Genomic DNA, 270,654 nt, shown 5'->3' with positions numbered 1-270,654 from the left:
CACAGAACACGGTCCGTACTTCTCCCCACCGGCGCACTCAGCCCTGCCCTGACGCGGAGCCCCAGTCCAGCCCGGGGTGCGTGCCCTGGGGCACGTGCCCTGGGGCTGCCACTACCAAGTACAGACCGGGGCAGAGACAGCAAATGAGATTCTCCCACAGGCCTGGAGGCCAGGAGTCCAAGGTCGAGGTGTGGGCAGCCGTGGTTTCCTCTGGAGATGCCTGGAGATGATTTGGCCCCAGCCCCTCCCACAGCTCCTGGGGGTCCTGGCAATTCTTGGGGTCCTTTGGCTGGTTGTTCAGACTCTCTGACCCCGTTGCTGAGCACGAGGCTCACACTGCCCCACAGGGAAGGGGTCCAGCCCCTCGGCCCGGGTTCGAGCCCCACATGCCGCCCCTACGGCCCTGCCCAGGCACAGGGCCTGGAGCAAGCTGACCTCCATCCCCACTCGGCTGTCCTGGGAGCAGGTCACAGCACACGCCTCTGCCTTGTGGGGCCGTCCCTGACCCAGGACTCGCCTGCCACCAGCTCTTGCGCCACGCCTCACGCAGCCCACAGCGAGTGTGTCATCCCCGTGGGAGTGCGCGTCTCATTTCATTATGGAATCTGATATGAAAATGGGGTTTGTTTTCCAGAACTTTGAATCCAAACAATTTACAAACTGCCTTTAGCAAAATAAAATTACAGCAAAATAATATTTGCTCTCGCAAACATCATTATCTTTAAAGTGATGAATGCCGCTTGTCAAATCAGAGAAGGAACCTGGTACAGAAGAAACTAGCACGCGTCTCCCTACGGTTGTGCTCCATGCAGGCTCCACGATAAAATGTTTGGATAAAGAAAGTGAAGTGGGCTCTGCTCTCACCGGAGTGTGCGTTCCTGGCACCTGTGGGTGTGAGCAGCGGAGAGGGCCGGCACCTGAATCTCTGGACGTGAGCTCTGCGGGGCTGCCCTGGGACCATGTCAGGGTCATGGCCTGTGGAGGAGGGGAGGGGGCTGAGTTGCATGTTCCACCTGAGGGTCTGTTCCAGGAGGCAAGAGGCCCTGGTTCGTAGGCTCACAGGGAGGGGGTGCTCCCTGAGCCAGGGCAAAGGCACCCCATCTCTGCTTCGGGTTGACTCTGCATCCCCTCCCTCACACCCTCAGGCCACGTGACCCCGGTCTCCCTCCCAGAGCCCCCCCGGGGGACTGGAGCCTTGGCCCCACCGTGGGAGGCCTCCAGGGGCCCGGTCCACCTGCGGGCACGTGGCACGCTCACCTCGAGGCCAAGGCAAACATGAACCAGCTAGGCCTCAGCTTTGTGCCAGTGGGGCCAAGACCCGGCCCGAGACGACCCAGGGCAGGGTCCGAGGTTTGGCTTTAATAGGGCCCCCGGGGGCACCACGGGGAAAGATGGCAGGCAGCCCCTGGGGTAGACGAAGGGGAAGCCTCAGACAGGGAGAGAACATCAATGTGCCCCTTCCCCCGAGCTGGGAGGTGTGTGCGCCAGGCTTCCAGGAGCTTCGAGGAGACGTGCAGAGCAGAGTGGCATCCATGGAGTCCAGGCCCACCTGAGGCTCAAGGTCACCAAGCAGGAGGGCCCTCAGGAGCCCTGTAGCCCAAGCCAGGAGGAAGGCCTCCAGGGGGCCCGTTCTGCCGGAAATGTGTTTATGTCTACACTGCTGGGTCCATACTTCCTTAGCTGCTTCCAGTGCCCTCTGTAGATCCGGGTGGCCTTGGGGTAAGGACAGGTTTATGGGATATGCTCATCCGGTGCTCTCCGTTCCCGGGAATGTTTGGGGGATGGGCACGGGATCAGGATGTAGCCAGAAGAGCCATTCCATGAGACAAATTACCTGAGGCACGGGCTTCCTGGGGCCGCTGGACAAAGGAACGCACGCGGGGCAGCTTAGAACAATGGACATCTGTCCTCCCACATTGTGGAGGCCGGAAGTCCCAGATCACGGCCTCGATGGGCCCTGCCCGTTCTGAAGGCCCTGGGGGGAGGATCTGTCCTGCCTCGTCCAACGCCGGGCGCTCCAGGGTCCCCTGGCTTGTGCCCCATCAGCCCACGCTGTGTCTCCATCGTCACGTGGCTTCTCCCTGTCGGCGTCTCCGCTCGGCCTCCACGTACGGATGCAGCCTTTGGATGAGGGTTCACCCCGCTCCAGTCTGAAATCATCTGAACTAATTACGTCTGCGATGACCCAGTCTCCAAAGAAGGTCACATGTGCAGGAACTGGGGGTTAGGACTCCAACATATCTTTTTGGGGGACACCATTCAACACATAACACCCGGCAAATCGCAGACTCAGCCCAGGCCTGGGCTTCGTAATCGGGGTGCAGTCTCTGCTCGGGGGTGATGACAAGCACGAGGGTCAGGAAATCCCAGGCTTTGGGGCCTGTTCTAGGTCTGGGGGCCAAGCAGCTGGAACAATTCTCAACCGGGGGAGGGGCTGGATGGGAGACAGCCCATCAGAGGCCCCGCATGTCACCCCTGAACCGCCCGGCGACAGCCTGCACAGGCCGGGGTGCTCAGGACACCCCGTCTCACTGTGCCTCCCTGAAAAGGGGGGTTCCACATCTGGCTCCACCCTCCTGCTCAGGGCCGGGGCCTGGCAGCATGCCACGGGGCCAGGCGGTCCCCCGCCCCTCCTCGTCTGGCCCCCTGGCCTGCACGTGCCTCCCTTGAGGCTCTCGTCACCCCGAGGCCTCTGGCTTGCCGAGTGTCAACCGTCTGGGCCCCACAGTCCGCTCGCGGCGCCCAAGTGTGGACATCCTGAGTCACCATCAGACGCAGGCTCCGTGAACAGAGATGGCCAGCGAGCGCCAGCCCAATGGTGCGCACCTCGGGGCCCAGAGGGACACAGCAGCGGCAGGACGGGGACGGGCCTTCCGTGAAGCCCTTCGACTTCAACCCTGAATTTCGTAGTAAGTGCCGGCTTGCTGTGACCCAACACTCCTTCCGGATCCAAGCAGAGCTCCTGGATGTAGCGGGAATCCCGGGTCTCCAGACAGCATGATCCCGTGAGAAGGCACACAGGGCGACAAGCAGAATAGCAACACTGGCTGGGCTACAGCCCCCCCAAGCTACCCCACCCATGTAACAGAAGCAGGGCAGCAGGAGGGGCCGGTGACTCTGCATTAAATCTGCTGGTATCACTTCGAACACCATCATATACGATAGTTGACGTTTCGAAAGCTCTCCAAGGCATGGAGTTGAACACAGAGACAGTACATGGAGCGTGTCATATGATGCCACGTACGGGAAGAACGCAAGCCGCAGAGCAGGCCACGCACTGTGTACACACATCCTGGGGACCCGGAGAGGCACGCCCACGCTCCCAAGTGCCGGAGGGAGTAGAGCCCGGAGTGGGGCAGTGAAGGGACCTGAGGTGGCCCTGGGACTGTGGGCCACGGTGGGGGCTCCTTCACGTCGACCACACTCTTACAAAGGCTGCAGACGAGCAGCCAAAGGAGCAGCGCTCAGGCGAGGCCTGAAGGGACCTGAGTGTGGAGCTGGGTGCACGTGGACGCAGTCACCAACCAGAAGCTCCCTGGTCTGTGATTTCTCTCTTTTTTTTTTAAGATTTTATTTACTTATTTGAGGGAGAGAGCGCACGCGCACACACAAGCAGGGGCAGAGGCAGAGGGAGAAGCAGACTCCCTGCTGAGCAGGGAGCCCGAAGCGGGACTCGATCCCAAGACCCCGGGATCATGACCTGAGCCGAAGGCAGACGCTTCACCGACTGAGCCACCCAGACGCCCCTCTGATTTTTCGTTTTTAACTTTTCACAAGAAGAATACATTTCTGTATCACTTGGGTAATTAAAAAATCGGTTTTGTTCTCAAAGCCGCAGCATGTTCAAAAGCACAATAAACCAACAACCACACAGCCAAAAAGGAAAGGCGCAAGATAAGCGTACGAAGGGTTTCTGTTAAAGAAAGCATAAGCCATCGGAGCTGAAAGGTCAGGCATGAATTTGGCTGTTTTCTGGAGGCTGCGGTAGAATGGCTGGATGAGTCTGGATTCTAGGAACATAAGGGAAATACATTTACCTAAAGAGGAAAACAACGCTCTTCTTCTGGGTTGAACCGGCAAGTACTCATCACGGGGGTCCTGGATGCAGGAGGGGCTGCTCCGGACGCTGAGGACCGCCCCCGCCACGGTAACAGTGACCGTGGCCGCTTCTCCCTCGGGCCCCGGGCATGCTGTGACAGCAGGAGGCTCAGAACGTGGCCGCAGGAGTGGGGCGGCTGAGGCCCCGCGAGGACAGCACCACGTCTCCCCATGCCCAGCAGGAACAGGCACCTGTCGCAGGAGCTCTGGGAGTGGACGTTCTCAGATTATTACTATCCTATTCCCGTTTTACATTTGAGGAAACCAAGGCTCAAAAAGTTCACATAACTTGCCTACAATCTCAGGCGCGTGAGTGGTGAAACCAGGATCACTTGAACCCACGACTCAGGAGGTTTTCCCACGAATGCACCTGCACACCCCGTGTCTCTCCTCCCCACCCTGGGCACTCGGGACCTTGTGTCTGCGGGGCACAAGTCCTGTGGGGGACCCACCGCAGGGCACGTGGTGGCTGCGTACGCTCACCCTGTCACACCGCAGATCCGGACGGGCGGTGCCTGTCCTGATCCTCACCGCCATGTCTACACCAGGGCGACCTGGTGATTGTCAAGCACTGTTCAGCCACCGGCATCCTGCAGGTAAAGGAAGTCTCTCACACCCCCGATGGAAGACAAAGACCGGAGGCTTGCCCACGATGCCCCAACGACAGCTACGGGAGGAATCCGGGAGGAGCAAACCCACGCCAACAGGAGGAGGGTCTCACGAGCAAACACGGTGTGCGGCCGCTGGGGCAGCTGCTCACGTCCCAGTGAGAGGGTCCCGGAGAGGGGGCTCTTCCCCACGGGGAGGCACCGCCATGGCCTGCCCCCCCCCCGCCGCCGGCCTCACCGCCAGGAGCGAGGGATGCAGCAAATAAATGCTGTGCTCCGCGGGGGCGTGAGGGGCGCGGGCTACTCTGAGCCCGGTGCCAGCAGAGCCTCCACCCCAGGGACGGTGCTCATGGTGTGAAATACGGGTAACATTTGCCATTTGAATCATTTCAAGGTGTGCAGGTCAGTGACGCACGAGCGCTCACAGGGCCGTGCAAACGTCCCCACCGCCCAGCTCCAGAATTCTCTCCTTAAGCTGTCACGCCCCACTCCCTCCTGCCCTCAGTCCTCGGCAGCCGCCCCTGTGCTCCCCGCGTCTGTGCGCCTGCCTGTCCCACACAATTCACGTGAGCGAAACCACACGGAGCATAACGTCCCAGAGGCCCATGCGAGTCCTTTTCAGGGCCAAGAGCTCTTCCCCTGTGTGGACGGACCCCAGTGGGTTGTTCCACCTGTCCGCCCGCGGACATGTGGGTCATTTCCACCTTCTGGGCGCCGAGAACGGTGCTGCTGTTCCCCGGGCTCATGCAGCTTCTGTCTGGACACCTGTGTTCGGTTCCCTGGGGCACGTGCAGGGGTGGAGTGGCTGGGTCATCTGGTAGCTCTGTGTCTGCCACCCCCGCCCCCTTCCCCCCTCCCCACAGCAGCTGCACCGTACCAGCTCCCAGCCCCACAGGAACTGCGCTTCCTTGCTCAGATAGAAACACATGCCTCACCCTCTCACGTGGCCAGCACCCCCCACTCAGGATGCCGGCTCGCTGCCACACTCCAGCCAGGCCACCGGGCCCACCCTGCGCCCTGGGGTGGACAGGGTGGACCCTGGGGAGGAATTGAGGACAGACTTTGAAGCGGGCTTTCCAGCCCAGCCCCAGGTCCTGATGACCCAAAGCAGGTCCTCTCAGAGTTGGGTTCAGTGGTTGTAGTGGGTCAAGGCCACACGTCCACAGACATGGAACAGGATCTCAGGGACACTATGCTAGGGGGTGACCAATGCCCAGGGTTGCCCAAGGACTGCCCACATTAGGCTCCTGTCCCCACGTCATTGATCACAGTGCCCCCTTCCCTTCTCAGAGCTGTCCCAACCGGGACCGTAACTATAAGGTCACCTTGCCTCTGACCCCCAGGCCCTGACCTCAAGCCAGCTGGCGTCTCCTGATTCCCCACGTGTGTGCCTGTGTGTCCTGAGGACAACCATGCTTCCAACCAAATCTGCTTTCAGGTTTGCTCGGGGTTGACATAACCCAACGTCTCCCCACGCCCCAAGCCGGCCTGCTGATCCTTTGACATGAGTCAGGCTACGGGTGCCAGTGTGTGATAGACTGTTCTAGAAAGAAAACCTCTGCAGACTCCATGGGCCAGGAGGTGGTTCTCCCTCAGCGCTACAGACCGCTATCCCTGGGGTCACGTTGTCGCCGGGAGCCATCTCCACCCAGCTAGAAGTATAGTGGAGTTCACAAAATAAAATCCACCCACGTGCTCTTGCTTATGTGTGTGCATGCGTGTTTCTGTGTGTGCGTGTGTTCCTGTGTGTGCATATGTGTATGTTCCTGTCTGTGTGTTCCTGTGTGTGCATGTGTGTTTGTTTGCACGTGTGTTTCCATGTATGCATGCATGTTTCTGTGTGTGTTCCTGAGCGTGCATGTGTTTCTATGCACGTTCCCATGTGTGCATGCATTTCCATGTGTGTGTGTGTTCCTGTGTGTATGTTTCTATGTGTTCCTGTGTGTGCATGCCTGTTTCCATGTGTGCACGCGTATGTCCGTGTGCACACAGATGTGTGCATTCATGTCCATACATACGCATGTGAATCCCAGCGCCCTTGATGGAAAGGCAAGTAAAATTAATCCAACAATGGTAGACGTATATCCAGAATGACTGGAATCAGGACCCCATGTGGAAAGCATACAAATCGCTGGCCTTAGGAACCCAAGTGAGGAACCACCCAGGAGCATTCTCTGTAACTCCCTCTGGGGTGTTGGGTCTCATCCTGGGGATGTTCTCCCTCGGGCCAGCCTGCCCCCACCCCTGCTGGTGCCTGTGTTTGGATCCTGGCACACGGGGCTCCATCCCTGGGGCCAGCTCCGTCCCTGGGGTAGCAGCCAGGTAAAGCCTGCCCCCCCAAGACGGTGTCTGCAGACAGGGTCTTTGGGACCTTACTCTGCTGCCTGGGGGCTGCGGGGGCTGTGCTCACCTCTCTTCCAGCTGCACTGTGTGGCTGGAGGTCCAAGACAGGATCCCCTAACGGTTCCAGCCATTTGGAAGCATTCACCTGTTTTCCCAGGGACAGGAGCTCCCTGCTATTCCTACAGCAGTATGCACATTTTCCCACTGGACTCCACACAAGGCTTGATTTTTTAACCCAAAGCGAGTAAAGCAATAATTTTCATAATGGAAATATTTTGTTATTAATGAGAGCAATACTAGATTATTTTTTAAAATCCTGCCAAAGATACACGAAGTCTGACACTAGTGACTATTACAGAGACGGATTTCATTTGTAATCCCCAGTAATGATGCAATTTCAGAAGAGCTGAGCCCATTGGCTATGCCCACAGGGCACAGCAGCGACATTCCCAACGGAGAATAAGGGAGGAGGGAGGAGGGAGGAGGGGATTGTCAGGCTGGGACTCCACTCCTTCTGCAGGGCTCCATGCAAGGAACGGCCTGCAGGTCCTCGAGAAAGAGGAGCCTGGCTTGTAGGGCACGCATGCACGGACGCCTCGTGCGGCAGGGCAAGCATTCACAAATGTGAGCCCCTCAGTAATGCTCCAAGGAGGGAGGGCAGGGGCTTTTCCAGGCAGGAACCCACAGAGGGCCGGGTGGTCCTGGGACATGGCCCGGGGCTGCTGGGGGCTGAGCGGGAGCTGGCCACGTCCCTCGGTGCGGGGGACTGAGCGGAGCCTGCCCAGAGCCCCCGCTGCTCTCAATTCCAATCCCAGGAATTCAGGCGTGCATGAAATAACACGTCTCCCCATAATCAACCCGAAAATATAACCCCTGTAATACGTTGATATTGAGTCTTCAGACCTTTTAGGTACTATTTTATATGTACTTTTGTCTTTAACGTCGATACAATAGGATTACACTGTACATGTCCCTTTATTGGTCTGACAACACATTGTAGACCTATTTCAAGGCAATGTCTCTCACTGGTGAGATATTCCCGTGCATGAATATCCCACAGGACAGCTGGAGGGAGACCCTACCCGCAGACGAGCACACCACCAGCGACACCTCAATGTCAGCTCGGGGAGACAGACCCTGGGCAGGGGCCCGGTGGGGGCCCCGAGGCCTGATGTCACTGTGCTTCTGCCTGCAATGGGGAGTCGTGTGTGGTGTCCGCTGCCGGCTTCCGTGCAGAGCTTCGAACAATGCAAGCCCCTGGCCCCGTGTGGGCGCCCTCCCCCCAGCCCCTCAGGGAGGACGAAGCCAGCCCCTTCCCACTCTCCAGCCTTGCACAGACCTGCCGAGGAGCCCTCTGCCCACCTCCAGAAGCCCCGCTGTGTAAGAAACAACCTTCCCGTTCCTTCTTGGTGCACGTGGGACGCCATTAGTCCCCACCTCAGAACTGAATTTGGGTGGGGGTCCAACTGGCCTCTGGGGAGTGACTGCAACACCAGCATTCCCAGCAGGCATGCTGAGCTGCACCATCTGGAAGATTCTCCACCTGGGATGGCACCAGGAGGCAGGCCCCGCCAGGCAGCAGGCCTTGGCGTTGGAACACCTTCAAGCTACTGTCCCAGGGCAGGTGGGAGAAGCCCCATGGGCCCTGGCGCTGCCCGCCTCCCAGGTCCCGGGCGCGGAGAGCTCCAGCCATGCGGGGCTGTGAGGAGTGGTCTAAACCACAGGGCTTTGGGCTCAAAACCTCTATCCGCTTCCTTTTCGCCTGGGGTGGCTTTGGGCCACTGTAGGCCCTAAGTCTAGTCCGTCAGTCAGAGACAATAAGGAGGAGAGGTCAGAGCTGCCACTGAGGCCCCCATCCCAGCCCGGAGCCCATGGCCCCGGCCAGTCCTCAGCCACAGCAGATGGGCAGCAGGCCGGCTTGGCCGTCTGCGTGACCCCTGCCCAGAGGCCGATCAGCAACAGCTCTCCTGTCCCTCTGCGGAGCAGGAGAGGAGCGGGTCTAGCCTGAGGCAAGAGTCACTGCCCTGAAGCAGGAAGCGGCTCCGCGAGGCCGTGGGAGCTGCCCCTGCAGGACACCAGCTGTGCATGCCGCAGGGACCACCAAGAGGTTAGAGACTCATGCTCCAGGGGCAGGTGGGCCGGCCCGCTCTAGGCCTCAGTCCCCTCGTCTGTAGAATGGGATGAAACAGCACTGCCTCCATGGGTTGTTGTTAGGAGGAAACAAGTTGACTCAAATAAAGGCTCAGCAAGGGGCTCGCGCACACGCTTGGCACCGTCACTCCGTCACTCCGGCCCCATAGGGCTTTCTCAGACTGGCACTTGGTTCAAGACCCAGACAAAACCCTCCAGCACTGCCAGGCCCTGGAGCCTGGTCACGTCCCAATTGCTCCTACTGACCCACAGGGCCCCGGGCTTGTCATTGTCATCTCACTTCTCCAAGGTTGCGAGGGGTGTGGACCCGGGGGTGCCGAGGTCCAGTCCAACTCCAATGAGCTCGGGGTCTGGGGTCCAGGTGTCAGTTGGAAAGAGGGAATGAGACACTGAGATACACCCTCGGTCGGCCTCCCCATCCTCTCCAGATGCCTGGAGCACTGGCGGCTCCTCTGGCCTTCCACACACTCCTCTTCAGGGGAGTCTCTCCCTTCCCATCCTGGGGGCCTGTGCTGGCGGGCTGTACCATCTGTCCGTAGACCCTCCCCACCTGGCCTTTCCAGGGCCTCCCTGTGGACAGAATGAACACCCCTACCTTGTGGGCCCGGGCTTGGCCGTGAGACCTGCCGATGGAACGTGGGGAGAAGTGCCAGCGAACCAGTTCTGAGCTGAGGCAGCCAAGTCTGCACCCCTGATGGTGAGGAGGTGCCCTGGGGGCCACTGCTCCTCTGCCTGGGTCAGGAACGAACGCAAGTGAACAGAGCCGAATCCCAAGCCCACAGAGCCAGGCCAATATCAGCCACTCCTGCGAAACGTTTCTGCAAAACGTTTTTTTTTGCAGATGTATGCAGCAAAGACTGACTAGTCAGTACAAGACTGTATCCGCTTTACCCACCGGGGAGTAGCACACAGGGGGATGGTAGGGCAGCCTCTCTACTCGAGATAGGCTCCACGTGGGGGAGGCAGCACTCCCAGACCAGATGGTCACAAGAACCCTCACGCCTGCTCTTCCTACACCACCTATAGGCCACAGGACTGAGAAGGATGCGGGTAAGTGGTAGGGATGTGGGCAGGAGAAGGTGTCGTTCATGGTCAGGACTAACTTTCCCAGGGCCAAACGTGGCTGTCTAAGGACTTTGGACAACTGATCACTCAAGCAGCACCCAGCCCCGGGGCTACGGCAGGGAGCAAAGAGCACGGAACCCGAGCCCACACCAGCGGAGCCAGCCTCTCCCGGGGGAGAGTCAGCTGACAAATATGTACACCAGTGAAATACATAGAACATCAGGCAGTGATTATCTTTCCAGGGAGGACTGTGCACTGGGGAGGTGGGTGCGCCCCTGGTGAGTTCGGGGCGCAGCAAGGAGGCTAGCGTGGCTGGTCCAGGCAAGGTCACATGGGTGCAGGGCCTCGTGGGTCAGGAAGAGCCTCTGACCTTTACACTGCGTGAGCCAGGAGCTGCCGGAAGGTTCTGAGCAGCAGAGTGGTCTGGGTTGGATCTCTGAAGACGCACACCCCAGGATGAGGCCTCCCTAAGTCAGTCCCTGTCATTCGTCATTCCCTCCCCACGTGAAAGATTGTAGGCCAGCTGAGTGCAGGAGGCCACACACTGCGCCTCTCCACTTAAATCAAAAGTGCAGAACAGGCCCACCCATAGAAGCAGAGAGAGGATCGGGGTTTCCTGGGGTGGCGCTGGGGTGGGGTGGAAGGACAAGACGGTCAAGAGCTGAAAGGTATGAGGTTTCTTTTTTTATTCCTTGAAAAATTTCCCCCTTTATTTCCCCTTGTTCGCTGTGTTAATTTGGTCCTTTATTACCTCCAAATATGACAGTGTTTTTTAGTATAATGAAAAAATACAGGATCTTCCCACAGTTAAACCTTTTCAAACATTAGTCTGATGTTGAAAATGACTCCTAGTTGTCCACGGAAGGGGTTTGTTTGCGGGTGATGAAAATGTTCTAAAATTGAGAGTGGGGATGTTTAGATGTATCTGTGAATACATGAAAACCCCCTGAATTGTACACAGTAAGCTGATGACCAAATGGCACGAGAGTTGTAAGCCAAGACAGCTCTTTATTTTTTTGTTATTTTTGAAAGATTTGGGGCACCTGGGTGGCTTAGTTGGTGAAATCTCTGCCTTCAGCTCAGGTCATGATCTTGCGGTCCTGGGATTGAGCCCCAGGTTGTCGGGTTCCCTGCTCAGTGGGGAATCTTCTTCTCCCTCTCCCGTTCCCTCTGCTTGGCTCTGTGTGTGTGTGTGTGTGTGTGTGTGTGTGTCAAATAAATAAAATCTAAAGAAAAAAATTTACTTATTTATTTGAGAAAGAGAGAGCACATGATCGGGGGGAGGGGCAGAGGGAGAGGGAGAAGCAGACTCCCCGCTCAGCAGGGAGCCCAATGCAGGGCTCCATCCCAGGACCCCAAGATCATGACCTGAGCTGAAGGCAGATGCTTCACCAGCTGAGCTAGCCAGGCTTCCAATAAAGGCATTAAAAAGTTGGGGCATAATTTAATGATCAAAGCTGCAGAGTTAAAATCCATGCTCCTCAGACACACTGTGACATTCTGTCTCTCCCGCGACTGTGGTCCTGGCCCTGGGTCCAAGTACCCTCCTGGCCCCCTCCCAGTGGGCATAGGATGGGACTAACCAAAAGGCGTTGCTCTCAGTCCTGGGAGAACCCCACAAGAGAGGTTAACTCCGGGGGGGGGTGCCAAGGGGTCTGCAGACCACCCCCTGAGGCTCAAGGCACAGCAGAAATGATTCTGTACGACAAAACAGATTTTATGGCTGCTTTAAGCTTTACCTTCCCTTTTATTCAATCCTTTATAATTTGGCAGGCTTGGAAAATCAGGTGTCAAGAACACGGGGGTGCTTCTGAGCTGTTCCCCAAATTGCTGTGTAACTCAGGAAAGTTTAACTAGTTTGGTTAATTTCATGTGATGCTCTGCGCTCCTTGAAGGGAAGCTGGGAAGGTGCTATTTAAATCTGAGGTCTAATTTCTGTCCTTATCTGAAAGAAGCAGCTGTGAACAGTACCTGCTTCAGACAGCTGCTATTAAATTTAATTGTTTCCTACCTAGCTTGTGAGTTTTCCTGTAGTGAGATTTGCTGCCAGCACTTGTGATAGAAGTAAATATGTAAAAACCTACCAGGATGTCAGCAGGAGGGAAGAAGACATGGCTCCCATCTATTGACTGCTTCCTCGGGGCTGAAAACATTCGAGATGCTTCTCGTTCCCCTGGCCAGTCCTGCTGCACACACTACTACACTCTGCTGCTCCCAGTGGCCTTCCCACCCAAGCCCTGATCTTCAGCACCACGGCCAGCTCTGGATATTCACATCTGAAAACGGAGCTTCCTGCCCAGCTCAGCCCAGATTTTTTTGTTCCATTCCCATGTTTTTTTCTAACTCACACTCTTAGATCCTGGCCCAACCACATTTTTATGGGCTCCCAATGACCACCGTCCACCGGCTGAGATGACATGGCCAGGAGGTGCCAGAAGAACCTATGGCCTCTAGACACACAGTGTGTCCATGGATCATTTTCTTTCCTGGGCCCCTAAACCCCAAATCCACCAGAATGACCATAAATAATCACACAGATCTGAGGGTTTAGCACCCCACCAGAGCTGGACTAGGGACAGGGAGAGCCAGCCACACATCAAAATTATATATAGAGAGAGATATAGATATATATATAGAAAGAAATATATAGAGATATATAGAGATATAGATATAGATAGATAGATAGATAGATACATAGATATAGAGAGAGAATATTTTAGACAGAATTTAATACTGCATTTGATGTTTAAAGACCTCGATGTGAGACAGGAATCCATCAAAATCCTAGAGGAGAACATAGGCAGCAACCTCTACGACATCGGCCACAGCAACCTTTTTCATGACACGTCTCCAAAGGCAAGAGAAACAAAAGATAAAATGAACTTGTGGGACTTCATCAAGATAAAAAGCTTCTTTTTTTTTTTTTTAAAGATTTTATTTATTTGACAGAGACAGCCAGCGAGAGAGGGAACACAGCAGGGGGAGTGGGAGAGGAAGAAACAGGCTCCCAGCGGAGGAGCCCGATGTGGGACTCGATCCCGGAACGCTGGGATCACGCCCTGAGCCGAAGGCAGACGCTTTAACGACTGCGCTACCCAGGTGCCCAAGATAAAAAGCTTCTTCTGCACAGCCAAGGAAATAGTCAAAAAAACTAAGAGGCAGCCCACGGAATGGGAGAATATATTTGCAAATGATACTACAGATAAAAGACTGGTATCCAAGATCTACAAAGAACTTCTCAAACTCAATACACGAGAAACAAATAAACAAACCATAAAATGGGCAGAAGATATGAACAGACGCTTTTCCAATGAAGACATACAAATGGCTAACAGACACATGAAAAAATGTTCAAAATCATTATCCATCAGGGAAATTCAAATCAAAACCACACTAATATACCACCTTACTCCAGTTAGAATGGCAAAAATTGACAAAGCAAGAAACAACAATTGTTGGAGAGGATGTGGAGAAAGGGGATCCCTCCTACATTGTTGGTGGGAATGCAAGTTGGTACAGCCACTCTGGAAAACAGTGTGGAGGTCCCTTAAAAAGTTAAAAATTGAGCTACCCTATGACCCAGCCATTACACTACTGGGTATTTACCCCAAAGATACAGACGTAGTGAAGAGAAGGGCCATATGCACCCCAATGTTCATAGCAGCTCTGTCCACAATAGCTAAATCGTGGAAGGAGCTGAGATGCCCTTCAACAGATGACTGGATTAAGAAGTTGTGGTCCATATATACAATGGAATATTATTCAGCTATCAAAAAGAACGAGTTCTCAACATTTGCTGCAACATGGACGGCACTGGAGGAGATAATGCTAAGTGAAATAAGTCAAGCAGAGAAAGACAATTATCATATGGTTTCTCTCATCTATGGAACATAAGAACTAGGATGATCGGTAGGAGAAGAAAGGGGTAAAGAAAGGGGGGTAATCAGAAGGGGGAATGAAGCATGAGAGACTATGGACTCTGAGAAACAAACTGCAGGCTTCAGAGGGGAGGGGGGTGGGGGAATGGGATAGGCTGGTGGTGGGTAGTAAGGAGGGCATGTATTGCATGGTGCACTGGGTATTATACACAACTAATGAATCATCGAACTTTACATAAAAAACCAGGGATGCACTGTATGGTGACTAACATAATATAATAAAAAAATATTTAAAAAAATAAAAAAATAAACATAAAAAGCTAGCTTCGGGGATAGCCACTTTCGGAATGCAGGATAAGGACCTCTGAAAATCTGTTTCTCCACAAAAGCAATGAGAACATTGGCAAAATTTATTTAAATTAATTTTCAAAACTCTGGAATTTAACCAAAGGCTTGCAATAAGAAACTCAAGAAATTCAAGAAAAACAGCTAAATCTCAGAGAGAAGAATGAGCTTTGAGGGCATTTTAGCTTGCTCCATTCCCATCCACCTCTTCATCTCTGCAGTGGTCTTGAAAACCAACAACTTCCCAATCCCAAGAACCATAAAAACCAGCAGCCTAGCACCCACTGGAGAGGTCAGAATGTTTTGGGGGCTTGCCAAAAGCCCCAGCTCCTGATAATTGTCATTATTTTGCCTATTTGGTAGCTCCCTGGAAACCCAGAGATAAAGACAAGCAGGGATTATCTTTATTTGACCTGACTCAAACCTTACTTCTTGTGAACAGCTTTTTCCCTAGGATGATTGTTGAAAACAATCCGTGGCCACTGTTTAACATCACAGCTGTCTGAAGCAGCATTACCTCAATTGAGGTGAACAAGTTGACCAAAAACTTAAAAGGAAAGCTGAGGAATGAGATATCCACAGGGGGCCTTGAAACACCCTCATCTTCTCCTGGGTATCTAAAAATTAGAAATCATTACTAGAAAGAAATGTGGGAAACTCACAGATACGTGATAATTAAATAACCAATTCCTAAATCACCAATGGGTCAAAGAAGAAATCACAAGATAAATTAGAAGATACTTTATGATCAATGAAAATGAAAATACAACATACCAAAATGTAGGAGATGCAGTGAAGTAGTGCTTGGAGGGGAATTTATGACTGTAAATACCTACAAGAGAGATCTCAAATCAGTAACCTAAACTTCCACCTTAAGAAACAAGAAATAGAAAAGCAAACTAAACCCAAAGCAAGCAAAAAGAGGAAATAATAAATATTAGAGCAGAAATAAATGAAATAGAGAATAGTACCGTAATACAGAAAATCAGTGAAACAAAAGTTAGTCCCTTAAAAAGATCAACAAAATAGATAAACTTTTAGTTAGACTGACTAAGACAAAAAATTTTAAAAAATCCAGAAGACTCAAACTACTAGAATAAGAAAGAGGAGACATTCCTACTGACCTTATAGAAATAAAAAGGATTATAAGGAAACTATGAACAATCATATACCAAAAAGTTAAATAACCTAGATGAAATGAACAAATTCTTAAAAAAGACAAAACTACCAAAACTGACTCAAGAAGAAAGAAAATTTCAATAGACTTATAACAAGTAAAGATATTGAACTGGTAACTTTTTAAAAAAACTACCCACACAAAAAAAAAAAAATCCAGGCCAAGATAACTACACTGGTAAATTCTATCAAACACTTAAGTAAAAAAAAACACCAATCTTTTACAAACTCTTCCAAAAAATAGAGGAGAAGTAAACACTTCGCAGATCATTCTATGAAGCCAGTTGTACCCAGATGTCAAACCAGCCAAAGACATCATAATCAAAGAAAACTACAGACGAACATCCCTTATGAATATACACACAAAAATCCTCAACAAAATACTAATGCACCAAGTCCAGCAACATATAAAAATAATTATATACCATGACCAAGTGGGGTTCATTCCAGGAATGCATGTTCAGTTCAAACTATGGAAATCTATCAGTGTAAGATGCCATATTAAGAAAAAATGTGATCTTCTCAGTAGATGAAGGAAAAGTATTTGGCTAAATTTAACACTCTCCCATGATAAAAAAAACAAACAAACAAAACAAAACAAAAACCTCTAAGGAACCAGGAATAGAACTTCCTCAATATGACAATGGACATATGTGAAAACTCACAACTAAAATCATATTTAATGATGAAAGACTGACTGCTTTCTCCCTAAGATCAGGAATAAGACAAGGATGTCCATGCTTGCCAATTCTATTCAGCACTATACTAGAGATTCTAGCCAGGGCAATTAGGTAAGAAAAAAAAAATAAAAAGTACTAATTTGGAGGCACCTGGGTGGTTCACAGTCAGTTAAGCATCCGACTCTTGATTTCAGCTCAGGTCATGATCTCAGGGTTATGAGATGGAGCCCTGCCTTGTACTCTATGCTAGGTGTGGAGCTTGCTTAAGATTCTCTTCCTCCCTCTCCCTCTGCCCCTCCACCACCCCCTCTAAAAAAAAAAAAAAAAGCACTTATTTGCAGATGATATGATCTTGTATATTGAAAATCCTAAGAAATCCACAAAAACTATTAAAACTAATAAACAAGTTCAGCAGAGTTGCAAGATACAAGGTCAATACACAAAAATCAATTGTATGTGTATGCACTAGCAATGAACAATCAGAAAACAAGATTAAGGGTACAATTCCATTTATAATAGGATCACAAAGAATAAAATAGGAATAAATTTAACAAAAGACATGTAAGACCTATACACTGAAAACTACAAAATATTAGTGAAAGAAATTAAATAAGTGGAAAGATATCCATGTTCATGGATCAAAACACTTAATATCAAGATGACAATACTCCCCAATTGATCCACAGATTCAATTCAATCCCTATCAAAATCCCAGTTGTCTTTTTTTGCATAAATCAACATGCTGATCCTAAAATTATATGGAAATACAAAGGACTCAGAATAGCCAAACCATCTTGAAAAAGAAAAACAAAGTTGGGGGACCCATACCTCTTGATTTCAAAACTTACTCCAAGCTACAATAAACAAAATGGTATATTTGGGCATAAGGATAGACAGATTTATCAACAGAATAGATTTGAAAGTCCAGAATAAAACTCTTACATTTATGGTCAACTGATTTTCAAAAAGCATTCTGAGTCCATTAAATTAGAATAGTCTTTTCAACAAATGGTGCTGAGACAACTTAAGCAAAGGATAAAGGATAAAGTTAGATCCCTACCTCACACCATATACAAAACTTTACTCAATAGGGACCAAACACCTAACTAGAAGAGCTAAAACTATAAAAACTTAAGAAGGAAACATAAGTGCACACCTTCATAACTTTGGATTATATAATGGCTTTTTTAGATATGACACCAATAGCACAAGCAATCGAAGAAAAAAATTAGACTTTATTAAAAAACTTTTGTCCTTTAAAGGGCACCACCAAAAAAGTCAAAAAACAACCCACAGAATGAGAGAAAATATTTTCAAGTCATACATCTGATAAGGGACTTGTATCTTCTAAGGGACTTGTATCCAGAAGACACAAGTCAACAATAAAATGACAAACAACCCCATAAAAAATGAGCTAAGGATAGAAATACACATTTCTCCAAAGAAGACATACAAATGTCCAAGAATCACATGAAAATATGTTCAACATCATTAGTCAGAAGAGAAATGCAAATCAAAACCATGATGAGATATAATTTCACACCCACTAGGATGGTTATAATGAAAAAGACAGACATCTACCAATGCAGATACAAATGTTGGTAAGGCTGGAGAAAAATCGGAACTCTCATTCATTGCTGCTTGGACTGTAAAATGGTAGAGATAGGCAATTTCTCAAAAGATTAAGTGCACAGTTACTATATGACCCAATTTCACTCCTGGGTATATACCCAAAGGAAATGAACACACGTTCACAAAATACTTGTGCATGAATGTTCTTAGCAGCATTATTCGTAATAGCCAAAAAGTAGTCAAGTGCCTACCATCTGATGAACAGATAACAAAATCTGGAATACGTGCAATGGGCCATGACTCCACCATGAAAGGAACAGAGTCCTGACGCATGCCACCACATGTAGAAAAGTGATGGAAGGGGGAGCCCAGCATGGACATGCCATGTTGCTGGACAAGGCCAGCTGGATCTGTGAACAGGCCATGTATGGGGAAAGGTCTTTCTACAGAACACAACCTACTTTCCTGAGAATTGATAGGAGGTGAGGTTACCTGCATCACATTCCCACTAGAGAGGCAGGCATGGTCCCCAGGTCTCAGCCAGAGCACGGTGGGCTGTGTGAGGGCACCTCGTCACTGCACTCCACGGGCAGAGACTCAGGAGAGTCGTTCCCAAGCAAGGAGCCTCCTGCGTGCAGATTGGTCCCTGGACCTCTTGGTGGCTGCTTTTGGGGTTAGTGCTGTTTGTCTGCAGCATGGAGGCAGAAGGCCTGTGTGGAGGAGGCATTCACCCAGTGTTCTGGAGCAGGGGAGACACTCAGTGAGGCCAGTGTTGGGGGGTGGGGGCCGTGCGTGCCCACGGAGACACTAAAGGAGACGTGTGGGCCAGCTTGGCTTGAAGAAGGTGCCCTCCAGGCCTGCTCTTCCAGAGTGGCAGCATGGCCTGGAGCAGCCTCCAGGGGCCTGGCTACCCCAGGGACTGTCTGCAGCCCTGCTCTGCCCCAGGGGCACACACTGTGGCCCACCCGTGAAGGCCCACGGGACTACTGGCTGAGCGACAGGGAAGGCCGGCCCAGCACTTCGAGAGACTGTCCAACATCACAGGGCTGGCCACTTATCCACATCTCGAAAGGAAGGACACACACACTTGCACACACATGCGTGCACACATACACAAAGACGCACTTAAAAAATAATTTACTGGCATGCAATTCACAGGACACAAAACTACCCATCTTAAGTGAATGATCAGTTGCACGCCGCACCTGTGCCACGTTGTACAACCACCAGCACGGCTGAGCTTCACATCTCCGTCCCTGCAGCTTGCACCCCGACCCAGTAGCAGTTTCTCCCCGCCCCTCCCTGGCCCCTGATGATCACCAACCTGCCTGTTGTTTCTGTGGATTTCCCCGTTCCGATGGCTCCCATAAATGGAATCGTACTACACGTGTCTTTCCGTGTCTGGCTCCTTTCGCTGGGTGTGGCGTGTTATACGGCATGTGTCCGTATTCAGTCCTTTCCATGGCGGAGTGAGATTCCATTCATTGAATGCATGTCCACATCGTGTTTATCCCTCCACCCAGCAGTGAGCGCTTGGGTTGTTTCCTCCTCTGGCCACGGTGAACAGGGCTGCTGGGAACACCCGTGAACAGGCATTCATTGGAGTCCCTGCTTTTGGTTCTTTGGGCACATACCCACTCTTTGCAGGAAGTGAGCTCCCTCCCGAGTCGCTGGGAAGCCACTGGAGGTTGCAGAGGGAGTGACCTCTGAGCTGTGTTTTCCAGGATCCCTCTGACCTTGGGGGGGTGGGGGGCGTCAGGTTGCATGGGTCAGACCTGGTCAAAGGAAGGGAAGCCACTCGTGTGTCTCAGGGTCAAGGGGAAGCCAGGGAGCAGGGGTGGCTATTGGGCACCCACTCTGCAACCTCGGGACGTCCCTGCCACGGGGACTCCCTGGAAACTACTGCCGACTCGCACCGTGTGCCATCCCCTGCCTGCACAGCCGCCGGAAGCCAGGCCGCCTGTCTCCCACGGCACCAGTGGCTGCCTTGCCGGTGGATCGGACCCAGACCCAGGGAAACGTGGCCCGAGCTCCTCCTTTGCAAAGTCACGGAACTGTTCAGGAGCCATCTACACAAAGAACAAGGGAGGGACAGGGGTCCGTGCAGGCCTGGGAAAGGGAGGGCACCGTCATGTGTGGAAATGTCTTCCTCCCAGCTGGGGCTGGTACAGCCTGCTGACGGATGAAGTGTGGGGGCAGAGGGCAAGGGAAAGAGAAGAATCTGGTGTTTTATCACAGATACCAAAAGCAAAATCTAGAGCAGTTCCAAAAGTCCAAAGGATCACACCACATTGGAAACCTGTGGCTTCGTTTCAAGTGCCCCAGAAGCCGTCATATGGCACAGTTAGAAAAAAGCCTTAAAAACAAAAGCACATGACCCCGGATAGCCCAGAAGTTTCCATGCCTGGGAGGCCTGGCAAGAGGGAAGCAGAGTGGCAGCACATAGTACGGCGTGGGACACCAGCAGGAAGGGCTGTGCCATCATATGTCCGGCCCCACGTGAGGGCACGAGGAGAAGCCAGCAGTCGGCAACCAGGAAGAGGCCCTCACAGACCCCGGCCGAGGCTCAGCCTCCCAGCCTCCAGAACAGGGAGGAATGAACGGCGCTCTGATACCAAGCCAGGACAAGCAGGGTTGCTTGTCAAAGTCTTTTTGTGAACACATCTTCTCATTCCTCTGTAAAGACTGAAGGGCGCGTTGCTGGGTTACAGGGCCTTGTGCGTGTACTTTCATTCACCAAAGTGTTCTGACGTTTTGCACGCCCCTCAACAGTGCTAGGAGCTCCCGTCGCTCCATGCCGGGGCTAACCACACCATCCTTGTAATCTTAGCCATTCTGACGAGTGCCGTGCTGGGAGCTCCCTGCGGGTGATCTCTACTGAAGGGGAGCATGTCGTGTGCCCGTCGGCCACTGGTGGGTCTTCTCTGGTGAGGTGTCTGTCCAAATCACTGGCCTGTTTCTTAACTGAGTTGTCTTCCTATGTTGAGCCCGGGCAGTTCTTACATATACTGGACTTCAGTCCTTTGACAGATACGTCTTTTGAAAATATTTCCTCCCAATCCGTTGCTTGCCTGTTTATTTCTTCATGATGTCTTTTGATGAGCGGAAGTTCCTGATTTTGATGAAACCCAATACATCAGATTTTCTCTTACAGTTATGGCTGTGTGCTTTCTAAGTAGTCTTCATCTACCCTCAAGTCAAAAAGACATTCCCCTATGCTTGCTTCCAGGTTTTTAGTTGTAGCTTTTACATTCAGGTCTGGGATCCATCTCCATTTAATTTCTGAGTAGGGTGTGAGGTAGGGATGAAGGTGCATTATTTTCCACGTGGGTCTCTAGTTTCAGAAATACTTACTGAGAAGAACTTCTTACCCCCATTAGATTGCTTTAGTGGCTTTACTGAAAATCAAATGATAGCACGAGTGGAGGTCTATTTCTGGGCTGTCTATGCTGCCCATCCATTGATGTACTTGACTTTCTTTGCCAATACTACACTGTCTCGATTACTGTGGTTTTATAGTGCTAACCTGAAATCTGGTAACGTGTCCTCCAATCGTTCTTTGTCAAGATAGCTTTAGGTATTCTAGGTCCTTTGCAATCCTATACAAATATTAGAGCCAGTTTGTCAATGTCTCCAACAAAAGTCTGCTGGGACTAGTGTTGCGATTTTTCATTAAATCACTGGATTGATTTGGGAAGAATTGATTTTTTGACAATATTAAGTCTTCCAAAACACCAAATAGGGTCTATCACTCTGATTATTTGTGTCTTCTTTAATTTCTCTCACCACATCATTTTTTTACAAGTGTGTGGTTTATTCATTACTAAAATCATAAACTTTTATTCCAAAAAGCTGGGCAATGCAGCAAGGTAGATATAATAAACCGAAAAGGAAGAACTCCACAGTCTTCCCCACCCACGGGACAGCGTCCCTGCTAACATCTCAGCGTACTTTCTTCCAGTCCCTTTGCCATGCACAGTTGGTGTGTTTTGCGTAGCCATGCTGATGGTGTGTATGAAATCGTGCACCTTGCATTTACGACCTAAGTATGCTGTGGCAAACCCTGTTGGTGCCTGGCCCACGTGTCCTCAGGCTTCTCCAAAGGCAGTTCCAACACCTGTTTCTTGCATCTCTGCCCATGGGTGGCTCAGGCCACGGGGCCTGTGTGGGGTGGCGCACGGAGCTGCTGGAAACGCTGGGGAGTTGCTGTCACAGCAGCAACCGTCAACCACAGAGCTCTGCTGCCCGGCTCCTCTGTGGGAGCATTTTGAGGGTGTTCTTGAAGCTCCTGACGGCCTCTCCGGGTTCCCACTTGGCCCCCTGCTCACAAGAGAAAGCACTCTGTTCCCCTCCCTTTCTCCCTTCCCATCTCACACCTCGAAGGGGTCCAACACCTCTACGCCCTGAGGTGGATTTGGCGGGAACCCACACGAAGACACATCCCCTCCCCGCGGTTACCGTAATTCCTTGGAAAATCATGATTCATGGCATAATATCCCATCCAATATATTTACGATTGCTTTCCCAAGCCTTCCCTCTTTCTGGTGAGCTTTCTACTCTCAGAGAAGTGCCATGAAGACCCAGAGTCACGCATGATGCGTTTTTGGTGTCTGGAGTAAATTTCCGCAGGCTCGTTTCCCAGAACAGGAATGTTTTTAAGGCTCTGAATCTGTGCCGCCAACATGCTCTTCTGAAAGAATTAAACCAACTTAGAGCCCCCCCAGCAGGAGATATTTATCACATGCCAGGTGGCCCATATTTCCTAAGAGGAATTAAGCATGTGCTCTGTAGTGGGAAAATAAAGTCTGAGAGATTTTTTTTCCTGAGAGATTTTTTTTCCTGAGTGATTTTTTTTTCCATTTCAGGAAAAGAAATCTTCCCCTTTGGGAAGAAAACAGGCACGCCACTGATTTTCATGGGGTCCTTCCATGTTTCTCCTGTGTGGCGACTAGCTGTAATTTCTATCAAAAAGGCTGATCAGAACGCGCACTGAAGGGGAAGCAGCACTGCCCGCAAAGATGACTTTCTGGGCCGTGAGCTGGGTCTGTCCTATATGCGGAGCCGCTCAAGAACACGTCACCGAGGGCCGGGATTGGGGAACAAATTGCTTTTTCGTTTGCAAGTGTTTTTTCATTTGGCTGAAGAAATGTAGTAAGGTGAGCAGGTGCGTGTAGGTCAGAAATGCGGTTAACGAAAACTAGGTTATCAAAAACTAGCTTTTTATCTTGGTATCCAAATAGTTCCACCAGCGACAGTCTCCCGGCATCTACCTCCCCCTGGAAGAGCAAGACCCGAGGGCGTCATTTGTCTCTCGTTGGTTCCCGTGGTGAGGAGAGTAAGGACCACCCAGAGAGGTCCACCTGCCAGTCCCCGGAACCTGTGAATCTGTCACTCTCCAGGGCAAAGGGCGCTTTGGCAACGGGATGAGGTTAAAGGAGGGGAGAGGTCCTGGACAGGCCGTGTGGACTCAGTGTAATCACAGGGTCCTTGCGGGGGGGAGGCTGAGGGTGCAGTCAGAGGAGGTGTGGCTCAGAAGCTGAGGGCAGGGGGTTGCCGTCCGTGCTGCCGGCGGTGAGGCTGGAGGAGGGCGGTGAGCCAAGGAGTCAAGGCGGCTGGTCTGGAAAAGGCGAGGAGGGATTTTCCTGGAGGAGCCGCCAGGAGAACAGCCTTGTCAAAGCCCCCATGTGAGTAAGGATAAATGTGTGGTCAGCTGTTATGGGAGCTGCGGGAAACCAAGAGTTACTTTCTGCTCGCATCTGCTTATCAGACTCTCACAAATATTTCTCAATGGGAAAATCTCTTGGACAAACACCACTTTCTTAAAGTGTCCACCTATTTATAATTAATTTTTAAATAAATCCGCCAGCTTCCCGAAGGCTGCAACCCCGCAGAACGTGTCCAGAGACAGCTGACCCTGGACAGTCCGTGCTGTCCGTGGGGACGCGAGGCAGCAGCTGTAAGCCTGGAGACAAAGCCAGGGAGGGGGAGATGGTGCCAGGTAGTGACACCTAGCCAAAAACTTAAAAGAAGAGTTGATTCTATTACATATTAGACTTATATAAAATGGACATCTTTACAGAATTGCCCCCTGGTTCCCTTACTGGGCTTTACTTGTGCAACAGGCCTGCACCACATGTCGGCGGGAGCGGCGCAGACGACACCCCCTCCCAGACGGCCATCCACAGAGGCACCACCTGCCCGCTCCCCTCGGGAGGAGGAGAAAGGTCCTTCGATGGATCTCAACGCCATCTCATGCCCATGAGGTCGCGTTTGCCAGAAACTTCCACTCTCAGTTCCAAGTTTAATGCCTTTAAACATCCAATAAACTGACATTAAGTGCCTACTGTGTACACATAGATCCCTCCCTATTCCTTCTGGCTCAGGGGCATTCAGGGGAGACTGGAATGTGGGTCACACGGCCAATCCTGTGACTTCATTTGTTCTTTTCTTTAAAAAATATGCTCTAAATTGCCACGCAGTCCCATCCCTTGCGCCCCGCACCTGTACCCACGCTAACACAGGCAAATGTTTCATGTCTTTTAACTGCCGTGTCAGAGTAAGCTGCCGTTAGTGTCACGGCTCCTGACTCCGGGCGCCCCGTTATGCTCGGGCTGCCCCAGGTGTCTCTGAGCGTGTCCCCACTCCTGATGTCAGTCGGCGCTGCCTGCCAAGCCAGCTGAGTCAAGTCTCGTCGCTCGGTCTGCTTTCACGTTCCGACTTTGCCGTCCGCTTGTGAACTACGGAGCCCATCTCTTTGACGGTTCTCGGTGTTTCCAGAGCTTTTCTTCCTTTTGTACCAATTCTGGCAAATCTTGGTTTTAGATTTTTAGGAACCGGTCTTTTGTCCAAAATTTTTAATATATTGGTATGAAGTTGTTCATAAAGTTCTCTTGTGATGTCTGTCTGCTAAGTAGGTCTCTTTTTTGGTTCATATCATTTATTCAAAACTTCGGGGGGGGGGTTTCTTGGTCATTCTTGCCAAAGGATTACCATTTTTTCTTGAATGGTTTCCTGAGAGCCAGGTATTGGTGGCACTGATCGGTCTCGCTAAGTTTTCTGACTTTCTGGTGCCCGGTGGGCCCAGCCAGCCTCAGGGCCGTCCCTCACCAATCAGAAGATGAACAGTCAGAAAATGATTTTAATTGATGCAAATTGACTCACTGGTTTAAATTGTAAGGTGAACATGGCCTTTTGTGTTTTAACTTTTTTTTAAAGATTTATTTATTTGAGAGAGAGAGCACGAGCAGGGGAGGGGCGGAGGGAGAGAGAATCTCAAGTAGACTCCCGGCTGAGCGAGGAGCCTGACGCAGGGGCTCCATCCCATGACCCTGAGATCACGACCTGAGCCGAAACCAAGCGTCGGACCCCTAACCGACGGAGCCCCCCAGGCACCCCTGTATCTTAACTTTTTTAATGTTCCATCAGTGTGGACAGTGTCCGTGGTAGGGCTTCTGCCAGCAGAAGCTGGAATGACTGACGAGAGAGTGAAACACAAGATGGTACCTGCTAGTACTCCGACGGACAGTCTGTGCAAGGAGACCCCCCCCCCCGCACTTTCAGATCTCTTACACGGGTGGCCCAGCTATTGCCTTTTTGAGGAAACCTTGGAGAACACTCACAAAGCGCCTGCAACAACGCGGACGGGGCCATGGTGACGCCGAACAAAGCGTGCAAACTGAGGGGCGGTGGTGGGAGCACGGGCTGCGGTGGGCATGGCCTGGGTGCCTTCCCCAGTCCCCACAGAGTGCCCGCCCCGGGGCGCCCCTGCAGACCCCGCTCCTCCAGGCTCATGTGCCTTTTGCTCGTGGGGTCAGGGGTTGGACTTGGAGTCGGGGAGTGCGTGGCTTGCAGCTGGGCTGTGCCTGCAGCAGCCGGTGCACACACACACCCGCGTACACACACACACACGTGCACGCACACACATGCGTGCGCACACACACACACACACACCGAGGCCCTGACCCACCGCAGGTTCCCATTTGGAGCCTGGACACCACCTTCGTGGGAGTTCGTCGGGCAGGGACGCCCGGTGCACCTGGAATCTCAGATTAACTACGAATAAGTTTTCCGTACGAGTATGTCCCAAATATTGCATGGGATAAACTTACACTAAAAAGTCACTTGTGGGGGGGCGGGGCGCCTGGGTGGCTCAGTCCGGTGCATCAGCCTTCAGCTCAGGCCATGATCCTGGGAGGCTCAGAGCTCCTGCTCAGCAGAGAGTCTGCTCCTCCCTCTCCCTCTGCCCCTCCCCCTAACTCATGCCCGCTCACTCTCTCGCACTCTCTCACTCTCTCTCTCAAGTAAATAAAATCTTTTTAAAAAGAAGAAGTTACCCGTGTTTGTCTGAAGTTCCGCATGCACTGAGTGCCCTGCATGTTCCCCGGCGACCCTCCCCACAGGGGCAGCCCCACTAAGGCCCACAGCGGGCTCAGCCGCGGATCACAGCGGGGCCTGTGCACACTGTCCATCTCTCACGCATGGGGCCTGGAAGCCTTAGGCTGCTTGAGCCTGGGGCCTGGGGGCAGGTCCGGGGAGGGAGCCACGCACGGAAGGGTGCGGGACTGGGGGGCCCCTCTCTCCTGCCCCCACCACACCACAGAGGTGGGAAATCCACTTTCCCATTCAAAGGGTCTCTGTATCACTCAAAAACAGATGAACGGGGAAAGCTCCCCAAGGGCCCAGCCACGCAGCACGACCCTGCCACATCTCCAGCGCCGGCTGCCATGCCAGACTGAGCAGGGCGCGTTCCCGGGGTCCTCCTGCTTCTGGGTGGCGGCTTTGGCGGTGTCTCCAGGTGCCGGATCGACTCGGTCGGGCACAGGCACAGACCGGCCGGCCGTGGGAAGGGCTGACCCGGCCGCCTCTCCTGGGCCTCTCAGGCTCTCGTGTGTACTCGCAAGCAGAATGTTCCAGAGGATCCTCGGGCCTCTGTGGGATCCCGGGCCTGGCGATGTGTCTACCTTTGCATCTGCAATGGGGACTGTGAATGGGGCCGCAGTGCAGGCCCCTGCCAAACCCTCAATTCACTCTCACCCCCCGGGCAAGTCCAAAGTAGACTCGACAGACGCAGACAGAGCAAATCCCATTAAGGAACAGGGTGGTTATTCTTACGCTGAAATAGAGGAATGTTCTTAAACACCCGTCCGCTCTCCAACCGGAGCATTTCCTGTGGGTTAGAGCTGTCGTGGTGCCAGAGCGGAGCCAGGGAGGAGAGAGACAGAGGGGACTGCCTCACTGCCCCACTGCCTTTCCCCCTGCCCCGTGTGACAGAGGAACGACCCGGGAGCCACTGGACAAAGCTTCTGCTTGAGGTCCAGAGGCAGGGGCTCAGGTCCTGTGGGCAGGACTGCTCAGCCACAGCATCCCGAGAGGGGAGGGTCCTGGCGCCCCCGATGTTGCTGGTCCTTGGGTGGCAGGCTGTTAACCCTTGAGCCATCACGTTCCACAAGAGCCCACCGCTGTTGGGATCGCCTTCACTGAGCACTCAGGAGGCCCTGAGCTGGGGGCTCACACATTTCACCATCTAGTTGCTGGAAGTCTCCTCACTCTCACATGACAGGTGGGGACACTGTGCTGTGACCAGGACAAAGGCTGGTGTCTCTATCTATAGAAATGAAGGGGCCGTGCTGCCTGGAAGAGCCGGCTACCCTTCAAGCCAAGGCCCCAGGACGGCACTTTGCCCAAGTGACAGAATGTGCTAGGAGGGACCGTCCGGCCCGGGACAGAGCACCTTCCAAGTTAGTGCATCCATAGGGGACATCTGGGAGCCCCTCAGCCAGCGTCCAGCAGGCTCAGAAGTCTTCAGAGCCCCAAAGGGCAGGGCAAAGTGCGTGTTTCCAGTGCAGGGAGGGGATGAGCTCAGACCCAGAGGACAGGGGAGTCCCTGTTCCGTAGCAAAAACACCCAGAGAGGGAGAGAGGCCAGTCCAGACACAAGCCACACATCCCAGACAGCAGTCAAGGGCGTGCGTTTCTGAACGTGGGTCACAGCATTCCATAGAGGCAATGGCCTTCTGCTTCCTCCAGAGTCCAGGAAGCCTGGGCCTTGGGGCTGGCCTGTGAAACGCACAGTAGCCCAGTGAGGACGGCCCCATGCAGCGCATCCTGGAGGAGGTGGCTGCTGCTGCCCTTCCTTGCCTGGACCAGCTCCCTCCTCCCTAATCTCACTCACTCCTCCCTGCACTGCCCCAGCGCTGGCACCTTGAACTCCTCTGGAGTCCTGGCAGCCCCAGCACATCCCAGACTGCCAGGGGTGCCCCCCAGCCCTGAGAGCCCCCTGCGGCAGGGGCCACTGGCACCCCAGGCCTCTGTCCAGGCCTCAACTCCTTTATGTTTTTTTTTTTCTTAAGATTTTATTTATTTGAGAAAGAGAATGAGAGAGAGACAGAGAGAGCATGAGGGGGGAGGGTCAGAGGGAGAAGCAGACTCCCTGCAAAGCAGGGATCCCAAGGATGCGGGATTTGATCCTGGGACTCCAGGATCATGACCTGAGCCGCACGCAGTTGCTCAACCAACTGAGCCACCCAGGCGCCCCTCCTTTATGTGTTTTGAATAAGGGCCCTGCAGACGGCGCATGTGCCCCGACTACACCTGGTAAAGGACGGGTCAGGTCTTGTCCCTGCAGTCCGCTGTCATGGAACCCAGGCCAGCCCTAGAGGAACCGCCGGGCGCAGAAGACTCCCCACTCGGGCCCAGTGTCCTCCCCCTCAGCCCTGTCCTCCCTGTCCTCTGGAGAAGGTTAGCCGGGCCCCGCAGGTCTGTGCCCTGTGGGGGCACCACTGGACCACTCCGGCATTGCTCAGTGACCATCCTGAGCCACTGTACACTGACGCACCGCCTTTCCTTCTCTCTGGGCCCTCAGGCACCTCCAATCGTCCAGGACCTCGGCACCTCCACCGCCACCCTGGGTCTCCCTGGGCTCGGACCTTCACACATGGGCAGTGGAGAAACGAAGTCACCTATCTGGGAAGTCTTCAATTTCCTTAGCGTTTCCTCCACTGTGAGGGACACACAGCACCAACGCCCAGAATACGGGGTCTTGAATCGAAGCAGCCGTAGAAGGTAAGTATGATCGAGCACGTACCACGTATGGGGACACGATAGAATTTAGTGTCTTTACCACCCGCCACAGAGGGTTCTTAGTGATCAGAGCGGGTGTGAGCCCCAGTGGAGCAGGCTGGCCGGGGAAGGAGGAGGCTGACCGGGGCCAGGCCTGGAAGCAGCCCCCATGTGGGGGCTGTAACCTCCAACTCCCAGTTCCCGAATGACAAAGTTCTGCCCTGACCCGCTGGACCATGTACTCTGGGGGCCTCCCAGAGGGTCTCCTGGCCTCCAGAGCAGAGGGGCAGGCATGGGGCAGGGCTGCTTTTGCAGAGCTGGTCTCTGTGTGGCCACTGGGAGGTGGAGAGCAAGTGGCCAAAGGTCCAGAGACAGTGAAGCCAAGAAGCTCCGAGAGGGCACGAGATGTCATGACTCCCCAGACTGGGCAAGGAGGCCCCCTGTCAAGAGGCTGAGACCCACCCCAGAGGACAAGATGCTTGCAGGGCCAAGGGGAGGACCTGACCCCACCCTGGCCTTCTAGACCCCATTCTAGGACCAGGACCTGGACTTCTTGCCCAGTGACCCCCCCCGCCCCCAGCGTCTGCACCCTTTGAGGGCCCGAGGGGCTGCCTGGGCAGTGGGGAGAGGACGGAGGACCAGGGCTAGGAAGAGGAGGGGCAGCAGGGAACAGGGTCAGTGCTCCCCACATCATCGCCTTCCAGAACCCACCTTAGAGCAGCCAGTGTCCAAGGCCTGAGCCGCTCTGGGTCTCGGTGGAAATGTGTCAGGTGGGAGGATGGAGCAGACCCATCATCCGTCAACAGACGGACTGGTAGCCTGTTTATGGCTTTCAAATACCGAGGCACAGCCACGTGGCCTCGCTTGTCCTGCGAGCTGCAGAATGGACTGTCGGGGTGGGCGGAGGCTCAGAGTCACCCCCCGCAAAGAGCTGGGCTCTGAGGGGCGGTCCCAGGGCCGCAGTCCCAGCAGTGCGCACCCCGGCGCAGGTACCTGGGAGACATCCACAGATGCAAGGAGGGCCACACACGGTGAGCGCCTGCTGTGCCTACGGAGTCACCTCCAGAATAATCTCTCCAAAGCAACCCCTGAAGATAAGCGACATCACCTCAAGGGGTCATCCTCTTCGCCTGACGGGCAACAAAATCGGAGTCGCCTGAATAAAAGAACTGGAAGACACCCTGCTCTCTAACCCAGATGACCACTCTGACCCTCAGTGTCCTCGCCTTTAGGACAGGAATGACGACAGCCACTGCGGCCCTTCTGAAGGCGTGAGGGCTCACATGCGCGTACCTCCGAAAGCAGGGCACCGACGTAACATGCTGCTGGTACTCCTGCTTCAGACTCCAAACGCCCGTCTCAAACTCAGGCCACAGATGCACACACATAAATGTGACAGCGAACTACGCCGGACATGAACACGCCTTGGTCGGCAGGCACATCGGCCTTCCGGGACCGGGCCACAAACAGCCCACCTCGAACTCAGGACGAACCAGCAGATGGACCCTCTGGTTACGAAGGTGACGCTGGCTAACGGGTTTTCTGAACACCGCATGCAACCCAGCAGCTAGAAATAGGCCCAGTGGCGTGGGCGCCAAGGAGGGAGACATTGGCTGAGACGTGAGTCATCTATAGCTCTTGAATGCCAACTTCTAGAAACAGATATTTTGGGTTCCTTTGGAAAGTGCACCATGGATGGAGAGGAAAAACCCTCTGGGCCTGAGGCTCCGGCAGGGCTGGGGACATGCTCACAGGAGAGGACAGAGGGCAGTGGGCGAGGGGTCCCAGGAGCACAGGCTGCTGGAAGGGGAAAGGGTGCAGCCCTGAGACGCTGCTCCCCACTCAACCACTTTGGGCCAGTTTCGTCTTGAGTCTCACGACAGGATTGGCCAAGAGTCCCAGGAGAGAGCAGACCCTCGTGGGCAAGGAAGGCCTAAGGGCTCTGAGGGGCTGACGTGGATGCACCCCCAGCGGGAGTCTCCACAAGCCTCCCAACCCATCCCAGCACGTCGCCCCAGATGAGGCAGAGGCCAAGGTCACCTGGGGACAGACACACACAGTCAGGAAGCCTCGGGGGGCAGTGGATCCACTCTGGCCCCTGTGGGTGGCAGACCCAGGCCGGAGTCAACGGGGAGCACCTGCCCCTCCGCTGTGGGGGGGGGGGCAGCTCATGCGCCCGACGGCCTGAGAGACCTTGGACAGCTCAGCCCCTCTCTCTGAGCTGCTTCGTCATTTGCACAGGAGAGCAGAAACAGGACCTTGAGAGAATTCCGGAAGCCCAACAACAAGACCCCGTCTGAGATCAAGGTCTTGGGGCGGGGGGCAGCAGACCTGATGCTCCAGGCTGGAGCATGCACCCCTTGTGGGTCCTACGTGCTTAGACTCCTCAGTTAGGAGAGCAAGCCATTTCCCGGTGCCTGCCTTCCCGATAGCGAGAGAGTTCATTCCACCCAAAACCAGCTAAGAACAGAGCAGCCAGGGACAGGGGGTTCTGGACAGGCACTCCTCCCAGGGTCTGAAAGCGGGGAGAAAACTACTTCCAGCAGTCGGTAGACGGTGTCACCGCGTGTGGGAACGTGGGCACAGCCAGGGCAGAAGGCAGCAGGCCCATGAGCCTCTGAGGACAAGCCTGGGGCCTTGAGGGAGGCACGGACTCCCACAGCCATCAGATCCATCCTAGCTCCTGTCGGGGCCACGGCAAGGTAAGGTTCTAGAAGCCTTCTCCTAGCAGAAACTGCTGCTGGGCCGTGCCGTTTTCTGTGTTTTTGACTACAGCATGATCACCCCGGAGCTCACTGCAGAGGATGCCCGGCCCGCGGGGATTCGGGGCTATCCGACACCAGAAGCCTGGGGGACACTTTGCAGCAGGTGGGAACAGCAACCCCCCCCCCACCGGGGCCTATGCTGGGAGAGCTGGGCCACTCCCTTGTTGCCTGCTGGAGTGCCAGGTCCCTCTGCCTCCGGGACTCTGACCCATTAGGAAAATGCTGTGGTTCACCTGCTCCGTTCACAGAGATCTGCCAGGTTTCAGCCCACACCTCAGCTTTCCCGGCCCCCACCCTTCCCAGATGCAGCAGCTTGCTGGTGCCACTGGGCGGTCCCGAGGGCCCTTCTGTGCCCTGAAGATGGAGCTCCATCCCATTCCAGCATCCCTAGCACCCAATCTGAGCCAGGTCAAGGCTTGGACAGGAGCAAACGGATGATTAAGGCAAAAATTTTAGTCTATTAAAAAAAATGGTTACTTTTAGAAAATGAAAAGAGGGATGGGGAGGAGTTCTTTCCCCAACAAACACAATTCGGTAATTAAAAAACCCCCCATGCCTTCCACTGACATTATTTGAAACACAAAGTTCAATTTCACAACTAAAGACAAACTAAAGCTGTAAACACAGGCTGCTTATTTCCAGACCATGTGTGCTGGGGGTCACCCCCCCCCCAGGGCCACAGCCTGGTCAGCGGTGATGGGTCCCCACTTCACTCCAGCCCCTTCCTCCTTATCAGCTGTGATAACGGACCAGATACACGTTTTTGCACAGGTGTGAGTTTGGGGTGGTCGATGGGTTTCGGTGAGTCCTGTACTCCTCCACATGGGGGGCTTGATTCGGTGGGGCAGGGGGGGTCACTTCACAGGCTCAGGGAGACAGGGCTTAGACCACCCCTCTCAGCAAACACCCACACTGCACTCTTCTGTGGACCAACGCCCGGCCAGGGTAGGGGGGATCAATCAGCTGGGACCCCACACTCATGCAGCTTGCATCCTTATGGGGACACAGACAACCCATAGTTACAAACTGTGCTGAGTGCCACGAACAAAATCAACAGGGGCTAAGGTAAGCGGGCTGAGCAGGGGAGCCTCCTTCAGCAAGAGACTGCTGACCACATGCCCCACATCCACTCTCCCCTCCTCCCTCCTAACACAACCCCCGTATTGGCCGTGCAGCTCTAGAAAAGTTTCTCAGCTCCCCTGGCTCAGAGGGACTGGTGAACAAATTATAAGTGATGGGCTGGGACTTCTAGAAGAGTTCCTTAAAGAGAGCTGCCTCTACTGAGAGAGGAGTCCGTTCTCTCTCGTCCCTACTTCATCCTCCTTGTTCCTGCCCAGAATATGGTTGTGATTGTTGGACCTCGGTAGCTATTTTGTGACATGAAGTGATGTTAAGTTTGGGAAGCCCAAGTTTAAACAGTAGGTAAGTCCTAGAGACAAGTGTTGGACTTCTCATTCTAAAACCTATATTCCTCACCCTTTACAACCCCTTCCTTCTCAATACACACATATACACACGCACAGGCACACAAAGCTGAGATGGAAAACCAGGCAGTGTTTTGGTGTCGAGTAGAGCTTCTCGTGAGACGCAAGGCCCCAGTGAGTGCAGGGAAACCTCTTGCCATGTAGGCTCGGCCCCAAGCACAGGGAGCAGACAGACCAGAGGGCAGCAATACTTGTTCTACTGATGGTTCTAAAATCAAATTCTCAATTCCTCTCTGTGACTGCAACCAGATAAAATTACACAGTGCCAGCGACTTATAAATAGAAGACAATTTAGGGGGAGAAATGTGCAGATTAAGCCATGAGCCACCAGGACAGATCAGAGGAGGGAGTTCGCTTTGCTGGTATTTCATTCTGTCAGCGCCGTGGCTAAAACTCTCTGTGCTCTGTGTCTGCTGTGCGGGGTCCCTAGTGAGTCTCTGGCTCCGACCCTCTCTCACATCAGCTAAATCTGAAGTGAAAATGCAGAGCATCTCACGGTGGAGCCTCTGCACTTGGGACGGTCTGCCTGGGATGCTGGGTCCATGGAGCAAGGCACAAATCGGGAGACACGTGGTCCCCTTGCTGGTCTGTATGTGGTGGGCACCACATGCCTGCCAGTGAGGACACAGGTGAGATCCCACAGAGAGCAGCCCCCCAGCCAAGCCGCGGAGCAGGACACCAGGTCCACGGCCAAAGTCGGCAAGGGGATGCACTCTCTCTGCCAGCGCTGCTCCCCCATCTTGCTGCTGGCCCAGTCACGTGCTCACTCCTCTTTGGAAACTTGCTCAAAGTCCAATTGAAGTTGACACGAAACACTGGCAAACCGAAGGAAAGAAAAGGTCAAACATAAAAGATTCGGTGTATTGTCTCTGGAGCCGCCAGACTTCTGGGGTGTAAAAGGAGGCATGGCTATGATTTCTTCTGATTGCTGTGTTCTGCCACAGAGAAGACAGCAATGTTGAAATACACCAGAGGGGTGGCCGGTGTCACAGGGAAAGCCAGGGAGAGGGAGGTGGTGTCAAACACCTGGGCTCACCTTCCCAATCTCTGGCCAGAAGACATCTGTTATGGGGGGGGGGGCACATCTCAGCAAATAAGCAAGCCCATGTCTCCAGCCGGCAAGTTTTGGAGCAGAACAAAGAGCCTGCCCCAGGGAAGCCGCTGGGCCCTGGTGCAAGGAAGGGTCTAGAGCACCTAGCACACAGTCGCATCTGCCCTGGTCCTCCCTGCGTTCTTTAGTGTTAAACTTCTCATTCTGAGGGGTACCTGGGTGGCTCAGTCGGTTGAGCATCTGACTCTTGATTTAGGCTCAGGTTACGATCTCAGGGTTGTGGGATCGAGCCCCATGCTGGTCTCCACGCTGGCCTTGCAGCCTACTTAAGATTCTCCCTCGGCCTCTCCCCGCCCCCTAAAAATAAATAAAAACAAACTTTTCATTTTGAAAGAGTGGAAGATTCACATGTCATAATCCTGGGCCCCCCAGTGGTAACACCTGCAGAACCATCGTACAGGATCACACTCAGGATGCCGACCTCGGTGCGGCCGTCCTCCCACAGCCACACCCACTTTGCTCCCCAACCACCAGCCACCCATCCTTCCTGGCTGCATAATTTCTCATTTTAAGGATGTTTTCTCGAAGGAATCATACGTATGCAATTTTGGGAGGTTGACTATTTTTTTTTTTAACTTAATTCTCTGGAGACTTGTCCAGCTGGCTGTGTGTGTCACACACACACATTTACACATTCGTGCTCACACTTGCTTGCACACTTGCTCACACTCACATGTGTACACACACCCCCAAGGCCACATGCTCAGGCTCACACTTCCACACATACACACCTGCACGTGCTCACATACTCACACTCACACACTCACATTAGGGTCTGAGCTCACACCTTGGGCCCTTTAATTCTCCTTGGCTTTTGACACTCAAAGATGAGCCTGAGGCAGGAAAAAACAAAAACAAAATCTGTTGTCCGCCTGCTGTTTCCCTGCTTAGTCTCTGCTTCTGCTTGCCGCCTCAGTCAGGCATCCCTCTGGTTTTTGTTTTGCTTTATTTGTACTTCTTAGGCAATCCAACTCATTAGCTCAGCTCTGAAGCGGGGACAGGCATCTGAGGACAGGGATCTTGGCCGCTCCCCAGGGGGATCGGGTGACTGCAGGCCTCCCCTCCTGCCTGTCCAGGTGCTCCTCATGCCGGCAGGGTTGAGGCCCCACTGGAGGGTCCTCTCTTCCTGTCCCTCCTGCTCCACTAAGCCCAAGGGCACGGCCACGTCCAGGGCAGGCTGGCCCCGGGGTCCTCTAGGGTCCAGTGAGGCCCTGGGGATCCTGCAGACAGGGTAGGGCAGGGCAGGAGAGCCTTGCTCATTGGAACAAGAAGTTTAAGGTGGTGCCAAAAACTCAGACGTTGAGATGAGTAATACTTTATTTCAATAATTTAATAAGTCAAATAGATGCCAAAAAAACTAATGAACAAAATATTAAAATTTTAAAGGCAGGATCTGGCCCTGGCCTAGCTGTTTCTTCTCACTCACCTCCCCCTGACCCCAGTCCTGCCCATGGGCACGGCTACCATTAATAAGGGGGAAACCCATTTAGAATGAAGTCTGGAGGCCGGCTCACCTCCTACCACTGTCTTCACCTGCAGACCTGACAACAAAAGACACACCTTGCAGGCGGCTACCAATTCAGCTAGTACTTCACTATCCCCGCAGAAAGGAAGTTTCCTCTTGCCCTGGCAACAGCCCAGCCAATGAGAGACAGTCACAGCCCAGCCAAAGAGTTGTGTCATGGCTCACCCAGCCAATGAGAGACAGTCCAGACCCAGCCAATGAGAGGCCACTACACTTCCAGCTCCCAGTTTACCCCAATGGACTTTTTGTTTACAACAGCCCGAGCCCCACCCCCTCCGGTCCTCTATAAAAGAGCCTCCTCTGTGCTCTTCTCCTGATTTGTCTATAGTGTTGCCTTGCCTAGCTGCTTCTGGGCTGCAATTCTGTTATTCCCAAATAAACCCATTTTTGCTGGTAAGTTAACTGGTAGTTGTATCTCAAGGTCATCAGCAGCTTGACCCCCAAAGCAAGGGTGGAAGGACGGGTCGTGGCTCCCAATGCCTGCAGCCAGTGAAATCCTCCGGTGCTGCGCGGCAGGGTCTTTGGAAAGTATGAGTCGGAGCGTCCCCCGGATCCCTGCAGCCCTTTCGCTGTGAGCACCCCCAGCACACACACACATGCAGCCGCTGCAAGGGAGCTCCCTGCAGGCTGCCCGCAGTGCAGAGCAGCACAGGAAGAGGTCCTCACATGGGCAAGAACAGGCAGAAGCCAAAGCCCCCTCTGGGCCTGGGCGGGATGGCACTCCCCCGACACCAGGCATCTGCTGTGGGCAGCACTGATGCCCCGGGGCAGCTTCCCCTCCGTGTGTGTGTGTGTGTGTGTGTGTGTGTGTGTGTGTGTGTGGCGTGTGTGAAAGAGAGAGAGCGAGAGCGAGCACCCGGGGCTCTCTGGTCTGGGGCCAGGACTGCCCCCTACCCAGAAATGGCCCAAGGCCCAGGACGGTTTAGAGAGCAGAGGGGGCTCCATGGGGGCATCCAGAGGACCGGAGGACACAGCGTCTGGCCCTTGCCTGTCCCTTCCCGCAATCACTGCACTCTCCTAGGCGAGTTAATTGCTATTCCAAGCACCTTCATCGCTCCTCGATGCTCCCAGCTCAGTCTGTCCCACTATTTATAGTTGACTACTTAAGAGACACAAATTACTATTGTAATGCTGCCTTTACATCTCAGAGCCTGAAGAACACAATGGGCTGAAACGTTTGCTAATGGACTTCAAGTCTCTGGCGGGTTTGCAATAAAACTGCCTCTTTTCTCTTAAGCGATGAGTGTACTTTCAAGGCCTCTCCAAAAATACAACTTCCTTTCAATAAACTGCTCCATCGCATTTCCCTAAGGGCGGGCACAACTCTCCTCTCTGTTAAGCGTTGTCGCCAGGGAAGGAGGGCGGCTCTCACACACAGGCTCAGAAAGCTTCCGGACCTCCCCACTTGGCTCCAATCTCTGACTCCACAGCCACCTGCTGACTTCCTCCCAAAGCTTGGAGGTCGGCCTCCGGTCTGCACAGCAGGCTGGAAAAAAAGACAAAATGTCCAGTCGCTGACACATGCCCACAGTTGCTCTGTGCCACACACTTGTCAATACTTTACACGCATTAACTTAGTCCTCAAACAACCTGAGGCAGATGCTACTGTCAATCCCCACGCGGCAGACCCGGCGGGGGGGGGGGGGGCTGGCTCTCCGGCTCCCTCCGACTGCCTGGCGCCCCATAGGGCCGGCACCCCACCAGCAGGGCAGCCACCCTGCTTGGGCCTGAGTGCTGTTTTACCCTTAAGTCACTTGCCAGGAAGGGCCAGGGTCAGTGGAGTCACCACAGAGAGAAGGCCATGAAGCCTGCGTGGGCATGCCTCGTCCTCCCAGGGGTGAGGGGGCCCTCCAGACAGGGGACCACCAGGAGGCAGCCTGAGGGGAGGAAGCTTGAGTCGGAGGGGGCTGTGGGGGTCCTGAGCCCCTGGAGGGGCCTTTGGAGAGTACACAGGCCAGCCCTCGGGGACACCACCTTGCGTGGGTCCAGACCTGGGACAGAGGCTGCTGTGGGAAGGGGGGCGGTGTGCCAGGTGACATGGACGGAGCACGAGCTGACACAGGCCACAGCTGCACTGCCACCTTGCTGCCACGCTGGGCCCCGTGAGGCTGGTCCCAGACAGCGCTTCCGCCGGAACCTCGAGACGTCTCCCGTCTGTGGGTGGGAGGAGAGTCCAGGCCAGCCAGCAGCTGAGGACACGGTACAAGTTTTCATCAACACCCCCAAGCGCCCAGGCTCCGGCTGTCTCGGGTGAGCCCTGAGGGACACCCTGAGCTGGCCCCGGGGGTGTGCAGTCCTGAAGGTCAAGCCCGAGACCCTGCACCTCCGGTCCCAGGCCGGAGCCTTTCATCAGCCTTCCTAGGTTCTCAAGGAGCCACCCGAGGGGCCGCATCACTTCACCCGGACGCGCTCCGCACCCCAATGCTGGGTTGCGGCTCCTTTCTAGCCCACCCCCACCCGGGGCTTCCAGGCCCTTCCGCAGTGGCCACGCGTGAGCGGGAGCACTCCTGTACGTGGAGCCCCTTTCCGGAACTCCGCTAGATGTCTCAGCAGTCTGTTCTGACTCCACCTGAACGTCACTGTGACTGCACACACGCCCACTCCCGCTGACGTGTCTCCAGCAAAACCTCCTTTCTTGGGGGTTCTGTCCTGGGTGCTGGGACAGCCCTGAGAACTGCAGGCCCCAGGGAACCAGCAGGTGGCAGCTCTGTGGCCCCCCACCACATCGACCCCAACTTGGGTGACTTTTCGGGCCACCCCCGGGGAAACCCAAGGCAGAGCTGGTGGCTGCCCCTCAGCCCGGGCCACACATCTCTGGGTCACGGGGGCTGCAGGATACTGCCTCTAACGTGTGCCCTCGGGCAGGTGCAGCCGCTTCAGGCTCCTGCACAATGTGAGGAGGAGGGAGGGGCTCCCGTGCACGTGACGAAGGCTCCGCTTCCCTCGCAACGTAGGACCTCCCGGAGGCCCACCCACGCGTCCCTGGCCGGCCAGGGGCCAGCACCCGCTGACCACCAGGCTGACGGGGCCCTCGCCTGTGCTGGGCGTCAGCAGGATGGCTTCCCTGCAGGGCACCGGCCAGGTCTGCCGTCCTGGAATCTCTGACGGAACCTCACTGCAGGAAGGGACTGGCAGACGCCAGGCACAGGGACAGCAAGTGTCGGAGTCGGGGGAGAGGGCAAGCCACATTCACACGGCGGAGCCTCAGCATGCTGCCAGGAGACAGGGCCGTCCGGCTGCCACCTGCCGCCATGACAGGCGGGCAGGCCCGGTACAGGGAGGCCAGCTGTCCTGCACACACGTGCACTCGCGTACACACAGCACATTCCTTCTGCGCTTCAACCGTGTACGTGTTCCCACAGACCCACGGACCCAAGCAGAGTACGTACATGCATTTGTACAAGAGTCACGGTGCCCTCCAAACCATGGTCACCCTGTGAGGACCCTGGGACCACAGCCCTGTGTCTGCCAGGCCCCAGGATCCCCCAGGTAGTGGCCCTGATGCCGCCCACACCCTTGCTGGTCCCAAGGAGGATGTGTCCCAGGATGTTTGTGGCAGCACGGATGGGGTATGGGCAATCTGGGCCGTCCAGGCGGCTCTCCAGCGAGGGGAGGAGTGTGTGAACCCATGGGGGTTCCGCGTGGCTATAAGCCACGGACCAGACATACCTATGGCACACAGGCAATGGGACTCGACAGATGCCTCTGCACCCCAAGGACACAGCCAGCCAGGCCCGGCTGTGGGACACCCTGAGGCCAAGGGCCCGGGCTTCACGAGATAAACGGTAAGAAGAGCAGGATGGAGCTACCGCCCGAAGAGAAGCTACGCACTTTGAAGCTAACAGTCACGGAGCCAGTTTGGTGGTTCCCGGTAAGTTCCGCGGAGTCACCACGGAGCACAGGAACCCACTTGGTGAACACCAGATGAAGTGAGAGCTTTCCACATTCACAGCAGCGAGTGTCACCAACAGACAAAAGGACAAACACAGCTCGGTCCAGCCGCACGGTGTTGTGTCACTAGACCACGAGCAGGGGGGAAGCACTAACCCCGCCACGACGTGCGTGGGCTTCGAGGACACGACACTGCGTGAGAGAAGCCAGGCACAAAAGGCCACGGAGCGTGCGCTTCCATTTACAAGCATGTGCAACAGAGACAAGGCCGTGGAGACAGAGAGAGGATCGGGGATGCCAGGGGCTGGGGTGGGGGTGAGGGGCGAGCGCTGAAGGCTGCGGGTTCCTCTGGGATGATGGACACACTCGAACCAGACGCGATGACCATGCAGGCGAGTGCCCTCGGGGCCACTAATGGTGACTCGCGGGTGGTTTTCCCAGCGCAAGATGGTTTGAACTACTACGGGGTGACTACACCGCAGGCTCTAGGAGGCGTGCTTGGGCGGTGACCCTATTCAAACACACAGGCGGTGATAACTGTACAGGTCAGGATGGTCATTACTTGGTGGGGGGCACACGGGGGGCACTTCTGGGGGCTGCAGGGTGCTACGGACTGGGCTGGGGTCCCCTCGTGACCAGGCAGGAAGCCACATGCTGCCTTTGAGTAGTTTTCTCTACCTGGCTTCTGGGGCGGACAGACTCGAACACACACCCCATGTGACATCCCAAAGAGTCAGGTGCACAGCTACCATCTCGGCCACGACCAGGGTGCTGGTGCTGATGCTGACCGTGGGGGAAGAGGGGGTGAAAGTCCTCTCCAGGTCAGCTCTGGAAGAAGCGGGCTGCCAGGCAGGCTCCAACCCTCCTTCCGGACTCTGTCCCGGGGGGCCCCCTCAGCCTGCATCCCCAGGAGAGCACCAGGAGCGTGCAAGGAGCACGGGTAAGTTAACTAGGGCCCGGCCCCAGTGCAAGACTACATTGCATGTAGATCTGGACTCTCTGTTTGCATAAACTAGAACAGGATGACGTACAGTTGAAATGATTTCAACTTCACAAAATAACCTAACAATCTACTTTGGTCTCACGTAAATGCTTGGCTTTTTAAACAACTCATTTCTAAATCCCTACAAGGTGATCTAAATCCCTATAAGGTGAAAATCATGAAAATAGGATTTTCACCTTCCCCCTTTTCACAGAGGTTCTCTGAAGAACCAGGTTGCCCGCTCCGTGGCGTTTCCCGCCTCGTGTCATGGAACACGTCCTTCTGTCCCCAGCGTCTGTGAACTGGTCCTAGCTCTGCAGGCTTAACCTGATTCGGGTCCTTCCCTCTCCCTCTTGGCAAGGTGCCCTCACACGCAGTGGTGCGTTCCTCCAGCAGGAGCCACATGCCTGCTTGTTTCTGTTCTGTGGGGGCAGCACCCCTGCTTTCATCACCTGGCTCCCTTCCCTCAGTCGGAGCTGCACGATGGAGCCCAGCCTTCCTTCCTCATTTACTCTTTCTCTGAAGAGTCACCCTCATCGCCTCTGGACCATCCTCCTGCAGGAGTGCATCCGGGAGCATCTGGATGGGAAAGGCAGGGTCGGGGTGTGGCTCCTGCCCTTCTTAATCATTTTCCAAAGGACAAACGGGGTCCCCAGCACCCTCCAAAAGTCCTCAGTGACGTGCTTCCTCCCACATCATGGCAAGACGCGCATCTGACAGCAGCTCGTGCCCTCATGACGCCCCCTCACTGATGGTCCGAGTGGTGGCCAGAGCCCGGTGCCACACTACCAACATGGCCGCCGTGACTGGAAGGACGCCACCGCCACCCTCGGCGCCAAAGCTCCCATGCGCACCTGCCCACGGGCGTGGCGGGACACAAATGGCGGGAGAGAGCGTGGGGTGGGCGGGGGCTGCACAGGGGAGGGGTGGGGACCATCCTGTCCGAGAGGGGAGCATTTGGCTTGCCCCACCTCTTCCTTTCTATCCTGACCCTGAGATGAAGCTAATTCCTGGTGACATTTCGTCTCCTGCTGTCTTTGCTCTGGGACACAGGGCTGTTCGGGGGGTTCGAATGCGGGGAGACCCACCCCCCTCCATCTGCCCCATGCACACAGACACTGCCCGGTGTTTTCCAATAAAAGGTTGAGGGGCACCTGGGTGGCTCAGTGGGCTAAGCGTCTGACGCTTGCTTTCAGCTCAAGGCATGATCTCAGGGTTGTGGGATCGAGCCCCGGGTCAGGCTCTGTGCTCAGCGGGGAGTCTGCTTGGGATTCTCTCTCTCCCTCTTGCCCTCCCCCGCTTCAGGCACACATGCTCTCACTCTAAAAAGGAAAAAGAATTGTTGAGCTTTGCAGAGAGCAAACCATGGCGCGAGTTATGTAAGCTGTGTTGTGGTTTGGGGACACAGAGTTTCACAAAATAAACTGCCTTCCATTCTATGTTAGAATCTGCAAGTGTCCATCTGGTCACTGTTAGAGGAAAACAACCCCAGAAGGACGCTGAGAAATACATTATTATTTTCACGGTCACTGCCATGGCAGAAGGCACTTTAGGGCTCATGAAATAACTCTCGGTCTGCAGACCTCTGGGCACGCTCCTCAGACCTCAGTGCCTGCTGGGGACTGAACTGTGTGCCCCCTGAATCCACAGGCCCGAGTCCTGACCCCCAGCACTTCAGAATGCGACTGCACTTGGAGGTAGGGGTGATTCAGTTACAACAAGGTCATAGGGTGGGTTTCGCCCCGATCTGACCGGCGTCCCCATGAGAAGAAGGGATGGGAACACAGACACACAGAGGGACGGACACATGAGGACGCAGAAGACGGTGTCCACGCGCCCAGGCGAGGTCTCAGGAGGAGCCGGCCCCACCCACGGCGGACCTCCGGCCTCCAGCCCGCAGCCCGCAGCCCTGGGGGAAAGCACACTGCTGCTGTTGGAGCCTGGGTCTGTGCGTTGCTTACGACAGCCCAAGCAGACGGACATGTTCCTCCCTGCCAGCTGCCCCAAACATCTGCTTGGCTCCCGGTTCCGCCCCCTCCAGTCCTTGTGCAAAGGTGACCTCCCCGGACCACCCCTCGCCGGCCACACCCGACCCCTCGCCCGCTCTATGTTCCCCAAACCCCAGCTCTTCCTGCACTGGAACGGGAGTCCCCAGACAGTGGAGCCCAGCGCATGGCAGGCCCTCCGTGGAAGCACGGACGGGGACTCCACCCCCCGGGAGGGCCCACAGCACAGCCCGCGTGGAGCTCCCGTCCCAGGGCACAGAGGACCTCCGCCTGGGCTAACACTCGGCTATCGCCGGCCCAAGATCCTTCGTGATTTTAAAGAGAGACCCCGTAAGTTACTTTTGCACAGGGCCCCACAAATCCTGCAGGCGGTACTGCCTCTGGGATCCCCACCCCGTTCCAGATACGGGCCCCACACTATGAACATTCTCACCAAGGTCTTACCCCACTTCACGGCCAGCAACTGATTCCAGAGAGGGGTGAGGGGACCCAGCCTTGGGATGGGCCCGGCTCTGTGGCTCACTGGTGCTCCGGTGCTCTGGGGTGCCAGGCAGAAGCTGTGCCAGCCAAGCCCATGTCCCGGCTACTCCTCACTGCCCTCCTCACTGCCCTCCCACCTTCTGGGGGCAGCGGGATGAGAATCCCCAACTCAGGCTCTGCTTCCAAGAGCGACCTCACTGATGATTGCCCCAACCCGCTGCAGGCCAATGCCGGGGCCACGTCCACCCTGGGCTGCAGGCTTCGGCCCCAGTTCATAAAGACAGCGGGACCCTCCCACAGAAACCAGAAACTTGGGCAGGGCCGCTGGACGCCTCGCCACTCGTCACAGGTCCCAGTCCTGACCGGAAGCTGGCCTCCAGCTGAGAGCAGCTCCCGGTTCCTCCCCTCCCAGGACTCCTCAGAAGCCCCAGAGAACGCCAGCCTCCAGCTCCTTTAGAGACACACGCAGGTGCCTCGAGCAGACCAGAGAACCGGCGGGAGTCCTGGGGCTGGGAGCCTGTCAGCACCGTGCAGCCAGGCATCAGGCACGCTTCCGCTCGTCAGCCGCCCTGCTTACGACTCCTCAACTTTGTCAGGCGTTCACCCTAAGTAAAGGGAAAGACTTTGCTTCCTGCTTTGAAACCTCATGTCGGGGAGACTGGACTGGACGAGCCGCCCCATCCGGTACCTCCTGTTCACATGTCGAGGGCCAGGAAGTTTCGTAAGAGGGCCTGGGTGGGCCAGATAGTCCAGAGACAGTGTCTCCAAGCCAGCAAGCGAGAGCCAGCAGAGCCCCAGCACTGCCACTTGGTGAAGGGACAGCAGCCACACGGGGCTGAGCAGGGAAAGGGACCTGACCAGCAGTGACCTCAGCTGAGGCCTTCACCACTTCCAGAATTCCCCCAGGTGAGGGCCAGTGAATCCCCTCTCCTGTTTCAGCCAGCATGAGTCTGGCTTCAGTAGACACATTCCGAATCAACATGTCCCTTCTGAAACCCAAGCACATCACCAATTCACGTCAAGGCAGAACATATTACATAAATAATTATGAAATGAAAAGAGCGCAATGACATCCAGCAAGCTGCCACAGACACGGGGCTGGGAAGCAGAGGGTAGGGCTGTCGCACCCCCCAGAAGCCCCCACATGACACAAATTCAGGGACCCCCAAGGCCCAATCCACCCAACACTGAAACAGCCGAGTCTGCTTCCTGCCCAGGAAGGATCTGGAAGACAGGGTTCAGGGACAGTCTGAATGAGGCACCATTCAGACTGGTGCAGAGCAAAGGGGCTCTGAGAAAAGGCATCAAGTCAGGGCTGATCTGGAAGCCCCGTTTCCTTGGGAACACAGGGCTGAGAGAGGCAAAGGCCTGCCCTGGGGCGCAGGGGGCCCTCGGGAGCAGAGCTGTGGGTGTGCAGGGCTCAGGCCTCAGCAGGGAGAATGGGCGGGGGTGGCTCCTCCGTGTCTCGGTGACCCGGAGCCTTCAGGCAGGACAGGGCCTTCTGTTCCTCAGCAGGAGGGCCGCCAAGAGCGACATGACTAGACAGTCCTCCCCCACCCTCCCTCCCAGGGTGTAAGGGCAGACACACCCCAGGGCAAGGCCCATGCCTCTCAAGTGCCATGAAGAAAATGGGGTTCTGTGGTGTGCCTGAGGGATGAGCCAACCTGAGGACTGCTGGCTCAGCCCCTGGGAGTGGTCCGGCCCCCCAGCATGGAAGGCAGGTTCCACTCCCCAGAAAGCTAAGCTCAAAGTCCGTGGTGGGAAAGGAGCCCACCCAGAAACTAACTCACCACAGGAACAGACAGGGCCAGCCATAGGCACTCAGTTACACGCTCGTCTCCCGTCCCCCAGGTGGCCCAGGCACCATGTGTCAGGAGCTCCTAGGGCTCCCTGACACACTGAGGGCTGGTGACCCCGAGCTCAGTCAACCCTGTCCCCGGACACAGGGAGCTCTGCGTTGCAGGGTGAGGACACACAGAGAAACACAGATGGTGGGGCGGGGCGACTGGGCTGTGGACAAGGTGGGGTGATAAGGTGACCAAGAATGCCCCCTCCCCGCCCCCTGCCCTGTTGCCCAGAGCCACAACCCCTGGACCCTGGCCAGGGAAATCCGCAGCTCTGCCAGGCAAGGCGGAGCAGCTGGGATGTCCAGGGACTTTGGGGCCACTTTCTGGCTTAGTCAGTCCTAACTGACCCCCCCGCAACATTCCAGTGTTTTTGTTCCCTTTCACTCTGGCAAACCTCCCAGAGCAGGGCATTTTCCAGGAGCAGGAAAGGAACGGGGCCAAGCTCCAAAGTGTAAGACTCGGGAGAGAGAAGGCCAGGACATGGGGGATCATGGGGGGCAGGGTGCTCAGTCAGCCCCAGTGGGTGGGCCTGTCCTAATCAGGCAGGCTGGCGTGCAGAGAAGAGGACGCAGGGGTGGATGGGACCACAGTGGCTTTGGGCACCCAGCTGGGAGCTGTAGACAGCCAGCAAGAACAGAGGCCTCAGGCCCCCAGCTGCCAAGAACCGAATTCTGCCGGCAGCCAGTGAGCTGGGACGGGGACCCCGCGCCTCACCTCAAAGTCAGCCCGTGAGACCCTGAGCAGGAAACCGGGGGGCCGCGCCCTGGAGCCCAACCTCAGCAGTGCTGGTCCCGATCCCGCGTGTGCAGGACTGAATGAGCGTTTACGGAGAAAAGCAGAGAGACCACAGGGAGGGGCAGTGAGCCAGGCTGCTGGGGGCTCAGGACACCCCAAGATCCAGGGCACCACCAGGGAGCATGGGCCACTGCAAAGAACCAAATGCCACGGCACAGGTTCCTAAGTGAGGCGAAGACACGTGCGGAAGAGAGGAGGTGTCCACAGTGCCCTCCCAGTGGGCGGGAACGCAGCACGGCCCCCCAGGGCCCCCCTCAAACTATGCAAAGGAGCCGAGGCACGCAGGCAGGCTGGGTGCACCATCTGCTGGCCGCTGACATGCCCCTCAGGCTGACTCGCCTTTCTTCCCGTCCTGTGCATGGCTTGACAAACACATCAGGCATCCCCAGTTGTGCAAAGGAGCAGCGGGGGCAGGAGTTGTGACACACTGGCAAACCCTACAGTTCAGGTGCTCCACCACCCCACCCTGGGAAAGGAGGGCAGGGGTAAGGCTTGTCCCCCACAGCTTTCTGCCTGGGGCTCTACCCACAGTCCTGCGTTTCCAGAAATGGGGTGCTGGCAGCAGTAGGGTCACCCCCATGGAGCCATCAGAGATCCCACCCAAATGCAGACAAGGCGGTCAGGGACGCACCCGAGGAGGGACCAGGGCACCTTTCCCGCTGCCCGCCTCAGACAGGAGGGCACTGGCTACGTGAGCACCCACACCCACCACCCCCAAACCTGCCTTCCCACAGGTCCTGGGGGCCACACTTCTCCTTTGCCTGCACTGCCAGCCTCTGGCCCTACGAATCCAGAGACTTCCGAGGGGTAGGCAGGGCTACAAGCCTTGGGACAGCAGCCCCACAGATCTGTCCAGGCCCCCCGCCAAGTGTGTAGGGCCGCCCGCCCTCACGCCCCACCTTTGAGGTCTGCAGTGCCAGCCAAGGGGGTCCCAGGGCAGGGACACAGCTTCCTCCTGGGGCCTGTTTCCCAGCCATCGGCACTAAGAAGTCCGCAGGCTCCAGGAGAGGGAAAAGCGTGGACTACAGTGCCTGGAGCTCTGCCAGCCACCCCTGGAGGGAGGGGCCCACGCAGCTGAGGCGGCGGCCCCGGGGCCCTGAGGCCCCTCAGAAAGGAAGCCCCCACGTTGGCGTCACCTGTGGGGCCAGCCAGGCCGGAGGTGAGAAGCCAGGCTCGAAGGACCCCGACCCGTGTGCAGCCTGGGGCCTGGAGGACAAGATAGGCTATTGGGCCGACCCGGCTGGATGAGGATCCATGCCACCATCCCCATCGGACAGACCCAGAGCCCTGCTCACCCACCCGGGGCACAGGGGACAGCGCCAAGGCCACAGCTGCTGGGTCTATCCCTGAGAGGCATCTTTGGGGCTGCACTCAAGGAAAAGAACAAGATGGGGCTTTAGCCACTGGCCAAAGGGAGAGGTGGGACAGCACTCCTGATGACCTGGCCACAAGGGACTAGAGCTACCCATCCAAGGACCAAGGGCGCCCCCAGAGGCAGCTGATGAGACTACATCCGGTCCCCATGGCAGGTCCCGGAGGGACTGGAGGGGATGAGGGAGAGGACGTGGGGAGAAGCGGGGGAAGGTGACATCCCCAGGGGCCACCCAAGGGGGCTGGGCTGCCCTCCCTGGACCTCCACCCTGCTCTTCACCCACACAAGGATGGAGGGCTCCATGCAAACAAGGCCATTCCACGGAGGATGCTGCCATGGGGGAGGATGCCGTGGAGAGAGGACACCATGGGGCGATAACACATGAGGGGACAGGTTACTTTACAGATAGAATTGCCACGGTTCTTCACCGTCTCTTCCGCAAAGGGAGGGCGACGGACAGGATGAAAACAAGTACATGGGTGGACAGAAAGGAGACGACAGGACTGGTAGGTAGGTAAGTGGGGACGACAGGTAGTTAGACGTACGTAGGTAAGTAGGAAGCTCAAGAGGCGGACAGACGGAGACGTGAGTGTGCCTTTGCACACGTGTCCATGTGCAACACCGCAGGAACAGAGCCATCTGTGGTGCAACCTCAGAGTGGACACGTCCGGCTGATCGGCAACTCAGAGCAAAGAAAACTCCACTCGGAGAGGGACGTGCCATGGCAGCCGCCAGCGCGCCGTGAGCCTGGGCTTCGGGGGGAGTCTCGGGACGCCCGGGAACGGCTGCTGTGGGGAGACAAGGCACCGCCTGACACAGCTCCCTCCAGCCAAATCCGGTCTGGGAAATAAAAGCCCAGCTTACAAGCTAAGTGGCCCCTTTCAGTAGAGTTTCCAAGCCTGCCCACTGCTGGGGTCAGGTGGCTGGCGCGTTCTCTTCACAGTAGAAAGGTCATTTGAGGAAACATTCCCACCTGGGATTTAACTGGCTCTTACAGGCTGCAGGCTGGGACCTGGAACCTCAGTCCTTCCCACACTGATGGGGGAGGGGGGCGGGCAGCACGTGGATGCCCTGAGGCCCTCCTCTTTCTTCTGCGGGGTACGTGCCACAGGATGGGGCCTCCCCTGTATCCGCCCCTCAGCCCACCCAGCTGTCCATCAACCACCACAGTCGGGTCCTCTCTCTGCATCCTGCCACCCATTTGGGGAACTTCTGGGCTGAGGATGAGGACAGTCCTTTGCTGCCAGGTCCCCCAGTGATTAAGAGGCTATTTTTATAAGGCTGAGTGTGAAAAGGCTGGAACTACCCAAGCCATCAGTCAGAGAGTGTCCCAACCTGGGGCTCCTGGCAGGACTGTCCCCAAGTCCACCCTCTATCCTACTACCAAACGGACAGGTGCAAAACCGCCCTGGCCGGTCACTCCCCTGCGTGAACCTTCAGCACACCGGCCCCGCCTCACCTGCTGGCCCTCACCCCCAACAAGACCCCCTCCCTTGTCTCCCTGATGTCTCTTTGGCCTGGGCAAAAGCTGCCCCCTGCCTTGCCCCCGGGCCTGACTCCCTCCTGGTCATGGCTAAAATGGAAGGGAGTTCCAGGTCACAGTAGTGCTTGATGAGAAGCCAACTCAGAGGATCCCCGGGCTGACACGAGCCCTCTGGTGATTCAAGGCTGCATTGTCCTTGTCCCCTCTCAGCAAGCCAAGGTCAAGGCTTGAACTCGGGTGACCCAGGGTTGGTGGCCGAGAGCCCACGGCACAGGGGCAGTCTCTGGGCACCAGGACGCAGGCTCCAGTCCCGCCTCTGTGTGCTAACACAGAGGTGGCACTGGGGTCCCCAGATGCCCCCTACATAACCGCTGAACTCCAGAGCTCATGTGTCCAGGAGAAGCCCTGAAACAGAGCTAGTAATAACCACAGAGCTGTGCATCACGTTTACTACTGGGATTTCTCAAGTCACTTCAGACACAAGCCTTATTTGTTCTAGACCTTTTAGTTGTTCAAGAAAACGATCAATTAACCCATTAGTCTTGTGATCAGTAACCCACCACCACCCCACAGTGGGGGCTCCTGCTGGTCCAAAGGCTTCACACAGGCTTTCTCCCCAAGCTAAAGGAGGCCCCCGGGATTCAGCTTCTTTTGGGGATGAGTGAAAATGTCCTAACTGGGCTGTGGCAACAGGCCCACAGAGGACCCCTGAACCACGTGCTTTAAATGGGTGAACCGAACAGCCTATAAAGCACGTGTCGCTAAAGCTGTTTCAGCACAAGACAAAAGGACCCCAGAAGACCCTCACCCAAGCCAGCCCCTCCTGAGCCGGGCAGGGCTGTGCCCTCCACCACATCAGCGCCCCATGGGGAAGCAGCTGGTCCCAGGGCTGAGGACTCTTACCATAACGAAGGTGGCAGACGGCGGGCGCTCCCCACCAAGAAGCCAGCCTGGCGTCTCCCACTGGCCCATTAAAACGTGGCGATTAACACAAGTGACAGTAACGGATTATAACCCACTGGATAAAACCAGAAACCACAAGTCACCAACGCAAGTCACTCCAGGAGTAAATGGAGAGTTTGAGGAGAAACCAGGTACTGGGGCTCCAGAGCCCCTCACCACATACGCCGTCAACCACCAAGGGAAGGGGCCACAGTCACAACCGCCCTCCGTCCCAGGGCCAGTGGGACGCCGAGGCTCAGGCAGAACACAGAACACTGCTTCTGACTCCTGCTGAGAGCCATCACCTGAGTCTAGACGAGAGGAGCCATAACGCCCACGGTGGGGACGACATCCAAGATGGCCAGCCCAAGACCCACCTGGCATCCGGGTCCTGGATGTGAGGCAAAGAGGGAGGATCCAGTTCCAGGGGCTGAAGAGCCAGGAGAGTCCGATGCAGGCGACTCCGGGTTGGGGTCCCGGGGCCGCAGAGCGTCACTGCACAGACCAGAGGGCTGGGTGGCACTGAGCTGCCCATGCTAATTCTGACTCGATGGCTGTGCCGTGGTGGAGAGACTGCTTGTTGTAGAAAATGTACCCTACGTTATTCCCAGCGATGGGCATCAGATTAGCACATAACTCCCAAATGGTTCGGGTCAAAAAATACACCGTATTTATAACTCCTCTAAGTTTTTGGTTGTTTGGGGGGAAAAAGCCACATAATCCTCAGTGCAGCCATGTTATTCCCATTCTACAGGTAGTTAAGTGAAGGCTCAGAGTGGTTGTCACCTGCCCAGCATCACACAGGTAGAATGGCTGAGCCAGTCTCCTGGAAGTCACCTCCTGGGGCCTGTCAGCCAGGTCCACGAGGGACCAGTCAGGGGCGGGGGGCCCGGCCCAGCGTTGTGCACCCCTGCGCAGAGGCCGGACGAGCTCTCCACGGCCACGAGCAGACAGCACTCTCGGTCCATCAGTCTGCTTGGACCAGCTGCACCGCTATGGCGACAAAGGCATGCTACAGGCTCACGGGTTAAGTGGCACAGGGAGCCCTCGCCTGAAGCCACACCCCCACCCCAAGGTGGGAACTGTCTGCTACCGCAGTCACCCACCGTCCGACCCCGCATTCTGTGCCTGGTCCATACCTGGGGAGGGAGGGCGCGTCTGCACACGAGCCTGCACGCGGGGGTCTGCAGCGGCACCACTCCCAGGAGCCCAAACGTGGGGAAGCGCCCCCGGACAGGCAGATAAACCGGTGGTACAGGCACCCCTGCTTTGTCAAAGTTCGCGTTACGCCACTTCACTCTTGGGAATCACCTACGTCACTACCTGTTTTTGCTGATCTGAATATTTCCAATTTTAGGGGGAAAAAGGAGAAAAGCAACAACAGCATCCAGCGGTGAGTTTGCACTGAGCTGCCGTGGAGGCGGCGGCTTGCACCCGAGCCGCGAGCCCGGCCCCCCACCTCCTGCCCCATGAACCACCCGCACATCTCAGGCTCCAGCCTCCAGGGCTCGGAACTGCGTCCCTGAGCATCTGAGCTTGATCTCAACCAATTCTGTGCACCCGTTAACTGAACATGTCCTGGGGATCAAAAAGCTAAAATAGATGATTTTCGGGATCTGGGAACGCTCAAGTTTTCCCTGTCAACTAACGGTATCAGTTCCTTCACTGCAGGTCATCTTGGCTTACGGAGGGTTTCACAGGAGCGCGGTGCCTTCGGATGGGGGGGTAGGGGGGCCTGAGTATCCACACAAGAGTACCACTCAGCCACACGGGGAATGAAATCCTGATGTGCACGACGAACACGGATGAACACTGGAAACGCGCTACGTGAGGGAAGCTGCCCTAGGAAGACCCACGTGGTGGGATTCCACCTACATGAGCGCCCAGAACTGGGCCGTCTGCACAGACGCAAAGTGGGTTAGTGTCGGGCAGGGTCAGGGGCCAGGAGGGAACAGCTCCAGGACGGCAGTCTCCTTCAGGATGCAATGCTAGAACGCGGACTCTGGCGACGGCTACACAGCTCTGATGTACTGAGAACCATGGACCTGTTTCGCGTGACACAGAGGACTTGTGAGGTGCATGAACAACAGCTCAGTAAAATGGCTTTAGAAAAAGAACACACGGGGAAATAAACACAACATCCACTCCTGGACACAGGCTCTCCTGGGCGCAAGGGCTGGCGGTCACCCTCCATTGCCTCTTGAGGTTTCTCTGCTCCGCCCAAGGAGAGCGCTTGCTGACGGGGGGACACTGCCAGCAGACACAGGGGCGGCCACAAGCCGTCCCAGCCTGCCAGCGTGCCAAGTCACGGTGTCCACACAGCACGCTAGATGAGGGAAGGACCACAGCGTGGCCTGAGAATGGCCTAGAAACCAGTGCTGGGGAAGCCACACTCTGGTTTGAGGACGGCAATCAGGTAGGACTTCTGTTTTTTCAGAAACTTCTACAGTGTGCTTGTTTCTTTAATTTTTGACCAAAAAAATTTCAACCAAGACAATAAAGCATCCCCTGTCCCCGCCACACACAAAACGGCAGGAACAGCAGTGGGACCCCGGGCCTGGGGCACCAGTGGCAAAGACAGGGGGGCTCAGGAGTGTCCGCCAGGCCGCCTGCCTGGGAGCCTTACCAAGCTCGGCCCACCAGCTGTGCTGGGCCTGCCAGTCCTGCCAAGCCACTTTGGAGAACGGGAACTGTGACCTCCAGGAGAGGAGTACCTCCACCCCCAAGCCCTAGCCAGCCCCAGCAGCCCCCGCCTCTGTCCACCCAGCTGAACTGACGGAAAGGAGGTCACCGAGTGCCACCTGCCCCAGCGTGCCACAAGGCATCAGGAACCAGGGTTCAGCTGAAGCCTGGATGGGCTCACCCACACACCTTGGCCCAGCAGTGACCGGGCTGGCTGACCCAGACGGCACCCACCTGCCACCTGTGCAGCCCTGACCACCCACCCGGAAGGCACCAGGAACCCACACCTACTGTTCTTCTAACCTGCACTCTCGGGCCAGCGCTCTGCTCAGGGTCCAGCAAACGTGCAGCTGCCTCGGGCCATCCCGGACGAGCAGCAGGGCTGACGGAGTTAGAGGCACTGAGGGGAGACGTGAGGGGCACAGTGGGGCTGCCCACTGGGGTCTCTGCTCTAAGTCACACAAGCCGACCTCCCTGCCTCGTGCACGTCAACCAGGAACCATGCGGTAGACACAACGAACAGGTTCACAGTCAGCTCCAAAAGCAGTTTATGAAGAGCACACCCAGACGACCACAGCTAACTCCTGTCACCCTCTCCCGAATTTTGAGATGTGAATAAACACTTTTTCCTACACAGTGGCTGTAAGATATAGACACTACTCAGGAACCAGCACCTGTCAATTCACACCGCTGGAAATCCTCCAGCATCGACGCACCAGAAGCAGGACCTCGTTCTTAAGAACTACACAGCGTTTTATTCACAGACATCCCCCGTGTGTGGCCAGTCCCCGGCCCAGGGAGGGCTGTCTGCCAGGCAGTGCAGGTTCTCAGGGGGCTTCCTGGCCCGACCAAGGTCAGCATGGCATCCACGCTCTCTGGGGCACAGGCACTGAGCAAGGGGCCTGACCCTCTGTCAACACGGTACATCAGGGAGCCAGGGTGTCCGTGTCCACAGTCTTGAGAGCAGGGCCCTAGGGTCCTGTTCCCCAGTTCAACTCGGCACAAAACGGAGGAGCCACGGGGAAGGCGCCTCCCTGCATGTGCTGGGCCTGTGGGGTCACTTCCGGCGCTGTGGCGGCCGCTGCTTGCTCTGAGGCTCCTGGCAACCGGCCACCTTCACTCTGGCCCCCGCCCGAAGCTGCCGCCTCTTCTTTCGAGCCCCTTTCCCACCTGGGCCCCTGGGCTGCTCCTGGGGCCCAGTGGGCTCAGGCCCAGGGCCCCGCCGCCGCCGCTGCCGCCTCCTTATCCTCCTCTCAGATCCGGAGCTCGGGTCTGGACGTGAGTCCTCCTTCCCGCCTTTCCCTAAAACAGCAAGGCCACGTGACCGAGGCACCGTGAGGGCCTGGTTACCCCACTTCCATTCTGACTGAAGATGCTGGCTCCAGGGCCGCACAAAGGGCACACAAGAGAACCCGACAGCCTCAGGAGCAGACCCGCCACAGCCAACCAGAGGGTCCTGCCAGTGTGGAGTCACGTTCCACGGCCATCCACATTATAATAATGTGAGACAATGCTGGCTCCTGGCCGGGCAGGATGACCAGAGGCAGGCCTGCAGGAAAACCAGCAGGCAGGCAGACTCAGGAGAAAGAAGGCTGCAAAGATGTGACTCGGGGGTGGGCGGACCCAACCTGGTGCACGACAGAGCCACGAGACAGGCCAGTGACTGCAGCGGGGGCCCAGGCGGAAGCCAACATGGCCAGAGGCAGCCCGTGCAGGAGAACTGGGGCGAATCAGGAGACCCTTCAAAGAGCAGAGCCTAGCACCCGAGACAATTTAGCACACGTGGGTGAACACAGGAGGGCTCTCAGCCCGGGGTGGGGCCACCAGCTGGCCCTCTTCTGGAGCCCTTCCCAGCCGCCTGTGTCTGGCCCATCCTGGGCACAGAGCCCATCTCCACAGCAACGGGCAGCTCCAGGCCCCACTGGGGCAGTGGCTGCAGGACATGGGGCGCAAGAGGAGCACAGAGCAGCCCCCAGCAGGGGCCTAACCATAGTCCATGCAAGGGACACAGACAGCAGATCCAAAGCCCCATCACCGGCAGACACTGCCAATCCTACCTGGCTGGTTTTGTGACCTGGATTTGAGCAAACGCTTCTTTGTCCTCCTCTCCTGCCCATCTTCCTGCAGCTTCCTGTAGGCTTTTTCCGGCACGTCATCCTCTGGAAAGAGGCCTAGGGACCAAGGCAGGCCATCAGGAGGCTGAGGGCAGGCTGGGGTGTTTTCAGGGTGCACGTCCAGGGCCGCGCAGACCACGCAGGCACCATCTCCACGCACTGCGTGCCAGAAAGCCCCGTGCTCAGGCCCGCACAGCTGCCACCGGCTCCAGACCATGCGGGAGGTGAGGCGCCAGCCAGAGCCAGGCCCCGGAGCGGTCACACTACAGCGTCGATTCCCTAAAAAGCTTAGGCTGAGAGGGGACCAACGGTGGCGCGCTCCGCGTCAATGGGGGTCTGCGTGTGGAAACCCTACCGCACGAGCACGGTATTCATGCACGTCACCGCATGAAAACGTTACCCACAAACGCCAAGCTTGAGCTCACGAGGAGCACGACGTACTCAGCAGTACGGAGGGAGGGAGGACACACGACAACACGAGGACAGTAAAACGCCGATGGCAGAGCCAAGGTGGCGGCCGTGCGCGCATTCACCGTAGACCCCCGACGCTGCTCTACATCTAAAACCTCTCAGAGTGAACGGGGGAGAGGCCTGTACTCGCTCTTACGCCTTATTAACGGCTGCACCAGGCGCACGGGGAAGCGCCCAGGTCCGCTGCACCGCAGACCAGCTACGGGGCAGGCCAGGGAACTCACGAGACATGCAGGTTCTCGGGCCGCCCTGGCCTCCCAGGGCTTCCGGCACACACCGGGATCCGAGAGCCACTGAGCGGGGCGAAGACGAGCTGCAGAACCCCTCAGGCCCCCTCTCCCAGAGACAAAGCCCCGCCTCTGCCGCGACTAGTCCTGCTGGGAGGGCGACCGCGGGCGCAGTGCGCCCAGGAGGACGGCATCCCGGGCCAGGGTCTCAGCAGGAGACGCTCACCTTCTGCAAGGTCCTGCAACCTGAAAGGAGAGACAGGCGCTCACCACGGCCGTAGCTTCCGCTCGAAGGGGATGCGGCCCTCCCGTCGGCTGCCCGCGGGCCACCCTTGATGACGCCCCTCCACCTGCGCTCTGAGGGCGGGACAGAGGCCCCCCGAGACGGCTGGGACAGAGCAAGGGCAGCTCCAAGGGGAGGGGCAGGGCGGCGCCAGCCACCTTCAGGGCAACTTACTTCCGGATCACTTTGTAGAGGCGCTTCCGGTTCTGGGAAGGGGTGCCCTGCTGACTGGCCACCGCGAACAGTCTGCTGGCCACGGCCTCGTAGTCAAACTGCCACAAAGAGAGACGGCAGTCACCTCCCTGGTGCTCCGGGAACGTGCAGCAAGCAAAGACAGCACGTGGACCGGGCGCAGATCCTCTGGTCAGGTCACAAGGACACACCTGGATGTCCTCCCGAGTCCCCTCTGCAAACACTGTGTACAACACGTGAGACAGAGAACACGCTCCCCGGGGCTGCCACCACCATGTGAGGGGACCACCCAGGCCGGCCTCTGCAACTACACCCCCAGCAGCCACGTCAAAAGACGGGAAAAAGAACACAAATCACATTAATTTCGACAGATACTGTTTAAGCCAATACACCTAATTCTACTACTTTAACAAGTAATCAACATTCACAACTTATTAGTTAAGTATTCTGTTTCTGCTGGGCTCTGACCCCAAGCGGGACCCGAGGCGATCTCTCTGCGGCGCCGTCTCACCTGACCCCTGCTTCACGAGGCGAGCAGGGAGCACATGAAAGGCGGCTGACCGGCAGCGAAGCCCAAGCCCCATCAGCCAGCTCCCAGTCCTGGTTTCAAGGACTCCCGGCCCCTGTACGTGAGGGGGCCGGAGAGCCTGCTCTCCCGGACTTCAGAGGCAAAGCCAGGCCCACGAGCCCAGGCCACCCACCTGGAGGACGGGGCCCACGCTGTCCTCACCATCTCCTGGAGGCTCCTCATGCCTGTTGGGTGCAGCCCCACGGAGGGAGCCTGGAACAGAAGGATCCCCGTGAACTCAAAGATGCACGCCCAGTGTGCAGAGGACCCCAACACAAACACCTGGGAACCAAGAATCATGTGTGCCAGGGCCCATGACCTGGGCACAGGAACAGGTGCAGGCTGGGGCAGGGTATGGGCAGCCTCACACGGAGGGGCGAGGTGCCACTGAAAGAGACATCTCAGAGGAGGTGGGCCTGAGCAATCGTCTTTACAGTGGAATTATGAGTGGATGTCTTACGAAGCCAATATAGTGTCAGAAATTCCATAATCAAGGAAGGGGAGCTAGGTCCAGCCACAGGGCAGGCCTGGATCAAGGGACCGCAGACACAGTGTTTCCAATCATTTGGGGTTTGATGTCACTGCCTACAGAACGGTTCTGGCCAACAGGCAGGCGAGTGCCACAGACAATGAGGACGGCAGGGCCACAGGCAGGCACAGTGGGGCCACCACCAGACTCCTCGATCTGCCTGTGTCGGGGTGACTCGGGCTGAGGGACAGGACGGGCAAGGGGAGCAGGACGGCCGGATGGAATACTAGGGGCATGGGGGGCGGGGGTGTGTGTGTGTGAACATTACCACCTAGGAGCACCCTTCAGCAGGGGTGTCAGAGTTGGCAGCAGGAAAAATGAACCCCTGAATCTATAGGGTCATATAACCTTTCAATAAGGGCTCTAGGACCATTCACTGGGGGACGGACAGTTTCTTCAACAAATGGTGCCGGGAAGACTGGACATCCACAGGCAAGAGAATGAAACTGGGCCCTTCACCCACACACAAATTTAACGTGAAGGAGCCAAAAGACCTATGTGTAAGAACTGAAATAATAAAACTCTTTAAAAAAAGAAAAAAAAAAGAGAAAGAGAGCAGGAGCGCCTGGATGGCTCAGTCGGTAAAGCATCTGCCTTCGGCTCAGGTCATGGTCCCAGGGTCCTGGGATCGAGCCCCATGTTGGGCTCCCTGCTCAGTGGGAATCCTGCTTCTCCCTCTCCCTCTGTCCCTTCCCTCACCTATTCTCTCTCAAATAAATAAAATCTTTAAAAAAAGAAAAGAAAAAACAGCAAGACCTTCACGAGACTGGTCGCACCAATGACTTCTCAGATGGGACACTGAAGATACACATGACAGGAGAACAAACCAACGGAACTTTAAGAAAATTCAAACTTCGGTGCATCAAAAGCCACTATCCAAACGGCAGCCCACATAACGGGGGGAGATACTTGCAAACCACAGACGTGACAGGGCACGAGCCCAGAACGCAGAGAGCGCGCCTAGCCCTCAGTAGCACACGACTCGCCTGACCTGAACGGACGTGTCTCCAGAAAGAGGCACGGAGCCCACGAGTGCGTGAAGACGCTCCGTGTCCCTGGCCATCGGGTCGTACAGACCCAACCACAGTGACACCCCCCCATACCCATGGGGGTGGCTCCTGACAATGGAACAGGACGCTGGAACCCTGCGCACTGCTGGTGGGTACGCAAACTGATGCGGCTGCTGCAAAACTGCATAGGGAGGGCTCAAAAATTAAAAAAAGAATTATGTGTGACCCCGCAATCCTACTTCTGGGTGTTTGCCCCAGAGAACTGAAGCAGGGTCTCCAAGAGATACTGTCACTCAAGCTCACTGCAGCATTACTCACTAGAGCCAAACCACGGAAGCACCCAAGGGTCCCTGGGTGGGTGAGCGGATAAAGCATAACCCGTCCTTACATATGGTGCAATGTTACTTAACCTTAAAACGAGGGAAGAAAGGGACACGTGCTAAGACAGGGATGACCCTTGAGGACATCATGCTCAGTGGAATAAGCCAGTCACAGAAGGACAAGCACTGTGTGACCCGCTCCCAGGAGGGACCCAGAGCAGTCAGATCCACAGGGACAGAGAGCAGAAGGTGGGGTGCCAGGGGGTTGGGGGGAAGGACGACAGGGTTTAACAGGGACAGAGTTTCAGTATGGAAAGATGGAAAGTTCTGGAGATGAATGGTGGTGGCGGCTACACAAGCTCGTGAATGCACTTAACGCTTCAACATGGTCCCCGTCTCTCCTGCCCGTGAAGGCCACCAAGGAAGCATCGTTCAAGTCCCCCGGCCCACCGCCGTCCTAAGTCAGAGTCTCCCAGAGCCTGGACCGCCGCGCAAGCTCTTCATCGGACATCTGAGCTTTCAAACAAGCCCCGAGAGTCTGAGGAGCCATTCTGAGCCACGGGGAGCGCTGTTGGACGCTGAGGTCACGAGCGATCCAAGCACCAAGCGGCCCAGAGGCTTTGGGTTTTGTCACCTATGCCCTGAGGCGGCGGCAGATGCAGCCACAAACACGAGGCCACAAATGGGGACGAAGAGTCATGGAACCAGCGGCTGTCTCAAGAGAAGATTCTTAGGCCTGGTGCCCGTTCAACTGTGAAACAGACTTCCGCTGGTGGCATTACAGACAACACGGAAGAACACCCTCAAGGACGATCTCGAACACTATGGGAAGACCGACCAATGACACGACTGAGTGAGGCAATGGCAGGAAGAGAGGCTCAGCTCTTGAACACCTGATGACCGTGTCTACATAGACAAGACTGTCACTCAGAAATACCAGACTGTGGGGGCGCCTGGGAGGTTCAGTCGTTAAACGTCTGCCTTCGGCTCAGGGCGCGATCCCTGGGATCAAGCCCCGCATCGGGTTCTTCCGTTATGAGCCTGCTTCTTCCTCTCCCACTCCCCCTGCCTGTGTTCCCTCTCTCGCTGGCTGTCTCTCTCTGTCAAATAAACAAATAAAATCTTTAAAAAAAAAAAAAAAAAAGAAGAAAAAGAAGAAATACCAGACTGTGAATAGCCACAGCTGTGATGTAAGGAAAGTCCTATCTTAGCAAGACATGGAGAGTGCCTCCTCCAGCCACAGAGGTCAAAGTGATTCTGGAAACTTCGGTGGTGGCCGTGGAGGCAGTTTGGTAGGAATGACAACTTTGGTCGTGGAGGGCACTGCCGTGGGTGAGGTGGCTCTGGTAGCAGTCGAGGTGGACGTGGTGGCTGTGGGGCTGGCTCTAACAGATGTGGTAACAACAGGAGGAACGCTGCAGCTGGCGAAAGCTGTAAGGACTTTGGCAGTTCCAGCCATCTTCAATTCTGGACCCATGAAAGGAGGGAAGTTTGGAGGCAGGAGCTCGGGCCCCTGTGGTGGTGGAGGCCAATTACTTTGCCACCATGAAACCAAGGTGGCAGCGGAGCTATGGCAGCGGCAGGAGCGTCTCATCACTGCCAGGACGCGGAGCTGAGCAGGAGGAGGGCCGGGGGGAGCCACGGGGTGGGGGGAGCCACAGGGGGGGAGGCACGGGGAGGAGCGCAGGGGGAGCCACAGGGGGGAGCCAGGGAAGCTACGGCTTACAAGAGACCTGGGACCTCAGCCACGCACCATGGTGGCAGGGCCGAGTGGCTGCAAAAAGAACACATTCTAGACAGCACTTGTATGTGTGGGCAAAGAACTCGAGGCCTGGATTTGTGACGAACGGTACAACAGAATATTTTAGTTTCTGTTCTGTAGAAAGCATAAAACATTCCAACAAGAGGTTTTAATGTAGATTTTTTTTCCCACCCATGCTGTTTTGCTAAATGCAATAGTCTGATCACGACACTGAACGAATGTGTCTTAAAAAAGAAAAAAAGGTTAACGTAGTAAACTGTACATAATACGCATTTTACCAACAAAAAAAAAAAAAAAAGAAGAGTGGGAGGCAGGGAAGAGTCCTGAAACCAGTGGAAGACACACCCCTGCAGCCACAGGACACAACCCAGACCACGGGCCACGTGAGATCAACCCATATCCCACAAGGACCACATTAGCATCAAGACTGTCAACAGACCAGACCGGAGCCCAGGCCCTGACCCCGAAGGCCTTCAGTGGGGACACCACCCGTGGCATGTTTCCCGTGGCAGGCTCCGTCCGTCAGCTCACTCACTGCCCCTGCCCAGCGGGCACCTCCTGTGCCAGCGTTGCTCCCAGTGAGGGAGACAGGGTAGGAGCCGGAAGGTCCAGATGGGCCCAATGACGGAGGGTGGGGACCAGAGAAGAGGGGTGAGCTGGGCGGAGGCACTGGGGAGGAACGGTAGGTCACAAAAGAGCCAGGGAATCAGGACAGCATCCTGAGAACTGGAGGCCGGGGGGCGAGGACCAGGAGAGGGAGGCCATACCCTGGCTGCCAGGCCAAGGACAGATGCTGGGGGCAGGCCGAAAACAAGGGGAACAGACGAGAGGCAAATGCAGGGACCCCCGCAAGCACAGCAGCTTGCTGGGCCAGATGGGCGCCCTCCCACAGCTGCGCTGACCCTCCCCTTCACCTGACTCCTTGGACGGCACGTCCCACTCAAGATCACCATCCTCCGACTTGCCATCCTCGTCCTCCTCCTGCGCGTCCAATTCATTCATGAGGTCTTCGATGGCAAACGGGGCCTGTTCCACGATCGCTTCAAAGATGCCCCGAGTGATGTTATGTAAAACCAGGGAGCTGCGGGGCAGCAGGCGCCGAAGCCGGCCCGTCAGGCTGGGGGCGCCCATCACCCCCTGCCATGGCAGCAACCCCTCCAGTGACCCTGTCACACACACGCAAATCCTCCTCTCTAACCGAGAGGGAACAGCGATTTCCCACAGACAGTCATCCCGAGAACCCAGTGAGAAAGCAGCAGCAGGCCGGAGGAAGCCGCCTGCCACTTACTCCGGAGTCCGAGCAGCGATTGTGCAGAAGGGCTCGATGAACTTGAGGTTCTGCTCTGCCGTCAGCTACGGAGAAAGAAGGGGGAGCTGCCTCAGTCCCTTGTACGTGAGCGCAGCGGGGGGGGCCTCAGCCGCCGCCCGCAGCCCACTGCCCTCACCTCGGCAGCGCCCACTTTGCTCAGCTCCTCCAAGAAGATCTCAAGGAAGTGGCTCTTCACCCCGCTGGGGGCCTGGCTGTCGGGGTGCAGGATCTCCGTCATCAGCAGCTCCAGCAGCTGCTCGATCTGCCTGGGGAAGGCAAGAGGCCGGTACGGCAGGCAGCCACAGTACGTCCTCTCCTACTGGAAGCTCTGACGGGAACACCATCACAGGCCAGCGCCCCACCCGCCCGGGAGGCGACCTGGTCATCAGGGTGTGTTCCAGCACAAAGGACGCATGATGCCAGCTCCGTGAGCACTGTCGGCACCAGCACACGTGGGAAGACCGCATCTCGGCTACAAAGGGCCGGGTGTATACACAGTCGCACAGACCTTCCCTTCTGTGGCTTGGTCCACAAGTGGAAGGAGAAAGGCCTGTGTGACAAGAGGCTGCACTACCGCGTCTTGCGTCTCCCTGTCCTCGCGGGGAACGGCCCAGGAGGGCACACCAGGGCAGAGCAAAGGCAAAGAAAGGAGACGGGGAAGAGCTGCTTCCCCGGTCCCACTGCATGGAGCGCGTGGCCCCGGGCCGGCCACGTCTGCCCTCCCCCGAGCGTGCTGGTTTCAGTGGTCTCAGAGGCCTGGGGCTCAGAGATCAGAGAGCTCTGGCGACCAGTCTTTGCTGGTCTACGTGCACCGGGTGCTGATTAACACACCTGAACTCTAGAACATGCCTTCCGCAACGAGCCCCGGGGTGGGGGGAGGTGGCTGCGCGGCAGCACTGGGGATTCACAGGCCACGGAAGGGAAGGGATGCTGTGTGCCGCTCAGGAAAAGGGAGCCCTCCTCCCAGGCCAGTGACAGTAACAAACATCTACCAACCAAGCAGGGCTGGGCTGCTGGGCGGGAATGGGGACAGGCTACAGGAACAGAGGGCGCGGGCCAATCAGAGGCCACCAGCTTCTTCAAAAGGATCTCCCTGCGTCTCTTACCGGCAGCGAGGATGGAACTACTCTCGTAATAACAAACCAAAAGAGTTAACAGAAATAAAACACCACTTCAGCCTTCGGTTCTGCTCATGCACTAGCCACCTAAAGGGACCCAAATCCTACGTCCTGATACAGTGAGACCCGTGGCCTCGGCGCATCACGGGAAATAAAGGGTGAAAATCAGGTGCTGGTGCACCTTGCCCTAAACGTGAAGTCACTTCTGCTAATTCCAAACTCAGAAGAACCCAGGGAACTACAGGCCACTCCTGCTGACCTGTGTGATGTGGGGATGAAAGCAGGTCAAGGGCAAGGACGTAAGCTTGCCCCCTCCCCCCAAGACCGCCCACCGCCCCCGGCTGGATCGTGCTCTGCCGCAGCAGCTAGGTCGGTGGCGGCTCAGGCAGCCGCGCCCACGGACTGGAGAGAAGCCGGTCTAGCGTACGTTTCATTACAAAGCCATGCAAAACATACCGTTTCCAAGCCTCTCCCCCGCCACCTCCAAAACCACGCGGTGAGGCGCAGACACGCCGGGCACCTCGGACGTGTCGTCAGTAAAATAAAAAAGCAGCCTGCGGATAGCGTGTTGCCGCCGCCGCCGCACGCAGAATGCGGCCACATTTGAGACATTGCCATCCGCTGGGGGCTCGCGCTGCTTTTCTTTCAAGGTTTCATAAAAGCTTCCTGAATTCCTTACACTGGGAATGTGTAACTCGCATAATTAGAAAAAAACTGTAAAGAAATGAAACTTTCATTTTAAAAACTTTAAAAGGTGAACTCAGAAACCCATTTGGAGCCGTGATCTCGGCCTGCCTCCCAGACGTACAGAAGCTGGCTGCCACCTCCACCAGCCACAGCTCAGCCGGCCTCGCCCCAGCGGGCTCCCGGGGTCCCCCAAGGCTGGAGGAGGAGCTCGGGCTCGGCAGAGCCCCACCGGCCTAGGGCGAGGGGAAGCCCAAGGCTGGCCACAAAACGCAGGCCTCTTAATTTGGGGGACATGGACTACCCCCGTCACAAGTACCTCTGTCAAAAGTAACAAGTCTGGATGAATTAACTATTTCTAGAACCAAAGCAAATGCCACTGATAAGAGAGCTGAGTACGCCATGTTATACAAAAAACAAAACAAAACAAAAAAAGGCAAGCACCTTTGCTGTGCGTCAATTACACTGAAAAACAGTATTACGATAACAAGAGAACTCAATTAGGACTCACAGTCACCAGCAAGGACTCACCATCAAGGTCGAAAACACTCATTCTGGGAACACGCGCGCAAACTACAATTCTAAAAACGCCTTCATTTTAAGCACCATCGGGTCACCCTTTAACGGAAAGACTGACATGTCTTTATGACAACTAAGAGAAACATGTGACCCCAACCCTCCAGTGACAAGATGATGGGCTTGCCCACGCCAAGCAGCTGCTCTCGGGACGCGCCACGAGTACCAACCTTTCTTCCCACCCCTGCGTCTTCAGGGCCTTCAAGGACTCATTCAGGACCATCCGCATGAGCTGTGGCATGAACGGAGACCCTCGTTAGTGGGGCACAGCCCCGACCTCCCCAGAACCCCCTCTGCCCCCAGTCATCTCTGCAGACTAGAGCACAGAGCCGGCCCTCCAGAGCTGCTGGCGGCCAGGACACCCGCAAACGTGTCGCTGCCCCCAGGCTGGGATACTCCCCCTTCCAAGGGCACCAGGAATTCTGGCTCACAGCAGACACATCGGGGAGCAGCTGCTGTGCCGTGAACGAAAGCCAAACGCACTGGTCCTCACTGCAGGAGCAGGAACAGGGACCAAAGTGCCTGTCCCCTGGGGGAGGCCGAGCCCCTCGGGGGAGGCTCCTCTGAGTGCTCGGAAGGACTTCTCTCCTCAATAGAGAGCAAAAGTGTTTGCTTTCTCTCTCATCCCCAGGAGGGCAAACTCCCCCCTTCAACACTCGTCCTTTACGAGAAATCCCCCCTCCTGCCCCGACTGCCTGCTTCCCCTCGACAACAGCTCACGGCTTCTCCAGCCGGTTTTCCTACCGTCCAGATGTGAAGCAGCACCCCCCCAGAGGGGCCCAGGAGTGTAAAGTGACAGAGGATGCACACGGGGATGCGTTTCCTGGCCGTCCAGTGTGCACAGGACACGTGGGCCCAGCTGACACCACTCCCAGTGCCTGCAGCCGCCAGAGGCTTGGCCTCTCCAGGGGGCTGTGCTGCTGGGTGCGGTCACACGGGCCGCACAAAGCAACGGAGGCCATCTTATCAAGCACACAGCAACTACACCTCAGGGGAACTCCTGTCTGGTAAACCCATACTTTGTGAAAGTGCACAGCCTGGCCCCTGCTCCCAGCCCCAAATGCTTTAGTGTCCATCCTCCTCCCTTCCTGAGCTCCATGCCGCACCCACTAGCTGGTCCTCACCTTGACTTCCGAGACACACAGTGCCCACCTAATCCTGGACCAAGTCTGAGCTGGGAGCTGACCCCAGCGGCATATCACGAGTAACTGCAGCCCCAAAGGCAGCTGTCCTCAATGAGACCCAGCCAATGCCCCGTTGGGTCACCTGCTTTCAGACAGCAATACTATCCTAAGCCCCAGTGAATACCGATGCAGGAACAGGAGTGCAGTTCAAATGTGGGGTGGGGCTACGGAGTCTGTAATCTCCAGTTTTCCTGCGTTTCTGAGGGCAAATCGGTAACCTGAATTCTCAGGAACGCAGCATCAGAAAGAAAAAGGGGATTCTGCATACAACAACTCCATGAGCCATCCTCACCCAGAAGAAAGCACCTTCCCAGGCTGGGCACCCCACAGGTGGACCCGAGGGTCTATGACTAGGGCATGAACTCCATGCAGGTTTGCCGGCACTCATGGGCTCGTGCCTTCTCCAGCAGGGGTGCAAGGCTGCAGCCCCGCTCCCCCCAGATGGGACATTTTAATCCTCCTCCTTTGCACCGAAACCTGTGCGCTGTCTCAACGCTCAGCTCTCTGCACACTCGCCAGCCCTCAGAGATGGGGCAAATGCCGGGCGATGCTCGGCCCGTGCGCCCCAGGCAACGCCCGGCTCCCCTCACAGCCCTCGAGACTTACGGGTCACAGTCCTCAGGGGCGCGGCCCCGCCACGGCAGGAGAGGCTCAGAGGCCACATCGCTCGGGCCGTGCCCCCAGCTCCCCCAGTCCTGCCCCGTGCCCGCCACCACCAGCACGCCAGAGCCCAGCACCGGACGCGCGGCCCCTCACCATGTAGAACTTATCCAGGCGCAGTCTGTCGATGCCCGTCCACTCGCGGTTCATGGTTTGCCAGAATGTCTGAAGGAACAGGTGCTCTGAAGGAGGAAAAAAGGCCAGAAGAGAATCATAGGGGAACAGGGAAGCTGCTCTGGGAAGTGAGATGAGAGAAAATGGAGAAACTTGCTCAGGACATCACATGCGGCCAACCTCTGGGGTCCTCAGCCCAGTCTGCTGAACTCAGAAGGGGTGTCATAGGGGCGCCTGGGTGGCTCAGTTGTTAAGCATCTGCCTTCGGCCCTGATCCCAGGGTCCTGGGATCGAGCCCCGCATCGGGCTCCCTGCTCAGCGGGGAGCCTGCTTCTCCCTCTCCCACTCCCCCTGCTTGTGTTCCCTCTCTCGCTGGCTGTCTCTCTCTCTGTCAAATAAATAAATAATCTTAAAAAAAGGGGGGTGTTATAAACTGGGCTTAGAAATGGGGCTGGGACAAACCTCAGAAAGAAAAACAAAGCAACCTTAATGTGCGGCCAGGTTCTCTGAAGAACAGACACAAAGAGCCGGCAAAGCCACCAGCGAGAGAAGCAGCTGCCCAGGGCACCTCTCCCCTCCTGGCTCGGGCTGGGGACCCTGCCTGACCCCACGCCTGGCCCCACTACATCCACAACCGGATCCGATAACGCTAGGTCAGACACACAGTGCTACAGGCTAACCTGTGTCCCCAAACTCATGTCAAAGCCCTAAACCTAGGACTTCGAATAAGACTACATTTGAAGATGAGGTCTTTAAAGAGGTAATTAGGTAAAACAAGGACACTGGTGCGGGCCCTCCACCAGTGTGACCGGTATCCTTATAAGAGATGAGGACACAGGGGCGCCTGGGTGGCTCAGTTGTTAAGCATCTGCCTTCGGCTCAGAGCGTGATCCCGGCGTTCTGGGATCGAGCCCCACATCAGGCTCCTCCACTGGGAGCCTGCTTCTTCCTCTCCCATTCCCCCTGCTTGTGTTCCTCTCTCGCTGGCTGTCTATGAATAAATAAAATCTTTAAAAAAAAAAAAAAAAAAAAAGAGATGAGGACACAGACCCGCACAGAGAGATGAGCCTGTGAGGACACGGGAGAAGATGGCGTCTGCATGCCCCAGAGAGAGGCCTTGGGGATCCAGCCCTGCCCACGCCTGGACCCTGGGAAACAAACAGGGCCTCTCTGATCTCCTGTTACAAACTTCTCCAACAGCAAAGGGCTGGTCAGACGGTTCAATAACGGGCAAGCCCGAGTTCACTGACCTATTCAACTGTCACTGGTGACTGCTTTACACCTGGCCGCCTGCGGAGCACAGAACTCTTCTGCAGGTTCTCAGAAGGTAAAAATTACGGCAGACGGACCTCCACTAACAACTCAGATGCTAACGACATACTCCCAAATTGAGACAGTGGTTACTATCCCCGATCACCTACTTAACCGTAACTGAACTAAACCCGACCACCGGGGACAACCGGGGCCTCACCAGCAACAGCCACAGCCATGTATGCCAGGGGCATTGGCCCACCGTGGCTGCCCCCCACCCTGAACGTCGGAGGGAGATGCCCGGGCTCTACCCCCAGAGCTTGATTCAACTAAATATAAAGGTGTCTAAAGATGCCCAAGTGATCACAGGCAGAAGGGTTGAGAACTACGGATCTTGAGCAGGACGAAAACGAATGGGTCGGGGAAGCACACTGAGGGAACGCTGACATCAGGTGACTCGGTCCAGCAACTTGGCAAAACCGCACTAGATTTCCATTTTCATTTTAAAACGTAAGATACTGGTCCTTCAGCCTCGAGCTGGGTCCAGAATGGATAAACAAGTTAATACCGCTGGACACTTAGTACAGCGTTTCACCCATCAGCGCCAGCAGATGCCAGCCAGGACAGGGACTTCCCTCTTGCTCTAGGTCTTGGAAGGCAAGCCTTCCCCGTCCGGTAGCCAACTCCCGGCAGTTTTGCCCTTCCCAAAGGGCTTCCCTGGGCGCAGGTACTCACGTGCCTCTGTGGTCTGAAAAGCATGGATGAGCTGGGAAATGGTCCTCCCTAGTTCCTCCTGGGTAAGAAACGGTAAAGAAAAAAAAAAAAAAAAAAAATCCTCTCTCAGACCCCGAAGAAACATGGTCTTACAACAAGAAGCAACAGCAGAAAGACAACCACACTAAATCTCCACTCGATCACGAGAACCAGCTCCCACAGGCCTTTCTACCCAGCGTGCTTCAGGTCTGCAAGCTGCACTGTTGCGAAAGGCCTCCCCGCAGCCAGAACCAACAGAAGCGCACCACAAGCAAGGGCAGCCACTGCCCCCACGACCAGGCTGAGCCTCGAGCACCGGAGGCTCAGTCAGTGGACAGCAGGAGAGATGGGGCCACCTGACCAGCCGGAAGAGACCTAGTGGACCCCCAGAAAGTACTCGCCGCCTGCCTGTTTCATTGTGCCGAGCACCCCCTAGGGCACTTGCTGAACAGACAATCCCAGAGCCTCCCCTTCGTAGGCACCCTATAGAGCACGCGAGTCTGCATTTTACATAAGGACCCTCAGCACCCAGATGATCCTGAAGAAAGGTAAACAATTCACTCTGACAACACTGTTTTTAAAAGGCCAGCAATCAGGACACCTGGGTGGCTCAGGCAGCTGGGAGTCTAACTCTTGGTTTCGGCTCAGGTCATGATCTCAGGTCATGAGAGCAAGCCCTGCATAGGGCTCCACAGTGTGTGGAGTCTGCTTGGGATTCTCTCTCCCTCTCCCTCTGCTCCGCCCCATGCACGCTTTCTAAATAAATTAATTAAATCTTAAAAAAAAAGAAAAGCGAGCCTCTTAGGGCAGTGAAACTGCACCGTAAGACCCTGTCCTAGCAGATGTGTGTCACCGCACACTTGTCCAAACCCAAAGAGCACACACACTAAGGGTGAACCCTCACATCCACTATGGACTCTGGGGGACAGTCTGTGTCAGGCAGGTTCATCGCCTGTAAGGGACATATGGCTCTGGTCGGGGGAGCTGTGCACATGGGGGGAAGGGGATGCACGAGAGCTCTTGAACCTAAAACTGCTCTAAAAAATAGTCTGGTTTTTAGAAAAATAGTTTTTAAAAAAAGCTAGCAGGAAAAACCCTTTTCTCAGCAGACCTGGGCTCTGTGCCTCAGTTTCCCCCGTGTCAGCGCTGTCTGCCACCTCGGAAGCACACTCATGCCAGCAATCACCCTTCATGACGGTGCTCACCTCAGCAGCAAAACACACAGTCTCCCCAAAGGCCTCGGCCCTCTGACCACAAACAGGTCAAGTGTCAAACCTATAAAACTCCACTCAGCGTCTTTGGCTACGTTAAAATGAGGGTCAACCACGTGCCCATCTGTCCCCCATGGATGCTCCTGCTCCCGCTGCTTCTGCTACCTCCTCATACACTTACCTGGAGAAGCGGCTTGTCCTGCATCCACATGCAATAAAACAGTCCTTTCCAGACCTTCAGCAGCTCATCATGGGTGAAACCACCTGCGCCAAAAACAGCACCACTCAGACAAAGCAAAACCCAACTGTTGAGTGCCAGGAGCAAAGCTACAGAAACGTGAGTGCCTGAATTAGATCAAAGTGCTCTCACTGGAAACATACCTGGCCCTCCCCTCTCCTGGAGGCCCTCCCCTCCCTCTCCTCTACCCTCTCAACTCAGAACCTGCTGGGCCTGTGGCTGTAAGTATTCCCCCAGGTAAGGGCCATTGCGTTACTCAATCAACACGAAGAATCTGCAAGTGTCCATATCCAAGTCACCATATTCCACTTTTGGACACTGAACATTGCACGGATTTGCTGGTGATAACTCATTCAGCTCTACACTCTGGGGTTTGTGCACTTTTCTATGTTATGCTTCACATTTTAAAAGGAAAGATTAACTCATTCAAACTAGTAAGACACACAGGCATATAAAATCACTTGAAATATTTACGGAGGTCCTAACTATGTGTCTGGCACGCTGTTCCTGAAGCAATGGTTCTCAGACTTTAGCACCAGGATGGGAATCACCTGGATGGTTTCTTAAAACAGGCTGCTGGCCCAACCGCCAGAGTTTCTGACTCATTATGGCTGGAATGGGACTCATAACTTGTATTTCTAACAGATGTCCGGGTGATGCTGACGCAGCTCATGGGGGCCACACTTTCAGAACCAGCGTCAGAGTGACCAGTTCACTAGAAGCACGTCCTCTGTCCCGGCGGAGCCTCCGCTGCCGTATAACTCAGACCACAACCCACTAATTATACGAAGAGAAAACTGCCAACAGCAACAAATGCCGCTCCGAGCGCCCAAACAGCGGGTAGCAGGGAAAGCAGGGTATACGATCAGAAGAGGATGCCGGCCCCCGGGGGATTGTGGGGGGGAAGGGAGGCAGCGCCAAGGGCTCCTGGGGCAGGGGATGGGGCTGTGGGAGGCACCCTCGTAGGACCCACGCGCACGGGCCTGACCACGTGGAGGACCCACGTGGTTCGGAGGCCCCACCACCACCCCCGACAACCAGCGCCTCCGCCGCCCTCTGGCCGCCCTGCGCCCCCCGCCCGGCCCGGCCCCGCAAAGTGTCCCGGCCCCACAAGGCGCCCCGGCCCCGCCAACCCCGCGCCAACCTGCGGCCAGCTGAGTCCTGGCAACGATATATTTCCGGAGTCTCTTCACCGCCCGGTCCCGGGTCACCTGCTCGTTTCCGGCCAGGCGCTGGGCCAGCTGGATCTCTGGTGGGAGCTGCGCGCGCGGAACCATGGCGAACGCCGCGGACCCCTGGGCTTCCACGACCACGTCTTTCCACCGGAGCGCGCATGCGACGTCACAAGACTGCGCCGGTCTCGGTTGGGCGTGCGCGTGACGTCACGCGTGCGCGACGGCCTCTCCCGGTCCTCGGGCAGCGCCGCCTAGCGGCCGGGCCCGGTAATGGCCGCGTCGGCTGGTTGTGCCCGTGTGTATTCTCTCTGAACACTCGTGATTAAGAGCGGTCATTAAGCGTGCGCCTGACTGTTCGGGGACTGTAGTTCACCCCGGCCGGTGAGGGATGGCTCTCAGCACAGGACGCCAGCAGGGCAGGAGTGCTAGCAGCGGAGAAAGACCCTGTGCGGCCCCCCATGAGCCGTTCATTCTGCGAAAGTCATCCGAAGACGCCACGACAGAGGGACAGGGTGGCGCGGGCGGGTTTCAGCTGCGCCCCAGCCGGCCCGCCGTGGCCGGGGCGCCCTCACCCGTGCCCCGGTGCTACTGAAGGGTCTGTCACAGCCGCTGACTTCACGGGTTAGGAACGGAAGCCCTGGCGCCGGCCGGCCGACCGCTGCCTCCCGGGACTTGAGGGGCCTGGACCAGGAGAAGCCGGACAAACTCGGATGAACTCCTCCCAGGAGAAGCAGATAACGCAAGAGAGGCGGGTCTGGGAAACGGAAAGGGAGGGATTTAGTTTGGGTGCCGGCAGCCGGCGGAGGTGGCCGACCTCTCCGCCCCCCGCAAGATGGACGCGGAGAGTTTTCTAGAGAGAGGGTCAGGGGTACGTGCGAGAGAGCGGGCAGAGAGTGCGTGATCACGGGTGGGTTCTGTATGCGCTCAGCCCACGATCGTGGGCGGGGAAGGGACATGTGGCATGTGGCCTTCCAGGTGTTCCGTTGCTATCCGGGCTTTTCCGGTCCGGTGATTACAACGGTCTGGCCATTGTCGGTGTCTCAAGAAAGTGCGATAAGAAGTGACCGTTGGCATCTATAGTGGAGCAAGAGCGCTGGCTCACACCAGCATCCCTTGTGGGGCAGTCCCGTCCGAACCTCTCCCAGCCTCTAGGTCTGCACCCCTGCTCTCAGGATGTAGGGGAAGGCTACCCACAGTGCATGAGAAAACCATTAACCCAGGTCTGGGACAGTTTGCGGACAGCTGTCCTGATGTCTTCACAAAGTTCATGTCATAAACGAGGACTGAATGAATGAATGTATAAAGGAGGAGGGAATGCAACATACAAATCTTGATTGAACCCTGGTTCAAAGAAAAAGCTAAAAAGTCATTCTGGAAATAATTGAGAAAGCTTTCATACAGACTATGTGTAGATTATAGTCCAGGATAATTGTTTCTTTTCTAGGGTGTGACAGTGGGTTTTTGTAGAATGAGATTCTAAGGAGAGCAGTCAGGACTAAGTCAACTCTTTTCTACACAGGTAAGACGGTGAATATTTTCAGAGTTATGGGCCAAACAGCTGCTACTGTGGGCAAGAGCAGCCATAGACAATAAATGAGGAGCGTAGCTGTGTGCCAGTAAAACTTTGTTTTCAAAATCAGGTGGTATGTGGGGCACCCAGCTGGCTCAGTCGGTGGAGCTCTCAACTCTTGATCTTGGGGTCATGAGTTCAAGCCCCATGTTGGGCATAGAGCTTACTCAAAAACAAAACAACAACAACAACAGAACAGAACAGGTGGCGTTATGGATCTGGCCCACAGACAGTAGTTTGCCAATACCGGATGTGGAAGAATTTCCTTACTTTTAGGAAATAACTGCAGAGTGTTAATAGTGAAGTGTCCCGATGTCTGGAAGTTAAATAATCACACATAGTAAATAAGCAAATATGGCAAAATGTTAGCAAAGGCTGACCTAGGGGCAGGAGCACAGGTGTTGCCCTGTTTTTCCAACTTCCTGTTTTTGGAGATTTTCATGACAAAAAGTTGAGAAACAATTTAGAAACTGGTTTTATTTTTTTTTTAAGATTTTATTTATTTATTCGACAGTGAGAGAGGGAACACAGGCAGGGGGAGTGGGAGAGGAAGAAGCAGGCTCCCAGCAGAGGAGCCTGATGTGGAGCTCCATCCCAGGACCCCGAGATCATGACCTGAGCTGAAGGCAGACGCTTCACCAACTGAGCCACCCAGGTGCCCCTAGAAACTGGTCTTAGAATGAGCTCTCACCGACTGTTTAGGTGCCATCTATAAATAGTGACCCTGTGAACAAGGCCAGGTCCGGCAATGAAGAGACACACTTGTGCACTATACAAAGGGCAGCGTGATGAGCTGGGAACAGTCCTAAAGCAGGAAAAAGAAGACAGAAGACAACCAAGCCTAAGAAAAGAGCAGTTTGGGTCGCCTGGGTGGCTCAATCGGTGAAGCGCCCGCCTAAGGCTCAGGTCATTGCTGCAACACCGCCCGCAGCATCACAGCGCTGATTCAGGAGAAGGACGAGGCGCAGACAGGTTAGCTTGCGAAAGAGAGTGTGGGTGCAGGGGACGACCGCCAGGTGAGCCACCGCCAAGAGTGCGATCGCCCGGACCAGCTGCAACCTTGCAAATTTATTGGCAATAAACAATCAAAGACAATCAAGGGAAGAATCTGTAGTACGTCCTAGTGAATAGTAGTACGTCACGGGGAAGGTCACGGGATTAGATGAGCTAACGTTCAGCAAGTGAGGCCCGTGCTTAAACATGTTTCTATGGACCCCGTGGGCTATTGTCAAGAGCAATCAAGTTTCGGTTGGGGCAGCATTCTGCCCTGAGCGAGCTGGGCGTTCCTCACTGCTGTGCTATGACCTTTACGCGAAAGCCCGCAAGGTCACAAACGTGTTTTCCTGTTATATCCTTAGCATAAGCTCTCGGCCAGGGGCTGCTGCAGGTCATGATCCCAGGGTCCTGAGATCGAGCCCCACATCGGGCTCCTTGCTCGGTGGGGAGCCTGCTTCTCCCTCTGCCTCTCCCCCTGCTTGTGTTCTCTCTCTCTGTCAAATACATAAATAAAATTCTAAAAAATAGCAATTTTAATAAACACATAATGGATTTGTGACCTGAAATTTCATCAAAATAACTCAATGAAATGCACCAACATATACTTTAAAAATATGCTTTACAGTACAACACATATTGGATGCTAGCAGCTAATGAAAGAGTTGCATCATATCCAGTGTACCTAAAATAAACGTGCAGAGCGATGCCCTCGGGCCCCCTCCTTCTTCGGGAGCTTTGTACCATCACTTTGCTATCAATCAATAAACACTGCTTTGCTGCCCACCAATAAATAAATCAACTAATTTAAGAAAATGTGCAGGGCACCTGGGTGGCTCAGTCGGGCATCTGACTCTTGATTTCAGCTCGGGTCATGATCTCGGGGTCCTGGGATCAAGCCCGGTGTTGGGCTCCACTCTCAGTGGGGACTCTGCTTGAGATTCTCCCTCTCCCTCTTCCCCTTACCCCCATGCTTGCTTGCACTTGCTCTCTCTCTCTCTCTTCTCTCTCTCAAATAAATAAATCTTTTTAAAAATAAATGAATAGGGGCGCCTGGGTGGCTCAGTCATTAAGCATCTGCCTTCAGCTCAGGGCATGATCCCAGAGTCCTGGGATTGAGCCCCACATCGGGCTCCTCCGCTGGGAGCCTGCTTCTTCCTCTCCCACTCCCCCTGCTTGTGTTCCCTCTCTCGCTGGCTGTCTCTCTTTCAAATAAATAAAATCTTTAAACAAATAAATAAATGAATAAATTATGAATGCAAAATATGCTCTATTATGAACGCAAAATTACCCCTCTTTAGGAAACTTTTCAAAGTCTGGTGCGCATTGCAGGCAAGAACCAGCAATGGATACTAAAATTAGTGGCAAAAGTATGATAGGAAATATGATATGTAGAGAGCCTCGAAGGTACTTTCTGGTTACGGTAGGAAAGTAGTAACTCTGCGGTGGAGAACCCTGGCAGACAGCACTCTATTCAAAGGGGAAGTCAACCTCACCAGTGGGAAGACACACGGGTACCAGGTACCCTCAGTAAGATGCACGTAAAGGACACAGCATCACTGCGGTGAGAAGAAAAAAACCAACCTCTCTAAAGGCCTGATAGACAAGGGGAGCCAGTTAAGATTTCTGTCTAAGTCAGCATGACTGCACATAGACTTTGTTTCAACCGAAAGCCTGACTTCTGGCCCCGCTACTCACGCATCATGCACCTGCTTCGTGAATGAGTCAGCTGAAGGACGACCGCCTTGTCCTTGAGATTCCCATCAATGCCCCTGCTCCCCACGTTCCTTTATGATAAAACTCAACCTGATCATGAGGAAATATCGCCCAAGCCCCGAAGAGAATCAGTCCTCAAAAAAGATGATCTGTACTCTTTAAAAGGATCAAGGTCCTGAAAGACAAAGAGTGAGAAGCTGACTGCTCAGCAGTGTGGGAGGAGCCCGGACCAGAAAGATGACTTTCCCGGGACACTGGTAAGTGAGTCAGTTGTGTGGGCCAGCTCATCTGTTGTAAACCAAGACTCTGTCCTGCTTCTGAAAGCTGCTGTTTCTGCTCATGTACCATGCTCACATTTAGCTTACAGAAACGATACTATCTTCGGAAACTAAAATTACTTCAGTATAAAGTTTTAAATATTACGAAAAAAAAAAGTCTGGCAGGAATTTGGGGAATGGGTGTCTTTTTCACCTTGCACACACATCACCCTATCGTGTCTGCCCCACGAAGGCAGAGCCGTGTGTGTGTATCCGCCCGCGCCCAGGACGGCGTCAGGTGGTGACAGTGTGAAGGACAGCTGTGGACAACTCACTAGCTACAGAGTAGCAACAGAAGTACGCTTATTTATTCCACAAATAATTAGGACCATCGGATTTCCATACACTGTCATGTAGACCCACTTATCTTTGTCCTGGTAGAAAAATCTCTGTTTCTGGATCCTGTGTCCGCAGGCTCTAGGGGAGGCCCCTTCCTGCCTCTCCCAGGCTCCTGGCGGGCCTTGGCTCGGGGCTGCATTGAGGCAATCTCTGCCCCCTCATCATGTGGCCTCCTCCCCCATGTCACTGTGTCTTCACATGCTGTCCTTCCTGTCCCACTCTCTGTGTCTTCTGCTTTTCTTATAAGGATACCAGTCATTGGATTTAGGGCCCACCCTGATCCACTAGTGACCTTTCTTAACTCATGACAGCTGCCAAGACCCTATTTCCAAATTAACATCCCCTTCCCAGGTTCTGGGTGCACGTGACTTCCAGGGAGACACTATGGATCCCACTGCAGAAAGGGTAAGGAAGATAAAATCAGCAATAGCACCGCCATCTCATGAACGGCTACTTGCCCCTAAGACTTTACACCCACCTTTAGTAAACCCTAAAACAGTGCTGCAAGGGAGGTATGATTTTTGCCATTTGTAGGTGAGCAAAGGGGCTCACAGGTTACGCTTCAGCCCAGAGCCCGTAAGAGACAAGGCCAAGGGTACACGCAGGCTGAGCCACGGTGCCCGGGAGGCTGTGAGAGCCCTTGTTCCTCGCCAGGACCGCGTCCCAGGTGCCGCCCAGGGGGCCCCACCCTCCTCACCCGAGCCCCGGGCTGCTGCCTGCAGACCTTCTCTCCAGATTCAAACTCATTCACTCACGGAGCACACATAGGCTTCTTCCTTGTGTTCAAGCTCTCAATTTTTTATTATAGAAAATTAGGGAAATAGGAAAATTAGGGAAGTAAGAAAAGTTAGAGGAAGGAGCCAGACATAGCCTCATGGTCTGAAGGAAAAAGTTGGCACATATCTGCTCGTTTTCTTCTGTGTATAAGGTTTTTTTATTGTTTACACATTAATTTATTAATATATTAACTATTTTAATCACATTATATTGACAGTTTTGAAACTGCTTTTCAATAACATACCTAGCATTTTCCCGTGACATTATTAACTTCTCAAGAATACGCAGCATTCCAAAATAAAATAATTATTTTTTCTAAAAACAAAGAGTTGTTTAAATAAAACTGTAGAAAAATGCAGAGGATCACAGGGAACAAAGTTATTAAATGCCTACATCCCACCCTCAGGATGGCTACTGCCAAGAGCTCCCATGGTGCCCGGGCCCCACCGAGGCCCCGTGAACCGGGGTCTCCAGGGGGAGGCTGCAAACCGGCATTTCAACAAGCAGCTGGGGGAGCAGACAGCAGGGAAATGGGGAAATGCCCTTCGAGAAGCCCTTCCTCCCAAGGGCACAGCCCCTTGTTATGGACAGGGGCTGGGCATTGAGGTGCTTCTAAATTCCCGGACAGAACTTTTTATAAATTTTCTCTCCATCCAAGAATTTTCCTTAATTTCTGGTACCGATTGCTCCAACTGTGGTTTTGTTTGGATTTACAGAAGTGCATGAGAATCAAATACTTACTTAGGGCCTCGTGTGCGACAGGAACAACGGTGAGGAACGGACCCAACGCCGCCCGTCTGCCTGCAGGGGAGCCCGGCAAGGACACAGGCCAGTAGGAGACACGGGGAGAACCACTGGCGCGCCCAGGGCACGTGCACCGGGCGTACCCAGAGAGCCCACTGCCCCCCGCCCGGTCCAGGGTGTCCCCTTGATTCTGTTGAGGCTTCTGCACTTAGGAAGCCCTTTGCCTGAGTTAGTTTACAACAAGGGCCTCTTAAGATTCTACATCCGTCCCCGCCTTTGACTCGTCCCAATTTCTGCAGCTCCCCCGCCCTTCCAGAGGGGTGCAGGGCTGCCTGGGCCGGTGCTGGCTCGCTTCAAGGGCCCTGGATCAGATGTAAAGCCATGGTCCACTTGGTGTGTCGCGCCTGCAGGTGGCCTGGCCTGGAGCTAATCAGTCGGTGCTTGTGTTCCCTCAGGCAAAAAATTGTCTTCAGAATTTGCTGCTAATTAAAGGAAAACTCAAGAAACGCTTAAAAAAAAGAAAGGAAAATCAAAAAGAAAAGGAAAGATGGAACATTTACACAACTAAGCACGTACCGGTTACCAGCTCATCTTCACTAGGAAGGGAAGTAACAGTGAAGGTGACCCTAACACCAGGTGTCGCACGCGGGCACACCGGCCCAAGAGCACGAAGGGGGAGCAAAGTCGCTGAGCATCTTGCTGAGGAGGAAGGAACCCTGAGACACTCAAACAAAAGCCCCTCGTCTTCCGCGTGCCGGGAAAGTCGGAGACTTCACGGGCGGGGCTTCACGGAGCTCGGGCCTTAGTGACGTCCGGGGCCCCACAGTGGCTCCAGGACTCTCGGTGGGGAGACATGATATTTGGTCTTGTTCTCCGGCTCTAGCAAGATGAGAACCCAGAGTATCAAGGAATGAGATAAGTGTCAGCCTTTTCCGGGGCCTCTGGATGGAAAACGTAATGCTAATTATGGGAGAGATTTAAGTTAGTGTGCTAATTAGAGACAGTCATAGCAATAACACTATCAGCTCGCCCTGGGGCTCAGATGCTGTCCCAAACATTTCACACTGATTAACTCACTTAGTACTTAAAGGAACTCAAAACCCTTTGAGATTGCTTATGAATTACCCCACAAAGAGGGCCAGAGGTGTTGGGCCGCTAGTCCTAGGCCACACAGCCGGTGGAAGGGGGGCCTGCATCTGTATTCGTGCATTTGGCCTCGGAGCCTGCTCTCTGAGGCTGCCGGCAAACATCCGTGCGGACCGGACCCGCGGCGGGAGGAAACACTAGCTTCAGGAACAGCATGAGAGACCGTCTACACACAGGGTCAACGGCCAGACCATGGACATGGGACCAGAGAACTCTGTTGTCCCCAGGCCTCCACGGCCCCAGGCCTGGACCAGTCAGGAGGCGGCCGTGACTGCCAGCTTCCCTCCCCTTCTAACTCAGGTCAGCAGGAGAAAACCAAACGCGCCCCTGAGGTCAATCAGGCAGGATGCCCAGCTGTAGTGAGCCCACCCACAGGCTCCACGGAACACACCGGAGTCTTCCTTTTATTCCGTGACAAAGCTTACCCCCACCCCACCTGCTGCGAGTCTCTGCCAACCCCCAGTGCTGGTGGGGCCGCGTTGCTGCAGCCAGCTCGGAATAACCGGGTTTGCTGGCTCTCCTTTGGGTGGGCTTTGCTTATCCGCCCGGGTGTAGCCTCCTATTTGTAAAATGTGAGCGCACGAGGAGCCGGGGCCAGCAGGGAGAGCGCACGTCAGACCCGCGGAGGCATCTGTTACAAAATAAAATCCAACTGCGTGAGTTCGAAGATCTAAGTGGCTTTATGAAACGATCCACTGATGGGGCAGCAACCCATCCAGGACAGGCGCTGGGGGAGCTGCGCAAAACGTACGGATAGTATAGGCAGAAACGGGGCAGGACACTCAGCAGAAGAAAGGACTGTTTCAGGCAAGGTCACCTTCCCTGAGGGAGAAGAGCAGGGGTCTGATCCTGCAGCTTCCCTCCTCTTCCTTTGGGGGAGGGAGAGGGCCCAAGGGACAGGGTACCTCCTTGGTGGCCTCCAGAGCATTCCTCACTGGCCAGTTAAGACTACATTTCTGGGGGAGATTGGAACTGGGGGAGGGTGTAGTTAGGTCAGGGATGAAGTCCTGGCTTGGTGACTTGGCCTAAGTGGCTCCATTTGGGGCCTGTTGGTTTTCTTTTTAACACATTCCAAGACAGAGCAAAACCCTCTGGGCAGGACAGCAGGACAGAGGGAGGAGGGGAAGGAGAGGAGGGCAAAGCCCACTGAGCGTCAAGACATGAAAAGACTAGAGAATCTCCTTCTTTTCCCCATCTTGACAATTATTTTCTGATGCTTTGTTTTCTATGTAGAGTTTTCCATTTTTTTATGGAGTCAAATCTGGCTCACACATTCATGCAGTCGTGAATGGGTCGTGCGATCTGCTCTTCCCCTCCCCCCAGGGCTCAACCACACCTGACCTCCCACCCTTCCTGAACACACAAACCAGGCTTTGCCCCTGGCGGGTAACAAAGGCTTGTCTCCTCACGCACCTGCTCGCTGGGGCTCCGTGTTGGGCCCACCAACAGATAAGGGTGGGCCTGCTCCCTCAGAGTCAGCACCCAGTGAGGGGTGGACCAGTGTCCACTGAGGGGTGGCCCACGGGTGGCAGAGGCCCGGGCCTTTCTAAAGACCAGTCCTGTCCAGACAGCTCCCAGCATGGGCCCTACCCCTGCCCTGAATAAAGGGCGGGACCCTTCTTCCCCTTCCCTGGGTGGTGGAATCTGTCTAATCCTAACCCAAATCCTGCCCTAACCCAGTCCTTTCCAAAAGCCCTCGCTCTGACCACACCCCCCCAGCCCAGCCTGAAGCCCTGGGAGCGGTCTCCTCCCCACCCCCGGACAATCTCCTGTCTCCTCTGTGCCTCTGGGTCACCTGCTGGACACTGACCTCCAGAGGGGCTGGCACAAGTGGGGTGCTGGGCCAGGCTTGATGAGGGATGCAGGGTGGTTGAATGCGTAGGGGAGTGAGGCCGGGCAGGGCCTGATCCTGGACTCCGGGATGCCCCGACAGCCTCCTGCCCTGGTCCCCAGCTCCTGCAGGTCCTGACCGTGCACAGGCTCCTCTCCCCTGTGCCCCTGGCAGCTCTCACCTCAGGTCCAGCTCACCACCTGCCTGTGGCCCGCCCCTCACCCCACCAAACGCTGCGTCCAGCCCTGCACAGGGTGAGACTCCAGACGGTCCCCTGCAAAACCCACCCCCACCCCCATGTGGGGCCTGACCCCAACGGTCCCCTGCAGTGGGGACACTCCGCCCCGACCGGCCAGAGAAGGACGACACCAAAACCGCAGTGCGGGGATGCCCCTACAGCACGCGACCACTGGCCCCCACAGGGTGCGGGCAGCTGGGGGCCCCAGGTGGTCGCCCGCCCGCTGCGCGCCCAGGGGAAAGGACTGCGACGGTCCTCCTTCCCCGCCCAGCGCCGCCGGCCGCCCCGCCCCCGGCCCCGCCCCGCGCCGGCCCTCGCCCCGCCCTCCGCCCTCGCTCCGAACCTGGCCCCGCTCCGGCCCCGCCCCCGAGCCACGTGACCGCCGGCTGCTTTAAGCGGAGCGGACAGCAGGCCGCTGGGTGCTGCTCTGCCCGCCGCTCCTCTGCTCGCAGCTGCAGCTCCGCCCGCCGCTCCTCTTCCGCCCGCCGCCAACATGATGTGCGGGGCGCCCACCGCCTCGCAGCCCGCCACGGCCGAGACCCAGTCCATCGCCGACCAGGTAGGCGGGAGCGGGCGGGGCTCCGGACCCGGCTTCCCGCTGCGGGGCCCGCAGGTGCCAGCCTGGGGTCGCCCCGAGAGCGCCTTCCAGCCGCCGGAGGCCGGGCCGGCCCGCCTCGTTTCCCCCTCGGCGACCGCAGCAGGCGGCGGCGCGCGGGGACAGGCGGGCTGCGGGTCGGGGCCTCGAAGGCTCGGGGCCAGAGCGGGGCGCAGGCCCGGGACTCCTGCTGCGACGCCCGGCCAGCCCCGGCCTGCCCCGGGGGACCGCGCCACCCGACCGCGGTGAAGGGCGGTGACTCAGCCCCACGAGACCTGTGAAAATGAGGAATTCGCAGAGACCCTGTGCGAGCCCCGCCTGGGCGGCTCTGGGCTCTCCCCGCAGGCGCGCGCTCTAGGGCGCAGCCCTTCCTCGCGGTTCCTGCTTTGCCGGGACTGAGAGATCCCTCCCGTCCGCGCAGTCCGAACGTGTAAAAGGTCATTTGCTCCTTCCTTTGGTGTTGAGCGTTGGAAAGTGAGCTGGAGCAGCGTGTTGCTGCTGGGGGACACGGAGGCGGCCAGCCCACCTGCTGACGAGGAGAGAGGCGGGACGCCACCTCCTGCACGTCTGTACTGACTCCTTAGGGGAGCTCTCTGGGCTGCACGCAAGAACAGCCCTCGGGGACTGACCTGCTTCGAAGACCTTCTGTAGCGCCCGAGGAGCGCCCCCCAGTCCTGTCCTGGGGCCTTCCCTGGCCCCCTGCCCCCGCCCGATCCCCTGAAGGCTTCTCCTTGACCTGGGGTCTCCATCTTTGTCCCGGTGGGCACTGGTGTCGTGAGCTGCCCTTGTGCAGGCAGAGGCCGGGCCTGACCATCAAGACTGCACAGCACCTGTTGTCCCACCCGCCTCCGGTGTTCTTACCAGCAGCCCAGGGCTTTCCTGCCTCCAGTCCCAAAGCAGGCGAAGGGAGTGGTGATTGCTTCCCGAACCCCTGGGCTGTTGTGTGGGTCTTGTTTCCCCTCCCCGCCCGCCCCCCCCCCCAGTTTTGTAAACTGCAGAGTCTGTTGCCTGCAGACCTAGCATGGCTAGCATGAAGAAGGGCGCTCCAGGTGAGTGTTCAGACGCAGGGAGGCACTGGCGCCAGGGAGACAGGCAGGCGCTGCCCTGAGAACCGGCAGGGACACGGAGAGACCAGAGGAGCCGCAGGACGGTGGCCGGCCTTCTCCCTGCTGGCTGACCAGTCCTGTGCTGCCCGGAGTCAGCCTTCTGTCCGTTGTCCCCAGCAAGGGCACCTCCCTGAAGGCCCCAGAAGCAGCATGTGTTTGGCCTGGCATGGTGACACCTGTGTGTACTGACGGTGGGCCCCTGGCCTCCCAGGAACGGGCCTGCCTCCTGCAGCCAGTGGAGTGGAAATGTCTAAGCCTCCAAGCCTCCAGGACGAGTCAGTCCCTCCAGCACGAAGTCCGCGCACTGCAGTGCCTGCTGTCAGCCCAGGAGGCAGCTAGAGCACATTTAAACTAGATGAGATTTTAAATGAAGAAGAAGGAGAAGGAGGAGAAGGAGGAGAAGAAGAAGGAAGAAGGAAGAAGAAGAAGAAGAAGAAAAGAAGAAGACAAAGCTGTATTTGTATCCTGTAAAGCTGCTCAGTTCCTAAAAGGCCAAGACCTTGGAAAACGGGATTAAGCTGGAAGTATGATGACTCTTTGACACTTAAGACAAGGATCAGCTTCTGCCCAAAGGCTCCGCATCTTAAAGAAATCCTCTAAAAATGCACTGACCTGTTTCTCACTGCACAGCCCGGCGTGTGCCGCACCCTGTGTTACAGGAGACACGCGGGAACAGCCGAAGCCCGCAGACAGGGAACAGTGAGGGAATCGGGGTGCATCTGTAAGATGGAAGAGCATTTACGTGTATTATAAAATCCAGTTTAAAATTTTGAAAACGTTTTACTTCTCAGCTTTAAGAGTAAAGAATTATGTACAGCCTTACAGGGCGCCTGGGTGGCTCAGTCGTTAAGCGTCTGCCTTCGGCTCAGGGCGTGATCCCAGAGTCCCGGGATTGAACCCCGAGTTGCGCTCCCTGCCCTGCTGGGAGCCTGCTTCTTCCTCTCCCACTCCCCCTGCTTGTGTTCCCTCTCTCACTGGCTGTCTCTCTCTGTCAAATAAATAAATAAAATCTTTAAAAAAAAAAATTACATACAGCCTTTCAAACAAACCATTCAAGTGTGAAGACTAAAAACAGTTGTAAACTTGCATACAGTGTTGTAATGGTGAAAATATATATATTTTAAAGATTTTATTTATTTGAGAGAGAGCACGCGCGCACACAAGCAGATGGAGCCGCAGAGGGAGAAGCAGACTACCCGCTGAGCAGGGAGCCCGACACAGGGCTCGATCCCAGGACCCCGGGATCATGACCCGAGGCGAAGGCAGGGGCTTCACCGCCGGAGCCGCGCAGGTGCCCTGTAATGGTGTCGATATTAAAATATCCCATGATAGTCCTAGAGCAGGAAGGGCCAGTGATCTACTGAAGTATGACCAATGAAACCGGTGGACTGAACGAACTGTTTCTGCGCTCTATGGGGAGAGCTGGGAGCCTACGGCCCCCCCCCCCTGCTGTAGAGAACAGTCGGGTTACAGGAAGTCTGCGAAGCGTGGCGCAGGAATTCAGTGTTTCATGTGGGAAATAAGCTGTGTGAGCTCCTCTTGCGGGAAGGAAAAGCCACTAAGGTTCTCTGTTCTGTTCCGTCCCCAAGGTGAAGCCCCAGCTGGAAGAGCGGGAAAATAAGAAGTACGCCACCTTTAAGGCTGTGGAGTTCAGGAGCCAGGTGGTGGCAGGGAGGAACTATTTCATCAAGGTGAGTGTCAGCCATGCGGGGCAGGGCCGGGAGAGTGGCCTGGGCTCTGGTGGGAAGCAGGAGGCTGATGACCAGGAGGGATCCTCTACCCTTACCCAGGGCCTCTTGTCATGCAGGCTGGCCCAGCAGGGGCGGGGGGGGGTGGTCACAGGTCCTGCCTGCCCCTCACCTGCCTTCCACCCCCCACCTCCCCACCCCCCGTCTCTCCAGGTTCAAGTTGACGACGATGAGTTTGTGCACCTTCGAGTTTTCCAAAGTCTCCCGCACGAAAACAAGCCCTTGGCCTTGTCCAGCTATCAGACCAACAAAGCCAGGCACGACGAACTGGCATATTTCTAGTTTCCACTCTGATGAGGGCCCGTTCATGTGGTTCTGTTCCCCGTGAACGCATCTGGGATCAAGAGCAAATGTCGTTTCTACATGGGGCCACTTTGGGGGGGATGTCATACACCTGTCTTGTGTCTCTGTTCCTGACTTCCGGCGGGAGAGACAAAGTCAGCACAGTCACTGATCTTAATTACTTTCAAAGAGGGCTTATAGTCTCTTTAAATACATATTTTTAAATCTTTACGAACTCACTCCTTTGGGTGTTTTCTTTGATCTGAAACCATAATCACACACAGGAGCGTCTAGAGGTGAGAGGGACGCGTTTATGTGGTCGTTTTACAGCCGCACGACCGCTGTGCCAGGGGAGCCCCTCCTGGGTCACATGCCGGCTGGAACTGGCCGGACACCCCTGCCCCCTGCGGAGCTGAGCCCTGCGGGATTTGCCCAAGGTCACAGCGAGTGGGTGGAGGACCCAGGATTCCAGGAGCCTGTGTTCAAACCACGGCTCCCCAGACTCAGGCCTGGACTCCATCCTGTCTCCAGGCCTTAGTTTCCTCCATAAAATGAAAGGATTTGGGTAAATCTTATTCTAGAGTACTTGGACGCATTCACACACCGCCTTACACTCTGGTGGAAACACAGATACGTGCGCCAGAGGCCGTAACATTTCCGGTAACAGGTGGGCGCGCACCAGAGTGGGTTGGCCTCGCCGAGCACCGGCCACCAGGAGGGTGTCTGGAGCTCTTGCTCTGAGCTGCGTGTGCTCGTGACGATGGGCAACAGCATCTCTGCTTCTCAACAGAGGGTCCCCGCCATCGGAGCCGTCAGTCCTGTGCTTGGTTGGCCCTGTGTCTGCGTTTTGTAAATAAAGGGCACAACGTTACCGTTCTCGGGAGAGGGCGGACTGGTGAGGTGTCCGTGGGTCAAGTTGGTCTCGGGTTCCCAAACCTCTTTGTGTCTGTGGCATGTGGCCCCTTGTGCCGGGTCTGCGGCTGAAGGATAGGGCTGTGGGATCTCCAGGGAGGCGTGAGCACGCTAGGGTTGCATGGTGAGCAAACAGCTTTGAAGCTTTGAGGGACACCCCAATACGAGCCATGTGTGACCTAGGTGACCTAGTCTCTGTCCTCGAACTAGAAGAATAAGAAGCTTTCCTAACAGGCTCTTAGTCTTGGCAGTCAAGCAGTTTTGCCCTGAAATGAAGATTTAGCATGTTTTGCAGCTCAGCACGGGGACAGTAATCCAGGGCTGCTTTGGGGGACATGCTGGGCTGGAACTCTTCCATTTGCACACCTCCCCCCACCCCGGCCCCTCAGTGCAGGGACCACCGTGGGGCTCCTGTCCGTGTATCCCTACAACAGGACTCTTCCCCAGTTCTGCAACTCATCCACCAGGTAGGCCTTCGTGCCAGGCGGTGACGTCCGCCCCGCCGTGATCCCTCATATGCCTGGAACGGCCCCTTACTAAGCCCTGCTCCATTCACCCGGGGAGTGCCATCTGCTTCTCCAGGACTGAGAAGACTGGGAAAGGGACCTGGCCCACCACCGAGCATCACCCCAGTGCTCAAGCTCCCCCGGCGGGAAAGAGCTCCCCTGGGCCAGCAGGTGGGCACCTTTCCTGGCTGCCTGGGGACTGTCACTTTTCCCAAAGCCTGACCCTGCATCCCTCCAGGCCAGACGAGTCAGCTCACTGTGCCGTGCCCTGGTTCTGCCCTTCCAGGGGGCCCCTGGATTCCTCACCAGCTCAGAGGAGCACACCCCCTCACCCCAGCTCTAACTGCTCCCGGAACACAGTCCCTGTGGAAGGCACGGTCGGCTGACTCAGATGAGATCAGATGCACGTCGTCCGAGAGAGGAGCAAGGGACTGATGTCACTCGTGCCCTGGACACAGTCGTTGGCGTGGGTAATCTGTCACCACCAGGTGGGGTGCTTGGGAGACTCACGGAGCTGCTTGGAAACGGCATTAATGCATTTTCTGTCCTTGCAAAGGCAGGCACATGGCTCCAGCAGACAAGGCTAGAAAAAAATGAGAATTCTAGAGGAATGTGTGAATTCCTCTCTAGTCCAGATCTGGACACAGGCTTTTAATCTACAAGTCAAATTACAAACTTGGAGAACATATCTGTAACTTATTAAGGATTAATACTGCTAATGTATAAAGAACTCTTGACAGTGGGGAGAAAAGGATGAAAAATCCTGTTGTAAAATAATTAAAGACCTGAACACAATCACAGTTATTAAAATGTCCATGTAACACTTTTTAGAAAAGATTTATTTATTTGAGAGAGAGCCCACAGAAGGAGGAGAAGCAGACTCTCCGCTGAGGGGACCCCGTGCAGGGCTGGAGCCCAGGACCCCGGGGATCACGGCCTGCCGCAGGCAGTTGCTCACTGACGGAGCCACCCAGGCGCTCTCCACGTAACAGTCTTCATGAGAGAAGAGCAGAGTGAAACCGTGCTGAGGCCGTCTCTGTCCTGCTCCACTGGCAAACGTCCGGAGGCCCGGAACCCCCAGCAGGCTGGGACTACAAACAGGTGTAGGCCCTGCGCGGGGACTGCTGACCTCTTGGGACTACACAGGCACACGCCCTTCCAGCCGGCGCTCCCACTGCACGCACCCACGAGCACAGAGCTGGCAGTGACTGGCAGGCCGGCGATTGGCAAGTGACCAGACGATGGAGGAGGGGTAACCCTCCTCTGATTCAGGCTTCCTGTCACTGCGCGGCACCCAGCGCACCTCTGCAGGCCCCGGGCCTCCCCAGCCTGTCCATCCCAACCTGCCCTGGCCTCCGCTGTGGCAGCTCTGGCACCAATGGCCGATCCAGTGGGACCCACACCTGCCACGAGGCTAGGCAGCACGCCTCCAAAGCCCAGGGGTGCGTCCCCCTGCGGGGTGGACTTTGACCCACGGGAGAAGATGGGAGAGATGGGAGCCCTGGAAGCCCAGCAGGCCGCCTGGCCAGCTAGGTCACACCCCGCCATGCATCTTCTTCCCTCTCCTTGCCTCGTCCCTTTTTCCGTCCTCACCGGCCAGCCTGGGATGGCAGCCCCTCCATGCTGCGGTAGCTCAGGGGCGGGGCCTAGGCTCTTTTCCAGGAACCAGTCCGGGAAAGCCCTAGGGGGTGTGGTCTCCAGGGCGGGGCCTGGACTGGAGCCTGGTCTCCCCCCTCCCCTCCACCGTTGAGGTTCGACAGCCCCGCATGGTCTTCTGCTGCATCTTCCATGCAGAGCCTCAGGGAGACAGGTGACTGTGTGAGGACCCGGGTACCTCACCTCCGTCTCTTTTATGGGACACACAGGGCTGAACGAGGTCCCCCCAAGGACGGCCCTGAACCTGGATGTTGACTTACTTGGCAAGGGGACGTTTCAGACGTGATTGAACTAAGGGTCTTGAGTTCGAGCAGTGATCCTGGACTCTCTGGGGGCCACTGTCCCCCTAGGGTCCCTAGAAGAGGAGGCAGGGGTCAGAGTCAGACTAGAGAGGCTGGACTGCCAGCTGTGATGTAGGGGCCATTAGCCAGGAGTACAGGCCCCTCCAGAAGCCGGAAAAGGCAGAGAGTACATTCTCCCCAAAGCCTCCGGGAGGAAGCAGCCCTGCGCACCTCTCGACCCGTCTGCCCTCCACCCGGCGTGCACATCTGCATTGCTTTAAGCCACCGCACCTGTGGAAGTGCGCTACGGGAGCCACCCGCAGCCGTCCTCCAGGAGGGCCTCGAGGGCCCACGCAGGGGCATGGCGGAGCCCGCAGCAGGTCTGAGAGGTGGAGTGTGAGGCATTTCACACAAAGCAATTCCCACGCTCTCTCCCACCCTCCCCGTGCCGTTCCGGCGGGTGAGGAGCCTGGTGCTCCTGGAGTCTGCCTGCCCCCCCAATTCACAAGTGTGGGTGAATCACAGCGGGAGCGCGGTACCTGCCCGGCCAGTACGACCAGCGCTGTCACCACCTAGGGGTGCGGGAACCGAAACCCAGGCACTGGAGCCCGGAAGGAGCAGTGACACGGATCAGTGGCTGAAGCCAGTTCTCAGACTCTGGCCTGGAGGGGCTGGGGAAAGGGAGCCCCACCCTCCTGGGGACAGAGCGGATGAGAGAGAGAGGACCTGGGCCTCGGCTGGTGGGTTGGGTAGGGTCGGGCCGGGCAGGCTCATTCCTTTAAGGGGGGGGCACGTTCAGGGCCTCACTCCCATGGCTCTCAGCAATGAACACTGCTGGGCGTCCGGTGGGCCGGGGGGCTTCGGGTGCCAGGGGATAATACACGGGGAGTTCCCGACAGGACAGGAAATCACCGCACTGCAACACATTCACCAGAAAGAGATTTATTTGTGGATAATCGCGAGTCAGTAGCACACAGACACGGACTGCGTAGACATCCACACGTGCTCGGAAGGTGGGGCTGGAGACCCCGGGGCTGCCCAAACCACGCCCCGGACCTCAGAGACCCTCCCCCCTCTCCCACGCAGCAGCCGCCACCATCTGAGTTAATTTCCAGGAAGGCACAGGCCAGCCCCGGTCAGGCTGAGTCAGCGCCTCGGTCCTCCTGTCCGTCCAGTTTTGCAATCGTTGGCCACAGTCCCAACTAGAATCCTACATCAGAGAGCACGCGGCTGCACGGTCCAAGGCATTCACAACACCGTCCACACACTCCTCGTCCTGGGGTCTCGATGCTGTGCCTGCACAACTCCCCTCCCGTTCCCAAGAGCGTAACATGTACGCTGCCCGTCAGGACAACGGTCCCCAATATTTTGTGGGGTGCACTAAGGCTATACATTCTTGCTGCGCGTTTTGCTTCCCCTCTGTTGTCTGGGATATGCTGAAGGCTGCGGCCAGGCCCATCACTCTCCTTCTCTGTCCCCCGGCACTGCCCCTCCTCGTGCCAGGAGCTGGGTCCCGCGTGAGAAAGTAAATATGATGGCTTTGAAGCCAGGGACCTTGTTCTGCAGCTCAGAACAGCATGGGGGGTGCCCCAGCTCCCTCCCCAGACTGCCCGGCTCTGCAGGGCAGGTGGCCTAGAGGTTTCGGGTGACAGGCTCCCCTCTCCGTTCCTCAGCTCAATTCTGCCAGGCGGAGACGAGGACCCTTGCTCTCCGGCTTCATAGGCCACCTTTGGCCACAGTGAGTGACACCCGGGCCAGCTGAGTGGCCCACAGCCTCAGGAAGGCCTTTCCCAACAGAATGGGCTTCCGGACGCAGGTGGGGACCTGCCCCAGACTAGTGTGGGGCGGGGCGGAGGGCAGGCTGCAGCTGACCTTGTTCATCCCACCCAAAGCTCCCTGGCAGCCGGGGCTCGGGGGTGGACACAACGTCTCCTGCCCGGAATGCAGGGCTCTGCTGGGCTCCAACAGTGGGAGGGCTTTTACAACGCCTCTTTACCCTGCCAGAATTTACAAAAAAAATTCTGGGAAGAACCTTCCGTTACTACAAAGTGTGAAAATATCCTCTAAGTCAGAACTAAAATCACTCATCAGATTCTGCCTTAAGCAAAGGAACCCATTGTGCCGTCTGTGAGTACAGCCTCTTAGGACAGGGGGGCACGCAGCTCAGGAGATGCTGATGTCATCAACCCGCATCATCACGCAGGGAAACAAACGGTTTTGCAGAGAACCCGCGGAGTCCACAGGGCGACACGCGCACCAGCAGCCTGGCATGTTAGGAACCCGGCCAGCCCGGGGCAGCACTGAGGTCAGCACGGCCCCAGGTCGCAGACCCCAAGACCGGGCTGCAGTCCCTGGAGACTCGTGCGCTACTGAAGCGCCCCCTAGAGGGCGTGGTGAGGTGTGCAAGCTCCGAGGTGGGGCCCGGACCCGCCCACCCGCCCCCTGCCGGCAGAGGCTGCAAGTGCAGGGCTGGATTCTGCAACCAGAGCGGGCTCTCTATAAAAACACGCAGGGGTACAGGACGCTTCTCACCCGCACAGACCCTCCGACTGCCCCGCTGCCCCCCCGCAAAGCGACCACAGCACAGACACACACATGCGCACACCAGCTCCGTGGCCACATGTGTGTGGGTACTTGACCACTGCTACTGTGCTTCAGGGGTCCAGCCGGACCAGCCCCCTCGGCGGAAATGAAGTGGGAGGTCTCCTGGGGGAGTGCCGCCCTCCAGACTAACCAGGCCCCAGCACGAGGCTTCCTGGCTTGGGGCAGTAGACCTGGCCTCCCGGAGCTGCACGCTCAGGGACAGGGTCCTTCCGAGTGCCCACCCAGCACCTCCAGCTACTGTGCTCCTGCTGTGAACGCGACCCGGCTCATAGGGAAGTTTAGTGCAAAGAGCTGCACGAGTGACAGGAGAAGGGAGGGCCCTGCAGCCTGGCAGCGGGAGGTGGCGTGCAGTGAACACAGGTGGGCTCAGCAGCCGTGCCCCTCTTGGGCAGAGCAGTCTGGGGCCACATGGCTCCCACGCAGACTCAGACGGTGAGGACCACACTCGCAGCACCCTGATCTGCATGATCCCCTCTGGCCACTCAAACTTCCTTCCGTGATTTCTGGCCCAGGCAGGTGCTGGGATGGGGGACTCCTGTTGACACCGCATCCCACAGGGAGACTGCTTGAGGGATGCCCGAGTGACCGGGTAGGGGGCCGAGAAGGAGACAGGGATCCCAGCTCCTCTGGTGCGGGAATACAGAGTGCTCACGGGGGGCCTCCGATTCAGGCAGATATGGACCCGAAGCCCCAGGCAGGTGGTCCCATCAAAGGGTCGGGGGGGATAAGAAGAGGGCGTGCTCACGGTGCCGGGCCAGCATTCAGAACGCTGTCACTCCCTTTACCGTACTTCTCACCTGGGAGTGAGCATGAAGTCAAGCAAGGAGGCAATGGAGAGTCGGGAGAGGCCTCAGGACACCCAGTGCTGCCAGGGCCCGCCTACCTGGTCCCACTCCCCCCAGCCTCCCCTGCAGAGGCCAGGATTCACCTGCCCTCCCCTCCAGCGCACAGCAGTACTCTTCCCGGATGATGGAGGTGGGAGGGAATCGTGCGTCTGCACCGGGACTCGGGCACCACGGTGCAGGCAGCGTGCTCTGGCTTCCAGGCGGACGGGACGGTCACCCTCCGCTTGCTCACCAGACCACGCTCAGTCCGTCGTAAAGTCAGACGTTTAAAAACCGGTTGCAGCAAGTTTAAGAACAGGACGACAAAGCACCATTTTTCCATCGCGGACATATATTACAAAAATAATGCAGATTGACACGATTACCTTAGCAGGACTTGGCAATGATTTGAAAATGGTTTTAAAAAAAGGATATTCTGTATTTCATCTTTAAGGTCTACAGCAGCTTTGAAAAACTATTGAAATCTGTACTCTGGTCATAAGCAGGCAATTTAGGACCAATACATCTCTCATCTTAAAATATATAATTATTACTTTGCATGTTACCAAACTATGGAAAGTAGAAACAAAGATTAATTCTAATTTGGACCCGACCTGTATAAAAAAACCACTGCTAATGACCACGGCGGACTTCTGGATGGGAAATTCTAAGCACAGACAAGCCAGGCCTCGATGTGCACGGAGGGCCGAGGCCGGGATGGCAGGGACTCAGCAGCAGCACGGACACACACACCTTGCTGGGAGCTAGAGGGCTGGATGGTCTCCCGTGGAAGCTGACACTTTCTAGGGGAGCCCCGCACTCTGCAGAGGCTCTCAGGACGCCCGGTTCCCGCTGCCGGGTACAGAGGGCTCAAGACACCTCCTCTCCCAGTGCTTGGGGCTTCACAGCCACAGGAGACAGAGGAAAACGTCCTGATCCCGCCAGAAAGTTCACGATGTGACAGGAAGCTTTACGGTGGCATAATGATCATTCTACACAGAGTACAGGAAGGAAGGGATTTGAGTGGAACACAAAGGCTAAGCCTCTGAAATAAAAGGTACAGAACAGGGAGTCAAACAGTGTTTGCAGGGTGTTCCCCAAGGCCACCGTATGTACACAGCAAGCCCCTCCGCCCTGTACCATAGCTTCGGGGAGCCTTTTCTACCATCTCACTGCGGAGAGACACATCAGGTTCCTTCCTGTCTTACCCTTGCTCTCGATATTAAAAAAGAAGAGGGAGAAAAAGCTTTCTTTGCTCCCGGCGGCGTGGCCATCTCCTCAGCTCTGCTTGGCAGTGACAGGCGGCCTGGCTCTGCCCCAGGGCTAAGTGGAGCCCGGTCCTCGGAATCAGGACACACGACAGGGACACAGAGCCCTGACCTGTGCCCATTGTGGGAGCTGCGAGCCACCGAGCCGGTGCACAGGCTGCCTGGCATTAACACATGAGTTAAGACACTCAGGACGTGGGCAGACTGGGAGGAAAGAAAAGTGGTGCAACAACACGGAGGCCAGCGTTTCTGTTTCGGGGAGTCTTCACCAGAGTGAAGAACGCCCCACTAAGGAGGTGGCAGTGGTTCCGGAGGCTGTGGGGAACGGCCGCAGGGGTGGGTGCGGGCTACAAGACAGGACCTGACTGTGGGACATGGGCAAGGGGGGGTCCCCGGGGAGGGCCTGCTTTCCCAGGGGCCGCCATCTGCTGCCCCCCCCCGCAGGCTGTGGGCTCCCGGGAGAGGCGGACCCCTGCACCCCCAGAGTGGGGATGGGGGTTCGGGGGCCAGACACTGGATTGAGGCAGGCCGAGTCTTCAGGGTGCTGGCAGCCACACCTAGGGGTCCTCACAATTCTGGGCAAAGTGGACAACAAGCCTGGTGTCAAGGCCCGGGGGTGGCCTCCGCCTGCGGCATCTGGGAGCTGCCCCCGGCCCTCTGCCCCGTCCCTCTCCTGGAAGGCGCGGGTGCAGCTGCAGCTGGCTTTTCGAGGCGCTCTTGCTCCCCGGCTTCCGGCTGGCACAGAAGGTGGAACCGAGCAGGGAGGGCAGGCGTCCCCGCTGCCCTACTGTACCCGTCTCCGCACCAGCACCGTGGCATCAGGGGCAACCACAGGCCTACTCGACCTGCCGCGCCACAGACTAGGGGAGTCTTCCAAAGGGAACGCGATGTGCTGTTCTCCCACAAGCTGTCCTCGCCCCGCAGGACCTTTCCTTGTCTCCATCATGTCACCCAGCAGGTCCCTGGTCCCACGGATGGGTGTGACACATGCAGACCAGCCTGAATGCTCGGGGCCTGGAGAGGGGCCCCCCAGCATGACTGCACAGGGCCTGCGTGTGCTGGGCCAGCTGCTGTCAACCCATCCCCGGGGGGAAACCTTCCCCGGCGACCTGCCCGATACCTAGGGGACAAACGAGACGTCTGAAGCAGGAGCACAGAGGGTCAGGTCAGAAAGACAACAGAGATTTGGCATAATTCTTCCAGACACAGATGGTTAAACCCAAGTCATCCTCGGGGACGCACAGAGCCCGGGCTGCCCCAGCCCCAGCCCACTCGGGACGGGACACACGGCGCCCCGAGCCAGGAGAGCCGCCGGGGAGCTGCGTTCCCCAAATAACAGATTTCTGTGATTGCTTTGTTACTTCTGAAAAGCACGACCAGCACATTTTCACAATTAAGACCAGTTGATGCCGTACACTCACGAAAGAAAAAAGACCAAGTTTCAGTCACAGCTCTAAGGCAGACGCTACATTCTCACGGGACAACAAGGGAGACACCACGCGCCGTGCGTTAGGGGGCAGCACACGGGCCTCACAGCACTGCGGCCCGGACCACGATGTCTGGGTCCTCGATGTCCTTTTTGCTCTGGACCATCTTCAGCTCCAGCTGCGCCGGGGTGGGCTTCTGCCCTCCCGCTGCCTGGCCTACGGGACACAGCGTCAATGGCAGGGACACAGCAGAAGCTGCCCTGACGTTCCCGCCCCCTTTCCCTTGCCCGAGCCAAGAGCCCACGTCACGTCTGCAGTTCCCATTCCGGGCACAGCGCTCCGCACGCTGGCCTCCGCCCCTGCGCCAAGGCCAGTGGAGGGCAGGTGCCGTCTCCCCCGCCCCCCCACTCCACTCGGTGGCAGCCGCTCCACGCGCCTACGGGCCCAGCCAGGAGGTACCTTTTGCACATCTGATGGTCCGCTGCAGAACGTGGTGCATGGCAGACACGGTCTTCTCACAGGCCACCTGTGGGGACAGGGGTGTGGGAGAGACACACACCTTGTGGTTCCCCCATTCCCATGATGCCCCAAGTCCGAATGGGGTCTTCCGTGCCAACAAGCACTGTCCCTGCCTCGAGTCACCAGGGCACTGGCTTTACCATCACTCACTCCCCACCCGGGGACGGGTCGCCACAAAGACCCCAGGAGGGCTGGGCAAATGCCCGCGTATGAAATTTAACCGCCTCCCTCTGGCCCGTGTACCCTGGGGAAGGGCTGAGCCTTAGGACCTGTCAGTATTGTCTGGCATGCAGCAGAAGCTTAATACAAGTGTTTCTGGAATGAAGTAGTTGTAAAGAATCTACGGAAAAGAGCTCCTACCCCAAAGTCAGCCAAGATCATTGCTTGCATCTTAAAGTCGAAGACTCGGGGCTTAGTAGGAGCTGGGGAAGTGAGTGGAACTCCCTCCCGCCCAACTCCGGGACCCAGGGCCGTGCTGAACCTGGAGTTGGCCTCAGGCGGCCCAGCAGCAAGGCCTCCACTGGGCACCAGCTGGCCAAGGTGCCCTGTACTAGATGAAACGCCCATGGCTGCCAACTAAAACAGCAGGTCTGTGCTCACCCTCGTCCCTGGCTGTTGGGGGCGGGCACCGGCCAAGACACAGCATATTAGGGTTTCACATCACAGCACCTGTCCCTGAGCCCTGTAGGTAACAGGGGCTGGGCTCTGCCCAAGCCCTGCGTTTCACAAGTGGGACTGATGTGATAGGGACGCTGTGTGCCTGCCCCCAGGGCAGACGGGGCCCCTCCTGGTGCCCAGTAAAGACAGTTTTAGGAGAATCCACTTTCAGATCCTGACTCGAAGCTCCTCCTTCCGCCAGTGGGCCCAGCACAGATGAGGCATGCTTCCTCTCTCTTAACCACCCCTCACAGCTGCCCCTCCTGTGCACGTTCCAGACATGGGGGCCTCCTCCTCTGCCACCGCAGTATGCAGAGAGGGGCCCGGTGGCCAGGGCAGCCTTGTGCACAGCGGGTCTCCAGTCCCATGCTTCCAACATGCTGAAGGAGGACACAGCATGACGGACGTCACGACGCAACTACACTGCACGGGGCGCAAAGGAAAGTCGGAGAGCGCGGCTGTCATTCCTGAGCTTCGCCACAGGGCACACGGGAAAGACCCGCAACACCCCACACCCCAGTTTACCACATCAGGACCAACTGCTCCCCTCGCCCAGCAATGCCTGTGCAAAATGGCTTTCTCTCTACACACCCGCATTTGCGGACATTTACACACCATGCAGGAAGCGGGAGGAGAGACGGACACACAGACAACTCCTAGCAAAGGATGAACCTTTTGCAAGACTGATTTCGGAGCCCTGACCCTCATCCCTCATCCCAGCCTCTGGGTCTATCGAGTCACTTGGTGATGACATTTCAGGGCCAACGCTGACTGGGCTGCTCTCCTGGGAGATGCCCCTACTGACAGACTCGCTCAGGCCACAGTGACCCTCCCAGGCCTCAGCTCACAGCCCCGGACCTCGTCTGGCTCGGCACTGCCCCGTAGCTGGACCTGGACGACTCCAGCATGGTGTATGCCGTCCTGTTTACGCCCCTGCGGCACCCAGATCGTCCCCGCTGGGGGCAGGGAAGGGGCTCGTCCTGCTGACCTTGAGGTTGTTGGGGTGTTTGTGCGTCCATGCCAGGAGCATGGCGGCGAAGAGGTCCCCGGTGCCCACGAAGACAGCATCGACCTTGTGCATCTCCATGCGGATGCGTTCTGTCACCACAGAGCCATCGGGGTTCCCTGGAGGAGAAGAGCACGGCCAATGAGCCCTAAGACCCTGGGCCAGCAGAGGACCAGCCCCTCGGCCTGGGAACTGGCGTGCCCCCCTCCCCCACTCCTTCCCTGCATGGCGGCAAGGAGGGCCAGTGTCGCCTCTCAGGGTTTCACTGGGACAGACACCCTGTCCCGAGGAAGAATGTGGATACTGGAACCCCTAGCAGGGTGGCCTGGGGGGGGGGGCACGGCACAGCGGCACATGAGGGACCAGCGCCCGTGACGGGACGCAGAGGGAGCCCACGGCCAGGGGAGTAATGAGTGCTCCTAGAGCCTTGGGGACTGTGAACTAACTGAAATGGGGGAGTATGGGCGGGGGTGCATGGGGGTGTGGGGTATACTCTCCCACAGACACAGAGGGAGCGGTGAGAAGGCCACGTGATCTCTGGGGCAGCAGTGTGACCCCGGCCTCTTGTGTCGTTTTGGCACTGTGCAGAAAACACCAACCCGGGTGGCAGTTGCACGATTAAGATCAACACATGAGGCCCCACAGGCCCTCCCAGAACTTACGAATCCTCTGGCTCCCCAGGGCGATCAGGTAGTCACTGCCCCTCAGGGACGGCAAGTTGGAGCTGGTGATGACCACCGTGTCAGGGCCCATCGCGTGCAACTCGTCCATGACCTGCTGGGGCACAGGGGTGCATCAGCCACACCGTGGCCACCCGTGCCAGGGCTCCCAGCTGCCCGGGAAGCTGGGCACCATCAGCCCTTGTGCCAAGAATGCACTTGAACAGGGCTTGGCTTGACGGGGCGGAGACCAGAGCCTGTGAACGCGGGGAGCCAGCGCGGGCGTGCCAGGTGGCAGCTTGTCATGTTGGAGCCGCCAGCCCAATGCCCTCTGCCTGAAGCCTGGAGCCGCACCCCTGCCGGACCCGACGCCCAACCGTACTCTCACTGCAGAGGAAGGTGCCCACCTGCTCCGGATGGGCTGCCCTTTCTCGTCTGGCCCCACACAGCCCACCAGGAAGGGCGCCCCCTTCCACCACTCGCTCATGTAGTCACGGACACAGCTCTGGTGGGGGTGCCCAGTGACACGCCAGAGGCTCCCTGCCCTCCTGGAACACACGTCTTGGGACGCAACACCCACTGGGTAAACTGGGGGTTCAGGAGAGTGCCAGCTACGTGAGAGGGGCGCGCTCATGTCAGGGAAGGGGGCTGGACTCCAGGAGGAGGCCGCTGGCTCAGCCTCTAGGACCGGACGGCTAAGGGTCACTCTGCGACCCGAAAGTCTCTCCTGCGGCCCTGAAGGGGGCGATGCGTTTGGCTTTTCTGCTCCTGGAGCCCGTGTGGGTCCCCGTCAGGTTCCCCCAGCCCAGGAGAAGGCGCCCTGAGTCACCCCTGTGTCTGTGCCGCGAGCCTCCTCCGCCCAGGGCTTGGGAGCCGGGACAAAACCGGCCGGGGTCACGTGGCGGCACCCTCTCTCCGTCGCGGTGGGAGGAGGGCCTGTCGTCCCGGAGCCACGGGCTCAGACCAAGGCTCAGGACCACGCTGGTGGCCCCTCTGCTCCGGAGCCCATCCTCTGCCCGGTGTGTGTACCCCGCCCCCCACCCCCACCCTGCGCCGGGCACGCCACGGGAACTGCCTAGAACTCTCGCAGCATGTGGCCGCATTGGCTCCTGGGACGCCGAGGCCCCAGGGTGCGGAGAAGGGGCACCGCTATCCCCTGGCACCCTGAGCCCTGGCCAGACAGGCTCCACAGCCCCTCGGGCCTGCCGCGGCAGAGCAGGGCCTGCACTCGGACCTGTCTCCTGCGAAGACACGGCACAGCTCCGACGGCGCCCAGCCCTGGACGCTGGAGGGCCCTGCTGTGCCGGACCGGGGCCGCTCCATCTAAGGCTACATGACTCACCGGCACCGAGTTCCACGGGGACAGTTGAAAAGAACTTCAAAGAAACCTCCCCTGCCTCGTTTCCAGCCGGCCCTGCGGCAGGCCCCGGATGCGCCTGGCTGGCCCTTCTCCACTCGGCGGGCCCCGGATGTGCCTGGCCAGCCCCCAAAAGTAGAAGCCAACAGCTCATAGTAAGTCTCCTGGTGCACAAGCAGACAGCTGCACACGTGTGTGCAGACACGCACCCCACCCCACATATGTGCACACGCACACACCGGCACCCCTGCGTGCCCGGCCACGCGCATGCCGTCCCGCGGGTCTCTGCTGGACCCCAGCTGGCACAGGTGGTTTCTGGGCCCCTCTCTGACTACACTGGCTGGGGCGGTGGCACGCTTGTCCGGAGGGCTGCCTCCCGTGCACACACACGGGTCACAGGTGCATGGGACTCACGGTACCAGGTACACAGCAAGCGCTCAGGAAATGCTGTGACTGTCGTGCGCCGAGCTGTGTCTCCCAAAGAGAGATGTGGGAACCCTTGGCCCAGAACCTCGGAGTGTCTCCTGTTTCCTCCCTTGGAAACAGGGTCTGTGCGGATGCAAGCCGGTTAAGATGAGGTCACCAGCATGGGCCTGGATCCAACCTGCCTGGCGTCCTCAGAAAGAGAGGAGGCCACTTGAAGACACAGGCAGAGACTGGCAATGGGTCTACAAACCCAGGGATACCGAAAGCTGGGAGACAAGCAAGGAACAGGTTCCTCCCCACAGATTTAGACCAAGAAGGGTCCCACCAACGCCCTGAACTCAGACTCCTGGCTCCTGGGGCCACAGAGAAGACATTTCTGTTCTCAGGCACCTGGTCTGGGGCACTGCGTTACAGCCGCCCCAGGAAGCCCACCCAGGCACCACTGCTATGAGCAGAGCAGGCAGCGGGTTAGCCCAGACCCAGACGCTCGCTAGAGCTGCAGGTGCCCAAGGCAGGGGCCAACAGGGAATTTACAACACGTCCCTCAGCCCCTGCCGGCTGGCGGGAACCAGGATGCCCGCCACCTGGGTGCCCATCCCCCACCCCCAAGGGTGTACGGCTGTCCCCTCCCCACCACGCACGGTGCCACTTGTTCCATGCCAGGCTTCAGAAGGTCTTACCGCTAACGCTTCTTCTTGACTGTGGATCTTTCTGCCACTCAGTAACCTGCAAGACAGGTGAGCACAGGTGAGACCTTGCTTCTCCGGGTCCTACTAGAAACATCCCCAGAGCTGTGGTGGCACTGGTAAACCCCTCCCATCCCCGCAAGAGCTCAGTGTCTGCTGGCCACCATAAACCTGGTGGCGACTGCGACATGGCTAAGGACCAGTTGAGAATAAAATTTAAACACAGCAAGGGACAGCAGCACATGGCCCCTTAGTGGACCATGAGAGTGACCAATGTCCACGAAAGTCAAAATGTGAAATGCAAACTGTAAATGGTTAACATACCACTCTCACACAGGTCTACCAAGGGTTCAGGGTCTTCTGGGAGCCCAGGATGGACCGGCCAGGTCGGGGGCCCCAGGAGTCCAGGCACCCCCCACCCCTCCTTCAAAAGGCAGCCTCAGAGACAGGGGGACCCCACTGATGGTCCAACAAACCACACCATGGCAGAGACAAACCCACATGGACACTCAGTTGCACACTCCACGGCAGCCGGCACTGCTCGCTACCCCCCCCCCCCGCCCCCGCCACACTGGTTCTTCATCAGGTGGCCCTGCAGTCTGAGAAGGGCCCTCTGAAGCTCGCTACTGCGAGGGCCCAGCTGGCTCCTTTTAATCCCATGTAGAGATTTGGGACGTGGGTTTCGGAGCGCCAGGGGGGGTCCCCTGCATCAGCTGGGATGGGCTCTCCATCCCGTGGCCTGGTCGCCCACATGTGCCCTCAGCTCCTCCCCTTTTTGTCCCCAAAAGCTCTTGCTGTTCAGGAAAACGGCTGGGGGTCAGCGCGATCACAGGACCCGGAGTGAAATGACCACCCACTGCTGTTGTTGGGCCAGGGCGCCCCAGGCAGAATGGCCTGCCCCCCACCCTGCTGCCAGGTCCCTGCTCCACTTTGAGGCAACCCTGTGAGAAGGTCTGAAAGTTTAGTGGTTTCAGATTACTTACTCGGCCTCAAACTGGTTGGGGGTTATAATGTCTGCAACCGGCACAACCTTCTCTTTATAAACCGGAAGGAGATCCTCTGGCACGTACTGAAAGGAAAGGGCACCAAGGAACACAGGCTGACGCACACAGAGGAGGAGATGGAACCAGAGCATATTTGCCAAGGAGCCCCATGGTCCAGGTGGGGGCCTGAGACAGGGCGCTGCATGGCCAGCACGGGCTGACCCCCTGCCATCCCTCCCGGCCCAGGTCTCTCTGGGGGCCACGGTGATTCTTGCCAGCAGATTTCTGGCTTCCTCACTGGGTGGCACCCCAGCTCTACATGACGTCAGGGCCAGGAACCTACAGCCAGGCTGCTCTCATGTAGTTGGGAGAAAAAGTAGAACAAATAAAATGACATTTTCGACACACAGAAGTTATAGGAAATTCAAATTTCAGTGTCCATACGTGAACTTTTATTAGGAAACAGCCATGTCTGTTCCTTTGCGAACTGTGGCTTTTTTTTTTCCTTAAAGATTTTAAGTCATCTTTATACCCAACATGGGGCTCAAACTCAGGACCCCGAGATCAAGACCCACACGCTGCTCCACCAGCTGAGCCAGCCGGATGCCCGGGGCTGCGTTTTGATAGAGCAGGACATAGGGCCCCAAATATCTACTCTCTGGTCCTTGACGATAAACCCTGTCTGCCACCCCTTGCTTCCAGGCAAGGATAACACAGGACGTGTGCTGTGTCCTGTGTGTGGAATCATATGCATGAAATCACTAACCATGGAGCCTTGGCCATTCCATTCATCACCCATCACCGGGTCGCAAACTGTGGAGACACAAAGAGCATCTATTAGCAAACGCTGCACCCGACAGGATGAGAGCCCTTAACGTTTTTTTTCCTTGTTAAATTTCACACATGCAGCTAACAGCTTGGGAAAAGCATGGCCTCCTACTTTCACTCGCCTTGTGACCTGGCGTTCTGCGTCCTGTCATCACAGACAACTGAGTGCTCTGACTTTTATCTGACATCATTTGCACCTTTATGGAAAGAGGGACGCAGAACAGCAGCCCCATTCTCCCCTCCTGGCTGAAGCCACGGTGTCACCTGCCCACATACAAGCTCGTTCCCTTCGGGCAGCGGGCCACAGTGTAGGACCTGCCATCGGGCCAGCTGAGGGTAAGGACCGGCCTCTACACATGGGACACCTGCACCCCAGGGAAGGCCCAGTCTGCATGGATGAAGTGACAAGAACACACAGGGGCCGTGGGGGCCTCTGATGGAAGGGGCTGCTCAACGTGGGCCCCCAAACCTAGTTCCTGCTCCCAATGGCGGGGTCCCCACGACAGGCCGCTACAGTTCTGTCCTGGATGTGGAAGTGTCACACACGTGGTAGGACCCTGCAGAGCCCTGAATGTCCGTGTCTGAGCCCGAGAGGGACAAGAGTAACCTGAACCTTCGTTTCTCTTAGCTGGAGAGGCCTTTGGGTGGCAGACACCAGTCCCCAGTCCCAGGTGTGGAGGCCTGGGGCTAGGGACAGACAGGCCGGGCAGGGGCCTCAGCCTCGGCCTGACAGCTGGGCCACACCCAGGACATACACACCCTCTACTGTCCTTTCTGGGGCCACCTCCCGCCACGCACACTGGCCACAGGGCCTGGCGGCTCCAGCCTTCGTACACGGACACGGATTACCACACGTACGTAACCCACTTCTCATAACTGTCCCCACACAGATGCCAGGGTCACTGTGAAGACGTTCTGAACCTTTTCCAGAGCCCTGAAGGCACACGCCCCTGAACGCCCAGCATTCAAAGCTTACGGGCCGGGAGAGGTGGAATGGGAAGGAGGGGCATCAGAAGGAAGGAGGCCGAGCCACCCATTTAGGGCCCCCAGGTCCACCCTGCCTGAGGAGGTGACGGCCTAGCACCTACCGTACACCAGCTTGGGGTTCTGTTTCTTCAGCTCCCGCACGATGTCCACCACCGAAGCCAGGAAGGACTTGTCCCTCGTGTAACCTTTGGGAGGGAAATCCGGGCCACCCTCATGAAACAGAAGGCTCACATCAACTGACCAAGGAGAAAGAGCGCCATGCAAACCGTTCTGCTCCAGAGAACGGCAGGCGGGGCTCAAAGTGTCCCCAACATCTCTAGTCACTGAGAGGACACTGGGCATTTCCCAAAAGAGATGCCAAGTGTGAGGTGAAGGAAGAAGCCGTGAGTGAGAAGTGTGCAGGAACACTTTCCTTCTTTTGTCTTTTCCATTTTCGATAATAAGCATACTCGCTTCTAACTACGTAAATACAAATAGATATTTTTACCGTAACCTTGGCTAACGAGCCACTGGACCAGGTGGCCGCATGTGGCCGACCTAGGTATTTTCACCCCGTGCATGTCCTCCACACGGGCCCACAGCGTGTGGTGACACAGCAGGCCCGTCTGAGTGAGCACATGTGGCCAGGACCCCCGAGGTCCCACTACGTCCCTGGAGGCCGAGCCTGGCTGTGCCAGAGCGAGGCGCACGGGGACCAGCTCCCAGCTCGCGTGGACTCACCTGTGAGCACGTAGTCATATTTATTCACGTTGTTCAGCTTCAGGCCTTCGTAGAGCTCGTGGAGCTCACCTGAGTTCAGCACTTGACCCTTCCAGTGTGCATAGCCTGTGGGGAGAACGCAACATTCAGGGCCTTGACACCGAGACATGTGTGGAGACACAGCCTTACCCGATGGCCCACTGTGGCCCAGACGACTGCTCACTCGCCCTGGATGACGCCAGGGGACGGTGCTTTCCCCGGGGGCCGATGCAAGGCCGGAGACCGCCCAGAGGCCGTGCTTCGGTGGGTCCCCGACACCATCAGCCTCAGAGCCCCCCGCACACACCCCTGGCTTGTATGCCACCTAGAGTTGTTCCTACTGACACCAGGGGTCCCCCTCCCACTGCCCGCACCCTCTGGAATCAATCCAGGGCCACGAGGACAGTCAGCTCTCCAAGGTGCCGTGCTGACGCACAAGACACAGCTGTGTGCCTTCTCCCTGAGTGCATGGGGCGTGGGGGGGTGCATGGGGGGGCTCGCTCTGCCAGCCTCTGCTGTGCACGTTTCCCCATCCAGGCCCAACGGCTCAGTGACTGTGACCCAGGCACACTGGTAGGCGGGGCCCATCACATCCTGCCACCCCAGCCCCGGGAGACTGAGCCACAAGCAGAGCCGGTCTCTGGTCGAGATCTGGTCGAGATCTGACCAAGAGCCAGATGTGACCTGGGTTCTCAGCCCTACCAGGTCCCCAAGGGTGACAGGCAGCCGGGGTGACGTGCTCACTCCAAGCACACAGGCAGAGAGCATGCCTCCAACAGGAATTCTAGGGGACCACCCTGCCACGCAGGAGGACCCCTGCCCACGTAGGCTGAGGGCTGGGGCCACAGCACAGACACCCTGCAGCTCACCCGTGAAAACGTGGTCCTGGTGTCTCTGGAGTGTGGGCCTGGCGCTGACTCCTCCCCATGGGCTTTTGCCCTGGGCTTATTTAGCTCTTTGTGCTGAGTCCTGGGAGGTCCCCTAGCAAACTGTCCCGTCTGCGGGTGGTTCTGGGGACCCCGGCACACTGTGGTTATCCTTAACGTCTAGGAATGTTCCTCTGACCCTTGAGCTCCCAAAGCCTCCCTCCTCCAAAGCACATCACCCTTCCTCTCCCCCGGGGGTCTCTGAGACTGGCAGCAGCGGCACCCTCGGGGGCTCATCTGAAATGCAGATTCTCAGGCCTGGGCCCACCAGTTGAGTCCGTCTTTGGGGGTGGGCCCCTGCACCGAGGTTTAGCAGGCCCCAGCTGGTTCTTATCCACAGCAAATCCGAGAAATGCGGACCCAGAGGAGGGGTCAACAAACCAGGCCCCGTGAGCCCAATCTGGCCTGTGGCAGGCTTTTGCATGGCCTTCAAGCTGAGACCAAGTTTTCACATTTTTACATGGTTGGGGAAAAAAAAAGAGTAATACTTTATGACTTGTGAGAATTATATGAAATTCCATTTTCAGTGTCCATTAACAAAGCTCCAGTTTTACTGGACCGTAGCCGCACTCCATCCTTTACAAGTAGTCTCCGGCTGCTTTCACGCCAAGGGCACAGAAGGCGCCAGGCCCCAGTTATTTATTTTCCAGCCCTGAATTGGGAGAGTGTGCCAGCCCTTCTCCGGAAAACCTGCTTCCCCAGGATGGAGACTCTCCGGCCTCAATCTATGGCCATTTCTTTTCTTTTAAGATTTTATTTATTTATTTGACAGAAAGCAAGCAAGCACACAAGCAGGGGAAGGGGAGAGGGAGGGGGAGAAGCAGACTCCCCGCTGAGCAGGGAGCCCAATGCGGGGCTCGATCCCAGGACCCCGAGATCATGGCCTCAGCCGAAGGCAGACGCTTAACCAACCGAGCCACCCAGGCGCCCCGGTCTACAGCCAAAACCACGAGCTCTGTTAAAAAGGATCAGGCCCCAAGCGGTGTCACTTACGTGAAGGCCCCAACTCGGTAAACCGAGAGTTAACACCGAAGCTAACTGCACTTTCGACCCTAGAGCAGAGCCCTCCACCAGTCAACATGGCCCTTCCTGGTCAATCCTGGGAAACTGGCTGATAGACCCCCCTGCTCCCCTTAGAGGGGCGGCCTTGCCCAAGACATTCCTTGCTAGTATTCTTTTATTCTTTTGTTTTTTTAATGCTCTCTCTCTGCCTTTAAAAATCTTTCTTTCAGGGGCGCCTGGGAGGTTCAGCTGCTGTCGGCTCACGTCATGATGTCAGGGTCATGAGATCGAGCCCCACGTGGGGCTCCACACTCAGCGAGGAGTGTGCTTGGGATCCTCTCTCCCTCTGCCCGCCCCCCTGCACTCAGTCTCTCTTGCTCTTTCTCTAAAATCAATACATAAATCTTTAAAAACCTCTCTTTGGTTCGGCTCAGTGGAGATCCCCTCTACTCGCCAGACAGGATGCTGCCCGACTCGTGAAACATTTAACAAAACCAATTAGATCTGCCCATTGACTTGGTTGAATTTTGTTTTTTAACAGATCCCATTCACACCACTAAGCTGGCTGAATGCAAAAGACGAAGGCAAGTCAAACAGTAAGGCCTGATAAGGACGCGCCCTCAGACTTCTCGGGAGGGCCGAAAAGTGGCGCAGCCAGCGCGGAGGACGGTCGGCCGCTGTTCCCACGATCAAACACAGAGTCACTATCTGATCCAGCAAGTGTGTCCCTGGGTCTACCCGCTGGGAGAAAACTAATTTGCTCCCAGAAACGTGTGCGGAAAGATGTTCACAACAGCAGCGTTCATTTTTTTAAAGATTTATTTATTTACGTGAGGGGGGAGGGGCAGACGGAGAGAATCCCAAGCAGACTCTGCCCTGAGTGCAGAGCCCGATGCGGGGGCTCGATCTCACGATCCTGAGACCATGGCCTGAGCTGAAATCAAGAGTCGGACGCTTCGCCAACTGAGCCAGCCACGCGCCCCCCAGCAGCAGCATTCATCAACCCGTGTCCATCAACAAATGGACACAGAAGCCAAGTGTGGTCTGTCCACACTGGACGGACTGTGACTCAGCCACGAACAGGAGTGAGGCACGGGCACACGCGAGCACGGGGACGAGCCTGGAGAACATGGGGTTCAGCCGCTAAAGGTCACCTGTCCTATGATTCTGTTTCTATGCAATCTCCAGAAGGCAAATCGCTGAGACAGGTGAGGGGTCCAGCGGCCCGGAGGGGGGGCAGTGGTGAGGGTCAGGCCGTTAGCCCGGTATGGGTCCCACTGGAGCAGTGAAAATGTTTCCTCTGTGAGTGTACTAGCAAGCGCCGAATTACACGCTCCACCAGGTGAATTAACTCTGCGGCACATAAATATCCTGAGAAAGGTGTCAAAAAGCAGCGCTTTCTGACCTGGAAGAGTGGGTGGGTCACGGCTCGCGGGACTGCGTCCTCGGGAACAGAGCTGCTGGAAGTGCCCCGACGCCAGCCCCACCCCAGGAGGCAAGCGGTGTGGGCGGCCGTGCTCAGAAGCCTCTGCAGGGACCAGGCATTGCTCAGGGGTCCCCGCGTGCGATCCACAGGGCCGCTGGTTGAGCAGGGTACAGATGGCATGTAGTTGAAGTGTTCTGGCCGGTCACACGCGGTACGAGCCGGGCACTGAGTACGCCACACGGTGGAGACCGCACAGCCGCGGGGCCTTGGCTGGACAGCCGGAGCAGCGCGGTGCTGGGCGAGGCTCACGGCCGGGACAGGGGTGCAGTGACTCTCCCCGCACACACAGGCCTCGACGGGCACTTGCTTGCAGTAAGTGCTTCCGGTTCTTTTTAGAGAGGTACCGGGGCTCCCGGGTGGCGCAGTCAGCTAAGTGTCTGACGCGTGGTTTCAGCTCAGGTCATGGTCTCAGGGTCGTGGGATCGAGCTCTGCGTGGGGCTCTATGCTCAGCAAGGAGTCTGCTGGAGAGTCTCCCTCCCTCTGCCTCTGCTTACTCTCTGACTCTTGACTTCAGCTCAGGTCATGGTGTCAGGGTCATGAGATTGAGGCCTGTGTCGGGCTCCGTGCTCAGTGGGGAGTCTGCTTGTCTCTCTCCCTCTGCCCCTCCCCCTGCTTGTGTACTCTCTCAAATAAATACGTAAAATCTTAAAATCAGGGGGAAAAAAAAGAATTCTCTCTGCTCTCCTCTGCCCCGCCCCGACTTCACACTCACACTCTTCATCTATCTTAAAAACAACAACAACAACAAAAATAACTAAAACCAAAAAGTCCCTAAGTACTTCCAGGTCCAAAGCTCAGGACTGAACCCCGAGATTTGCGGTCAAGCTGCACAGACAGCCGTGCTGAGTCCAAGCGTGGGGTGCTTGGGGCCACTGCTGGGTGGGAGCCGCCTGAGAGGTCCCCTCACCAGGCAGGCACTGCACGGCATCCAGGGGCCCTGCCAGGAACCACAGGAGTAGGCCACAGCGGACGTGAAGTCCCCCTCCCCTTCTGGCCCTCAGCACCCCTGCACCTGCGTGGGCTCCCAGCACGCGGGGGTCTGGTCTTCATACACCCCTGCTGGGGCAGGCCAGAAGACCCCTCGGGATGCTAGCCCGCCGCCAACGGAGGCGGTTCTGTGGGAGCCCAGGGGGCAGCCACGTGCCACTGAAGACCCCAGAAGCCCCCTCCCCTCAGCCTGGGATCTGTGCAAGGGCAGCAGCGGCCTCGGAGCCAGGCCTTGGCTTCCCCAGAACGGACAGCTGACCGTGGCGCCCTGTGACAGCCAGCAGTGAGTTCAGCGGGCAAGCCAGTTTGGCTCATTTACTTAAAAAGGAAGGTGGTGGTTAAAACAGCCAGGAGAACCTGTGGGATTCAGGGAAGTTCGCTGAATCAACGTAAACATCTTGGGGCTTCTCCAAATTTCACAGCACCCAGAACACTCGGCAAAGCAAAAGCAGGGAAGGGCTTTCGGTGAGAACTGTTTTCTTCTGAATCCCAAACGTCATTCCTCACCTCAATTTATGACTCACGATATCCCGTCCCTTCCAAGAAAAGCCACAGCAGGAGGGTTACAGGCTCTTTCCTAAGCCTGTGGGCGGAGGCCCAGATACCCACCCGCACACCCTGCTGGCACTCGGCCAGCCTGGTTCTAGGACATTCTGTGCCCCTGGGGCTCTGTCTGGGTTCAGAGTAACTTCAGGAGAGGTGATGTTGGGATGTGTCCAGGAAGGGAGTGGCCTCATGCCCCTGCCTCTACGGGACTGTGGGGTCACAGGGCAGGTGGCTCCCGAGGCCATGGGGCCCGGGGGTGTGAGGAGCGGGCTCCGGAAGCTTGTCCTGACAACTCGGGGCCTTCCCGAGGGCAGTGTCCCTCACGTGCCCTTGAGCTGGCAATTCTGTTTCAAGGCCTCTGTGCACGGGAGTCCTTGTGTCCCCTGCGCTGAGACAGACGACTCCACGTGAGTTCCCGAGGCGCTGGTTTTTAACAGAGAAAATTAGGCTCCGCTCCCGCGTCCACCAGTGGCACGTGCACACATGTGGCCCTGCTCGTGGCCCGTGGTGGCCCGTCACCCGGCAGCGGGCTCAGCCCCGTGGCAGGGGCTAGGAGCAGGTCCCCGTTTCACGGAGGAGACTGAGGTGCCAGCAGGCCCCCCAACCTGCCCCCGGGTCACTCAGCTTCAAGCAGCCAAGCCGAGGTTCAAATGCAGCGTCCACACCCGAGGCCAGGCTGACCCTCACGAGCTGGGTGGCCCCTGTGGTGCCATCTCCTGACCGTCAGAGGAGGGGTGGGGGCTCCACATTTCTAAAGACCCTGCTTTTCAGTGGCTGCTCAGGCCAACAAGGGCTTACCTGTGTGGTTGGAAAACTGGACAGAGTTCAGCGCGTCAACCTCAAATCCCAACACCTGCAAGACAGAGAAGGAACGGGTGGGAGAGAGCCAGGGCCCCGGCGGCAGGCAGGAGGCTCCCCCGAGTTGGGCTCAAAGTGCGCGCTTTGGTGCCGTGCTGTCTGGTGAGGGGCCGCGTCCGGAAGCGTGTCGGGAGCCGCCAGCCCGGAGGGCCGAGCCCCTGGAAATCTGCCAAGCGACGATGCCTGCAGGTGCACGACGCGAGGCGCCCATCTGCTTGGACGCGGACAGACGGCTGTGAGGCCCTTTGCTTCGAGAATGTGGGTGTGAGGCCGCCACCCTCGGTGGGGGGGCAAGGCCAAGGGCTCCCCACGGGACAGCACAGCTGGCCACTCCGTCCCCAGGAGCCTGGCTCTCATGCTTCCGCTGCAGTGCCAGCCCCGGCCCGCTCGAGGCTGGGGGGACCTCAGTGTGGAGCCACGCTGGCCTGGCCTGGGGTGGGACGGCCACCCCGCGGCTGCCCCACAGCTGGGCACGCGCCTCCCGGCACATGGAGCAGGTGACCGCGCACAGGTTCCAGGTGCCACAGGGTTACAAATGAAGCTTATAAAGAGTAAGAGCTCCTTCCTCAATGAAGGGGAAGAAAGGTTATGTCCAAAACGGCCCAGATGCCTCCCCAAGCCAACGTGGACAGTTGTCTGCCGGTGAAGTGGCAAATCCCATGGCGATCTTTCTTTTTGTTCACCTTCCCGTTTCTCCACATTTAACAGGCAGGTGTGGATTAAATCAGGCAGCAAGATGTATGGATCGCTGCAGAGCCCCGTGGGGGATGAGCCACATTCTCCGCGGGGCCCTTCCCATGACCCCAGGCCGTCAGAGGTGATAGGCATCGGAATACCGCCCAACCCATCCCTCGGCCTTCGTGTCCTACACTGGCCCTGGGTCCCTGCCAGGCCCCACTGGCCTCCACCATCTGACCTGCCCAGCTGGCCCTGGCTGGCATCATTGCAGACAGACCCAGGACCAGGGCCCTGCTACACGGAGCATCCACTGCGTCCCTCCTCGTCCCGCAGAGCCAGCTCCCTGAGGAAGTCTGCCCCGTGCTGCACAAAGGCCTCTGGGGCTCGGGGTGAGGGTAAAGCCATGAGCTGCCAGCCACCACAAGGTGAAGCCCAAACACCCAGGAGCAAACCAAAGCCGCATCAGTGTGGGCAGCAGACCAGGGCCTGGCCAAGTCCTCCGGACCTGGGGGAACCAGGCAGGCCCCCAACAAGAGCAAGGGGTGAGTCCCTGGGTCCATCAGCCCAGGGGGCCCTCACTTAGGCCTTCCTTCTGTGTCCCCCAGCCCTGTGCGAAAGAGGCAGCCTGGGGAGGTCGGGGCTCACACATGGGCTCCAACCACAACCTGTCTGTGGGATACTCGAGTCCAAACGGGCTCGTGGCCAGCCCTGACTTTGGAGCCAGGTGAAACCACATCACGACAGCCAAGTGTTTAATCTGGATTCTGCTCCTGTTGAGAGCTGGGCTGTCCCCCTGGCGCCTGGCACTGCGAGGGGCCCACAGCTGGACATGGGATTGAACTCGCCAGGCCGGACCAGGAAAACCATGCCACCCGCTGGGACGAGTGTGGCACAACCAGCCTTGCCTGGAAACCCAGAGGCACGTGCTCACCCAGCACTGGCAGCTGTCTCCCCGTCTCTGCCTGGTCATGCCACCCTGGCTGGGTCCTGCCCAGGTCACCACACGACTTCTCGGAGTCTCTGCGTCACCCTTTCCTAGGGAAGCACAGCCCTCGTTGACCCGCTCCGTCCCTGCACACAGCTCCCTCTGGGTTGGCACTGGGCCCACACGAGCAGCCAGCACCTGCCGGCAGGAGGCCACCGAGGGGCCAGCCTGTCAGCCTGGAAGGACCCTGTCTCCTCCCCTCTCCTCAGCGCTCCCAGCTACATCACACCCACCCCCTCTGTGGCCCCCAGGGCTCCCCCGCCACGCTGACCCCCAGCCCCACCGTGCCCGCACAGCTGCCCTCTGGGACGGTCAAGGGCTCCAGGAGGGCATGGGCCTGTTCTTCAGGACACGTCAGGGACAGAGCATGGCTGCTGACGCGGCCACCACACCTCTCTGGACTCTGTCTCACTGGCGCCCTGCTCCAAACACCCATGGGTGTGCGTCTCCCCTCTATCCCTCCCACCCCGGCCGAGTCTCAGTTCACATCTAGGGCTGAGGCCGCCCACGGGCTGCTGGGAGACCCCAACCACACAAGCCACACATAAGCAGTGGGACACCAGCAGGCACCGACAGAAGGGCCAGAACAGCTGCCCTGAGGGGGTGTGTGACGTCAGAGCCCCATGAGCCCAGCGGCTGATGGAAGAGTGGATGGAACCCCAGGGGAAGGAAGGGAAGGAGGCCTCAGAGTGTTAACACCCCCATAAACCAAGTGCCATTGCGTTCATGTGGCCCACTGACCTTTGGACTCTCTCCCTCCCCAACCCCAGGAAAATGAGAAAGAACAAAGGAGCCTTTTATGATGCTGGTCCACAAGGACAGGACAGGACACCCAGTGGGTGAGAGATTTCGACAAACTTTGGAGACACACACATACTCCACAGGGCACAAGGACACTGAAACCTCAGTTCCCACAGACGGGGTGGGAACAGTGTCCCGTGGAATATGCCAGAGAAGGAGACAGTGGAAGAGGTGGAGCGATATAAGGAGAAACACTGGAGGGTGTGTGGGAGAGACAGGGAGAGCAGGAACCAAGGGCCGTGGGTGGCCAGTCCCTGGTAGTCCCCTCCCTCTCCTGCACACCGATGACTTCCCAGCCTCTTGCCCTACTCACCCCAACACCACTCACCACTCTCCAAGTCTCCCCTGAACCTTCAGAGATAGGCCCCCCTACTCTGGTGGTCTGAGAGGCTGCCTTGGGGCAGCTGGGTGTGGGGAGTGGACATCTGAGAGCTGCTCACACTCCCCGCTGCCCACGGGGGAGGGGTTCCACAGGTGAGCTCCCTCTGTGATTGTTCACTGAGCCACACACTTGTGACAGGTATCTAACAAGTGTCTCTAAAATATTTAAGTGGCTATTATCAGACCTTAGCGAAATAAAACACAAATCACCAGTCTCGTTACACAGTTAAAACCGGCCCTTTGCAAATTTGCCTGCCTGACGCACCGCTTCCTGTTCCCAGCTTCAGCCAGCGCTGCTTCAAATCCCCTGGCATCCTAATCAAGTCTAAAGAAACAGCTTTGAAGCGACCATGACACAAATTCTGAAAACCCTGCCAAGATATCCTGCTCCAATGCTTCCGGATGTGTAGATAATTAATCCTTTGAAGCTGGCAAACTGATCGGGGAATGAAGTCCTTATTTCATGCTTCGGAACGGTAGTGAGCCGAGCCCCAGGCCAGCTTCTCCACTTCAACAGCAGCAGCGGCCGGGCTTATTACTCAGTGCACGTGCTGCGAGCAGGGCACGCACCACCGCGGGCACGCCACTGCGCAGGCGCGGGCCGACTACCCGGCAAGCAGGCGCCACGGTGGCTGGGCCCTGCCCGGTCCAGCCGGCATGCCCCCGACCCCGGGCGCCGGACCCCGGGCGGCAGCGCCCCATGTGGGCTGGCAGCCCGCGCCGAGCCCCTCCCCACACGCCCCTGCGGGCCCTGCGCCCCTCCCGGCTTCGCGCTGGCCTCACAGCTGCTTCGGGAAGGTGCAGGGGCCGGGGGCGCACAGGGGCCTCGGCGAGAACCGCGCTCTAAAAGCAGGCGGCCGTCGGCAACCTGGGGAAGCCAAACCGGCCGAGGCGATGGGCGCCCCGTGCTCCGCTTCCTTTTACGAAGGACCCGCACTGGGACAGGCGCGGTTTCTCCATGAAAGCGAAAACCTCTGTGCCCCCCCGCCCTTGGCGTGAACAGGGACTAGCTGTTCGTGAGTGCGACGTGGCTGCTGTGAGGTTCCGGAAAGCGGGCACGGCGGTGCCTGGGGAAACACCCGCCCCGCCCCGGGGGCATGACTGCCCTGGTCCCCCTCCTGGACTGGCCCCTGCCGCAGCGCCCCGTCCTCCCCGACCCCCGGGGGAGCTGCACCGCGCCGACTGCCGGGACAGCATCGCCCGGGTCTTCCCGTGGGGGAGGCTCGCAGGGCGCCATGGTGAAGCAAGGAGCCCACGGCCCCAGCAGCCACGCTCACCGCGCACAACCGGGTCTGAGGGTGGAGGCACCGCGGAGGGGCCTCGCTGTCCCACGATCCCGCCCGTGGCCCCGGGGAGATGACGCAGGTGAGTCCACGCTCGCCACGGGCGCGCGGCAGGGCAGGTGTCTGGGTGCAGCCGCGGAGGGGCACCAGCCGCTGGATGCGGAGGGAGTCCGAGCGCTGGGCCGCCTCAGGGCGCGTGCGAGCAGAGCGGTTGTGCAAGCCCGGGGCACGGAGAACTGTTACCAGAACCGAGCCACGAAACGTACTCAATGAGATGAAAACAAATGTGACAACTGGCCGAGCCTCCGCCGCCCTAGTGACTGTACTACCTTTACCCTGAGCTCGGCTCCTGAGCGACAGGCCTGTGGCGGGGCCCGTGTAACGGAGGCCACCGCCACCCAGCTCTCCGCCACCCACGCTGGCAGCGTGCGGTCACCACGGAAACGGGCGCACACACAGGAATCGGCCTCCCCACCCCCCACTTTTTTAACATCTACAGCACAGCAGCACACAGTGAAAAGATGCAAGAGATACTTCAAGAAAGAAAAAGAAGAAACGCAGTTCAGCCCAGGAAGGATAGCCTTGCCACAGGAGGGCCCCCCCATCTCCCCAGGCAGAGTCCCCTCCTCCCAGCCCTACCGGGCTGGCGGCCACGCAGGGGCCCTGGCCCTCCTGCGGCCCTCCCTCTCTATTCGAGCAGCCTCCTGCAGGCCTGCGTGCTGGTCCTCACCCCCCCAGCCCCCCCCCCCCGCTGCGTGTCCCGCACTCCATGAATTCCACGTTGTGGTTGCAGAGCTGCTGTGCGCTTTCTGACCCCTCAAAGCTCTGAAACCCCTGTGCCACTGTGAGCAATCTCCTGAAGGTCGACCACCTTTCTCTCAGCCCCCAAGACTTTGTGCAGAACCTTGCCTTCTCAGCCTCTGCTCTAGCACCCGGACTCGGTGGCGTTTTAGGGTTCTGGGGCGCCCCTGTGACTGTGAGCCCACCATCCTATGCGCCTCTGGACGAAGGCTGGCGTGGCCAAAACCCCAACCTCGGGCTCCACTAGCAAACCCACTCCTGTTTCAGAAAAAGCGCAGAGCCTTGGCCAGGAAGCCCCCGCAACAAAGCACGCTCCCTCCCCCAAGCCAGCCCCTGGGCCTCCACACAGCTGCCGGCTCAGTGACCACGGAAGCACAGCCACGCCGAGGCGGCAAGGGTCTCAGGCTCGACAGAACCCCTGAAGGTCACAGCCAGTCCAAACCGGAGGCATTTCTGGCACAGTCCCAGGCTGGGCACACTGCCCGTGGAAGTGGCTCCTCCCCCTGCCAGAGGCTGGGGGTGCAGACGCGCGCACGGCATACAGAGAGTACCCCCATGTCCTGCAAAGAGAAGGCCGGAGGGGTCCCACCTCCCATGCCTCTCAGTGTGTGGGGGGGACATCTGCAGCGACTCATCGGGGGAGGGGGGTTTCAAAGGCTCCGTTGTAGCCGTCCAGCCACCAGAAGCGAGCGAGGACAGCCAGGATGCCGGCATGCAGTCAAGCTCTGTGGCCTGACCCCCATAGCTGCCATCTTCTAGACCCGGGGCCCTTCCTGAGGGCGGCCTGGGCAGGTGACGCATGTTCTCGCGGCAGATCCCCCTCACTGCCACATCATCAACCCACTCTGCTGACAGCCACGCAAGACACGGTCATTAACTCTGCAGCTTGGCGGGCAATCCGCCCTCGCGGGGACGCAGGGCACTCAGAACAGCAGGAGTGGGGAAGCTCTGGAATATTCCAGCACCGCTCCCCCATCCTGCCCAGACCACCCCGGCTCCTCCGGGGGAGGGGGCTCACTGTCTTCAAGAATCCTCACTACGGCTTCTTTTGTAAGACCTCCAGCTGCTTCCACAGGAAATGAGAATGAGGAAAGAGGGGACACCACAGTGTCATGTGACTGCTGGCATCCTGATCAGCCTCGGGGCTGAGTGCCCGGTGTCCTGCCCACCCCCTGGGACCACTCAGCCCCACAGTTCAGCTCTACCCACGTCCACTGTCCTCTGACCTGCAGCGGGGACTCCCACTGGAAACAGCCCTCCATCCCTGAAGCAGCCGGCAGCTCGCCTTCAGTCCCACAGCCATCTTTGCCCATGTGTGTGACCCTGCATCAGCTGGCACAGCCCTGGACCCCCGAGACCCCCGCCCTGCTTACGGCACACCCCACGCCCTGACTGCCAGGCTCACAGTGCTCAATGCCAGGCCCACGGCTCCCTGCCAGGCCCTGCACAGGGGCCGTGCGCTAGCGGTCAGGTTCTGCTGCGGGGGCTGGGCTGCGCTGCAAAGCCCTAAGAGAAGGGGCCTCACCCCAAGCTCCCAGCAGCACCCAGGTATGGACGGGGAATGTCTGCTCTGGGTGGGCAGGGAGGCTAGGCATTGCCCCTTCGGCCAACCACATGATGTTATCACACGGCCCGGGGCCCCACGCCTGTTCCTTTCTTCTTGAGAAACTCCATCATTTCTTCTGTTCCTCGATGTCACTCTTCCACATTGCTGTCTGAGCAGAACACGCTAGTTCTATTTCAAAAGCTCCATGTGGGCATGCCCCAGTGATGACCAGGCCCATGAGCCACAGAGCCAGCGGCCCCTGTGTCACGTAAAACCCCTGCGCACAGACGCACCTCCCTTCCAGAGAGCACAGTGCTACCCTTGACCCCTGCGAGGAGCAGTCTCTTAAACAGGAGCCAGGGCCCCCCTCGGAGCACAGCGTGTGCACACGCACACACGTGCACTCATTACACATACACATGCAGACACAGTGAGAGAAAGATCAGAAAGTGGGACCAATTAGTTCTTGCTTTCTCCATGACAGGCAAAGAGGAACGACAGAAATCTTAGTCCCAAACCAAGAAAGAGAGTTAGGAAATCAAGAAATTAAGCAATGCTGGATCTTCTTACAGAAACAGCAAAAGCATCACCTAGGCTGCAGGGTTGGCACATATTCTGGATCAGCCCGGGACTTCCAGAGGCCAGGGAAACGGGAATCATCACAAGTGGCAGGGAGTGAAGCAAGCAGAGCTACGTGTCCTGGAGCACGAGGGAACATTGCAGAACACACTTGGACGTGTTCCCAAACACAACACGCCACCTCCAAGGATGTGAATGTCCACATCGGGCAGGAGGGTGGTGCCCTCTTTCATGTCAGCTGTCTTGTACTATTTGCCAACACGGGCATCACCAGGAAAAACATTAAAGCAAAAACCATGTCTTTCGAAGGGGGCAGGGTGACACTCTTCTGGTATCTTCCAAACGCAGTTCTGCCACAGAAGGCCCTTCCATCCTAGGAGTGCTAAGGGGAAAAAAACGTAAAGATCTTCCTCTGAAGAAGCCACCTGAGGCTCCAGGGGTTCTTGAAGGTGAAAAGCTGGAAATAACCCCCCCCCCCACTGTCATGGGGACCCCGCCGTGCCTGCGTCCCCGCAGCTCTGCAGCTTCGCTCTGGTCCACCGCAGCGGCGGGCCCTGGCATCCCTCTGCCCCAGCTACCATAGCCCACACTGCTCGCCAGGCAGGGGTCTCCATCCACAATTCCAAGCCAGGGGACTCTCGACACGCCCTGCTGCCCGCCAGCCTCTTCCTGAGGGTTGTCTGTCTGAGCCGCGCTCCCCTGGCAAAGAGGTCCCTGTATGGAAAACAGCATCTCCGCCCGGCCACCAGACAGGGCTAAGGTCTTAGGGCTGCTTCTGCACCGATGGGCTCGCAGAGATAAAGAACGAGGCTGGTTTCTGCAGCAGGACCCATGAAGAGCCGTCCCCCCAGTGTCCCCCAGGGCCTTATCTTCCCGTCTTGGTGGCGACGTGGGATTTAAATGGTTTTAAGCAAAAGCCCAAATCAGATTCTCAAGGCTACCAGAGGTGACCTTTCAAAGCTGCACCTCTCCACTGTGACCCTCCAGTGACACCCCCACCCCAGCACAGAGGTCACACCTGTCCAAGGTAAGGAAGGCTCCTCCCCTGGAGCCTTCAGAGGGCGTGTGGCCCCACCAACACCCTGACTTCAGCTTCTGGCCCCCAGCACGGCAAGAGAATCTCTGTGGCTTTAATGCTACCGTCTGCAACACTTGGGAGAGGGCCCCAGGACGCTCACACCACCCCAAGCCTCGCGTACCTGCCTCCCGTCACTTTGATAGCACAGAAGTAGGTGCTGCAGCCGCCTGGGGGATTCTGGGACCTCCCCTCCCCACAGGAAGCACTGCGGATCCAACGTGCAGATACACTGCAGGCTCGCACGGACTGTACCTCCCGGCCCCGAGAAGTGTGGGTTTCCGATTTCTGAGAGGAGGCAGTCCCACCAGCGTCTGGTGTAGGAGGCAGCAGGCCCCAGGGCACACTTCGTCTCACCCCACCTCATCCTTCCCTGCTCTTTCCCTCCCCCAGAATCGAAGGCCAGAGCAGCAGGAAGTCCCACCGTGCACAGGGAGGAGCCCCAATGCATCACTGGCGGTCTGGCCTCGACTGGGCAGCCCTCTCTCCACAGACAGGGCCACGAAGGCCACGAGCCAGCCCTTACTCTCCTCGCTCTGCGAACATGGAATCACCCCGCCCGACGCTCTGCCTGCTCTGTTGCTAGTCCCTAGAACATACTTTGGACTCGGCCTGAAAACAAAATTCAAAAACAGGGTCAAGGTTCTGCTCCTCTCTTTCGTATGACATTTTTCTCTGCCCAGGGAGGGTGGCTGCTCATGGGCGGCCTGCCTGAGACGGCAGGGGGTGTGCTTGGGGGACCTGACAAGAAGCAGTTCGGGAACCAGGGCCCTGAAGCCCAGCCTCGCAGGCCTCCAGCCAGCATGCGTCTGTGCCACGCTCGGGCTGAGCGCCCCATGAACGGGCCCTCGCTGTGCCAGCACCACTGGCAGAGCCCCGTCCGGGCAGTGCCCCGGAGCCTGGCCCCACCTGACAGCCAAGAGCACTGTTCTCACTGTGCACACGAGGCCTGCAAAGGCTCAGGTGGCAGTGCCCCGTCCCTGAGCCGGAACTCCAAGACAAAGGGACAGCGGCCAGTCCCCACAGGGGCTTCTCCAGTCTCCGAATCTGTGGGGCCCAGGCCGGGCCCACCTTCTGCTGCCCTTCCTAAGCTCTCTTCCCACACTCAGCTGCGTGCACAAGTGTGCCTTAGTCTAGCTCTACGGGGCTGACCAAATGGAGAACATACCCCCCGCTAGGCACAAGTCTGGGAGTTCCGGGATGCTTCCCCTCAGAACCCCTGCTGGAATGTGCAAGTGCGGGGCTCCAAGCCTATTGCAGGCTCTGTCCAGCCCAGCCCGTCCTGTGCTGAGGCTGGTCCCAGGGCAGTCGGCGGCCACCCCCAACCCTCTCTCTGCTTGGCTCTGCTCCGGCGGGGCACAGGTGGGGGGATAGGAGCAAAATGCCCGCATGGGACGCCGTGGAGCGCCCTGCAGTATTAACTGTTTGATCCTCCTGGAGCTAAGCAACCCGGGCCAAAACAAGCATTTGCAGGCTGATAAGAAATCTAGACTCTGCTCAAGGAAGCACGAAGTGTGTCCAGTGAACTAAGACATTTCTGGAAACTGTTATTGTTATGGGCTGTTCCCCAAATTCCTATGTTGAAACCCTGGCCTCCAGCACCTCAGACTGTGACTGTGTTTGGAGACAGAATCTTTAAAGAGGTAATTAAGGTACAGCGAGGTCATAGGGTGGCCCCAATGCAATGTGACCGGTGTCGCTATGAGAAGAGATCAGGATACAGACACGCACAGAGGAGCCAAGCGAGGACAGCACCCACGTGCCACGGACAGACCTCTCCGGAGCAGGCAGCGTGCTGCCACCTTGATCTCGGACCGCCAGCCTCCAGGGCTGAAAGACCACACACGCCTACCGTTTGAGCTGCCCCGCCTGCCATACTTCGGGACAGCCACCCAAACACACTGATATTGCCCTGTCTGGGGTCCAGCTTGGGGGGAGCATGTTTGCAGGACGACCACCCCTGGCTTTCCCCCCCTTCAGCCCTCGCCATCCCCCGACACTATATCTTACTTCGGTAATTAGGAGGAAGAGGAGGTAATTAGGGCAAAAAACACACCCAGGTAAATAAGTGAAGACCCTCCCGGCAGAGGTCCCAGCCTCCAGGAGATGCCCCAGCCACGCTTAGGTGCCACCCAGCCCTACCACCCCGTCTGGTCCTCCGGCACAGTGGTGGGTGAGCGCAGCATCCCGGGCATGCTGACCCACCTCATTCAGCAGCCAGCACCTCCAAGGGACGTTCACACACCCCGTCGCCCCCAGCCCTAAATAACAACCTAGGAGCAGGCATCATGCCCATTCTACAGAGGAAGCAACTGAGCTCGGCGTGGAAGATGGCCCCCTGCCATACTCCTCCTGGGCCTCACAACTCTAGAAGGAAGTGCCGGGATGGGTTGAATCAGAGGCAGAGCCCCTCCACGCCCCCCAACAGGTGGCAGGAGATGACAGGATCACCACCCTGGCCCCCAGGTTATGTCCCACAGCCCCAGAACACAGGTAAGGGCACTAAAGAAACCCCAGGTGAGAACCGCCTCTCTGACGTTAAGAGGCACTTTGGTGTGGAAGTTCAGAGCACACGCCTGGAAGGAACAAGGGGCCTCACCGGAGGACCCAGGTGAGCCGAGGAGGGAACAGTGTGCCCAGTGCAGGGGTGCAGGGAGAAAGAAGGGAGCGCGTGTGGATAGACAGGGAGGAGGGACCGGGCACAGGACACAGGGAAGCCAGCAGGGGCCCCGCACAGCTCTGCCAAGGGCAGCTCCCGTGGCTCCCTGGCCAAGAAGGGCGAGAGCTGCTCCTCCCACTGGGACAGCAGGGTGAAGCTGTTCTCAAGGGCCCTGCCTGGTCCTGCCTTCCAGGTGCACCCCTGCCTTAGAGACCCTGCACCTTTGTCCCCAAGCACAGAACTACCCCAATGACCCTGCCCACACAATCCACCCACAAGCAGAGTTCCCCCTACCCCAAAGACCTAGGTGCATGCAGTCACCCAGCCATACCTGCTTCTTGCCCCCCGTTGGGGGGGGGGGCATGCCAGGGACAACAGGACAAAGGTGGGCAGTCCAGGAGAGCCATGACCTTGTCATGACCACCCAGCACTCCTGCTGGGCAGAAAAGGCAAGGGAGTGCCCATCACCCTGGTGTTGCCTCTGGCCTGGCATGAAACCCCACCGCATCCAGGCCTCCTTCTGCCCCGCCGAGGATCACCCAGCCATAACCTTGGGGCTGTAGCAGGAAGCAGTGGGTGCCTGGCCTGGGAGACCCATCAAGGACAGGCGGGAGAGGCGGGAGGGAAGCCCGTCATTAAGGAAAAGCTATAAAACATTTGAAAAGCAGCTTCTAAAGCCAAAAGGGTACGGGCCTGACTCGGTCTCTGGGCTTTTCTTCTTCAGAGCCAACACCTGCAGGGAGGCCTTCTCCGCTCCACCCGCCTCTCTGGCGACCACCTCCCAGAAGAGTCCTTCGCAAGGCGGGACTCACCCTGGCCGGCGGGAGCCAGGGTCCCTGAGCTTGCTGCTCCTGCTGCCGGCAGGTGAGCACTGCAAACACCTGCTTCCCTCTCTGCCCCTGCGCCCCCAGGACAGGGGCAGGAGGCACCCGCCGCATTCTCACGTCTCCAGGGAGCCCCCGGCCGCCCGCAGCTGGTAGGGGCGCGGGTGGCGAGTGCACCACAGCTCACGCGCGGGGGCCTCACGCTCGGCGGGCGCCCGCCCGCGCAGGGGCCCCCGGTGCTGCGGCCGCGCCAAGGTCACGGGGCTCGGCTGCGGCCGCCCCGCCGCAGGCCCGCACACGGGGACCCCCGGCCGGTTACGTAAGCCAGGCCGGCTGGCGGCGCATACCTGCAGCGGGAACGTGGCCGCCCGGTTGCCCACGTAGCCGCGGACGACGTGGCTCTGGATGGAGAGCACCCGGCACTCCTCCTCCATGCCGGGCTTGCCGCGGCGGCGCGGGGCCGGGCGGGCGTCCGCGTGTCCGCCGCTCGCTGGGTTCCGCTCGGCTCCGCTCGGCGTAGGCGCTCGGCTCGGGCGCTAGGCCGCCTCCTTGTGACCTCAGCGCGGCCGGGAACCGCGGGTCCCGCCCGGCGCGGGGGCGGGCGGGGCGGCGGGGGCGGGGCTTCTGCGCAGCCCCGCCCCCAGCCCGCCCGCCCCGGGACCCGGGAAGCCGGAGCCGCGCCCCGCTGGGCCCCGGCGGCGGCGGCGGCGGCGGCGTCACTAGCGCTCCCGGAGCGTGGGCGGGGCAGCCGCCGTGCCGGACGCTGGGGCGCGTTTTTCGGTCCACCAGGCGAGGGCACCGTCGCGTCTCTCGTTCACTGCCCGAGGTCGGCGGACCTCTGACCCGGAGCACGTGCGACGAGGACCGCCGGCGCCGCGAGAGTCGCCCGCCCCACGGCCCCGCAGTGCCCGCTCCCCAGCCCAGGGGCGTCAGGGCCGCCGAACCCTCCCGCAGGGCCTGGGGCCGCCCCTCCGGCCACCAAGCGGACCGGCGCCAGGAAGCACCGGGCCGGCGCGCGCCCTGCGGTCCGGGGGCGCCCGTCTAGGGGACGCGGAGCGGCCAGTCGTGATGCCCCCACCCCCCACCCCCGCAGAGGCCTGGGGGGCGGACATCTCTGCGGTGCCATGACACCCTTGGGGACCCCGAGACGCCCGGTCCCCCCCAGCCCCGGACACGTGGCCCGACCCTCCTGCCGCAGGGTATCTTGGGCCCGCCACGTGGCCCGTGTCCATGCACCACCGCCCGCCCCATGTCCACCTTCAGAGCCCGCCATTAAGCACGAGTCCGGTTCCCCCACTCCCCGCAGTCACTACCCGGCCCTTCACCTCCCACTCCCACCTCCGCGGGCCGGAGGCATTCCCTGGGTTCCCCCGCGAGGGTCCAGCGCTGCTGCGGGGTCTTCAAACTTCAGGACTGGGTGATGTGGGTCCCTTGGCTGCTTGTGTTTCAACCTCTCCATCCTGGGGGGAAGGCTGATGCGTCCCGGCAAGTGCTGGCTAGAGAGGAAGGAGGGCACTGCTTTAGCTGTCCAGCTTTTCAAGAGGAAGAACATCCTAGTTGTTAATAATAACAATAATAATAGCAGCTAACATTTATTGAGCGCTTACTATGTGTTAAGCCATTTCCTGCATTAACACATTTGAAATCCCCAACACCTAATATGGTAGAGGCTCGTCTCCTTTTACAGCGAGGAAACAGGAAGAGAAACCAGAGGTTACAGAATCAGGGACGGGTGGTGCTGGGTGAGATCCCTGCAGACGGCAGGGGCCAGCACACTAGACACTGTCCTTACTGCCTTTTCTCTGTCCTACTCTGTGAGGTCAGCTGTCCTTGGCTCTTAGGAGGGCCTGATGAATCTCTCTGCAGCTGATCTCACCCCTCCCCACCTTGATCTCTCACCTACTGTTCCTCTGCTTTTCTGGGCCAACCTCATAAGTGCCCTCCCCCTTCTTCATCCCCACCCCCACTCACCTTCTGCCCAGGTAAATGCGGAGCACTAAGGGGGGAGGAGGCAGACAAGCCTCCGGGACCCCAGGCTCTGGTCCTCTCTTCCTTGACAGAGGGCCCGGGTAGAGGTCAAAATCCTGGGCAGCACATTTTGGTGAGTTCACTTTTCATCGGGCTTTGGGAAGATCGAGGTTCCTCACTCCCAGTGCCCTTGGGTCCCAGACTAGCCACGGGAGGCTCACCTGGAGAAGCCAGCTGGTAGACCCGCCAGGGCCCAGCCCCGTCCCACTTTGCTGAGCCTGGCCCCCAGCGTACTCTTCCAACTCTGCAGGTGCTCCTGGGGCCACTCAGGTTGGGCAGACACGTGACTGTGGTATTTTATGAGCACTTTTGCTGCTAATTAGCGGTCCACAAACAAACCTCTTTCCCGAGGACTCAGACAGTGAAGACCTTCAGAAACCACCAGTCCATTGAAAAGATACTCGCGGTCCCCGCCAGCCAGGTGATGGGTGGGCCTCCTCACCACTGTGTCGGGGTGGGGGAGGGATGCAGAGCCCCTCAGGACCCCGTCCCCCACCCTGTCCTTCCAAGGCAGACCCGCCCTTCCTGGGAGAGGGCACAGTCCCCAGTGTGGAGTGAATGCCCTGCAGGGTGATTCTTAGCTGATTAGGAAGAGGCCGCTGACTGCCAGGTCTCTTGGGGGGAGGGTGGCTGGAGAAGCAAGTGGGTGGGGTCCAGGAGGTTCCCAGAAGGTGGTTCAACAAGAACTGAGGGAACCGAGAGAATTTGTGGCTGACCCTGGTCTGTTTGGGACCCCCAGAGCCAGGTGCCTGTGCACCTCTGTGCCCTGGTTATTATACCGTCAGAGCAGCACCTTGGGGCTGGAACCCCACTTGGGCCTGTGTTGCCCCCCGCCCCCGCCACAGGGGTGCTGTGACCTGGGAAAAGTCTGGCTGATCCCAACCCCAGAACGGTGTCTTCTTCCACTGGAGGTGAACTTCACATACACGCTGCCCGTTATGGGTTGACTGCATTCCCCCAACTCACATGTCATAGCCCCAACCCCCGGTACCTGGGGGTGTGACCTTACTTAGAAATAGGGCCTTCTGCAGATGTAATCAAGTGAAAGTGAAGTCGTTCAGGTGGGCCGTAACTCCAGCATGGCTGGTGTCCTTATGAAGAGGGGAACACACTCTCCTCCAGAGCCCTCGGAAGGAACCAGCCCCGTTCACACTCTGATCTTGGGCCTCTGGACTCCAGAGCTGGGAAAGAATCCGTTTCTGCCATTGAAGCCACCTGGGGAACCTGTGTCAGAGTTCAGGCTTCACCCCGGTGCACTGCCTGCTGGCCGTCAAGCTTGCCCCCTGAAGGTCCCAGGCGCTGGCAAGGGTCCCGAAGAAGCAGATAGGCATGAAGAGACAAGCTGGCTGGGCTCAGCTCACGTCGTGGGTCCCAGATCTTCTGAGGCCCTCCCAGTGTCGAATGTGGTGTCCCACCAGCAGACCATGAATACTGATTTCAGTCCCAGAAAAAGTCATCACTGTCCCCAGGTTCCTCCGGGCCAGAGTGCTATCTCTGATGTCGGCTACAAGGGATGGGGGTCTCCAGAGACTCAACTACCATTATGACACACTTGTATCCCCCAGAATTCCTATGTCGAAGCCCTACCCCTCAAAGTGATGGTTTTTGGAGATGGGCCTTTGTGGGGTAATGAAGGTTAAATGGGGCCGTAAGGGGCGGCGCCTGACTTAGTAGATTTGGGTCCTTAGAAGCAGCAGCAGCAGCAGCAGCGAGCTGGGTCCCCATCAGCCTGTGGGCGCGGTTGAGATATGGGGTCAGTCCCGTCCCGCTCAGCCCTCGGCACTCACCGCCCTTATGTTCCAGGGGGAGGGATCTCGGGTCCTCTTGGAGATCAGTCGGGCAGAGCCTCTGGCGGCTGCTGCCTGTTTGAAGGGGTCAGACATGCAGGTCAGTGTCTGGGGGGCCTGACGGTTTGCTGCCCAAATCCTCCCTTTCTAGAGGGATGTGGTCAGTCTTGGGCCCCTGCAGACCTCCTCTGCTTCCGCTAGTTTGTCGGTGCTGGGGTGTCGTCGGCCGGTGCTGGTCCGACTGCAGGACCCCGAACTGCTCCCCTCATTGCTTGACGCAGGCCCCTGCTTGACGGGAGAGACTCCATGGCGCTCTCTACAATAGCATTCCACCGGGCCGCTCTCTGCCCCGCTGGCTGCGTTTTGTTTTTGCCTGAGAGGCGGTAGCCAAGTGCTGTGAAGTACGGTTGTGTTACTATTCACGGACCGTGAGGTCAGCAGATTGGGAGACACTGCCATTGAAAAGATAGTTTGCCACTTGAGGTTTCCAAGAGGTGGGAGCACCCACACCACACAGGGCCACGTGGGGAAGCGCCAGGTGGGCTGGGAATGGGGGGCAGGGGAAGGAGACTTTATTGGGGTTTTAAGGAGAAAGGCAAGGCGGGCAAGCAGGGTGGACACTGATGAGTTTGAGCACCTTTGGCAGGCTCTGGGGTATGGGCTGTCTCTGCTTGTCTGGCCTCTGGCCCTGGCCAGAGGGATACGGCTCTTGGACTGTAAAAGATGGAGGAGCGACGTGGAATGTGGGCTCTGGGCTCGTTACTTGGCATGTGAAAGGCACATTTGCTGTCTCTGAGGGTTGGCCAGCCCCGGGAGGGGTCGTTTCTCCCCACTCAGCCAGGCTCCAGATGTCCTGTATTCTCATCGAGAACACAGAAATAGGAACATGCAGGTCGTATACACCAGGGCGCGCTCTGGAGTCTGGAGCCATGCTGCCCGGGCGGATTCCCGCTCCTCCGATGGCCTTGGACACCTTGGAGTGACAAGTTAGGTCAGCTCTTAGACTCAGCGTCCTCCTCTCTTCGGGTATGAAGTAAGAAGAGTGTATCAAAGTGGTGTTGAAGGGATCCAGCAGATTGCCCCGGGTGGGGCGTGAATGAGGGTTCCAGAAAGTCTACTCATCACTGTTTATCAGGATACCCTGGCCTGCCGGAACAGAGCTGGTGGAAAATTTTACTCTCTCATGACTGCTGGACTCCAAGCCGCCATTTTTATGGGATGAAAAATCACATATGTACAAGTGGCTTCCATCCTTCTGAGAACAGGCTTTTGGACATTTCTCAGTTCCAGAATATTCTTTCTTTCTTTTATTTTTATTTTTTAAGTAAGTTCCATGCCCAGCTTGGAGCCCAACGTGGAGCTTGAACTCATGCCCCTGAGATAAAGACCTGAGCTGAAATCAAGAGACAGACACTTAGGGCCCCTGGTATCCAGCCACACGTCAGGCTCTGTGCTGAGCGGGGAGTCTACTTGGGATTTTCTCTCTCCTTCTCCCTCTGCTGCTCTCTCTCTCTCAAATAAATAAGTAAAATCTTAAAAAGAAAAGAAAAGAAAAGAGAAGAAAAGAGTCTGACGCTCAAGTAACTAAGCCACCAGGTGCCCCCAGAATATCTTTCTTAAGAAGCAACAACTGGGGGCGCCTGGCTGGCTCCGTTGGAAGAACAAGCAACTCTTGATCTTGGGGTCATCAGTTCGAGCCCCACATTGGGTGTAGAGATGACTTAAAAAAAAAAAAGCTTAAAAAAAGAGGCAAAGACTGAACCTCAGGCCTGGGTTCCAGGGTGTTCCTTATTCGGATGGATTATGTTTTTCACTTTCCTCTTGGGAAGAGGCAAGATTTTTGGAACCCTGAGAGCACTTGGGGTCAGCGTCTTCAGGAACTCTAGAGAATCCCCTACATTCTTTCCTGACCCAGGCGGGTGTGGTTCTACTTTTTAATCCTCAAACAGGCTGGTCTGGTTTGAGACTCACCATGCAGCCTTGGGTCAATGCGCTGGTCACCGTGGCAACCCCTGGGCGCTCCTTGGAACAGCTCCAGGCCATCTGGAGAGTTTTCTCCCAAGAGTTCAGAAAATGTGTAGTTAAGAGCCGTCTTCAGCCCATGAGGGGCCGTCTGCTCCTGGTTCCTGACCCAAAGAAATCAGCTGGAGCCTCCCCCGCTCTTTCTGACCAGGGTTTACTGGAAATGTTTCTTCTTTCTCTTCAGTGATACTTCAGCTCAGAAAACAATCAATCTGGGCCAACAGCCAGGAATTTTAGCCCCGCAAGGGGCCTGTTGGGGCAGATGATTCACAGGGAAAGAACAGAGGGAAAGCGGGGAATTCGCTCCGGTAGTAGGCGTTCCCCGCACGGGAGTGGCTGGATTTCAGGGCGGTCTGACCAGCTGCGTGCGCTGACCCAGACGCTTGCTGTTGCCTTCCCGGCAGCTGCTGGTTCTTACTGTGCCCCACAGAGACGCGGGCAGATTGCTCATGGTTCTCTAGTTGCAAGAGAAACTCACGTCCTGGACGCCTTGGGGAAATGACAAACATCGCAGGGAAGAAAACGGAAACCCGTCGCAGCCCCACGTCTCGAGGGTAGACGGCACTCGGGTCCTCTTTCTAGGCACGTCTGTGTGCATTTACGGGAATGTGGCAGGTGCCCAAGACGCAGACTGACGGGAGACTTTCTTCTTCTTCTTCTTTTTTTAAGGAGATTTATTTAATTGGGAGAGAGAGTGAGGTAGAGAGAGCGAGGGCAGGGGGCAGGGGCAGAGGGAGAGGGAGAGAGAGAGAATCTCAAGTAGACTCTGTGCTGTCCACAGAGCCTGACTCGGGGCTCGATCTCACGACCCTGAGATCATGACCTGAACCGAAACCAAGAGTCGGACCCTTAACTGCCCGCGCCATCTAGGCCCCCTTGAGACTTTTTTTGTTTTTAAAGATTGGGATTTGTAATGGATTGTGTACATTCATAATGATATATATATTTAGATTTCATCTATTATTTATCTGACAGAGATAGAGACAGTCAGTGAGAGAGGGAACACAAGCAGGGGGAGTGGGAGAGGAAGAAGCAGGCTCACAGCGGAGGAGCCTGACGTGGGGCTCGAACCCGGAATGCCGGGATCACGCCCTGAGCCGAAGGCAGACGCCCAACGACTGCGCCACCCAGGCGCCCCTCATAACGTTATATCTTTATACCTTCCACGTGTCCTGCAATATTCTTAGTGATCTTTCATGGCTATGTCACCTCCCTTCCATGAAATTACAAGAATTTGACGAATCCTCTTATCAAATAGTCAGGTCGTGTCCAGCACTGCACTGTTAAAAATATTTCACTGGGCTTACTTGTGAGTCAATCTTCGTGTGCGTGTCTGATTACTTTCTTAGTGCAAATTCGTTGACGTGGCGGGACAGGCAGGCAGGGAGTCTGCACCTTCACGTTGTTAATGTGTGTTGTCAGGTCACGCTGCAGGAAGGGGTCCGGTGCGCACTCCCGCCAGCACCTCACCGTCACCGTAGCTCAGCGTCATCAGGACGGGGCGCCTGTCTTTTCAAAGAATCCTTGCAAATTGGCAAATATAAAACACGGGAGACACTTTTAGGCATGAATCTGTATGGTTTCTCCCTAGAGTTTTATGGAAGTCAAAGTGCGAATAAAGGGGAAGACTTGACTTGAGGAAGCTGGATTTTGGGGGCAGAGGCTCTTCTGTTTGCTTCAGAAACCACACGGAGCAGGGCTGAGCTGGACCGGGCGGTGCCACATCCCAGGCCACGAGAGCCACGGGCTCACACGCCCTCGGCACCTCCTGGGGTCCTCACTGGGGAGGGCCACTCCCCGGGGGCCCCTCAGCTCACTGGCCCCTCATCTGGAAAACGGTCACAGGGGCTCGTGCGTGGCTCTGGTGGCAGTCACACGTGGGATACATGTGGAGCGGGCAGAATATGCCCACGTTCCCGTCAGACTGTGACTCCGTTGGGAGGGGGCAGGGCTGTCCTGCACCCACCAGCCAGGCCGGTTCCCCGCTCTTCTCCCAAGGCAGGAAAAAGTGGCCCAGGGATGGCGCAGGCCAGAGCGAGAGAGGCAGTCCCTCCCAGAAGTCGCCGTTCTCCCTGCCTGGTCAGCCAAAAACCTGTGCCCACCGCCTCCGGCTGGCGGAGCCCACACAGCCTCTCCCTTGGGTCTGGCCCGGCCTCCAGCCTCTCCGCCTCCTCCCGCCCGCCCTGGCTGCGGCTGGCACCACTGGTCTCAGCCCGGCCTGCCTCCAGCTCTACCCTGGTCCGAGCCGTGGCACCCCCCACCCCGCCCCCAGGCACGGAGTCTGAACCCTCTGTGCCCTGGTCCCATCTCTGTGCCTTTGGCCGGGAGCCGCCGTGGCCGAGACTGCACGCGGGGCTGGTCTGCAGTGACATGGGCCTGGTCACGTCTCAGATTGCTGCTGTGTTGGAATGATAGTATTTTGGGTATTTGGGGTAAATACAACGCATTACTAAAATTGATTTCACCTGTTTATTTTTTTAACATGGCTACTAGGAAATTGTTAGTGGCAGCTGTCCCCCATTTCCACTGGACGGTGCTGGCACTTCCCTTGCATGTCAAGGTGTCCCTGGTCCTGGTCCCCGAGCAGCCACTGTTGCCACCTGCCTCGCGGTGCCAGGCACTTCCCCGGAGATCACTGCGGAGAGAGACCCGGGGCCCCTCCGGGGAGCGAGCGTGGGGAGCCGGGAGTGGGTGCGCGCTCTGCGGCGGGTGGCTCAGGGCGGGAGCTGTGCCTCCTCCTGCCTTTGCCAGTCCCCCAGTAGGGTCACTATGGAGCCTTCAGACCCCGTGTTCAGACGTGGCTCCCGCAGGCTTTGTGGGCTCCGAAAGCTGGTAGAAGCCGGTCACCTTTCTGCACTCCTGTTGTTTTTAAATAAAACTTTGGGCTTATGTCTCATTCATGGACAAGTGATACTTAGTGGGGGCGTTGGTGAAATCACGTGTATTCCAGGTTCTGTCCACGGGCTGCACACTCCAGCCCCGCGTCTGTGCCTGACGTGCTAACCCAGGACTGACTGACCGGTCCACGGCCTAGAGACCAAGGTTAGGGGGTGACCTGTGCCTGAGGCAGAACCCCGGAGACGATGTCTGTCGGGGCTGGCCATGTGCCCGCGGTGCCAGGCTCAGCATCTGGCCAGGTGAGAACCGGCCTCCCCAGGACATTTCCCCAGAGGCACGGGACAGGCTGCAGAAAACCAGCCGCCCTCAGTCCTGACGCCGGGCCGGGCAGCAGTCGTCCCCTCCCGGAGCTGAAAAGAAGCCCTCTCTGCACCGGCTTCCTGAGAAGGCTGGAGCCGGAGGAGCTTCCCGCGCTCCGCTCCGGGGAGAGCGCTCCACCCGTGCCGGGCCATCCCCCGCACTCACAGGGCACGCATGCGGTCAGGGGTCAAGGTCAGGCACACTCCTCAAAGACGCAGTGTCCCGAGATGTTCTAGAAAGAGAAGCTTGAAGCCGCAGCAGGCAAACGCGGCGTGTGGCGGGCTAGCTCCCGGTCGGAAGTGTGCGGGGAGCACCTGGGGGGCGGCTGAGCGTGACCTCGTGTGAGACCTCCTTAGGTGTGGCGTGGCCGCGGTTACACGGAAGACTGTCATTCTTCGGCAAGGGGGGGCCGGAGCGTTTGGGGCTACAGTGGCGTGTTGTTCTTGATGCACTTGGAGAGGCTTCAGGCAGAAAGCGTGACTCAAACACGGCCCCTGTCCCCATCCGTCCCGTCAGTCGGCGGCTCCTGAAAGAGCCCGGGCCGAGCGTCTGCCGGGAGCTCCTCCAGCCCGAGCGCGTGGAGGCAGAGCCGAGCACGAGCCCTCCGCGTTGGGGGTTTGTGCCTGGACTCGGTTCCGTTAGCGGCTGTCTGCTGAGCCCCGCTCGGGGTCAAGGCCCGGCCCAAGGCTGCAGGTTTCTGCCTCCCGCGTGCGCGAATCCCGCCGCCCTGGGGAGCCGTGGGGCTGCTTCCGTGGGGCTGGCCGGGGTCCGCGCTGCCAGGGGCAAACCACGGCCCCTGCGGCTCCCTCATGCCTCGCTGCCTTCTGAAGTCCGACCTCCTCGCCGGGGACAGGGACTCCTGGGAGGATTTCCCTTCTGGAAGCCATGGGGGCTAGACACGGGGGCAGGTGAGCGCAGGGCCCGGCAGGAGAGAGGGCGTGGGGGGGACTCCCACACCCCCTGGGACGGAGACAGGCGTGTGCTTCAAGTCACAGGGTCCTGCTCTGTGCGAGCTCTACGAGCGTCCCCCAGCACCCACACAGCCCTTCTCCAGCCTCTGGACCCCTGTGGGCTCCCTCCCCCGGGAGATGGCTGCCCACCCACGAAGGGTTTCCCCGTGGCCACAGCCCCCAGCTGTCACAGCCTCTCTCCCACCGTCCTCACCCAGCCGCTGTGGTAATTCTATTGAATAAACGCCTCTCAATTTGTTGTAAGCCCTTTGATCAATCTCCAGAGACTCGGCATGGTTGTTGTTGCTGATTCTAACCAGCGTTATCAGAGGTCCCACCTGGGAGTGTGTCCCTCAGCACGTCACACTACCTTTCCGGAAGTCCCGCCTCCTCACGGGTCTTGGAATTCACTGAACAGGTACCTGCCACAGGGCCTTTGTACGTGCTGCTCCTCCTGCAATATATTCTCCAGACACCCATATGGCTCACTTTTTAATTTCTTTGGGCCTCTGTTCAAATGCTACCTTCTCGTAAACAGTCCTTGCCAGCAGAGTTAGGTAAATTAAGGAAGAAACATACACAAATGAAACCATGGATTCCATTTAATGGTCTTTCCAACACTTAGTACAAGCAGCACTGCTTCCAGATTGTACTTTTTATTAAATTCAGTAGAAACTTAGGAGTGTAAAGTGTAAAGTCTGGTACCAATCTACAAGATTGGCCAGATGTAGCGGGGCGGGGGGGCTTATTCCTCATGAGACAGCACCAGCCCCACGCGTGCTCCCTGCTCTCCTCCCCGGAGCTCTGACTTCACCTGTCTTTCCGTCCAGTCCCCTCCGGCAGGGCCCGGATCCCGCAGCAGAGCGCAGACAGTGCCTGACCACGGCAGGGGCTCAGCAAGCGCAGCTGGACGGAGGGCTGGCGTGGAACCAGTGGAGTATTCTGTCAGGATGTGGAGGGGAAACTGCTGCTGAGCAACTTGCTTGCTAACGGGCGTGGCTCCTGCCAGGGCGACGGTTTTCTGCCGCACACACTGAGCTCGAATGGGAACGCGGGGACAGAGCTGAGCCTGTCATGGAGTGCGGGACAGCAGGTACCCACCGGGAGCTGAGTCCGGGCATGGAAATGGGGACAAAGCCCGTGACGGACCAGTCTTTAAACTGAAGTGCACAGTTCTAGGTCTGCGGTGGACGAGGGATGGGACTCCTGACCCCAAGCCCCAGGGAGCAGGTTTGCTCCCTGATGCCTGCAGCATCTTAGGACAGGGCGGCTGTGGGCAGAAGGCCCCGTGCCTCCATTTGGCGCGAAGCGAGAACAAGAACCAGGCAGAGGCTATTGGGCCCAGGGGCCTTGGAGATCCTCCTGGGTGTCTGCGCTCCCACCGAGGTGTAGGGTGCAAGCCCCAGCTGACACTTGAGCTACGTTTTCGAACAGCAAGAGACCGAAACTCAACTGGCCACTGTTGAAGGAGCGGACGAAGGCACGAGGATGTGCTGTGGAGACTTGGGGTCAGGTCGGGACGACAGATGGCGGGGACAGGCTGTACTGGTATTTGGATTGTTATGTTAGGGCTTAAGTCACCCTCTGCGGAACTGGTCTGGGATCTAGACCACAGCTGAGTAAGTTTGTTCGGGAACACATGCGGATAAAGGTAAAGGGCACAGCACCTGTCTCCTGCCTACCCGCCCGCTGTGGAGTGCGTCGCTGGTCCCCAGGAGGAGAGCAGGTGGTCGCCGGGAGGATGTGGCCTCACCACCCAAGTGGCAGCCATGTCTCTGGGAGGGAGCTGGGCGTCTCCCCCTGGGACACGGGCACCTCTCTGCTCACGCTCAGAGGCAAGGCCCGTGGAGCAGAGGCGTCAGGCCCGGTAGTGGTGTTTCTGCGGGAACCTCTCCAGGAGCCGTGCGCAGCAGCCCCTTGCTGGCTCTGGGTAGGGGGCGTGCAGAGGGACAGGGCCCTGAAGAGCCTTGTTGTCAGGCACGCAGGGCTGATGTCAGCATCCGCCGACTCCCTGCCTTCCCATCGTTCCCCAGAGGCCTACTTCCATGCACACGGACAGCCAACATCAAGTACAAATGTGAGTGCAAAGACAGGTTTTGTTTATTGGACTTGGCTTTGATGCGATGGACACACTCTGTAGACGGGAGTACAGACTGATCGTAAACACACGGTTCTTGCCAGCAGAGTCAGGGAAATGCAGAGAAAACACACAGATCAAAAGACAGGTTCCTTTTCATGTCCTTTCCAACACTAACAAGCACTTCCCGATTTCCCTGACCCTCCTTTGTGCTTTCACGTAAACAGGGAGTTAGAAAGGTTTATGCATTTATAAAGCGTAGTACCAAATTGTACAAAACCAACCAGACATACGGGGTCGGGGGGAAGAGGACCATTGTACAAAATACTGTAAGATCACCAGCATTAATGTAAAGGATTTCCAGTTCTGCACTTCCAAGTCCCCTCAGCAACTCTGCCTAGGAAAATAACATGCATCGAATAGAAAACCGGTATTCTGAATACATTTTCTTTGTGCAACACATTCTTGGTGTGTGTGTAATGAGAATTAAAAAAAAGTTTTCTGCCTTCCTTTTTTGCCAAAATTTAGGCATTAAAAATAAGCCACAGTAAACCCACTGAACTTACCCACAGAATGGAGTACGTTAGGACAGATTTAGAGGAGGAGGGATGGAACTGTGGTCACTTTTGGACCCGAGTCCGGAGGTGCGGCATTGCCAGCAGGTGCATCTCCTGGACGCTCGGCTGGACGCCGTGTGTGTGTGAAGGGAGGTCCCTGCATCCACCCGCCCGTGCCCTCGGATGTCTTTTGCTAAAATATCTCAAGCCCGCTGGACTGCATGGCCCATCTTTAAAGCTAAAATAAAAACTGTTAGAAAAATAATCTGGCCAAGGATAATGAAACACTTTTTTTTTAAACAAAAAGTTAAAAATACTTGAATATTCCAATCTAATCTTCTCCCATGATCAGATTTGGTTTTGAATGTGGTTTTAAGCATTTTACCGAATGCGGCACAAAAGCCCCATGCAAACACCACCACGGCATCTCGGACGTAAGACTTCTCGTTACAGGGTCTATCTGACAGCTCAATGTGAATTGTCTTATCTCATGGACTAATTTGGACAAAACTTTATTACAGAGCAGGCAAAGGACAAGGTTCCTACTTCCTTCTCAGCGGGCCTCTACCACGCGCCGGCCGGGCCTGCCTGACCTCATGGCGACGTATTTGCAGAGCCCCACCCTGATGACGTGATTAAGAAACCGAAGTCACATCAACACAGCCCTGCCATCCCAGTGGGCCTCCTTTGTCACACGAAGCAATGGTCGGTCCCAGAGGCAACGCTGGGGGCCTGCGTGGGGCAGAGGCAGGACGGGGGAGGCAGCTTTCACTCCCAGGAGGCCCGAAGTCCCCTGAGCGGAGAGCGGACCAGGGGCAGCACTGAGCACCCCTATGCCCAAACAACAGACCCCCGAGTTTCGTACCTCTTCTTGAGGTTTGTGATTGTTACTTCGTAAACTCAAACAGGAGCTGGGGGCCAGTGGCTCTCCTTAGGTGACCACCTGATTTCTGAATCTGCCTCGTGTCCGTCACTTGGGCTCGAGGGGCGGATGCGGCTTCCCCACAGTCCGTCCCTGCTCCCCCAGCGGAAGTCTGAGCGCCTGCCACACACATCTGTAATGAACTGAGGTCGGAAGTCTATAAAAATCTCGAGTGCAAGCGCCAGTACTTCAGATAAAGGTAGCTACGGACAAATACGTACGCGCGAACGATTCCTGAAGGCTGCCGAGCTCCGCCTTCCAGTAGGGCTCAGCCTTTCCGATGCTGCCGCCGCGCCTGAGGACAGGAATTTCCGTCCGAGCCAGGAAAGCTGCTTCTGGGAACGCCAGTCACTTCGGCTGGCTCAAAGGCTTACATGCAGGTAAGAAGAGCAACCGGAGCACAGGACCCGGAGGAAGGAGCGTGCTCACAGTCTCGGGTGAGAGCCGAGCGGCGCTCACCGGTCAAGACACTTTGGGCTGGCCTGAGAGGTAGGAACACAGGGAAGGGAACAAGGCCCAGGGGAGGAAAGAGGCGTCCTAAGGGTGGAGGCTCTTCTCTCCCCACCCCTCCTGCAGGCCCAGGGGAAAGAAGCTACCACCATATTGCTGATCTGGTTACACACGTCTCCCTGGCACAAACTGCCAGACACCTGGGGAACAGGGGAGGAAGGCCCCGCGTGCTTGGCGAAGACCAAAAGCCACCGGAAGCCAGTTCGGCACGGCCAGTGCAGTGCTGAGCGCCCGAGCTCTGCCGTCCGTGGGCGAGGCCACCGCCTCCCGCTCCCACGGCGCCGACAGCGTCAGTGCCACGTGACGGATGGTCACTGAGCTCAGCTCCCACCTTGGTGGGGGTCACGAAATTCACCCGCAAACACGAGGCCCCGGACAGCTCATGCACCAACGGCGTTTGTAGCAAAACCTTCAGCAAGACGCCCACAGCCCCCACAGAAGGGATGGAGAAGCAGCAGCTCCCGCTCAGACCTTGTTTATACAATTTACGGGGATTTATAAAACAATAAAAAAGGCCCCACCTTCTTAAAGTTATAATTTATAGACTATCTGTACAAACACAGTCTTTAAAAGGACCCTGCCGCTACTCTAGAAGAAGTCCATAGCTGTCGGCCTTCTCTTTGGCGTGGCAGTCAGCAGCTTCTTGGTCCCCAGGGGGTTGCTGGTAGGCGAGCTCGTGGGCGTCTTCAGCACTCCATGGAGGGGCCTCTGCTCGGGGTTGAAGGCCACTCGGGAGGGGCCCGTGGGACTGACCAGGATACTCTTGTCCGTCTTCTTGAATTCTGCCCCAGATGAAAGCAAGGCCACATGTTAACGGTGGAGCACTTCCGACCCGCCCACCCAGCCAAGCACTGTCCCCCATGGGAGCTGGGCCGCGCGCCCCAGCAGGGCAGCCCTGTCACGAGGCCCTGTGGAGAGCAGGCCCAGAGCTTTTGGAGGAAATGGAGTCAGCATCCTGTTTCACAGGAATGAATGAACCAACGTCCACAGATGGCATGGGAGGGGGTGCCGGGTGGGTCAGGTTCTGACAGGAGGGACTCGGGGTCAGGGGTGCTCAGGGAACACGGATGAACCTAAGGCTCGAGTGGCTGTGGGAAGAGCCTTTCTTTCCAGCTGATCTACTCCTCCCACTGTCTCCAGCTCCCGAAACAAGGCCTCGCAAGCCCAGGGGCCCCTCAGATGGTCCCTCCCCAACACACGTGCGTGCACACACACACACACATTTACTCGTGGGCCCTATGAAAAGTCAGGTCTTAAACGCATTACGTTCTTTAAAGAGTTTGGTTTCCGTTAACAAAACAAAACAAGCGAACGGCACCAACATAAACGCAACCAGACGAGATGAGAATATCTCTCTTCTCCCGTCTCCTCCTGGACACACGGCTCCAAATGTCAGCAGAGGCAGCCATGACTGGGGACCATCAGTCACCCCCAGGCAGGAGAGCCTCAAGCGTTCTGCGTGGGTAGGCTCGAGGAGATGGCTTTCCCCCATGTCTTCTACCAGACAGGCTCCTTCCAGAAGCACCAGACCCTGGCCACCCCACCAACAGCTTGGTGGCTGGAATTCTGACTTGGGAACAGATCAGGGGCTCCATCCCCCACACTCACCCGCAGTCATGTTTCTGTTCAGCCCGAAGGTGACTTTTTTGGAGCTGGATGGCGTCTTGTCTCGCTGTAAAGGTAGAACAACAAAGGGAGTGAGACAGCGGTGGTGGAGACGCTTGGCCAGGCGACCACGCTGTCCCCGGGAAACCCTCCATCAGGACGTGCCGGCCCTGGGCCTAGTGTCTCTGGCCATGTGGCAGCCACGTGTTGCATCCAGGGGAGGAAAGCAGGGCACAGAGTGGTGTCGGAACCTCCCAGCTGACAAGAAAAAGCTCGGCATTTCAGAGCTGCAAGGACCGCCATTCACTTTGAGTTTTACAGTTTCACACACACCAGGGATGGACTCTGGCTTCGACGGGCAGCGCACATGCTTCCCAGTGCTTCATGCATAACAGATCTGGATGTTCTAACAATTCATGAGAATTATCTAAGCTGTTTTCTATTTGAAAGATTCCTGCCCGTGGGCCCACTTTGCATGATGAAGCACCCCCATTTCTGATGAACCTTATAATTCTACCCACACCATTTGTGCTTTAAGACCATAAACGGTTTAGAAGAGGAATTTGTCTTCTATCTGTGGAGTCACTGGCAGGTGTTCCGCAAACATCATACGTGTGTATAGTTAACACAGGCAGTTGCCCCTCTGCTAGTTCAAGCAGGTACTGAAACAGCACCTCCTCCTTCCCCGAAACAGTCACTGCTCTGTGGGCCTCCTGGCAGGGCCAGCCCAGGAGCACCCGGACCACGCGGCTTCGGTCTGCACCTCGCTCCACACCACCCAAAGGCACCTAGCGGAGCTGGCTATGTGCTTCACCGTGGCCCTGACACATCCTTCTGGGAGCAGCCGCCACCCTGTCCTGCCACCGTGATGGCGACTGTGCTGCTCCCCCCCCCCAATATCCTGAGCAGGGACCCCTGATGTCCTTCCTCCTCCAGGTCTTCCCTGTTCCCAGAAATTCTAATACGAGGCATCACCCAACACACCTGCAACCCCCCTGGACTGATTTCTCAGGCCGTCCCAGATCGCTGAGAGATGAGCCCGTGCCACCAGGTGGAGACCAGAGCCCCAGAGCCACTGCGGCCCTGGGGACCCCCAGCACAGCACACCCGGGTTCAGGAGGGCAGCAACGGGGCCCGAGGCCCAGCGCATGTGCCCGGGTGCGTGGCTCTCAGGCAGGAACGGGCTGTGCGGTTGCAGGGGGGTGGGGGGCAGCCCGTGGGGCTGAGCTCACGTACCTGCACCGCACGGGGTGAGGAGGCGGCAGGGGCACTGCTCTTGGCTCTTCTGAAGAACAGTGGCTTTGGTAAGAAGGGGGTGTCAAACTTCACAAAGTCATTCTCTGGCCTCAGCTGCTGCTTCTTCGAAGGGCTGAAAGCGTCCCGGCCTTCCTGCGTGAGGGAGGGGACGAGAGGAGAGGTCATGCGTGGGAGAGAGACGCAGCGTCTCCAGCTTGGACACCCCACACCCAGTGCTTCCTGCATCGTATCACACACAGCTCTCGAATTGGCAGGTGCAAACTCCAGGCACACACGGGTCTTTTTCTACCCAGCCCCGGGCCCGCATGGCCAAAGGTTTCCTAGCTGTTCAGCCACAAGAACCCATCTTTATCTATCTTCCAACTTAGCTCCTCTGAAGATTTCTGCCTTTCAAAGAGCATCTGTTACATAGTAACTCATTTTCTCATTTCCGATCAGAGACCTCACCTTCCACTGAGAAGTCTGATATGAAAGAGCAAGCACGAGGTCCTAGTTAGGACCTGCAGATCAGTTACTGGCAGATAAAGAACCCTTGCTGGGTGTTTTACAATTTTACAACCTACTGCCATCCCCAGTGAGGCCCCTGCTTGAGTCTGGGGTCCCTGGGGGGTCTGGAGGCCCAATGGAGCGGACATCACACTGCTAGCTTCTGCAAGGTCTTGGCGCTCCTAGCTTGGAAACTGCTGCCTTCCCTCAGCAGACCCCATGATGCCACAAACGAGGGGAGACCCGGGGGCCCTCTGTCCCTGCACCTTCGCCCACAGCAGAGACACAGGAAGGACCCCTTCTGAGAGGAAAACCTTCCTTGACCCTGTGGCTTCTTTAGCAATAGTTCCAGTGCCAAGGAAGACTGCTAGGGCCCGAGAATTGAGACTCGGAGACTTCCCTGATATTCTCAGCGAAGAAAGAGCACCAATGAATGGTGTCTAGAGGGCTGAGGGACAGTGGTACCCGCGACAGAGATGCTCAGGGAAGATCTAAGGTGAGAACAGACTTCCGGGAGCCCAGGGGAGACTTCCGTGTGCTCCCCCAGCTGGGACTTCTTTTTTTTTTTTTTTTTTTTTTTTTATTAATAACGATTTTTTATTATATTATGTTAGTCACCATACAGTACATCCCCGGTTTTCGATGTAAGGCTCGATGATTCATTAGTTGTGTATAACACCCAGTGCACCATGCAATACGTGCCCTCCTTACTACCCATCACCGGTCTATCCCATTCCCCCACCCCCCTCCCCTCTGTAGCCCTCAGTTTGTTTCTCATAGTCCATAGTCTCTCATGTTTCATTCCCCCTTCTGATTACCCCCCCCTTTCTTTATCCCTTTCTTCCAGCTGGGACTTCTGACCACAAACTGGTTCAGCTAACTCATCAGAGACACCGTTAGCCCGGGATCAGCACTGAGCCAAGCGCACTCGGGTGCCTGTTACGCACACCGAGCGCCGCAGCACAGTGCCTGCCCTGCGCGAGCTGGATGCTGTCAGCAAGCCCGTGCGGGAAGGGCCGGGGAAGAAATACCGGCAGCCCTGCGGTCACAAGGCTTGTTAACGATCCCGGCCTGGCGTCAAGGTGGAACGGTTTGCCGTTACTGGTAGGGACGCGCTGCAGGGCCCCACGAGGGACGTGGAAAGCAGATCCAGAGCCTGGCTCCTCATTTACACAGGCTCTACACGGGTAAGCCCAGGTAGGCTTTCCGTTAAATAAATAAAAAAAAAAAAAGGAAAAAGGAGAATCAGCCCCAAAAGGGCCAAAGGTTGGCTGGGAGTTGATGGAGCCTGAGAACAGGGTGTGCCGGAGACGCCCGCGCCCCCGTGTCAACCGCCGGGCAGCAGCGTCCTCCGCCAGGGGACACTGCTCCTAGCTCGGTGCTGACCCTCTGCGGCCTCCGAGGGCGCAGCCTGGTGGGGCGGGGTCCGGGGCGCGGGTCTCGGCCGTTCCCCGCAGGCCTGTCCCCCCGCGGACTGGGGCCAGCTGCCTCACCAGAGCCCGGACCAGCGGCGCCTCCTTCGTCCTCTTCCTCCTCTTCAAGATGGCGGCTTTCTGGCCGGACGCGCTGGGGCTGCCGGGCTCCCCCTTCCTTCTCTTCAGCCTCCCGCCCGGGCCCAGGGGCAGGGGCCAGGCCAGGGCGGGCGGGCCACTGCCGTTGACCGGAAGGGCCCCGAGCTTCCGCTTCCGCTTCGGGACGGGGGCGCCGCTGGCTGCGGGAGCGCGCGCAGGGCGGGGGTCCCCGGGCGGCGCGTCCTTCAGAGGCGGTGGTGGCGCGGCCGCTGCGCTCCCGTCCTGCACCCTGGGGCTCCTCCTGCGGGGCCGTTTCCTCCGGCCGTGCGCGGGGCCGGGCTCCGGCGCGGGGGCCCTGCCCGCTCCGGGCTCGGCAGCCCCGTTCTGCGGTGGGGGCCCGGCTTCAGCCCCCGACCGCACACGTTCAGGCTGCAGGTGGTTCTTCTTCTTCTTCTTCCGTTTCCTCTTCTGAACGCTGGCGTCGCTCTCCTCTTCCTCAAGAGCGAACCTGTTTCCTAGAAAGACGCCCCAGCCCGTGAACAAGGGCCGGGCACGGGGCGGGGCGCCGGGCTCCCCGGGGCCCAGCTGGCCCAGACCTCGGGGCCCCAAAGCGCCGTGTGTCCCGTGGTCTCCGCACCCGCTGCCCCCCGCAAGAGTAACACGGGCTTTTCGTTCAGGGAGCCCGTCGGTGCCGCAGAAAATCACACACTCAGCGTCTTTCCTCTTGAGCCACAGGAGCGGGCGCTGCGGCTCCACCCTGACCCAGGCAGCCCTGCACCTGGCCTCCCCCTCCCTCGTCGGCCGAGCTTCTCGGCTCACCTGTCTCTTTCTCCAGCTCCGTCTTCTCTAGGAGTTTATTCCCTTTCTTCTTATGCTTCCCTCGGCTGAGGGCTTGCTCGTCCTGGTCAGCAGAAGCCTCCTCCGCAAAACCGAGCTGAGACAGACTGCCTGCTGGACACGAGCGGCATGTGTCGGCTTCCTGAGACTGGCCCCACCTCACACGGGAAGATCCTCCACCCTGACCCTGCGTCCTCACTCCCGCTTCTCACGACCTCCCCAACCCACACCTGCTGCGGATGCAGGAACCGCACTGTGGGGACACCCTGACAGCGCGGCCCCTGGGGCTCAGCCACTCCCCAGGCACGCTCGCTCACGTGTCACCGGCTACAGACAACAGCTCCCCCAGGGGCACAACCGACCATGGCAGCAAAGGAAAGGGAGTCTAAGAGGTCAACTCTTTTTCCTAAAGAATCAAACCAGAAGCTTCCTAGACCAACAGAAATCCTTCCTGTCAAAAGGACGATGACCGCCCATGCCACCCCGGCTCGGGTCCCTGGGATGGGAGGCGCTGCATGCTGGCCCCCCGAGCTCTGCCCAGCGGACGGCCTTCACAGGTAAAGGCCGCTATTCATGTTCCCAACGTCTCTGAATCCTCTTTTGCAATATTTGCTGTAAGTGCCTCAGTGGGGCCCGGGGTCATGTAACATCACCCGCTGTAATCCTCGGACTTCCTCACCTTCGGAGAGATCCTGGAATCTGAAACAGAGAACAAAAGCCCCTGAAGAAAGTCCTTCTTTCTGTCTTCTGAAAACACATGCACACAACTTTTAAGCTGTGCTCCCTGGGTGTGTTAGTTCACTTTTTTCCTTCTAGAAGGGGAGGCTAAAGGTGGTGGGGATGCAAAGGCCTGAAGGACAAATTGCCCTCAGTTAAGGCCAGCGCCCTCAAGGACGTGGCGATCTAGAGATTCCATCTTGGTTCATTCACACAGAAGAAATTCAAACTTCTGTCTCAAGGCTGAAGCAGCTTCTATCTCTGTTTATGTCCCACTGTCCTCTCTGTTCACCTCGTCGAGAAGATGTTCCATGCAGTGCCGGGGTTAGAACAAAAAGGAAGTGAGGGGGCCGTGTGCTGGGTGGGGGGCAGAGCTCTGGGGGAGCGGACAGCGTGTGTGAGTCCAGCCCCGCCACCCGCCAGCTGGGACGTCGGGCAAGCCCCGTGCCCCGGCCGAGCTGTTTGTGAGGCGGGGAAACGACAAGCCGTCCTGCAGGGCTTTTCTTAGCATGAGCTAATTTATGTCCAGTGCTCAGAGCAGCGCCTGCTCATACAGCGGGCAGTCCACCTCGGCTGTTCCTTGTCGCCAACCACGAGAAGCCACGGTGCTGCTCCGTGCTGAATTCCTGGTACGGCCACACTCTGGCATCACTGCGATGGGAGCTGAGCGACCTCGGCCACACCTAAGCGGCACCCTTACACCGCCATCTCTGGCTCTACAAATGCAGCCATCACCGATCGACTTCTCTTTGCACCACTAGGAGGCGGCTATAGGAGCTGAGTGCAGGGGCACGTGAGGCGTCGACGAGCCGGCAGGGGAGTGGCTATTCCCCAAAACCTTTCAGCTGACATGGGCACGCTGCATGCTAGGGCTAGACGTGATGAAGGCCGGCAGAGGTGAGGGTGGAGGGGACGCACCGTCCACCGCGAGCTGCGCAAACACGGATGACAGTCAGCAGACCCTGCCCACTGGTCACTTACTTTTTGATGAGTTTGGAGAGACGCTTCCTGTTGAAGGGAGGGATGTTCTTCTTGTTGGTGATTTCCAGGAGTCGGTCAGCAACAGCCTTGTAGTCGAACTGTGCGAGAAGAGCAACAAAACATAAACCCGCAGGCAAACCACACCCTTAGAAAGTCACTTCCACTGGTGACAGAAGCCAGCAGTGGGGGATTCCGGGCACCTTCAGCAGCAGGATGGTCTTAACAGGTGAGTGCTAAGACTCAGTGACCAAAAGGTTAAATGCCATCTTTGAAAAATCTGTTCTACTTATTTTTGGGGAATGCCAATCTTCCTCTGTTCTATTTATTCTTTCTTTAAAAAAAAAAAATTGTGGTAAAACACACCACATAAAATTTGCCTGGTGTGCTGCTTTGTAAACTGAATCTAGACGTCCAACTTGCTCTTGGTAACACAGTAACCTTCACTGGGAAAGCACCGAGCTGCCTTTGTTGCAGGGAAGGGAACGATCATAACAGTTCAAGCCAGAGCGAATACCAACATCTTTCAAAATTCTGTCCCATTTAAATTTGCCCCCAGTAAGCTCATTGTAAGGAAGGTGACGTCAGGGAGCGAAGGGATTAAGGACGACTGCATGCTCGGGACCTGGGGATAATGAGCTCTGACCCTAATTCCCACTCAGCCAGGCCACTGCACAGCAAACCTACGTTCTACCAACCTGGAGCAGGGGCCCAGCGTCCTCCAGGCGCCCACCGCCTCTCTCCCCGTCGTCGTGGACCCCGTCCTTTCTGGAGTGCTGCTTGCCCAGCGCTATCAAAACACACCCAGAGACAGAGCTCTTCAAACACATGGCAACAACTACGTGCAGAGCAGCCACTGTCGGTCTCTTCACAGATACCCCGCAAACACATCTGTCATCTCCCAAAGAAGGCTTGTTAAAGGAAGTCCTGGAGAAATGACACATTTTGCCTTTTGATGACGTCACAGACAAACCCTCTGCAGCCCTCAGTGCCCTCTGGCGCGCTCTGTCTTCCTGTGAACCCTGGCGGCGGGGGCAGGAGCCCCTGGGCGGGAGGCCCCGCACGCGGGAGCAGAGCGCACCCAGGAGTCTGTCCCCAGCTTCAGGTAAATTTGAGGCTGTGGTAAAAATCTATACAATACACTAACTTCTCACAGATGTGGATTAACACCAATGCAACTCCTAACGTTTAACAAACCAGCGCCCATGAAGAAGCAGATAATATCCACTAAGGAAAACTCACAACTTGTCAAATCCTAGCAGCTCGTTAGTGGCGGCGTCTCCGGGCACAGCCTGGAGAAGACGAGCAGGGCCCTGCGTGCTCAGGTCCCAGGCAACAAGCAGGACACCCGAAGCCGGGAGAGGTGTCTAGTTCAGACAGAGACCTGGCGCGCAGGAGGAGCAGGGGACAACTCCCGAGACCGCAGGACACCTGCTCAAGGTCAGCTGGTTAATCCTGTCACCTATGCTGAATTTAAGATTAAAATTTTTCTTTCTTTTTTTTAATAATTGTTTTTCTGATTAAAATACATGATTGCTGTAGAAAGTTTAGAACAGACAAAAGTACAAAGAAAGCAGAAGACACCCATAACTCTGCCACACGTGGCCAACGACTGACATTTTGGTATCTTTCCAGATTTTTAAGGACACATACCAAACTGGGCTCCTTATACATAGTTTTGTGTCCCATTATTAAAAAAATGTTTAAATTGCCTCTGGCCGTTGGTTTTTGAAATCTCGGCTTTTTAATGTCATACAGCATTTCAAAAGCACAGGCATATCCTGATCGGACCGTTTACCTAATGCTGCGCCCTGAGATGCCATCAAGCACTGCCAGAGTCGGAAACACCGGCACCTTGACATGCAGGCTCCACAGGCAGCCCCTGAAGACTAGGACTGGCCCCAGCGGCAGCAGCCCCCAACAGCTGTTACGCACCCTGGAAGCGAGGAGGCAGAACTATGGAACGTTCGCAGCGTGAGCGCCCACGACCGTCTTGCAGAAGCAAGTCCACGTTAGCATGTTTAAACGGCAAAAAACCCGAAACAACAGAAACAAACAAAAGCCAAAGCAAAAGCAATGACAACGTGAAACCCTGGGGGCGCTCATGTGACGCTGGGAGGAGGCGTGGGCGTGGGGGGCTCCCAGGTGCACAGCCGTGTGTGTCAGTGCACCCGGGCCTCCCTTCCCGGTGGGGGGGGGGCCCACAGCAGGGCCCCCTTCGACAAACTCTTAGGTTGTATCAGTGAGACTCCAACAAATGCATTAAAAAGTGTTCAGCTGAGGAGAACTTTATGTAAACAGACAGACTTCAAGGGAATCGTCTCACCCGGCTTCTTTTTACTGGCTGGCCTTCTCCATGCCGCCTCGTTTTCAGGCATCTCTTCTTCGGAGAACTCGCTCTCACCCACTTGAGTTTTCTGTTCCTCGAGGGTCTCTTCGGGTCCGAAAGGAGACTGGTCTACGATGACTTCAAGAACACCCCTCGCTATCGTCTGCACCAACGTCTGGCTGAGAGTGGAAGCACAACAGATGGCCTGGTCATTTAGTGGCTGTGGCGGGGTGCTTCGCGCTCGGCCCACTGCAGCCTCCCGAGTGCCTGCCATGACCCATCCCCTGGCCTGCAGCGCTCCCACGCCAGCCAGCCGCAGCGGTGCGGAACCAGCGGGCAGCGCGTGGTAAAGGCAGACGGAACTGTGGCTGTGGGAGGGCGTGACTCCTGGAATGTCTGGGGTCAAGCCAGCAGAGCCCAGGTATGACTCTAAGGGTCATACGTCTTGCTAATGGAAATTCAGAGTTCAGCTGTTCTGGGCTTTGTATAAACCATCACAGGCATCTTGCCTCGAGCCTCCCAACAATTTTAACACCATTACCCACAATTAAGTACCAAATGAAGCGGCAAAAACAAACACAGGACTCACTTACTCCTTAGTCTTGGCAGCAATTTTGCAGAATGGATCAATAAACTTGAGATTCTGATCTGCCAAAAGCTGAAATTTAGAAACAGAATAGAAACAATTTTTTTGATTTGTCCTAGAAAAAGGAGCCATTTGCATTTTTCACACAGGTTGGATCAGGAAAACACTTCTGTCGACACCCAAAATGCACTCCGCATGAACTCCCCAGATGCTCAGAGCCAGGCTAACGGTCCCGGCCGCCCTCCAGCCGCCTGAGCATCGCTGTGCAATGGCCAGAGAAAACCAGCCCACCGATCCGTGCTGCTCTGCGTCCCCTGCTCTACAGACAGTTCTATACAGATGTTGTCGGGAACTATAAGACAAACCAGTGGGTAAAAATGTAGTATTTCTACTTCCTTTTAATTAAAAAAAAAGTGTTCACTGCAGAACACCTGTTAAAAAAAAGTGTAAAAATAAAAAAGTAAAAATTGCTGATATTCCCAAATTCAGATAATCACGTGCAAGCTAACATGTCTCCTTTCCCGCACTGTCTCCTCATGGATAAATATACACTCGAAAAAGGCGTCCATGAGCACAGCTCTGTCTGCTGCTTTTTTCCCCTACAGCTTTTAAAAAAATCAATACCGTGACCATGTTCTTATGTTATTACTGGAGTACATAAGTTGCTTTCAATTGTAAGACATCCAGGAACATCCTTAGCGCACAATCTTTGTTCATGTGTCCCAGTAGCTGCTTAGGACACATTCCCAGATGGGGAAGAATCTGTCAAAAGACAAGTTGAGCCCATTTATGCCGCTCATAGCTCTGGGACTGCATGGAGAGCCAGAGTCCTGGTCAGGTCAGCTGTGGTCTCATGACACTGCCGGCCCGCTGTCCCACTGTTTCTTACCTCTTTCCCTCCCACCTTGGACAGTTCATCCAGGTAAATATCAATGAAGTGGAATTTCACTCCATTTGGAGACTGGCTCTCAGGATGCAGGATTTCTTTCATCAAGACATCGAGGAAGAGCTTGATTCGGCTGAAGAAAACAACACACACGGTTCTGTAAACTACAGCATACCAACGCTTTGCTCTTCCCTGAAAGAAAACAGTCACGTTTGTTCTCTTGCTACACTGCGCAACAGTGCAAGGCTGAGCGCAGTCTCCGAGGAGAAGAGCAATCCCTGGAATGGGTATAAAATGCTGCACGCGGGCTCAACTCCTTCAGGAGTCTCTACTGGGCTCCTGGTTCTTCACGAGTAAGGAGGTTCTGCTTCCCACAGGAGTCAGCAGACAGAAAGGCAGAGATCAGGCAACTAAGCTCAGCTCGCTACTTGAAACGCTTGAGAAACACACTATCACTTTAAAAGATTAATTAATTAATTAATTAATTAATTTGAGAGAGCAGAGGGAGACAGCAGAGGGAGAGAGCAGAGGGAGATAGCAGAGGGAGAAAGCAGAGGGAGGGAGAAGCAGGCTCCCCACTGAGCGGAAAGCCCAATGCAGGTCTCAACCCCAGGACTCTGGGATCATGACCTAAGCTGAAGGCAGATGCTTAACCGACTGAGCCCCCCAGATGCCCCACTTTAAAAGTTTTAAAACCACCAAATGCTTGCCCCAATACTTTACCGACCTTTCTTCCCAGCCATGTCGCTTCAGAACTTCAAAGGACTGCCTCAGGACCAAACGGATCAGCTAGAGAGAGACAACTTTTGTTACAAAAGGGAAAGTAAGAAATGTCCATCAGTTAGCAGAATGAAGAGGCCAGTGGAATTGGTACAGCCTGCATTCGTACAGTGCAGTCACCGTCATCACAGTGAACTTTCCATCAGAAAGTGCTCACTAAGGATCCCCAAACTCACAACAGCTGCGAGAGAACAGAGCCACCTTCGAGCACATATGCAAATGATGTCCCACGATCACATTACCCGTCGCCACACTGAGCCTGGAGCTCGCTCTGCTTCACAGACACACCTTTCCACTGCTCTGAAGCAGCTCAACACCGTGCCCTTCACCGGCTTCTGAAGCAGACGCGGGAAAGGCGCTCAGGTCTTACCATATAGTATTTGCCCAGGCGCAGCCGGTCTATCCCCTTCCACTCTCGATTCATGGTTTGCCAAAAGGTTTGAATGAACAGGTGTTCTGCAGTGAACGAAAGGCTTTGAATACTTGGTTGTCAGGTTCACATACTACCATACAGCAAGAAAGTAACAAAGGGAAACAAACTAGGATTATTTATGATTTACTTTTTCCAAGAATTTTTTCAGTAGCTAGAAAATTCGGTCAATAATTAAACTTGCTCAGTAACTTATTTTCCATTTCCGCAAAAGCCTGTTATCACAGGAAGGCTGATAATACCCTGATGTCCAACTACAACGCTCCACGGAGCGTTTTTCTTTACCTGCCTCAAAGCTTTGTTTCTATTAAAATCAGAAATTCTCTGAGCCATGTCTACAGGCCCTGTCTGCCCACCTACACCTAACAATCACTCCGAAGCATTCGTTCTGATCAACACTTGGACGATCCGCATAGAAACTCAGCCTTTTGGTTCATGTTCTGTGTCAGCTGGTTGAGCTCTAACAAAATGTTCTATTTTTCTCTTCTGAGCCATGAATCTACCACTTTTCCATCCAAAAATAACTGTCAATTTTTTCTGTTTGTTTTTACTTCTTTTTGCATAATTCCTCCTTGATATGTGAAAACCTAGATGATATTTCACGTGTAGAATTCTACTCATTACTAGTGGGCTGGGGCCCGGCTGAAACACAGGGCCGCTGGGGTTACTAAGCCAGTGGGAAGGGTCCGCTCTGAGGTGTGCTAAGCAGAACCAACAACCAGGTCTGCAGTCTGTCTCTTCCTTTGTCAGGAATCAAAGCCTGAACGTCTTGGAAATAGTTCATTTTCTCCCTGCATTTGTTCTTTTTGGTAAAGAGGGCTTACTTTACGGTTTATCACCAGTGATGACCTTACATGGCTCCAGTCTTCAGGAGGACAGCCTGGCAGCCAGAGACTCCAGCGAGCCCTGGCACAAGCACGCACAGCCTCTGAGAGCGCTTCAGCAACTCAGAATGTGCCGACTCTGGAGACTTTAAAATTTTTTTTTTTTTAAATCTTTGACGGGTCACACGATACTGCACGAGATGCCTCTTTTATTGGCCCTCTTTTGGGGTTACGGCCTTCTCACGGGGAAGGTCTGTCGCCTGCCATGCACACACTGGTAGCCCCATGTGCTGGTTCAACAAGCCCCCGGAAAATGGAAACCCTCAAGGAAGGAGAAACAATAGTGCCTAGTTTCCTAGGCAAGTTACGCAAGCTGATGAACGAGGAAGTTTTGAAAGTCATGAAATGATCAGGACTTACGGGCCTCTGAGTTGTTAACAACGTGGACGAGCTGGGAAATAGTGTTCGCTAGCTCCTCCTGCAAAGGCGGGGTCGGGGAGAGACAGCGGGGTTATTACGCGGCAGCACTGGCCGGGACAGCATCTGCTGGCGTCTGCACCTCCTGTTACGTCACTACTTCAGTTTTACCAAGTGGGACACCCCCGTCTCAGTGGGCTGTTGTGCCAACGTGGTATGCCTCTGAGCATCACGCCGCACGTTTAGAGAAGTATCCCTAGTTTCAGTTCAAATGACCCACAGAGGTAAACTAGCTGTCCATTCTTGGCTTTAAAAGTATATCACTGAATGAAGATTCTATCCTAAGCCCCCAAATTAGACACGGGGACTGTCTCTCCTCAGGGATACGTGTGGAACACAGTCCTGGCCTCGGCTCGCTCGCAGCCAGGCTGCCATGGGGGGTGGGGGGTGGGGGTAGGGAGCGAAGGTGAACGGCACCCATCCAGACTCTGTCCAGTGCAAAAGGGCCACAGGAAATCAAGTCCTGCTACAACGCAGCAAGCCTGCTGGCGGGGAGAATTTGGGGGTCTGGGTCTAGGAAGAGACCCGCCCTGGGGAGAGTCCATACAAGAATCCTGTTCACGAGTGACATGAGAACAGCCCTCCTCGGTGTGACCTGCACGTCATCTGGGCTCACGTCTTCCTCGCCCATTTTAAATGAGCCCCCAGACTGGAAATGATGCTCCCGTTCATCTGTTGTCTTCCTCCACTAAAGCTGTCGGTTGTTACTTCTGAATGTAACTTAAAAATATTTTGCCCTGCTGTCCTACTCAAAATATGTTCAGTGGGGTGACAGCAATAAATCAAAGCCTGCTATTACAGGGCTTGGGGAAAGTGGTGAAGTCGCACGCTAAAATGCAGACAAGTCTACGACGCTTACGTAGCGCAGGCTTCCAAGGAGCGTTCCTCAAGGCTCGCCCTCCACTCTACAAAGGCCGGTCTGCTCTCATGCACACAGCAAAGCTCCGTCAACAGTGAGCATCACTTTCAGAAACGGTTTTGGTGGTGGGGCTCAGCATGCTTGGCAGATGGGTCCAGAAGCACATACTCATCTGTGCCAAGTCTCTGCTGGACTTTAAGGCTGGGGTGTCAGAGACCGGTCCACTGCTTTCTCTACAAAGAGCCTGACCCCCAGCAAGGCGGCTGCCCAGTCCTGGCACCCACTCAACTCATGGCAGAGGTGGGCTCGGAGCCCAGTGCTCACAGGCTCTTAGACCAGTGCCATGCCACAACTGATCACCAATAATAACAGATAAAACAGAAACTTTAAAATATGTAAAGCCTTCCATGGAACCAACCTATGAGACTATGACAGACACATAAGAAATCTCTGTTTTATGTGTATTCTTCATTATTTGAAGAGATAACCTCACTGCTTGGCCACTGTGTCCCTCTCTAGATGGACAAGAGGTGAGCAACTGAACCCTGAGCCGTGGCTTCATAATTTGTTCACGTGCACGGGAGACTGACCCAGCAGAAAACAAGCCCTTTTTATCCATTGGGCCAAAAACCCCAGTCATATGACAAAAGGAACTGTATGTTACCTGTAGGAGGGGTTCATCCTGCACCCACATGCAATAGAAGAGCCCTTTCCATATTTTTAGAAGTTCTTCTTGACTGAAACCTCCTAGGGGACAAAACAGCACAAACATCTTAGAGTCCTTGCATTTCCTGTCTCAGTGTCTAGAACCACCACGCAAGCAGCGACAATAATACCACAAATGTTTTCATTCTCTTACCCACAAATGTCTTTTTTTTTTTCTTAAGATTTTATTTATTTATTTGAGCGAGAAAGAGCACAAGCAGGGAGGGGGAGAAGGGGAGGGAGAAGCAGACTCCCTGCTGAGCAGGGATCCTGAGGAGGAGCTCGAACTCAGGACCCCGAGATCATGACCTGAGCCGAAGGCAGACGCCTCACAGATTGAGCGACCCAGGTGCCCCTGAGAATGTCTTTTTTATTCTGAAGCATACGCTTCCTTGTGGTACAAAATAAACATGTACAGATTCCGTGGTGTTACTGTTTATGGGGCAGGTCGTAGTGGCGCGCCCTCATTCTCTGAGTAGCGTGAGGAAGCGCATGTCATCACAACAGAAGCTAACTAGTGAGGTGGTCGTTTATGAAATGAGCTCCCTCTGTGTGCTCCTCTCCGCCTAACACCAGCACCTCACCACGCCCACCAACATGTGCATTGCTCTCATGAAACAAAACGGAGGATTTGCTTAAGTCTCATACAACTGGCCCTGGGAAAATGGGAGAGGTCTGGGATATTTTTGCAAAGACACCCTTTTAAGGATCCTGCCAAGAGGTCAAACTTGGCTATACCCCTATCTCTTTCCCTCCTGGTTACAGTTTTCATGAACTGGGCAATGTTTGCCTTGTTTTAAGTGACGTCACCTTGGTTAGCCTTGTTTGGACTCGTTTTTAAGCCCTATACCACCTCTGACCAAGACACAAGTCACACACAGCCTTCTAGTTCCCGGCTAGATCCCCGGTGTCATGAAATGATTGCTGAGGGACATAAGGGATCTCAAAAATCAGGCAAGGTACGTTCTTGGAGTTTCCAAACCTACGGAGAACAAACAGAATCCTCATGTCTTGGTGCATGTTACCAGTGGTCTGTACTAGTACTTCACTAGGAGATACTAGGAAAAATCTCTTGGAGTATCAAAGGACAAACTAGGTGAATGCAAACAAGTACATATATATTGGGAATCCATGTGATTTCAATACACCAAAAGATAATTAAAAAGTGCTGCACAGGTCCCTTTGACGCACTGAAGTTCAGCACACTGAGAGCTGAGAGCGCACCTTTGGAGGTGCGTAGATGCTGACTCCCCAGTTACTGAAGACCTTTCTAATATCAACACTTTTGTCACGGTGCATTTGGATTCTTTGTGATAGTTTCTCACTTAAAACCACTATACCAGGAACTAGAGTAAAGTTTATTAAAATATATTTCCTTTAGGGGTTGGGCCAACAACGTGGCAACTGGCTTCTCCACCCCTCCCACCTTGTTATGAATAAGCCACACGGAGGGGGGGCGGTGGTGTTGCTGATTGCTAGCACAGCTATGGCGTGAGTGACAGATTACCCCAGAGCTGAGACAACGGCAATCAGGATCACAGGAAGTTTGTCAAAGTGACTTGTAGTTACATTCAATCGTGATTTAGTGGGTAGGGCAAGGAACTTAGGATGGATAAGTCGGACCTCCACTGTCACATCTTAGCTTGCAGAGGCAGCTGTCATCAACAGGAAGAGCACAGCAGCACCTGCTAAGTATTCTTACAAAGATGAAAACTAACCGACATCATGTAGAGTCTAACCGTTAGTGCCAGTTCGTGGGGAAGCACGGGGGCAGAGGAATATGTCAAATGAGACCATGGGGTACAGTCAGCAAAACACCGAATGCAGGCAACTCCCCGGGGCAAGTGACCCAGTTCCGGCAACAAGTAAACTGCAAGGGAAAGACGGACAGGAGCTGCAGAGTGCAGTGGCTGGCTCCTGCTTGGATTCTGTGTCACAGAAAAATTCACAAGGTGACAGGAAAACTCAGATTAGTTATTTCATACGAAGGACTTTTAAACAGGTGTGGTAACGGTACTGTGGTTGTGTACAAAGAGTCCTCATCGTCTGGAGACCCACAGCGAGGTGCGTGGAGAGGAGATGTCTGCGATTTGCTCCACAACATGTTAGTGGGAGGAGAAGTTGACGCACGGGACAAACCAGGCAGGAAGTAACAGCGGCTGAAGTGGAGAAGTGAGTCCCCTTCTTAAGAAAAAGAAGGAAAAGGGGCGCCTGGGTGGCACAGCGGTTAAGCGTCTGCCTTCAGCTCAGGGCGTGATCCCGGCGTTATGGGATCGAGCCCCACGTCAGGCTCCTCTGCTGTGAGCCTGCTTCTTCCTCTCCCACTCCCCCTGCTTGTGTTCCCTCTCTCGCTGGCTGTCTCTCTCTGTCAAATAAATAAATAAAATCTTAAAAAAAAAAAAAAGAAAAAGAAGGAAAAAAGGAGTGCATGAGGTCACTGAAGTGTTACCATGGGCTGTTTTCGTTCTTCTTTCTGTGTAGAAAACTCTTCATAACGAAACTAGAAAACCGTGAACCCTGGCAAACTTGAGCGCGCACGGGACTGAATGACAGTGGTGCCTGTGTGAGGCCTGGTGCTGGGCAGCCCCTGCCTCTGCCAAGCAGCTGGACCGTTATCCCCTCCAGGCAGGGCTTGGGGAGGGAGGCAGGGGTCTGGGTGGGGCTCACCCCACAGAAAGGGGAGCCAGCAAGCTGGGCTGCTGCCAAAAACGCGTGAATTCCCTTGGCCACAGGGCTGGTTCAGGGCTGAACAGATGAGCCCATCTCGGGCTCCTGCTCTCTCACAGCAGATATGAAGAGGACATGGTCTACACCTGCACTCAGGCCCCTCGCCACATGCTGGGGAGCCTGTGTGAGAAGGGAAGCAATCCAGGGGAGCAGAGTTTGCAACGGAGAAAAACAGTCCTGCTGCCATCAGTTGAGCTCTGCCATGACGCTGTGCTTTGGTTTTCCCTTTCAAACTAGTTTGGCTTGGGGGCACCTGGAGGCTCCGTCGGTTAAGTGTCTGACTCTCGGTTTTGGCTCAGGTCATGATCTCAGGGTCGTGGGATCTGCTTGAGATCCCTTCTGCCTCCCTCTCTTTTCCTCCCCCTGCTTGCCTGCTTGTGTGCACACACGCTCTCTCGCTCTCAAATAGATAAATAAGTAAGTAAATAAAACTAATGTGGCATGGATGTTCAGTCAGGTTGTAACTGAAGAACAGTCTTAACCAATAAAAACGGTTTTATTGCAAAGATTCATATATGACAACAAAATGACACAACCAAAAGTACCTTGTTTACTACCTCCTGTACCCCAGAGCGACCACTGCCATCTGCCTGCTGTGCATCTTTCTAGGTGCTCCTGTGCACTGACATAGTACTTACACATGGTACAGAAACACACAGACGCACAGCTGTGTGTGTGGAACCTAGATAGCGTCACACGTGCTATGCATTCCATACTCTGGCCTTTTTCACTTAAAAATAGCACAGTGTGTATTTATCTCCAGATGGTTCTTCTAAGTACACCAGCGTGTCACACCAACTCCAAGTATCGGTGGCTAACCCATCCCTGTAGTAGGCGAAGATGCGAAGGATATGCTAGAGAGGGTTATGTGATACTCTTCCATCACTGTGGATTTCCACAAAGTCACAGGGTGACAGTAGACCCTAGACAGTGGGCTGGAAAGGGGGCCGGGCATTAAAACATATTGTTTCTTCCTATGTGAGGCAGCAAAGTGTCACAAACCCGTGGCTTGGTCCCAGCTCACTAACTGTTGGCTGTGCTATATTAGAAAACCATCAGCTAGCCCTTGGGCCTGTTCCCTCACCTGCGATATATACACAGTTTACGGTTAGGATCACAGTTAAAAGCATGCACTAGAAGCACCTTGTAAGAGTAAAGCACTGTTCAGCACTATTGGTAGGTATTATGATTGTCTCATGTTCTTCATCGGCAGGCTACTGAAGCTCCTTTTAATACATGTACTTTCAATATATGTATAAAAATCATTTGTTTTCACCCAGGAATTTAGCTGGTCAAAACAAGGTACCATTTAAAAAAACTTTTATCTATTAAGTAATCTCTACCCCCAATGTGGGCCTCAAACTCTTGACCCCGAGATCAAGTCCCATGCTCCACTGACTGAGCCTCTCATTTTTTTAAAAAAATGGACTTAGAGTTGACACACAGTGTCACATCAGCTTCAGGTGCTCACCACAAGCGCAGCTACCATGTGTCGCCCACACGACACTGTTACATTATCACTGCCTATATTCCCCACTGTACCTTTCATCCCATGACTTATTCATTCCATAACCGGAGGCCTAAAGTACCCGTTTTTGAAGCATTTAAAGCAAAACAGAGAAATGCTCATCATTTAATTTCTCTTCACTCTGAGGGTAAAGCACTCATCTAAAGAGTTTCAGCCCAGACCTGTCTTCTTGGGGTTGACTTTCTTAAACCAAAGCCACTGTTTCTGACAATATAGGTTTAGTTATTTCACAGCAAATGAGGCGAACACGAAGTGAGATGTGGGCAGAGTAAATTCCAACAAGTTGCGAAATGAGAAAACCCGACTGCTACTCTTAGCACGAAATGACTCAGGAATCATTTTAGGTCTGGGTGAGTCCACACCTGGTCAGTTAAAGCATCCACAGCTCTCATTTATTCTACCTATGGGGTCCAGAGACCCCTAAACATAACAGCATGAAGAAACACTTCCCTCATTACTGAATCTGAGACCCCATCAGCCCTAAGATGCACGGTTCTTTTATGTGCCACCAAATGAAAGCAAAGGGCAAATAAAATGCTCACAAGATTGATTTTAAGATACATCCCAATTTCTGCAGATGTTAAATGTTTAAAGTTGCAGAATCAATAAAACTGGGGGGAGGGAATTCTGTCTTTTGTTCACTGCTCTAGTCCCAGTGCCAAGAATAATAACAGCACACAGCAGGTGCTCTGTGTCTGCTGAAGACACGAATGAATGAATGAACAGTACAAATGAGCTCTCGTGACTAAAACCATGGACAGCGATCAGTCTGTGAGTGCTCTGCACCAACAGTTAAAACACCAAAGCAACATTTAGTTGCTTTAAACACTACAAAGATTTCCAATTTGTTTTTAAAATCACAGGGCTATCAGGGCGCCCGGCTGGCTCAGCTGGTGGAGCATCTGACTCTTGATCTCAGGGTTGTGAGTTTGAGCCCCACTTTGGGTGTAGAGATTATTTTTTTATTTTTTATTAAATGCGAGGCATGGAGCCCAACGCGAGGCTTGATCTCATGACCCCAAGATCAAGACCTGAGCTGAGCTCGAGAGTCAGACACTTAACTGAGCCACCCAGGTGCTCCAAGATCACTCTAAAAAAAAAGTCACACAGCTATTTATGTTGCTGATGGGCAGTTCTTTGTGTCAGTAAGACTAAGATTTCATATTTCCTTTACTATGCACATGACAAAACACAACAAACTGTGAGCCTGTCCATGAGACGCACGTCAGGCTGAGTTACTCCCCAACTGGCATTTCATGTTGATGGGGCTCAGGGGCGGCGGCGGCCTTGATTATTCCGCCCCATGGTCACTGTCCACCACATTCACCATACGGTTCCTTTTCCGGAGGCCCAGCGTACTCCAGGCAAGGTGGACGTGGTGGTGAACAAGAGATACGAAATAAGTCTCTCTCAGCGTGATGGGTGCTGACCAGACAGGACCCTGGAAGCACTGGTGTACACCCACTGGCCTCATGCCCCTGTGTCCCCTTAGATCCTGGGCCTGTTCATCAAAGGGGTTTGAGCAACAAGCTCTGACTGGCCATCTCAGCCCATATGTAATGCATCTGGCCTTTCTTCTGTTCTTGTGTACAGGCAGGCCGGCATACGCCTGGATGGGCTCCCACTTCTAGCTAAGCAGACAGACGGAAGCTTACACTGTTTGGGGAAGAATGATACACTAACAGACAACGAAGAAGCAGCTAAGTGCCACGATAGAGACACACTGGCTATTTTGGAATCCTGGAGGGGTGGTGTAAGATAGTAGGGAAGGCACTTTGGAGGAAGTGATGTTGGACTGAATGCTGGGAGTGAAAGAGAGAGGCAAAGGCAGAGACGAGAGAAATTGTACCCTAGGAACCAAAACGAAGAAGTCATGTAGGTGCTGAGGTGGGAAGGGAAAGGGAGGACAGACCGTTGCCTGCAGACCTGGAAATCCAGGAAGGCAGTGATGTGATCAGAACAGTTTTAGAAGATGCCCTAGGCTGGTCTGCGGAGGACAGATTCAAAAGAGAGGCAAATGGAGTTAAGGGACTGGTTAGGAAGTGAGCAAGGTCAGAGTCTAGATAAGATAAAGGGGGCTCAGGGAGGGCAGAATAACTCAGAAGATGACACGGGTAGAGGCCAGAGTCAACGGATGAGGGGTGGGGGAGAGGATCAGGAAGAGGAGTCCAGGACGTTACCATGTGTCCAGCAGACTCTGAGTGAATGGTGACAGAGGTGAAGCAGAAAAGGTTTTAGGGGCAGGAAAATGAATCACTTTTGGGCATCTGAGTCTGAGGTGCCCACGGGACACCAAGGTGGAAGTGCCCCGTCCATAAGGCCTCTCTGAGCTCAAAGTAGCCAGGTCTGCTCCGGCGACTTCAGGTTAGGAACCTTCCGTGGACTTGGGATCCCTGAAACCATGACAGTAAGTGAAATCTCTCAGGGAGATCCCTAGCAGAATTGAAGTTAGGAATTTGTTCTTCATTCCTTTCTAGCAGACGTCCCATAAAACTGTATTTTCTTTATCCTGGGTAGTCCTTTATGATTTCGCCTCAAAATAAATCAAACTCAGAAAGCCAGTACAGGGGTAGATCACATCTGTTCTTTCAAGTAGACTCTAAAGTTATTAGTATTAGCAGTAAACAAATCAACACTTATCCAAGCACAGCACAAAACCCCCACGGCATACTGTAACTCACACCAAGAGCTCACAACATGTTTTGCATCAGGTACACGAAATCCTTCATTGGCACCCCACTGCAGTCAGGAAACAAACTACAAAGCCCAACGTGACAAGGCCACTGCCCACTCTTCCAGCTTTAAGTCCTAACACCCTCACCCTCTCTCCCTTAACTGGTCTTCCAGCCATTTCTAGGGCACGCTCTGCTCTTCTCTCCCGCCTCTGTTCGCGCCCGTTCATCACCCCAGAGGCCTTCCTGGAACAGCCTATATAGAGGAGCTCCCTCTTCCCGTGATTTTCCTTTCCCTTCCTACACTTACAAAACTCTATTTTAGTTATCCACCTCCTGCCCCGGCTTACTAGTGCAACTTTCAAAGTAGGGATTCTGTCTTCTCTGCTCTAAACTCCTGTACCTAAGGTGTCAGACCAGACAACACGTGAATCCGTGCGGAGCACAGTAGAAACACTCGGCTTGGCGTAGTGATTCGAGGGCCGGGCTCAGGGTCCGGCAGCCTGGCCCACTCTCAGCGTCCCCACTCCCTGCGACTTTGGGCACACTAGGCAGCTCCTCAACCATCACGGCGGGCTGCACCCGGCGGGAAGCGGTTCCCGCGGCGCGGACGCACACAGGCGCGCGGCGGGAGCGCCAGGCAGCAGCGCCCGCCGCTCCCCCCGGCTCCCCCGGCCCCCGGCCCGGCCGCCATGTGGCGCGGCTGACCGCCGGGCGCCCACCTGTCTCCCTCTGCGTCTTCACGCTGATGTACTGGCGCAGCTTCTTCACCGCCCGGTCCCGGATGCCCTTCTCGTGGGACGCCAGCCGCTGGGCGAACTGGAGTTCGGCCGGCTGCATGGCGGGGGCCATCGCGCCCGCTGGACCATCCCCGGCCGCAGCCCTCCGCCCGCAGCCTCCCGCCGCCGCCGAGCAGCCCGGGGCCGCGACTGCGCACAGGGCGGCTCGCGGCGGCGGCGGCGGGGGCGGCGCGCGGGCTGATGGCGTCACAAAGGCGCCGGCAGCCGCCGCTGGCAGCGCGTTCAGGGGGCGAGCGCGGCAGACCCTGGCTGCGGGCGGAGCCGCCCGGTTGGGCTTCTGTCGCGCCTTCGCGCCTCGGCTGTCTGTTGGTCGCCACAGCTCCCGGCGTTCGGCGGCGAGGTTAGCTAGCGTTGGGTCCTCTCCAGGAAGAGACGGATGGCCAATTTCAGCGGTCCAGAATCTTTAAGCCCACTCTACGAAAACTCCATCCGATCGACTGCTCACCTACGAGATAGACGGCACCGAGTTTTTAATTGTACTGGACTCCTCGAGCCGCCTCTGCGGGATGGGGACTGAGAAGGACGGCAGTCCTTGGGATTTTTCGCGGGATGTTGGGGACAGCCCCATTGAGGGGCTGCCCTGATGGGGGCCAGGTCTGAGCCTCTGCTGCTCTCAGAGGCAGCGCCTTCCAGCGTCCCCAGTGTCCGGGTCCCGGGGCAGGGACAAGTCCTGGGGCAAGGGCGGGGCAGGGGTAGGGACAGGGCAGGTCCCGGTGCAGAGGATGGTAGGGTCAGGGTCAGGTCTTGGAGCAGGGGATGGCAGGATCAGTTCGCAGTGCAGGGGATGGCGGGGTCAGGGTCAGGTCTCTGCAGGGGATGGCAGGGACAGGGTCAGGGTCAGGGTCAGGGTCAGGTCTCTGTGCAGGGGATGGCAGGGACAGGATCAGGTCCCAGTGCAGGGGATGGCAGGGACAGGGTCAGGGTCAGGTCTCTGTGCAGGAGATGGCAGGGGCAGGGGCAGGTCTCCGTGCAGGGGATGGCAGGGACAGGGTCAGGGTCAGGTCTGTGCAGGGGATGGCAGGGACAGGATCCGGTCTCAGTGCAGGGGATGTCAGGGTCAGGTCTCTGTGCAGGGGATGGCAGGGACAGGATCAGGTCCCAATGCAGGGGATGGCAGGGACAGGGTCAGGGTCAGGTCTCTGTGTAGGGGATGGCAGGGTCAGGGTCAGGTCTCTGTGCAGCGGATGGCAGGGACAGGATCAGGTCCCAGTGCAGGGGATGGCAGGGACAGGGTCAGGGTCAGGTCCCAGTGCCGGGAATGGCAGGGACAGCGTCAGAGTCAGGTCTCTGCAGGGGATGGCAGGGACAGGGTCAGGTACAAGGACAGATGCAGGGGATGATGGGCTGGTACAGGTCCCAGCGTGGGGGCAGGGATTTACAGCAGGTGTTTGTGAGCCTGTTCCCAGGCCTCGGATACATTCAGGGGACTCGTGCGCTGTTGGCTCCCCGCCAGTTTCAGAAACAGACGAAGTCTTAGTTGTGTAGTAACCCAGTACATTTGAAACCACAGGCTGCACCCTATTTTGCAAACTTGGTGGGCATGTGGGGACAAGTGAATGGAGGAGGTGACATCTTCCAATTTATGGTGGTCGTCTCAGTTGCTTAGCCAGCTGGCTGGACTGACTCTCTCTGTCCAGGGCAGACGAGGAACCTGCTGTCAGAAAGCTTCGAGCCTTGCTGATGGAGCTTAGAGCCCAGCGATGGAGCGTAGCTGCCGGCCTCGTGCTGGCGGTTCCCTTCAAAGTATCGCCCCTTAGAGTAGCGTCCCTTGCCAAACAGGAAAGGTCCAGTTCGACTTATTTAACTTGACATTTGCACTTGGGTCTCACTGTCCTTCTACTCTGCAGTTAACCAGTTTAAAAACCCGGTTAAGCCAGGAGAGCCGACGCGGGATCTCGACGACCCCAGCCCTCGTCTGCGGGGCCTAGAATGCGGCTCAGACTCTTAGAGGTTTGAGCCTCGCTGCTCTCCGTCTTCCGACCCCGGCGTGGACGCGTTCCCGCGCTTTCGGGCGTGAGGTGTCAGAGGGCGCGCCGCTGCGCAGGCGCACGGAGCCAAGGCTGCGGCGGCGGCCATGGGAGAGGCAGGCGGCGTTGAGGAGGCCTGCCGGGTCAGTGAGGAGGCCTGGGATGCCACCGTTGGCTTTCCCGCGCTTTGTGGTGACCCTGGGATGGGGTTGGGGCCTGGCGGGGACCCCTGCCGCCAGCCGCGGGGGTCTGCGCGCTGGGGCAGGGGGCGCGACGGTGGGAGGTGTGTCCCGAGCCCGGCCCTCAGCGCCGGGTGCACGACAGCGTGGGCCCCAGGTCCCCGCGCTGTGGCCTCCGCTGCACCGGGGGTGGGAGAGACCCGGACTTGGAGCCTGCTTCTGTCCGGTGCACGGGGTTCGCCGGAGAAGGTCACCCAGCCTGCCCGGCCTCTGTTTGTGGCCTGACACCCATGAAGGGTGGAGACGGCTAACCTGCGAGCCGCTGGGCCCGGCGCACCCGTGCGAGCCCGTGAACTTCCGCTTCCTCCCCGGGAGCTGGGCGCCAGCGCGGACAGAAACAGCGCCGGCAACTTTGGCTTTCCAGGGGAGGGCCTCGTGTGCAGATAAAAACAAAAACTGGCTCCCACTTTGAAGTCTGCAGAGCAGAGGGCATGGTGGGTAAAGACGTGCTTCTGAAGCCTTTATGAACAGGAGGCGTCAAAGGAAGGAAGCCAGCCGACTCGGGCCGCAGTCATCCGGAGAGAGATGTAACAGTGTTAAAATCTGCTTGTTCTTTTAGCACGTGGGGACTAAAGAGGAATTCGTTAAAGTCAGAAAGAAGGACCTGGAACGGCTGACAACTGAAGTAATGCAGATCCGGGACTTCTTACCCCGAATACTAAACGGGGAAGTGCTGGAAAGCTTCCAGAAATTAAAGATTGTAGAAAAAAGTGAGTCTTACTTACATTTAGCAGTCATCGACGGTGACAGCAGTCTGCACCAGCAGGTTGATCTTACGGGAACAACTGTAGAGCAGTGGTACATAGACCTTAAACGCTGTTACAGTCCTTATGATTACATTTGGGAGAGTCGGATGGGAGGTAAGGAAGAGAGGCGCCCTGGATTGGCTTGCTCAGACATGTGTAAGTTGGCGGTGGAGGAAGGGTGGCCGGTTTTCTGGAGTTTCTCTTCTCTTTCCACCTCTCATCCTTGACATAAAAATTTGATATTCTTCTAATTGAAAAGCTCTACTCTAAAACTCAAGTGCTTGTGTAAATTAAAGATCTTGCCATGTGGAAACCTTGATGGAGTTAAATGTGTTTGTAGAGATAGGTGTGTATTTACTTGTTTCTAGGTGAATGGACAGGTCAGGTTCTTTTTTTTAAGATTTATTTATTTATTTTAGAGGGTGGGAGGGGCAGAGGGAGAGAGAGAATTCCAGGCAGACTCTCTGCTGAGCTCGAAGCCTGATGGGGACTTGATCCCACAATCCTGAGGTCCTGACCTGAGCCGAAAACAGGAGTCAGAGGTGGTGACTGAGCCACCCAGGTGCCCCACCAGCCCCGACACGTCAGTTTCTAGCACTGATTTAAGTCCAGATTTGCCAGGATTTGTCCATTCAGAGTTTGAGGTTTGACCTGAGCCATTACGTCAGGTATCAGTCTGGGAGCCTATTGAAGTTCTTAGAGTCTGGGATTGATTCTGTGCTTGCCTAATTGAGGCTGAATTACCGTTAAATCAGCCTTTGGTGCTTATGGCCGGTCCAGCACCCTCCATTGGCCTTCACCATCCCTGCACGGTCTCTAGGAGAAGTGTTTCTGAGGGGCCCAGGGTGTGTGTCCAGCACTGGTGCAGACAAGAAGGTATCTGGATTCAATAGTATATGTTTCTGGTTTGTGTAGATGTACGTGGTCAAGAGGGCAGCCATGCACAATTAGAAGGGAAAATGCTCAGGGTCACCACAGTCCCCTGTCCTGCTTAGTTTCTCTTTGGAATGCTCAGATCCGCCCCCTGCTGCCCTGTGGCGTGCTCTGGACAGGGACTTCTGCACACTGCCTGCCTCTGATTTCCTTGCTGACTGCCAGCAGGGTTCACCAGTGGAAGGCATGATGGGCAGAGAGAGAGGTTGGGGTGTTTCCTCCTGCTTCTTCCACAGCTGTAACTCCCACCCTAGGACCTCCTTGACAGTCTCAGCTCTCGCTGGGCTCTGGTAACAGTTTTTCTCCAATTCCTCCATTTGGAGGGCTGTTGCTAGTCTTGGTGCTTCACCAGCCCTTGCTCTCCTCTTTGTAAGCAGTCCTTTCCACAAATCTCAACATCTGGGATTTTGTCTCCCATGGAGACCCTGCAGGATGTGCTCTAGGTTACTGGTTATACCGTGGCTCCAGGTCATTTCTTCTTAGTCCCTGGCTCTGATCCCATGCTCAACCAGTGACCTTCTGAGAGCAGCTAGTCACCCACATGCACTTATCTTCAGGGAAGGAAGGTGCTGACCTGTAGCAGAGTATGTCAGCGGTGCTGAGTGGTTATATTTCTCTGCAAATTAATAAGCTGGCATTCTGCAGATTACATCAGGGTCTCATGAATTGGTTAGCACGAGTCAATCTTAGAGATCACAAAACCAAAACTGTGGTACATATGAGAGTGAGGGCCACAAACGCATCTGTGGTGACTTAGACTTTAGGAGCTTTTGCCTCACGGTCCTCAGGCCCTGTGGGACCTTGCTCTCTGGCCGCTTCATCTTGGTTTGCATTGCTGATGCGTCCTCTGCAGCAGCCTTTCCGCTAGTGGAGCTGCCTGAGGTTCAGGCCTGGGGCCCTGTCTCCTCGCTCCACGGCTTTTCCGTGGGCGAGCTCACGCGTATACAGCTTTAGTTCCCATCTTGATGCCAGGGGCTCCTAGGTTTATCTCTGGCCCTAGGTTTGGCCCAGACCCCCAGGCTTATTTAGGGTCCTGTATCCAACTCTTTCTTGGCATTTCTTCTTGCTTGTTTCACCATTGTTTCAAATTCTCAATGTTTGTCCTAGCCTAATCAGCCTGCAGCCATCAGGAACACCCGTAGTCTGACAAGGTCAGGTTTATTGGCTTGTTGCCATGAGGGGGACCACACCCCAGAGGAACTGTGGGCAACTTGTCAACAAAAGAGCTAGAGTTGTTGTGCATTTTGGGAAAGGGTGGAATTCAGGTGAAGTGCACTAAACTACATTTTGATGGAATCCAAGCAAGGTAGGTCTGTGTGTGGGCCATCACCATGTCCCACTGCAGTGGACCCAGGCCTTGTTTCTTTGAAAACTACGAAGTTGAGATCGGTGTAGAACATTGTGCTGGAAATCCCTTATTTGAAGCTCTGCAGCTAGCTAGAAATCAAGGCTGCCTCCTTTGTCCCGGTGACTTTGATCCTGCCGGGGACACTAGGATGTTTCCTTTTACTGGTCTAATTCCAAACAGCAAAATTTCTGACAGTCTGGGATTTTACAAAGTAAGCTTTTTGTGAATAAGAAATCAGTAGTCACTGGAAGGGGTCGTTGGGACACTTTACTGTCGCAGCGTGTTCTTGGGAGAAAGATTGTTTCCTGTTAACGTGGCAGCTGGCTTTATACCTCTGTTGGCCCGGCCTAACAAACTGCAGGACAGAGTTCTACTTTCCTACCTCTGACTCACACCATACTGTTCCTTCACATAAAGTCGTTTCATTGTCATCCCACTGTGTAAGTCGGTGGGAGGGCAGGGCCCCTGTTTTTGCCTCCCATTGTATTCTCTGTGCCCCACTATTTGGTCCTGAGGGACTTCCCACCCCGTCTCTGCATGTTCTTCTTTCTAAATTGCTTGTTAGCTCATGAAACTAGTGTGGTATAGGCACCTGGGTGTGAAGAGAAAGGGAGGATCAAAGTGGACAAAGTGGACTTGGTGCATGCTCGTGCTGGAGGCTTTACTGTGAACTTGGAACTTCAGCTGGCTCTTGAAGGCTTCTGCTTCTCTGGCCTGAGGCTTAGCCTAGAATATGTCCTCCTAGGGCATCTTTTGCTCAGTTTTGGCTGTTGAATTTTTGCTACTTGGGTGACATGAAGGAAAACAAAGATTCCCTCCTTTTTTTTTTTTTTTTTTTTTTGGTAAGGACTAGGTCTGGTGACTCTTCCTTGGGCCCTCTGAGACAAATCACGTGAGCCCTGGCCTTGAGAATGTCTCCCCCAGAGACAATCCAAGGATCATAAGGTGGCAGCAAAGCTGCTGGACACGTCGATCCATCTGCCCTCCTGGCCCCATGGTCCAGGAGGTCTCTTGGCTTTGACCAGTATCAGAGCTCCTTTTGCTTCTACGGTTTGTGTATGCTTCTCAGCTTAGAAAGTGACAAAGGGAGGAATGAATGCAGGGAGAGAGTAGAGGGCAACTGTACTGGTTCAAGGGGAAGCTTCTTTTGGAGTGTAGGTATGGTTGGCTTGGATGGGCTCAGGCCCTAAAGGACGCATGTTGATAAAACGAGTGTCAAGTAGTGAATGGTACTTAATTCTGACTCTAGCATAGTAACTCCCTTTAGGAATCCGGGCAGGTAAATGGTGGAATCTGGAATCATACTGGCAAGGCTGTTGCCTGAAATCTTCTGGGAATAGATGAGCATTGAGGAGCAAGGCATGCTTTGTTAGAAGGATAAGAGGAAGGTGTTTTCAGCTGGGGTGATGGCGTGTGTGAAAGTCACAGACGAGAGAGACGGAGTTGATTGCTGGCTAATAAGCTAGTTTTTCTCCTTGATACATGAGCAAGAATTGGGGTATAGCAGAGTCAAGGTCAGTAAATGTCAGTAGTTTATAGAAGACAAAATAATTGTAGCTTGTTGTTTTTAATTTGAGATGAGAGGCAGGTGGAAGTTACCCCATGGAAATGATATCAAAATAGCGACTAAGATTACATTTTCAGGGGAATGATTTTTGTATCCGAGTGGAGGATAAGTTTGAAGAATTGGGTGGCAGATGAAGGAGAATTAGTGATAGAGTGCTCACCAAGGAAGGTCTTGCACTCACTCGACTGTGGGATTATGGCTGTGTGGATGGCATGGAAGGGACACTCAAAGAAATGACTAGTCTTGGTGAAGAAGTGAGTGCAGAGCTTGGCAGTGGAAATACGGAGTGGTCTGTACACTTCGGACGAACTCTCAGATGTCCCCTGTCTGTAAAATGGCGACAGTGACGCTTACCTCAGGAGTCTCTTTGGGAAGTGCATGGCGTAGCATGTGGCTCAGGGAAGAGGACCTCTTCAGGTGGAGGGGCCCCTGAATACGTGGTGGAGTGAAGAAAGTGTTCTGTTCTTGATGCAGCAGTTTCCATTCTGGCTTGAACAGCGTTACTCTGTGAATTTGGGAAAGGTGTAGGGAGATTTGGAGTATGACTGACCTCGTTTGAATTCTTATTCTTTCTTATCTTGGTAAAATAGGGGTACTCATGGTGTCCTCAAGCTTCCGTAAGATGACCTTGGCAAAGCAGAGACTTGGAAGTACTTGGTAAAAGGTAGCTCACCCCTTGTCTCTCACCCTTTTGCATCTGTTCGTCTAACAATGACGGAGTTGGCACTGTGTCAATGTGTGTCAAAAATATTTGTTTTAAACTAGAGTCCTCTATTTCGTAAAGACTTATTTATTTTAGGGAGCATGCATGTGCGTGTATGAGTGGGGGAGGGGCAGAGGGAGAGAACTTCAAGCAGACCTCCTGCTGAGTGTGGAGCCCAGCATGGGGCTTGATCTCACAACCCTGAGGTCATGACCTGAGCTGAAATCAAGAGTGGGACGCTAACCGACTGAGCCACCCAGCCGCCCCTAGAATCCTATTTTTTAAAAAGTAAAATCCTATTTAATATGTGACTTAATATGTAAAATAAATGAAAGTTATATTTTTCTGCATATTTAGAAAACTCTGTTTAGAACATTACTTATAAAATCGGTACAATGACATTGTTTGGATGAAAACAAAATGTAATATTAAAAATTTTGGAAAACAGATGCAGTACCGTCTTAGGGGTCCAATTTCTGTTTTTAGTTTTAGTTGTTAAGTAGCAAGGAAAAGACATAAATCACAGAGATGAGGAATTGCATATGGTGAAGTTTTTAAACATTTCACTTTGCAGCATCAGGATGCTTTTCAATGAAACTGATCTGGAAGCTTGAGGCCAGTGGGGCTGGGCGTTTTTGTTTCACAGTGAAGTCACAGGTCTAATAATTCCTTGCCTGTCTTACTGGCACGGGTTCATCTGGAGAGAGGGTGGAAAAGCCGTTCGGCCCGTCCTACAGAACACTTTCCAAATGCATCTGCTGCCTTTGCTCTGTTAGATGATACAGTTCAGAAACAACTCTACATCTTAGTGGCAGATGTCGGATACTCAACCAGACACTTCCTGTCGACGCCAAACATAAATTGCAGTCTCATTTCTGACACTTTAAAATCTGCAACATTAGTTTTAGCCTTTTAGAATTTATTTATTTAAATACATGTTTAGGTGTTACTAATGTGAACCAGCCTTGTTTTGTTCCATGATCGTCAGTGATGAATATAAACTGGTGCAGCCATGGTACAGTGGGGAGAGGTTTGACTGATTTTCTTTAGCAACAGAAAAAAGTTATTTTGTGTAATTTAAAATGTGTGTGTGTCAGCACGGTCCAGTAGAACTTTCTGCGATGATGAAGGTATTATGTGATTCATGTTAGCCACATGTGGCCAACTGGCCCAGCACCATTTATTGAAAAGACAGTCTTCCCTTCCTGTAGTACAGGGTTGGTTTTGTTCTAAATGGCTGTATATGTGTGGATTTGATTCTGAAACCTTCATTAGTTTTATTATTTATTTTTATACTGTTCATATTCGTATTATTAGTTTTTATATTGAGTTTTACTTGGTTGTGTTTTGTTCCAGTTCCTGGATGGAATTCTCTTTTTGCCTTTTTGCTGGAACATTAATCATAATTATTTTAAAGTCTGAATCTGGTAAATCCATTAGCTGGATCACCTATTGGTCTGCTTGTAGTGTCTATTTTCCCTCTTGGTAATCTTGGTAATTTTTGTTGATTGATAGATTTTTTTAAAGTGAAAACTTGTAGAGACTTTGGATGATAGTGTTTTTCTCTAGCAAGTCCTGCCCCCCCCCCCCCCCACTGTCTGCCCACCTCTCCAGCCTCTGTGCTGCTTATGCGTTGCTGAGCACCTGGAAGAAGGAGATGGTTCTGACGTCAGCTCATTTTTCTGTGCTTCCGTCTCCTCTGGGATCATAGCTCACCGCAAGTCTTGGCTGTCCCACAGCTCTGTAGTTCATTTTCATTTCCCAGCTCCGTGCTGGCCACTGACCCCTCTGCCCAGCTTTGTGCCTCTTTGCCTGTGCTGCTGTGGAGTATGCCAAGGTCCCTGGGAGGAGTGGGGTGGGAGGCTGGGCTCCCGCGCCTCGCTGCACGTTTCCCCTCTCTAGGTCCTGGCCTGAGGGCCCCTGTGACTCAGTAACCTTCAGCTACCTTCAGAGGAGTTAGTTTGTTTAAATTCCACTTTTTAAATTATTCTCGTGGGAAGATTGATCTGCTATCTCACCATCATGCCTGGGAATGGAAGTCCTTCCAAAGAGGTGGTTGTGATTTCTAAATTGTTAAAAACACATTGTAATGTCATACAGTAAAGACAGGCTATGGAGGTGGTCCAAATTAAAGGAGGCTAAAGATACAACTAAAGGCCATACCTGACCCTGGACGGGTTGTTGTACCGGGAATGAAAAATTGCCGTAAAGGGCAATTTTGGTTCATTTGACAGAATTTGAATGTCAGTGGCAGATTAGATAAAATATTAATACTAATTTTTCTGAAGTTGACAACCGGACAGAGATAATATCTAGGACATTATCCCTATTCTTGGGAAATACTCACTGCAGTACTTATAGTATATGTAACTTACCCTCACCTGGCTCAGAACGTGTATTGTGTGTGTGTGTGTGTGTGTGTGTGTGTGTGTGTGTGTATGTGGTACCAATGATGAGCAAATGCGAAATCTTGCCAGTACAAAAGTCTGGGTAAGGGGAATATGGGCATCGTTTGTATTATTTTTACTGATGCAATATTTTGTAAGTTTGAAAGTATTCCCAAATAAAAAGCTTGAAAAACATTGTAAAATGGAAACATATGTATCCTTTAGGCCCTCTTGGGTTGTTAGCAGTGGGGTTTGAAAACCACTATACTACATGGTCTCTTAAAGTGTTGGTGGGTGTTTTGAGATTAATTTCCCAAGAGTTTGGTGTTAATGAGAAGAGGGAGACCTCTATTGCAGCTCAGAGAAGAATGATTATTTCTGGTCCATGGACCAAGAGAGAGAATCATGAAAGTAGGATGAAAGAGTGAATGCCAAGAAGGGATTATTGGGTTGCCTGGCTGGCTCAGTCAGTGGAGTGTGCAACTCTCGATATTGGGGTTGTAAGTTTGAGCCCCACGTTGGGTGTAGAGATGACTTAAAAATAAAGTCGTTAAAAAAAGATTTTTAAAAATCAAATAATGACTAAAAGTTTATTGTGACCCAAGTGAGATAATGTCAGAGTGTCTCACATCCATATTTTGGCAGGAACAAAAGGAGCAACATAAAGTATAATGTAATGAGGACAGGCAGGTGTGGGCAGGGTTTGGGGAACTCACACGAGGGTCACAAAGGCCTGGGAACTAGAGGAGTGGGTTGCCAGGGCCTCCCCGAGAGCTGCCAGATGTGGAGGAGGGCGGGGGCCTCACCCAGAAGGTGAAGTTACTGGTGTTGGAAGATTGGCAGGAATGACACAGTGGAGAAGGAAATGTCCCATCAGGACTCTTCTCATCCCTGGTCCCTGTGGAGCCTGTCACTGTCCGAATCTAACAGGAAGCCAAAAGCCAGGGAGGCGGGGTGCTGTGGATGATGACTTTAGCCTCTTGGGAACACAGAGCATGGTGGAGAGTGGATCTAGGGGACTGGGAGAGAAGAGAGACTTAAAGGGGCTTATGGACAGAGGAGGTGGGAAGGTAGCCAAGATGGAGAAAGTAGAGACATACATTATTTGAATATATCACTCCTGACACCCAGTCGTTACCTTTGCATTTGTATGCCAATAAATGAAAACATTTCCTGACTCTCTGGTTTGAGAAATAGGTTAACAGAACTCATTTGACTTCAGCAAAATTGATCTTAGTTTTTTTGTGATGGTATTTATTTTCAAGTGTTCAGTGAATGTAGTTGATAAGTCCATCAGGGAGGTGTTCACTGTCTGCCTGGCATCTGTCAAGCACTGCTAGGTAATGTAGGGATATGCAAAGGACAAAATCTGACCCTTTTCCTTGTTAATTTACAGGTAGACTAAGGAGCTCCAACCCTCAGATGTTGAAATTAGTGATACAAGGTGCTGCCAAGTTCATTGGCAATGCCAGTATAGAGCAAATTACTGTTAGTCACACATTTTCTTCATCTTATGAAAGAGAACTCCAATGGCCTTTAAGTTAGAAGAAGAAGAGTGGTTTGGGGAGCAGATTTTTGGCAGTACAGGAAAAAAAAATGCTATTTCCATGTTCTGGTTCCAACTCTTAACCCCCACCCCCTTTGATTTGTTTAAAAAAATTGACAGTTAATTAAAGTGTTGTTTGGCTGCCTTATAGTGTGTAGAAGGATTTGAAATGGACTTAAGTTCTTTAACTGAAGCTCCCCCCCTTTTAATGAATCCTGAAATATTCTCATTTTTTCACTTTTTTTTTCATTTTTTCACTTTTTGAACTTACATTGTTGACAGGCTGATTAAGTGAAAATGCTGTCTGTAGGGTGGGCCCTGATCCAGTCTGACTGGTATCCTTATAAAAGAGTAATTTGGACACAGAGACAGATGTGCACAGGGAAGCTGATGTGAAGAGACTGGGAGAAGGCCCAGTGACAGTGGAGGCAGGTGGGAATTTTGGAAGATTGAGGCTACTGAAAGGTGGAGGAAGCAGGGAAGGATCCTTGTCCACAAGTTTCAGAGGGAGCCCGGGCCTGCTGACACTTTGGTCTCAGGCCTGTGGCCTCCAGAAGTAGGGAGAAGACGTTCCTGTCGTAAGCTGTGCGCCCCGTGATGCTTTGTTACCTACCCTCCAAATCTCAGTTCACAGCGAAGATGGGGGTCCATTAGCAGCTAGTTGTAAATTCGTTTCTAAACCTGTTAGAAAGTGATATGAAGGGAGAAGTTAAGAGCTGTTAAAAACCCTTTATTTTGGATTTGAGACTTTTAGCTGTTTTGGTTAAAAACAGTACTTTCATATTAACGTGAAATAACTGATAGTTTATTATGCTTGTTGTAAGCATGCGGGGGGTAAAGAAAGGGTAAGAGAAATTGACCCCTTTCATATGGTTTACATTTCTTTGCCCAGTGTTTTAGAAATGCTGCTGCTCATTTGTGGCTCTGTTTCCTGTCGGTAATAGTTCTCTGTACCCTTCCCATGAATAAGTTAAGCATGAAGGGATAGAGCCATTCTTGTGTTCTTAAAACTTTCCAAAAGGGACTGAATTTCAGAAGCCATATCGATGTGGACGTGGCCTGTGCCACAGATTGTTTCTACATATTGGGAGTCTGTCGTGGCCGCCCTTTCATTCAGTCAGTTCAGTGGAGATTCTCCTTCACTGTGAGCACTAAAGAGCAGTTAGAAGACCGTGTGGGCTGCGTGGCAGCTTCTTTCCTATCCTGATATCGAGGCTGTATATACTGTATCATTCACTGTCCATATTCTTTCTGTCCCTGATCTTTTAAAAAAAATCACAGAAGTGGCATATTCTCATTATAAGGATGAGACTATAATCAAAGTGGCAGTGTATTTTTCTCCATTAAAGGATTAGCAGAAGGAACGGGTAGAGAAGTGAAATTCACTTGTGTGACAAATATTTATAAAATTCCATGTACCATTGTAGGGATTTGGGGTGTATCAGAAAACGAACACTGAAAATGTCTGCCTTGCGGGGTTTGTTCAGGGAGGCAGGCACTGCGGGGGGCCGAGCTGAAAAAGCAAAGTACTAACGGGTTTTGTGGGAAGGCGGCGGCAGTGCTCCTCTCCGGCCACAAGGCGGCGGCCTTGTACAGCGGAAAGGCACCTGCTGCTTCCAGGTGCCTGGGATGGGTGGGTGTGGCATCCCAGATGATGACTTTGAATTCTGTGGGGTACCTGGGGGAGAGTGGGACATCTGACCATGTGCCCTTGTTATGGTAGCCTATGGTAAGGTCTATAAGATTATGAAGGTACCCTAATGAAAATCTTTTGGGTGGTCAGAATTAATTTCTACATATTTTTATACATAGCAAGGCTTGTAGAGATGTAATTTTGTATCTTGTTTGGCACATTTGAGTGAGATACAGCTTAATGATACAAGAAAATTTGAAAGTGAACTACAAAGGAAAAGTTTGCACCACTAGTTATTTTATTTTAGTTCCTTTTTACATTTTGTTTTTTTGTGACCATATGCACTTCATAGTTCATTCATAATTAGAAGTAACATAAGTTATCATTTAACATTGTTACACAGGGCATCTGTGTAGCTTTTAAAGCATAGCCCTTGACTGATAGTTGATTTCTTGGGTGGCCAGGATTTGGAGGGCAGAGTAGAATTCCGGGGAGAGTCCCCGTTGTGGTGTGATACATTGTAGAAGGAAAGATTTGAGGCAGAAGAGATAGTCCCACTTCACGCGGTTTCTGAGAAACACAGTTTACGAGAAGTTCTGCCCACTGGTTTTGTAACCTGAAACTGAGTATTTAGCTTTAGGTGCTAATCTTCCTTCTAGGGCAAAGGTTCCCTGGAAAATGCAGACTCCCTTCACTTCTCCAGAGCTTTGGGGTTGCCCCTGCTGCTCTTGGCAGAGCCCTGGGCCATGAAGCTGCACCCCTCCTCTTGTCTGCACCTCACTGGAGGGCATGCTGTCAGCCATCTCCTCTCTCAGGTGGAGGGAGGTGCCAGTTTTCAGGCTGCTGCCTCCCACTACCTTCTGGTTTTTCCGCCCCCATGTTCCTGCGGCTGGACTCCCTCACTGGCTCTCGCTGGTTGTGTGTTGATTTCATTTTGTTAATGACCAGAGACCAGGCTGTTGTCCTGAAGCTGTCTTTCTCAAAGTCTGTTCCTAGACCGGCGGTATCTGCCTCACCTGGGAACTTGCTAGAAGTGCAGGTTCTTAGGGCCACCTCAGGCCTGCTGGATCGGAAACTCTAATGATGGGGGAGGCCCAGCAGCGGTTTAGGAACAATCCCTTTAGTGGATTCTGGTGGACACTAACATTTGGGAGTCACTGTCCGCAAGCATTGCTACTCATCAGAGAAGGTGCCCCATTAATTCTGAGTGCGGTGTCCTACCTCAAATCTCAGTGTACGCTAGCATAAAAATTGATGATTTCTCTGTGCCTGAAGTCAAGGCATTTAAAGTTTTAAGTTCTACATTTCTTTGCTCCTTAAATGTCAGTATTTCTGCATCATACTATCTTTTATTTAAAATTGATCCAACTTTGGTTTCAGACTTATTAACGTGGATGTCTTGGGGATTTTTGCTGCTGTTTGAATCACCGTCTAAATGAATGTGGTGGAGAGGAAGAAAGCCATAGTTCCCTGCTTTCACTGTGGCCTTTTCCTGTCTGATCACTGTTGCTGCCACCCCTCCATTGACTGCCACTGCGGCTCTTCCTCCTGAGTCAGTCTGCCAGTTGGTGAGACGAGTGCTGTGAATCAGCCCCGGCTGGCACCGTCTCCTCACTGAGCTGCCTTCTGCTTTTTATGGAGCAGATACAAGTCTGTGCCACGAGACAGTCGGGCTTCTCAGCCCTGCCTTCGGTCTCTTACATAACCCACTTCCTTAAAGCCTTGAGTACAAGTCTGGCAGTAAAATGAGGTCTTAAAAACTAAGACTGAAAACAACAACAACAAAAGTACTTTCCAGTTTGGGCTAAAAACTGATAGAAACCCAAAGACAGAACATTTAGAATGTTGGTCATTGAAGGGCTGGTTCTGTGAATAATTCCACCTGAGTAGCCAGTGTTCCATTTTTCTAAGAGGTTAGGCACATTGGGTTGTTAGAGGAGATTCATGACTTGAAATACTGAGTGTTATTATGTCTCTCTTCTTCTAGACCTGGAAAGGAAAGAGCAAGAATTAGAGCAACTAAGAATGGATCGTGAGCACTTCAAAGCCCGCCTAGAGACCGTGCAGGCTGACAGCATGAGAGAGAAGAAGGTACGATGCTCACAGACCGCCACTGCCTCACACACCAGTGTAATGGCTGCACCCACAGAGTGGTGTGGCGGGGGGCCGTTCTAGCCCTTAAACCTCAAGAGATTGTATTTTAAAATGTATGTAATTCTGGGGGCACCTGGGTGGCCCAGTCGGTTAAGTGTCAGACTCTTGGTTTTGGCTCAGGTCATGATCTTGCAGTCGTGGGATCAAGCCCTGCGTTGGGCTCAGACCTCAGTGGAGAGTCTGCTCGAGATTCTCTCTCTCCCCCTCGCCTTCTGTGCCCCCCCCCGGTGCTCTTGCACACGTGCATGCACTCTCTAAAATAAATAAGTAAATCTTAAAAAATAATAAAATGTACGTAATTCTGAATGGGTTGGAAAATAGTTAAACATGGATTTTATGACCCTTTAATGTGGAGAATGTTTACTGGGTGCCTTGTGATTGTCACTTCCTGTTAATTTGACTTTTTTTACTTTTTATTTTTTTTAAAGATTTATTTATTTGGGAGAGAGAAAGCACGTGTGTGGGTGCTTGAGTCGGGGGGGAACAGAGGGAGAGAGAGAAAGAGAGAAGCAGACTCCCCCTTGAGCATGGAGCCAGATGCAGGGCTCTATCTCAAGGCCCCCCAAGATCATGACCTGAGCTGAATTCAAGAGTCAGACGCTCAACCAACTGAACCACCCAGGTGCCCCTAGTTTTTATGTTTAAAAGACCACTTCAGGGGCGCCCGGGTGGCTCAGTTGGTTAAGCATCTGCCTTTGGCTCATGTCATGATCCCCGAGTCCTGGGATCAAGCCCCGCATGGACTCCCTGTTTGGTGGAGAGCCTGCTTCTCTCTCTGCCCCTCACACTGCTTGTGCTCTCTCTCTCTTTCTCTCTCTCTCAAATAAATAAATAAATAAATAAAATCTTTAAAAAAACCCCCACCACTTCAGAACATTAAAAGTCACAGTATGGTAAGAATCTTGAAAAAAAGTGCACATAATAATTTATCATCAGTGATGTATTAACTAGAAATATTTGTAATTAACCTAGGGGACCATTTATTGATATTTTAGAAATAACCAGTAAGTTTTATTATTTGCTGAGACTAATAGCATTTCTTCAAAATTACATATTCTTGCTTTTTGTATGGAATTATTTTCCTTCTCTTATATAAAACTAGAACTATCCTGCCACTTCCGAAAAAATTCGGAGCGTGTGTGTGTTTTTATTTTTAAATAGTAAAACAAAAACAGTACTAGTAACAGCAGCTAGTGTGTGTTGTTTCCTGTGTGCTGGCAGGTGGCCAGTTGCTGTCCACGCCTCTCCCGTGCTTCTAGCACAGTGGGGTCAGCAGGTGCTGTCAGCCCAGAGGCTGTTTGGTAGCTGGTCACAGGCCCGCTGCCTCATGCTGAGCCTCCTCCTGGGAGGGAATCCTGAATGTTTGTGGCTGCTATGGAGTTTTTCCAAAGCTGGTGGGTTTTGTATAGACTTTAATATTGAGCAAGAAGAAAAGGTCAGGGAAAGAGTTTTAGTCTCAAAACTGATGAGTGTCACATAATAAAAGTTGAAATTTTAGCTTTGTCCTAGGTTTAGATCATGATAAACTAAGGCTCATTTGTCTAGGCCTGAAAGTTTCATGGTCTGAAAGAAGTTGACCAGCAGACAGGAAGGAACTTGGTAAAAGTTATCGATGTACCTGTTGGTTTAGTACTTCCTTAAATTGCTGAGATATCCTTGTTAAGGTTGAAACTTAACTGGGCAGAATCTTAGCTTTCCTTTTTTTTTTTTTTTAATAGATAAGTATAGGAAAAATGCATGTTTCGTGAGCATTTTAGATGCAGCGCTTAAAAACAAGCCATTCATGGGGCACATGGGTGGCTCAGTCGGTTAAGTGTTCGACTCTTGATTTTGGCTTAGGTCATGATCTCAAGGTCGTGCCTACGCTGAGATCCCTGCTAGGTATGGAGCCTACTTGAGATTCTTTCTCTCTCTGCCCCTTCCTGTGCTCGCGTGCGCATTCATTCTCTGTCTCTCATAAATAAATAAGTAATCAATCAGTCAACTCTAAAAGAAAAGAAATAAGCCATTCTGGTAAAGTGCGAGTATAGAAGATGAAATGACCCTGGTAAAGTAGTGTCAGATCAGTAGCGTGTTAGTGCCCTGACGATTTGACCTTAGTTAAAATGTGGGAATATTTTATTTATTTATTTATTTATTTATTTATTTTTAAAGATTTTATTTTTTCATTCGACAGAGATAGAGACAGCCAGCGAGAGAGGGAACACAAGCAGGGGGAGTGGGAGAGGAAGAAGCAGGCTCATAGCCGAAGAGCCTGATGTGGGGCTCGATCCCAGAACGCCGGGATCACGCCCTGAGCCGAAGGCAGACGCTTAACCGCTGTGCCACCCAGGTGCCCCAATGTGGGAATATTTTAGATTAAACTATTTCCTATTTCCAGTGAAGTTTCCTATTTAATTGTCCTGCCAATTTAATACAGAGGGGAGCCCTTTCAAGTTTGCCGTGGCAAGGCCACGTCTCTTCTTGTTGTAGAGAACGGAGAGCTGCCTCTTCTGTAGCCTTTTCTGTGTCTGTGTCCAGGTCTCTATAGATCATGAGGCTGGACTCTGGAAGCTTATTTTAGACTTGAGGAACCAGGAAGGAATGCAGGGATTAGATCCCAAATGAGAACGCTGCTAGCAAGTACTATGGTATGAGCAGAAGTCATGAGGAACAGACAGAAGTTACAGGATCCAGTATGTATGACAAGATGCGAAAACAAAGTGTGGACTCAAACTCATAAAGACGTGTGCTGGCTGAGCCGCAGCCCCTGACCCCTGGAAAATGGCCACCAGACAAGGAGAGCTTGCTTCTTGGATCAGTTGAGGAGTTTCCTCAGTGGTGGTTGAATCAGATCAGTGGGAGGCCAGCTGGTCCTTGCCGTGGACTTGGGGACTGGCCGGAGAGTCCTCCTGTAGTCCTGGTAGAGGAGACCTTTGAACTCCGGAGGAGAAAGGGCCCAGCTCCCTGGTGTGGGTGACGCTGTTGGAGGACCATGCTGTCACTGTGAGGTTAGGTGAGGCTCTCCACAGAGGGTCTGCCAGCAGAGCTGTTTTCGTGTCTGACCTGGCTTTCCCACGTGTGTGAACCTGTCCTAGATGATGCGTGAGCTCAGCTGTGCCGTCCGAGAGGCGCTTCACCTGCTGACCTCAGCCGTCGTCTTCTCTGCATGTTTTCATAGTTACCTCTGCACCTTTCATGGTTAGCTAACTCACTTGCAGGGGACTGTCCGTGTTTGGTTATCTGTGTGTTTGATTTGTTAGGAAAGAGTTCCTACTTTTGTGATAATAAAAGGGAAGTTGTTGCAAACATTGTATATTATTTCAGGAAACTTTTTAAAGAAAAATGAACTGATAGTATATTTTAGTTAAAATTAGAGATGAACTATAGAGGGTTTTGAAGGAATCCTGAAAGTCTCCTGCTTGATACTGTGTCAGGTATGAGTATTCACTTTAAATACGTAAACATGTCAGGACTCAAATTATCAAATTATTGTTTCTATTTTAAAAGCAGTTTTATTGAGATATAGTTTGCATAACAGTAATCTGTCATAGAAGTGAAGTGTGATCATTTTTGGAGACTGTATGCAGTTGTGCAGCTTTCACCACAGTCCATTTTGGTTTTGGTTAAAAGTTTTTAGAAAGAATTATGAATGCATAGGAAGGTACAGAAAAATCCAGGGAAGTCCCCTGTGCCCTCTACCCAGTTTACCCCGTGGTAGTGTCTGGCCTCACCACAGTGCGTGACGAGAGCCAAGAGACCAGCACCCGGATGACCCACAGGGCGTGTTTCTATGTCCCCGGTGTCACGTGCACTTGTGTGTGTGTGTGTGTGTGTGAGTGTGTGACTGGTTCTGTGCAGTTTTTTAACAAAGATTTTATTTGAGAGAGAGAGAGAGTGTGCAGGGGGAGAAGCAGAGGGAGGGGGACAAGCAGACTCCCTGCTGAGCACGGAGCCCGACAGAGGGCCAGTCCCAGGACCCTGAGATCAGGACCTGAGCTGAAACCAAGAGTTGGACACTGAACCGACTGATCCCCCCCCCCCCCCCGGGTGCCCCAGTTCTGTGCAATTTTATCGCATGTATAGATTCATGTGACCACCACCAAATTCAAGATACTGAGCTCTTCCATCAGCACAGAGATCCCTTCATGCTCCCCTGCTACAGCCACACCCACCCTGTTCCCTACGCTTACCTCCTGGCAACCTCTAACACGTTAATCTCTGTAATTTTATTTCAAGAATGTCATGAAAATGGAATGTCATGAAAATGACTTTTTTCACTCAAATTCATCCAAATTCTTGCTTGAATCAGTAGTGTGTTCCTTTTATTGCTGTATAGTATTCCACAGTATGGAAATATCACAATTCTTTATTCTCCCTTCGAAGGACATTTGGGTTGTTTCCAATTTTCCACTATTATGAATAGAGGTACAACGAACATCTGTGTGTAGGTTTCTGTGTGATTGTATGTTTTCATTTTTTTGGGATAAATGCCCAAGACTGGTTGTATGCTAATGCATGTTTAATTGTTTGTTTGTTTTTTTTAAGATTGATTTATTTTAGAAAGAGAGAAGGGGCATGAGTGGGGGGAGGGGCAGAGGGAAAGAATCTCCAGCAGACTCCCTCCTGAGTGAGGATCCCAAAGGATGCTCGATCCCACAACCCTGAGATCACGAACTGAGTCAAAAGTAAGAGCGGTGCAACCAGCCGAGCTACCCAGAAGCCCCTGCATGTTTGGTTTTGTAAGAAATTGCCAAGTTGTTTTGTGGAGTAGCTGCCCCATTTTACATTCCCTGCAGCCATCTATGAGTGATTCATTTCTTCCACATCCTACCTGGCATCTGGTGTTATCACTGGTTTTATTTCAGCCGTTCTGGCAGGTGTGTGGTGGCCTGACTTTGCATTTCTCTCCTGGCAAGTCATGCTGAGATCTGTTAACATGCTCATTTGTTGTCTGTGTATCCTCTCTCTGAAAGATCTGCTCATGTCTTTTACCTACTTTTTTTTCCTGTTGAATTTAGAGCGTTCTTGATGTACGCTAGATAGAAGCCCTTTACGGGACATGTGGTTTGCAGATAGTTTCTGCCAGGGTGGAGTGTGGTGCTTCATCTTCTTCATGGGGTCTTTCACAGAGCATATGTATTCAGTCTGTTGAGGTCCAGTGTGTTGATTTTTCCTTCCAGGATCCTGCGTTTAGCACTGTGTGTAAGAACTTTCCTTGTAGCCCTAGGTCCCCAAGATCCTCACCCGCTTCCCCTCCGGTGACTCACCATCAGTGTGTTCTCTGTAGTTAAGAGTCTGTTTCTTGATTTGCCCCTCTCTCCTTTTTCTCCCCTTTGTTTTGTTTCTTAAATTCCGTATATGAGTGAGATCATATGGTATTTGTCTTTCTCTGATTGACTTATTTCGCTTAGCATAATACTCTCTAGCTCCATCCACGGCATTGCAAATGGCAAGATTTCACTTTTTTTTGATGTCTGGGTCATATTCCATTGTGTGTATATATATATATACCACATCTTCTTTATCCATTCATCTGTAGATGGACATCTGGGCTCTTTCCATAGTTTGGCTATCGTGGACATTGCTCCTATAAACATTGGGGTGCACGTGCCCCTTTGGATTACTACATTTGTGTCTTTGGTGTAAATCCCTAGTAGTACAATTGCTGGATTGTAGGGTAGCTCTATTTTTAACTTTTGAAGGAACTTCCATACTGTTTTCCAGAGTAGCTGCACCAGCTTACATTCCCACCAACAGTGTAAGAGGGTTTTCCTTTCTTCGCATCCTCCCCTCCATCTGTCATTTCCTGACTTGTTAATTTTAATTATTCTGACTGGTGTGAGGTGGTATGTCATTGTGGTTTTGATTTGTATTTCCCTGATGCTGAGTGATGTTAAGCGTTTTTTTATATGTCTGTTGGCCATTTGTATGTTGTTGGAGAAATGTCTGTTCATGTCTTCTGCCCATTTCTTCATTGGGTGTTGAGTTTGGTAAGTTCTTTATAGATTTTGAATACTAGCCCTTTATCTTGATATGTCATTTGCAAATATCTCCTCCCATTCTGTAGGTTGGCTTTTGGCTTTGTCGACTGTTCCCCTTGCTGTACAAAAGCTTTTTATCTTGATAAAGTCCCAGTAGTTCATTTTTACCTTTGTTTCCCTTGCCTTTGGAGATGTGTCTAGCAAGAAGTTGCTGTGGCTGAAGTCATAGAGGTTGCTGCCTGTGTTCTCCTTTAGGATTTTGATGGGCTCCTGTCTCACATTTAGGTCTTTCATCCATTTTGAGCCTATTTTTGTGTATGGTATAAGGAAGTGGTCCAGTTTCATTCTTCTGCATGTGACTGTCCAATTTTCCCCAACACTATTTATTTAAGAGACCATCTTTTTTTCCATTAGCTGTTCTTTCCTGCTTTGTCAAGGGTTGGTTGACCATAGGGTTGAGGGTCCATCTCTGGGTTCTCTATTCTGTTCCATTGATCTATGTGTCTGTTTTTGTGCCAGTACCATCCTGTCTTGATGATTGCAGCTTTGTAATAGAACTTGAAGTAAGGCATTGTGATGCCCCCAGGTTTGGTTTCCTTTTTCAACTTTCCTTTGGCTATTCAGGGTCTTTTCTGGTTTCATACAAATTTTAGGATTATTTGTTCCACTTCTGCGAATAATGTTGATGGTATTTTGATAGGGATTGCTTAAATATATAGATTACTTTGGGAAGCATAGACATTTTAACAAAATTTCTTCCTCCAACCCATGAACTTTTGTCTGTTTTTAATTGGATTGCTTATTTTCGTGTTGCAAGAGTTCTTATATATTCTGCACACAACTTCTTTTTTTCCTATATGATTTAGAAATAATTTCTTGGGGTGCCTGGGTGGTTCAGTCGGTTAAGCATCTGCCTTTGGCTCAGGTCATGATCCCAGGGTCCTGGGATGGAGCCCAGCATTGGGCTCCCTGCTCAGCAGGGAGCCTGCTTCTCCCTCGGCCTCTCCCCCCGGTTCATGCTCACTTTCTCTCTCTCTCACACGCTCTCTCTCTCTCATAATAAATAAATAAAATCTTGAAAAAAAAGAAATAATTTCTTTTAGTCTATGGCTTGTCTTTTTACTTTCTTGATGGTGTCTTTTGAAGAGTAAAAGTTTTACATTTTGATGAAGTTCAATTTATTATTATTATTATTATTATTATTTTTTTTTTTTAAGATTTTATTTATTTATTTGACAGAGAGAGACAGCCAGCGAGAGAGGGAACACAGCAGGGGGAGTGGGAGAGGAAGAAGCAGGCTTCCAGCGGATGAGCCCGATGTGGGACTCGATCCCAGAATGCCCTGAGCCGAAGACAGACGCCTAACGACTGCGCTACCCAGGCGCCCCACAATTTATTATTTTTTAATGGATTATGATTTTGTTATGGTATCTAAGAAATATTTGCCTAACCCAAGGAAGGCTACAGAGATTTTTTCTAGAGAGTTTACATTTAGGTCCGTGACTCAGTCTGAGTTATTATAGTCGTTATTATTTTGCATATGAATATGTATCTACTTGTTGTAGCGTCGATTTGTTGAAGAGACTGTACTTTTTCCATCGAATTGCCTTGGCACGCGTGTTAAAATCAGTTGCTGTAAATGTTAATGTTTCGTTGATCTGTATGTCCCTCCTTAGGCTAATACCACATTGGTTTGATTTCTGTAGCTTTATAATAAGTTTTTGTTTTTTGTTTTTGAAATCAGGCAGTGTTAGTCCTCTAACATTGTTTTTCTTTTTCAAACTTTTTTCATTTCCATATGCATTTTAGAATCAGATTATCACTTTGCACAAACAAGCCTGCTGAAATTTTGACAGGGATTTGATAGACACTGAATCTGTAAGTCAGTTTGGGGAGGTTACCGTCTTACCAATATTGAGTCTTCCAGTCCATGAACATGGTATGTTTTTCCATTGATTGACATCTTCTGTACTTTTTCTGTGATGCTTTGTAGTTTTTACTATCCAGGTCTTGAATTGCTTTTCTTAAGTTTATTCCTTTTTCTTATTTTTTAAAAAAGATTTTACTTATTTATTTGACAGAGAGAGTGAGAGCACAAGCCGGGAGACAGAGGGAGAGGGAGAGGGAAAAGCAGGCTCCTCGCTGAGCAGGGAGCCTGATGTGGAGCTTGATCCAGGACCCCGGGATCATGGCCTGAGCTGAAGGCAGCTGGGTAACAGACTGAGCCACTCAGGCGCCCCCCCCTTTTTTATTTTTGGTGTTATTGTGAATGGAATTACTCTCGTTGAGTTTTTGTTGATATTATTGTATTTAATGTGCAGCCCTGTGTCAGGACGTATCTGCCTGCAGCCACAAAATGTGACTGTAGTGAAGACCGTCCTCTCTGGTCGTTCTTAGCAGTTACTGTGTGATCTTGTCAAAGAGTCATCATAACCTGACTAATTGGAATAAGATTGCTTCAAGTATGAGAAAGGCTAGAGTTCAGAAAGGACGTGCTTGATGTAGGTTCGCACATGTCCCCCTGACTTGAGTGGGTTCAGCTCCACACCCTGAAGAACAGATCTAGGAATCCAGATGATGATTAGGATGAAACCAGAGTTTGTAATCACCTGAGGCAGTGTTAGCATGTGTCATAGGTTCAGTGACCATCCTTTCTCCTTAAACGAGTGTGACTATATGTCTGAATGTGTATGAAACTCTGCATACCAAATACATCATCCCCAGGTAGATATGAATGGGCCACCCTGGATCAAGTAATGAAGTCAGCAAAGTTTGATTTGTGGTCTGTTGCTTCCTGCACTCACCTCTGTAAAATAAAACCTAAAACATCTAAAATACTTTAACTTTTTAAAAAAGATGTATTTATTTGAGAGAGAGAGCACGTGTGCATGCAGATGGGGGGAGGGGCAAAGGGAGAGGGAAGCAGACCCCCAGCTGACCACAGAGCCTGATGCGGGGCTTGATCCCACCACTGTGAGATCATGAACTGAGCTGACATCAAGAGTCGGATGCTCAACCGACTGAGCCACCAGGTTTCTATATTTCTTAAGTTTATTTCTCGTTAAGTAAGGAAATGCTCTCACCTTTGGAGGGAACTTCAGGTAACAACAATAGTGCAACCAGTGAAGGTTGGGGAGGTCAGGAAGCCCCATACTACCCAGGAGCCACCTGAAATGAGCCTTTAGGATTGTTTGTATGGTCTAAGGGAGCTTCAGGAGGACGGTTCACTGCTAAGAGCCCTGTCTGATATTTGCCAGCTCTGTTTTTCAGAAGCCCCGCTGGCCTCCGTCTTTCTGTCACACCAGCCCTCAGCTTGCTGTGCACGGCATGCCTGGAAGACCCTCCTTCCCAGCTCTCTGTGTCTCTGCCCCATCTGTCCTAGCCGGGCTTAGCTGTGTCAGCTGGTGTCCTTCCAGTGCAGTGAGCCATTTGGAGGGGGCAGGCTCTTCTACTAGAAATGGTGCTGTGTGGACTGCTGTGTTCAGTTATTACTTTGTTCAGGGGTCCCAGGCAGTGTTCTAGGTATAGCCACTTGGGACCTGAGGTGCCTTACGTTTCATTTTAGTTAAAGATGAATTCAAGTCTTTGGCGATACTTATTCACTCTAATACAAGAGTATGTTCTTTTTTGAGGTGTTATTTTTCCTCTGAAGTTTTAAAAAATATAGATTATGGCTGTCTAAGGACGAGTTTTCATTTGCCAACTGTTTTCTGTAATTCTGTGTGCATTTTTAAAAAAAATCTTTGAATGAGAAACACAATAGAGGTATTTCAAGGTTGAATGCTATTCATTTTGCTGATTTTTATTCTGTTTTGATTTTAGGAGAAACTCGCTCTTCGACAGCAGCTGAATGAAGCAAAGCAGCAACTGCTACAGCAGGCAGAATACTGCACGGAGATGGGGGCGGCGGCCTGTACCCTCCTGTGGGGCGTCTCCAGCAGCGAGGACGTCGTCAAAGCCATTCTGGGAGGAGTAAGCATGACCACTGGGCTCCCTGGCTATTGTCGATCGGTGTTGATGGAGGGTGCAGTGTGCCTGCTAAGGCACTTACAGATGAAGTCCACGTCCTAGGTTCAGTCCTCAAAGAGTGTTGGCATAGCAATGTGTAGCGTCCAGTATAAGCTGGTGCTTTAGGGGGTATGTAAAATGAATGAAATAAGACCCTTTCTCTCCCAGAATCTGTGTGGTGTTTGTGGCGGTAGTAACACTTCTGTATAGTGCTTCTGTGCAGGTTGTCCCGTGGGTAACATAGTATTTGATTTGTTGAAAGTTACATGTTATTTAACTTATGTATGTGTGTTAATAGTACACACACACTGTCACACACACACACACACTCCAGAAACTTCCCAGAGGAAGAGAGATTTGACATGGGCTTTGATGAACTCGAATAGGTGACAAGGGCAGACAATGGGGAGGGGAGAGGGGTAACATCGTCAGAGGCACGGGCTGAGAAGCCTGAAGTTAGTTTTAGGGACGGTGCATGGGTCAGTTGACATAGAGTAGAGGGTTAGTGCGGTAAAGTCATTGGGAGATAACACTGCAGAAGTAGGATGGAATGTGATTTTGGAAGACCTCAGATGCCAGGTTGCTGATTCTATCCAGTAGTTAAGACTGGATTCCTGAGAGTTTTGAGTAATAGAGTTGTGGGGCGACAGACTTCGGGAAGATTGTCCTGACCGTGAGTGAGGACAGATTGGAGCGGGGTGGGCGTGGGAATGAGACGGGAAGACTAACAGAAGGCCCTCCAGGAGGCCCAGCAGCGCCGTGCTGTGAGGAGCACGGAAGGCAGGCGTGGTGCCAGAGAGTGAGACGGGCCAGGGGGTTGTGGCTGCGTGCTAGGAGGTGGGTGTGCTTGTGAACGGGAATACAGATACGGGGGGCTGTTCGACAGGAGGCCGGCAATACGTTACTTATGACTTGGAGAAATGAAAATTGTGTGTGACTTTAGCTGGAGATTAATTGTATTTTAACTTTTATTGAGCTTTATTAAGGTGTAATTTACATGTCATAAAATTCACCCATTTGTGAGTGTATGATTTAGTGGTTTTAGCTCATTTCCAGAGTTGCGTAATCATCCCCACAACCCAGTCTCAGAACATTTATATCAGCCCATGAAGTTGCCTTGTGCCATTCGTAAATGTGTCAGCTTTGAAGCTCTCCCTTAGAACCCTCACACCCCCAGGAAGTGCTTCAAACTTCCGTGTGCTTGGAGGGACTTTGGCCAAGTAACAAAGATTTAAAGTGCCGGACGAGTCTGCTCACTCACTGCCTTCGTCTCTTGACTTGTTGAGGTTTCTGTTAAGATTTTGTTTGAAAATCTGTTCTCTGATAGTTGAAACCTGGTTTCTTGCCTGGAACCAACAGAGAACATATTTTTCTAGCATATTCCTAGTGGATTTTGGGTGAACCCATCCTGATACTTCCACCACTGTGTAAATTTTTGTTGTTCCCTCAGATAAATTTTATTTTGCTCTTTCCATCAGTCTGCAGGGTGATTTTTCTACAGAAAACAAAAACTTCCTTTTCCTATTCTTTTCCATATGGGAACTTGTAATGAAGGAGCAGACTCTTAAATACTGCTTCTGTCATTAACGTGGAGTCTTCCTTTTGTGCCCTTGTACTCTTGTAACGTTTTGTACCAGTATTTGTGCAGGGGTGTGATACTTTCCTTTCCAAACTTTCAGGATAAAGCTTTGAAGTTTTTCAACATCACTGGTCAAACAATGGAGAGTTTTGTGAAGTCACTGGATGGGGATGTCAAGGAGCTCGATTCTGATGAAAATCAGTTTGTGTTTGCTTTGGCTGGGATCGTAACAAGTAAGTCATTCTTTTGCGATGCAGTGACTGTTCGCCGTGTGTCTGGAGTGGTGATTACAGCCAGGGGTGTTTGTGCAGGAACGTCTCCCAGGAACTTTTCAATGTCCTGCGGTTCTTACCCTAGAGAACCTGATCAGCTGGGGCTGGGATAGGTACCAGGTGTGTGTGTTGTGGGCTTCCACCAGGTGACTTTGATAAGCAGCGGTCAGTAAAATGACTGATGTAGGATGAGTTTGCGTGTTCTGTTCAGTTCTGTGCATGGAAAGAAGTCAAAACAAAACTGTAAGTTTAGCTCCTTGTTATTTGGAATCGTTTTACTAACATCTAGCTACGTAGAAGCCTTAAGCGTAAGCAAAGCGCTTGCTGTTGTTCTGGTGCGATACCTAAAGAACTCCGGAAACCTAAATTGTCTCCCAAAGATTATAGTTATTCTAGGATAGAATTCTATGGCAAAACTGCTGTGAGGGGTAAAGCCAAATAACTAGGTGATTAATAAATCCCATCAGTATAGTGGGGGGTGGTAGGTACTAGTGAGTAGTACTGTTCTGAAGTCAGTGAAATAGTTAGATCTCTTGCCATGACTGTTAGTTTTGCTCTTTACATTTTTGTTCTGTTGTATTGCTCTTTCCTCCCTGCTCTGTCCTTTGCCACTCTTAGGGTAATTCTCTGCTATTAAAGAGAGATGAAATCTTATTTTTCCTCATGGCATTATCCCTCATCTACTGAAATCCTAATGAGATAGATCCTCTGTAGACATTTTCTTCAGAATCCCTTAAAAATTGGTGATACTTCTTTGAGGTGGATATTGGGACTCCGACGATGTCTGGGCCAGTCCTGATTTCATCTAGCCCTTTTCCAGGATCACATGGCACGCTTCCGACATCGTACCTTCAGATGGAGGGGGCTTACATTGCTCCACTTTTTAAATTATTTTAAGGCCTTTTTTTAAACAGAAGGCATTTGCAGACCTGGTGATTGGATTCTCTGCTGTTTGCTGGGGAACCCAAAGCCCTGTGATGAATGTGATTTGTCCTTCTCCTAAGTTGTGAGTCTGAGTTGCTTGAATTGCTGGCTGGTCTGTAGGGGTGAGGTGGTTGGCCAGCAGGCAAAGCAGCCTGTTGCCGACATATCAGCTCAATTTGGCCTTGTTTCTTTCTACTTGGAGTGGCTCGCATGAGAACTCACAAAGAATCGGAAAGTATGCACTTAAATTTCCACTTCTGCGATGTGAGTCTTACTGGGAAGATTACTTACTGTGGTGGTACTTTATTAAAGTGCTGCTTCACAGAGGCCATCGTGGGGGCTTACGCATCTCCAACACCGAGACTCTGTCCTATGGGGAGTGGGCGGTACAGTACAGACTTTGGGTTAGCCGTCAGATAGATCCTTTGCCTTCTAAAACAAGGATTCTTTTAAAAAAATTTACATAAGTTGGTACTTTGATAGGGATTGCATTAAATGTGTAGATTGCTTTGGGGAGTATAGACATGTTAACAGTATTTGTTCTTCCTCCATGAGCATGGACTGCCTTTCCTGTGGTTCTTTCATTTCTTTCATCAGTGTTTTATGGTTTTCACAGTACAAGTCTTTCACCTCTTTGGTTAGGTTTAGTCCTAGGTATCTTACTGTTTTTGGTGAAATTGTAAATGGGATTGATTCCTTAATTTCTCTTTCTGCTTCATTATTGGTGTGTAGAAATGCAACAGATTTCTGTACATTGATTTTGTATCCTGTGACTTTACTGAATTTATCAGTTCTAGCAGTTTTTTGGGTGGAGTCTTTCAAGTGTTTTATATAGAGTATCACAGCATTTTTCGTAGAGCTAGGACAAATAATCCTGAAATTTGTATGGAGCCACAAAAGACCCTGAATAGCCAAAGCAACCTTGAAAAAAACAAAAAACAAAAAGCCGGAGGCATCACAGTTCTGACTTCAAGTTATATTTCAAAGCGGTAGTCATTAAGACAGTATGGTATTGGCACAAAAATAGACACATAGATCAATAGAACAGAATAGAAAACCCATAAATGAACCCAAAACTGTATGGTCAGTTAATCTTCAACAGAGCAGGAAAGAATATCCACTGGAAAAAAACCCCATCCCTTCAAGAAATGGTGTTGGGAAAACTGGACAGCCACATGCAAAAGAATGAAACTGGGGGCGCCTGGGTGGCACAGCAGTTAAGCGTCTGCCTTCGGCTCAGGGCGTGATCCCTGCGATCTGGGATCGAGCCCCACATCAGGCTCTTCTGCTATGAGCCTGCTTCTTCCTCTCCCACTCCCCCTGCTTGTGTTCCCTCTCTCGCTGGCTGTCTCTATCTCTGCTGAATAAATAAATAAAATCTTTAAAAAAAAAAAAGAATGAAACTGGACAACTTTCTTACACCATACACAAAAATAAATTCACAATGGATGGAAGACCTAAATGTGAGACCTGAAACCATCAAAATCCTAGAGGAGAACACAGGCAGCAACCTCTTTGACATTGGCCAAAGCAACTTCTTTCTAGGTATGTCTCCTGAGGCAAGGGAAACAAAAGCAAAAAATAAACTGTTGGGACTTCATCAAAATAAAAAGCTTTCGCACAGCAAAGGAAACAACCAACAAAACTAAAAGGCAACCTACGGAATAGGAGAAGATATTTGCAAGTGACATATCTGATAAAGGGTTAGTATCCCAAATATATAAAGAACTGATCAAACTCAATGCCCAAAAAACAATTAATCTAATTTAAAAAATGGGCAGAAGACATGAACAGATATTTCTCCAAAGAAGACATCCAGACAGCGAACTGACACATGAAAAGATGGTCAACATCACTCAGCATCAGGGAAATGCAGATCCAGACCACGATGAGATCCCACCTCACACCTGTCAGAATGGCTAAAATGAACAACACCGGAAACAACAGATGTTGGTGAGGATGTGGAGAAAGGGGAGCCCTCGTGCACTGCTGGTGGGAATGCAAACTGGTGCAGCCACTCTGGAAAACGGTATGGAGCTTCCTCAAAACATTAAAAACAGAGCTGCCTTACAACCCAGCAATTGCACTACTAGGTATTTACCCCCAAAATACAAAACACTAATTTGAAGGGATATATGCACAGCTAAGTTTCTTAGCAGCATTACCTACAGGAGCCAAACTACGGAAACAGCCCAAGTGTCTGTCGATGGATGAATGGGTAAAGAAGAGGTGGTGTGCGCACAATGGAATATTACCCAGCCACCAGAAGAACGACTTCTTGCCACGTGCAATGACATGGATGGAGCTACAGAGAATTAGGCGAAGTGAAATAAGTCAGAGACAAATACCGTATGATCTCACTCGTGGAATATAAGGAACAAGACAAGCAAAGGGACAAAAAAAGAGAAGCAAACTGAGAAACAGACTCCATTCTAGAGAACACACTGATGGTCACTGGAGGGGAGGTGGGTGGGAGGTTGGGGGGTCAGGAGGGCACTTGTCCCGATGAGCACCGGGTGATGGACGGAGGTGCTGGATCGCTCTACCGTACACCTGGAACTGGTGTTCCGCTGTGTGTCAACCACCTGGAACTTCAATAAAAACTAACAAACAATTAGAATTTGCATACAGTAAACAGATAGTTTTTCTACCTTATTTCTGTTTTGTGAGTTTTGGCAAATGCCTGTAGTCGTGTAGCCACCATAGGTAGGGTGTGGGACAGTTCCATTACCTCCCTCAAACCTGCCCCACCTTTCCTTTTGTAGTCACAGTCCCCTCTGTTCACAGTCGGCTCCAGATAACTGCTTATCTGGCAATTTGTGAAAACGTTTCTTTACTGGCCCTTATAGCATCCAGTGTTTATTCCAGGTAAGAAGTGCTTGCCTTACCTCTCTCCTTGGAGCACCTGCCTTCTGGTTTTTCATTAGTAGGTTGATCTCTGGAATGAGCTCTCTGATAATGTTCAAGCTAAGCTGTGATTTTGCAAATTATCTCCTTCATCCTTTTTAAAGAATGGTGGTGTAGGTCTTTTCAGGCCATTGTATCCTCAGCAAAAACTAGAAGTCAAAGGTTTGTTTAAACATTGAGATTGTTAATTTCTTATTCATCCATAGTTACTCTTCTTAGTAATAGGTTAGTATAGTGCAAGGGATCTGGATTTTTAGGCCTAGCTGGTCCATGTCCCAGTATGTAAATATTCTGGACTTTAGTTTCCTAATCTGCGAAGTGGAATAGTAGTGCCTGCTCGCATTACCTCGTACACTGTTGTGGAGACCTGTGGAGCTATGGTAGGTGGTAGCACACTGTGAACTGGGGTGCTGCTCAACATGGGGGTTGTTCTCAATCACTTTTTTTTTTTTTAAGATTTTATTTATTTGAGAGAGAGAGCACAAGCAGGGGGAGCAGTAGGCAGAAGAAGAAGCAGGCTCCCCACTGAGCAGGGACCCCAGTGTGGGGCTTGATACCAGGGCCCTGAGATCATGACCTGAGCTGAAGGCAGACGCTTAACTGGCTGAGTCACCCACACGCCCCTCAGTAACTTTTATGAGTATAAATATAGAGGGCCAGTCGTTATCACAGTCCTGTGGGACGAACTTGCTTAGCATGCAAGGACAATTTTATTGTCCTCACTACTTTCTCTATTTTTTTATTATTTGACAGTTAAATTGCACTCCTTGCCTCTTAATTTTTGGTCATTCATTCGAATAATATTATAAAATAGAGAATCAAAATGACTTTTTGATCGTTGGTAGTTTATGGGCAGAACTGGAAACAGTTTGTCTTTCACGGACATAAGAGCTCCTGAGACTTGATAGCGGAGCACCTTTGTGTCCGTGACCATCATCTCCATTCTTCTGCTTCTCCCTGTCGTCCCATGTACCTGCACTGCCGCAGGCAAGCAGCGGGGGAGACCAGCTGGGCTGGGAGCTGAGGCCCAGGGGCCGGTTCGGCTTCCGTCTCTGAGCAGCCCTGTGTTCCTGTGCCCTGATCCTCCATGTCACCTTCTGAGGGGAGTCTCACACCCCACGTGGTGACTGAGGTCTGCAAACTCTTGGCTTGAGTGGTTGTGCCTGTGGAAGAAGAAGGTGCCGGTTCTGTACTTTGGCCTACGTGTGGTCTTGCGTCAGCTAGTCTGAGTCTGCAGGGAAGAGTCCGTGGTTGGGCACTTGGGTGGTTTCCACTCTTTGGCTATTACAGGTCATGCTGCCGTGAACATTCATGTAGAAGTTTCTGTGTGAATGAGTGTTTTTTGTTCTCTTGGGCATATACCTAGGAGTGGAATTGCTGGGCCATAGGATAGCTCTGTGCTTCACTTTCTGAGAAACTGCCAGACCATTTTCCCCAGCAGCTGTGCCATTTTACTCTCTGATGGCTACTTTTTCCTGTGTCTTCAGGACAGTCCATCTTTGTGTGTGTGCGTGTGCGTGTGTGTGTGTGTGTCTTTGGTGGTGTTGGACATGGCTGAGCTCTAGGAGACATCATCAGGGACTGTCTAGATCCTCACCACTGTTGTTTGATGTCCTTAAAGGCAAGGTTGGCTCGTAGAGAGCTGATTTCCAGTTTGAGCGCTGATCGCCATCATTTCTTTTTTTTTTTAATTTTTTTTATTATATTATTGTAGTCACCATACAGTACATCCCTGGTTTTCAATGTAAAGTTCCATGATTGATTAGTTGCGTACAACACCCAGTGCACCGTGCAATACGTGCCCTCCTTACTACCCATCACCGGCCTATCCCATTCCCCACCCCCTCCCCTCTGAGGCCCTCAGTTTGTTTCTCAGAGTCCATAGTCTCTCATGCTTCATTCCCCTTTCTGATTACCCCCCCTCCCCCTTTCTTTATCCCTTTCTTCTCCTACCGATCTTCCTAGTTCTTTTGTTCCATAGATCACCATCATTTCATTCTGGTTCTGGTTCTGAATCATGTATTGAATCTGCTGTCAGGACAGTAGCCAAACAAAAGCATTTAAGACTCAGGCAACAGATACGGAGCCATGTAACTGGAAGCACTAGAAGAAGAAAGACACTCTGAAACCATGACCCAGGTGACTTCATAAGCAGCCCAGAATTGCCCCTTTTCCCTAGTGGGATAAGACCCAGCAACAAGCAGCACCAAGGCAGGCTCTGGACAGGAGTGTCCTTCCTGAATTATCTTCTGGCACGGACACTTCTTGAACTACAGAGATAACCAGGGGGCACTCTGTCATCAGACAGGTGTGATAAGGCGCTGGGGTGAGGGTGTTCCGTTGACATACTGTCTTATGAGAAGGAGGAAGGAGCACTGTTCCGTGGTTAGTTAACTGACTAGAAGATAAGTGCTGGTATTTCCAGTTAGTGTTTGTGTGTGATGCCATCAGGCTAAAAGGTGATCCTAGTTCAGGCCTGAAGACTGTTGAATTTGGCCATGTGGAAGTTGCCCTGAGACAGGTAGGCAGTGAGCCTTGCCTCCTGGGTCAAGGGACAGGCTCTGAGAGGCGGTGGGTCTTTGATGCATGCCTTGTTGTTGAGGGAACATTCCTAGAGCATCACTTTTCAACCACAGCACTAGAATTTTCTGTTGTGGGGGTCTTCCTTTGTGTTGTAGGAGGTTAGCAGCATGCCTAGACTCTACCCATCAGAGAGGCCAGTAGCAGCCCCCAAGTGTGACAATCAAAAATGTCCCCAGATATTACCGAGTATCTCCTAGGGGGAAAATCAGCTTTCTCTGCTACTTGGAGAACCACTGTCCAAGATCATGACCTTAACCTTTCATGTACATAGACAGATTTATGATAATCTGGGGTATTAGAGGTAATTGTTGAAAGATATTTTAGGATCATTGAAGGCATTTTTGTTTCTGTGTTCCATGGGCATGGTTCTGACATGTTTGATTTGGTCCAGTCACACAGACGTCTTGCGAATTCAGAAGAATTTGGTATGTATTATCTACAATAGCCAGTTAATCACAGAAATTTTCTTAATTGTCTTTTAGTGGTTGGTCTTGGATAATTTTGGATATTTTGTAATCTTTCCTTAGATAATAGCTTTCCTTCAGTTGAGAGAATATGATCTAGATAATGGACTGCTGTTTTGTGGAATTGGAGTGTTTCCTTAGATGCTCATGTCCTTCTTCATCTTGCTCAGTGAGGAAATAATTATAGTCAACCTTAAGAGTTTTCCAGATTAATGGGACATATGTGACAGTTAATGTACATGTAGGATCAGAGGGATCCCTGACAAAGACTCTGTCCAAGTATCCTTAAGATCTGGAATTAAGATCTAAGAGAGGTGGTGTGGAACTTCAGTGAATCCCTGGGGATGTAACTTTCTGGGTGAATTGTTGGTTTTTCTAGGTGAAAGCAAGTAAATTGGCCAACTTTATAGAATGGGACACTAAAGAAACCTGAGCATTAATCTGTTCCTGTAAAGAATTTGGCTTCAGGAGGGACAAACAGAGGGTGGCATATGGTTAGGCAGTACAGCAAAATGGGGTATCATTTTGTTACTTGTTCATAGATCTTGGATGAATCCATATCCTTGACCATTAGGTTTTTTAAAAACAGGTGACACTAGGTGATTGTAGGGACAGGTACAAGGAATTACTTGTCCTTTTTCTATGATGCTGGTCACAATTGGCCTTCCGAGGCTTCAGCTCAAGACGGCATTGAGAAAGTTTAGGTAAAGATTTAGCAGAATTCTTTTGCCTTTTGCTCTAGTTATTGGACTCTGTCCATAGAATATTTTCCCCATAGAGATTTTGGGACCATAGTTCATTCTTGGTTATTTCTTGAATCATACATAGTTTGGGCAAATTAACATTCTGATCAGCCATAATTTGTGTATGGGAGAATTCTCTGGGACTTCTACAAGTCATCCTTCTGTAGTCAGAATCCGGATCACCCAACTACGAGCAAAACTGAATTCTGGGGGCCACTTCCCAGTGGGACTGGGCATCCTCTCAGCTCTGAGGGGGGTTTCCATAAATAGCGTACGGAGGCAGAGTTTTCACATTAAGATTGCCCGTGGCCCTTGGCTCTCCCCCTCACCCCTGACAGCTGAATAATTGACTTGATAGGAAACTGCCACAGCAAATACAAAGAAACAAAAACCAAACAGTAAAACAAAGGTCACAATATTAATATTAGAGGAAACTTCCTTATGGTATAGTGTTAATGCTGCATATAAGAGGTTTATAGAAAACAGGTCCAAGAAGAGCAGCAGAGACTAAGTAATGTATCAAACAGAAAATTGTATCTCTATTGTTACTGTTATTTTTAGTTTATTTTTAAACAGCTTTACTGAGATATAAAAATATACTCTACAATTTGCCAATTTAAAGTATACGCTTCGATGGTTTTAGTATATTCATATGGTTGTGCCTCCGTTTACACAGTCCATTTTGAATCATTTTTATCACCCTGAGAAGAAAGGAAGAAACCCCGCTAACTTTAGCCATCACTCCCCAACACTGCCATTCCCCAAGCTCTAGGCAACCACTGATCTGCTTTCTGTCTTTGGGTTTGCCTGTTCTCGACATTTCATATGGTGGAGTCATAGCGTATGTGGTCCTTTGTGCCTGGCCTCTTTCACTTCGTGTGGTGCTCTCCAGGTCTGTCCACGGGGTTCCTTTGTATGGCAGGGTGAAATTCCAGTGTACGGCATACCATACTTATTCATTTATCAACGATGGATGTGTGGGTTGTTTCAACTTTTTTGTTATTATGAATAATGATGCTGTGAACATGTGTGTACAAGTTTTGGTGTGTACATGTGTTTTCCTTTCCTTGGATGGATAGTAGGGGTGGAATTGCTGGGCCACATGATCAAATGGTTTTAACCACTTGAGGGGCTGCGAGACCATTGTGCATAGTGGCTGCACCATTTTCCAGTCCCACCAGCAATGCCTGAGGGCTTCAGTTGCTGCAGATGTGCATCAGTATTTTTGAATCAACTCTCTGACTGGGGCCATGCTAGTGGGCATGAAGTGGGATCTGACTGTGGTCTTGACGTGCATTTCCCTGCTGGCCGATAATGTTGGGCATCTTTTCATGTACTTATTGGCCATTTGTATGTCTTCTTTGGGGAAATGTTTATTCAGCACTTTTGCCGATTTTGAAACTGAGTTACTTATCTTTTTATTATTGATTTCTGAGAGTTCTGTGTATATTCCAGATACCAGTCCCTTATCAGATACATGATTTACAAATTTTTTCTCTCATTCTGTCAGTTGCCTTATAACTTTCTTGATAGCATCCTTTGAAGTTTAGAAGTTTTAAATTTTGACGATATCTAGTATATTTTATTTTTAATTGCTTGTGTTTTTGGTGTCACATCTGAGAAACCATTGTCTAATCCACAGTCATGAAGATTTATCCCTATGTTTTCTTCTAAGACTTTTATAGTTTTAGCTGGACATTTAAACCTTTGGCCCATTTTGAGTTAATTTTTATATATGATGTCAGGGGTTTGATTTTATTTGTTTGCATGTGAATATCCAGTTCTCCCAGCACCATTTATTAAAAAGATTATTCATTTGTCCTTTCTCCATTCAATTATTTTGACACCCTTCTTGAAAATCAGTTGAGAATAAAATGAGGGCTTATTTCTGGATTCTTAATTCTACCATTGATCTATATGTCTGTCATACTAGTACCCCATTATTATTTCTATTGATGAAAATAAGACAAAATTATTACAACCTAAAGCAAAAATAACACACATAACACATTTCAACTTTTTGTATATGTGTATTTTAAGACTTTTTAAAAAAAGATTTTATTTATTTATTAGAGAGAAAGAGCATGAGAGAGAGAGAGCACAAGCAGGGTGGAGGGGTAGAGGGAGAGGGAGAAGCAGGCTCCCCCCTGAACAGGGAGCCCAACCCGGGGCTTGATCCCAGGACCCCGGGCTGATGACCTGAGCTGAAGGCAGATGATTAACCAACTGAGCCACCTAGGTGCCCCAAGATTTTTTTAAAAGTAATCTCTATACCCAACCTGGGGCTTGAACTCATGACCCCGAGATCAAGATTCGTACCTTCCTCTGACTGAGCCAGCCAGGCGTCCCTTAGCTCTTTGTATTTTTATCGGCATGTATAACTGACACCAGATTCATTTCTTAAGTTATGTTAATTACTATGGTAACTTACAGAAATATCTGTAAATAATTTTAAAGAAAAACAAACCTAGAAAACATAAGTACATTTAACAAAATTACACTAGCATTCCTTTATACTCTTGGAGTTGCCTTATTCATAAGCATCCCAGACAGACTGATGAATACTGGGGCGATGTGTGGGAATTTATGCGTATTTATTTTACTTTGTAGTTTGCTCTTTAGTTACTGATATTCAGTGAAGTACAGGGTTGGCATTTGCTATTCCAGTACTGGACACATGGTACGGGACTCTGTTTACCAGTAGATTTGTTGTGTTTTGTTGGGCGCTGTTGGCAGCTGAGATACAGTGTGTGTTTTGTTCTGTAACACGTTCTTCAGTGATACTGTAGTGATGTCCTGTTCTCTACTGCTTGTAACAAATCACCTGAAACTTCAGGTCTTTAAACGAGGACAGTCATTTCCATTGCTTATGAGCCTGCAGTTTGCTCAGGGCTTGGCATGGGTGATTCACTGCTGCTCTGCAGTGTATGGGCCTCAGCTGGGGTGGCTCAAAGAACAGCGGGGGGTTCGCGGTGGGGCTGTCTCTGCATGTCGTCTCTGCTTCTCCTTGTGCCCTCTTTCTATGGTCTCTGCATCGCGGCAGCCTCAGAATACTTAGATTTCTTTCTTAGTGACTCTGGGCTTCTAGAGAAAGTGGCGAGAGACCAAGGTAGAAGCCTTGAAAGTCAACGCGGTGTTAGTTCTGCAGCGTTCTGCTAGTTACACTTGACTCATAGGGCAGGGACAATTCAGGGTTTGCATGGTGGAGGCATGCTTTGTGGACAGGTCATCTCTGGAAACAGGCTACTGAAGGACATAGCTAGATGTAGGTTTTTCTTTGGGGTTTCCAGGAGATGGTCTTATAGTTACATGAAGGCTTTCCCCTGAAAAACTACGTTAAAATGACTTTCTAGGAGTTTATGATGCCAAAGGCTTGAAGGTTCAGTTTCCCTGTAAACGTTTCTTTACTAAAATTAGAGTGTGTCATACACTAGAAAGTAAAATTGTCAGGTTCACATTCATTGAACAAAGAAGGCAAGTTCATGTCCGTGAAGGGTCCTGTCTTCAGTAAAGTTGTAGCTATTTTGAAATTATATAGCAGATAACACTGCACCAATTTATGAGGCAAAATTTGCTGGAAAGGTAAGCAGAAGTGGGGAAAAAAAAGTCTGTTAGGTTTAAGAGACCTTAATATCCCTCTCTTGTTTCTCCTCAGTCCAGACACACAGAAATAAATAGGAAAGTCCAGGATTGGTTCTATAAAGTTCATCTGGGAGCATAGATAAAGTTTTATATTCTGCTGTCAGATTATAGTTAATCAAAGGCAGAATGAATAAGTGATAAAATCCATCCTCCATTCTTGATAATTAAGAGCAAACTGAAAATAGAAGAAAAGTTCCTTAAGCTAGTAAAGGATATCTCTGAGGATCACACGTGAGACGCCACGTTTACCTGTGAATTACTGGAAGCATTCCCATCGAAGTCAGGAGGAGGCCAGGGCTGCTGCTGCCCTGTTTCTCTTCCAGTTTGGCCTGCTCCTTTGAGTTAGGAGTTTTAGTTACTGTGAATAATGCTTTATTGTTAGACCTAGCTAAAGAAAAGTCTCACCAACACGTACATAAATACACTGGGAGCACTGATGTAACTGGACGGGTGTTTGGTAGTGTTGATAGAGCCAGTAGTAACTGCAGCCTTAGAATTCCAGTGGGAGCCAGTGGAATTACCTGGTTTGATCTCCGTGCTGGTTTTGCAGGGCCTGAGGCATGAAGAAACATGATACTTGCTGACCCACAATAGGATGTAAAATTTAGAAAAAGAGCTTTTTCAGGATTAGTGTTCATATTCTTTTTTGATCTCATGATTTCAGTTTGCTATTGTGGTTCAAAGTCATTAGGATTTCACTCCCAGGATTGAAAGTGGATTTTAGTGTCTTCGGTGCCAGATAAAGTAATACGCATCCACCTTCTGTTTGAACCCTGACAGCCATAGCTGTTTGATCCAGGATTCTGGAACACGCCGTGGTCAGGTTGCAGACATATTTAGATTCCGTGCTCTGGTGCACTACCGAGGCATCTGCTAATCACAGAGGACATGACTCAGTGTCTTGGTAGTTATTCTTTCTGGGCTGTCAGCTCTGTGGATGACACTGGTAGTACCTCGTGGGCTATTCTGTGTTTTCATTAGGTCTGTTAGGAGAAAAATAGCAAAAAATACTCTGTGTTGGGCAGGCTTTTCCAGACTCTGAAGTAACAGTGATTTTGACACTTTGTTTTATCTTCCTGTTGCAGATGTTGCTGCCATAGCATGTGGTCGAGAGTTCTTGGTTAACTCGAGTCGGGTGCTGTTGGACACCATACTGCAGCTTCTGGGAGACTTGAAGCCAGGACAGTGTACCAAACTCAAAGTGTACGGTGGATGATATTAAAAAGCTCATGGTTATGTACTTATTAGTTAGAGTTTGCTGATTGGGCTTCTTTTTCAAGTAAACACAGTTAATTAGGCAATAGTTCTAAAAAAATAGAAGAAACACATTGCCTGGAGAATTAAGGGATGCACTGTTTATTCAGTCCCGTTTTAGAAACATCATAAGAAACAAAAAGAATGCTCTCACCTAGAGCGATCAGTGTCCCAAACGCTATGTGACAGTGCCACACTGTGTTGATCACTGTAGCTTCATGGTGAGTCTTGAGTCAGGTGATGTCGGTCTTATAACTTTGTTCTTCTTCAGTCCTGTGTTGGCTGTTCTGGGCCTTTTGCCTCTCTCTATAACCTCAGAATCAGTTTGCTAATATGCACAAAATGACTTGCTGGGATTTTGACTGGGATTGCACTGCATCTACAGGTCAAGTGGGGAAGAGCTGACATCTTGACAATATTGAATTTTCCTCTCCATGAAAGTGGAATCAATCAATCTTTCTTTTCTTTTCTTTTCTTTAAGATTTATTTATTTATTTGAGAGAGAGAGAGAGAGAGACAGAGGCAGAGGGAGAGAGAAACTCCAGCAGACTCTTCATTGAGCTCAGAGCCTTATGTGGGGCTGGATCTCATGACCCTGAGATCATTACCTGAGCTGAAACCAAGAGTTGGATGCTTAACCAAAGGTGCCACGCAGGGGCCCCAGTCTATTTATCTATTTCCCTTCCCTTCCCTTTCTTTCCTTTCTCTCCTTTCTTGTATGTCTTTCTTTCTGTTTTCCATTTATTTAGTTCTTTGGTTCATCAGAGTTTTGTAGTTTTCCTCATATAGATCTTATACATATCTTGTTAGATATATACCTGAGTATTTAATTTTTAGGGGGTGCTAATATGAATGGTATTGCATTTTTAATTTCAAATTCTACTTGTACATTGGTGGTATATAGGGAAGCAGTGACTTTTGTATGGTTACCTGGTATCCTGAAACCTTGCTATAATCTTCTTAGTTCTAGGAGGTTTTTTTGTTTGATTCTTTTAGATTTTCTACATAGATGATTTTGTTGTCCGTGGACAAAGACAGTTTTATTTCTTTCTTCCCAATATACCTTTTTTAAAAAAAGATTTACTTATTTGAGAGAGAGAGAGCATGCACATGTATGTATGCAAGCAGGGGGAGCAGTACAGGGGGAGGGAGAGGGAAAGAAGCAGACTCCCAGCTGGGCTTGGAGCACCATGCAGGGCTCAATCTCATGACCCTGAGATCATGACCTGAGCTGAAACCAAGAGTTGGAGGCTTAGCCACCTGAGCCACCCAGGCACCCCAATCTGTCTATCTTTCGTCCTTTCCTGTCCTGTCCTGTCATGTCCTCTTCCGTCTTGTCCTCTCCATGGCAGGCTCCATGCCTAGCATGGAAGCCAGTGCAGGGCTCGGTTTCAAAATCTGAAATCATGACCTGAAATCATGATCTGAGCAGAAACTAGTTTATCAAGTTTGTCCAGTAAACTGTTCCTAGTTGACTGAGAGTTTTTGTCATGAATGGATGTTGGATTTTGTCAAATGCTTTTTCTGTATCTATTGATATGATTTTGTGATTTTTCTTTTTAGTCTGTTGATGTGATGGATTACATTAATTGATATTTGAATATTGAACCAGCATTGCATACCTAGGATAAATGCCACTTGGTCGTGGTGTATCTGTTTATACTTTTTTGGATTCAATTCACTAATATTTTGTTGAAGATTCTTGCATCTGTGTTCATGAAGGGTGTTGGTCTATAGTTTTCTTGTCTTTATCTGGTTTTGGTATTTGGGTAATGCTGTTCTCATAGAATGAGTTAGAAAATATTCTCTGCTTCTGTCCTCTGAAAGATATTGTAGAGCATTGGTATGATTTCTTCCTTAAATATTTGGTAAAATTCATCAGTGAACCCATCTGGACCTGATGTTTTCTGTTTTGGAAAGTTATTAATTATTGACTCAATTTCTTTAAGAGATAAAGGCCTCTACAGATCATCTGTTTCTTATTGTGTGAGTCTGGCAGTGTGTGTCTTTCACGGAACAGGTCCATTTCACCCAGGTTATCCAATTTGTGAACATTGAGTTGTTCCTAGCATTTGGTTATTGTTCTTTCAGTTTTCATGGGATCTGTAGTGACGTCCCTTTTTTCATTTCTGCTGTTATTAATATGTATCCTCTGTCAAGTTCTTTTCAAAGAAACAGCTTTTGGTTTTCTTGATTTTTCTCTACTGGTTTCTATATTCAATTTCATTGATTTCTGCTTTAATTCTTATTTATTTCTGCTGCTTATTGTGGACTTAATTTGTTCTTTTTTGTGGTTTCCTGGGGTGGAAACCTAGATGATTGATTTTAGATCTTTTTTCTTTTCTAACATGTATCCTACTATAAATTTCCCTCTGAGCACTGCTTTTGCTGCATCCCACAAATTTTGATAAGTTGTATTTTCATTTTCATTTAGTTAAAAATATTTTTAAATTTCTCTTGAGACTTCTTTGATCCATGTGTTATTTAGGAGTGTGTTGTTTCATCTCCAAGTATTTAGGGATTTTCCAGTTACCTTTCTGTTACTGGTTTCTAGTTGTATTCTACTGTGGTCTGAGGGATGTTAAAATCTTCAGCTGTAATAGTGGATTCACCTGTCTCTGCTTGTAATTCTATCACCCTTTGCCTCACATAGTCTGACACTCTTGTTGTTAGGTGCATGTATGTTAAGGATTGTTATGTCTTCTTGGAGGATTGACCCTCTTGTTATTATGTAATACCGTTCTTTTCCCTGGTAACTTCCTTTGTTCTAAAGCTGCTGTGTCTGAAATTAACGTAGCTGCTCCTACTTTCTTTCAGTTATCGTTAGCATGGTATATTTTCCTCCATCCATTTACTTTTAATCTGTATTTTTTTAGGGGCGGGAGAGGGGTAGGGGCAGAGGGAGGGAGAGAATCTTAAGCAGGCTCCATGCCCGGTGTGGGGCTCAGTCTCACAGCCCTGAGATCATGACCTGAGTCGAAACCAAGAGTCGGACGCTAAACTGACTCAGCCACCCAGGTGCCCCCCTTTTAACCTATATTTGTCTTTATATTTAAAGTGGGTTTCTCGTAGACCATATGCAGTCGAGCTGCGTCTCTGATCCACTCTGATGGTCAGTCTTTCCATAGGTGCATTTGGACCATTGATGGTCACAGTGATGACTGGTGTCATTGGGCTGATGTCGACCACACTTGTGACTCTTCTCTATTTGTTCCCTTGGTCTTGGTCCTGTTCTTGTCTTCCCCTCTTCTTCTGCTTTGCATGGTTTTAATCGAGCATTTTATATCGTTCTGTTTTCTCTCCTTTCGTAGCATAACAGCTAAACTACTTTTCACTGGTTTTTGTTGTTGCCCTACAGCTTGCAGTCCATTTACATCTAATCCACTTCCACTTTCAAATAACACCGTGTCAGCTCCCAAGTGGTAGGAGTGCCTTCTGGTCACGTGGTCACCCTGAGTCCGACCTCCCGTGCCTCGTGTCCCTGCTGCCACGTGTTTCATTACCTGCAAGTTGTGATCATTGACTGCCGTCGTGGCTGTTATTTTGAATGAACCACTGATAGATCAAGAAAGAATAAGAAAAGCACGTTTTTACTTTTCTTTCACTTATTCCCTCTTCAGGCCTCTTTCTTTTTTTTAAGTAGATTTGAGTTCTGACTTATGTTCGTTTTCTCTAAAGAGCTTTTAATATTTCTTGCAAGGCAGGTCTACTGGTAACAAATTCCAATTTTTGTTTGTCTAAGAAAGTTTTCATTTCTCCTTCATTTTTTTTTTTTTTAAAGATTTTGTTTATTTGTCAGAGAGAGAAGGAGAACAAGCAGGGGCAGCTTCAGGGAGAGGGAGAATCAGGCTCCCCACTGAGCAGGAAGCCTGAAGCAGGACCCAGCGATCATGACCTGAGCTGAAGGCAGACACTCAACTGACTGAGCCACCCAGGCGCCCTTCTCCTTTAATTTTTATTTTATTTTTATTTTTTATTTTATTTTATTGTATTGTATTTTTTAAAGATTTTATTTATTTATTTGACAGAGACAGCCAGCGAGAGAGGGAACACAGGCAGGGGGAGTGGGAGAGGAAGAAGCAGGCTCCCAGCAGAAGAGCCTGATGTGGGGCTTGATCCCAGAATGCTGGGATCACGCCCTGAGCCAAAGGCAGATGCTTAACGACTGCGCCACCCAGGCGCCCCACTTCTCCTTTAATTTTTAAAGGATAATTTCACTGGATGCAGAATTCTAAGTTGTTTTTTTTTCCCCCTCTCCACACTTGAAATATTTTGCTCTCCTCTCTCCTTGCTCGCGTGGCTTCTGAGGAGAAGCTGGTGTAATTCTTGCCTGTGGTTCTGTGTAGGTAAGGTTTTTTTTCCTTTGGCTTCGTTGAGGATTTTTTTCTTTATCTCTGATTTTCTGCAGTTTGGAAATGATGTGCCCAGGTATAGTTGATTTTTTTATTATAATAATATTTTTTTATTATATTATGTTAGTCACCATACAGTACATCCCTGGTTTTTGATGTAAAGTTCCATGATTCATTAGTTGCGTATAACACCCAGTGCACCATGAACAAAACCCTGCAAAACTGCAATGCAAAGGGAACAAAGACGAAAACCCAGAACAGAACGCCCAAGGACCATGGGACGACACGGAAGGTATAACCTCTGTGAAGTGGGAACAGCAGAGGAGAAGTGAGAGAGAAAGCAGCAGAAGACAAACTTGAAGCAATAATGACTGAGAACCCCCTTAACTATTGTCAGACACCAAACCACAGACCCAGGAGGCTCAGAGAACACCAAGGAGCGTTAAGTGCAAAAATCAACTATACCTGGTAGTAAGGAGGGCACAGCAGTTTGCCCTGTGTCCTCCCCTGTCCTTGGGATCTAAGAGGAGTTATTGACTTTTCAGTGTGTTGAGCATCTTACTTATTGTTAGGATGGAGTTGTGGTCTCCAGCTCCTGAATGTGCAGAACTGGAGACTGCAAGTCCTAGTTTTTGGGTTTTGTTTTTTTAAGATTTTATTTATTAGAGAGAGAGAGCGAGCGAGAGAGCATGCATGAGTTGGGGGGGAGGGGCAGAGGGAGGGGTAGACTCCCCACTGAGCAAGGAGCCCAATGTAGACTCCATCCCAGGACCCTGAGATCATGACCTGAGCCAAAGGCAGACGCTTCACCAACTGAGCCACCCAGGCACCCCCTGGCTTTCATTTTTAAAGTCCATAAAAAGAAGCCATTTCTCTTCCACTTCATATAAAACCTTTTCCTTCTTCAGAATTCAAGCAACCAGTGATCTCCCTGTCCACCCTTGCTTCCCCTTGTCCACTCACCGAGCACTGGGGTCATGTGTGGCTTCCTCTGTCACCATTCCCTGCTGGCTTGAATGACTTGATCATGTTCGTGGATGATTCTTTCAGTACTCTGGTATCAGGGTTGCTTGCCTTTCTCAGCTCCAGAGATAGTTGGTGTTCTGTACTGTGAATAATCCAGTCTTGTGGCCACACCCTGGCTTTTGTTCGGCCTCTGAAATGGCAGACCCCACTGCAGTACTTCGGTTCATATTCTCTCTGTTCCTTCTCCTCTGCTAATCACTCCCTTAAACCTGCTGAGAGCTCCTGTTCCTCGCTACTCCTCTTCCCCCGATCACCCCGCCACCCTCCCCAGCTTCCCCTTCTGTCTAGCTCACCAGGATCCTGTTACGGAGCATACCAGGGTTTCTTTTGCCTGTTGGCAGCCTCAGGTCCTTTGCTACCGTTTCCCGATGCTCCAGCCTTGGACCAGCCATTGGCCTTCTTCTTTCCTGAAGCCAGGGCTGCCCAGTGATGCCAGACAAGAAGGTTCCCAGTGCAGCCATGCCATTTCACCCTCTCCTGGTCCGAAGCTCCTGTAGGAGCCCTCTCTGTGTCCTCATTAGTCTCCACTTTGGTCTTCACAGTGGCTAGATCAGACTTCAGACTCTGTGACCTTGGCCACATAACTGTTCCTCAATTCTCTGTAGATGGGCTCCCAGCAGAGGCTTTCCTTCCTGCGGTCCAGGGAGAGTTGGGGGTGTGGGTGTGAGCTTACTCATTGCAGCTGCTACATTGATACCCACCCACCCTCACTTTCTTTTCTCACGTATCAGAGGAATCTGTGGCCTTCTGGGGTTCTTGGGTGAGTGGTCCTGCCATCTTGGGTTTTGATTAGCTACCCTCTGAGGTTTTGCTCAGTTAGTTGTCATTTCTTGCTTCAGCATTTTCAAACTCCCCCTCTACTGGCTCCTCCTCAGCCCTTTTCCTCCTAATTGTGCCGTGACAACCTTCATCAGGGCCCATCTGCCAGTTCTGCTCGAGTTTGGGTGGGGCCGTGGGTTTACCGTGACATAACATGACACGACATGACACATTCCCCTGAATGAAGGGTGGCTCATGGTGCCCTGTTCCTTTTGCTTCCTCTTGAAGTCCCTGTGTGCCAGTGGCCTTGTAATAGACTTGATTCTACTGTGGGACCCAGGGCCATCTCTTTGGTGGCGCACACCCACAGGGTGACAAGTGGGACATTCTTGTGACTCGGCCTCAGTGAGTTCTTTCAGCATCCTGTCCTTTTGGGCTGTATAATTTCCCACTTGCCCTGGTTTATCTGCTTGTTTTCAGACTCTCCAAATCTAGAACTTCCGATATCTGGTGGCCAGATGCACCAGCTGATGCTGGGCCTTTCGAGGTGCTTTGTGCTGGATGGGTGGACTGCTCTCTGCGGCGGTGGTGTACCTCGTGAGCCTTGGCCTCCAGGCTTCCAAGCCAGGGCTGCGCCCTCTATGGGCAGTTCTCACATTCACAACAGCCTCTCTGGTGCCTGCGTGCAGCCCGGGCCAGCCCTAGACCAGGCTCCGTCCGCCAAGGGTGGGGAATTCAGTGCCACCAGCTGGTGGCAAGCCCCTGTTCACCTCTCCACGCACTTCTAGTTCTCACCCAGCAGTCAGGGCGTGCTGTGTCAGGAGCTCCGCTGTCCCGACTGGCATCTGTTCTCACCCCCCACCTCTAGCCACAGGTCACCCAGGCATGCATGCAGCATCTGGGGTTGCATCCTGGTCTTGGGGTTGCAGAGGGCCACTGTGCGTCATGCTGGCACTGAACCTGGTGTGGTGGACCCTGAGCCTCTTCTGGTTATGTCTTATCATTCCCCACTGCTGTAACATGACACTGGTGTTGCCCTTGTCCTTGACACTCAAGAGCTGGACAAAGAAAATTTTCATTTCATGTGAGAGATCTGGATTTCAGGTTAACTACCAGCCTTTCTAAGTACCCATTATTTCTTTTGTATTTAATTTTCTCATTAATTGTTTCTTATTGCCTATCCTTCATTATGTTTTTACCAACCCTATCAGACAGACCATGAGAGGCCCTTTAGCATCTTGTTCTAGCTGCAGCTTAGGGTCAGTCCTGTTGGAGATGTCATCGAATGGGTTTGCTGGAGGCCCAGGGTTTGAGGTGGCTTCCCAGCTGGAGAGGGGACCTCAGGCAGGGTGCGCTATTGGAGGTTGCTTGGTGGGGGGGTTATCCACATTCCTGATTGAAAACCACTGGTTCTCAGCATAACACTGACCCCACATGTGGGGTTGAGATTCACATTTGGTGAAGGGAATGTGTTTACTCTGAACGAACCACACATTATTGACACGGCACATCTCATTGTTCAGGACCCAAGGAGTATATGGTGGGTATGGTCAGGGAACGCTGGAGAAGACAGCAGCTCTGCAGGCACATAGGGGTGGAAGATTATAGAAATGCGCTGGAGTTTGGATGTACTTGGCTCTGCTACTTGAAGAAGTTGTTTGTTGGTTTATGCCTCCACTTGACAACTTCCCAGTTGTCATCAGCAGGGTTTAGTAAGTGAGAAGTCCTGCACATAAAATTTCCCAGGCTCTGCAGGAAAACCAGTTCATACTTTATAACCAAACTAGCATTATTACATCTTCGAACAGATGTAGCTCTGAGTGGTTGTAACTATATTTGCAGAGCTGAGCCTCCTTGAATGATGATTCACCATCATAAGGACCAGCAGGCTGATTTTTCCCACAGAATCCCAGTTTCCAAAGAAGAGAGAACTTGTCTGGGATAGTCAGAACTCAGACTGTATCTTATTTTTTTATTATTTATTTATTTATTTATTTTAAAAGATTTTATTTATTTATTTGACAGAGAGCCAGCCAGCGAGAGAGGGAACTCAAGCAGGGGAGTGGGAGAGGAAGAAGCAGGCTCCTAGCGGAGGAGCCTGATGTGGGGCTCGATCCCGGAACACCAGGATCACGCCCTGAGCCGAAGGCAGACGCTTAACGACTGAGGCACCCAGGCGCCCCTCAGACTGTATTTTATATAGATGATTCTAGAAGCATTTCCACAAAATGTCTTTGTGGCAGTGCCTTAGAACTACCCTGAGGACACTAAGCTTGGAGAGGGGACTCTAAAAGTGCACCCCACAATGCATTCAATGAGTGCTTTCCTTTCTCTCTTCCACTCACTGTAAACTTCTGGATGGCAGCACAGACTGTGCTTCAGCTCTGTTTTCCTAAGGCCTGATACACAGAAGGTGCTCAGTAAATGATGCTAAATGAGCAAATGAGATACAGACGTTCGCTTTCTGGGTTATGGTTATTTCTCGTTTGTTGTTAAAAGTCACAGAAAGTGTTGCCATGCATTTGGGTGGCCTGAAACCTTCACATAAGGAACAGCTTAATACCAATTGAAAACATATCTCCAAACATGATTGGGTTTTCTGAGTCATTTCCAATCAAAGCTTTATTAATTCTAGGTAGTAGGAAAGTTATTATTAAGGACAGTTATATTTCTAGGATGTTGGTTAAGAGTTAAATATTTTGAAGAAAGAAGTACTTTTTGAGGACAAATCTTAGATTATGTTCAAATTCCTTAGAGTTGGCAGCATTTCCAGATATTAACAAAGATCAACCAAGCTTCTAAAATGTTTCTGCCTAACATTTGGGGTCTGGGAACTACTATATATTATTCTTTTTCACGCGGTAGAGCTTTCAACCACAAAATGTTTAACATCCAGTGAATTGGTCTAATACTAAGTTATAAATTGGTAGGTGGTGGTTTGAATATAACCTTGATTCTTCTGAAGGGTATTTTTAGGATTTCAAGCTACCTAGTTTGATCATTCTATGTACATTAAAAAAAAATATGTGTATTTGGCATTTTCATTAAGAAAAGCAAATAATCTGAAACACATAGGCAAAAGAGATAATAAGGCAGTTCACAAAGGAAACACTGGCAAGCTTAAGTATGGAAAAGGTTCTTGAGTTCAATTGTAATGCAAATTAGAATTGGGAAAAAAATCAGCATCTGACAGTTTTGAGCTTTGGTGAGATGTGAGACCAGAGAAAGCTTACACCTGTCCACTCTGCTGGTGGGAGGGAGATGAAGGCAGGTGAGAAGCATCTGTTGAGGTTAATATGCTCATGCCTGGGACAGGTAATCCCCTTTTGCATATGTACTCCAGAAAACGTTTTAGCTACGAACACTAGGACGCTCGTGCAGAAACGCTGTAGCATCTGCGTCTGTAATAGCATACGCTAGGAAATTACCTGAGCCTCTCTCAGCTGCAGAAGACGTAAATAGATTGTGATCAGTTAATGCTGGGATGTGTCAGTGACAACGCGTTATTACTGTACAAGTCAGCGTAGACAAATATCTCACCGTGTGTGGAAGATTACGTACGGTATGCCGCCACTGATACAGACATGGCTGATGGAGTTGTCGGGCTCTGCACACGTGCTGTGAAAGCATCTAGAAGTGCGTGGCTGTGTCTTGTGACAGACGGAGGTGTTGGCTCCCATCTCCCGAAGTGTCTATGTCTGTGTTCAGTCATTGTTCACAGGGAATTTGACTATGGTGATAAGATTTTCTTTCTTAACCAGGGATGTGGGTATTATTTTGCCCTTTATATCTCTTTGTGGGCCTTCGATGTTAGTTAGTAGATAAAAGTAGTTAGTTAGTTAGTAGTTAGTTAGTTAGTAGATAAAAGTAGTTAGTTAGTTAGTTAGTTAAATCAACCTATAGATATTTGGTTAGCATTATGTACACTGAATTTTAAGTTCTAACTTGATGAGCATAGCCACAGATCTAAAACAAGCAGATTCTGTAATTACTGTATTTCCTAAAAAAATACAACAACAACCGGACAGTACTAAAATTTGTTTGGAACCACAAAAGACCCCAAACAGCCAGAGCCACTTTGAAAAAGCAAAGCCAGGCCAAGCCATCACAATTCCAGATTTCAAAGTTACATCACAAAGCTATAATGATCAAGACAGTATGGTACTGGCACAAAAACAGACACATAGATCAGTGGAGCAAGATAAAGAACCCAGAAGTGAATCCATAACTATATGGTCAGTTAATCTTCGACAGCAGGAAAGAATATCCAATGGAAAAAAAGAGTCTCTTTAACAAATGGGAAGACTGGACAACAATATGCAAAAGAATGAAACTGGACCACTTTCTTACACCACACACAGAAAGAAATTCAGAATGGATGAAAAACCTAAATGTGAGACCCCAAGCCATAAAAATCCTAGTAGAGAACACAGGCAGTAACCTCTTTGACATTGGCTGTAGCCACTTCTTTCTAGATATGTCTCCTGAGGCAAAGGAAACAAAAGCAAAAATAAATTATTGGGACTTCATCAAAATAAAAAGCTTCTGCACAGCAAAGGAAACAACAAAAGTAAAAGGCAACCTACAGAATGGGAGAAGGTATTTGCAAGTGACGTATCTGACAAAGGGTTAGTATCCAGAATATATAAAGAACAGATACAACTCAACACCCAAAAAACAAATAATCTAATTTAAAAAATGGGCAGAAGACATGAACAGACATTTCTCCAAAGAAGACTTACAGAATGCCAACAAAAATGTGAAAAGATGCTCAACATCACTTATCATCAGGAAAGTGCAAAACGTGATATCACCTCCTACCTTTGAGAATGGCTAAAATCAACAACACAAGAAACAACAGGTGTTGTCGAGGGTGTGGAGAAAGGGGAACCCTCGTGCACTGTTTTGTTTTTTAAAGATTTTATTTATTTGAGAGTGAAAATGAGAGAAAAAGCAGGGGGAGAGGCAGAGGGAGAGGGACAAACAGGCTCCCCACTGTGCAGGGAGCTCGACATGGTCTCAGTCCTAGCACCCCGGGATCATGACCTGAGCCAAAGGCAGATGCTTAACCAGTTGAGCCACCCAGGTTCCTCAGCCCTCGTATACTGTTGGTGGGACTGCAAACTGGTACAGCCACTCTGGAGAACAGTATGGAGGTTCCTCAAAAAGTTGAAAATAGAACTAACCTACGATCCAGCGATTGTATTACTAGGTATTTACTCGAAGAATACAAAAACACTAATTCAAAGGGATATATATACCCTGATGTTTATAGCAGCATTATCTATAATAGCCAAGTTATGGAAACAGCCCAAGTATGCATTCACTGATGAATGGATAAAGAAGAGCTGGTGTATACACAAAGGAATGTTACTCAACCATTAAAAGAATGAAATCTTGCATTTGCAATGTCATGGGTGGAACTACAGAGAATTATGTTCAGTGAAATAGGTTGGTCAGAGAAAGACAAATACCATATGATCCCACTCATGTGGAATATAAGAAACAAAACAAATGAGCAAAGGGACAAAAAAAAGAGAGGCAAACCAAGAAACAGATTCTTTTTTTTAATAATAATTTTTTATTATGTTATGTTAGTCACCATACAGTATACCCTTAGTTTTTGTAATGTAATGATTCCATGATTCATTATTTGCATATAACACATTCTTAACTACAGAGAACACATTGATGGTCACTGGAGGGGACATGGACCGGGGGATGGGGGAAATAGGGGATGGGGAGTCAGGAGGGCACTTGTCCTGATGAGCACCAGGTGACGTGTAGAAGTGTTGAATCACTATATTGTTCATCTGAAACTTATTACACTGCATGTTAACCAACTGGAATTTTTTTAAAAAAAGATTTTATTTATTTATGTGACAGAGAGACAGCCAGCGAGAGAGGGAACACAGCAGAGGAGTGGGAGAGGAAGAAGCAGGCTCCCAGCGGAGGAGCCTGATGTGGGACTCGATCCCGGAACGCCGGGATCACGCCCTGAGCCGAAGGCAGACGCTTAACGACTGCGCTACCCAGGCGCCCCAGCCAACTGAAAATTTTTAAAAAACTTCAAAAAATTTAATAGGACAGCACTTGTTCCTACAATTGGCCCATACTTAATACTCAATGAAATTAAAAAAAAGGGGCATCTGGGTGGGTCAGTCAGTTAAGCATCTGACTCCTGATTTCAGTTCAGGTCATGATCTCAGGGTCTTGAGATGGAGCCCCACGTTGGCCTCCATGCTCAGCGGGGAGTCTGCTTGGGATTCTCTTCCCCTCTCCCTCTGCCCCTCTCCCCTGTGCATGTGCACTCTCTCTCTCTCTCTCTCAAATAAAATAAATCTTTAAAAAAAATTGGTAGGCCTCTAACTGCCAGTTTCTGTCCATCATTTGGTCTGAATGTCTGGTCATCATGCCAGTTTCTGTCCATCATTTGGTCTGCAATAGAGCAAAGTCTACTCTGTGCTTCTCTCTTGAATAACCTACGCCGTCTTTTGTAAGAATGGTATTGCTCATTGTTCCTTAGCATTACTTGATGGTGGCAATCTGGCTACTTTAGATTTTAGTCTAGATGACCGGTTGGTGGCTTTTGTTTCTGGAGGGTAGACATCACAGTCATGCCTTTTTGTTTATTTTCATTGCTGGTTTGTTTTGAAGTACCGGGTGCGTGTGTTCTTTGTTGCTTCCAGTTGTGATTTCTTTCAAGATGAATATGATAGTTGAGTTGCATCACCTTTACTTCTCATTACTCAGCCTTGTCTGTCAGACCGTCAGGACAGCTTTCTGACTTCTTACCAGGCCAACCCACTTTGCCCCAGGCCTGCTATGGCTAGGTGAAGACAGTGTCCTTTTCCTTGAAAGAGAGTTTCTTGTGTTGTTTTGTAGGATTTCAGATGTGCTGGTATCTTTATGTTAGCCTTGTTTTCTGTCCTTTTGTTGTCAATGTCAGAGGTATCTGCAATTCTCAAGGCTGCAGAGCCTGGCAAGTTGCCTTCTGGAGCCTGTAAATCCGTTTAAAACAAATCTTCTGCTTAGGTTCGTGGTAGGAAGCAGAATTTGCCTACCTTTTTTGTCACTGGAAGGAAAAGTCTGGCTCCTAGTACTACGGTAATTTGGGAAATGACATTTACTTGTAACACCTCTGTGCCAGAAGAGTTGATTGAATGTGCAGTTTCTCTTGACTTTGCAATTCGAAACTTGATACATTATTTACAAAATATTTGTGGTTAGGATAGAAATCTTGGAACAGAGAGCACTTGCATAAGAAATAGAATGTGTTCTGGGTTTGCTGTTTGTTAAGTCCTCTGCGACCTTGCAGTAGTCTCTGGTCTTCTGTGAAACGTAGCCCGGCAACGGTATGAGGTCTCGAGCGCTTCTGTGCTCATTGCAATGACCTTTGTTCCATCCTGGCTTCGGCATGACGCCTGACTTTGACCAAATATGAACTTTAAAGACACTTATCAATTGTGTGAGTCATTTTTGCCACTTTAAAGGTAAGTGGTGGTCAGTGAAGAATTTCAGCTGGAGGTATTTTCTGGAATTTGCCCCGTATTCCAGTTATCGCTCAGATGTGAAATTCACCTTTTAAGTTGTAAAGAACATTAGCTAACTTTATTTTCATTTTCTAAGGCAGGGGTTACAAACTTTTTCCGTAAAGGGTCAGATAGAAACTCTGCTAGGCTCTGGGGGCCATCCGATCTCTGCAGCTGTGACTCAGCCCTGCTCTTGTAGCATGGAAGCTGTGTGGACAGCACATTTCATTTTAAGGACTTCCAACTCCCTGTGTTGGTGATTGGAAGTAAGAACTTTTCTCTTAGAATCCTGGATTGGAGGCCTCAGAAAGTTGTAGTTAAAGTGCTGAATTTTCCTCATGAATATGAATTTGAACTGCTCTTAGTAACTCATGAAAGAGACTACTAGTGAATAGATTTTGGATATGTGTGAAAACTGTCAGGAAAACTTGAAAGGATTGGCAAGTTTGGCTCATTTTGTGGCGTGTGAGAGCCTGAGGATCGTAGTCTGAGACGTGGGCATCACTGCTCTTGTGGGTGCTAGTCTGCTGTTGTCTTCTTGAACCTGGTAGCATTGCCTTGACTCTGAAAATGCCCATCGTAATATGGGGAGAGAAAAACTCTCTGCATGTTTGCCCGGCGGAGGCTCTCAATCACTGGGGATTGGTTCACTTTCCATATTTAAACTGAGTGCTTACCGTGTCCCCTGTCCTGAATAAGCCGTGGAGCTTAGAAACCAGCTATTTCAACAGAAGACTGTAGTAAACACTTCGTGTGGCATGCATGTATGCACATACCGCCGTTTATTTAATCAGGCCCTTGTTAATGGACTGAATCGCTATTATTGATTTTCTTTTGCCTCAGGCTCCAATGTGTCTTGGCATGACACTGTTACTCAGCCCATCTTTATTTAAAATTTTGATGGATTGCTTATTATGGAATTTTTTCAATAGTTCTTAATAATTTGCTTTACAGGGGCGCCTGGGTGGCTCAGCCGTTAAACGTCTGCCTTCGGCTTAGATCATGATCCCAGGGTCCTGGGATTGAGCCCCGCATCGGGCTCCCTGCTCGGCGGGAAGCCTGCTTCTCCCTCTCACACTCCCCTTGCTGTGTTCTCTCTCTCTCTATCTCTGTCAAATAAATAAATAAATAAAATCTTTAAAAAAAATTGCTTTACAATACATTTAAAAGATCCTGGTTACTGAACATTTTGGCACCCCTTGCATTTGCCCCCAAAGCAAGTGCTGTACTCTCTGCTCCGCAGTGGGCCCTGCTGGTTAAATGTTCGGTCACACACTGGATGTTGCGGGTCCTCCTTGGACCCTGGATTCTGTTATCTTTTCCTGAAGAGAATGTTTGTCCTAGCAGGTAGCGAGCTTTACTGGACTCAAACCCGGGCTCCCCTGAGGTGATCAGCAAAATCTGTGCCCAGTGCGTGGTTTCCCAGCTCCCACTCTCCATGGGGCCGCTTCGTGGCTGCCTTGTGGCACCAGCTGCAGCCCCGCCTGCCTGGGCTCCCTCCTTCCCACAGCTGTGCTCTGCTCCCGCTCTGGTCAGTACCTGTCCTTACCTCCTGCTCCTGGGTCAGTTTCCCTGAGCTTTCACTGTATGATTGTTAGAGTTTCGTTTTTTGTAAACTCTTCTAGGTTCTCCTTTGAATTGGCTGGGTATTTGTAATACTCAGTAGCTCCTTGATGGTGTTTTGAATTTCTTTTTATGTTATCTATACCTACCAAACATACCCATTTTCTGTTCTTCGATTGATACTTCTAGTATCTGACAATCCTTTTTTGAAATCTTGGTTCTCCTTGGTTCTTTGTGCTGTTGCTTACGGGTCTTGTTTTTCATGATTTTGTGTTTTGTTATGAACTCACATTTGTTAGTACTGTATTTTTGGGAATGCTTTGAAGATCAGGTTGAGGGTCCTTTTCTTCAAGAGGATGTTTACTTTGGCCAGGCAGCTGGAGGAGCTCCTAGCCCAGCTCTCCGTTTTTTTTTTTTTTTTTTTTTTTTTTTTAGAGAGGTTGGGAGGGACAGAGGGAGAGGGAGAATCCCAAGCAGGCTCCATGCCTGGCTTGTGAGCCCAACTCGGGGCTTGATTTCATGACCCTGAGATCATGACCTGAGCCGAAACCAAGATTCAGACCTTAGCTGACTGAGCTACCCAGGTGCTGCTCCCAGCTCTCCTTTGTATTAAAATTACATGGCTTGTGGGTTTTCAGGACGTCCAGAAAGTATGGATTCATGCCAAGCTTAAAAGCTTGCTCTTCCTTGGCTTTGTGTGGGGGTCCGTGACCTGAGTCTCTGTCTTGTGTTGGTCTGAGGCTTTTCCTTCTGTCCCTCTGCACAAAGCCAGTCTGTTGCACTGGAGCTGTATGCTTCTGGAATCTATCCTCTTTAACACATGCCTCCCTGAATTTGTACTCTCACCAAGTTCCTGGTCAGGGATGTTTTCCCTTCACTCTTGAAAGCTCATCTATTTTTTCAGGTGTTTGCAAAATCTTTGTGTAGCCTTTTTTTTTTTTTTTAAAGATTTTATTTATTTATTTGACAGACACCGCCAGTGAGAGAGGGAACACAGGCAGGGGGAGTGGGAGCGGAAGAAGCAGGCTCATAGCGGAGGAACCTGATGTGGGGCTCCATCCCATAACGCCAGGATCACACCCTGAGCCGAAGGCAGACGCCCAACGACTGCACCACCCAGGCGCCCCTCTTTTTTTTTTTTTTTTAATTTCTTTGCACTGTGAAGTTTTGGGGTCGTATTCTGCAGTAGTGTTAGAAACCTTGTCCCGTAGTTTTCCAGTTTTCGTCCCACTCTAACTTACCAGTTGTGGTCAGTTCTCAAGATAGCTTGTAAGATCCTGTTTAACTCTGGATACTGTCTTGTTGCTTGTTAGAGATGGTTGGGGTTGTGGTGCTCTTCGTCCATGATGCTGTGGATTAAACAGACTTGTATGGCCTGCGCCAGCTACCCAGACATCATGGATAATGTTCACTGAATGAAAAGATAGGATTAAATTGTAAGCAGCTGAACTGAACTGTTAGAGCACAGTATACTTATGAATGGAGGGTTGCCTGTGTGTAAATGCAGGAGTGGTCTTGGTAAATCCGGTCTTGAGGTTTTCGGTGGGACCCTCTCTGTAGTGTGTCCCATGATTCTGTGCACTTCGACAAGATGGTTTTCTGTGGCCCTGTGGCCGGAGCTTCCCGTTCTCCTGTAGCGTCCCAGGGAGCGTTATTATTTCACGTATGTCCTGCCTGTGGTGCCCATCACCCCGCCTGCAGAATGGGACATCTGCCGTGTAGGAAAGCGCTGTTCACCAGCAGGAGTATTCAGGGTGAGACCTCACGTGGGGCATCCTCTGAACCTGTCTTCTCTCCGTTTCAGGTTACTGCTGATGTCCCTGTACAACGTGAGCATCAACCTGAAAGGCTTGAAGTACATCAGCGAGAGCCCAGGGTTCATCCCGCTGCTGTGGTGGCTTTTGAGTGGTGAGGAGAGGGTTTCTGTGTAAATCTTCTTGTATGGCATGTGCACCTCTTCCTCTGTGGCTGGGGGAAGGTGTAAAGTATTAGAAATGTTGGGATTGATTGTCCTAAGGTGTTAGCATCCTTTAAAAAAAAGATTTCAAACTATAGAGAACTCAGTGGTGTGCCAGGTTATTTCTAGCTCTGCTTCTGAAGTATTGCTTTCGGTATAGTTAGGATTCTGTGACACAAAGAAAAATTATCTTTAAACATTTTTTTAATTTTTATTTTTTTAAGGATTTTTATTTATTTGAGAGAGAGAGAGTACAAGCAGGTGGAGAGGCAGAGGGAGAGGGAGAAGCAGACTCCCTGCTGAGCAGGGAGCCCAATTTGGGGCTCGATCCCAGGACCCTGGGATCATGACCTGAGCCGAAGACGGACACTTCACTAACTGAGCCACTCAGGCACCCCCAAAGAAAAATTATCTTATAAAACAGCTGGGAAAGGGAATTCACCTGTCTCTTTCTCTATGGACAAAACAGTGCTGTGTGTTATCTAGGGCTTGAATGTCAGATGAAGGAATGTGGGGAAAAGAAACCTGAGGTTACAGCTCTGATGTTACATATGCGTTAGGTGTATGTGGAGTTTTTGTTTTCTCTGAAATAAAAGCTCTCTCTACTATTTTTTTTTCTCTCTGACCACTAATTTATTTATATTTTATTTTAAAAAATTTCATTCCAGTGTAGTTAACATACAGGGTTGTATTAGTTGCAGGTGTACAATGTAGTGATTTAACACTTCTCTGTGTTACTCAGTGCTCACGAAGATGTGTACTCTTGCTCCCCATCACCTGTTTCCCCATCCCCTGGCCCCCTCCCCTCTGGTGACCATCAGTGTGTTCTCTAATAGTTGAGTCTGTTTCTTGGTTCGTCTCCCCCCACCATTTGCTTGTTTGTTTTATTTCTTAAATTCCACATATGAGTGAAATCATGTGATACTTGTCTTCCTCTAACTGACTTATTTCACTCAGCATGATGCTGTCTAGCTCCATCCATGTTGTTGGAAATAGTAAGATTTCATTATTTTTTATGGCCAAGTAATATTCCATCGTGTATATATGACATCTTCTTTATCCATTCAGCAGTCGATGGACGCTTGGGCTGTTTCCATTATTTGGCTATTGTAGATAATGCCGCTATAAATATAGGAGTGCACATATCTTTTCAAATTAGCGATTTCATATCCTTTGGGTAAATACCCGGTAGTGCAACTGCTGGATCGTAGAATAGTTCTATTTTTAACTTTTGGAGGTACGTCCATACTGTTTTCTAGAGGGGCTGCGCCAGTTTCCATTTCCAGCAGTAGTGCACGAGGGCTCCTTCTTCTCCACGTCCTGGCCAACACCTGTTTCTTGTGTTGTTGATTTTAAACATCTGACGGGTGTGAGGGGGTATCTCGTTGTAGTTGGATCTGCGTTTCTCTGATGCCGAGTGGTGTTGACCATCGTTTCACGTGTCTGTTGGCATCTGGATGTCTTCTTTGGAGAGATGTCTGTTCATGTCTTCTGCCCATTTTCAACTGCGTTATTTGTGATTTGGGTGTTGAGTTATATCTGTTCTTTATATATTTTGGATACTGACTTTTCATCAGATATGTCATTTACAAATATCTTCTACCATTCTGTAGGTTGCCTTTTAGTTTTGTTGATTGGTTTCCTTTGCTGTGCAGAAGATTTCTCTCTCTCTCTCCCTCTTTCTCTCTCTTTCTTTTACATACGCTCCCCGCTCAGCATGTCCCAACGTGCAGCTTGAACTCACAACCCTGAGATCAAGACTGAGCAGAGATCAAGAATCAGATGCTTAATCGACTGAGCCACCTAGACACCCTGAGAAGCTTTTTATCTTGATGAAGTCCCACTAATGCATTTTTGCTTTTGTTTCCCTTACCTTAGGAGACATACTGAGAAATATGTTATAGTCAATGTCTGGCCATGAATTTAACCTAAAATTTTGTCCCAATTTGTTCATCATAACTTTTAACGGTATGTATTTGGTAGGTGCATGTTTCACTTAGGTGTGCAAAAAATGGACTTTCCTTATTTTTTCATAATTTAGGTTGATCTCTGTTTGAGCTTATTTTCTGTGACAGTTTTTTTCAGTTGTAACTGATATGCAAGAAACTGCACACACTTAAGGTTAACGATTAATAAGTTTTCATGCAAATATACACCTATAAAATCATCACTGCAATAAAGATAGTGAGGGTAGCCATCACGTCCAGGAGGTACTTGTGCTCCTTGGTGGTCTCTCCCTCCCGCCCCTCAGCTCCCTTCTTCCCAGACATGCATTCGCCCTCTTTCTGCACTATAAATTGTTTTCATTTTCCACGAGTTTATATACCTGACATCATACATCTTATACTCTGTTTACCTAGCTTCTCTCATTCAACGTAATTATTTTGAGATCCATCCATGTTATTATTGTGTACTAATAGTTGACTGCTTTTTATTGCTAAATAGTGTTCTGTGCTGCAGGTGTACCGCAATTGCTTTATTTAGGTGTTGATAGACATTTGGGTTGTCTCCAGGTTTTGGCTATTATACGTGAAGCTGCTATGAACATTCTAGTCTGTCTTTGCATGGACAAATGCTCTCATCTCTCTTGGGTAAATACCTAGGGGTGGAGTGTTTGGGTGTGTGGTAGGTGTATGCCGCCATTTTGCATGCCCCTGAGCGGCACGTCAGTGTTCAGCTGCTGCCCATCCCCGTTGGTGCTTGTGTGGTCTCTCTCTTTAACTTTAGATACTCCAACAGGCACAGTGCTACCGTGCTGTGGTCTTAATTTGCATTTTTGTCGTGACCAGTGATGCTGAGCATCTTTTCATGTGCTCGTTTCCTGTCCGTGTATCTTCTCTGATAAGGTATCTTTTCATATCTTTTGCTCATTTAAAAAAAAAGGATTGTTTTAATTGAGTATGGAGAGTTCTTTTTGTATTCTGGATACAAATCCAAATATTGGTTACACATGCAACTATTTTGTCCTGGTGTGGCTTGTCTTTTCATTTTCTTAAGAGCATCTTCAAAGAAGGTTGGAAGGTCTTAATTTTTTTAAATGAAGATTTGTTTATTTATTATTTTAGAGTGAGAGCGAGGGCAGGGGGAGGGGCAGAGGGAGCGAGAATCCCAAACAGACTCCCCACTGAGTACGGAGCCTGACGTGGACGTGGGACTCCATCTTATGACCCTGAGATCATGACCTGAGCTGAAATTGAGCTGGACACTAACTGATGGAGCCACCCAGGCGCCTCAAGGGTCTTAATTTTGATGAAGTTTTTTTCTTTTATGAATTGTGCTTTTGGGGTAGAACTCTTTGCCTAACTCAAGATCACAAATATTTTAAATATGTTTTCCTTTAATAGAATGAAGGGGGTAATCAGAAGGGGGAATGAACCATGAGAGACTGTGGACTTTGGGACACAAACTGAGGGCTTCAGAGGGGAGAGGGTGGGGGATGGGCTAGCCCGTGATGGGTAGTAAGAAGGGCACGTATTGCATGGAGCACTGGGTGTTGTACGCAAACAGTGAAGCATGGAACACTACATCGAAAACTAAGGATGCGCTGTGTGGTGACTAATATAGCATAATAAAAAGTAAAAAAAAAAAAAAAAAAGAGAGGGGAGGGGGGATAGGGACCAGAAAATGAGAAGATTTGGGCTGTAATTTAGAAAAGGATAAAAAAGGGAGCAGTGGGGTGGAAAGTACAGGTATAGATTTGGACTCAGTTGAAAGAAAGAAGTAACAAGAGCTGTTAAAATGTGATGCCCCAGGAGGCAGAGCATATTCCATCACTGAAGGTGTTTAGGAAAAAATGAGATACGCATCTGTCTGGAAAACTTCAAGCTATTTGTCTGAATGACTTGTGAACTTTCTTCCAGTTGTAAAAGTCTCTGAGTCCTTCACGCATTCTGAAATTAGTAAACAGAACTCTCTGTTGCAAACAGGACTGGCCACGAGCTGCTTTTACAATGGCGAGGAAACGTCAGTCCCTCCACACCTTGATGTTTTCCAGACATTAAAAATGTTGCTATAACTCCCTAAAAACCAAAACTATAGTTCCACATTTTACACTCGGTCTCTGATCCATTTTGGATTGCTGTTGGCTTGCAGACAGAGGCGGGAGTCCCAGTTCTTGTGTTACGTAAGGCTGTCTGGTTGGTGTGACGCCGTTTGCTGTGACGGCCCTCTTCTCCACTGCAAGGCCTCTGCACCCCTGTTAAAAACCATGGCAGTGTATGTGAGGGTGTGGTCTTGGGCCCACTGTTCTGTTCCATGGATCCATTTTTGTATCATTCTAGCCATACCATACTCTGTAATAAATCTTAAAGCCAGGTGCTGTAAATCCTCTAGCAGTGTTCTAATTTTTCCAAGTTGTTTTGGCCGTTTCTAAGTTCTTTGCATTTCCAGATAAATTGAGAATCAGCTTGTCACTTTCTACCAAAAATCCTGTTGAGATTTTTATTGGGATTATGTTGTGTTAACATTTCATTTGGGAAGAATTGAGATTTTCCTTAGCAATAGTGCAGCTTCCAATCCACGAACATGGTATATATGTCCATTTATTTAGATATTATTGGGAGACAGGGATCTCTCGTGCTTCCTTACGTCTTAAGAGCAGAGGAGCCGACCTCCTTTGTTGCCAGCTGTTTTTGCAAGGATGCTCGTAGCGAGCACCCTTAGTAGGTAGAGATAGCAAAGGGTGGGTTTGTACAAGCATGCAGTAAGGGTAATGCTTCCCTCTAGGGCAGAGATCAGGCTGGCTTACTACCCATTATGAACGATTTGGGGTTCCTCTTGTATCATGCAACCCCTGGCCTGTGCATGGCCCTGTTGGGTCTCACTGGGGTGGCACAAGTGTGGGTATGCCCTTTGCTGGTGAGTAGTACAGGTCTTTGTCTGGGACTGAGGAGGCTCGTGTCTTTCCTGCCAGCACCCGGGAAGCTATAGCCTGCTGACTTGTTAGCTGGCAAGTTGGATCAAACTCTCCTTCCAGCGTCTGAAGGGCTGTGTTTTGTATTGCGTGATAACTGCTATCCACCAGGGCTGGATGCTTGACCAGACAGCTTTTCTTCTCTTGAGAATGTGGACTAAGAGACCCATAGGATCAAAGGTCGGTTGAGGGCCTGACGAACAGAGGATAATTAGATGAGAGTACCTGATCCTTCTTAAGTGCCAGGCACTGTTTTAAGTGCTTTACGTATAGTCACAGATTGATTTCTCTAAATACCATGGTAAGGTAAATATTATAATTTCTCTTTTATAGATGAGGCAGCTGGAGCACACAGGGGCGAAGTAACTTGCTCCAAGTTATACAGCCATTGAGTGGGAGCCCTGAGAGCTGGGCTCCAGGCCCCATCTCCTTGGCCACTCTGTTGGACTGCTGTTTACAGAAAGCACCTCAGACATGAAGCCTTGGTCCTGGGTGACTTCCTGCCTCTGCCTGCTGGTCGGCTTGGCTTGGCCTCGGAGATGGGTGTCCTGAAACCATATGCCTCTCTCTGTTTAAGCTAGCTTGCAGCCAGTGATCCTTCAGCACCTTCTGCCAGCTGTTTACCTTCTCATCAAAACAGGGCCTTAGGCTAAATGTTCTGTACAGCCTGTTTTAGCCGTGGTGCTCCAGAAATGTCTGGGTCTGAGTGAAAATTGTAATGAGTCTCACTTTAATTGATAAAGCCCTCTAGGCCCAAGTAGCCCAGGACTGGCAGTTCCTGACTCTCACCAGAGATGGTGCTCTGTGACCAGGGTGGTGATTCCAGCTTAAATTCTGGGTCACACACAGTAGGGGACCGTGGTGAAGTTGCCTTAATGCCACTTTTCCCCACGGTGGCATCCGGCTTTCTTGTTCATGAAGACAATTGCTTGGTCTTTTGACACAGTGAGCACAGCCCAAACCCTAATAAATCTTTTGCAAGGTTATTTTGACTGATATCTTTAGAGTTGTTATCACAGTCAAACAAAGACAAGGTCTAGTAAGCCCAGGATGTTTGACCGCTGAATTCTGTATGGAATTACTTCAGCTTAAAAACTGAAATTTGTTACGTGCGTATTTTAGGTGCGTATTGGTGCGTATTTTAGGAGGCTGAAAATATATTTTGTTATAAAATAGGAAAATAGGAACAAAATTAGTTTTTTTTTTTTTTAATGATTTTTTATTATATTATGTTAGTCACCATACGGTACATCCCCGGTTTCCGATGTAAGGCTCGATGATTCATTAGTTGTGTATAACACCCAGTGCACCATGCAATACGTGCCCTCCTTACTACCCATCACCGGTCTATCCCATTCCCCCACCCCCCTCCCCTCTGAAGTCCTCAGTTTGTTTCTCATAGTCCATAGTCTCTCTTGCTTCATTCCCCCTTCTGATTACCCCCCCTTTCTTTATCCCTTTCTTCCCCTACCGATCATCCTAGTTCTTATGTTCCATAGATGAGAGAAATCATATGATAGTTGTCTTTCTCTGCTTGACTTATTTCACTTAGCATTATCTCCTCCAGTGCTGTCCATGTTGTAGCAAATGTTGAGAACTCGTTCTTTCTGATAGCTGAGTAATATTCCATCGTATATATGGACCACAACTTCTTAATCCAGTCATCTGTTGAAGGGCATCTCGGCTCCTTCCACAATTTAGCTATTGTGGACATTGCTGCTATGAACATTGGGGTGCATATGGCCCTTCTCTTCACTACGTCTGTATCTTTGGGGTAAATACCCAGTAGTGCAATGGCTGGATCATAGGGTAGCTCAATTTTTAACTTTTTAAGGGACCTCCACACTGTTTTCCAGAGTGGCTGTACCAACTTGCCAAAATTAGTTTTCTGAAAAGTATTCTGTGCTTCTTGGTGGTTGGCTTGGCGGTGGTGGTGTGATTGTTTTCAGAATTCTAGACTCTTGTAACTGCTTAGAGCTAGGAGAGAATTGAGAACTGGCTTCTTGTACCGCTTTGCTTTTAGGTAGATCTGCTTTATGACATATACTAGAGAAATGAAAATCTCTTCTCGTTTTTAGAAGATCTAGGAAAAAAGATTTCATTACTTCTCTCAGTAATGGGGTCCTACTTTTATCAGTTCTTGGTTGGGGGATTTAATGTATTTTAAAGCACATCGACTTTGGATGCATTTGACTCAGATTAAAGTTACAGATTTTCTACTTGGGAATTCACCTACCCTTTTAGAATCCCACTTTTCTGATCTGCAAAATGAAGATTTCTACCTCAAGGGTCTTAGTGTGTATTAGCACGCTATCTGTCTGGGCCAACACCTCACAGTCGGTGTTAAATAGGTGTCAGTTTCCCTTTTTATGCCTCATCTAAATCTTTCATGCTGCAGTGAAAGCTCATTTTCTTTTATTTCATTTGACCTGAAGGTGGCAAGTTGCTATCAAGTACCTGGACTTCTCAGATCCCAAGCACAGGACCAGTTGCTGTTAATCATCCCTGACTTAATAACCTCATTTCCTTTAACATTTGTTGGATTTCATTTTCTTTACCTTTGTTCGGCTATGTGGCTGGCTTTTCCCCAGGCTTTCTCCACATTCTTAACATTCCTCGTAGGCTGCAGAACTAGCATAGAATGCCAGCGAATGGCTGACGGGCAGGGTGTGTTGAGATGATGACCACATGTTATGTAACTGCTAATGCAAACTAGTATTTTGATCACACTTCTGACTTTTTAGTGCTGTATTTCCTACCATGTTGATAGTGGTGGATAGGAAGGCTTTTGCCTCCCACCTTACAGTTACTCAGTTTGTCTAAGCAATGTGAGACATTGATAGTCCTACCAAATTTGTATCTTTAGCCCAGACCTCTGCCCTGAGCTTCAGACTCACATCTCCAGCTATCTACTTACCATCTACACATAGGTATCTGATAGACATTCAGACGTTTCCACGTGCATGACCCCTAGCAGGCATCTAGACAGCTCCGTGTGGGCATCTAATCTACACTGAGACTCAGTGTGTTCAGACTCCATTCCTAATCTTCCTCACACTGACCTCTTGCTATGGCCTTCCCATGACAACTCTGTTTCGATTTCTCAGGCCTTCAAAAACCTTATAGTGAATCTCATCTCCTTTTCCTTTTACACCCACATCCAATCTGTTAGGAAATCTTGACGGCTCCACTTTCAAAATCTGTCCAGAATCTGACCACCATTTCCCACTCCCAGCTGGTATTGAGCCTCCCTCAGCTTTCCTTTAAAGAACTCCAGCAGCCTCCTCCAGATCTCCTACTGTCCATCTTTGCAGGGCATGAATTGGAAGCCAAGGGTATGATGGAATGGATCCCAGACCCACTCTCCTTACTGAAAACAGTCAAAATGCTGAGCGAGATGTAAAAAAAATGTAAAAAATTGCTCCTCTAAGCTAGGAAAAGGGTAATTGTATCTAAAGCCCAAAAGCCAAGTGAAAGTGGGAGGCCAGAGAAGTTAAGAGACCTGAGCTAATGCCTGCTCTGAGGGCATTTGTCAAAATGACCTTCCGTTTCTATGGCCTCACAGAGTGCGGGAACAGGAAGCAAAGACCAGGCCCCATCCCAGAAGAGTAGCCTCATAGGGACTCCCAAAGGCATTTACCAACATTGCAGGGGTAAACTGAGGATACTTCTCCAACCCTTGGGGACTGCAGGAAGATTGCTCTTAGGGGAGGTCATCGAGAGGACATGACTGCTGGTTGAGACCTGTGAGCTGGACCCTGGCAGTTGGAGGTTTCTCACCCCATCCTACCCCATCCTTGGAAGGTGCATGCTGTTTGTCTCCCCGGCTCACACAAGCTGTCCCGAGGACATGCCTTGAGATAGACATGTGGTGTTGAGACCATTTTGACGGTATACATGACTGAACCCATTTATGACCTCTATGTAAACTTTCTTTTTTTGAAGATAGAAGTGTTTTTATGTGTTTGTTTTTTAATTTGTTAACGCTTTGTTTAAATTCTAGTCAGTTAACACACAGTGTGGTATTAATTTAAGGTGGTTCGAGATAGTGTTTCAACACTTCCATGCAGCAGCCTATGCTTATCGCAATGAGTGCTTTCCCTCATCGCCATCCTGCTTCCCCCATCCCCCCACACTCCTCCCCTCCTATGACCATCAGTGTGTGCTCTGTAGTTAAGAGTCTGTCTCTTGGTTTGTCTCTCTCGTTTTCCCCCTTCGCTTGTTTGTTTTGTATCTTAAATTCCACATATGGGTGAGATCGTATGGTATTTGTCTCTCTCTGCCTGACTTATTTCATTTAGCATAATACTCTCTAGCTCCATCCATATTGTTGCAAATGGCAAGATTTCATTCTTTTTTATGGCCGAGTAACATTCCATTGTGTATATATGACATCTTCTTTATCCATTCATCCGTGGATGCACACTTGGGCTGTTTCCATAGTTTGGCTATTGTTGATAATGCTGCTATAAACGTCAGGGGCACGTATCCCTTCAGATTAGTGTTTTTATATTCTTTGGGTAAATACCTAGTAGTAAAATTGCTGGGTTGTAGGGTAGCTCTGTTTTTAACTTTTTTTTTTTTTTAAAGATTTTATTTATTTATGTGACAGAGAGACAGCCAGCGAGAGAGGGAACACAGCAGGGGGAGTGGGAGAGGAAGAAGCAGGCTCCTAGCAGAGGAGCCCGATGTGGGACTCGATCCCGGAACGCCGGGATCACGCCCTGAGCCGAAGGCAGACGCTTTAACGACTGCACTACCCAGGCGCCCTGTTTTTAACTTTTTTATTCTGGTGGGTGAGTGTGGGGACCCACAGGTCTTATGGCTGGCCGAGACAAGCCTCGTGTGCCTGTTCCCTTTGCTTATTAAATCTGCCAGCAGCTGTCCTGGAGTGACCAGCCTTTCTCTGTGGTCTTTCCTTGCCCTCCATCTTCAGGGGCTGATCTCACGTTACAGCCAGGAAGCTCCTGGAGGTTATGTGAAGGAGGTTGTGAACTAAAAATTTTCTGTTTGACTTTTGGCACTCAGTATAGTGAAGGAAAATCTCTGCTGAGAATTTACCACCCTAGGTTGGTGTTCGTGCAGCTTTGAAGCCTTAATTCACACCTCTTGTGTGGTCTTCATTTAGAGAACAATCTTTTCTGGAGAATTCTTTGACTTTGACGAAGTCCTTAGAGAATTGTTACAGGTAAGGTTTTAAAAACCTGAGCTCACATACTAAAAATCACAAAAAGCATGGGAAACTTCACTAGTGAAATAACAAATAATGTAGTCTTGCTGAAGATTTCAGATGTAAGAATTATTGGATCAGTATAAATAAGAATGTTTAATATGTTTTAAGGAATAAAGGAAGGGATTAATATATGAGTGAAGAGTAAGAAATTATAGAAATGACCAGGCAGATCTGGAAAAGGGCCAAATAGTATTTCTGAAAATGAACAGTATAAATTTATTAGACAGTTTAACAGCAGATTATATACAGTTGAAGAGATAATTAAATTGATACGGACAGATCTGAAGACATTATCGAGAATGAAGCACAGAGAGAGATGGAAAATAGGAGCAGATAGGGATGTGGAGGAGAGACAAAGAATGTAACCCGTGACCAGCCAGAGTTCTGAGAGGAGAGCGAGTGGGACAGAAACCACATTTGAAGAGAGAATGGCTGAGAAGTTTGCCAAACTTGTTTACTTAATGTGGGAAGTCCACCTTGTAAGCAGGATGAATGAAAAGAGGTCTCTCCTTGGACACATTGTAGTGAAAACCACAGAATATTAAGGATAGAGATGGTCTTAGAGGCAGGCAGACAGCAAAGATATGGCTTCAGGGAGTGGCACTTCGGATGCTAGCGGACCCTCCATGGCAACAGCGTCCCATCTTATGCTGGGACAGAGTAGCTGCTGACCCCAGTGTTCATGGGTCCTCCCCCAACAGATGTTCTTCAGAGCAGGGGTAACATGGAACTGAGACTGTCTCCACAGCCCTCCCCAGGGAGTACGTCAGGAGGAGTGTGGTCTCAGATGGCAAGTATGTGAGAGAGAGTGAGGGCCAGAGGGAGAAGCACATGTGTGGGTAAGTCTAAGCAGATGTGGACCATATGAAGCAAACAGAAAACCAAAGCCATGGGGTTAGAACACCAGGAGCAAGACCGCAGCAGGGGCACTGGGTGGAGCGAAGCAGGTCACTGCTTTATGAGTGCAGTGCTGCCCAGGGGTGGCGGGGGTCAGCGGGAGTGTAGCAGGGATGGATGACTCCAGACTTCGATGGCTCAGGTGTGGGTTAATATGTAGATAATAGAAGCAGAAATTACACCCATAAGTAACATGAATACAGGATAAACTGGAATGTGAAAAGTAATTCAAAAAGTGATGAAAGAGAGAAAATAAAAAACAACAGGATAAGAGAAGTGACCAGCCCAGGTGTGTATGCAGTGACAGGAACCATAAATGGGCTCCACGACCCACTTAAAACAGTAATGTCAGACTGGGTTTGAGACAATCATTGACAAAATGCTCGTTGTTTATAATAGTTCCAGCTGGGACTTGAGAGTACATAAAGGTTGAGAGTAAAAGGAAAACATACCATGCAGATTCTTACCAGTTCATCAGAAGAATATAACAACTGTGAATTTATATATGCACTTCCTAATATAGACTCAAAATAGAACCAAAAACTCGAGAGTTTTGAGTTATAAAGCAGGTCTCAACAAATTTCAGATGATCAGAAGCATGTGGAATATCTTCTTTGACCACAGTAAAGGGAAGTTGGAAATTAGTGACCAAAAAAATTAGTAGAATCCCATATCTAGAAATTAAGTAACCCATAAGTAAAAGAAGAAATCATAATAGAAATCAGATATTTTGAACCGAACAATAAAAATATATCAAAAATGATGAAATGCATCTAAGTAAGTATTTAGTAGAAATTTTGTTAGTTTAAGGAGGAAGGCAGAAAATTAATGAGCTAAACATCTACCATAAAGATTTTTAAAAAAATTGAAACAACCCAAATAAAGTACAAGGAGGAAAATAAAAAAGTAGAAATGAACGGGCTATTACTAGCAGGTTCCACAGCAGGTTTGAACTGGTGGTGGAAGACATCAGTAAACTGAAGGCTGGACCAAAAGATCTGAAGGATAGAAACAGAAAAGAGTGAAGAAAGTGCTGGAAACTCAGAGGCCTGTAGGGCACTTTGGAGCATACCAATGTGTGCAGAGTCTCTAAGGAAATTTGAGAGAGAAACGAACAGAAAAAGCTATTTGAAGAAATGATGTCTACACCCCAATGTTCATAGCAGCATTGTCCACAATAGCTAAATCGTGGAAGGAACCAAGATGCCCTTCAACAGATGACTGGATCAAGAAGTTGTGGTCCGGGGCGCCTGGGTGGCACAGCGGTTAAGCGTCTGCCTTCGGCTCAGGGCATGATCCCGGCGTTATGGGATCGAGCCCCACATCAGGCTCCTCCGCTATGAGCCTGCTTCTTCCTCTCCCACTCCCCCTGCTTGTGTTCCCTCTCTCGCTGGCTGTCTCTATCTCTGTTGAATAAATAAATAAAATCTTAAAAAAAAAAAAAAAGAAGTTGTGGTCCATATAGACAATGGAATATTACTCAGCCATCAAAAAAAAAAAAACGAATTCTCAACATTTGCTGCAACATGGACGGCACTGGAGGAGATAATGCTAAGTGAAATAAGTCAAGCAGAGAAAGACAATTATCATGTGATTTCTCTCATCTATGGAACATAAGAACTAGGAAGGTCGGTAGGGGAAGAAAGGGATAAAGAAAGGGGGGGTAATCAGAAGGGGGAATGAAGCATGAGAGACTATGGACTCTGAGAAACAAACTGATGGCCTCAGAGGGGAGGGGGGTGGGGAATGGGATAGACTGGTGATGGGTGGTGGGGAGGGCACGTATTGCATGGTGCACTGGGTGTTATACGCAACTAATGAATCATGGAACTTTACATCGGAAACCGGGGATGTACTGTATGGTGACTAACATAATATAATAAAAAATCATTAAAAAAAAAAAGAAGAAATGATGTCTGAAAATGAAGAGCGGTCTATACACCCAAGAAGTGCAGTGCACTCCAAGCGGGGGAAACACAGATCTGCATCGAGACGTATCACACTCCAACAGTTTCGAGAAAACCTCTCAAAATCAGCAGGGGATCCGCAATAAGATGAGCAGCTCTCCACTCGTTGGAAACAGTGGTCATAACGCAGGGGACAGATTCGTCAAAGTTCTGAGAGGAAGGACTGGGTACCAAGAATTCTGTGTCCAGCTGAACTGTTCTTCAGAAGTGGAGGCGAGCTCCAAGCCTGGGTAAACAAAGACTGAGGGATTTTACTGCTAGTAGACCTTCTTTACCAGAAAGGGGGTTCTTCAAGCTGGCAGAACATGACAGCCGGACATACCCCGATCCTTGCCGGGTGCTGCAGGTGACACATGGGGACGGCTGGGGTTTCAGAGCCGCTCTCTGTCCAGACTGCTGCTTGAAAGACTTATAGCAAAAATGAGACCTCTTATCTCACTCCTGGATACTTACTGAAAAGAATTAAAAATAGGATCTTGCAGAGCTCTTTGTACAGCCATGTTCATGGCAGCGTGACTTACAACCACCAAAATAGGGAAGCAACCAAAATGCCCGTCAGCGGCTGGATGGACAGAAGAGAGGTGGGGTACGCACAGTGGGACCTTGCTGGGCCACAGAACGGAAGGACATTCTGGCCCCTGTGGCAACATGGTTGAAGCTTGAGGATGTTATGCTGAGTGAGGTAACCTGGTTCTGGGCAGACAGATGCTGCATGAATCCACTCATAGGAGGTACGCAAAGCAGTCATACTCAGAAAGCGGAGGTAGAATGGTGGGTGCCGGCGGCAGGAGAAGGAGAATGTTTCATGGGGACACGGCGTCAGACTTATGGAATAAACAGAGTCCTGGAGACAGACGGACGGTGGGGATGGTGGCACAACAGTGTGAATGGACTTAGCACCACTGACCTGTACCCTTGAAAATGGTTAACATGGTAAGTTTTATGTTCTGTAAATTTCACCACAATAAAAAAATAAAACATTTGAAGTGTCAGGTGTAGAAGTGTAGTAAAACCACATGGGAAGATCTTCGTAGTAGATCGTTGCCCAGAGACATAGCTTCCCCAGACTGTGTAAACATGACCTGATTTGTATGAGGCATACGTACACGAAATGGCATATTAAAACCCGCCACAACTTTGACTCCCCTCATCTGTCCGTGTTTGCTGCTCTTGCCCGTGTTTGAAGTCTCAGCTCAGGTCCTACGGCGTGGGAGCCTTCTGCTGTGGCCCTAGTCCACAGAGTGCTCCCACATCTTTGGTTTCCCTTTTACTTGGAGACAATTTAACATTTTCTTGTTCTTTTGTTTCACAAATGCCAGTTATCTCCAACTAGACCGTAAGGGTTTTTTTTTTTTTTTTGTACGAACCAGCTCTTAGGTATCTTTGGAATTCCTGTGATCACAAGCCATCCTCTCCCAGGGCCCCTCAGTTATGGCGTCGGGCTCACAAACCGTGGAAGCAACCCCTCGCAGTGCAGTGTCGCTGGAAGCTGAGGTTGGTTTCCATCAAGCCGTGGCTGCCCCGCCTGCAGTGCTCATCTTGCCTCCATTCAGGGTCTGCTTTCCAGTTCTCCACTGGCCCGAGCCTGACTGGGTCTCAGGATCTTCTGAATCCATGCCACCTTTTCCCCAGCCCCTGGGGCCCTTTGCCATGGCCTGCAAGCAGTTAGCTACCTGCAGCTGGCCCAGCTTCGCCTGCAGACCCCTCCTGTCCCACACATCCTCGGGGTGATCACACAGCCTAGACTGAGACTGGTGGTGGCATGATTGGCCTCTGGGCTGGGGAAGTTAGCCCTTGACTTAGTTTCTTTGGGGGCTGTCACCCTGGTTGCCCACTATGCTCCTGTCCTCTTCCCATGGAGCAGGCCTTCTGCACTGGCCACCGGTCAGTGAGGGACCCGCAGTGCCAGGTGATGGTCTCTGTGATGGGAGTGTGAGTAGAGCAGGACGGAGTCTTCCTTGCAGACTTTTCTGGCTAGAGCTGTGAAGAAGAGTACTTCTCCCCCTCTGGGCCGCGGAACCACGACGAGGGCGGGTCTGTGCTGCCCGCAGCGGGGTTCCTGGCCTCCCGGAGGAAGTCTACCTGTGCTGTCTGTCACTGAAGCCAGGGTAGAGCTGCGGAGACAAGAGATGCCAGCAGGAACCCTGCAGTTGGTCCACTTCATCCTGTCCTTCCAAGTCCTGGGTCTTCAGCTTTTTCTCACATTTCAAGGTACTCTGGGAGCTTCTGTGAATCACTCATTTTGTTTTTCTTCAGTTAGTTTAAGCCTCGTTTTCCTTTCGGTCAAGGCCGCCTACCTCCCTCCTCCAGCCCACACCCTGATTCCAGTTCGTCTTCTTCCGTGGCACCTGTCACCTTCGACATAAAGCACCACTTCCCTCGTTCTGTTGGGGGTTTGTTGTCCGTCGTCCACACTGAATTTAAAGCTCTAGAGGGCAGGGGCCTTCATTTGGTTCACGGATGGAACCTGGCGCCTTTAACATGTAGGAGGTCCTCAAAAACACGTCTCAAATGAAGGAATGAAAGACTAGTTGGCATGAAGCTCTGTATCATCTCAGGGATGAAAAGCCATTGTTTAAAACTTGGTTCTGTCACAGAGAAGATGGAGGGTTGGTTTGTATGTCTCTGCGTTATGTACACAGAGGGAGGCTGAGAGGTTTGGAGGCTAGGGAAAGTTGGGCTGCGTGACCTCAGTGTCCCTGCTGGCCCAGGTATATGGCCTTGCAAGAGCACTGTCTATGTAGTGGCCCTGGTAAGCTGCATCTCTATTACGTGAACAGCGACGATAACCATGTGATCGAAAAGCAGAATGTTTATGCCTTTATTTACAAAGGGTTCCTTTTTAAGATTATTTATTTATTTATTTTTATTTTTAAAGATTTTCTTTATTTGAGAAAGAGCAAGTGTGAGTGAGAGCATGAGTGGGGGGGAGGGGGAGAGGCAAAGGGAGAGGGAAAGCAGGCTCCCCGCTGAGCGGGAAGCTCGATGCAGGATTCAATCCCAGGACCCCAAGACCATGACCTAAACTGAAGGCAGACGCTTAACTGACTGAGCCACCCAGGCGCCCCTACATAACACTTACTAAGAAACATAATTTAATTGTCTGATTTTCACCTGTTGATAGAATTGGGTGGACGGAAGGCCACTTCATATCTTGAGGGTGTTGGAAAACATTTGGCTCACGTATGTCAAACCCATCAAGTTAAAAGCTAAGATTTACCGTAGTCTGATCAAGGTGTGACTAATTTACAGTCACAATTTAGAAAAGGGAGCTGGTGTACATGGGGAGGTGAGTTTGGTGTGGGATATGCTGTTTGAGGTAACATTAGAGACTACATATCCAAACGGAACTATCCAGAAGGTCACTGGAGATGGGAAACTTGGGAGTTTGTGTGATAGGCCAGAGGCTTGGGGTGTGGGGTGATTCTGTGGTGCTCAGGCTGTCCTCTACAGAACAGAAAGACAGATGCTGTTCTTGTCTGCCTCAGAGGGAGGCCATGACAGTTGAGTGGAAGAGTACATGGAAATGCTGCCCAAATTTTAAAAAAGGAGAAAACAGTTCTCTGAGAAGAGAGTCTAATAGTGTCAGATGTAACGTGAAGATCAAGAAAGAGGAATGGAGACAAGGCTTTTGACTGCGGGGACTCACTGGTGATGCGGAGGCGGAGCCTCTGCGGGGCACGGGGTCGGGAGCGGGGGCGCTGGGAGGGGTGAGGAGGTGGGTGCTGCTCGGGCCAGGCTGGCGGGTCAGGAGTTTTGGGTGTTTGTGCCAAGGGCAGTCAGATTCTAATTTCAAATAGAAAAGAAGTAATTAAACACTTGAACATTAGTATGTCTCACTTTGAACACACTTGCAATTTAACATCTTGGACTAGGAGTTATTTTCTCTTGCAGTTTGCCTTTAAATGGTGACTTCTTTTCGGCATAAAAGTAGGCTACTAATTTGTGAAATCTGCTTCATTTTTAGTGGTTTGTTTTAATTTAGGCCCTTAATACTAGAATAATTTTCGTGATCATTCTCTCCGTATGAATTCTGTGTTCATCTTTAAGAAGAGACATCACTGAGTATGCTTCGTCAGCTCCCTAATTAGGGATCTGGTGCTTAGGGTTACTGTTGGTCACACTGGGAACCCTCGGCTGCTGCGATTGCCCACCTGATTTGCAGGGCTTCCCGCTGTGAACACTCTGTTGATGACATTAGTCATGTAGCCTCTTGGAAGCCATTTTTATTCAGAAGTTGAAAGAAACTCTTTAGGAGGTAAAAACTGGAGAGTTAGTGTTTACCAAATATTTGTTGGGTTATATTTCTTGGACACAAATATAACATTGTAAGTGCTACAGTTGTGGAGGAAAACGTTCATGTCCCAAGGCCGTATGGTCCCAGTAGAGAGAGGTCCTGGCTGGACCAGCAGATACTCGGCTGGAGCGGCCTCTAGTCTTGTGGGCATCACACCCTTGGCCAGAGTGTCCCAGCAGGCCACAGAGACCCATGTAGAGTAGAGATGTTGTCAGGGCACCAGAGGCCATTGTGACTTCAACCCAGGAACAGCCCAGAAGGCAGGGACCTCCTTCGCCCCCCTGTCCATGCCAGTTTAGCCTGGGAAGCTGCCCGTTAGAGCTCTGCTCGTGTTGCTGCAGGTTCCAGGACTCTTCAAAGTCGTCTCTCATGCTGGGTCAGGTCATAGCACTTCGAGAATACTGTCGCCCTTGTGCGTGACATAAAACTGGGCACTGGGCGGGGCTAAGTGTAACACAGCTCCCGTCCTGGTGCAGCTGGGGTTAGGAACCACGTTGCCTTTCTTCCATGATGTATTTGGTTGTGTGTGTGTATCCAGGACTCTGTGAACAGCTTATCCAACACCTTTGTCTTCTTCCTCGTATCTAACTATTCAGGGTTTCAATCTTCCTTTATTTTTTTTTTTTAAGATTTTATTTATTTAGGGGCGCCTGGGTGGCACAGCGGTTAAGCGCCTGCCTTCGGCTCAGGGCGTGATCCCAGCGTTCTGGGATCGAGCCCCACATCAGGCTCTTCCGCTATGAGCCTGCTTCTTCCTCTCCCACTCCCCCTGCTTGTGTTCCCTCTCTAGCTGGCTGTCTCTATCTCTGTCGAATAAATAAATAAAATCTTTAAAAAAAAAAAAAAAGATTTTATTTATTTATTTATTTGACAGCGAGCAAGCACAAGTAGGGGGAGGAGCAGGCAGAGGGAGGGGGAGAAGCAGGCTCCCCGCCAAGCAGGGAGCCCAATACAGGGGCTCAATCCCAGGACCCTGGGGTCATGACCTGAGCCGAAGGCAGACACTTAATGACTCAGCCACCCAGGCGCCTCTTCAGTCTCCCTTTTATGGACCAAGTGACATAGAGAAAGAGATCCTAAACTCCAGTAAGGGCTTTTGTAGAAGAAAAAAGAAAGAAAGAAAACATCCCCCTCCCCTTGTGCCCTGATATTCACGCTTGGGTCTCTATCCCTAAAGGTTGTAATTTAGTTGATTGGGAGTGGGGCACAGGCATCTGGGTTTTCACACCTGCCCAGTTCCCTTTCATGTGTAAGGCAGGGCGGAGGGTTAGTGTGCTGAGGCAGTTGTGCAATCCTGTCATGGTGCCAGTGATTGGTTTCAGCTTCCGGGCTCAGGCTGGTCCGTGCATGGCACCCATCTGTCCACAGTCACTGGTCCACAGTGTATGCAGAAGTGAAGTAGGCCCACCCAGACCCCAAGGATGGTGGAGAGGCTTTTCCCTCGCTGCACATGAACAAAGACGTACATGGTAGCTCAGCGTGAGGGAGGAGGGCAGCCTTATAGGTGATGCTCTGGAGGCCAGGACAGAGAGAATGGATCCAGGCCTTTGATGGCATCACCGAGCCACTGACTCCAGCCTAGGTTCTGCACTTGATGAGAGATGATGGATTCTTACTGCTCAAGCCAGTTTGAGCTGCAGTCTGCACTTTCAGCGGAACTATTCTGATGTACTGTTCTGTAGTAAACCCAATGAAGTTTCCTAAATTGGGTCCAAGTTTCTCCATATGCAGAGTGAAGGCATATACAGAAGGTGTGATCGTTGGAGGTAACATCTACATTTGCTTGAAAACACACCCTGCCAGCACCATCTTACCTGCTTTTCTGTTCTTGACAAAATGTGCAGTACAGAATCAAATAGAGAAGTCCGCAGAGCGTCTGCACGTGCGAAGTGGAGGTGGTAAGATGGGGTGCAAATCCTACTGGTTAGTTTGGTCTTGAGCCAAGTTTGCTGAGCAGCCTGTGCTCCCAGTCTCCATCTGTAAGACAGTGACATTGACACGAGCTTCAGAGCGCCTACAAGAGCTCAGTCAGCCCGTGGGCCTCGAGTGGCCAGTGTGGGGCCTGGGCAGGGAGGCAGAGCCACACAGAGTCACCAGCATTTGTCCATTTTAGACCTATGATAATGGTAGCTGTTATGGTCTCAATAGTGAGTGAAAATTGGGAATGAGGATGTCATCAGGATAATTAAAAGCGTTATTTTGGCTTCAAATAACGTTCAGAGAAGTTTCTGAGTTTCACTTCACTTCTCACGACTGTAAACATCAGCCAGAAAGGTAACTTACATGTTTAATTTTCAAGACTGTGCAAAGTGCTTAACTCTCAGGAACATAGACCACAACTATGCCATTCTTTAAGAAGCTTAGCATCACTAGGGCAAGGCTGTCATCTCTGAGTGCGGTAGTAGAGAATCGCCTTCTATATGATGTATTTTTTTATTTTTTAAAAGATTTTATTTATTTGTCAGAGAGAGAGAGCACAAGCAGGGGGAGCAGTAGGCAGAGAGAGAGGGAGAAGCAGATTCCGCACTGAGCAGGGAGCCTGATGCGGGGCTCCATCCCAGGACCCTAGGATCATGACCTGAGCTGAAGGCAGATGCTTCACCGACTGAGCCACCTGGGCACCCGCCTTCTATGTGATATTGTAAAATATGTCTGACTGGCTTAATTTTTAAGCTCTGGTAACCCAGGTCATATTTCTGTCGTGCACGGCAATGGAAGCCAGTATGAACACAACACCTTACCTGAGCACGGCTGTGTGGCAGCCGCTGAGCTGACGCCTGTACTCACCACATTTGTGTGGTCTCGACAGCAGGTCTGTTTTACACAGAAAGATACCAGGGCTCGTGGAGGTGTGGAGGGCTCTCCAAGGCCACACAACCAGGGTGTGAGGTGCTGTAGCAGGGCTGATTCAGATGCATGGTTGTGGGCAGGTTGAATGCTGTGGGCAGTCATAAAGGTATAAAGCAAGTGGCAAACCCTCAACTTCTTTTCCACGTAGAAATTGAAGTCACTGAGCTCTGGACCCAGGGGGACGATGGCCTACATCCAATGTTACTATCCTTACATGAAATTGGACATGGGAATCTGGAAATGACTTTTGAGTTATGCTGTAAATCCCCTAGGACCTGCCACTGGCTTTCAGTTGGCCCTAATTTTGGTTGCTCTTTCAACTGTGGAGAGGAGGAAAGATGCCTTTAGGGATTTTCTTCCTCCACAGCAGAATCCTAACAGTCTGTTCCTTTCATCCCTCCTGAGTCAGCGCAGGTGTGCTTCTCACTTACTTGGTGGGGTTACTTGACAGCAGTGTCTCATTTTCTTTTGTCCCGAAGAGATTTTCCCCGTGATAGGACTGCAGTGATGTGTGTGGAAGCGCTGGGAAGTGCATGTTGTTTTTACCACCGTCTCCTGGGAAGCATCCCGCCTTCCAAGGGTGGCTGGTACCACAGTTGTCCTGCAGTAGTGGGGTGGCCGTTCCTCCCGTCTTGCCGTTGGAGACCCATGTTTTCTCAAGTTCCTGAAGGAGTCTAGAGCCCAGAGGAAGGGTGTGGTTCTCACGGCAGGCTTAGGACTTCTCCATGGAAACGCGAAGGCTTTGAACTAAGTTGGGAAGGGCTGGGACCGCAGCCCCAAGGAAGGTGAGGTGGGCACGCATGCAAAGGTGGCGTTGTGTGTCCACGTGCTATGATGTTTGTCTGTGGCTGACTGCCTGTGACCAGGATTGTGTATTAAATACATGGTAGCATTTGAAAAATACCAAACCCTAGAGGTCCAGACAGTTTGAGTTCCGATTCTCAAATCAGCAGCAAATATGAACAGTCTGTTTTAAAAGCATAGTGGGAATTCCGTTAGAAGCAAGGAAGGGGAGGGGAGGCCTCATGCACTCTTGCATTTCTGCTGTCCTCCCATGCACCGTGGGGGCTCTTCAGGCCCAGGAGCAGAGGGAGTAGAGAGGCTCACCAGAGCTCTGTGTGTCTGCTGGCTGGTCTGGCTGGCCCTCCGCAGCCACCCCTAAGCAGGAGAGGAGGGGCAGTGGCTCTGATTTGGCCACATTCCAGCAGTCCGAGGGCGAGGGGAGGCAGTGGGGACAGAGGTCTGTCCGGTGGATTGCTGACTTCCCCCTCAATTCTTGTAACCGTGGGATCCTCAAGGAATGGGTGCGTGTATGTTGGGGTGCAGGAGGATTGAGAACCATTGCTCTCAAGGTAAACACCAACCAGCAGATCTGTTGGATCTTCAGAACAGTCAGCCAGTGTGTGGCAGCTGACGGATAGCATGCTGGGTTGGTTTTTGTCAGATCTCCGTGCTAAATAGATTGATGGCTTGAAAGGGCATGGCAAAGTGACTGCCCTGTTTTCCAGGGGAAGGATTGATGATGGCAGTGTACTAAGAAACCTGCCCAGCCCATGGTCTGGGCCTTCTCCCTCTTTGAGGGCCCAGGAATGATCTGGATAATAAAAGCTGCCTTGGGGTATACTCAGTCACAGAAACTGAGGTTTGTAGGGCAAGGGGGCTAGTGGAGTCCTTGATCTCAGGGCAGTCACTGCTAGTGACTAGGACCCTTTTATCCCCATCCAGAACACCTTCCTAATTTCTGACTCTTTAACAAACCAAACTACCCATTGCAGAGTTGCCTCGAAAGCATGGGAACCAGAGCCGAGGGAAGGATGTGCAGAACTTGCAGGCAGATGACCTGAGAAGCCTGGGGTCTCCCTTGTCCCTTAGCACGGCGCTTGGCTCCAGGGGTAGGCCTGTATCCTGCGCCTTCTAAGCACGCTCCTTTGCACTGTCTCTCTCTGACCTCTTGCCCTGCACGAGTCCAGACAGCCCTCCAGTCACACAGTCTGCCTCACCAGGGAGGTCATACCATCTGCCCTGTCCCTGCTTGACATGCAGCCATGACATGTGGTTTGAGGTCCATCGTGTCCCATCAGCATCTATTGGATGAATGAAGGGGCTTGGTGTGGCCTCTGGAGACTGCAGCAAGGTTTCCAACTTTATAGCCATGGATTTTCAATTAGGTTCCTAGTTTGTTCATTTGAAGGACATGGGTTTTCCTCGTTTCACCCTGAGAAGCTAACCTTGTGTCCCCTGCACTGCATATTGCACAGCCAGTTTATGGTGTGCTTGAGTGCGCAGGAGCCCAGCACACGTAGAGTGGGCTGTGGTCACCAACCCATCTGTCATGTGGAGCAGTGGCTTTCATAAAATGGTTTATCTAGGACCACAGTGCCAGCAAGTGGGGGAACCAGGGTCAAACCCTGCTTTGCTCACCCATGCAACGATGTGGCTGGTGACTTCTGGGGAATATGCTCACTCTTACATTCACTCCCTGTGGATTCATTTCATTTTCCCCCTGCACATCAGTGAGTTCGCAAGTAACAGGCACACTGCTGGTGTCCTGGAGTGGGTGGGGAAGGCTGGGCTTCAGAGTGGCTCCAGTGAGGGGCGGCTGGGCCAGGGCATCATGTGAGTTTGAGAGAGGAGAAGCAAGACAGAGAGACGAGGGGCTGAAGGGCTAGGGCTGGAAGAACTGGGGTGCGTAGTAGTAGAAAATAGGAGAGGAGCGAGCTAGCTTGGGGGAAAGGCAGCCACCAAACAGAGGAGTGTCTGCGAGATCATGTAAGGCAGAGGAGCAGCACAGAGTTCCATTGGGTGTGAGAGAGTTCGGGTCTTCTAGCGTCTGCATTTGTATCAGGTAACCTCTTGAGGACCCCTGGATCGTTTGCAATGAAGAATATGTTTATGCATCTTTATGTTTTGAATATATGTGAATTTATTATGAAATATGAAATTATTATCCCTGACTAAAATAGTATGCAACATAATGTAGTATATACAGTATTTCTGACTTTTGGGGACCTGTGACACCATCCGTTTATTTGCTTTGTGACACCACCTTACTCTGTTATATGTTGTATGGCACATGTTCTAATTTAGATTGGCTTATTTAATTTCCAAATATTTGAAGATTTTCCAGATATATTTTTATTGATTTTTTTTTAAAGTAGGCTCCACGGCCATGTGAAGCTCAATGCGGGGCTTGAACTCATGACCCTGAGATTAAGACCAGAGCTGAGATCAAGAGTCAAATGACTGAACCACCACACGTCCCTTTTTTACCTGAATTGTAATTTAATTCCACTGTGGTCAGAGAACATACTATGTATGATTCCAATCCTTCTAAATTTATTGAGACTTGTTTTTATAGCCCCCAATGTAGTCTGTCTTGTAAATGTTCCACATGCACTTGAAAAGAATGTGTGTTCTTCTGTTATTGGGTGGCCTGTTGTATAAATGTCAGTACTTTGAAGGTGGTTGATGCTGCTGCTGAGGGCTTCTCTATCCTTCCTGGTTTTCTGTTTACTTATCCTGTCGGTTATCAGGAGAGAAATGTCAAAATCTGTGACCATCTCTGTGGATTTTGTTTTCCTTTCGCTTCTGTCAGTTTTCACTTCCTGTGTTTTGCAGCTCTGTTAGTAGGCGCATACGTGTTTAGGGCTGTTATATCTGCTTAAGGAATTGACTCCTTGATTGTTTACACAGTGTCCTTCCTTATCCCTGGTCATGATCCCTCCTCTGAATTCCACTTTGTTGAGGTCACTATAGCCACTGCAGCTTCCTTCTGATTAGTATTAGTAGATCATTTATATGTATGTATAGACAAAATACATAATATGTTTTTAATATATATGTACATCAAAAACATATTTCCATCTTTTTAACCTACCTTGTCTTTATATTTAATGTGACTTCCTTGTGTTGACCTTAAAAATAAAACTGCCAGTTAACTTACCAGCAAAAATGGGTTTATTTGGGAATAACACAGAAAATTGCAGCCCAGAAGCAGCTAGCTAAGGCAACACCGTAGACAAGTCAGGAGAACAGCACAGAGGAGGCTTTTTTTTTTATAGAGGATGGGGTTGGGGGTGCTGTTGTAAACCAAAAGCACAGCAGCCAGGAGGTCTGGTTCGATTCCTTGCCCAGCACTTCCTTACACGCGCTGTCCTCTGTGCTTGGTAAAAACTCTGGGGTGGCCGCGTGCTCTTGTTTACCGACAAGGAAGCCGAGGCTCAGAGAATGTGACTGCCTTACTTGCCAGAGCCCAGCAGTTCGGAAGTACCACACCTGGTGTTCATATCTGGCCTTCTGACTACAGGCCCTCTGCCTGAGCTTGTGTGTCTCCTGCTGGACCGTGCTGGATCTATAAACCCCACCAACGCGGAATGTGAAATGTAGAAATTATGTGTTGCCTTCATTTAATAGGCGCTACGCCATTCGGAGAATTCTGTGTTTGCCAGGGGTATTTCTGTTATGCTTACTGACATCTGCTTATTTTAATGTATTTTGACAGGTGTTGAAGTGGGACTAATTCGGTTGTGGTTCAGGCTCTGTGTATCAGAGCTGATCCATCTGCCACGCAAGAGTATTTTAGAAAAGGAACAAATTCCTACTCGGGCTAAGCAACACCTTTCCCACTTCCCTCTGTGTGTGATCTGTTGTCTAAAGTGTCATGTTGAGAAAGTTGAGGAGTGATTTTGGAAAGAGGGAAGTGAGGGATCTGTTGCTGGAGTGTAATTCAGAAACAGATGCGCTAATGGGAGAAGCCAAGATGTTCACAGCCATGATAGGGCATTTTAATTCATAAAGCTTGAGGTTATAATACCTCTCTGGATTTTTACAGAAAAACTTAGAAGTAAATGAAGTAGCCTACTACATGTAGTTCTGATCCACCTCATAGCCCTCTAATGGTTGATGCATTAGGTCCACTTGAAAGCACCATCTAAGGGAGCCTTTCCAGATGCCCGTCCCCACATCTGGTCATTCTTTCTTGAGGGTCCCATGGTAAATATTACAAATGAGTCTTACTTGCACTTTCTGATCTTACTTGTAATGGCCTGGAACTACTTTAGTCAAGGAAAAAATCTGTGGGTAAGAGACACTAGAGGTTGTATTTCTTGTCTCCCGTAAGGTACACTGTTGGGCGTGGCGTCCCGTCTGTAGTCCCGGCTGCTGAGGTGGGGCTTTACCTGCCCGCACGGTGGCTCTTGTCGTGGACCGGGCACCCTGCAGCTTGCGGCCCTGGGGCAGCTCACATACTACAGGTATTCACTGAGTTCTGAGCCGTCCTAGAAACTGCAGGTTCAGAAATGAGCAAGACACAGTTCTTCCCCATGGAACTTCAGGTGAAGAGACATGACCACAAACAGAATGGCGTATGTCATAAGATAAGGATAACGGCAGGGCAGCACGAGGGGCTAGTGGGTGATGGGGTGGGGCTGCTTTCCAGGTATCTGAGCGAGACCTGTGTGAACCGAAGGGTGAGCCACGCAGAGGTGTGAGAGCAGAGCCTCACAGGCCAAGGAAAGGCAGTGAGAAGGCCCCGTGGCAGCCATGGGCAATGAGAATGAGTGGAAAAGGCCAGTGTGGCTGGCGAGGGTTGGGGAATGTCAGGAGAGCCAGAATGAGCTTAGGAAACCACCCATCAGACCAGGGCCTGTCCCTGCTCAGAGCACGCCCAAGGTCTTCACAGCGGTCTCCGGGCCTTGACAGCTTCAGTGCAGAAGGAAGAGGAGGAGGGAGGAGAACCAGGAGGATGTGGTGTCCTTGAGGTCCAGGGAAGGCAGCATTGCCCCATGCAGCAAGCCACTGTACCATGCGCTCCCAAGCTAGCAAGCCGTAGTGGGTGGTAGGCTGGGGGGGGGCAAGGGGCTCAGCTGTGTGGGTGTTGGGTGGGTTGGGGGTCTTAAGCCCAGCCGCTCTGTCTGTCGCCTTGGTCAGTGGTGCATGGACAAAGCTCAGATAAGTTGCCAGTTCAGTGCGGCATGACCATTTAAATACACACTCAACACTGGACACCTGCCAAGGACGTGGGGTCAGAATCTAAGGCAGTGACACTGATGTTTGCGTATGGCTCGCAGATGGGCTCTGAAGGCAGTTCCAGGAGAGGCTCCAATGACGCTCTGGGCAGTAGTGGTATCGTTGGAATGAGGATGTTGTCCTCATCACTGACTGCTTTGGTGGCAGTTCCAGAACTCTGATGGAAGGGTTCCTCTCACCACCAGAAGTGCCCCAAAGACCTCCACCCCCGGGCTGTTTCTGTTTCCCACATTGGCCACTTGGCTGGACCCTCCAGGCTGAAGAGCCCTTTTCCAGAGCAAGGACATGGGCAGCTACCGACCTCCACCCTCTTTTGCCAGAGCGAACTGTTGATAGGGAGACCAGTTTGCTTCTGTTTGGTTTTGTTTCATTTAGCAGATTTTGATTTTTGTGGGGTGAAGTTAAAAATAAAATTATATTTTAATTGTTCTTGTCATTTAACAGGATTCTGTGATCAAACCTTTTGTAGTCACCTTGAAATTCATGGGTTTTATCAGTCTCTGTCTCGTTTACTCCAGACAGGTTGACGCATGCTCGCCTTCCCTTTCCCATGCTCTCATGTCAAGATTATCATTACATTTCCCAGGCGTGTTGCCTTTTTGGGTTGGTTTCATCTTGACAGCTCTTTGAGAGAAGATAGGGCAAGGTGTTGGGCTCTCGGGAGCTCAGCCCCTAGTGGCCCCCCGTGGCAGAAGAGCTCTGTCGCTGGCTGAGTGGCCGTTCGTGGAAGGATGACAAGGTGCTTGGCCAGGATTACATGCTACCCGTGAAGGTATTTGCTCACTGTTTTTATATCAACGTGCTAAATTTTTCAGACTGTTATTTTAATATGAGGACTCCTATGGCAATATTAAACATCGTGAATTTGATCTGTCTTAATGCTTAAGGCTCAGTAACTGTCTCCTGGTTAGAGAATTAGAGTATCAGGTTTGGTTGATTTGGGAAGATGGATTTGGTTTTATTTTAATGGGATTTTTTTTTTTGAATGAATTTTTCTTCCACCACAGAAAAGTAATTCTAGAGAAATCTTTTGTGGTATTTCAGGAGTAATATGCATTTACATTTATACGTAAGGGCACGTGGGTGCCTCCATAATCTGAAACAGATGTCATTGTTGGGCCCTTAGGATATCTGGGAAAGCATGTTCTCGTCAGAGGGACCAGCAGTGCAAGAGCCCTGGGGCTGCAGTGTCCTGCTTTGTTGGAAGGACAGCAAAGGCCCGCGTGGCAAGAATGGGTCGCTGGTGGAGAGTGTGGGGTGAGGTTTGTTCCCTGTGGTGTGGAAATCGCTATTTATGGAATGCCAACTATGTGCCGAGCATTTCAATAGATGCTTTTATAGGTCTCCTCATTTGGTCTTTACAGTAACGATGTGGGTGATTTCAACCTTCAGTTTACAGCTGAGAAAACAAACGCCTAGCAAACCTTTGTTTCAGTAATTTTGCTAAGATGATGGTGGTGCATGACTCTAAATGACATGTGGGCCTCTGTGTGCTGTTGCTGCCCTCTGCCGTGGCGGGGGCTCCCGGTGCACCTCAGAGTTTAGGTTATGCATTTAATGTATGAATTTTTAAAGATAAGGGGTAATCACCAGGTAAAAAGAGACAGATGTGTTTAATTTCAAGCATGACTGAGAACAGAAGGACCCTCGAACATATGTGTGAGCATGTGTGTGTTGGGGACCATGTGTGTTGGAGCATGTGTGCATGAGTGTATGTGGGAGTGCATGGGAGGGAGCGTGTGTGTGAGCATGTGTGTTGGAGCGTGTGGGAGCATGTGTGTGAGCGTGTGTGTGTGAGCTGTATTTTAAGGAGCCGGTTCCACCATCAGGAAATCCACTGGGCTGGGTCTGGTGAGTTTTCTCTGTGTCCGTGTGAGTGCCTGTGTTCGAGAAGTGTGGCGTTGGGAGTCAGTGCCTGTGACAAGATCTGTTATAGGGTGTGTGGAGTTAGGGTTGTCTCAGTGACATGTCCTTGTCCTCTAGTCCTTAATTAGCTACTGCTTAATTCCCAGAGTGCTGTTTCGCCATGTCCTTTTTTCCCCTGCCCAGTGGGGTGGGTGTGGGGTAGATGGAAACACCTGTCACCATCTGGGGAACTACTGTCCAGGGGACCCAGTTTGGGACCCATAGAGCTAACTTGATGGTGATGATGTGTGTGTGTGGAGAATGGGAAGGGATAACGAGGGTGAAGGTAGGCAAGGGGAGTTCTTAGACCTTCCTTCCTGTTGGAGGGAAGGTGTGCCTGTCAGGGACTTCTTTCTAAGGAACCTGGGTCTACGGCCGTACCGCCCTGAATGCGCCCGATCTCGTCTAAGGAACCTGGGTCAGCACATACCAGCTTCAGGGTAAAACATTTCAGTTCTGCTTGTATTCAAAGAAAAGCAATTTAAAAATCCCTTATCATTTTATTGAAATATGGTTACATCCTAACCTTGCAGTTTGGATTTTTCCCCAAATCCTGGCAGATAGTAATAGGGAAGTTGCCTGCCACTGAATCTTTGGCCAGCTGTCAGTGGTCTGTCCCAGCGACCGGCCCAGCATGGGCAGCGCGCACGGAGTCGGCACACCTTGCAGAGCCGGTTGCTTCTCAGCCATTGGGTATGGATGTGATGCATTACTTAAGCCTGGCTATAGGCGTGGCTCCTTCCAGATGCTGCTGCTGGGGACAGATGTGACTGTGTGAGCTGTGTGCTTATCAGAGGCGTTTGTGACAGACTCCAGTGACTTGAGAGCTCAGAGCTGTGGAGGATGTCACCCAGGGAAGTCGACTGCTGGTTTATAATTGCTGGTGGCTCTCCTAGCATACTTCTCTCTCCCATAGCCTCCTCACTCCCAAATGTAAAAACCTTTACAAAGAAATCCGTGTACTGTTTAGGAGGAAACGTGGTGTGGTGCAGTGATCTCCTGTCCCTCTAAGTGCTCAGTAGGACTTCATGAGAAGAAAACATTCTCAGAATGTCAGGAGGGGACTAAATTGATAAAAATGTAGAAAAAACCAAGCAGAATATTATTTCAATTGTTTTGAGTTGCTTGAGCTTTAATAATGAAATAGTGCTTAGAAAAATAGTGCGGTCTCACATACATGATTTTCAAGAAGAGGCAAAGTGCATCTGTGTTGATAGGAATCAGGACATCGGTTGTGTAAGGGTAGGGATTGACTGGAAGGGAAGGGGTATGAGGGAACTTCGTGGTGATGGAAATGTTCCATACCCCATTAGGATTATGGTTTATATGGGTGTATACATTTGTCAAAACTTTTTAAAATTGTACATGTAAGATTTGTGCAGTTGATGTAAAATTTAACTTCATTTTGGCAAAACCATCCAAGAAAAATGTTTTTATTCACATAATTTTATATTCTGTATAATAATTAAGAAGCAGAGTTTATTATATGTATCCTTATTTTAATTCTTTTCATTCTTTATTTTTTCTTGGTGTTCCAAGATTATTTCTTTATCACTTTTTTCCTGTTTAGAGAATGTCCTTTAACAGTCTCTCTTCAGTTTATTCTTTTGGACTTAGAGAAAAGTTGCAGAAGTCGTACATACGAGATTGTACAAAGAAGGTAAAAATACTGAAAACCACATGAGAAAAATGGCACATCACCCGTGGGAGAAAAATAATTCAGTGATACTCACCCTGCTTCCCCAATATTAACACATTCTATAACCATACACTAGTTATTGAGACAGGAAATCCACACTGGTACACTATTAGAACCTCATCTTTAGCTCTCATTAGAATTTTGCCAGTTTTCCCACTAGTAATCTTTTTCTAAAAACAGATGTAACTCACAAACAATGAAATTCAACTATTTATTGTGTATAATTCAGTCGTTTTTACTAGATTCACAGAATTGTGCAAGCATGACCACCATCTATCTAACTTGAGAATATTTTCATCACCACCAGTAGAAATCACCATGCCCAGTAGCAGTCACTCCCCATTCTCTTCACCCAGCCCCTGGAAACTGCTAGTCTGCTTTCTATATATATGGATTTACTTTAATTTCGGCCATTCATAAAATTGGAATTTTATAATTTATAGGTCCTTTCATTTAGCATGTTTTCACAGATCATCTGTGTTGTAGTGTATATCAATACTTCATTCCTTCTCATTGCCAAATAATGTTCCACTCTGTAGATAATACCATATTTTGTTCATCCATTCGTCACTTGATGGACATTTGGGTTATTTCCACTTTGGGGCTGTGTTATGAATCGTCAAATTAATACTTATTAAGTGGAGCAAATGTTGCTGGAGGGTGAGCTGCAGTTCAACAGTAGAAATTGAAAAAGAGGTTTTGGAAGACACCTTGAGGGGCCCCATGGGGAGGAGGAGGCAGAGTGCAGACAGAGGGAGGCAGGACGTGGGCCAGGTGCCTTTATCAGGGTCTGTGGGTGGAGGGCTCTAGGGTTCCTGGGCTAAAGCTGGACTGGTCAGTTCGAACCAGAAGAGTGGGGCTCAGGTAAGCCCCACGGGTCTCTCATCTAAGAGGCACATATGGGAAGGTGCTGGGAGGTGGGGCGGGGGGCTACTCATCAGGACTGTGGGAGAAGTCCTACCAGGGACTTACATTTGCTTGTGCCTCGGTGGGCTGTTTTCTAGGGCACACGTGTGCTTGAGAGCCTACCATCAGTTTAAGGTCCCGTCAGGCCATTTGTCCAAACGAAATGAATGGTGAGGCAGCAATCCCAGGGTGTAGCTGAGCTACACTCTCAACAGGTTGTTATCGAACAGTCTGCAGCAAATGTTCCTGGACAGGTTTTTGTGTGGTGTAGCCTTGCTGTTAGAGTAGCCTGCTGGTGACAGATTTTCTTATTTTCTTTCATCTGAGGACGTCTGGCATTCCTCTTTATTTTTGAAGGACATTTTCACTGGGTATAGGATTCTGGGTTGATGATTCTTTTCTTTCAACATGTGGAAAGTGGTGTGTCACTTTGTTCTGGCCTCTATGGTTTCTGGCGAGAGATCCAGTATCATTGGAGTGTTTTTCCTCCCATAGGCAATGTGTCATTTCTCTCTTGCAGCTTTCAAGATTTATTTTCTTTGTTTTTAGCTTTCAGAAGTTTGGCTATGATGTGTCTTGGCATAGATTTCTTGAGGTCTATCCCAATTTGAGTTTGCTCAGCTTTTTGGATCTGTAGGTTTGAGTTCTGCCAAATAGGATAAAATCTCAGCCATTGTTTCTTAGAGTATTTTCCAGCCCTGCAGTGATATAAATGTTAAATCTTCTTTACAGTCCCACTGGACCCAGGGGCTTTGTTTATTTTTTCTCAGTCTTTTTTCTCTCTGTTATTCAGATTGGGTAATTTCTATTATCCTATCCTCCAGTTCACTGATCTTTCCTCTGTCCCTTCCATTATTCTCTATCAAGTCTTTAATTTCAGTTACTGTATTTTTCAGTTCTAATGTTTCCCTTTGTTCTTCTTTATATCTTCGATTTCTTTGATGAGACTTTTTTTTTTCTCATTTGCTTCTAGTAGGTTGCGGTTGCTCATTGAATAACTTTTATATTGGCTGCTTAAAAACTCTCATCAGATAATCTTCATATCTACATTGTTTTTGTGTTTCAGTCGGGTGAATGCCTTTTCTCACTCTGGTTGATTCACTCATCTCCCAGCCCATAATTGAGCCATCTATAAGAATGCTCTCTGTCTCAAGTAGTGTTTTCCATGATTGTTTTAAAAGATTAATTGAGTAGTTATAACTCAGAATTTGCTAATCTGTGGCCTGAACAGACCTAATTTCTGTGTTATTTTCCTTCCTATGTAGTTTTGGTACATAAGCTGATTTCCTTTCTTGTAGTCTGTATTCCCTTCCAGTACGGTTACCAAGCTGATTCTCTTCTTCCGCGTGTGTTGGCTGCCCTGATTCTGTCTGTGTAGCCCATGTCGTCTTCTCTCTCGGTGTACTTCCTTGTTTAGGTGGAGCATGTCCTGTCAGGTCGCCAGAGAATAGGTGTGTGGGAGGCAAAACTTTTGAGATACTATGTGTGTGGATTGTCTTTATTTTACCCACACCTATAATAGTCATAGTTTGGTTTGGTATGGAATCCCAGGTTAGAATTATTTTTTATTTCTGAATTTTGAAGACATTATTACTTTATCTTCTAATGTCCAATGTTGAGCAGTTTTGATTCCAAATTCTTTTTATGTGATCTGTTTTTCCCTCTAAAAGCTTACAGAATCTTCTCTTTGTTTCATTTTTTGAACTGAAATTTTATGCTGATATGCCTGGTGTATTACATGTATATTTAATTAATTTTGGTGGAAACTAAAAGGGCCCCTTTCAGTTTGGAAACTTATGTCCTCTAGTTCTTGTAATCTTTTTTCAATTATTTTGAATTATTGAATCATTACCAAGTGATTTCCTTTCTCTGTTGACTCAGTTTTCTCTTTTTGGATTATCTGTTATTTGGATGTTGAGCCTCCTATTCTAGTCCTCTTTTTCTTCTATTCTCCATCTCTGTTTTTTTAGCCCCACTTTTGAGAGATCTCCTCAACTTTATTTTCCATCCTTCCTAGTGAGGTCTTCATCTCTACTATCATGCATTTAATTTCTAACTGCCTTTTTTTGGAATTAAAAAATATAACATCTCATTCTTACTTAATGGATGATATAACTTCTTTTATCTCCTTGAGGAAGGTATTAATAATATTTTTTTAAAAATTTTCTTCTCATTGCATACTCTTTGCTTTTCCCTCCTTTTGTTTCTTTTGAAAATGATAACCATCTTTTTCTCAGAGGTCTGGTGATGTGCATTGTCTTCTCATGTTTAAGGGTGAGATTTATAGTACAACACCCATTCATGATAAAAACCCTCAACAAAGTAGGTCTAGAAGGGAACATACCTCAACATAATAAAGGCCATATATGAAAAACCCACAGCAAACATCATATTCAGTGGGGAAAAACTGAGAGCTTTTCCCCTAAGGGCAAGGTCAAGACAAGGATGTCTGTTCTCATCACTTTTATTCAACATAGGTACTGGAAAGTCCTAGCCACAGAAATCAGACAACAAAAATAAATAAAAGTCATGAAAATTGGTAAGGAAGAAGTAAAATTTCACTATTTGCAGATGACATGATACTCTGTATAGAAAACCCAGAAGACTCTACCAAAAAACTACTAGAACTGATAAATGAATTCAGTAAAGTCACAGGATACAAAGATCACCAAAGAGAAATATGTTGCATTTCTATACACTAATAATGAAGCAGCAGACAGTGTAATTAAGAAAACAATCCTATTTACAATTGTACCAAAAATAATAAAATACCTAGGAGTAAACTTAACCAAAAAGGTAAAAGATCCATACTCTGAAAACTATAAAACACTGATGAAAGAAATTGAAGAGGACACAAAGAAATGGAAAGACATTCCATGCTCATGGATCAGAAGAACAGATACTGTTAAAATGCCTATATACCCAAAGCAGTCTACAGATTTAATGCAATCCCTATCAAAATACCAATAGCATTTTTCACAGAACTAGAATGAACAATCCTAAAATTTGTATAGAACTGTGAAAGACCCTGAATAGCCAAAGCAATCCTGAAAAAGAAAAGCAAAACTGGAAGCATCACAATTTCAGACTTCAAGTTTATATTACAGAGATGTAGTAATCAAAATAGTATGGTACTGGCACAAAAACAGATAGACCATGGAACAGAATAGAAAGCCCAGAAATAAATTCACAATTATATGGTCAATTATTCTTCAACAGAGGAGGAAAGAATAAGCAATGGGAAAAAGACAGTCTCTTCAAAAAATGGTGTTGGGAAAAGTGAACAGCTACATGCAAAAGAATGAAGCTAGACCACTTTCTTTTACCGTATACAAAAATAAATTCAAAATATATTAAAGAACTGAATGTGAGACCCGAAAACATAGAAATCCTAGAGGAGAGAACATGCAGTACTTTCTCTGACATCAACCATGGCAACATTTTCCTGGATATACCTCCTGAAGCAAGGGAAATAAAAGCAAAAATAAACTATTGGGACTTCATCAAGATAAAAAACTTCTGCACAGCTGAGGAAATAATAAAACTAAAAGACAACCTACAGAATGGGAGAAGACATTTGCAAATGACATATCCAATGAAGGGTTAGTATCCAAAATATATAAAAAAATGATACAGCTCAACACCCAAAACCCAAATAATCCAATTAAAAAAATGACCGGAAGACATGAACAGACCATTCTCCAAAGAAGACATTCAAAAGATGCTTAACATCACTCATCGTGAGGGAAATGCAAATCCAAACCACAATGAGATACCCCCTCACACCAGTCTGGATAGCTAGAATCAATAGCACAAGAAACAACAGGTGTTGGCAAGGATTCAGGGAAAGGGGAACCCTCGTGCACTGCTGGTGGGAATGCAAACTGGTGCAGCCACTCTGGAAGACAGTAGGGAGGTTCCTCAAAAGGTTAAAAATAGAACTTCTGGGGCGCCTGGGTGGCACAGCGGTTAAGCGTCTGCCTTCGGCTCAGGGCGTGATCCCGGTGTTATGGGATCGAGCCCCACATCAGGCTCCTCCACTATGAGCCTGCTTCTTCCTCTCCCACTCCCCCTGCTTGTGTTCTCTCTCTCACTGGCTGTCTCTATGTCGAATAAATAAATAAAATCTTTAAAAAAAAATAGAACTAACCAATGATCCAGTAATGGCAGTACTAGATATTTACCCCCAAAATACAAAAACACGAAATCAAAGGGATAGAGACACCCCTGTGTTTATTGCAGCATTATCTACAATAGCCAAACTGTGGGAGCAGCCCAAGTGTCCATTGACTGATGAACGGATAAAGGTGTGGTATATACACAATGGAATATTACTCAGCCACCAAAAAGAATGAAATCTTACCATTTGCAGTGACGTGGATGGAGCTACAGAGTATAATGCTAAGCGAAAGAAGTCAGAGAAAGACAAATGCCATATGATTTCACTCATGTGGAATTTAAGAAATAGAAATGAGACACATGAGCAAAGGATAAAAAAGAGGCAAACCAAGAAACAGACTCTTCACCGAACAAACTGATGGTCACCAGAGGGGAGGTGGGGGGGGATGGGTGAGACAGGTGATGGGGATTAAAGGGTACACATATTGTGATGAACACTGAGTAATGTATAGAAGTGTTGGATCACTATATCGTACACCTGAAACTAACATAACACTGGATGTTACCTATATTAGAAAAAACAATGGAGGGATTTATGCTGACTGGCAGTCCTAGCATGTGGGTGAGGCTCGGGAACTTGACTGTAGCGAGAGCTGGCTCAGCCGTTCACTGGGGACCCACAGTCAGCACCGTTAGGTGTTTTCTCTTGGGTCATTTAGATTGGCTGGAGTGAGCTCATCTAGTCTGTGTATAGGGCAGAGGTCTACAAACTCTGGAAACACAGCAGGGAAGAGGGAGTGTCTTAGAATTTATGGGTATGTTTTCATATAATTCATGTGTTTTCCAGAGAGAGCCTCCATCTTCAATTGTGCCTAATGTCCCTGCTCCAGAGATTCTTTAGAAAATAACCAGTCCTTGGGGGAAAGAGCAATTGCTCAGGGGCAGGGAATAAGGAAGAGGGTGCAGAGATGTAATTGTTTCCTTTTTTAAGGGTCAGGCTTATTGAGTTATAATTTTACATAGAGTGAAATCCACTTACTAGTACAGAGTTCTCTGAGTTGTGACATATGCATATACCATGTAACCACCGCCATAATCAAGACACAGGATGGTTTCATCACCACAGAATATTCTCTGTGCCACTTTGTGATCGTACCCTCCTCTGCCCCAGGCCCTGGCAACCACATATCTCTTTTCTTGCGGTTTTGACATTTCCAGAACAGCATATATAAACAGGATGATAATGTGTGTAGATTTTAAAGTCCAGCTTGTTTCTCAGGATAATGCTTTTGAGATTCATCATGTTTTTGTGTGTATCAGTTGTTAATTTCTTACGTTTTTACTCTATGGAGATACCGTGTCTCTTTATATCTGTTCATCAGTTGAAAAATGCTTGGGTTATTTCCAGATTTTGGCAACTATGAGCAAAGATACTGTCAATAAAATACTTGAAAATACATTTAACCAGAGAAAATACATAAATGGGAAGTAAGCACGTGAAAAGATGTCTTTTCCAACATTTTGACAATTTTTATTGGGTTGTATTATTATTATTATTGAGTATTTTTGAGTTTATATTCAAGTTTTTTTTTTTTAATAAATCAGATACATGTTTTACAAGTATTTTCTTCTGGCCTACTGGTTCATCTTTTCATTTCCTAACTATATCTTTTGAAGAGCAGATGTTTTTAATTTTGCTAGAGCTTATTCATTTTTTTCTTGTATGGATTGTGCTTTTGGTTTTATATCTAAGAAATCCTTGCCAAATTCAAGGTTACAAACATTTTCTCTTGTTTTCTTCTAGAAGTTCTTGGTGTTTTAGGTTTTGCATCTAAGTCTGTTATTAATTTTCATGTAAGTTTATATGTGAGGCAAGGTATGGATTCAAGTTCTCTGTTTTTATATATGCGTGTTCAATTTCTCCAGCACTAATTATTGAAAAGGCTATTATTTTTTAAATTAAATTTTTTATGGTGCAAAAAGGTGCTTTTATTGTCACGGGGACAGGACCATGGCCTAAAAGAGTTGCACTGGGAATGGTGAGGAGCAACTGATTATATACTTTTAAGTTTGTGGAGGGAGGGGCAGGGGTATAGATAACGTAAGTTTCTTAGGAATTTCTTTCCATTTGCTGAAAGTAGGGTGTACTGGACCTTGAAGGTCTGGCTATTTGTCAAGATAAGGTTGTATTTAGTCTTTGATGAAATATCAGCATTACGGGAGCCATGAGTTACTTGAGGAATCTTTTTTTTTTTTTTTTAAGATTTATTTATTTTAGAGAGGGAGAGTGAGAGCATGTTAGGGGAGGGGCAGAGGGAGGGAATCTTCAAGCAGACTCCCTTCTGAGTGTGGAACCTGATGCAGGGCTCTGTCTCACCACCTGTGAGATCATGACCTGAGCTGAGACTGAGAGTCGGACACTTAACTGACTGAGCCACCCAGGTGCCCTGAGGAATCTTTTCAATTAATTAATTAATTTTATTTATTTATTTTTTGAAAAGATTTTATTTATTTATTTGAGAGAGGCACAGCCAGCAAGAGAGGGAACACAAGCAGGGGGAGTGGGAGAGAAAGAAGCAGGCTCCCAGCGGAGGAGCCTGATGCGGGGCTCGATCCCAGGACCCTGGGATCACGCTCTGAGCCGAAGGCAGACGCTTAACGACTGCGCCACCCAGGCACCCCTGAGGAATGTTTTTTAAAAAAAATTAATCTATTTAAGTAATGTCTATGCCCAACATGGGCCTTGAACTCACAACCCTGAGATCAAGATTCCCACTCTCCACCGACAGAGCCAACCAGGCAACCTGAAAAGACTATTATTTTTTCAATTAAAATGCATTTCTAAAAAATATATATATAAATGCATTTATGTGTTTGTGGAGATTTTACAGAACTGTGGTCTGTTCCAGGGTGCTCTAACCCTGTTTCATTTATCTCCATGATTGTCCCTTCACCAGTATCACACTGTCTCGATAACTGTAAGTCTTGAAATCAAGTACTCTGAGTCTTTCACTGTTTTTCTAAATTGTTTTGGCTGTCCTAGTTCCTTCACTTTTTCAAATAAATTTGAGGATTAGTTTGTTGATTTCTACAAACAAGCTTACTAGGCCTTTGGTTGGGATTGCCCTGAGTATCTAGATCACTGGGAAGATTGACATCCTAACAATATTGGGTCTTCTGATCCACTAGCGTGCTATGTCTCTCAATTTCCTTAGGTTGTCTCTCATTTCTTGCATCAGTGTTTTATGGTTTTTAGCACGCAAATCTCGCACATATTTTATAAGATCTACACCTAAATGTTTTATGTTTTTGGTGCTATTGTAAATGATAGTCTTTAAAAAAAATTCCGTTTCCAATGTATTGTTACTGATACGTGGCTACAATTGACCATTGTATGCTGACCTTGCTGAGCTCGGTTTGTGTTGTTCAGGGGTTCTGTGTTTTTACTGATTTTCTTTCCTTCCTTTTTAAAATCAGTGATGGAAATAACATTGACGTTTTCACCCCTGATTGTGAATCGACTTGCCCGTAGAGCTCTATCCTGTTTTGGTCTGTGTCTTGTGAGGCTTTGTTGGTCGGTACATACGTAGTTGAGACTGTCATGTCTTCTTGGTGTGTTGGCCTCTCCGTAATTAGACAGTGTTACTCCGTTGTCCTGGTAACATTTCTTGTTCTGAAGTCTACTTTGGTAAAAAAACGGGCTCTGTGGCCCTCTTTTAAGTAGTGTTTGTTTGGCATATTTTAAATATTTGTTTTTACTTTTACCCATTGTCTTTATATCTATCTTGGGGGTCTTGTGGACGACGGTGTGTAGTGCAGTCCTGCTGTTTTACGCGCTCTCTGTCTTCTGCTCAGCGTGTTGGCACTGTTTTCATTTAATGTATATAGAAGGAAGTCTCTCGTTTCTGTTTCCTTTTTTTTTGTTTGCTATTGGATTATTGTAACATTCTATTTTGTCGGTACTGTTGGCTTATCATTTACACTTCAAAACCTTTTTTTATGATTTGCCCTAGGGTTTACACTACAGTCTTTAAATCTTTAAGTAGTACTGCCCCTCTTTAGATGGACTGTAAGAGCCCTGCCTCAGTGCTTTCCCATCTATGAATCCTGTTCAGTTCAGATTCCCTTTCTAGTTACTCCTGTAGCGGGGTCATCTCCGGGTCTGGCTCTGTGGGTTACTTTATCACTCCACTGTGGGCCTTTGGTTTCCCCTGCTTTGTCATCGTAATTTCTGATTGAATGGTGGACATCGCGTGCAGGGCAATAGAGCAAACGTTTTCTGTAATGGGCTGGATAGTAGATATCTTTAGGGCCATATATGGTTTCTGCTGCATAGTCTTCTTCTCCCCGTCTCTCTCTTTTTAAAAATATCGCTTTAAAATGTAAAGATCACAGGCTCACAGCCTGCACAGAAATGGTTCAGGGGCTGCATTTGGTCTCTGGGCCGTAGTGTGCCAGCCTCTGCAGCAGAGAATGAGGTGACTGGTGTTCACTCACAGACGTGGCCACGCATCTTATCTTACTGGGCCGTCAGCGTGGGGTGAGATGGGTGTGGGTTCTGTTGTTGCCGTGCCCGCCTTCTGCGTACCACAGGCTTCCGATTCCTCTCTTTTCCTTGTGCTGCGTGAGGGTGAGGGCTGAGCTGCCCGAGTGTCTTCCTCAGCTCCCTGTTCCACCCTTAGCTGTTGGCCTTCCCTTTGCATCTGTGTTCAGAGGGTCTCCTTCCTTCCTTTTGCTCCTTTCCCAGCTGTAGACTGATCTTACTGGCCTCTGGGTGTTTGCTGGGCTGATGCTGGAGGACAAGGGGAGTTCTTTGGTGTTTTGTTTCAGCTCCTGTCCATCTTTGTCTGGGTGCTGGGGCCTTCCCAGTGATCCTGTCCTCCTCCCTGTGGCAGCCACACTCTGCACCAGGTCTTTGGCAGGCCTGCACTGGGACAAGTTACCCTCTCCTCCCCCAGAGTAGGAGGACTCTAATGGCCCAGGCCCAGGATGTCCTGCCGTCTCTGGTGGGTAGAGCACAGCAGTCTTCTCTGTGCCTCAGGGGCCCTGGGTCAACAGCAAAAGCCTCTGGGCACCCTTAGTGTGTGGCAGTTCTCACTAAGGACTTACTGAGTCTGCTCTCGCAATCCACTTCTTAAAACGTTTAAGTGCAGAGCTAAGAAAGAGATACTGATTTTGAGCCTGGCTCCAATTAATGACATTCAATCAAGAAGTGGGTTGATGGCATACTAAAGTTTCCCAGTAGGGAGGAGTAAGTAGTAAGGAGAGTTGGACCCGTCGTGGTTAAGAGTGCAGCTCTGTGTTGGGCTGTCTGCGCCTAGCTGTGTTGGGCTGTCTGCGCCTAGCTGTGTTGGAGGGTGCCAGTGCATGTAGGTACCAGGTTCTGTAGCTAGAGAGGACTCCTCAGGAACATGGGAACATGGTGCATACTGCAGCCTGTGACTTTGGGGGACCCGGGGACCCCCGAAGAGCTGCCGTACCTGTATGTGGCCTCTGAGGGATTGATGCACCCTGAGTACAAATGGAGTAATATCTCTTAAAACCATCTTATGTGGACAGAGTTGGAGCAAACGACATGAAAGGCCCTCATAGTTTTAGTTCAACATCTTAAAATTACCTGATTGTGAGTAATGTTTGAAAACGGATGTCACTAAATCAATGGTCATTGAGTTTTGTTGTGTTGCTCTTATGAGCTAAGCTTTTACCTCAAGAAGTGACACTGTTTCTCAGTCAGCTGGTAGTTACTAAACCATCAGACCTGTCATTCAGAAAGGCCAAGAGCTATTGAGGGATAGACTTCGCCTCCATTCCTGTAGAGTCATTCTAACCAGAAGTGTCCCCTCTCTCCCCCAGACCCAGACGCAGAAGTGTGTCTTCATGCACTGCGACTCATCCAGTCTGTGGTCCTGGAGCCAGAAGTCTTCTCCAAGTCGGCCTCCGAGTTCCGGAGCTCCCTGCCCCTGCAGCGCATCCTGGCCATGGCCAAGAGCCGCAACCCCCACCTGCAGACTGTGGCCCAGGAGCTCCTGGAGGACCTCCGCGCTCTGGAGCGTGATGCATAGGGGCGCTCGGTGTGTCCCTCCCCCTCCCCCGGGGCCCCCACTTTGTTCCGAAACCATCACCTTGTGCCATGTGTTATAGATGGTAGAATGTGAGTGACTCGAGAGGGACGTGAATGCCTATGTATCCACACAGCTTCCTCCTGGAAGCGACAGTACCTGTGGGTGGCTGGCTAACCTGGCCAAGGGGCAGCCTGAGGAAGAGTCCATCCTTCTGGAAAGGCCCATGTCCTGTCCCTGGAAGAGGGCCTGCTTAGGAGACTTTCCGAGACCTGTGGGTCCCCCGCACAAAGGGGAGGAAATAACCACCTGCCCCACTGGTCAGCATTTTCCTGAGATACATGTTTTGAAAAACAGTTCATTCTCTCTCTAGTAATTATAATTAATACCCTAAAATGCAAGTTTACCTTTAAGCCTTTTGGTGAACCTGCTATTTCAGGTGACGTTGGACAGTTTAGTTCTATTTTTTTGTGCCTGTTTTATTTTTGAATAAAGAAAACCAGAAGAGTCATTGATGTGCACAAGTACTGTTTTCTGAAATACTATAAACTCAATATTAGGAAGTCGTATATTATAATGCAGATACTTGGTCGGTAGAAAAAACCCTCCTTACGTATCATTCTGGGCATTTGGCTGTACACTCAGAGTCCCACTTTTCATATAAGAAATATCACGGAAAGGGCCCCCTAGACGAGAGCCCGTGCGTTTGGTTGAAGTTCTTCAAATGACGTCTGCCGGCGTGTCCCAGGGTCCCCTCAGCATGTAGGTCCTTCTCAGCTGCGCCTGGGCCGCTGGCAGAGCGCACGGAAAACACACTTCATTCCTCACAGACCCCGCGCATGTGAGCGTGGAGGCTCCATCCCAGTCTCCCCGTAAAGCCGCATCAGGGAGCACCTTCGCTCCTTTCTTGTGCTGCCTCCCTCACATGACGCCGCAGGCCCTCTGGGCATGCTCTCGGGGCGAAGGAAGGCGTCGGCCTCCCCTGACGGTGGCAGCCTCGCCTACGTTTATAAGCTGTGTCTGCCGTGGGGCGGGTTAGAAGAACTTCGCTTTTCTCTGAAGTAGATTTTATAGGCCACATGCAGTTGATGGTTGAAGCCGCAGCCAGGCGCGGGGAGGAAGGCACGGTGCTGTCTCACGAGCCGACAGACTGTGGAGCACTACTCGCTCATCTGAGCCAGAGCTGTTGCAAGAGGCAATTTGAAAGTCATGGGTGCAGAAATTGGTCCATCTGGGAGCTGTGGTTCTGTAGGTCTGACTATTGGCGAATAACATGGGGGATGTTGTGTGTTTGTACTTCTTCTAGCATGGTATTTTCTTTTTGGGTATTTGATAAGGTAATGGGAGATAAACTAGTGTAATTAGCTTGTGCTTCTTCTAGAATGCAGGGTCTTTTCCTGCCAAAGTTGGGATCGCAGTGTAGAGACACGGAACTGGGCCAAAGCATGAGTTTTGTGTAGTTTAGCTAGTTAGTACATAGATGTGATTAAGGAGGATCCTTTTTTTTCCTCCTAATTACAAAGTGCTATAGGGATAGCAAGAGTCCTCACGAAAACTCCTTTAGGGAGAAACACATGACAAGTGCATGTTTTGAGCGTATATCATAGGAAAAGTACTTACGGCCAGTTTTAAGGAATGGCTTAGTCTTTCCAATATTTCTGTTTTTCATGTGAAGGTCAAGGAGACACATGAGTTCTAACAAAGTATGAATAAAAGCATATGTTTGGCAGTGTTTGGGGTCTCTTGTGAATTTAAAATCAAACAAAAGCAGTAAAATGGCACATGAGTTTTTAAATTTATTTTTTAAAGAATTCCTCTTATGTTGAGATTTGAGTCTTTTCTTTCTCCTTGGTGCTGTCAGTTTGTCTGTAAAGGTATGGAGCCTGCCAGGCCAGCAGCCAGGCCTCACGACACCCCGCCCTGCCCCCAAGGGTGCTCAGAGCTGCCCTCTTGCTCATGGAGCTTCGAGACCCTCCTTCAGAGGCAGACTCATGCTGTGGCTTTGAAGCTGGCCATCCATAGCTGGGACTGCGCGTGGTACCGAGTGGGGTTGAGAAGTCCTCATCCCGCATATGTATATAGCTCCATGCCTTTTACTTAGTTCAGAGGATTTTAAAATTAGAGTGCCAAGCATCACAAGTCTGGGGCAAGGCTGGCTGTCAGACCAGGGACAAAGAAGGGTGTTAATGAGAGTTGTCAATATGCCTGTTACACTGGTTCTGCCAGGCCTGCCATGAGCTCTGCTCATGACATTAATGTGAATGGAAAAGGTTGATAAATACTTCTGTAGACTTACTAATTTCCTGAGAAGTCTTGAAGACAAAGTTTGCTCTGTTTCCTCCTATGATGCGGATGCTGACTCCTGACCAGAGTAGGGTCTTGGATGTAAGTCCTGGTGTAGTGCGGGACACAGTATAGGATACAGCACCCCGCAGAGAGTATGCAGGCTCAGAAGGCAGAGTGACGAACCCAGTGGAAGCTCTTTGATCCCTTTCCAGGCCAGGCTCAGGTGGAGAGGTCGAGAGACAGTGGTGCGCCTTCGTCTTCACCAGACTCATCTGTCGTGCCCACAGCTGTCCCTCTGCTCTGAGAGTGTGCACATTTAGAATTGTCTCCAGATGTAGAATAAGTGTAGAACTCAGTGGAATTAAGTACATTCGCAGTGTTGTGTAACCGTCAGCACTACCTGTGTCCAGAACTTTCTGTCATACCAAACAGAAACTCTGTATCCATGAACCAAGATCTCCTCACCCCCCAGCTGCCTCTTCCCAGCCCCTGCTATCCTCTGTTCTACTTCTGTCTAGGAATTTGACTGCTCTGTGTACCTCCTATAAATGGAATCATAAAATATCTGTCCTTCCGTCCAGCTTATTTCACTTAGTGTAAAGTCTTCAGGGTTCAGCCATGTTGTGTCGTGTGTCAGTTTCACTCCTTTTTATGGCTAAGTAACATCCCGTTGTACCTACATACGGGCACACCTCAGAGACATTGCCGGTTCAGGTCCAGACCCCCACAACAAAGCAGATATGGCAACGAAGTGAGTCTACTGTTCTGGTTTCCCTGTTCCGTGTGCAGTAGCATTGTGTCTAAAAAACACAGCGTATATGCCTTCATGAAGAAATACTTCATTGCTAGAAAATGCTAACCATCATCTGAGCTATCAGGGAGCTGTGATCTTTTTGCTGGTGGAAGGTCTCCCCTCGATGTTGACGGCTGCTGACTGATCAGGGTGGTGGCTGTGGAAGCCTGGGGAGGCCACGACAACCTCCTAGAATAAGACAGTAATGAAGCCTGCCGCATCCATTGACTCTTCTTTCATGAGCAATTTCTCTGTAGCACGTGATGCTGTTTGATAGCATTTGACCCACAGGAGAACTCAAGTCCTGCTGCTGCCTTATCAATGAGTGTGTGTAATATTCCAGATCCTTTGTTGTCATTCCAACAGTCTTTACAGCATCTTCGCCAGGAGTGGGTCCTATCCCAGGAAACCACTTCTTTGCTCATCCATGACAAGCAGCTCCTCATCTGTCCCAGTTTGACCTGAGACGGTAGCATCTCAGTCCCATCCTCAGGCCCCACTTCTTTTTTTTTTATTATGATGATGTTATGTTAGTCACCATACAGCACATCATTAGTTTTTGATGTAGTGTTCCGTGATTCATTGTTTGCATATAACACCCATTGCTCATTGCAGCATGTGCCCTCCTTAATACCCATCACCGGGCTAACCCATCCCCTTACACCCTCCCCTCTGAAACCCTCAGATTGTTTCCCAGAGTCCATAGTCTGTCACGGTTCATAACCCACTCTGATCTCCCTCCCTTAATCCTAGTTCTGCTATTTTCACCACATCTGCAGTGACTTCCCCCACTGAAGTCTTTGAACCCCTTGAAGTCCTCCATGAGGGCTGGAATCAACTTCTCCCAAACTCCTGTTCTTGTTGATATTCTGACCTCTTCCCATGAATCACAAATGTTCTTAATGGCATCTAGAACGGTTTCCAGAAGGTTTCACTTCGTTTTGCCCGTATCCTTTAGAGGAATCACAATCCATGGCAGCTATACCTTACAAAATGGATTTCTTAAATAATAAGACTGGAAAGTTGAAATGACTCCTTGACCCATGGGCCGTGAGAATAGATGTTGTGATGGCAGGCATGAAAACAACATTACTCTCATTGTCCGTCTCCACCAGAGTTCTTGGGGGGCCAGGGGCACTGTCAGTGGTCATATTTTGAAAGGAATATTTTTTTTCTGAGCAGGTCTCAGCAATGGGCTTAAGACATTCAGTAAGCCGTGTTGTAAACAGATGGGCTGCTGTCCAGGCTTTGTTGTTCCATCGATAGGGCATGGGCAGAGGAGAGTTAGTTCGCATAATTGCTCAGGGCCCTAGGATTTTCAGAATGGTCAGTGAGCATTGGCTTCCAATGAAATTCACCAGCTGTGTTAGCCCCTGACAAAAGAGTCAGCCTGTCCTTTGAAGCTTTGAAGCTGGGCATTGACTTTTCCTTTCCAGCTATGATGGCAGTCCTGGATGGCATCTCCTTCCTCTGTAAGACTTTACTACATTGAAAGCCTGTTGTTGTGGAGACACCTTCATGGATGATCTTGGCTGGAATTTCTGGAGAACTTGCTGCAGCTTCTATGACTTGTTGCCTCACCTGGCACTTTCATGTTATGGAAACAGCTTCTCTCCTTAAACCTCACGAACCCATCTCTGCAGCTTCCTCACCTCTCAGCCTTGAAGAGAGTTAGGACCTTGCTGTGGATGAGGCTTTGGTTTAAGGGAATGTTGGGGCTGGTTTGACCTTCTGTCCAGACTACTCAAACTCTCTCCACATCAGCAATAAGACTGTTTCACTTTCTTATCATTCGTGTGTTCGCTGGAGGAACACTTCTGATTTCCTTCAAGAACTTTTTCTTTGGATTTGCCATTTGGCTGTTTGGTGCAAGAGGGAGGCCTAGCTTTTGGTCTCTCTCAGCTTTTGACATGCCTTCCTCACTAAGCTTAATCATTTCTAGCTTTTGATTCAATGTGAGAGATGTTCGGCTCTTCCTTTCACTTGGACACTCAGAGGTCATTGCAGGGTTATTAATTGGTCTAATTTCAATATTGTGTCTCAGGGAACAGGGAGGCCTGAGGAGAGAGGGAGAGATGGGGGAACAGGCAGTCGGTGGAGCAGTCAGAACTCACATGACACCAGGTAAGTTTGTCGTCTTATATAGGTACAATCAGGGCGCCCCAAACAGGTACAGTAGTAACATCAAAGATCACTGGTCACAGATCACTATAACCAATGTGGTAGGAATGAGAAAGTGTGGAATAGTGCAAGAATTACCAAAATGTGACACAGGGACGTGAAGTGAGCAAATGCTGTTGGAAATACCGTGTGATAGACTCGGTGGAGGCCATAAACCTTCAGTTTGTTTAAAAAAAAAAAAGCAGTATATCTGTGAAGCATAATAAGGGAACGCGCAGTAAGACGAGATACGCCTGCGCCGTATTTTGTTTATCCCTTCGTCTGCTGATGGGCACTTGGGTTGTGTCCACCTTTCGACTGTTTGCGTAATGCTGCAGCAAATACTGGTGCAACGGTGTCTGTCTGCGTCTCTGCTTTCATGACGGGGGGTATCCTCAAATGTGAAATTGCTGTATCACATGGTAGTCCTGTGTTTACCTGTTGGTGGAACTGCCAAACTGTTTTCCACAACAGCTGCACAATTTTACATTTCCACCAGTGTCCCTGCACGAGGATTCCCATTTCTCCATGTCCTGCCAACACTGCTTATTATCTGTGTTTTTATTAAGCCATCTTTATGGGTGTGAAGTGGTATCTCATGGTGCTTTTGATGTGTATTTCCCTGATGGCCAATGATGCTGAGCGTCTTTTCATGTGCTTATGGGCCATTTGCATATCTCCTTTGGAGAAATGTCTATTCAAGTCTTTTATCTACTTTTGAAATTGGGTTGTTTGCTTCTTCTTGTTGAGTTCCAGGAGCTCTTTATATATTCTGGATATTAATCCCTTATCAGACAGGTGATTTGCAAATATTCACTCCATTCTGAGTTGTCTTTTCACTCTGTTGATAGTGTCTCTTGATGTATAAGAGTTAAATTTTGATCAAGTCTAACTTAATCTGTTTTTCTTTTATTGCGTGTGCTTTTGATACCATACCTAAGAAATCATTACCAAATTCATGGTCATGAAGATTTTCCCTATGTTTTCTTCTAAGAGTTTTATTGTTTTCTCTCTGCAGTTTAGGTCAATCCATTTTGAATTAATTTTTGGATATGGTGTGAGGTAAGGGTCCAACTTCATGCTTTTGCCTGTGGATTTCCAGTTTTTCCAACCATTTGTTGAATTTTGTGATTGTCATTTGGAAACATTATTACAAGTATGATTTTCAAAACACAAAGATTCATGAATATTATACTCATCGTATTTTAGAAATCTTTGGTGTTTTTCATGAGTAGCTTTTATTGTAAGGATTTTAAGTTGTTCCTATTGGAGTTTTGTCAGCTGCTACTTTCCCACCAACAATGCATATTTAATATTCTTAGAACATACTAGCCTAAAAAGGCTCAAAAAAAAAAAAGGACTCTCGGTCATACAGTTTATTACAGTTTTTAATTGAAGGCATATTTGTAGCTTAGCTTTTTAGAATAAATGGTTTTATGCAAACAGTTACTCTTGGACGTCTGGGGGAAGAGTCCCAGGAGCAGGAAGAGTGGGTGCAAGGGCCCTGGAGCACTTGTTTGGGGTGAGTTTAAAGATAGCAGGGAATGTGTAGGTACAAGCACGGGGCTGAATTCATGGTTTGCTCTGTGTGATGGCGGATTGTTGGAGAGTTGGGGGCAGGGGCAATATCTGATTCTCCTTTCAAAATGTAAAGAAAATAGATGTTGTTTTTAGCATCAGGAGGTGGCCACAGTCTCTGACTGAGCCTAGTGGCCGCCTGCCAGCCCTACCACTGTAAGCCACCAGAGTTCACAACCCAGACCAGTGAGGCGCAGGCCTCCCCAGGCTGAAGCCTTGGTGTCCCAGGCCGGTACCTGGACCTCCCATGACGCTGCACTTGACTCACTGCCACGCACGTGTGTCCTGCAGAGCCGGGGGGGGGGGGGGAGGAGAGCCCTCTCAGTGCCAGCCCCGCTCTCAGTCACCTGCACCGTCATCCCCTCAGCTGTCCTGGGTCCGCTCCCTCCTGGCCTGCAGACCTGAGGTCAGCGATTCTCAGTGATGGCGGCGTCCTAGAGCACTGAGCCAATCCGGTAAGCTGCTCTCCACAGACATGCATGGAAGCACATACATGTCATCTTCTGCACAATTTCTGGCATCTGTGGGGTCCCCACCAGTGGTTGGTAAGGGACCCCTTGCCCTGGGTGTGAGAATCACGTGGCCTGGGGTAGGGTCAGGCCCATGACGAGGCGCCCCAGCACGACAGGAATTTGATAGTGCCGTGACTTCTGTGAGACACGAAGGCCTCCTGCAGGCACGTTGGTCCTGTAGCCGGACGCAAGGCATTGGTGGCAGTCAGGGCTTGTGTCCACATTGCTCCAGCTCAGTCCTCACACTTGCTGGCTGGAGGGAGGGGATGAGCCAGGGCTGTTGGGCTGCCTGCCTGAGCGGCAGAGCTATGATCACAGCCTGACGTCACCTCCATCCCCCGGGTGTGCATTCACCCTCATCTGTGCTCACTCCTTCTCCGGACCGGGGTCTGGTCCTGCTCTCGGGCTTTCGCAGTTCTGGTGACCAGTGGTTTCAGTCCCTCTGGCCCCCTCTGGCCAGCATGCTCTGGGCACCACCAGTTAGCCCCCGAGGGCATGGAGGGAGGCAGGGAAGCAGATGTCCACCAGCTACCCCTTCTGCCCACCCACCTGAGTGCCGTTTGCACGGCCCATGTGGATACATGACAGGCTCCTGTAGCTGCCCGATCACATGGTAACTCGTGGATAACACGGAGGGAGAGACCTGGATTCATCATCAGTATTAAAAACTTTGATTTTTAAAAGATTCTGTTTAGTATCTGCAGGTCAGTTTACAAAACTATTTCCTTCTGTCTCAGGGAACTGATTGTTCTTGGGGTCACTGCAATCTGTCTTACCTTTGTCTGGGAAAACAGAGTACTTCTCTGTGTCATTCTTTGTTTGAGATCCCCTAGAGCTGAGGCAAATGGGCCAGGAGCAGACAGACATTCCCGCCTGCTCTCGGCCAGCGAGCCAGCTCCCGGAGGCCAGGCTCGGGCTGGGTTAGGACTGACCAGGCAGGGCGGTGGGGGCACAGGGAGAGGCGGTCCCGTGTGGAGGGGCTGGCACGTTTGCTCCTCTTTCCCATCTTTTCCCCTCTTTTCCCATCCGAGCAGCAGCTCGGAAGGTACCACTTAGGGCAGAGCAGAGCAAGGCCATCCTGTTGGCACAGAACTCATAAAATGTGCATTTTCCCGAGACCGGAAACTCATCTCTTAAGCATCCAAGCTGCTTTTTTGAGGTGAACCGTTTTCATGGCAATCTTGATAAACACATCGCACCCTGGCTGCCTTTATGCGTTGTACTTGGCATGTGGCACTCGGCTTGGTGAATCAGTGTTTCCCCCGCCTGTCTCCCAGCCAGGGGGAGTCTTAGAGCTGCAGTGTAGCATTTAAACATCCTTCCTCCAGCTATGAGAGTAGGAGGCTGTTCTCACATTGAGATGAGTTTCTCGCCTACGTGTACCCCCAGCTTATGGGGGTGGGGGCAGGGGCACATATGGTGGCCCGGAACCCTGTTGGTCAGAGGTGGTTTCTGCTTGGTTCTGGCTGGGTACAGGGGGTGGCAGGGCCTTCTGCCCCCACCGAGCTGTGATCTCACCAGGATTGCAGCCTGGGTGTGTGGGAGCAAGACCCTGGGGTTCCCTCCTCAGGTCCTCCTGGTGTGCAAGAAGGTGCCTTTGAGAAGCATTGCCTTGCTCTGTCTGCCTCTGGCAGAGCCCCTCTCCGGGGGTTGTGCTGGAAGGTTTGCCCTTGGGTGAAAGAGGCAACACCTCCTGGGCTGGCACCCCCGCCCCCACTGGTGAGGCCCAGCACCTCCTTGCTTCTGTTCCATCTCGAATCTATCAGAGTCCAGGCTCCCAGGGAGTGAGGAGGAAGAGGTCTTTCCAGGGTGGTGGCGGTGGCTGAGGTCCTGGGCTCCTGGGCTCCTCATGCTCTGAGCTTTACCCTCCCCTGGAGCACGTGAGCTCCTGGGTGGCCGGGGATGCCTCCAGCTAGTGCCACAACTGCCACTTTCCTGTGGCACCTGCTCCTGCAGCTGACCTGCCCTGTGCTCCCCCCCCGCCATGTACACACCAGGGCCTTCCCACAAGCCCTGCCCTCACACCAAACACTTGGTGCCTGACTAGGGTGTGGACATAGTTCAAGCCTTTATAATGACGTCCCTGACGTCAGTGAGTGGCTATGGCCACAGATCTTGTGTGCATGCGTCCATTCGTGTGTGTGTGTGTGTGTGTGTATGTGAGCAGGCGTGTGTGAGCGGGCGTGTGCGTGAGGGCATGTGTGTGTGGGGTCTGTTGTACCCTCCTTCACTGCTGAGACTGTGTCTTGGCTTTTGTCCAGCCAGTTACCCTGTTATGTCTGTTCTCCGAGCCTGTGAAACCCTGGTGGGAATTAGGCTAAAAGTAAGAAAACCCAAGCCTCCTGGTGTAGATTTCTTTCTAGGATTGCAAGGGAAGCACATAAAAGAATATAAATCCAGAAGGAGCAGCAACCTGGGAGATTGTCCTCCAGGGCATGGTCTCGGCCACATTGTCAAGCAACAGCAAGGAGGAGAGGGCTGGCTGTGTCACTGAGGACCCCTTATGAGGCTGGCCTGGTGCTGCCTTTCCTGACCTGTGTTCTGACGGGAGAGACTGGTCACAAGGGGGTCACTGCCTAATGCTGTATTCCAGCATTTTGTTCACAGAATTAAGAAAGTCCATAGTAAGGTTTTCCTGGGCGCACATGGCCCCCCACTGAGGGGGCTGGACTAGGGTTTGGAGTGGACATGTCTCCTCTCCCCCTCATTTTGAGTCCCCGTGTTGGATGGAGTCTGGGGTTTGTGTGGGTGCAGGACTCCCAAAGACACTGAAGGTATTTACATCCCACATTTCTGGGGACGTGTGTCTATTTATTTTCGGCTGTAGACCAAGTGTACTTGTGGTCCGACATTTGGTTAGGCCTAAGGAGATGGTGACAGGTGACAGAGGCCGTCTCTGAGCCCGGCAGGACAAACCTGAAACTCCCCTCATCCAGGGCCAGCTTGGTCAGGCTGGCATTTGCTCTTAAAACCACCAACAGGGGCGCCTGGGAGGCTCCATCCGTTGAGTGTCTGACTCTTGGTTTTGGCTCAGGTCATGATGTCAGGGTCATGGGATTGAGCCCCGTGTCGGGCTCCACACTCAGCACAGAGTCTGCTTCAGATTCTTTCTCCCTCCCCTTCTGCCCCTCCCGCTCGCACTTGTGCTTGTCCGCTCTCTCTCTCTCTCTCAAATAAATAAATGAAAATCTTTAAAACACAAAAAACCAGCAACAGAATGCCCGGGGACCTGAGGCAGACCCCTCTCTGCTCCTCCCTCTGCTCCCTACTGTCCTATGACCTTATCTTGTTTTCTCTGCTGTGCTGGAAAAAAATCCCAGTCCTGGAAATTGCCGGGAGAGAAGCCCTATCTTTAGGCCAGCGCCCAGGCTTTGGGTCAATAGTCCCTGTCGTGGGGGCCCAGATGCCTGCTGACCAGCTCCCTCCCCTATTCGCCCATCCAGACCGGGCACCGCCTTGTGCCCTGTTGACGTTATCAGCACGAGAGACTCCAGGCAAGGAACAAAACTGCCTGTACTCGGGGGCTCCTGATGCTATCATCTGGTAGGAAACCCTGACTGAGCTCTGGGCAGGTGAAAAGCCTTCCTGTTTGTCAAGCAATTAGTCACACGGATTCTGGGCCAAGACACATCATCTGCACCGATGTTAATCCCCAGGCCAGAGACGACAGGCTGGCTGCAGCCCACGGAGCTGGCACAGCGGCACTGCAGGCGGCCGGATGGCTTCGCTGTCCCACTCATTCGCAGCTCCTGCCCTTCTCTGCACGTGCTTCCTCTTTTCCAAGTCCTTCTGGAACATTGTGCTCTGGGCTACGCTTTGCCCTGCTCAGGAGAGGCAGCCTTTGCCTTCAACAGAAGGAAGCTGCGTCCCTGTGCTGGGAGAGCTCAGGGCTGCTGCTCCAGCTGATGGTGGGGGCAGGGGAGGCTCCCGGACTTTCCTCTTCCAGAACAGTGCTTCCAGGTTCCCAGGGACCGAAGGATGTGCACACCAAGAACGCCCCCCAGATTTCATCCTGTTTCTGTTGTTTACAGATCTGCAGGCAGTATCTTTCCAGGGCTGGAGATCACAGTACCCATGGCAGCAGTCTGCGAACAGGTACTGTACCAACAGCAGGCCTGTCTCGTGGCCCCAGACCCGCCGCTGGCCGGTCAGCTCATGGCGGGCAGGCAGCCCTCCCTTCTCAGGCAGGAACTGGAAAGCCCCTGCCACGCTGAGGCATGTCCCGCAAAGCCGAGGAAGGCAGGGAGAATGGGGTTCTGGGTAGGTACTGCAAGGCAGAGGAGGAGAGCGTATTCCCACAGTCAGGCCTCCACGGGCCCTCGTCCTTCTGTGATCCCACTGTGGTTCAGCCTTAGAATATGGTCAGCTGCTGGAGCCATGCGGCAGGAAGGGGCAGGGCCACATAGAAAAACCCCAAGGTGTGGGTTCCAACCCAAATCAGCTTTCACTTTTGACTTTGGATCATGTCCCATGGTTTTGGGCCCTAGTATACATTTTTTCCTGATTGCATTTAGTTTGGGCTCCTGTTAAAATCTGCATTTCCTGAGCATACTTCCAGCACATGAGATGGGAGGTAGGGACACAGATGTTCCTGCAGACGTGGCCTAGCAGAGGCAGGTCACGCTGCCTGGATGAGCCTGTCCTGATGCAGGTCCCCAGGAGGCTGGCCAGGGTGGCCCAGCCTCCCCACTGCACACCGCTGGCCATACCGCTGGCCCTCAGTGGCTCTGGAGGGAGGATGTCCCGAGGGAAGTCAGTGACAGGACGGGACGCTGGGCTCAGCATTTGGTTTCCTGCTGGGGTCCCCCTTTCCTTCCTGCCTCTGACAACATCTGAGCTGTGTTTTATAATGTGGCCAGTGACTGCTCTGGGGAGGCTGAAGCTTGTGGGGTAATTATTGGGCCTACATAGGCTGTGAGCTGTGCGATAATACCACATTGCGGGGGAACATCATTTCGGGGAGGTCAGGCCAGTAAAGGGAGGTCACCTTGCCACAGAGTTCCCACTCCTGAAGCTAAAGCCTGCCCGAGACTGACCCCCTGCCCAGCGCTTCTCGTGTGGCAGCCTGAGGGCCCTGGCTGGTGCCCTGAGAGTGTTGGCGTGACAGGAGGGACGAGAATGGGCCCACAAGGCCGTTCTTTCTTGGCAAAAGTCTCCTTGGCACCAACGCTTTTCCTGTTAGTCCAGCCAGGTGGGAAGTGGCCCATGGTGCAGCCTGGCCGGGGTTAGACGCAGGCGGCGGGCCCTCAGGTCTTTTGGGGTCAGGGGGCAGAGAGGGCCAACAGAAGAAGGGTGCTGTCTGAGCAAGGATACCCAGGGCCTGCCTGCTCCCTGGCAGCAGAATGTTCCAGCAATGTACTGCCCTTGACCAGCTGCTCCCTGAGCTCTGTCCTTCCTGGAGGTTGTTCCCCCCCCCCCCCCCCGCCTCCCGCCACTTCCTAGAAAGCTGGTTACTAGAATTTTCCTGCAGGCTGGATCCCTTCTTGGGAAACAGTTGGGAGGGCTGAGTGTGTGTGCACATAAACGTCCTAGCCCTGGCCTCTGGGCTTACATGTGGGATTGCAGACCTGTTCTGAGTTGGGCAAGGGAGGGCTATTGCAACATCTTGGGGCCACATCCCAACCCCCCTCCTCATGTTCCCCGATTCAGTTCTGCCGGCCCTGCACACCAGGGCAGGGCCTCTGAGCTGGAGGAGGATGAGGTGGTGTGAGCTGTGGCCTGGGGGAGCCTGGAGAGTGGACGAGGGTGTGTGGACAGCTGGGCACTGAGCAGGAGGGAGCAGGAGGGAGCAGGAGGAGGGGCCCTGCCCCCAGGAGTCTCGGCCGGCCGGCCGGGGCGTGGGTGCATATGTTTGTGTTGACTGCAGTCCCACAGGGAGGTAAAGCTTCTGCCTGACAGATCTTTCTCTGGTGCCTTCTGTCGGAACGTGGCCCGCCCCTTCACCGCTTCCTCTTCGTGGCTCAGCCATCGAAACGAACAGCCGTGGTTCCTGGGCAGCCAGCACTGGTCCTGCTTGACACCCAGGTCACCCAGACGCTCGGCCATGCCATCCCTCTGACAGATTGGTCCCCTGGGGCGTCACTGCCTGCCCTTACCCGCAGTCCTGCTCATCTGCTCTAGGACCCCCACTCTGGTCATTGGGTACTGGCCCTGAGCTTGCCCCAGCCTGCCCCACTTTCCTTCTTAGAAAACTTCCCTCTGTGGCCAGTGTTGCATACTTCCTAGCAGAGCTGGATCCCGAGGAGGGAAACAGCTCGGTGGCTCTATGCTGCACCTGGGCAGCTGGCTGGTGCCAGGAAGAACGGCTGCACCCCTCGGAACACCGGGGGCAGCATTTGGCCAAGAAGCAGGTGCTGCAGCCTGGCCCTGGGGCCATGCATGTGCCACCATCAGGGCCAAAGTGGGCCTCTTAGTTCCCTCCTCAGTATCCCTCTTCTTACCAAGCTCTGGCCTCCGTGCCCAGTGTGTTCTCTGCCCAGCAGCCAGCTGGATCTTTTAAAAACATAAGCCTGGTCACATAATTCCCTTGCTTCGACTTTTTCCGTGATGTCCCGTGGCACATGGAGCGGGTGTGCAGAGCCTACCCGTCGTGCCCTGGTTTCATTCCTCCCCAGAATTGTAGGGGCCTGCCCCAGCCAGCGTGGCTCTTGCTGCTGATTTGGCTTTTGCCTTCTGTCTGTGAGAAGGGGGCCTAGAGATCCACCAGAAAGAGAATAGTGCCTGGGACGCATAGACGTGGGAAATATTAGATGAGCGAATCCTGCCAAGGGGCAGGTCACCTAATCATGGGTCTGTGCCATCTGGGGACACCTCCCACAGCTGCCTCTTGTCTCACTTCTCCAGACCTGTCCATTCTGTGCCATAGCAGGGACGGGGTTTGTTGTGGAAGGTGGCAGACTGAACGGCTGGCGGGTCCGAGTGCCCTGCCAGAGCTGCACCTGCCCTGGTTCCTTTCTGCTGTGGGGCCTCACCCAGGCTCTGCACATTAGCTGCCCTTGTTATTCTGCACTCACCCCATGCGCCTCCTGGAGGAGGCTGGTGGAGCATCCCCTGTGGACACCTGGTCCCGAGCTCCCTCCTCTCCTGTGCTGATTGCTTTGCTTGTGCCAGGCTGTGCCAGGTGCTGCAGAGACCCATCTATCCCCTCCCACACTGGGCAGATTTTCTGATATTTGAAGAGAGCCACTATCCCCTCCTCTCCTGCCCCCAGGAGTGACAACAATGACTTTCTTAGAAGACACACTTAGAAGAGTGACTTAAAAATGGTAGTTGCTCACTGGAGGGCATGCCATCCTGGGGGCTCCAGCACCTCCCTGCTGGTCTTACAGGAGAGGCTTTCCAGGGGGGTTTACAGGTGTCTGGGTGCCCGGACTCTCGGATAGGTGCAGGCCACACTTCTGCATGTGCACTGTTGGGTGAGGTGTGGGGACTCTGTCCCCCTCCCTTCTCCTTTGAGGAATGCTGCCTTTCTCAGGTTTTCTGTCCAAACCCCAACTGAATACTTCTTGGGGGTCTCCTCTAGAGCACGTGGACAGATGGCTGCCAGGGTGGCAAGGTGGAAATGAGAGGGACACCGTCCCCGAGAGCTTACTGCCAGAGCCACACAGCCAGTGCTCTAGCCCACCTGGAGCTAGTGGAGTTCACCGTGGTGAGGCCTTGGAGAGGCTGGGTGTAGGTGGGCGTTGCTCACAAGGAGGACAAGGCAGGAAGGGGCTCCCTGCCCTGCTCGGGCTTCTCACCAGTGCCCCACATGCTCTGCTGGACACACGTTCCCTGAGCTGGGAAGGGCAGGCTTCAGCCCCACAGAGTGGGCGGTGCTTGATCCCCGAATTCCGCCACGCTGGTTGAGGGGCTAGGAGGAGCAATGAGGAAGAGCAGCCCCACAGGCGCTGCACCCTTCTTCTGCACCCATGCCTGCGGTGGCCCACTCACGGGCAGTGGGAGGCAGACCAGAGCAGTGGGGGCTGCAGCCAGGAGGGGAGGCCCCACAGAAATTGCATTTCCTAGTGGTTGCCCTGGCTCTTGGGGCAGCACTGTATCTGAGAACTGAAACAAGGGCCTAGGAACCCCTATGGGGAGCAAGGGGGGCCCAGACCCCCAGATTTCCAATGCCATCTGTCCAGGGCTGGGCTTCTGCACCACAGGCCTGGAGACCCTCTGCCCTGTTGTCCTGGGCACCAACATGAACTCGCACTTTGGGAACTCAGCCGTAAGGGGCTGGTGTCTGGGCTTTAGTGAAGGTGACCATGCATGGACCCTGGGCTGCTCGGTGCCCAGCACAGAGCTCCCAGGAAATGTTGGTGACAGGGACTTCGTCATGTCCCTCAAATTCATAAGTTGGAGCTCTAGCCCCAGCACTTCAAGATGTGCATATATGGAGATGGGGCTTTGGCGAGTTGATTAAGGTAGACGAGGTCACTAGTGTGGCCCTGATGCAATCTGACCAGGGTCCCTATGAGAGGAGGAGATCAGGACACACACACACAGAGGGAAAACACGTGAGGACACAGGGAGAGGAGGGTGTCCACACGCCCAGGACAGAGGCCTTGGGAGGAGCCAGCCCTGTCCGCGCCTGGATCTCAGACCTGCAACTTCAGGACGGGGACAATAAACTGTTGTCACAGCAGCCAGAGCTGAGTGAGACGGCGAGCTGGATCCTGCATGCACACCCAGGTGGGGGTGGACGCCTGCCTGCCCACGGGGCGCCCTGCACTAGTGCAGCAGGCTCTCCCTGTGATGCCACCCTTGGCAGGTGTCCTGGCCCCGTCGCTGCCATGGGGTGGGGAGGGGGTCGTCCGTGGAGGCTGCCAACCTTGTGCTTACAGGGTGCTTGCTGACCGCTGTCTCCTCCCCATCGTGCCCACCTCACTCCCGGCCACAAGGTCACCACTCACAGCTGGCGGCTGTCGGAGCCCCTGTGGTTGAGAAGGTGTGTTTCACTGGGGGGAGGGGAGATAGGCAGGGACTTGTTTGCACAAGTCTGACCACAGGGGGCCACTGAAACCCCCAGCTCCGAGGCCAGAGCATATCCCTGGGTGACTGGCCCCAAACACCTTTCCCAGCCCTAGTTGTCACCGGGCAGCAGGGTCCCTCGCAGCCTGTGGTCTGTCCTGAAGCCAGCAGCGAAGCCGGGAACCTCCTCCTGGTGGCCTCTGCCAAGGACTGATTTCTCCCCAGGAGTGAGGAGCCACCGCCTTTGCAGAAGTGAGCAGAAGGGGCAGCACTGCCCTCTGCTCTCAAGGCTGGTGGAGAACACGAGTCTCTGCAGACCCCAAGCTGGGGGACCGTGAACCAGATAACAGCGTTCTAAATGCAGAGGCCGGGACTGACACACTGGAAGTTCACCACTTAAGAACAGTATGTTCAGGGGCGCCTGGGGGACTCAGTCGTGAGGCATCTGCCTTCGGCTCGGGTCATGAGCCCAGGG

General features: G+C 52.0%; 5 protein-coding genes across 8 annotated transcripts; 2 read left to right on the top strand and 3 right to left on the bottom strand.

Moving 5' to 3' along the window:
- Positions 1-35,632: 35,632 nt before the first annotated feature.
- Positions 35,633-70,792, bottom strand: RRP1 (ribosomal RNA processing 1). Of its 2 annotated transcripts, none has more exons than XM_087861838.1 (13): positions 70,057-70,792; positions 68,856-68,938; positions 67,446-67,503; positions 65,442-65,527; positions 63,672-63,733; positions 61,260-61,389; positions 61,103-61,167; positions 60,729-60,895; positions 56,327-56,406; positions 55,608-55,705; positions 55,377-55,396; positions 54,396-54,509; positions 35,633-37,344 (listed from the first exon to the last, which is right to left on the bottom strand). In XM_087861838.1, exons 1-13 carry the CDS (start codon positions 70,187-70,189, stop codon positions 37,166-37,168), a joined length of 1,275 nt encoding a protein of 424 aa, XP_087717964.1. In that variant the 5' UTR covers positions 70,190-70,792; the 3' UTR covers positions 35,633-37,165. The 2 variants fall into 2 exon arrangements, with proteins under 2 accessions (XP_087717964.1, XP_045630131.2); XM_045774175.2 differs by lacking the exon at positions 35,633-37,344 and adding an exon at positions 53,071-53,640.
- Positions 70,793-80,136: 9,344 nt separating this feature from the next.
- CSTB (cystatin B) lies at positions 80,137-83,728 on the top strand. Its single transcript, XM_045774186.2, has 3 exons — positions 80,137-80,317; positions 83,049-83,150; positions 83,361-83,728. The coding sequence occupies exons 1-3, from the start codon at positions 80,252-80,254 to the stop codon at positions 83,487-83,489; spliced, it is 297 nt and encodes a 98-aa protein (XP_045630142.1). The 5' UTR covers positions 80,137-80,251; the 3' UTR covers positions 83,490-83,728.
- Positions 83,729-90,601: 6,873 nt separating this feature from the next.
- Positions 90,602-119,803, bottom strand: PDXK (pyridoxal kinase). The gene is made up of 11 exons (XM_045774160.2): positions 119,579-119,803; positions 107,560-107,614; positions 101,796-101,900; positions 101,177-101,260; positions 100,027-100,073; positions 99,261-99,346; positions 98,272-98,317; positions 95,812-95,923; positions 95,132-95,268; positions 93,427-93,493; positions 90,602-93,183 (listed from the first exon to the last, which is right to left on the bottom strand). The coding sequence occupies exons 1-11, from the start codon at positions 119,663-119,665 to the stop codon at positions 93,071-93,073; spliced, it is 939 nt and encodes a 312-aa protein (XP_045630116.1). The 5' UTR covers positions 119,666-119,803; the 3' UTR covers positions 90,602-93,070.
- An 11,491-nt stretch (positions 119,804-131,294) lies between these two features.
- On the bottom strand, positions 131,295-156,431 carry RRP1B (ribosomal RNA processing 1B). 3 transcript variants are annotated; one of them, XM_045774177.2, is made up of 16 exons: positions 156,199-156,431; positions 148,509-148,591; positions 146,929-146,986; positions 145,625-145,710; positions 145,202-145,263; positions 144,478-144,607; positions 143,596-143,660; positions 143,000-143,181; positions 141,372-141,463; positions 140,677-140,774; positions 139,658-139,677; positions 138,961-139,092; positions 138,124-138,656; positions 136,124-136,276; positions 134,891-134,954; positions 131,295-134,064 (listed from the first exon to the last, which is right to left on the bottom strand). In XM_045774177.2, the coding sequence occupies exons 1-16, from the start codon at positions 156,326-156,328 to the stop codon at positions 133,871-133,873; spliced, it is 2,082 nt and encodes a 693-aa protein (XP_045630133.2). In that variant the 5' UTR covers positions 156,329-156,431; the 3' UTR covers positions 131,295-133,870. The 3 variants fall into 3 exon arrangements, with proteins under 3 accessions (XP_045630133.2, XP_045630134.2, XP_045630135.2); XM_045774178.2 differs by having other exon boundaries at positions 138,961-139,089; XM_045774179.2 differs by lacking the exon at positions 146,929-146,986 and having other exon boundaries at positions 156,199-156,225.
- Positions 156,432-156,476: 45 nt separating this feature from the next.
- Positions 156,477-254,396, top strand: HSF2BP (heat shock transcription factor 2 binding protein). The gene is made up of 9 exons (XM_087861836.1): positions 156,477-156,616; positions 158,124-158,386; positions 159,042-159,192; positions 171,333-171,436; positions 181,285-181,434; positions 183,150-183,282; positions 195,670-195,787; positions 212,875-212,978; positions 253,693-254,396. The coding sequence occupies exons 2-9, from the start codon at positions 158,351-158,353 to the stop codon at positions 253,899-253,901; spliced, it is 1,005 nt and encodes a 334-aa protein (XP_087717962.1). The 5' UTR covers positions 156,477-156,616; positions 158,124-158,350; the 3' UTR covers positions 253,902-254,396.
- The last annotated feature ends 16,258 nt before the right edge of the window (positions 254,397-270,654 follow it).

This window comes from Ursus americanus, chromosome 4, assembly GCF_024610735.1.
Source record: "Ursus americanus isolate L20-20 chromosome 4, mUrsAme1.1.p, whole genome shotgun sequence".
NCBI classification, from domain to species: domain Eukaryota; kingdom Metazoa; phylum Chordata; class Mammalia; order Carnivora; family Ursidae; genus Ursus; species Ursus americanus.
Note: the sequence above shows the minus strand (reverse complement) of the source record. Positions and strands in the feature narration are given on the sequence as shown.

Bases quoted from the DNA above. Each gene is read 5' to 3' on its own strand.
- RRP1 (XM_045774175.2), bottom strand. From the start codon at position 70,189: ATGGTTCCGCGCGCGCAGCTCCCACCAGAGATCCAGCTGGCCCAGCGC. The intron at 61,168-61,259 runs GTGAGGGCAGTG...CTTTCTCCGTAG, and splicing joins GCAAAGTGGGCGCTGCCGAG to CTGACGGCAGAGCAGAACCT. The intron at 56,407-60,728 runs GTGAAGGGGAGG...CTTCTGTTCCAG, and splicing joins CGTGCCGTCCAAGGAGTCAG to GCTCCCTCCGTGGGGCTGCA.
- CSTB (XM_045774186.2), top strand. From the start codon at position 80,252: ATGATGTGCGGGGCGCCCACCGCCTCGCAGCCCGCCACGGCCGAGACC. The intron at 80,318-83,048 runs GTAGGCGGGAGC...TCCGTCCCCAAG, and splicing joins CCCAGTCCATCGCCGACCAG to GTGAAGCCCCAGCTGGAAGA. The intron at 83,151-83,360 runs GTGAGTGTCAGC...CCGTCTCTCCAG, and splicing joins GGAGGAACTATTTCATCAAG to GTTCAAGTTGACGACGATGA.
- PDXK (XM_045774160.2), bottom strand. From the start codon at position 119,665: ATGGAGGAGGAGTGCCGGGTGCTCTCCATCCAGAGCCACGTCGTCCGC. The intron at 99,347-100,026 runs GTTAGTGATTTC...CTTTCCTTTCAG, and splicing joins GGAATGGCCAAGGCTCCATG to TACGTGCCAGAGGATCTCCT. The intron at 95,269-95,811 runs GTAAGTTCTGGG...CTTCTCCTCCAG, and splicing joins CCTGGGGAGCCAGAGGATTC to GGAACCCCGATGGCTCTGTG.
- RRP1B (XM_045774177.2), bottom strand. From the start codon at position 156,328: ATGGCCCCCGCCATGCAGCCGGCCGAACTCCAGTTCGCCCAGCGGCTG. The intron at 143,661-144,477 runs GTAAGAAACAGT...TCTAAATTTCAG, and splicing joins CCAAGGTGGGAGGGAAAGAG to CTTTTGGCAGATCAGAATCT. The intron at 140,775-141,371 runs GTTGGTAGAACG...CTTCTCGCACAG, and splicing joins ACGCTGGGCCCCTGCTCCAG to TTCGACTACAAGGCTGTTGC.
- HSF2BP (XM_087861836.1), top strand. From the start codon at position 158,351: ATGGGAGAGGCAGGCGGCGTTGAGGAGGCCTGCCGG. The intron at 158,387-159,041 runs GTCAGTGAGGAG...TTGTTCTTTTAG, and splicing joins GCGTTGAGGAGGCCTGCCGG to CACGTGGGGACTAAAGAGGA. The intron at 195,788-212,874 runs GTACGGTGGATG...TCTCCGTTTCAG, and splicing joins CAGTGTACCAAACTCAAAGT to GTTACTGCTGATGTCCCTGT.